Source organism: Sinohyriopsis cumingii, chromosome 12, assembly GCF_028554795.1.
Source record: "Sinohyriopsis cumingii isolate HCF-2022 chromosome 12, ASM2855479v2, whole genome shotgun sequence".
NCBI classification, from domain to species: Eukaryota; Metazoa; Mollusca; class Bivalvia; order Unionida; family Unionidae; genus Sinohyriopsis; species Sinohyriopsis cumingii.
In genome coordinates this window covers 6,560,672-6,809,268 of record NC_142972.1, presented here as the reverse complement: position 1 = coordinate 6,809,268, position 248,597 = coordinate 6,560,672, and the positions used below count along the sequence as shown (strand labels likewise).

At 38.3% G+C, this 248,597-nt stretch overlaps 5 protein-coding genes across 6 annotated transcripts; 2 read left to right on the top strand and 3 right to left on the bottom strand.

The window, feature by feature from the left end:
* Positions 1–13,211: 13,211 nt before the first annotated feature.
* LOC149785959 (uncharacterized) lies at positions 13,212–23,509 on the bottom strand. The gene is made up of 2 exons (XM_089976214.1): positions 23,135–23,509; positions 13,212–14,550 (listed from the first exon to the last, which is right to left on the bottom strand). Exons 1-2 carry the CDS (start codon positions 23,136–23,138, stop codon positions 13,562–13,564), a joined length of 993 nt encoding a protein of 330 aa, XP_089832340.1. The 5' UTR covers positions 23,139–23,509; the 3' UTR covers positions 13,212–13,561.
* Positions 23,510–51,867: 28,358 nt separating this feature from the next.
* LOC149785958 (dynein light chain Tctex-type 1) lies at positions 51,868–68,240 on the top strand. The gene is made up of 5 exons (XM_089976213.1): positions 51,868–51,985; positions 57,379–57,420; positions 59,518–59,641; positions 65,446–65,523; positions 67,162–68,240. The coding sequence occupies exons 1-5, from the start codon at positions 51,956–51,958 to the stop codon at positions 67,230–67,232; spliced, it is 345 nt and encodes a 114-aa protein (XP_089832339.1). The 5' UTR covers positions 51,868–51,955; the 3' UTR covers positions 67,233–68,240.
* Positions 68,241–72,902: 4,662 nt separating this feature from the next.
* On the bottom strand, positions 72,903–126,078 carry LOC149785957 (coiled-coil domain-containing protein 174-like). Of its 2 annotated transcripts, none has more exons than XM_089976211.1 (11): positions 125,942–126,078; positions 123,719–123,829; positions 119,035–119,135; positions 112,791–112,852; positions 91,515–91,707; positions 89,698–89,796; positions 82,090–82,241; positions 77,930–78,024; positions 76,347–76,476; positions 75,650–75,811; positions 72,903–73,926 (listed from the first exon to the last, which is right to left on the bottom strand). In XM_089976211.1, exons 1-11 carry the CDS (start codon positions 125,981–125,983, stop codon positions 73,142–73,144), a joined length of 1,932 nt encoding a protein of 643 aa, XP_089832337.1. In that variant the 5' UTR covers positions 125,984–126,078; the 3' UTR covers positions 72,903–73,141. The 2 variants fall into 2 exon arrangements, with proteins under 2 accessions (XP_089832337.1, XP_089832338.1); XM_089976212.1 differs by having other exon boundaries at positions 75,650–75,808.
* Positions 126,079–126,299: 221 nt separating this feature from the next.
* Positions 126,300–179,327, top strand: LOC149785955 (transcription initiation factor TFIID subunit 12-like). Its single transcript, XM_089976210.1, has 6 exons — positions 126,300–126,533; positions 128,496–128,622; positions 153,003–153,296; positions 160,554–160,668; positions 162,389–162,477; positions 171,220–179,327. The coding sequence occupies exons 2-6, from the start codon at positions 128,509–128,511 to the stop codon at positions 171,256–171,258; spliced, it is 651 nt and encodes a 216-aa protein (XP_089832336.1). The 5' UTR covers positions 126,300–126,533; positions 128,496–128,508; the 3' UTR covers positions 171,259–179,327.
* Positions 173,887–175,152, bottom strand: LOC149785956 (E3 SUMO-protein ligase ZBED1-like). Its single transcript, XM_089978090.1, has one exon. It carries the CDS (start codon positions 175,150–175,152, stop codon positions 173,887–173,889), a length of 1,266 nt encoding a protein of 421 aa, XP_089834216.1.
* Positions 179,328–248,597: the final 69,270 nt, after the last annotated feature.

Sequence of the window (248,597 nt, the reverse complement as noted above, 5' to 3'; positions counted from 1 at the left end):
CTCAAAACTGAAAACCTTTGGAACCCAATTTTAGTTCTGGTTTTGTAGAGTTTAAGAATACTGAGGTTTTTGCAGATATGACAAAACTTTTCTTTCTGAGCGCTTATGTGGCATGAGAGAGAGAGAGAATACAATTATGATAGGAATTGTGTAAAAGTGCACAAAATTAGGAACACAGTTATTTTTTTTATATATTTTATTTTAAATACAGTTGTACATTCATTTAATGAAGAATTAGCTGAAAAATATATGTTCCCACTGAAAATCATATCCTGTCACATGAATACAGTTGCTCAGCATAGAAATCACCTGCATTAATACAGAAGCTGGCAAGTTCTTGATTGTTTGAGACATTGTCTCTCATCAAGGTTTCAAAATGCTGTAGACAGCATCCAGTGGAGTAATTTACTTACAAAGTTTACAAACATTGTCCGCTCAGTCAGTCTAAGCCACAACACAACATAGCAGATGTTTCAGGTATTTAACCTTGAATGCAAAAAAGTGGCTGCCATTGTGATGTCATGTTAGCTGGTAGGAATGTAAACATCGTGTGACACCGGCATAGATTTGGTCCATGTGATGTACTACTGTCCAAGAACATAATGATTTGTCCCTACTACTGACTCATGTTTACATTATTTATCCCTTTAGTGAATATCCATGATTTCATGTTAGCTGTGTATGTCACTGCCAAACTTGTAACTTTAAATTGTCCTTAAATGATCGGGTTTTCTGAGCTCTGCCAATTACACTGCATGAAAACATCACTGTTGTCCTCTCCTTGTAGGATTGATGGCCTTTTGGTCCCTCTCCCATTGCTGACAGCATGAAAACATCACTGTTGTCCTCTCCTTGTAGGATTGATGGCCTTTTGGTCCCTCTCCCATTACTGACAGTATGAAAACATCACTGTTGTCCTCTCCTTGTAGGATTGATGGCCTTTTGGTCCCTCTCCCATTGTTGACAGCATGAAAACATCACTGTTGTCCTCTCCTTGTAGGATTGATGGCCTTTTGGTCCCTCTCCCATTACTGACAGCATGAAAACATCACTGTTGTCCTATCCCTTGTAGGATTGATGGCCTTTTGGTCCCTCTCCTACTACTGACAGCATGGAAAGATCACTGTTGTCCTCTCCTTGTCGGATTGATGGCCTTTTGGTCCCTCTCCTATTACTGACAGCATGGAAACATCACTGTTGTCCTCTCCTTGTAGGATTGATGGCCTTTTGGTCCCTCTCCTATTACTGACAGCATGGAAACATCACTGTTGTCCTCTCCTTGTAGGATTGATGGCCTTTTGGTCCCTCTCCTACTACTGACAACATGGAAAAAGAGCTCAGTCTCATCACAGTTAAGTTCATTATTAGGAGAATTATCTGGAATAATTTCTGGCATTCTCTCTATATTCTTCTACCATCTCTGAATTGACACCATCACTCTCCCAAACTAACTTTGAATCCCTTTACAGAATAGTGTTTTCTAACAATCTAACCATCCATTAGATTGTTTAAAGTCCAAAATTGATAGTTCTTTGGCAAAATTACTCACCTTTTCTTTGACTATAGGGCCTGAGATTGCAATGTTTTTGGCCTGAGCTTGGCTAAATGACCACAAGATAATTGTGTCAAATTTGCAGGCATTGATGGAAAGATGCCTGTTTGCTTCACTGTTCTTTTTAAATTTATCCTTACAAGATTCCATTTTCTTTAGAATTACTGAAATGGTAGATATTCCTATGCTGAATATTTCCCATAGTTTCTTCAGTGTATATTATTTGTGGATTCCTCCCAGTCATTCTAAGCATATATGACTGGTTAGAGCTTTTAGAAGAATCGCTCGTAACTTTCAAGATACTCAATGGTTTGGTATGATAAAGTTTAATTATTTTTCAAAGTTCATCTAAATGTTCTAAATGTACCAGGTTGTAAGGGGTTTCTGTTTCTGTGCTCGATCCCTTCAACTATTACACACGTTGGTCAGTTTTCCTTCCCTTTCCTCCCCTATGGAGTTTTCAAATGCTTGTGACCTTTGCCAGAAGTCAGTTTTGGATTTGTTTCTTAATTTACTTTTTTAATATGGCTTTATTTGTTTTATATCTTGCTACTAATTTTGTCAATAAAAGGTCAGATAGTTCATAGCTATTTAAATCTTTTGAGTAAACTATTAATTTTAGTACCTACATGCTTTCACTCTCTTTCGATGGCTGCTCTGTCCGTAAAGAGGTTCACCATAAGGTAGGTTTTGCTTTGTCCTTTTATGTTTTTTAAATTGTTTAGATAGATCAATTTCTTAACTTTTCAAACTATACATTTATACATTTTAGTCAGTTGCCAAGCAAACAAAGGTCAATTTATAATGATCTACTGTTGTTCCCTCTGTTTTGTCACTTCTGTTTTTCCCATATCTTGGAATTGGTTTCTCCAGTTCTGTGTTACATTCTATTTTTTTTTCTTCAGGGGTTGATGTCGAGGAGTCTGTCAATGTTCTCTTTTTGTTGCTTTTCAGTCTTTCTCTCTGTGCTTTGTGTGGGGTTTGTTTTACTTTGTTTCTGTTTTCGACCTGTAACTTGGGCTCTGAAATGTTTTCTAAATCATCTCTACTACCCTGCTGCATTGGTTAAGTCTTTTCTGTACTGCAGCTCTGGCTCCTTTCCTGGTGCTGGATTTATTTTGTTAGTAGAGACTGCATTTCTTTGGATTACTTTTGGGAAAATGGTTACTGCAGCTCTATGCATTTCCCCAGGGCTGCACTCTCGCGTTCCTTTTTCTTTCCCTGTTAGGCAGTTTCACAGGGTGTGTCTGATTTTACCACATAAGTTACATTTCTGACATATAGAGCCCTTGTACTGCATCTTGCTGAAAAAGTCATGGATGTAGAAAAAAGTTTTGATGTTTGGACATTATTTTTTTTATCTATCTATAAAAATTTATAATTTCATTCCTAATTGGGTAGCTTGGATACAAAGCCCATCTGGCACTGTGTGTCTTAATCTTCAGTTTCTCTTCAAATCTGTTGCGTTAACTTCTAGCGGGATTTCATATGGTACATCAGTTTGGTTATCTCTTCTGTTTTCTTCTTTATTTGTTTCATAATAGATATTGGTTCTCTCACTATGATATCTAGTCATGGTACTTGCATTTTTCCATATTCCAAGATTGGTTTGCTTTTCTGAAATATGTAAATTCTATTGATCCCATTCATGTTCAATGTACCTATCTTGTCTATTTTGTGTTTAACGAACAGGGTTGTTAGAATTCACTTCATTTGTGGTCTTCTTTCTGGTGGAATACCTGAGCGGTCTTGTCCCCTTCAGGATATCTGCTTTCTAGAAAAGGGCCTTCATTTGTCTGTACATTCCATGTATTTAAATATTTTTCCAACACCGTCTGTACATTCCATGTATTTAAATATTTTTCCAACACCGTCTGTACATTCCATGTATTTAAATATTTTTCCAACACCGTCTGTACATTCCATGTATTTAAATATTTTTCCAACACCGTCTGTACATTCCATGTATTTAAATATTTTTCCAACACCGTCTGTACATTCCATGTATTTAAATATTTTTCCAACACCGGCTGTACATTCCATGTATTTAAATATTTTTCCAACACCGGCTGTACATTCCATGTATTTAAATATTTTTCCAACACCGTCTGTACATTCTATGTATTTAAATATTTTTCCAACACCGTCTGTACATTCCATGTATTTAAATATTTTTCCAACACCGTCTGTACATTCCATGTATTTAAATATTTTTCCAACACCGGCTTGTTTGTTGTTCTTTTATGTCCACTTACCAGGAGTAAAACTCCAGAATCTCATTACGGTATACATGTGTATTGTGAGAAAAGCTTGGTATTCCATAAATACAAATGTTCTAAAATTCTAGTATTCTTGTTCAATTATTTGTACTTTCTATGATATCTTTCACATTCTAAGATATCACATTCTGGGGTTTAGCACTTCGTCACTAGTCCACATTATGGTGATGTAAACTTTGTGATGGCCGTCTTGTAATGTAGGTTTTGGCACAGATTCACACTCTTTGATCAAACTACTTTGACACTGTTAGGAGATTTCAATCCTATGACACTTAACTGGTCATCCTAATGTCTTGACAATCACAGGCATGGCTACTTAAGTACATGTAATAATTCTACTCCATGTAATAATTTTACTCCACTGAAATACATGTAATAATTTTACTCCACTGATATACATGTAATAATTTTACTCCACTGAAATACATGTAATAATTCTACTCCATGTAATGATTTTACTCCACTGAAATACATGTAATAATTCTACTCCATGTAATAATTTTATTCCACTTATATACATGTAATAATTTTACTCACTGATATACATGTAATAATTTTACTCCATGTAATAATTTTACTCCATTGAAAATCATTTGAGGAATCTGACTTACAATCTTGCTTTGTCAGTCTCTGTTGGCAGGGCATCAAAACAGAGGCCATATGCCTGGTTGATAAAGCCCTGATATTTAATTTTAAAAAACAAGTAAACAATGTTATATTGATCGTGTATAAAAACGAATAGCATCAAATTACAATGAGATAATCATCAGATTATCATAGACTTTCTTGAATGGCTTACCGACAAGCATTTAATTATTGATCCGTGTAATTAGTGTTAAAAGTTGGCTCTTTTATATGGTGCAGACATCAGATTAACCTATTATCAGCTTTAATCCATGTCTGTGCACATGTCAAGTGTTGTTTTAACCTCACATGCCCTTTTGGACATTTTCCAGGTCTGTGTATCAAACATCAGACCACTACAGTACCTCTTAACTGTAAGTAATCTGTTCTAGCATGTGTCAGGAATTTAGCAGCTAAAAATATATTACCAAATTTCATCAGAGTTTTGGTTTTATGGGGTATATGAAAGCATTAAATTGAAATTTGGGATCAAAATTTGTTTAACTATTCAAAGTTGAGAAACTGTGGTTTATTGGGGGAAAATGATGATTTTAAAGAAGGAAACATTTGGGACAAAAAAAGTTCAGTTGAGAGGGTTATGCTATACTGAGGTTTCATTGTATGAGGGATACACATGCACACACACACACACACACACACACACACGGTGTTTCCCTGGATCCTATAGGAAAATACTGGATAACATTAGGAAAAACATTTAAATATGAAGAAATAATATTATCATACTGGTTAGAGAAGAATGAATTTGTACTTTGTGCAGAGTTGAATAAAAAATATCGGGGTTATGGCACCTATCGCATTTAAGAACTTGACCATGCACACCACCAAACAACAATGCCACAAAGTAACTGGTATAGGTATTCGTGTAGTAGCAGACACACCTGCATAGCGAAGAACCAATTAATTCTCATCTAAGCACACAGTAGCTCTGGATTCCCATGACAGAAATAAAGGTATAGAGAAGCCAATATGGAGATAGAGTGTGAAGAAGAGATAAAGGGCAAATGTTGTACAAATTAGTTGGGCTGAAAAAAATCAGCATGAAATATTTGATAATAGTGATACTGGGTACATGCTTGAAGAAAATCAGCATGAAGTATTTGATAATAGTGATACTGGGTACATGCTTGAAGAAAATCAGCATGAAATATTTGATAATAGTGATAATGGGTACATGCTTGAAGAAAATCAGCATGAAATATTTGATAATAGTGATAATGGGTACATGCTTGACGAAAATCAGCATGAAATATTTGATAATAGTGATACTGGGTACATGCTTGAAGAAAATCAGCATGAAGTATTTGATCATAGTGATAATGGGTACATGCTTGAAGAAAATCAGCATGAAGTATTTGATCATAGTGATAATGGGTACATGCTTGAAGAAAATCAGCATGAAGTATTTGATAATAGTGATACTGGGTACATGCTTGAAGAAAATCAGCATGATGTATTTGATAATAGTGATAATGGGTACATGCTTGAAGAAAATCAGCATGAAGTATTTGATAATAGTGATAATGGGTACATGCTTGAAGAAAATCAGCATGAAGTATTTGATAATAGTGATAATGGGTACATGCTTGAAGAAAATCAGCATGAAGTATTTGATAATAGTGATAATGGGTACATGCTTGAAGAAAATCAGCATGATGTATTTGATAATAGTGATAATGGGTACATGCATGAAGAAAATCAGCATGAAGTATTTGATAATAGTGATAATGGGTACATGCTTGAAGAAAATCAGCATGAAGTATTTGATAATAGTGATAATGGGTACATGCTTGAAGAAAATCAGCATGAAGTATTTGATAATAGTGATAATGGGTACATGCTTGAAGAAAATCAGCATGAAGTATTTGATAATAGTGATAATGGGTACATGCTTGAAGAAAATCAGCATGAAGTATTTGATAATAGTGATAATGGGTACATGCTTGAAGAAAATCAGCATGAAATATTTGATAATAGTGATAATGGGTACATGCTTGAAGAAAATCAGCATGAAATATTTGATAATAGTGATAATGGGTACATGCTTGGAGAAAATCAGCATGAAATATTTGATAATAGTGATAATGGGTACATGCTTGAAGAAAATCAGCATGAAGTATTTGATAATAGTGATACTGGGTACATGCTTGAAGAAAATCAGCATGATGTATTTGATCATAGTGATAATGGGTACATGCTTGAAGAAAATCAGCTTGAAGTATTTGATCATAGTGATAATGGGTACATGCTTGAAGAAAATCAGCTTGAAGTATTTGATCATAGTGATAATGGGTACATGCTTGAAGAAAATCAGCATGAAGTATTTGATCATAGTGACACTGGGTACATGCTTGAAGAAAATCAGCATGATGTATTTGATAATAGTGATAATGGGTACATGCTTGAAGAAAATCAGCATGAAGTATTTGATAATAGTTATAATGGGTACATGCTTGAAGAAAATCAGCATGAAGTATTTGATAATAGTGATAATGGGTACATGCTTGAAGAAAATCAGCATGAAGTATTTGATAATAGTGATAATGGGTACATGCTTGAAGAAAATCAGCATGATGTATTTGATAATAGTGATAATGGGTACATGCTTGAAGAAAATCAGCATGAAGTATTTGATAATAGTGATAATGGGTACATGCTTGAAGAAAATCAGCATGAAATATTTGATAATAGTGATAATGGGTACATGCTTGAAGAAAATCAGCATGAAGTATTTGATAATAGTGATACTGGGTACATGCTTGAAGAAAATCAGCTTGAAGTATTTGATCATAGTGATAATGGATACATGCTTGAAGAAAATCAGCATGAAGTTTGATAATAGTGATAATGGGTACATGCTTGAAGAAAATCAGCATGAAGTATTTGATAATAGTGATAATGGGTACATGCTTGAAGAAAATCAGCATGATGTATTTGATAATAGTGATAATGGGTACATGCTTGAAGAAAATCAGCATGAAGTATTTGATAATAGTGATAATGGGTACATGCTTGAAGAAAATCAGCATGATGTATTTGATAATAGTGATAATGGGTACATGCTTGAAGAAAATCAGCATGAAGTATTTGATAATAGTGATAATGGGTACATGCTTGAAGAAAATCAGCATGATGTATTTGATAATAGTGATAATGGGTACATGCTTGAAGAAAATCAGCATGAAGTATTTGATAATAGTGATAATGGGTACATGCTTGAAGAAAATCAGCATGAAATATTTGATAATAGTGATAATGGGTACATGCTTGAAGAAAATCAGCATGAAGTATTTGATAATAGTGATAATGGGTACATGCTTGAAGAAAATCAGCATGAAGTATTTGATAATAGTGATAATGGGTACATGCTTGAAGAAAATCAGCATGAAGTATTTGATAATAGTGATAATGGGTACATGCTTGAAGAAAATCAGCATGATGTATTTGATAATAGTGATACTGGGTACATGCTTGAAGAAAATCAGCATGATGTATTTGATAATAGTGATAATGGGTACATGCTTGAAGAAAATCAGCTTGAAGTATTTGATAATAGTGATAATGGGTACATGCTTGAAGAAAATCAGCATGAAATATTTGATAATAGTGATAGTGGGTACATGCTTGAAATTGATTTGGAGACTCCAATGATAGTTTTAAGGAGTATCCAGTATTGTTATAAAACGAGCTAGATGAAATTGATTATCTCCCTTGCAAAACATTGATACATGATTACAAGAGTACAAAACCAACTGTACTAAAATATTATGTACACCGAAACACAATTATTCGATGCGGTACAGAAGTCTGTACAATGAAATAAAAGTATTCAATGTAGTGCAGAAATCTGCATTGAAACAAATATTCAGTGATTACAGAAATCTGTACATTGAAACAATTATTCAGCGCAGTACAGAAATCTATATATTGAAACACAAGTATTCAGTGCAGTACAGAAATCTGTACATTGAAACACAATTATTCAATGCAGTAGAGATCTGTACATTGAAACACAATTATTCAATGCAGTACAAAAATCTGTACATTGAAACACAAGTATTCAGTGCAGTACAGAAATCTGTACATTGAAACAATTATTCATTGTAGTTTAGATATGTACATTGAAACAATTATTCAATTCAGTACATATATCTGTACATTGAAATAATTATTCAATGCAGTACAAAGATCTGTACATTGAAACACAATTATTCAATGCAGTAGAGGTCTGTACATTGAAACACAATTGTTCAATGCAGTACAGATATCTGTACATTGAAACACAATTATTCAATGCATTATAGAAATCAGCACATTGAAACACAAGTATTCAATGATTACAAAAATCTGTACATTGAAACATATATATTCAATGCATTACAGAACATTATAAATATGTACAGATGAAGACAGAGTTTTCAAACGTCAGAAATGTGCATCATTCACCAGGAAAACAATTACTGAAAATGATTTGGTGCAAGTCTGTCTGAAAAACAAGAAAATAAAAACCACCCAAACATATCAGTGATGGTTTGACAGTGTAAGAGCTATCCAAATGGTTGAATTTACTACAAGCTGAAAAACAAATAGGGTGATACCATAACATGATTGGCAACTGATTCAAATTCTTTAAAAAACTAAACAAGTACCAGAAAAATGATTCCACAATTTGAGAAGGAATGCTTGGCTTTTATGTAAACCTTACATTTTTAAGTGTATATTAGTTCCACTCTTTCTCCGATTATTGTATAGCATAATACAGTTAGACTGTTTTTCCACAATAAATTTTCACACTCTATTATGCTATAGGTTGAGTGAAAATGTGTATAAATAAGAGCTTGATATTCCAGTTTTATATAGTTTTTCAGATGTAATTCATTGAAATTACTAAAGTGCTGATTGATTTTTCTTGATTTATGCACACTACTGTGGGATCATTGTGAACTCAAGACTATTGGAATTCATTCAAAAGATTCTGTTTTTTTTTAGCATTCTGTGTTCTTGGACTTGTGAAAGAACACTTAGGATTATTTGGAACTTAATTCACAATCCTGTTTTATTTTCATTTCAAATTGTAAAGAAATAAATAACTTGTTGAGTTTACTTACATAGTTGGTTTAATTTCTTTCTGTTTCATACTTCAAGTCCTAACACTCTAAAGTTGAATATGAAAACCCTGAAGATGGCTTGTGAGGTCTCATGAGAAAAACAGCATGGGTAATGCATTTTTTGAAGAACATGTAAGTGGTATCTGACATAGTAGATACATTTATATTTCTGTGGCTACCAATTCCCAACAATTTAACACTATACTTGGTTATTTTACTTTGTAATTGTCTTTCCAAGTGACTAAAACGTTTCAGTTGTTTCAAGCATCATCTTTCTTTGTTGTAATTTGCCACCATACATAACAATGTTGTAATAACCATTAGGAATTAAAACAGTCCTTGTTTTGTTCTTCTCATATATGGAGTAAATAGGATTGTTTTTGAATTCATCTGAAATACTGTAATACCCAACAAAAAATATCATTGAAATGAAATGAATAAGATTCCATTTTTGTTATCAAACAGTTTAGGAAAATAGATTTGTTTCTCAGGGTGTGAGAGTAAGTTCCCTTGATGACAAATCACTCATTTATCAACAAACAATTTTGTCCAGTAAATGTCGATTTGCTATGAGGTTCACAGTTCGTGAACTGGCTACAAGAAACTGGAATGGTCAGTTTAAAAAGTTCTTCAATATCCGTTGATGACAGTGGACCAATTGTGAACATCATCAGTTTTTTAACAGCGTACTGTATGTTGTGTAGTAAACGGTAATTTGTTTTGCTAGACATCTCATTATAATTACCCAAATGAATTATCAGTGATACTTTATTTTATATTTGTCATTACAGTATTAAAAATATTTCAGGTAAAAGTAAGTGACAATAGAATAATCAGCTTTATAATTTCTTTGGTGTCCATGTTTGAAGTTGGAACTATTGACATTTAAACAGCTTTTTCAAAAGCAAGCCTTAGGCAATGGTGAGAGTAGACTTAAGCATTGCACAGTAAACTGAGATGATGATATTTTTGGGTTATTCATCTACGACAGTTAGTTTACTGGTATGCAGACTTTAAGTTTGGACTCTAATTGACTGGATATGCTAAGAATTTCAAGTACTGGGCTGAATTTTGTACAGGCTTCAGTTAGCAACAAGTTTTGTCTCATAGGGACACTGCCTTATAAGATACTGACATGCAAAGACTTTTGTTAAGGTGCTTTGATTGACTATTCAGTTTTCTATCCAATTTCTTTTATCACAGCATGCTGAATACTGTAACAAGTCAATTTTATCTTTTGATTAAATGAATAACATGCCTGAAACATCTATCCATCTAAACCTCTATCTAAACATCTACACCTCTATCCATCAAATATGAATAACATGCATGAAACATCTGCACCTCTATCCATCAAATAACAGACTGTGTCCTTGACTTGGTTTCATCTACATCTCTATCCATCAAAATAACAGACTGTGTCCCGAGTTGATTTCATTTCTTTCACATCATGTAAGTTCAGCATCTTGTGATGCATTTTACACACTTTTATAATTTTAGTAATGGTGGCTAGTGGGTTGTGTTATGTATATTTAATTGTTTGTTTTTTAGTTTTGTTTTTCATTACATGCTCCTGTATTGTAACATTGTATATTGGACTTGACCTTGTCCAAAATTGATTTCATATTTGCTTGACCCAAAAAGACTTTTTTATTTTATTCATTGTAAACAAATCCTATGTAGCTAAATTATTCTCTCTGTATATTGGCTTAATATCAGGATCATCTTTAATAGAAGAAGTAAATATGTTTATTTGGGTCTAAGTTAGGGAATTTAATGAGTGTAATCAAGGTTATGGTTTTGATTTTGTAAACATCAGGATTGTTCTAGAAGGTTATTTTCCATTAGGTAATGTATTTTTTTTTATATAGAAAATGCCAATTGTGACCTGAGGTCAAGTAGTGTGTTTGTGATTTAGATTTTTAACGTAGCTTTAAAAAAAATTCAGTCATATCGCTATGATGTCTGCAGTGTGACAGTTTATAGTGATGTCTAGCACTGGGGCATCATGCTGCAGACATGTAGCATCATGTCCCACCCAGTCACATTATTCTGACACCAGGCCAACCAGTCCTAACACTAACCTCTTAATGCTGAGCGCCAAGAAAGGCAGTTGTTAGTACCATTTTTGTAAGTCTTTGGTATGACTCTACCAGGGTTCGAACCCGCATCTGAGGTGGACGCTCTAACTACTAGGCCACCAGAGCGAGGTCAAGTAGAGGACTATATAATCTTGTAACTGTGAGGACTTGGTCATTCGTGCTTTAAGTTTTAGCACAATCAAGTCGCATTATATGTTGTGACCAGCAGTTTTGGGCTGGAATCTTTTTTCCTCAAATTATTGAAATCAAGTGATTATTTTCTCTGGAAATAAAAAAGTACTCTGATAAAAATCTTCTATGAAGATATTTGCTGGAATTTATACTGAATTTAGATCTGGAATTATATTACTGTGATCTAACAAAAGACTGGACACATCAACACTCTATAAGCTATGTTAGACACATCATCACCATCAGTTTTGGATTTCTGAAGTATAATTTTTCTTTAACTCAACCTTTTCATTTTGAATCATTAGCAGGGTGATTATTCAACCATTTTCTTTTTGTATTCTTTACAGCTGACGGCTAAACTGTTACTCTTGTTACTGTTATTAGATGTACGACTGCAGAAAAAATTAAAAAACTTGTGCACAGTAAAACAATAACCAAAATAACAGCATTGACTTGCAGTAATTCAAGCAAATTGCTTCAATTCAAAACTCAACCTCTTCCCCATCTTCACGACAGGCTTACAGCTAATATGTAAGCAATTCACAATGTATGCCAACTACCTCATTCAACTTGTGATTATTTCATTTTGTTGTCTTTTACCTCTTATTATGAGGACTGACATAGATGAGTATCAAACCCAGGACTCTTGGACTACAGGTCCAATAGTATACCAACAGAGCTACCACAAATGTGGTTCTCAAAGAGTGCTCATATGTCGCAGTTGTCAAGTTTTTATAATGCAACAGAAATATGAATGCATTGCTTGGGGCAATGTACTGGTACCTCATTCAACCGTTACCATATATAGCAGGGGTGGGAAAAATGCAGCCCATGGGCTGGATCTAGCCCATGACCTGGTTTTATCTGTTAATTTACATCACAGGGTTGGTTTTAAATTAACGTATCCAACCCATGCCCAGGAGGAAGTTGCCCATGCCTGGTATATACTCCAATATATAACAAATCCAACTGCACAGACCCAGATCTGCCATCAAGTAAAGTATTGGCAGAAAAGGGTCTGGGTAGTTTGTAAGTAGTAAATGGAAGAACAAACAACACAGAACCTGATCTGCTGGTGCAGTATGCAACAGCAGATCAGAGTACCACTCTCATGAGAATCCCTGAACAAAGCTTTTGGTCTCAAATATTGTAAAACTATAGGGGATACATGTGTATGCTTTGAGGGAACAGATGAAAAGACAGGTACAGATGAAAAGACAGGTACAGATGAAAAGACGGGTACAAATGAAATGACAGGTACAGATGAAAAGACAGGTACAGATGAAAAGACAGGTACAGATGAAAGGACGGGTACATTATGTCACACAAGACCACAGACAGGTACATTATGTCACACATTTTAAACATATTTATTCACACGTGTCCTTTGAAACAAATTTTTTTAATACAGTGATGATGATCATCTATTATTGTCACAAAAGAATCAAATGACCTGCCAAATGTATTATTCATAGAATGAGTCCCTTTTACCTGGATTTCTAACAATAATTTTTTGCTGCAAAAGGTCAATCACTCCAGAATAAAGTAAAATCAGATCTGACTCAATAAGTATAAACTTCTTTCACAAGTCTCTTTGAACAACTAGTAAAATTTATAGGAATAGTGCCATCATTCAAATGATATAAAGCTACATTGCAAAAAGAAAAACTTCCTTAAATTTTGACAAAGAGACAAAAAAGCTCTCTAATGACATGGTTCTCCCAAGCAATTTTCCTTGTGTCCTTTCTTCCAGTGTTCTTTCTGGCACTGTGTACTGCAGTATCTGGACAGCTTACATGCCCCACAGTATCTGAACTTGTCCACACCATTACTCAGCCTTCGGCAAGATGGTGAAGAACAAAATATGAAGTCAACTTCATTTTCAAGGTTTTCTCTCAACTTGATTTTGGAATTCCAATATGTCTGGACACTCTGAGCTTTGGATTCATCAGACAAAACCAATCTGATTTCTGAGAAGCTAGACAAAATATCGTGTCCAAGTCCACCTGTCTTTAGTGAGCTCTGGTGATTTAACATTGAAGAATAGTCTGCTAATGTTTTTAATGCCAAGGAATGCTTCATTTGATGACGAACTCTATAAGTTCCCAATACCATCAAACCATGCAAAATTTTGGCAGAGTATTTAACTGTCACAAGAGACAAATAGCTGAATGCTTCTGAATCTTGTTTGTTCCTCAAGATGAGGTACAATTGTTTCACAATCTCATTTTTTATAAGATCCTCTATTATGGTTGCTCGACCTACGATGATTATTCGATATATGATTGTTAATCCAGACAATATTAGCTCGGGCTGGTCATAATAATGCAAAACTTTGACCACAACTGGACCCAAGGAAGCCCTGAAAAGTAACACTCTTTTGATGACAGCAACATTTGATAACATATATGCAAAAAGTTTCATCACTGCTGATAAGTTACCATGGCAATTACATGTGTGCTTCTCATTTCTAATAAGCACCTGGACCATCTTGTCTGTTGCCATTTCACCAAGGCACTGGAGAATCCGCCAATAATTCAGGTTGTGTTTCTTCTTGCTGCTGTACAGCATTCTCTGCAAAGTACATAATATTTCCTCTACCTCACCGTGACTACATGTATCCTCAGCATACTGAATTATTTCTTCAACGTAGTCTTCAATTGTGCGTGATCCCATATTTGATGGTTTTTCCACTGAAAATAAAGATGTAATCAAAGAATCTAAATTACTGACAATAATTAAGTGGTTGCATTAGTTATTTAGTTTCTCATACATGTGAGAACATACATGTTTCATGTGAATATTTCTTAAATAAACTGAGGAAGAAAATAAACGCAATTATAACATTATTCTGTGAAGTAACCATTTTTTGAAGGTACTGATTTCTGTGGATTTTCTGGGTGCTACAAAACACACATTTTAAAAATTCCATGATCAATGATCTTTTGTGGAAATAAAATGACTTCTTCCCAAATCAGTGATCCTTGGTACCAGTTAATAAATAAATATTTCATGGTATATGCAAGAATCTGACCTGAATCACTGTTAATGAGATATATCCTAGCAAACCGCCACATGCAAGGATTTGATCTGAATCATTGTTAATGAGATACATCCTTGCAAACCGCTATATGCAAGGATTTGATCTGAATCATTGTTAATGAGATATATCCTTGCAAACAGCTATATGCAAGGATTTGATCTGAATCACTGTTAATGAGATATATCCTAACAAACTGCTATATGCAAGGAGTTGACCTGAATCACTGTTAATGAGATATATCCTTGCAAACCGCTATATGCAAGGATTTGATCTGAATCACTGTTAATGAGATATATCCTAGCATACCACTATATGCTGTTGGTACATCTGTATCTAAGGTGAAATAAATTATTTCAGTCACCTTCTTCTTGGACAATAAACTTGGTCTTACCAATTTGACTGACATAATGAAAGCTTTTTTTAATACAAATATTCAAGACAAAGAATAAATGCAAAATAAATAACATAAAGAAAGTCTGTGCCAGCTGCAACACAGAACTGGTTCTAATACAATGCATATTTTTTATTTTATGTATTCTTTTTCTGGTCACAGAGGAGATAAATCCATACATTTCAATTTATATTTCTCTTTAAGATTTGGTCACTGCCGTTAAGTGTATTCTAAAGTCAACACCTGGGACAGAATAATTGGGTTTATTGACCAATTGACTCCATGCAATCTTATTTTAATCACTGCTTTTAAGTCGATTTGGAAGGTATAATCCAACTGACAGTGGCAAGCAGTCTTTAATTTTGGAGAATTCCTTGCTTCTGAATACTGCCTTTACTCTCATGAGAAAGTGCGAGATAAAGGGAGCAAACTGCACAACCAAGCATATACACTAACCAATCAAAAGTTAATAAAAAAATCTGCAAAATTATCTCTATTAGTTCAATTTTTGAGAACTGCTTTTTAAATTGTAAAAACTACCATGTCTTTTATTATAAATGTCATAAAATATTAATTACTGGTGATACAAATTTTGATTCATCCAAAAGAAAATGTAAATTTACCCTGCACTGTCATCTTCAATTTCCTGAAACTGAAATTAATCATCAAGTGGTTCCAAAGTCTGACTTTATTTGCAAAAGTTCCAAAAAAGTTAAGTTTATTTCCATCAGTCTTACTTAAGAGTAATGATGCAAGTATTCTTTCTGTAGCTTATACATCTCGTAAAAACATTCATTTTAGATGGCTTCAGATTACTCTGCCATCACAATAAAAATAGCACATACTGCAGCCATGCATGGCTGATGGAGAATGCCTAAGTATTTTGAAACATACTCAACTCTTGATTCTATGATTCACACTTTCTTAATGAAATTCTCCATAATAAATTGAATATCTCTCAAGCAGTAAAAAAACTTCAAGCTTAAGGTTAAAATTTACAAGTTACATTAGGTTAATTTTTCTAAAACTCGATGTTTCTGTCTGTTAGTGCTGTTTAAGTAACTTCTGTCATCACTGAAATTGATAATGTCCCCAAATTCAACTTATCACTGAAATTGATAATGTCCCCAAATTCAACTTATCACTGAAATTGATAATGTCCCCAAATTCAACTTATCACTGAAATTGATAATGTCCCCAAATTTAACTTATCACTGAAATTGATAATGTCCCCAAATTCCACTGAAACTGTTCATGTTTCCAAGAATTATGTCAAGCTGAGAGATAGCAACAAGCCATTGAACTGCATAGGGTTTGGAACTAGAGTTTGAGCAACTGTACTAGAGGTAAATAAAGTCTACGCGTACTTTACAAACTTTATAGTTTTAATTATGTTTTCCAGCTTTACAATAACAGTTATTGATATTTTGTTACATCTTACCTAAAAACTGGTCAATCTTATGGAAAAAAATGAACTGCCTTACTGAGATGGAATCATGTGTTAGAAGGTCATACATACATAAATACTTGGAAATTCGTTTTCATTTCACATGACCACAGCAATCATCTCCCCCACCATGAGTCATACTCAAATTGGCATGTGATGTCCAATAAACGTAATTGTGTCCTTTCCAGCTTTTATTCACAAGAATCTGAATACTCCTTTTTATTCTTCTGTGTTGATTATTAACACTTGTCATTTTTAAAAATTCTATAATTAACAGTCTGATCATGCGAACGCTGCACATGAACAAATAGGTGCAGTTTAAAGCTGCTGTAAAGTTATTCTGGTTCCCTGACTAATTTCACTATTTCTAAGATGAAACCAGGATCCAGATAAAACATGGAAGTACCAATTATCCGATTTTGCGGCAACAATCTTTTTTCCATAGTTTTTGTTAGTATGCCGTAAGTCTGTATTTTAAGGGTAATTTTCGTAAGACTTATGGCAAAATCGTAAGAGTTGGCAGCTCTGTGTATGTATGTATGTATGTATGTATGTATGTATGTATGTATGTCAATGAAAGTAAGAATTTAGTATATGCTTCATTTTCAATGTAATGTATGTATGACAACAGGTTCTGCAAAACCTATTCAATCTTGGATCCAAAAAAGGAAACTATCAAGCCCATTACTGTACTCACCTCAATCCATTATCCATTCCTCAAGCTTTCTTTCTTGTCAATGTGTCAAGAACATATATAACATACATCAAGCCATTACCTATGCAAACTTCTTGTCAATGTGTCAAGAACATATATAACATACATCAAGCCATTACCTATGCACACTTTCTTGTCAGTTTGTCAAAAACATAGATAACAGGGGTGCATAACCTGTTGCCCGAAGGCTGCAATCGGCCTGCGAAAGTGTTCTGTTTGGCCCTTAGGGCAAATGAAAATAACACATAAATCTGGCCTATGAACAGTAATTATATTAAGGAAATTAGTGTTTGTGGCCCTCAAGTGGTCTTAGAAAATGTAATCTGGCCCTTGGCCAAAAAAGGATGTGCACCATTGACATTTAACATACATCAATCCATTACCAATGCACACTTTCTTGTCAATTTGTCAGGAACATATATAACATACATCAATCTATTATCTATGCACACTTTCTTGTCAATGTGTCAAGAACATATATCAGTAAATGGGACTAAGAGATCTTTCTGACCTATCCTTCTCCTTTCTGAAGGGACTGAACCATAAGGCCCTAACTGGGTGACGAAGCCTATCTTGATTGTCCTCAGTACAGATAAAATAGGAGAATCACCATCCCTCAACTCCACATAAGGAGTAATTGGACTGCCCTCAGTAATGAACCTTTTTGGAGGATAAGAATGACTAACCTCTCACAGGTCATCGAGGGAATCAGAACCAGCCCACTTCCTCTATGTTTAGCTCCACTTGACCAGATTAAATAGGCTCACATCCTGCAAATTCCAATCTGTTCTGAGGCCAAAGTATAGACATCAATGGTGCCATGAGTGGGAATTGAGAACTGCTTCCCCACATCCTGATCCTTGTCCCAAGACCAATGATGCAGCTTTGCTGACTGGTGACCAGTGCCAGAAGATTAGTGACTATTTGGGCGATGATCTGGCAGATGAGTTACCATCAGATAATCAAAAGTGATATCGCTGCCTTCCCTTCTCTGAGAGGCATGATCTGCTGACTTGACTGTGTGCCACCCCCATCCGCTGATGAGTAGTGCAACTCTTCAGGTGGCACTCTACAGTTTCGTTATTTTGCATAGGGTTAGGATTTTAAAGAAAAAGAATTTCCCCGGCTTTCCCTACTGGTTATACTGGCTATTTAAAAAAGACCTTGTATATCTTAGGTACATGTATAATGCAAAGAACCTTTAATTCCCTTTATTTTGGTGTATGATTGATGGGTGTACTATGGGTTATAGAGTATACAGCTTGGCCTTACTTCAGGTGTGCACCTTTCAAAAAAGTGCTAGCTCTACCTGGTCATTTTCACTTCCTGAACTTCAAAGGTAAATTGTATAAAAGATAGCCGATAACTTTTTTTACATTTTATATATTTGGTAATTCATTCATTGCACTTTCGGAAGCTGGTATTGTCTAGTCTGGCAAAGTTCATTTTCCCTATTTTAATAGCTGCTAGGTAGAGTGTACTTTAGACTAATTCAGGCTGATTTTTTAACACAAGGGAGCAGTCATTTTAGTTAGCAGTGTGCTTAAATCATGTAAAATTTCCAAAAGTACAATATCCAAAAGAAATATCATCCACATTACATTAATGTAGCATAGAGGTATGCCAACATTCTCTCCATTGTGCATGTTTTAAATGCGAACTACTTCACCTTACATGGGTCACTCTCTCAAAAGTACATATTATCTGGTGAGCGCCCCCTCAGAAGAATTATTTGTCTCTCCTTCTCAATACTTCTCAAGAGAGAGATCCTATGCTCTAGTGGGACCAAGGAGTTATATTCCAAGTCCTGCAGGAATTAATGAATCATATATCCTACTGGGATTGAGGAGTATTGGGGGAAGATGGGCATTTCTTCCTCCTATTTAAAAGCACTCTGACTCTTGGCAAGGTCGCAAACATCTTCGAGTCATAGACAATAAAATCGTGCAAGATAAGCATGAGGTGGGAATCACATGGGACCTTCTTATGCCCACATTTGCACATAATTCCTGTGTTAAGACTCTATGATCATAAACTGGGTAAGATAAAGAAGCAAACCAACAAGTTTTGTAAAACTTAACAAACATTATAATTCTCTAAATCATAGCAAAAATCTTGTCGAAGAATTTATAGTATTATGAATTAAATCCAAAATAATACTAAAAAATTAAACACGTCCAAACGAATTGAATGCTACAAATAAATTCCAGATCCTAGATAAGTGCTGATATGCTAACAGTCTTCATATATCACAACTGCATTGTCCAGAACTCATCTGAATAAATTCACCATAATTCCAGAATAATATTTTAGTCCAATGAGCACTTTGTAACTCCAATGAATAATTCAAACATGTTTCTTCTCAAATTATATCTAAACACAACATTAAACATCTGCAGACTGATGTTAACACAATAACTTGGGAAATAAGAATAAGGAATGAATTAATTTGCTCAATTCTCTCCTTATATAGTATATTATGTCTATGACAAACTTCACTATTTAATCCCACATTTCACAGTACTTACCTATGCAACCTATCTTGCAATACTAAACCAATTGACTTAACTAGTCAACCATTATTAACTAAACACTTTCTTAATAGGTTTATTATAAGAAACTTGTCAACACCTATTACTGATCCTATGCAGTCTACATGCCTAAAGTGAAACACACAAAATACAGTCATGTACCACACAAAATATAGATATGCGTAACACCTGAAAGAGAAAATATGTACTGCAGAAGCAAGTACTGTCTGAAATTAAAAATATAATATGAATATTGCATTTCAAAATGTACTGCCGAAGCAGTGATATAAAAACTTTTGAATGCAATGAATTTAATCATACTGTCTATAGCAAGTACTTATTAATTATTAAATTTCCACAATTATTTAACTAAAGGGAATAAAGATTCAGAACTATAAATCAACAGACTTACCCCAGGCAAGAATATAATAAAGTACTGCTAAAGTAAGTACCAAAATAAAATTATGAAACAACAACACAGGAGCAATTACTTACCTTAACAATAGGTAGTGGATGAGGAACAATTGAGATGAGCACAGCTAGATTAGCACTGCAAAATAAAGTCTCCTAAACTAACAAGAGCTCAAATCAAGGGGGTAATCACTCAATCATTATTCATCATTTCTCCTGTATCCTAGCTGTTTGTAGGGGCCACACTAATGACTGGAACAATCTCTCTTCATTTTGCCCTGTTCTCTACTGCTCTTTGGGATTTCGCAAAGTCTATACATGTCCACTCTTTGATGTTATCTTCCTATCTCTTCTGTCTGCCTCGTTTTCTCTTTCCTCTCACTGTGCCCTGTAGGACTGTCTCTAGCAGGCCAAATGAGCACAAGACATGACCATACCATTTTAGTTTGCATTTCTTTACAGTGGTGAGATCTTCATATGATTTAACTGCACTTTCGATTCACACCTCCACATTAGAAACAGAGTCGAAGTATGAGAAGTTCAGGATCCTTCGATAGCATCTCATCTCTAAGGTATGGATTCTTTTCTCTAGTTCTGCTGTCAAGGTCCATGTCTCACTAGTGTAGTGACGAGGGAATGCATGATCTGCTTGGGGTTTCAGTCTGATGAGGATGATCTTAAGCATAACCTTGCTTGGGTGAGTGGTGTGGCTGATTGTTTAGTAGTTGCTAGGGTGACTGATGAGGCTAACTGTTTAGTAGTTCTGACACTGCATGGGTGACTGATGAGGCTGATTGTTTAGTAGTTCTGGCACAGCTGCAGATTCCCTTTCTTAGGGACAATGATTATCAGAGACCAGATTCACTGGGTGGGCCATTCTCCTGTTTGCCAGATTGTGTTGCAAGTTGTTTTAAGGATATCTATTACAGAGGTTCCTCTTACTTGAACAAGTTCTGTTGGTATTTTATCTACCCCAGCTGACTTCCCTTTCTTTAGTGCCTTTATTGCAGCCTCTACTTTTCCCTGAGGATCAGTTAGTCAATTTCTGTTGTGGTCAGTGGCAAGTTTAGTACAGCTTTGTTTCCAGAAGTCTCCTGGTTGTAAAGGTCATAACAGTATTCCATGCATCTGTTAAGAATGTCTTGGTCTTCTGAGACTTTTGCCAGCCTTGTCCTGTATCAATGTAGATCTAGCCTGTTTCTCTGTTGTCAGGTCTTTCACCAACTGAATGGCCTTTTAACTGTTATTCTGGTTCAGGCTTTTCTCAATTTCCTTACACTGGTCCTGTAACAAGCTTTTTTTGTTGCTCTTTTTAAGCTCTTCTTAATTCTGTTATTAACCTCCCTGTATTTTTTTACTCTTTCAAGGTCTCCTCCTCAGTTTTCTCCTCACACCACAGAGGTCAAGGATATCTGCTGTGACCCAGTGCTTCTTTATCCTTCCATGCTTGCCTATGATTTTGCTGACTGTGCCTATTACTGCTGTGTTGAAGATGGTGATCAAGGAGTCAGGGTTTATTTCTTCAGCACACAGAACTGTGAGTGGTGCAAATTTGCTGTGGTGATGCCTCAAATGTTTGTGCCATGCAAGGATCTTTGTTTTTCAAGTTCAAACCTGATCCTAACCTGCCTTGGTTTCTTAGTATTCCTCAAGGTCATCATCAGCAAGTCATGGTCACTTCCTATGACAGCTCCTGGGAAGCTACATGTTCTGGCAATTTTGACGCTGGACAGGAATTGCTTTCTCAGCAAGATGTAGTCAATCTGGTTGTGACATTCTCCATCTGGACTATGCTAAGTCCATTTTCTAGATGGTTTGTGGGGGCCAAGGGTGTTTGTTAGCACAAGGTTATTGTAGGTAGCAAAGTTCAGGGGCTTCAGTCCTCTCTCACTGGTCTGTTCATTACAGTATGGAGCACAGACTTCTCACCAATTTGCCTGTGTGCATTCTCCTACCTTGCATTCCAGTCTCGAATAACTAGAATTTCCTTCTAGGCTGTTTTGTCAATGAGCGTTTGAAGCTGGTCATAGAACAGATACATATGTTTGTCATCATAAGGTCTTTATTTACAAAAATGAAGGCAATTTCCTTAGAAAGAACTGAGTATGTCTAATGCGAATAATATCCAAGAAAATGAGGAAAAGACATGGGAGTCAAATAAGGTCTGTGTTCTTTCTGCTCTAGAACTTTTCTTCTAATGGGATTAGGGGACTTGTGATCCAGAAGAGGTAAGCGAGGCAATATTGAAAGCTAATGAATTACTGCTATTAAAAAGAAAATTCATGAGGAAGGTGGGTCTATTCTCCTCTCCATATAATGGCTACTTATCACGAAGTGCCACATGAGGCTGCCATTAGTAGCAAGTACACATACAACGGAACAGACGGAAGTCTGTAGTATGCAACCTGTGCAAGATTTGTTATCCTTGTGCTCACACCTGTTAATTAGGCAATAAAGAAAACTAATTACATAATCAAAAACCAGAACTAAAATTGTGTGAGAAATACTTACCTCAGCACCAGTACTATAAGGGGGCACAAAGTTAACTAGCACCACCTTTCACCCAGGAAGGTGCTATTCTATCCCTAAAATAACACATTATTGTAAAATAACACTTGAATGTAGCAAGGAAAATAGGGGCAAACCCTTGAAAGAAGAGATTACAGTGGATTGTCAAAATGCATTGGAAAAACCAATGGCAATTTCATTGAGCAAAATAGCAAACACTTCATCACATACACATCCAACCAAAGAGGAAGTCAACAGGCAAGCATCAGACAGGTTCTTTTCTCAGTTCTAAAACCTTCTAAACTAGTAGAAGGAAGGAATCCTGTATGAGTTCTCCAAATCCAGTACTATTTCAGCTCTAGCAATCTTGACTCCTGCATCCTGAAATGGTAAGTGATGCAAGATTAGCAGATAACATTACTGCTTTTAAAATACATAACAAAATGTCGATGATAAAGCAGCATGTGAAATTATTGATTCTTAATTCGTATTTTTACTAATCAAAAGTCTCCCATTTTGTCTGTATTTAGGATCATACTCACATGCACTTAGTACATTCTGTCCAAGTTTACAGAATAATTTTTTCACCAAGTTGTTAAATTTTGTCATTATCAACATTTCTGAGTGAACAATCATTCAGTAATTGCTATTCTCAAAGTGACTATCAGGCAACAACATATGAACACCAATATAATATAAATATTCACTCCTTTTTTGGGCTGTAATTTATTTTTATGACCATTGTTCCATACACTTTCATACTTTCTATAATGTATTACTGTCATTAGATGCCCCCAAAAATATGTATTTGCTACTGCACAGGTTTTAAAAATTTAGGTAGGTAGGTATTTTTTATATATATAAAAAACAACCACTATAAATGTATTTTATAATGATAGTATGTATAATATATTATGTACTTCAAGTACTGGGCTAAACCAGCTCAATTAGATGCAGAAATCAATAACTGGATTTTGTTTATTTTTTTTAAAATTTAAATATTTTTATATTATAATTATTAGTATATAAAATGTACTAAGCACTTCAGGTATTGGGCTAAGCAAGCTCAACTAGATGCGCAAATAAATTTTGGGAAGGTTTTTTTTTTTTTAACGTGGGGGGGGAGTGCTAGGGTGAGCAACGAAAAACAGGGAAAGTCTGCCAACAGAAAACACATTATTTTTTTGCCTCATCAATTGCATGAGGATTTTAATTGCATGGTACAAACAGAAGCATATATGAAATCAATTTCAAACTTCTAGCATGAACTGTGTTTGAGAAATGAACACCAAATGCAATATTCAACACATGTCTATGAAGCCTAAAATATGGTCAGGCCATAACTTCCTATTCAAATGAAGGAGTAATGGTCACCGAGTTTAAAGATATGTAAACAAAATGCAAAACACACCGAGTTTCAAGATATGTACACAGCATGCAAATCAGTTTAAAGATATGTACACAGTTTGCAAAACACACATAGTTTCAAGATATCTACACAGTATGCAAAACACACCGAGTTTCAAGTTATGTACACAGTATGCAAAGCACACCGAGTTTCAAGATATGTACATAGCATGCAAAACACAGTTTCAATATATGTAGACAGCATGCAAAACAGTTTCAAGATATGTACACAGCATGCAAAACACAGAGTTTAAAGACATGTACAAAGCATGCAAAACACACCGAGTGTAAAGATATGTACATGGCATGCAAAACAGTCTCAAGATATGTACACAGCATGCAAAACACACAGAGTTTCAAGATATGTACATAGCATGCAAAACAGTTTCAAGATATGTACACATCATGCAAAACACAGTTTCAAGATATGTACACAGCATGCAAAACACACCGAGTTTAAAGATATGTACACAGTATGCAAAGCACACCGAGTGTAAAGATATGTACATAGCATGCAAAACACAGTTTCAAGATATGTACACAGCATGCAAAACACAGTTTCAGGATATGTACACAGCATGCAAAACACACCGAGTTTCAAGATATGTACACAGCATGCAAAGCACACAGAGTTTCAAGATATGTACATAGCATGCAAAACATAGTTTCAAGATATGTACACAGCATGCAAAACACACCGAGTTTAAAGATATGTACATAGCATGCAAAACAGTTTCAAGATACGTACACAGCATGCAAAACACACCAAGTTTAAAGATATGTACACAGCATGCAAAACACACCAAGTTTAAAGATATGTACATAGCATGCAAAACAGTTTCAAGATACATGTATGTACATAGCATGCAAAACACAGAGTTTAAAGATATGTACACAGTATGCAAAACAGTTTCAAGATATGTACATAGCCTGCAAAACACACAGTTTAAAGATATGTACATAGCATGCAAAACAGTTTCAAGATATGTACACAGCATGCAAAACACACAGAGTTTGAAGATATGTACACAGCATGCAAAACACACCGAGTTTAAAGATATGTACACAGCATGCAAAGCACAGTTTCAAGATATGTACATAGCATGCAAAACACACCGAGTTTCAAGATATGTACACAGCATGCAAAGCACACCGAGTTTCAAGATACATACACAGCATGCAAAACACACCGAGTTTAAAGATATGTACACAGTATGCAAAACACACAGAGTTTATAGATGTGTAAATAGCATGCAAAACAGTTTCAAGATATGTACATAGTCTGCAAAACACACAGTTTAAAGATATGTACATAGCATGTAAAACAGTTTAAAGATATGTACACAGCATGCAAAACACACAGAGTTTAAAGATATGTACACAGCATGCAAAACAGAGTTTCAAGATATGTACATAGCATGCAAAACAGTTTCAAGATATGTACACAGCATGCAAAACAGTTTCAAGATATGTACACAGCATGCAAAGCACACCGAGTTTCAAGATATGTACATAGCATGCAAAACAGTTTCAAGATATGTACACAGCATGCAAAGCACACCGAGTTTCAAGATATGTACATAGCATGCAAAACAGAGTTTCAAGATATGTACACAGCATGCAAAGCACACCGAGTTTAAAGATATGTACACAGCATGCAAAACAGAGTTTCAAGATATGTACATAGCATGCAAAACAGTTTCAAGATATGTACACAGCATGCAAAACACAGAGTTTAAAGATATGTACACAGTATGCAAAACACACAGAGTTTATAGATGTGTAAATAGCATGCAAAACAGTTTCAAGATATGTACATAGTCTGCAAAACACACAGTTTAAAGATATGTACATAGCATGTAAAACAGTTTAAAGATATGTACACAGCATGCAAAACACACAGAGTTTAAAGATATGTACACAGCATGCAAAACAGAGTTTCAAGATATGTACATAGCATGCAAAACAGTTTCAAGATATGTACACAGCATGCAAAACAGTTTCAAGATATGTACACAGCATGCAAAACAGTTTCAAGATATGTACACAGCATGCAAAGCACACCGAGTTTCAAGATATGTACATAGCATGCAAAACAGTTTCAAGATATGTACACAGCATGCAAAGCACACCGAGTTTCAAGATATGTACATAGCATGCAAAACACACCGAGTTTCAAGATATGTACATAGCATGCAAAACCTATCTGGTCAAGACTCCAAGGCTGAAACCTATCAAACGTAAAATGCAGTGCACAGTGATCTATTTTGCATAGATGTGGTACTAATGAATTTTACCATCGTCTAGTTTAACAAGTCGGGCATGAACAGTTAAAATGCAAAACTGAACAAAAGCCAGTGAAGCATGAAATTTAAGTGACAATGACCTAGTTTGTAATAAAGATGTAGTACTCTTCAAAATGCATCTCTTCACAAAATGTTCAGGTTACATAGGATATATAATGGATGCAAAAAACTGACTTGTTCATGAGTTAATCTAAGCCAGCAAATGTAAAATGTGGGTCACATTAACCGTTTGTAATTAGGGTGTGGTTCTAACAGAGATGCATACATCTAATTTTGAAACTGACAAAAATGAATATTAAGTTTCTTTTTACTCCAGAACTCCTGGCTTACAATATAAATTAATAAAAATATGCCAGTAGAAAAAAGCTTGTTTTGCAAGTTGATATTTTGATCACTTTGGGACCAAGTTTTATTTTAAGGGGGGGGGGGCATTTTATTTATTTTAAAACTGGGGTACTTTTTTATTTTACTTCGAAAACAAATGTAACTAAAAGAAGATGGATAAAATACGTTTCTGTGCTATAAATCATTTTTTTTATTAAATGTTAAGTTCCTTCTAAAAAGACAAGTGTCAAAAAAAGTCAACTTCGAGCCATTCTGCCTAATTATTGTAACACTGGATATTTAATATATGCCTTGGTATTATTCCATAATGTCATGGCAAGATAACGACTAGAACAAGTAGGCCAAGGCCATGATCATAGTACTGCTTTAAAACATGCGACCTTGAACGTGAGGTCACAATTTAAACGAAACTCTTAACGAGCAGCAGAGGGGGCGAATCGGACATTTTGTCCAATCGTTATTTTGCTTAATTATTACTTTCTGCACTCAACGATCTAGTGTCGTCAGCGCCTGGTAAAAAAAAAAACGACGACGTCGTTGGGGGATCGTCGCGTCGTCATTTGGTTTAATTAACACCTTCTGCGCGCCGATCCCCAGCGTCGTCAGCGTCCGGTAAGCACATCGACGACCGCGTCGATGTCATCGCCCCCTCTGCTGCTATGATCTTACAAACAGAGTGATCACTAACTCCTCCTCTTGCAGATCAATTAGGTTATTTGACTGATCGGTAAGTCTAAAATTAATTCTCGTTAAAAACCGATCATGGCATCGCATATAGACCGGATTAATCGGACTCTCAACGATTAAAAATCCCGGAGGGGCTGTTGGTGAAAACGAATAAAGGATATACCCCTGTTGAGCTTGATTTGATTGCTTGGTATTTACCTGGTAACTCCCTTCGATAACATCACACACTAGATTAATCGCTATCACCGATGCGATATTTACGTTGTACGGGGCGATATGCCTACCACCATCTCCGTTATCGTGTTTGAGGATATTAGTTGATGGACCGAGAAAATCATTAAGAGATTTTCTTAGTTCTGGTGCGTTGTATCCTGAAAACTTTAAATCGGGTAAATCGGCTTCTGTGATATTATACTCGGTTAGGAGTTTTTGTTTATTACCATCGCTGTTATCGGATATTGTTTTAACGATTCGTTCATTGATATATTCCATGTCTGATATGAGTTGATTTAACACCTCAACGTGTTTTCGTGCTTTTGTTTGCCGTAGCTGTTCTAGTTGTGAATGGTAAATATAATTAATCTCGGCAAACGCATTAGTGATATCATCTAAATTAACTGTTAATACGACGATCGATTCAGGGGTTTTGTCATACTGAAAATACCACTGCATGGTGTCCATGTCTTGAAATATAAACCTGCTGGGTAATGACGTGTTTTTCATAATAGACAAATTATCTCGATACCCGGGATTAATCTCATGATACGATTTCTCATTCGTGTGCAAGTCCGCGGGTGGATTCTCAGGCCAACCTAGTATGGTTCTTATTGAACTGTTATAAATATCAACCATATACCCCGGTGTGTTTATTTCAATCGTTGACGATAACGTCGGTTCATGAACCGTAATAGCGATTTTTGATTCTTTTCCTGTGATCGATTTTATCCTGCGTTGAAATTCTTTATTGATTTGTTCTATTTGGTATGACCCAGTTGGTATTGTAACCTCATTCCAGTCTGGGGTCCCATCGGGCTTATTTGTCCATGCAAAAACCAGCGAGTTATTAGGTTGTTGTCCGTTAAATGCGTCTGCTCGAATATTAGGCCAACTGTGATATACTCGCAATTTTGCCAGCGCTATTTCCTTTACTGGAACCGGCGATGGGAAGTTCACACTGAATTCGGGTTTCGTTGATGTTATCGATATCATATTTGTTTGTACCGGAGTGGTGTTCTCCGCGATCCGCTGAAGTAATTGAGACCCTTCGGGGTTCAGCGACATTATTATTATTCGTTTTCTTTAGTGTCTAATTTCAACAACCAGGTGGTTTCGGCTTCCAGTTGAAAATCCTCGATTTTTGACATCGCGGAGCTATACAACTGGACCATCGTGGAGAATTCAACATCGGATACGAACAAATTATCAATCGATAACGAGATCAACCCGGATAATTTCGAGTACGCGTCGGATACTATTTGATGTTTTACTGTATACTCGTTGAGTTTTTTCTGAAAACACGATGATATCTTCCTAGTGATTGCGTTGGCGACTCCAGCAATTGTTGTCATTGCGGAGACAGCGATTGGAACAGCGATCGGGGCTATCGTGGTCACCGTGGATAAAATAACACCGGCGCCAGCTACTATACCCGACACCGAGTACACGACCGCGTCGATGGCGGTTATTTTACGACGGTATTTTTTTATTTTTGCACGGTATTGTTCGGAAAGCGTTTTCAAATTCGCGGAAAATTCTTTTGCGGTATCGAATCGATATTGATGTGACGTCGGTGATACCTCTGATTCAATTTCCTTGGTGGTCATTTTTATTTTAAAAGAGCTAGTGTTTTTAATTACTTAGATTCGCTACAAATTCCACATACCATGTAATGTCTGCCCTAAATATACTGCTATCAACGGCCTTAATCACAAACCGTTCAGTTGCGTCCTTGTCTATAATTGTTGATATTGTATTGTTAAACCCGGATGAACTCGACGATGATATACTAAACTGCATCGCCGAAATCAATGTCAATCGATAAATACCCTTAACAGTTGCGGTGATATCTACTGTATTCTGTGTAGGAGTCCAATCGAATGATCCATGCTGAATTGTGTATACTGTGTTGATGATATTCTCATGAGGGATTTTTATTCTTTCGGATTGCCCTGTTTTCAATAGTGATTGTCTAAACGCTTCAACAATAATTTTGATTTTTTCTATTTCCTGTCTATACGCAGTGATATCATTTATAGTTATTGTGATTTCATCCGGTTTGATATTTTTTTTTACCAAAGAATTTATCAACGGCGTTATCAATCTTGTTAACATTTTTTCGTAACAAGGATAAATTGGCTGACATCGCCGTAAACTCCAAAATAGCATTTCTTATTGTTTCAAGATTTGGTTCGGTTATCGTCGTGGTTCCAAAAAAACTATTGATAATGAATTGCATACCGGTGACAGATACTTGTACCCCCTCGAACTGAATTGCTTGTATGTTAAATTTATTATACAAATTTTTTAACGAATCCGACATGGTTATATAATTGTCGCCAAGTGTACTTATTTTTCCATTTATCGTCAAGATGGATTCACCCGGTTTGAGTCGTCCGTCGCTGGTATACAGCGCGATAGTGTCCTCGGCGGCATCGCGCTGTCGTATTAAAACGTCATTCAGTGACACATTACCGGATTTCAATTTACCCTGGCGGTCTTGAAATACAACTATTTCATCTGGGTCAACACTGGTTAAATTCAACGTATCAGCGATTTCATCCTCAATTAGTTTTTTTATGTCATCGGTGGCGGGCGTTTCCGTGGGCTTTTTCAGCGCCGAAACCGGTCGTCCCCAAATATCAATCATTATTATTGTAAATGTTATTCTCTAAAATCCGTTGAGCTTCTACGACCCCACTAGTGTATTCGTTTACAACCACATGAGGTGGTTTCCGCGATGATGAAATCGCCGCAAGTACGTTTAATACCTCACGGCCACATATCGGTGGGTCACTTAATCGCTGTGTTGGCAGCGTGGAATAAAAAACCCGGGCCGAACACGCCCGGGCTGAACACGCCCGGATATACCGCATGAACTCTTTCGGCGGGGCTAACCCGTATGAATCAAAATAGACGATCGCACGCGGATCAATCGCGTATGCAACCCAATGAGTTCCCGCTCCGGAGGACCCATCGAGGTTAATTATGCCTGTTTCAGTATTCCTTGGGGCCGCCGGTAATTGATCCCTCATAAAAACACCTCTGAAGTTTTTTATCGCTAGCGCGTTTGCGGCGTCTATTAAATCAAAATTAGACATTGGAGTCATTAAACGGTTCCCGGTAGTCTTAGACCCTTTCCCGAGTACCATGAATACGGGGTTCCCGGTAGTCTTAGACCCTTTCCGGCCACGGGTCGTTTTTTTTTTGTAGCCTTTCCCGGTTGCCTTCTTCAATGCCATCCCCGCCGCGGTACCAACGGCCCCCAACGCCGCCGCCTTAGCCACTGCTGGTGCGGCCGCGGCAATCAACGCTGGAATCGCAGCTAACAGCGGAAATATCCCACCGGTCTTTTCCATGTTTTTAATTGCTGCGGCCGAGAAATCTATTTGAACTCCCTTTTTATTCTTCATCGCATTATTGAAATGTTTTATTTGACGTGTCGTCAACGATATCTTATGATTACCACCTGCCATCTGTGACGGCTTCAGCGTTATTGTGGTCCCGCATTGTTTAGCCGACTTTGATCGTAATTTCTTGACTTGACCATCAGTCAACTCTACACTGACGACACTATACGACATTTTATTGTAAACGCATTTTGTGCTTTCAATTACATGTTTTCCACTGGCGCATCAACGATTCTCATTCGTCCACCAACGCCTTCTAGCAGCATTGATTTATCGCTGAGAATGACAGCAACCGCTCTATAATTAACACCACCCGGGGCTATACGAGCTCTGAAGTGTATATCAACGACGGATTGTCTCGTTAAATCAAGATGTTCCAACGAAAAGTAATAAATCGGATACAGGTTTTTAAAATCAAGTTGTGATATTTGCAAACCAGTGTCGACGTTTTGATCACGACCCATATATGACAGCAATCGATGATACACACGTGCGATATGGTTGTTGTCGTAATTAAACTGTATATCCTCGGATGGTTCCTGTTGTCCGTTTATTCTCAGCGAAACATCCCTGACTCCTAATTGATCAAATATCATATGGCTGCGTTCTTGACTGCCCAATCGTTCCCTATTCTGTAACGCAACAAATATATGACGCGGGGCTGAAACACCTTGTTTTGATGCCAGGTGCCATGTAAACGTATCGGCGACGTTATCCTCTTTAGCATCAGTTGTTACCGCTAGCCAACTCAACAACGATTTCCCTCCCTGTTCCATAAATGCTAATAATCGTGCTTCCGTGGTAACTGATGGAGTCAGCACCGGCATCCACAATGCCATTTTAGTTAAAATGACTTTACCGGCAGCGACGCCAGCAGCATGCCATATTGCATTGTTATCATCGCCCCTTCGCGTCAGCGCGATTGTATGCTTAGCCCCATAGACAACTTTTCTGACATTTCTGCAGAATCCAAATATGTGATGGAGTGGAATCGCGCATGAAAACTTTCGGCGTTGTCCTTGCAACATTCCTACTCGTGCTGCAAACCCTAGATTAAAATTATCATTAGTACTTTTTATAATATTGAAATTAGCGCCTGGTCTTGCTCTGCGGTCTGGGTTATTTGCTTCAGCCTGTGGGTTAGTTGCGGTATCTCCTTCCACCAGCACGTTGATGTACTGAAGATGGTCAGCGTTATTAGTGGTGTCCTTTGCGAACATTATAGATGGGCCCGCCGATCTTGTATAATCATCCGAGTATCTCGCCAACCCAATTATCGTCGTTGCAACATCAACCTCGCGTTCTATTGATTCAATTTCTCGCCCGTCAATAAGATATCTGGCGCTCTCAAATAACGCCATGATACCGTTGTTGACGAAGCCAACTCGAACACGATGGTCATCTGCGTATGGTGCATTATCGGCAGCATTTGTCACGAGTTCTCCCTCAATTTCGATAAACGCTTCACACGGCAGAAAATATTTACTGGTATCTTGGACCTGAAGTTCAATTCGCGATCGTAGGTCAGGTTGCGCTGCATAATAAGAATAATATTGATAATCACGGACAGAATCATCCCTGCGCACTGGGGCATCCATATCAAACGCGGGATCAGCGGTTCGCGCAAACATTTTATTATTTATCATGTTGATATTTTCAATTGCGATTTTTTCGTCGTAAATTCTTTGAATTTAAACCACTCCCCGCTATCGCGTTCATGAGCGCGTTGGTTGCCGCATCGGCGGATGGCGAAGTCGCCAACGACGGAGTCGTCGCCAACGACTGAGTCGTCGCCAACGACTCTAGTTTTTCTTCCACGGCGTTATTTATTACTTTACTGACATTTGCAGGCATCACCGTCGTTGATGGCATTACCGGTGGTTTCTGTTTTTTTCTCCTGGATTTCACCAACGACATTAGTTTGTCCCGCGCGGCTGAAAGCGCCTTTCCGGCAACGTCTCCAATAGCACTAATACCCTTATCACGAATAACATCAATAGCCTTCATCCCTAATTGTTTGGCTAACGGCGCTACTTTTGGAGCCATTCTTGTAAATAACCCCGCAATGGTGCTACCGAGACCATCTCCATAGTACGCGCGGTAAACAGGCAATCGCGAGTTTACCACGTAGACGAGTACTGGTTTATCATGGTTGTAGTGTATGATCATCCTTATTAAAAACACCAGTTTTCCAATTAATCATCCACGAGTTCGTCTATGAGCGTTCGATATGCATTAATGTCCATAATACCGCCTGCAAATAACCGCTTGCAAATATCAGCGGCTTCATTGATTATTTCCGGAGAGTTATTCCCGGCTCGTTTTCCTCCAATTAGTACCTCTAGCCGTGATATATCACTGAGAACACTACCAGGACAGGTAACGCCGTAGGATTCTTTACCAACAGGGTATCCTTTTCCTTTTTTTGGTGTTATACTCTTAACTTCCTTGTGGAATTCATCGTAATCGGGATCACCACGATGTGGTAATGCTTCTTTATGTTTACTCGCTAAATACACTATTCTTGCCCAGTCCTTTAACGACTTTATATTTTTCTCGTAACCGCTATTGATATGCTTCTTATCTCGTATGCTCTTAGCAAAATTGTTGGCAGCAAAATTAATTAATTCTTCCCTGCTGCTGAAGCCTCTAATTTTATCTATTGTGCTCTTCTTGAGTACAATACGGGGTATATTCCCCTCTTTTTCTTCCGGTATTTCTTCTTCTGGTATTTCCTCTTCTGGTATTTCTTCTTCCGGTTCTTTCGCAGTAGCACCTAGTTCTTCTTCATCGGCCATTGTAACATAAGGTTCTTGTGGTTCGGTTATAGCGAGTGGTGGCGGCCTCCGTGTTGTAGCAGCCGCTATTTTTGCAGGAAGTGTTTCTAAAGACCTTTTTGTTTGTTCGGTCTGAACCGCTATCTTTTCAAGCGCACCAAGAACGGGTACAGTTACCGCCGTAACATCTTTGGTCGCTTTAGTTACCGGGGCAAAGAGTTGTTCGCTTCCAACAGTAAAATCGGTTTGTAGTTGCTGCCGCGTTTGAAGTTGTTCTCGGACCCTGTCTCGTAACGGTATAAACTTTTTAAGCGCTGCTAGCCGCTCTCTGGCTAGCCGAGTAGTAAGTGATTCGCCTACCATTATTGCAATTGCGAAGCAATTTCTAATTTCTCGCCGGAGTTTTCGTCTATAATCCTTCTAATGTTTTTGATCTTACTAGAAATCTCCCGGCGTCGTTCATAAACACGTCCGAGTTTTTTTCGTATTATTTCAACGGCAGTAAATAGTCCAATGAATGCATTTGCGTCATTGTGGTACAAGTTTTCATTAATCATATGTTGTAATCGTTTTATAAAAAAGTACTCGCGGGCCAGGGTAAAACGCCCCCGTTTCGACTGTTCGTTAATAATCTCATAATCGGATAATATTTTTTCACTGTCGAGACCATCAGATAATTCAATTCCTTGATTTTTTAATTTTGAAATCTCAGTTAATATATTATTGATGTCTTCGATATTCATTATTCTTATAAAACATCTTGTTTTTAAATAAAAAAAAATGAAAACCCCGTGTATCAATTCCGAGGTGTTCATACTTTGTTTTCTTCCGGAACGGACAATTTATTGTCAGCGCCGGTGGCCTTGTCAGCGCCATAGGCGCCGGTGACTTCGTCACTCGCTGATATTTACATATGAAAATCGAATTCTGTGTCCGGTCCTTTTTGAGATCGCTGTTTGATATACTCGTTCTGCAACAAATCGTACTGAGGCCCTACAAATGTCGAAATATTTTCCTGCCGCATGCATGGAGTGAAATGTTTTTTCCTCATGCGTTGATGTATTAAACGATTTGACACCTCTTGCTTGATTTGAACACTTACCAGTTTGGCCTTTTTTAATATTTTCGCTCTGAGAGATAGCTTGCAGATTACACAGTCTGTTATCTTGACAATTAGAATTAATGTGATCAATAACGAGGCCATCTTTGATCAATCCGTTAAACGCTTCATATACCACCCTGTGAACAAAATACGTCTTCTTTCCAGCACTAAATTGCAAATACCCCCGATTATTCACGGTACCAACCGGCTTCTTCAGTTTGCGGTTTCTAACAATGCCGTCGCGAGATGCCTCGTAATTGACGAGCACAGGATGCGGCTGAAATTCTTGGTCCATTTGTATAATAATACTATTTGTCTAATTTATTATTTGGTTTAATTATAAATCTTTCAACGTAGTCTTGGGGGGTTTTGATGACGAAGTCTGCGGTAGGGTCAATGACGGCGTTTTTAATTCGCTTGTCGTAATAACGTTTTAGTTCCCTGTATCGCTTTCCGCCACAATTAATACATAACTGTGATTTTCCTCTTACACCGACGTGGCAAACCAAGCACGGGAGAGGGCCAAGAGAACCATTACGAACGCTTTGTAAATGGTATCCGCAGAATTCACCTCTACATGATTTATTGCACGGGGTTGTCGACCCAATCATCAACCATTTGCAGTGATTCATTATACTATATTCTTTCATTTAAATACTTGTTTTAATTATATGGATGAGTTTGAGAGATTGGCAGCAATTAAGCCCCGGAAAAATATTAAATTCAATCTCGATAGAGTCCTCAAGGACACACCAAAAGCGTTAATAAACGATAGAACCCTGTTGAATAAAATACGTGATTGTATTAATGAATTCAAACGTGATGGTGCATCTCATAGTTGGTCAACATTTCGAATTGATGGTGTTGTTGATGCTACCATGAACGACAACCGCGCAGCAATGATAATATCACAACTTGACGGTAAAAGATATTTCTTCAGAGTAAAATTCATTGTCCGGGTGAAATCAGGCGATTGGATCATACGTGATAAATTTGAACCGGTTCTCAGCGACAAGAAAACAGTCATTGTCAGCCGCGACTCCAAGCCGGGGTTGTTAACCGGAATTGACAGACCATACTATGAACGAGCGTATCCTGAAACAGCAGTTGTTTATGGAATATACCCGTTAAATAAGAAACCTGATATCGGAAAACTGAAACCGATGAAACAGTCAACCGGGATAAATTGTGTAGCAGAACGAATAATAGAGCATTTTACAAATGCGTGTCGAGGAAACAAATTGACTGATTTACGACGTAGCAAAATCAACCAGTGGGAACTAACCGTAAAAGAGCGTGGAGCGACCATCAGCGACATAGCGAGATTAGAAACATCGCTGAGATTTCCAATAACCGTTACAACGATAACCGGTGAAGTATTATACGAATCGAAGTATAAATCGAAGGGAGCCCCAATCAAAATTATTGATCATAACGAACACGCATGGACGCCCGCGATCACAATATTTCCACGGGATAGAACAGTAAAGTATATACCCGAAGAATTTTTAGGAGAAGAATTCTCCAGGGATGGTTTTCTCGCGGAGAGGAAACTATTTGATGCTATTGCCTGCTTGTGTAAAAACGACCCTGTATCAGTGTGGTTACTTCGCAGCGCTGAAAACGATGCGGATACCTTTGATCAGTTTGTAAGACCAAACGGCGAATTATATCGCACTGAAGCATTTCACAACAGGATGAAAAAAACCGCCATGGAATTTGAAGAGCATGATGAACAACTGCTAACAAATTGTTTTACGATTCCATCGGTTGTAGCTCATGTTGCAGCAAGGAAAAATGCGTGGAGACCAACGCGCAAGGAATTTTTACCAGATGTACAATCCAGTTGTTTGGAATACTATCACGGTGGACTATGGAACACTGAATACAACCGCGACGCTATGATCTCGGTTGATATAGTTGCCTGTTATCCAGCGAGTTTTCTCGGGTATGGATCCGCCGCTGAGTACTTTAGACGATTTGGACACCCCAGACATGAAATGACTCGTGTTGCTATTAATGGACCACTGCCTGATTTTGATTTAACCGGATTCGCTCGCATAGTATCATTTGAATTCGCGGCAGGACTCCATCGCTGTTGCTATATTTGGATCGGTAGACACATGGCTGAAAAGAAGTGGCTGCCAATAGCGCTGCTACGGTATATGATTGATTGTAGCATGCTAGTTTCGTTGATTGTCAGTGACGCGATTATATCATACCGGGCGCAGACTGAAGTCTGGTTACCAGAACCGGAGCGTCTAGATAGCATAATTGACGAGTCCAGAAAAAACATTGATGCCGACGAGGAATATATCATCGAATGGTCCAGGAGGATATTTAACCAACGAAACCACGAGGCAAAAGATCTCGGTAGAAGAATAATTGGTAAGTTTACACAAGGTGGAAAAAACTGCGATTACAAACGATATTGCTCACGGCTGATTATAGATGACGCAGAATATGATTTCGTAATCAAGGACGCAGTGGCGAAAAATAGATACGTGAACTGCAAAACAGCTTTCTTGTCCAATGGAACAAAGTTGGGTACAGTTGTTTCCTACAGCGATGGAGACAGCCCCGCGTATCCACATTTGAGGGCGTCTATGCTGGGTTACGCCGCTATCAATTTATTCTCGATGATAAATAGATTCCCCGATACCGCGGTTAGAGTAGCCGTTGATTCATTTTATATTGACGTAAAGTATAAGAAAAACGTAACCGAGTTTACTAGTCCGGACGAGAGTTGGGGTACATGGAGAATTAAAGAAGAAATACGACGCGATTATTCCCCGTCAGCAAATGTCATCGTTGAGAACAATTACCTACGCGGTAATAATTTATCAGAATGGTCTAATGCACCATCGTGTTCTGATCCAATTTGTAGACACAAAACAGTTTATTTAAGCGGCTGTGGCGGGTCAGGAAAGACGACTCGGGCAATTGAATTATTTCGAACGCGGGCAAGTATAATCGTGCTTACACCGACCCATAGACTAGCGCGAGAGATAAAACAACGAAATGTTGACGCCGTTACTTATCACAGCTTTTTTCGATACAGCGGCGGTGAGTGGACTCCTGATCGAATGGGTGAAAAATTTATTCCCGACATTATCATCTGGGATGAGATATGTACTGTTTCGTTAGATACTTTACAAATGTTTCTTGAGTGGTTGCTGCGCGCGAATACAGCAGTAATCATGTGTGGGGACCATGGCCAACCACCACCATTTGTCGGCGAGGGTCCACATGATTGGTTAAAGGGTTTTGTGGACTATTATGAAGAAACCGATACTGATTACCGAGCACTTGATGAACAACTGCGCGAGGTTAAAAAACTAATCAGATTACAGCCGGATAGAATTCAATGTGAAATAATCCGCGAGGTGATTCCGGAAACGCCGTTAAATGAATTCTGGGAAACATGGAGACCAAACGATTTAATTGTAGCGAGCAGAAAGATAGTCAGAGACACACTTCAGCGGAGGTTGTTTGCGTTGCATAAGGAAAAGTTTCCAACGCGTCCAGTGCCGTTATGTTATAGACCCGCGGACACACGGCGGCAGAACATTGAAGTTGAAATCCCGGACCCGACAGCGTCAGGGACAAAAAAACAAATTCTTGTGCTGAATGATATTGTGCTCGTTGATATCAGCGTCGTCGAGGACGCGCTACGTGCTGATAAATCCCCGTGGACGCTAGGATACGCAACAACAATACATTCCTCGCAGGGACTAACCATCACGGACACAATTGTTTGGATAGTTGATAATCGCATCGAATGGTCAAATCTAGTCTATCTTGCAGTGTCCCGAGTACGAAGGATAAATCAGCTTCGAAGAATTGTTGTTGACGGAGCCGGTGACGGAGTCACTGACGAAGCCGTCGACAAAGTCACCATCGATGCAAGCGTCATTGATAGAAAACTCTCGGGTTACCGCCAACAGGATAAAAAAAACAGCGGCGTTTTGATATTGATGCCGAATTAATAATCTCGCTACGACAACAACAGAATAATCACTGCGCGAGTTGCAATTGTATAATGAGTTGGCGTTATTCGGATAAAGACACTCGCCAATTTACCGTGGATAGGATCGATAACAGTCTCGGTCATGTCAAAAACAATGTGAGGTTGACCTGTCTTGAGTGCAATAGACGCAACGGCGCTAGTTAAGACCACGTGGGGGTAATTGAGTATCGTTAGGTATCACTTGTAGTTGCTCGCGTGTAAATCCGCGCTGAGGAGCAGTTGAATCCAGTCTATAGATCGGTGGTCTACCAGTTGATCGTGTTATCGTTGATATGTTATGTGTGGTAACACTCCAAATAGGATCAGTAGCTCTTTTTTTACCGCCTTCAAGCTCTCCTGGTTCATACAGATATCTGACAGTGACATCGCCAAGAATCGACTTGGAAACGCTATTTATTTTTGATTTTCCGGGTATATACTCGTATTTAATCGCGTCGCTGGGCTTCATGTTGATTGCTCGGGTAATCTCGTTATTTAACGCTGCAATTACACCTGGCAATCTTTTGACCCATTCTCGAGATCGTTTTTCTTGGATGAATTCCTTCGCGTATTGATATCCAAATAACCGTTCAGCGAGAGTCCGATTGAATCGTTCAACAATTGCCTGATCACGATGTAGCGCAGTATGACCTCGTCGTATCGCGACGCTATGATGTTTCAGCGTTGATAAAACAGCGCCGCGAAATTCACTACCGGGATCAACTTGTAATAGATTTGGCCAGCGCAGAGGGCCTCTTCGATAAATTCTTTCAAACGCAGCGGCTACTTCAGTTGCTGACTTTGTTTTTAACGGCTCCGCTTGTTTGTATCGACTCGCAACATCAACTACGGTTAGCGCGTATTTGTAACCGTTGTCATGCGGCAAAAATAGTATATCAGCCTGATGAACTTCATTGGGTACGCTGACATCAAAGCGCGAGAAGTTGATTTGTTTAGGCGGTGGTAGATAAATTTGCCATATAGCCTGTTTGGATAACCAATTAACCGCAGTGGCCTTTGTTACCTTTGCAGCGCTTGCGAGTTTACCAATTGCGGCCTTCCCCTTCCAGTATCCTCTCGGGGAATAATAGATGGAATCCATGTTGTTATTATAAACGCTAGCGTTTTCAATTACCAGCGCGAGAAGCTCCGCTTCCAATCATTAATTTACCTTTCATAGCCGATTTTACCAACCATGAAGCCAATTTTTCTTTGACGGATTTATCAGGAATAGCATTTAACGCGTGAATTAATTTTACGTCCGCGATATGACGCTGTTGCAGATCGCTACTTTTGTAAGCAACATCATGAGCATGACACGCCTTATCGATAGCGTTTATTGGATACTCACCGGGTTTGGGCTGATTTTGATCATCGAGTCTAATATCTAATCGTGTTCCGGGGCCACAGTAGTTATATCCTGGGAGGTGTTTTTCTCCTGGATACTTTGCCCACGGGGTTCCGGGGAGTTTTGATAACTTGGCTGCGATGTCACCACCTCGCTTTTTTTTAAAACATCTCCGGGTCTAATAGAAATAAATCTAAATTTCTTTGTACCGCATTGTACACACTTGCCAGTAAGCGCCGATCTGTTATTTCTTGTTGTAACGGTTGTCATATCATTTGTGCCAGTACGCACTCTACACTTTACACAATATAGATCCATAATTTATGTATAGAGATATGAATATAATTGATTTTTCGGCGACTAAAACAAGAGAACCAGTTAAGCATGTTGCAGCGTTACCAAACTCGATCCGGATGATTATCATCGGACCATCTGGATCCGGCAAGACGCAATTGTTACTCAATTTAATAATGAGATGGATGAAGTGGGATAAGTTGTATTTGGTTGCTCCTAGCGTAGATGATCAACGATGCTACGAGGTGTTGAAAGATTTCAACGAGAATGCATCAGCGATCGCTAAAAAAAATGTTATTGAGTTTATTACGGATATCAATGATGCACCGGGTATTGATGATATTGATGGCGACGTTAACAATCTAGTCGTGTACGATGATGTTATGTTAGACAATCAAAAAAACCCAGCTAGAATATTTTCCAGAGGCAGGCATAAAAACACTGACGTGATATATGTCACTCAACGATACACTCAGATTCCAAAAGTAATTAGAGACAACTGTAATATTCTTGCTGTGTTCAACGGCGTTGATACACACACGCTACGAAATATTTGGCAGACATGGTGTGGCGGTGACATGGACTTTAATGTTTTTCGAAACTTTTTTAGTCATGCTCAGTCGACCCCACATGGATTTGTAACGATAAATTTACATGATCCTCGGACACGATATCGTATCGGACTTGACCAAATATTCGGTTAGTTGTAAATAATTTTCATTGTAAATAACTTCTTAGCAGCAGAGGGGGCGATGACATCGACGCGGTCGTCGATGTGCTTACCGGACGCTGACGACGCTGGGGATCGGCGCGCAGAAGGTGTTAATTAAACCAAATGACGTCACCATCGTGTAGGATGGACCGACGTCGTTTTTTTTTTTACCAGGCGCTGACGACACTAGATCGTTGAGTGCAGAAAGTAATAATTAAGCAAAATAACGATTGGACAAAATGTCCGATTCGCCCCCTCTGCTGCTTAACGTGTGATTTTAGGCAAACGGGCTTGTAGGCCAAACAAGAGACTATTTAGTTTTCTCTTCGGAAGAGTTCAATTTTTGTTTTTAACAATTATTCGATAAATTCAAATATATATATATATATATATATATATATATATATATATATATATATATATATATATATATATATATATATATATATATATATATATTAATTTAACGAATAATTGTTTTGGTTTTTTTTGTGGTATAATTCCAGCAAAATATATATAGTTATCTATGTAATGTGCTACTTCCACTTATACCTGCTTCACTACTGCGCACTTTTGTCTCGATGTTAACCATTTTTAACAGTGTCGCTCTCGACAATTCCGGGCCCACATACAAACCCCACGTCGTTTTACTTAAAACGTGTGGCTTATCCGGTATCACAATCGCACATTGCATCACTAAAGTGTTTAAATAAATGTGTAATTTATAAAGCAAAACACCTCAGCCAAATACATAAATTATACAGTGATTGTTTGAAAATCGTTATAGTTTGATGTCTTACGTAAAAATTTAATTGAACCAAGGCCTTCACTTACCAAGGGAAGTTACTGAGAGGCAATGCCTGATATTTTTAGCGGGAAAATGTGGTACGTATGAATGCGAAAAGGACTCCCTTTGGCAAAAAAGACTTTTAATTTGTTATAAGAGCTGTTCGCTATTGTTTTGTTTTTTAGTTATAAATATTTAAAGTTGATATCTTAAAGAATTAATGTTTATAAATGTTATCAATCTAAATTTTAAAAAAATAATATTTAGATAAACTTTGATTTTAACCAAAACTGTTCGGCGCATACCGAACATACACACACACACACACACTGAATGAAAAATAATAAAAAATCATTTAAAGCCTTCCAGGTTCTTATTTTAATATTTAAAACTATTCAAGGATATTGCTGATAAATGTTTATCATTAGATATATTTTTTTTAAAATTATGTAAATAAACTTTTATTTAACCAAAAGTGTTCTTCCGAGCATACGAAGTTTCGAAACAACACCTTTTTGCAAAATCGACTTCTGTATTTGTTTATAATTCAAGATCGTATGAAGCATATAATTAACCATATAATGTTTATGAACATTTATCATTCCATTCAAAATAAAAACTAAGTAAATAAACATTGATTTAACCAGAAGTGTTGATCATTGCATACCTAATGTGCAAAAGGGGATTCTCGACTGCAAAAAGGACATTTTATTTATAAATGAAAACTTTCCATGTGTTTAGTTTATGCTTCAAAGCAGATACCTGTTAAAGAGCAATGCGTGATACGTGTTTATCATTCGAAACAACATTTTTTTGCAGCAAAATAGTTCCATTAGTATTAAAACATAAAGTGTCGTTTTGTACATGGGGACATCATTTTTACAAAATAATTTATTTGTTTGCTCTAATTCATTATTAAAAATAAAATATTTTATGTTGAGATGTACTTTTGTACACAGGAAATTTCTTTTTGCAGACGAGAAGTCCTTTTTCAGAAAAAGGACGAGAAGTCCTTTTTCAGAAAAAAAGTCCTTTTAGTATTATTATTTACGGTCTCTTTTGTACACGAGAAGTACTGTTTGCTTTCTGCAGCAACACTCCACGGTAGCATTTTTAACACAAAAGATCCATTTTATATACGAGGAATGGGTGTAAGTTGGGTTGGAGACTATACAGCTTGGCCTTACTTCAGATGTGCACTCATTAATTTTTTTTTTTTTTTTAATGCTACCTCCACCTGGTCATTTTCACCTAGTCGGCTTCAAGCGTAAATTGGAAAAAGGGGCATGAAAATCTTTTATTCCTTTTATATTTTTTATAATTCATTTATTGTACTTTCAGAAGCTGGTATTGCCTACACCTGCAACATTTATTTTCCCTATTTAAATAATTGCTGAAGTTAGTGTACTTTAGATTAGTTCAAACTAATTTTTCGAGCACATAGGAACAACGACTTTGATTAGATATCTGCTTTAGATTGTGCATGATTTCCATAATTATTCAGTGTATAAATTATGAAAGTAGCATGGAGGTATGCCAATATGCTATCCGTTGTCTATGGTACTAATGCAAACACCTTCATCTTATATATGTCACTCTGAGTTGCTCCGGGTGGCTCTTTCCTTTACATTTAGCCACACATGGGTCGTTGCTTCTTCATGGGGTCTTCCTAGGTTCTTACGCGACCACAATTTACCACTGGCCGCTATATATTATATCATGTGCTGAAAAATGGCGTTACACTCCACAAATCTAATCCAAACCCTCTTCCCAGAAGTATATAATAACTGTAGAGCGAGACCTAAAAGGGTGAGTGTTCATTGTGATTGTATGTTTAAAAATTGGTGTTAATTACCTTATCCCGGAACTTTCCATCCTATAATTACATATATGTTTGTAGGTGTTGGTGCTGTTCAAGTAAGTGTGGGTGATGGTTAGTAACACTGGATTGAATAGTACGTGCGGGGGCTGGTCAGTATATGTTGTTGCTGGTCAGTAAGACGGTGTAGTTCAGTAGCTGTTGTGATGGTCAGCAGATACACGAACTGGTGAGCGCATGCAGGTGCTGGTCAGTAATACTGCGTATTGGTTATTAAGCGTGAATGATGGTCAGTAACACTGTGTATTGGTCAGTAAATGTGTGTGCTGTGTGCTAGTCAGTACCTGTGGGTGATGGTTAGTAGGTATATGTGCTGATTATTATCTTTGGGTGGCGGTCAGTAACAATGTGTATTTGTTAGTAACAGGTATGTTAGTAGATATTGCTACTGGTCAGTGGGTCTGTGTAATTGTCAGTATGTGTATGAGCTGATCTGTAGATGTGGGTGCTAGTCAGTAACACTGTGGATTAGTTAGTAAGGCTGGATTCACTTGGGCAAGTGATGATCAGTCGGAAAGTGTTTTGGCCAGTAGGTATATGTTTACAGTATGGAGTAGAATTATAACAGAGATAAGCTCCAAACAGAGTTAAAACAAGGAACCTCTGCCAGAGGATGGCCATATGGGGCATATTATGACTCTTTGGTCTTCAACTAAGTAACAGAAAGGAGTGTTGTTGTTGTTGTTGTTGTTGTTGGGCTTAACGCCATTTTGCAGCACACGATAGGCTATGCATGGCGGCCAGTATTAATGGTGGAGGAAGAACCCGCGAAACCTCAGGAAAGAACCACCGACCCACGAGAAGCTACTGGCAAGCTTTCTCACATACCCACATTGGCTGAATCCTAGACTCGAACCCACGCAGACAGAGGTGAGATGGCAGTGATCCATAACGGAGAGCGCTTTAGACCACTCGGCCACTCGGGGCCCCCAGAAAGGAGTAAAAACCAACAAGTTTTGCAAATTAAAAAAAGACAACATTTATTTCTAGAATACAAAGTGAAGAATTAAAAAATACTTACAGTATAGTTATTAAAATCCTAAATGTCCTAAAGGTTATATAATAAGTCCATAAGTATCGAGTATTCTTGACGAGTTCCGATAGTGTTTCGAATGAAGTTTAATATATTGTGCTGATGTACCAATATTATGGAATAGTTAGATGTGTTAAAAGTCTTGATGTATCACAATGATATAATCCAAAATGTTTTTAAATGAATTCACAGTAATGTCAAAACAGCTGCCTAATCTTAAAGTTCACCTTGTAATTCCAATGAATAATTGAAATAAATAAATAAAATCTTCTCAACTGAACACAACTAATGATGATTCTACTTAGACTGATGTTTAAGGTAGGAATAGCTAATTCTCAGGTATTAAACCCTTGTACAGATTAAATAGATTTTTTTTTATAAAACTGAGACGTGATTTCAGAACCAGAATGAGGGTCGAATATTCATTTCATTCATTCTAAATTGTCAACAGGGTCTGGTCCTTTAGCAGCCAACCAATCAGAAATTAGGTCACCTGGTTTTCCTAGGGGTAAACTGTTATGACTCTTTTTTCATAAACTAAATAACGGAAAGAAAAAATGAAGCATAGTCATAAAACTTAATAAATAATTTAATTATTACAGTTGAAAATGAAACTTTAAGAGAGACTTAATGTATTATAAATGTTACGAGTCTATGCTCTTAAAATAAGTAACAGAAAAGACTGAAGACAACAAGCCTTGTAAAATTAAACACATTTGTTTCCCTAGACTACAAAGTAAAAACAATAAGAAAAAAGAACTTACTGCATTGCGAATTAAATCCGAATTGTAATCCAAGAATTAAAAATCACAAGTCCTATCAATGAAAAGTTCTAAGTGAATCAAAGTTCAAATCCCGATGAAAATTTAAAATGGAAGGCGATGACGTATGCAATAGTCAGCGTGTACTGTATGTGTCAACAATCTCTTGTTGAATCACAGAAAACATTATTACAGTTTTTGAATTTCGTATAAATTCAGGTAAATGTCCTTGTCCAAGAATTAATTTAGAGCAGTTTTGTATTTCCAGGGAAAACAATCACTTGAATTCAATAATTTGAAGAAAATAAAAATTCAGCCCCAAACTGAACAAAACATAAGATAACTTGACGCCTCAATTGTTAAGGCACGACTGATAGAGTTCTTATCATAACATCACTTTATAAGACTAACTAAAACGCAAAACAGATGCCTGGATTGAGGTCAAGAGTTCATCTTACTGGGAAAAAATAGAAGTCTGTTTACGAATTAACACGTGCCTCACGTCAAGTAGTCCAGGTATGACCTTGACTCGACTAAATAATTCTTACTCTAAGAAAGAATATAAAAAATAATAAAATGCTGTTTACCAAAACTATCACTGATTTTAAGGTCAGCAAATAGATACAATAGTTCTATTATTAGGTATTTACATCAATGAAATAGATTTTAAAAAATCAGTCAAGTAAAACAGAACTGAACTTAATTCTGGGAAAAAAATCAAGTCCAGTAAACAATAGTACATTACAATAACCTGTAATAGAATTAAAAATATTTTAAAACTAACAGACAAACAATTAATTTAAATATACATAACGTGAATTAAATCCAAACGTTCTATCACAGGTCCTAAAGAATTTAATGTTCCGAATATATTCCAGATCCTCGAATGTACTGTGGTCTGTCAAGAGTCCTGGTGTATCAAAATGGCACTGTCTAGAACTCGTTAGAATAAATTCACAATAATCAAAGAATAATACTTTAGTCAAAAGAGCACTTTGTAAATCAACGAACAATACAAATGATTTTTGCAAATTTCGCAGTGAGGTGAGGATAAGGATAAACAGTTACCAAAACTCCACTAAAACAGTTTACTTAACTTTAGCAACCATCGAATTGCTCTTGCGTATTATCGGCTTTTGAAAATGCCAGGACCAATACCAAAATGTTTTCTTAACACGACTTTAGTATGTTGTTACCAGTTTATTACTTTAACTTCTAAAAGCTGTAACTGGTTATGCAGTCCGTGTTAGATATGTATTTCAAAGCACGTGTAACAGGAGCCCACTATGACCCAGATTACTGATGTATTGCTGTGATTCTCTCCGACAGCACTGTCGTTGCAGAGCTTGAGTGGTCGACTGATGATCATTAATTCGGCTGTGAAAAATCCATACAACGTTCTCAAATAATAATGTCCTATCAAAAAGTTGAGGTTGACCTTAGCCCAAAGCATCTTGCAAAAATTAGGAGTGCAATACGAAACGATTACGCGGCGAAATTGAAGCTTTCTCTGATAAAGTTAACTGGAGTTGTCCCCGTCTGGTTGAACCAAACGCAACTTAATCAGCTTTATGCGGCCAAACAGAAGAACACCTCGCTGACGTTGATGGGATGGCTCAGATGCAATAGACTAGTGGAATAGTTCCATTCCTCGCAGCCATTACATCGTTGTTAGCGGTTCCGGTGCCTGCGGTTGGAAAGCAGTTGCGTTAAAGGCCATCTAAGCTACATATGGAATAGCTCTGAAAAGGTGGTTGGAGGCCGCATAACAAAATTGAAAAAGTCTTCAATTATCCAGGCGTGGGAGCCGATGGTACCCGAGCGGAAGTGGTCTTCGGTTGTGGCCTCTCCGTTCACACGTCCATTAACCAGTTTAGAATTACTCTCGATGATAAAGTAATTCAGACATTTCCGATGTGTCTTTTTGCCAAATGAATTTAAAGCTATATATTTCCACCGCAAGCGGAAAACAGGAATTGTTAACCTGCATTAATCAACAGGATCTATAACGCACTCGTACAGTCTTGCAGCTGATTATTTAACCCGGGGCGGTGGACAACAGCCTTGTTTAATTCAACACTGCCGTTACAAACTCGGCTGGACGGCCCAATAGGTGGACATCTTGTTATTAAAGTACTGTATACACTTGAGGTTTCACCAGTCCCGCTTGTTGATTTTACATTATCGCTTAGCAAAGACAGTTATCCTCCGGCAACGGACCTAACCAGATTAGATGTCTCGAAGCCAAAGACAGTTATCCTCCGGCAACGGACCAAACCAGATTAGATGTCTCGAAGCCAAGCAGACTGCTGAATGTGCCGGAGGATACGACAGCTATGTCGGCATGGACTGATGAGTGGTCTTCAACAGATGTCGTAAACCACTCCCTCGTAGCTGCGCCATCTGTCTGCCGTCCTGGTTTCAACCTTTTTTGACATCTGTGGACCATGCTGAACTGTTTCCGGACAGGACAGGACAGGGGCGTTGTGCAGTCAACCTTGTCCGATGGACCAGGCCACTGACTATTCGTATTGCTGTAGAGCTCTGCAGACCATGTCACACATTGCGAACAACTGCCCACTGACAAAGATCCCCGGTAGACTGCAGGCTCTGCACCTTGCTGATGGTGGTGTTAAAATTATTTAATTTATATTGTGTGGAGTGCCGGAATAAGGCCTTCCAGAGCCCTAAGCACTGAAAGTATTTTGGCGCCCCTCCCCCCCCCCGCCTTCCTACAAAATGTGAAAATAAAAGAAACAAAAAACAAAATTAAAAGCTAAAATTGGGGGAAAATACCAGTGTTGCCATCATTCCAAATCAAAATACTCGTACATGCAGACCGAGATGGTCATATATAATTCAGTCAATTTTATCATCAACAATTAATTTGATTTTTTTCTTCTTCTTCTGGTGCCCAAGTTGGGCTGGTGCCATAGCACCTGCTAAGTGTGCTTAATAGGTAATCCAACAATGATCGTGTGATTGATCTTATTTCATAATTTGAACCTAAATGACTAATATCACTTTGTATAAACAACATATACTATAGTTAATATTGCCTATGATAGTAGATTTTATATTAAATTATATATTAACATAGTTATATCTTGTACGTAAACATTTTTATTTGTATTGTAGTTCAGGACAATGTTATTGCCCTCTGAAAAAAAATAGTATACCTTATCATTGCCTGGAAGTATACCTTATCATTGCCAGGAAGTATTCCTTATCATTGCCTGGAAGTATACCTTATCATTGCCTGGAAGCTTACTAAAACTGAAGTGAAAGATCTGACAATGTTTAAAATGTTCCGGAAATTAATTTTTGACCCTCAACTGGGACCTCGTATTGTGTCTTAAGTTTCCCTTAACTGGGACCTCGTATTGTGTCTTAAGTTTCCCTCATCTGGGACCTGGTATTTTATCTTAAGTTTCCCTTGACTGGGACCTCGTATTGTGTCTTAAGTTTTTATAATAGGTTGTTTACATCAGAAGATTTCTAACTTCACAACTGAAGTGGAATGAGTCTTTTAGTTGCGTTCATGGAAGTAGTTGGATATTCCACTTCCCCACTTCGCATGGTACAACTGTTTGTCATACCAGTTAACTAAAGTATGAACTATGTAGACTGGTATTTGAATTTCAAGTAACTTTTTAAAGAGTGTCCAATGATTGACCCAATCAAATGCCTTACTAACTTCTAAAAAAAATATCTTGCAAACACGGGGCTGACATATTCTGCATAACAGCTGACAGTTTTCTTATAGTCATGAGTTTTTTTTAATGAAGCATTTAAAAACCAAGCTGATTTTGTGACTTCGCATTGTTGTTGTGTGATATATTCAAATATTTTTGAAATAATTGACGTAAGAGCCATATGTCTATAATTATTCTTGTCCGTCAGGTTACCAGTTTTACATTTCACTTGCGGGCAATTGTAACTTTTGTGAAATCATCTGTAACAAAGTTATGTACAAACATACAATTAAATAAAATCACCAAAAGTACATTAAGTCTACTATCTGAAAATTTTAAATGTTCTACATATAAAAAATGTGAGCCTGGACATTTACGACTTTTTGTTTAGCTGTGGCACTTTGGATCTCAGATAATGTGATTAGTTCAACAGGACTGGAGGGGGCCTTGAAAGCTGAATGAACACAGTCCTTATTCAAATCGTTTTAACACTACTGAGTAAGGTTTCAAAGTGATTTTTCTATCCATATGTTGCATCTTTTATTTTGGTTTCCATATTTGCACATTGGAGACTTTTGAAAGTTGTCGTAGAATGTTGTTAAGGTTGCTTATGAAAATCACGTTGGTCTTAAGTTTCAAATTTATTTGCATGCGTGTCTTTTCTCTATGTCTAAAGTTTCAAATTTATTTGCATGCGTGTCTGTTCTGTCTTAATTCTTCCTTCTTCCTTAATTCAAGAGCATACTCAAACTGAGCATTTGAGAGGTCCAAGACGAGGTTTACTATTACTTAAACTGAGCATTTGGTTACTGAGAGGTCCAAGACGAGGTTTACTATTATCACGCCACATGAGGTAAACATTTATTTTTTGGAGGGTGCTCTCCTATTTGATCTTTGCAAACCAGTTAGGGAGGCCCTCCTACCCTACTTGTAAGTGTTTGCTATATTGTATATGTTGTTGTATGGTATGATTTTTATTTATTGCAATTTTTTTTTCTTTTTCTTGGATTTTAAATTAAATTATTATTTGATTTGTATGTTTTTGAATCTGTACTTTTTTCTTCAAAATTGAATCATCTGTACTTGTTTTAGGCATTCGTCTTGCTCCAAAAAGTAATCTTCCATCATTTTGTACTTTTCTTCTCTTAGTTTCTTTCTTTTTACCTTTTTTCTCTCTCTATCTAGTTTTATCCATTGATCTTCCGCCAGGGCCACCGCATCCAATGATATTCAGAGATCCTATGCACGGAAATATCTGCTCGATACGCCAAGGTGTATCTAGGGTTATCATCTCGGAACCTTGGCTAGCGAAGATGGGATTGTCTCTGAGAAAGGACCACCAACATGAACATGAAAGTACATGTCGACCTCCGACCATTTAAACAACTCCAACGAAAAGTAATAAATAGTGTACAACAAATTTTTATAGTCAACACCTATCATTTGCGAAAGCCAGCAGAAAAAAAAAAAAAAAAAAAAAACAACCGTCCATACTTCACATTTTCACTCTTATTTGCAATCTGATTAAAATCAGATCTCCACTACCTAGGACAGTGGTGATAAGATTTTAATCAGATTGCTTTTATTTTCTTCCATAGATTCGATCTCCTGGTTCTTCGCCAGTATAGTAACCACGCGATCTGTCTATTGGATAACATCACTGGATATTATCAGACGAAAAACTGGTTAACCGACTCGTTGCAATGATAGAGATTTTAAGAAGATAGATTCTGTTTGAGAACATGGGGTATCGCCATTTTGAAAATAGGGAACTCGTCAGCAATCCCTATATTTTCCTGAAATCAACTGGTGAAGTAGAACTAGTAACGTATGGTCCTGTTCGGTATATAACTAGACGATAGGTGGTTCCATGCAGAAATAATACTGCAAACTTTGAATACTACGATAACAAAGAACCCACGAATCTTTTTAAAATGTACCTCTACAGTCATGATTATTATTACAGACCGCAACACGATATGGAATCTCTAGCTACATCTCGATTGTTATTGTTATTATTATTATTAAGGTTTGTTATCTGCCACGACCCCATCTTCAGGTCAATGCCCCTACAACAAATGCTCTGAAAATCTGGATGACTCGTTGGAAATCGCGGAAAATTACGTCATGACCGTGTGCGGAAAAATATTTTTAACGCACTTGTACGAGTTGCTACCCTTATACTCAATGAGTCAACGAGAATTTCCGAGACTTTGTTGTCAACGACACGGACGGGACTTGTCCTGCTCAATAAAAAGTTTAAAATTTCAGAATTTAATTCGAAATGGACAACGATTTTCAGTCTACAGAAGAAGTAAGTTGCTCTCAGATCAAATGATGAAAAAAATTCGGTTTCAAACGTAGAGTTTTTATACTGCATCTTGTCATATCTCGTACTGTCACCAAGTGCTTGTGAAAATAATAACATTTTGCTATGTAGACAGAATGCTTTAATTAAATCCATTAGTTGTTACATTACGTTTAGTTAGTATACGTGTGGGAGTTTGGGGTTATAGTATTATGCAAGCCATTCTGCAAAAACAAGTTTAGAATTTCAGTATTTGTTTTTGTTGCCACGACGAAAACGATTGCAGAATATGATCTTGAAATCTTAGGTTTTGACTCACTTGAGTACTTAGTGATACTCTTTTTAGATTAATACCCTTCATTTTGTTCAGTTCTTATTATCATATATTTACCTATTCGTGAAAGTAAAATGGCAGTAATATCTCATTACTCATCAATGCATGCTTACAATCAAATTTATTAAGGGTTTTCGACTTGAGGTTATTTTTTATTGGATTTTATTTGTTCACCTTAGTTGAAATTCCACTGAAGCTTCTAAAGAATCTGTTCAGGAGAATTATATTCATTTGACCCAGTTACCATTTGAACTAATTTCAACGCTAGTACTAAAGTCTACATAAGAAAACCAAATTTTATTTTCAGATTTCAATGGTGTGCTTGGCAGTTATAGTGTTTGGTTATTATTGAAAAGCCACTGTCTTAATCTACATCTGAAATCCTTAGCAAACTATTATTTTAAACTTAACATTCTATTTACTGAAAAATAAATCTGTTTAGTGTGATGGTTAAGAATTGAATTCAGATATTAAATTAATGAGCATTTCCTTTTAATATTTCTTTCTATCCTTTTAAAAGTGAGGGACTTCTGGGTTTATGCCAGGGACTCCCAGAAATAAGCTGGGGTCTCATAAGTTTCATGAGTGAAGAGTGAAGACTACTCCTCCTGAAATTCTGTTGAGAGCCCTGCCCATGATGACAGGGCAAGTGGCCACTCACTCATTACCCTGTACTATAAATTTCCTATGATGTTGGTACAAGTGGCCACTCACTCTTGACTCATTACGCTATATCCTAAATTTGAACACTTGTTTGTATACACTAAATTTTTTTCTTGTGTCTGCTTATTAAAGATATATAAATAAGTTAAACTTTTACGAATGAGAAGATAAGTATTCTGCTTGTTTTGATATCCGACAGGTAGAGTTCAGTACAGTGTGATTTAATTTTGGTACTGTTTAAAGTGACTACCATATACTGCTTCTGCATGGTTTTGGTGAATTCCATATTTTCATTATCTGTTATGGTGGGAAGTTGATTCACCCAATCAAAGTATTTACCATAAGGATTTCTATCAAAACCTACTGACTGGAAAAATATAGAAATACTCAAGTTAGTTAATACCAGTATAAATTTTCTGTCCATGTTGATAACAGTTGAAACATGTAAACAAATGTTGAGGTGACACTAATACTAAAAGATACTCTCAGTCTCTCTCTGTCATGGTCTGTCTCTCTCTCTCACCTGGATTTATGTTGATCATCTTCTTGCCACAAAAATGAATATACTTATTGATTTCTGCCTGACTTTCTTGCTACTGAATCTTATATCATCTTCATGAAGAACATAATGGCACTATGGAAAATAAGGCTTCCATTGCTGTCTGTGACTGCACTACAGCTGGTGTTTAATAAATTTATGAAGAAGGTATGGCGTATAATATATCAATATTGTCTATTGGTTATTAAATTTCTGTTCAAACTGATAAATTACAAAAAATGTAACCATGGCACATTTCATTATTTGGTACAATTCCTAATTATAAAAACAGAAATCAGACTTTTACACATTATAATATGGGATGAGAGTAAAAAGGTATATTGCAAACAACAATCCCACACTAAAAGGCCCTTCATTACAACACATTTCCTGTTATAAGGCCCTTCATTACAACACATTGCCTGTTATAAGGCCCTTCATTACAACACATAGCCTGTTATAAGGCCCTTCATTACAACACATTTCCTGTTATAAGGCCATTCATTACAACACATTTCCTGTTATAAGGCCATTCATTACAACACATTTCCTGTTATAAAGAAGTATTTGTATGGTCATGGCTCCCATTTCATTAAAGGGGCGCTCACCAGTTATTATGTACTTTTGAGAGAGTGACTTATGTATGGTGAAGTTGTTTGCATTTAAAACATGCACAGTAGAGAGAATATTGGCATACCTCTATGCTACATTAATGTAATGTGGATGATATTTCTTTGGATATTATACTTTTGGAAATTGTAAATGATCTAAGCACACTGCTAACTATAATGACTGCTCCCATTGCTAAATAAATCAGCCTAATTTAGTCTAAAGTACACTATCAATAGCAGCTATTAAAATAGGGAAAATTAATTTTGCCAGACTAGACAATACCAGTTTATGAAAGTGTAAAGAATGAATTACCAAATATATCAAATGTAAAAAAAGTTGTCTGCTCTCTTTTATACAGTTTACCTCTGATAGCTCAGGAAGTGAAAATGACCAAATGGAGCTAGCACTTTTTTGAAAGGTGCACATCTGGAGTAAGACCAAGCTGTATACTCTCTAACCCATATTACACCAATCAATCATACACCAAAACAGAGGGAATTAAAGAATTCTTTGAACTATATTTAAGATATACAAATTCTTTTTAAATAGCCAGTGTAACCAGTGAGGAAAGCTGGGTAAATTTTTTTCTTTAAAATTCTAACCCTATGCAAAATACAAAACTGTAGAGCACCACCAAAGCTCTCATAAAATGATATGAATGGTCTAGTTTGTTACAAGGTGGTCTTGCTATGAGATTGTTTACTTTGTTACAAGGTGGTCTTGCTATGAGGTGGTTTACTTTGTTACAAGGTGATTTTGCTATGAGATTATTTACTTTGTTACAAGGTGGCCTTGCTATGAGATTGTTTACTTTGTTACAAGGTGGTCTTGCTATGAGATTGTTTTGTTGTTGTTGTTGTTGTTGGTTTTAATGCCATTTTTCAGCACATGATAGGCTATACATGGCAGCCAGTATTAATGGTGGAGGAAGAACCCTGGAAAACCCTGAAAAGAACCACCGACCCATGAGAAGCTACCAGAAAGGTTTCTCACATACCCACACTGGCTGAATCCGAGACTCGAACCGGCGCAGACAGAGGTGAGATGGCAGTGATCCGTAATGGAGAGCACTTTAGACCACTCGGCCACTCGGGGCCCCCTTTGAGATTGTTTGCTTTGTTACAAGGTGGTCTTGCTATGAGATTGTTTGCTTTGTTACAAGGTGGCCTTGCTATGAGGTTGTTTACTTTGTTACAAGGTGGCCTTGCTATGAGGTTATTTACTTCATTACAAGGTGGCCTTGCTATGAGGTTGTTTACTTCGTTACAAGGTGGCCTTTCTATGAGAGTGTTTACTTTGTTACAAGGTGGTCCTGCTATGAGGTTGTTTACTTTGTTACAAGGTGGCCTTGCTATGAGGTTGTTTACTTCGTTACAAGGTGGTCATGCTATGAGGTTGTTTACTTTGTTACAAGGTGGCCTTGCTATGAGGTTGTTTACTTTGTTACAAAGTAGCTTCTCGAGGGTCGGTGGTTCTTTCCGGGGATTTCCCGGATTCTTCCTCCACCATTAATACTGGCCGCCATGTATAGCCTATCGTGTGCTGGAAAATGGCGTTAAACTCTACAACAACAACAACAACAACAACTTTGTTACAAGGTGATCTTGCTATGAGGTTGTTTACTTTGTTACAAGGTGGCCTTGCTATGAGGTTGTTTACTTTGTTACAAGGTGGCCTTGCTATGAGGTTGTTTACTTTGTTACAAGGTGATTTTGCTATGAGGTTGTTTACTTCGTTACAAGGTGGCCTTGCTATGAGGTTGTTTACTTTGTTACAAGGTGGCCTTGCTATGAGGTTGTTTACTTTGTTACAAGGTGGCCTTGCTATGAGATTGTTTACTTTGTTACAAGGTGGCCTTGCTATGAGGTTGTTTACTTCGTTACAAGGTGGCCTTGCTATGAGGTTGTTTACTTTGTTACAAGGTGGTCCTGCAATGAGGTTGTTTACTTCGTTACAAGGTGGTCTTGCTATGAGGTTGTTTACTTCGTTACAAGTTGGTCTTGCTATGAGGTTGTTTACTTCGTTACAAGGTGGCCTTTCTTTGAGATTGTTTACTTTTTTACAAGGTGGTCCTGCTATGAGGTTGTTTACTTTCTTACAAGGTGGTCTTTCTGTGAAATGTTTACTTCTTAGTGTTATAATGAGGGAGTACTGTATTTTTAGTGCAGTGTGTAACTTTGGTGAAACAATGTTTGATCATGAAGACAATGATAAAATAATAAATTATGATAATGGCAACATTCCTAAGAAGATCAATGTGAATACTGAAAGTTAAATGATCCTGACTTTGCAAACTTGCTATACCAATTTTTGGTCATAGCCAACTCTGTAAAACCAGGAGAATTTTCACAGCCATTTCTCTTTTAGCACTTAACATAATTTTGCAGAGATAGTTCTTTTAATTTCTTGTGATTTGAGGAAGTAAGGATAGTATGGCTGTTGAGCCTTATAACATCATCATAGGATACCTAAGATATAATCTTGACATTGAGCAGTTATTTTTTTTTTAGATTAGTAGACTGGTTGGGCACATTAAAATGAAAGCATATAAATAACAACACTTTGAAGTTAGACTGACATTTGTTCAATATGTAATCATACTGTTTAGGCAGATGTTGGCGCACTATTATCAACTGTAATACATGATATCCCCATTTTTACCTCACCTGGCCATAAGACTTTATAATATGGTGAGTTTGTAATATGGCCATGTGACCATTGTCCAGCCATCAACATAGTCAATAAAAAAAGAAACCTTGCAAACAAATGAAAACAGGTGATATTTTATCTGATAGGCTGATCCTGTTTCCACTCTGGAGGCCATCTATCTGATGAGATTAGAACATATTCTTATGTTATTAAGAGCTTGAAAAAGCTGAGAGGCATGCATGTTAATTAGGTAATCTTTCATCTAATTGGCTGAGCTTGTTATTATTGTGGAAATCGAGTTTATCTCAGACTTATATAATCAAACTCTTGGATGAGAATAATAATGAGCCATACGTATTAATCAGATGATCTGGCCTCGGATTGTTAAGATATGGGTGACAGGAAAGAGTTTTTATCAGACTAAAGTAAAATATTTAAAACTGACATTTGATAAAGTTTAGGAGATAATTTACATAGGTTATGTTTTTAAAATGATTAACAAACCTTCTCTTTGAGAGAGTTAATGCTCAAGTTATGTAATGGAGGTATTGGCCATAATTGGGCCTTTCGTTATTTATTCTTACTATTTTTTGTCTTTTTCAGACAGCATTTGTTGTTGATGAAGTGACAAACATCATAAAAGAGGTGAGCTTTATTGGGATTTCAAGTTCTGATTGTATGCAAGTCATTATTACCAAATATTCAAAGTCTTAAGGATTTTAATCATAATCATTTTGTAATGTGAAAATAAAAGCCAGAAATAAAATATAATTATTGTAATAATGAAATTTATATTATGGTGTAAGAGGAGTAGTGTGCAGTATTAGATATTTTTTACTTCAAGTTGCGATCATCAACTTGTTAATGTTAACTGCTATTGTAGATAGCGTAACATTCATAATTAATTTAAGTATTGCAACCTCATCTGTCCCCAGACTATCGAAAACTGCAAAAGTAACTCCTATTCACAAATCTGGTTCTAAGGATGATGCTGATAACTACCGACCAACCTCAATACTACCAAACTTGTCATCATTCATGTCATATTTAACCAAACACTTGCTGTTAAACCCTAATCAATCAGGTTTTAGACAGAACCATTCCTGTGAGACTGCCTTGATCTCCCTAACTGATAAATGGCTTCAGGCACTTGACCAAGGTAGAATAAATAATAGGATCTGTATTTGTAGATTTCAGGAAAGCTTTTGACAGGGTGGATCATGAAATCCTTTTGAAGAAACTGAAAATCAACCAGAGTGATGAAAGAATAATTAGATGGTTTACTTCTTACTTAAGTGAGAGAACACAACATGTTTACATAAATAATGTTCTGTCTGAACCTGAAACAGTTAGATATGGAGTACCACAAGGCTCAATTCTAGGTCCATTACTATTCATTTTATTTATTAATGACCTACCACTTTTACTAAGAGACTCAATATCATTTACAGATCTCTATGCAGATGACACAACATTGTCAGACATCCAAAACACAAAGCATGAACTCGAAATTTCTTTACAGAATGCCCTAAACAAACTGGAAAACTGGTGCACATGCAGTGGCATGGTGGTAAATACTGGTAAAACTAAAATATTACTTATCTCAACACGGCAAAGAAGGACAAATCTTGATAGTGATGAACTATGTCTGACATGGAAGGATACAAATTTGCAAATGGTCTGTCATGATAGACTGCTTGGTGTTCTGGTAGATAATAACCTATCATGGACTGAACATATCAAACATATCAGTAAAAAAGTCAATTCAAGTTTATGGCTTCTCAGTAGGATAAGATACTTTCTCCCTGAAAGGCACAGGAAACTATTTTATAACAGTTACATACAACCCTATTTGGACTACTGTAGTACAGTATGGGGTAATTCAAATGAAAAAAACATAGCAAAGCTGGCACATCTTCAAAAAAGAGCATTTGGGCTAATATCAATCCAGATAGAAAGCAAGGAAAATTTAGCTGGTAGTTAAAAATATTACCTATTAAAGGCCAAATCTGTTTGAGAAAAGCCAAATTAATGTACAGGATATCTCATAATAGTGCTCCCAAATATTTACAATCATTATTCCAGTATAGCTACCTGGTAATACTCCCCACCTGCGATCCATGTCTACCAAACAGTATAAAATTCCAAAACCAAATGAGTTATTTAAAAAAAGTTTCCAATACTCTGGAACTCTGCTCTGGAATAGTATTCCAGTTGAGATTAGAAATGCCCACTCTATATCCTTCTTCCAAACACAATATATCCAGTGGCTTCAGAGATGCAGCTAAAATAAATAAATTCCTTTGTATGAGGGCCTCAAGGTAGATTAGTTTTTAGCTAATTGTGTTACCCTATTTAAATAAAGTCATTATTATTATTATTAACAACACAAGCCGAGTTTCCATCCAGGCATGATGTAAAAGTGATGACATGAGTGGAATGGTTCAGTTGTACATTCATGTTGAAAACTTAGATTATTCAGTAAAAGTTGTACTGTAAGTGCTGCAGACTTTGTGACATTAAGGTACGTGTTCTTTATGAAGACCTTGGAAGCATAAGAAAAATAATGCATGGAGAGCTTTACTGTAAAGGTGGAGATCGTTTAAACTGCTATGAATCGGTGAAATTTAGATTTTCATTTCATTTGATAATTATATCCTTATTATGTCTGAGTCCAGTATGACGATTCAGTACAGTTTTTGGGATCAGTTGTTTGATTCCAACATTTTCAATTACTTTCAGGCTATTGAAGGGGCCATTGGGGGCAATGCATACCAACATAACAAGGTCAATCAGTGGACATCTAATGTTGTAGAACAGTGCTTAAATCAACTGACAAAACTTGGAAAGCCATTCAAATATATTGGTAAGTAAAATATTTGTTCATTTGCATAATTTCGAATTTTCAACACATTTTACTACACAAGCCATTTATACATGTAAATGTTGCAGCCTAATTGAACTCATATGTTCAGATATTTTCTCCACAGCTACGATTTAGAGCAAGAAAATTTTTATTTTATTTTATGCTATAACATATCGGCTAGCAATATGTGTAACAAACTGAAGTAGCAGATTTTTTACTGTATTCTAAATATAATAACTGAAGACAGAAAAAATATATGGTGGCATAATTCACCTTCCTAATTCAAGGTAAAACGGCTTATAAGAAAGGAAGAAAACAAAAAGAATATGACCATCATGGGAGTTGAACTTGATTTACCTGTATGTGGGGGCCCTGAGTGGCAGAGTGGTCTAAAGCGCTCTCTGTTACGGATCACTGCCATCTCACTCCCGTCTGCGTGGGATTGAGTCTCGGATTCAACTCATGTCATTATGTGAGAAAGCTTGCCAGTAGCTTCTCGTGGGTTGGTGGTTCTTCCCAGGTTCTTCCTCCACCATTAATACTGGCTGACATGGATAGCCTATCGTGTGCTGAAAAATGGCATTAAACCCCACAACAACGACAACAACAACCTGTATGTGAGGCAGCCATACATACCACTTGACCAAGAAAGCATCTAAACCAGTGTTTCCTAACCCCAGATTGCAACCCAAATCAGGGAAAACAGGGTTGTGAGGCACAGAAAAACTACTTGTTGTGGTTGTGGCCGAAAAAGGTAGAGAACACTGGTCTAAACATAGCTTAGATTTCTTGATCATAATGTTACTGACAGCTATCAAAGGTGATGACAGAATATTTCTGTTATTCCATTCCAATAAATCATAATATATATATATATATATATATATATATATATATATATATATATATATATATATATATATATATAAAATAAACAAAAAATCTTGAGAATGGTTTTGTGGAAAATAAGGAAAGAACTATATATCCAGAAAAGGATATATTTGTGAAAAAAGTTGAACAAATTTTGATGTGAGCTACAGACACAATAGTGCTGTACTGTTTGACATAATCTATTTATCATGCTTCATTGGGTGCCATATATAGCAGTGCTGTACTTATAGGTTACTGCATTCGTATGGGAAAATATGAACGCGTTTTGGGATGGAACACTGCACGACCTTGGGAGTGCAGTATATCCTTCCGACAAAACGAGTTCATATTTTCCCACACAAATGCAGTAACCTTTTTATTATATGCTCATTTTTTTTATTCTACCTAAGGTTTGATTATATAAACAAAATACACTACAAGAAACAATGTAAATGAATGAATGCCGTATTCCAAACTAAATACACAAGCGCAGATTTGTCATTACACAATAACATCATTATTAATGCGCACATAACTCCACCCAGATAAATTTGAACTTAGTCGTGCACTCGACATAACTTTCAAAAGAAAATGGCATGTCTAGTTAAAATTTAAATTTGCAGTCATATTGTGAATGAATGCGCATTGCAACAACTTTTCCATTTGATCTGGAATGAATATATTTTGGTATTTTGTTTTGATTTGATGAAAGTTTGTGATTTTGGACTGGATTCATCTGTGCAAATTATACATGAAATACATCGGATTGAAGCGGCGCGGGAGAAGCGTGTTTACATCTGCAAATGTTTTTCTGTCATTGAATGTTTGAAATCATAATGTGGGAAGAATATGAAGTCTTTCAATTGCAATTATCAAAAAGACACTATAGAATTTAATGCTTATTTCATTTTGAGTGCAGTAAGGATGATGCAGTTGCACTTATCATCGAAATTACAGCACAATTTCGAAATGTGTAATCCAGATTGAAAACCTATGACATGGCTCATGTAGTTCAGATTTGCAGAATTAGGAAAATACATTTTGAGGAAATTCAGGATGTAAAACTGTAAGTACATGTATATTTTATTTTATTTTGCCATTCTTATCACCAGCTAAAGAAGAGAGTATATGACTTGTCACTTGTATGTTATTTGTAAGGACATTATCTTGCGTATGTTTATATACTATAGCTAGCCCAAATTCGTAACATTGTATCAACGCAGAATGTGCCAAAACAGCTGGTATGTGGCAGTCCACGAAACATGTTTTAGTTCATTCAGAAACAAATTTAAACAACAACAACGTAAAGACCCTCTTACGCGAGTGTACATGATTTGTGTACAAATCAAAAGTGCTGGCATCTTCATCCTTTGTTTGTTTACCATAGAAAGTAGTTCCTTTATGCACGTAAATGCTATATGTTTATTGTCGCGCGAGTTCAGTATTGGGTATTACTGAACGATTCTGACAATGTAAAGTTAATGGGGAAAAAATGAGCGTATAATAATGTTTGGTATGATCTAGTGATTAGTTCTGTACTGTTTGGTATGATCTAGGTATCATGCTTCATTGGGTGCAATATATAGCAGTCCTGTACTGTTTGGTATGATCTAGTGATTAGTCCTGTACAGTTTGGTATGATCTAGTTATCATGCTTCATTGGGTACAATATGTAGCATTGCATTATTTTTTATTTCTAATTCTCAGTGCTCAAAGATTTTTTTTTTAGACACAGGTCCAGGGCTGGTGACTTTAAAAAAGTCACAAGCCTTGACTGAAATTCCACACAATCGGACTCGAATTTCCATATGCCCAAAATTTCCCCCTTTTTAAAATTATTTTACACACATTTCAATTGCTACAGTTCAAATATAAACTCAGTAGGGGATTTGAAGGTAATGTGGATGTTATTAAAGTTCATCACGACACTCAGCAGAGGCTGAATGATCATGGTGTCCGAACTTCTTGGCTGGATTCTCTGAGCCAATCATGGTCAGAATGGTTTTGTGGAAAATAAGGAAAGAACTATATATCTAGAAAAGGATATATTTGTGAAAAAAGTTGAACAGATTTTGATGTGAGCTACTGACACAATAGTGCTGTACTGTTTGATATGATCTAGTGATTAGTCATGTACTGTTTGGTATGATCTAGTTATCATGCTTCATTGGGTGCCATATATAGCAGTGCTGTACTGTTTGGTATGATCTAGTGATTAGTCATGTACTGTTTGGTATGATCTAGTTATCATGCTTCATTGGGTGCCATATATAGCAGTGCTGTACTGTTTGGTATGATCTAGTGATTAGTCATGTACTGTTTGGTATGATCTAGTTATCATGCTTCATTGGGTGCCATATATAGCAGTCCTGTACTCATTGGTATGATCTAGTGATTAGTCATGTACTGTTTGGTATGATCTAGTTATCATGCTTCATTGGGTGCCATATATAGCAGTCCTGTACTCATTGGTATGATCTAGTGATTAGTCCTGTACTGTTTGGTATGATCTAGTTATCATGCTTCATTGGGTACAAGATGTAACATTGCATTATTTTTTTCTTCTAATTCTCAGTGCTCAAAAAAAATTTTTTTTAGACACAGGTCCAGGGCTGGTGACTTTAAAATAATAACAAGCCCTGACTGAAATTCCACACAATCGGATTTGAATTTCCATATGCCCAACAATTCCCCTTTTTTAAAATTATTTTACACACAACGTTTCAATTGCTATAGTTTAAATATACACTCAATAGGGGATTTGAAGGTAATGTGGATGTTATTAAAGTTCATCACTACACTCACCAGAAGCTGAATGGTCATGGTATGTGAACTTCTTGACTGGATTCTCTGAGCCAGTCATGGTCAGAACCAAGTTGACATGTGAATATGTTTGCAGAATGTGCAAAGAATTCATTGCCTCTCCCACTTGTTTTTATTTTTGCTGGTGTGTTTAACAAAGTAAAACTCTGTCGACCAGTTCAGAAATTTATTTTTGATTGGCTATGCTGATACTATTTATAGCTAATTGCTACCTAAATCGGTTTCAAACATGAATTACACTTGAACATTATTCTGACAAATGAAATGATCATGCTTAGCATTTATATATGCAGTAAAATCTGACTTCAAAGAAACATTGCCGCTGTTTACAAACTTTTCAAAAACCTGTAATACATATGGTTTACAAACTTGTCAAAAACCTGTAATACATATGGTTTAAACACGTTGCCACTGTTTACAAACTTGTCAAAAACCTGTAATACATATCGTTTACAGACTTTTCAAAAACCTCTAATACATATGGTTTACAAACTTGTCAAAAACCTGTAATACACATGGTTTACAAACTTGTCAAAAACCTGTAATACACATAGTTTACAAACTTGTCAAAAACCTGTAATACATATGGTTTACAAACTTGTCAAAAACCTGTAATACACATGATTTACAAACTAAAAACCTATAATACACATGGTTTACAAACTTGTCAAAAACCTCTAATACATATGGTTTACAAACTTGTCAAAAACAGCTAATACCTATGGTTTAAATATTTTCATTCAAAGCAACGATACATAAAAAGTTTTGTTCTCCTACACACATTTAGCTTCTCTTTGATTTACCTATAGGGTTATTCCATGTGTACCTATGTAAATTAGTACAATGGGTCACCCATTGCAGTCTTCAAACACATCCCACTAGCTATTATCAGCCAATTAAGGAATATGTGAAAGGGTAGTTTATACTTGACCTCACTGCGATTTAATTATCGCCATTTAAAATGCCCAAAGGATAGTTATACATCAACTCTAATCATGACTGTTTACTGTTTATATATGCTATATGTAATGGGAATTTGCCGATAGTGTTTTTTTGTTCTAGTTTTGAAGATTACTAACAACTGTTTTCTCAAAACACAACCATGTCAGGGGGTTTGGGAGTGCAAGATCTTGTTTTTTAGCATGACATGCCAAGTTAAAATTTGATTAAAATCAGTTTTCCACTTCACATAGGACAGAGGTGATCTGATTTTAACTGTGCTTTGTTATGGCTGGTATGTCAACATCTTGAAAACTCATTTCTGCATTTCATCAGCATGATCAAAATTTTCTCAGACAAATTTGATTTTTTTTATTTTTTGGACAAGCCCAAGAGGCACCTCTTCCAGAATACAGGACAGGTCCAGTCTGAAATTAGAGGGGCCTCTGGTGTTGGGCTATCAGATTGTTTTAGCACTGACTCAACATCCTAGATAAAATTGCTCCACAAGAAACAAGATATGAACGTATTTACATGACAAGGAAAGGTGGTGGAAACAGATATTACTAAAATTAAATTAATAATAATAATAATAATAATAGATGTTCCATAGGAGAGTGAGGCAGAGTAAACTAATGGGAAAGAAACTAATGCATGGGTGGGTTAAACTGTGCACTTTTGAATTTCATTTAAGCCATATATGTCACATGTTAATATTTGGGGTATCGGTCACTTTACTCATTGGCAGCTTTACATAGTGCCTCTGTACTTGGCCTTGAAAAATTTCAGGCAATAAAAGGTTTTACATCTGACAGTTAAAGTCATGTGGCTTATTGATGTGTTTGATTTTGGAAGTATCAAGGTTATACTGGATTGAAAACTGAAAGGACACAGCATAATTTTTTAACAAGTATAATAAAATAGGTCATCTATTGTCAGGTACTGAATACAAGATATTAGGTGTGGTCTTGAGTGTGAGATTGAGTTTCCCCGCTCATCCCATCAAAAGTGAACTCCATATTAATTTCTTGATTGACACAGAATTTTAACTTGAGACTTGGGCACCACAGTACCGGTACTATCATCTCAAGGCTATAGTAGTGCCATATTTGTTGCCATTATTTACAAAACCAGCTAGTTCATAATATGCAATTTTGTTATCATTTTTTCAGTAACCTGTGTTATAATGCAAAAGAATGGAGCTGGTCTGCACACCGCAAGTTCATGCTTCTGGGACAATCAAACTGATGGTAAGTTGGTAAATGGTGAGATTATGTAAATAATATAAGGAAAGGAACAAACCTCTACACTCTTAATTTTGATTTTAGTCAAAACCCTTGCTTTTCCAACATTTAGGAAAATATTCTTGTTCAGATTTATAGAAACATCAATCCATTAGCTGAAAAATGTTTTTAGTTATTGTAAGGTAAAAATAAAATCCCACTGGGTTTGAAGGACAATCCCAGGCCCCCCCTTCTTCCCCCATGAAATTCAAATGGTATGTCCCTTACCCTAGATCATCAATCCTTGTTAGTATGGATGAATGGGGACAACAGTTCGACTCCTAATATCACTAAATTGGAGACCGATTTCATTGTATCAGACATTATCTGGGTATTTTGCAAAACATATACAAAGTTCTTTAAATAATATTATCCATAAAAAGTAAAGAGACTTTTTAAAAGGTCGATACATGTACCAAATTACAAGACAGCTTTATGACATGATGCAGTTATTGGCAGAAAAGTCTCTAATTGTGAAGTTTTAATAAAATTGTGTTGACAATTAAATAAAAAAAACTTTGAGCCTTATTTGAGGGAAAGGGATGAAATTCTTTAGAAGGATGCTAAAATCTGTATGATGCAACATGGTTTTTATTTATTTATAGTAGAGACCAGTGACATCTCATTAGTTTGTTTATTTAAATATTTATTTGTTAAACCCTTGGATGGATTTGCGTCATTCTCTGCATGAATGATTTTGAAACTATAACAATCTGAGATGCACCCACTTAACCCACTTTACCATGAAGTCAGTCATAGAAAATTACTTAAAAGTTTTGGTTCAAGTTGTTCTAAATGCTAATGTTTGCTGAACCCCATGATAGACTCTTTTCATACCTGGCAAAAATAATGAAGCAAGAGATGGTTCCTTCAGCAACGTGCATGTTTGCCAGTTTGATCTTCTTGTCATGACCAGTCACAGAAAATTTCCATTGAAACCCCATTGTCACGATTATGTGCAAAAAGTTGTATATGCCAAATCATCAGAATAATACTGAATCTTGAAAGATATTGGTCCTAAACATCATTGGGTTCCATTAAAACCAGATAATATCATATTGTACCTAAACATAATTGGGTTCCATTAAAACCAGATAATATCATATTGGTCCTAAACATCATTGAGTTCCATTAAAACCAGATAATATCATATTGGTCCTAAACATCACTGGGTTCCATTAAAACCAGATAGCTTAGAGTTTCTTCACATTACGAGCCATGTCATTTCTCCAAACTGAGAAACCTGGCCATTTTCACATTTGTGGGAATGAATCTGATGTTGATTGGTGACATCCATGAGTCAACTGATTGCAGCCAAAAGCTGAAGCACACGATTTTATTACGACACCTTTGTAGACATAAGAAGACTTAGATAATTTGGGTCTGCTGTGGGAGCATACATGTTTCACAGAAACAGATCTGGTCATCATTTGACTTCGCTCAAATTATTTTATTTTTTTTGTTCTCAGGAAGTTGGTTATATTTTGACATCATTCAGATTACTTAATTTTACCAGAAAGCTGGAGATATTTTGACTTAAATTACTTTCTTTTGCCAGAAAGCTGGTGACATTTTGACTTCACCCAAATTACTTTCTTTTGCCAGGAAGCTGCACTGTGAGGTGGGAGAACAAAACCATGTACTGCATTGTCAGTGTCTTCGGATTGGCAATATAAGCCAATCATATCTGCAGACAGACAGACAGACAGATGGATGGACTTGGAAGAGCCAGTTCTTTTCATTGTGATACCTTTGTTCATTTGGACATGTACATTCATTATGATTTAATAGTTTATTTCCACATCTTTTTATCTTGCTTTCTAGCTTGTTAAAATGGAAAAAAGATCCCCCAAAATGACAAGATGTGGACCCGTAAAATGTATTATAATTTTCTGAAATTTCTTGGCATGGTAACTTAATGCAGACCATGGGAAGTTAATCTCATTGATCTATCATGCTGAACACTACATCAGCTTTAGAGAATTTTATTTATTGTTTATCCTCTTCACCTACATTCCAATCAATGGACTGGAATGTAATTTTCTACTCTGCAATTCAACTTCCCAAAGCAAAGTTGTATACCCTTGCTGAATTGCATTTATAACTGATGACCACACACGACTGTCACAAGATATCATAAATATACAAAATGTTCAGGCATAGACAAGTTAATTCTGGAAAAAGTTGGATGATTTAGGCATTGTAAAAAGTTGTTTTTTTAATTAAAAAAAATAAAGTGGACATTTCTTTTACAACCAATAATGACAGTTCCAAAATTGATCTGCCAAGGCTCAAATAGCATCCAATTTCACTAAATAACAAAATCAGTACTCTAGCATTGAATTATTTGCTTTTAAAAAAAGTTTTTTAAGTTTATTGCTTTGGATAAAGAAACATTTAAGTTTTCAATGCAGAGGTGCAAAATGTAGACTGAGAAATCATTCCTTTGAAGTACTGGAAAACTGTTAATAGGACTTGTTGCATACATTGAGCATGGTGGTAGTTTTGTCTTTAACCTGCATGACAATTTCAGATAATAAAGAGATTATTATATATATAGAAAGACATGGAACTGATTTGCATTTTAATAGCATTTCAATAACACATTATTACATTATTGTCACTTTTTCTGTTCATTCAGATCAAATAAACATTAAATACTAATAAACATTATATATACATCAGAGTTTGTTGGTGTTTTTTTAGCCTGAGAATCTGAAATATGGCAAATCATGCATATTACTTACCAAGATTTTAACTTTGATTTCATGTGCAGAAACAATTACTGCCTTGCCTGTGCAGAAGAATATTTCAGTAGCTCTTGTCCATTTATTTGTATACCTGTACATCAAAACAGGCTTTGAGCCAGGCTGCTGACTTCATCACACAAAAATCAATTGATTTTTCACCTGGCAATATTTTTCACTGCCAATTCTCCTCCATATGCGGACAATCTAATTAGACTTTTCTTAAATGATAAACAATGTTCAAAATATTTGTAACTGTTTGTTTAGAGAACTAGTACAGTTTAAGCATTTGGGTCTACTGACACACTTTAAAATGAATAAAAATCAACAAAAATTAAATGCAGGTGTATTTAAAATCAGGATCTGTAATATGCTGTGGTTAATAATTTGAGGTACAAAAGTAATTTTAAATTTTCATTCCTTTATCTGACTTGTGCATACCTTAATGCCATGCTGAAATTGAAATGTTATCTTGTTCCATCTTAGCAGGTTTGTAAAAAAATTTTACCCACTTGTCAGGGACAAGTGACACAGGAAAAGGTCACTTGTCCTGGCCTAATCCTTGTCCTAAAATTGTCAGGCATAAGTAAAATGTCTTTAATTTCTGAAACTGAAAACACTCCAGGATAGTGCTTCCTCCTTGTAGTTGTAAATTTTAGCCCCCCCCCCCCCCCCCCGGCATAATAAAATAAGTGTAAACAATATCTTTTTAAAAGACATTCTTATTTTGATTCATTACTTACTACTCTTCAGTTTAAAAAGACTTAATAGAATCCCCAGAGATTAAGCAGCAGCTGCAATGGAGTTGGAATTTACGTCTCAATTGTAGAACTTGTCAGAGTATATGTATTCTATAGAATGTCTGATTTTCAAGAAAGTAGAAATAAACTATTTCAATATATACTAAACTTCTCATGTCTACTTTGTGTGTGACCATGTATACTTTGTCTGTGACCATGTCTAACTTTGTGATCATGTATAACTTTGTTTGTGACCATGTCTAACTTTGTGACCATGTATAACTTTGTCTGTGACCATGTCTAACTTTGTGACCATGTATACTTTGTCTGTGACCATGTATACTTTGTGACGATGTCTAACTTTGTGACCATGTATAACTTTGTCTGTGACCATGTATAACTTTGTCTGTGACCATGTATAACTTTGTCTGTGGCCATGTATACTTTGTCTCCTTTCTTCACAGATAATCATGAGTCAGATCAAGAGCATTCAGTATGCTGTGAACAACTTTTAACGTTTGTAACATCAACTGAGTAAACTTTGCCACAGATGAGTTGTCAATGCAGCTAATATAAACTGAGAAATCACGATACATTGAGTGATAAAACCAACTGCATGATACTCCATGGTTTGACTGGATTTCCAAATCTGCTTGGATGTTTATGAAAATGTACTTGTCTGGAATTAAATTCTTGCTGTAAGGCACTTGCCTAACTAAAACTCTGGAATAGTCCCAGATGTTTGGCAATCCCGTTTGTACAGCCTTGTTGACTAAATGATTTTCTCTCATGCTGACATTGTTAAATTTGTTTTCCTCTTTTCATCTGGTACATTTCTGTCTAGTCTTGTCAATGACTGCGTTACCCTGGGATCCTCTTGACCACTGATTCACACGGAACTGCAAACTTGATGTGTAAAGCATTTTTGTGACCCTGATGTTTACCATCTGAGCATGTCTGTACAAAAAGTAGCATTGAAATACAAATACAATTTTGTGGGCCATTTTCCCTAATCCCTGTACTTTGATTAGATTGTCACATTTCTGGGACAAAGTTTGATTGACGTGTAACCATTTCTGGACAGGAATCTACATCTATTATTTTAGTGCTATGTATCAAATTTGACAAACTGGTGCATCTTGCACAAAATAACACCAGTATAAAGTAACTAGTTGAAAACATCTTTTTAAGGGTTTATGGATCTCATTAAATTATTTGCAGAAACCCAAATCTGTCCATTTATGCAGGTGGATGAATAATAAGGTTACTCAATTATTTTGTTCATTATGTCAATTTTTGGCCGATACTTGTCATCATTATGTATATGGAGCTTCAGAATTTCAAGACTAACTTACGTCACATGCTTACTGGCAAATGACTTTGTTACTTAGCCATTTTTTTGTTAATACCTTTCTCTTTTGAGTTTTTGGCTCATTGAGAAGCATATTTAGATCTGGTATTCTCTAAGTAGGTTGCTGTGAATTGCTGCAGCTGCTGCTGTTGTAAAATTTATGTTAAGTTTCTTAAATATTTTACTTGGTGTCTGTATCTGATGCGTGCGAAAGTCGTCAAACGATTTTGCTATGTCACAAATCTAATATCTGCATTGTTCCTGAGAAGTAACATTTACACAAAACTTTGATTTAACATTGCTTTTGAAGGTCCATATACTGAGTCCCAGTTTTTAGCCATCTTCCTTTTGTCACATTCATGGTAATCTGATTCATGGTAATCTGATTCATGGTAATCTGACAAAATAATTACCCCAACATGCAACCTAAATGTATTGTTCTAATTCTTTCATTAGACAAACTTTATCCAGGTGTGGCCAAGATTCCATAAAGGAGACAGTACCTCATAAAAATAGCCATCCCCCTCTAAATATATTACAGGGTTATAGCTAAACATCATCTAAATATCCAGAAGGGCTCAACAGCTATACCAATTTCATGCAATCACTGCTGCTGGCTTAAAATTGTGTGTAGCAACAAAATTTTCACATATAATGAATAGTTTAAATGCACAAGATGTTTTTAAAAAATAGAGGAAAATTTACATATGCACATCAGTATATAATTGTTTAAATACTGTATAAAATAAAACAAATGGTCAGTGAGTACCTATTTATGTGGTGATAATCCCATGCATGAAGATATACCCATGTATGTGGTGATAGGCTCACGCTTGATGATATACCTATTTATGTGGTGACGGGCGTATGCTTGATGATATACCTATGTATGTGGTGATAAGCCCATGCTTGGTCATATACGTATGTATGTGGCGATAGGCCCATGCTTGATGATATACGTATGTATGTGGTGATAGGCCCATGCCTAATGATATACCCATGTATGTGGTGATAGGCCCAAGCTTGATGATATACCCATGTATGTGGTGATAGGCCCATGCTTGATGATACACCCATGTATGTGGTGATAGACCCATACTTGATGATATACCCATGTATGTGGTGATAGGCCCATGCTTGATGATATACCCATGTATGTGGTGATAAGCCCACGCTTGATGATATACCTATTTATGTGGTGATGGGCGCATGCTTGATGATATACCTATGTATGTGGTGATAAGCCCATTTGATGATTTACGTATGTATGTGGCGATAGGCCCATGCTTGATCATATACGTATGTGGTGATAGGCCCATGCCTAATGATATACCCATGTATGTGGTGATAGACCCATACTTGATGATATGCCCATGTATGTGGTGATAGGCCCATGCTTGATGATATACCTATGTATGTGGTGATAGGCCCATGTTTGATGATATACCTATTTATGTGGTGTTATGGCCATGCTTGATGATATACCCATGTATGTGATGATAGGCCCATGCTTGATGATATACGTATGTGGTGATATGTCCATGCTTGATGATATACCTATGTATGTGGTGATAGGCCCATGCTTGATGATATACTTATGTATGTGGTGATAGGCCCATGCTTGATGATATACCTATGTGTGTGGTGATAGGCCCATGCTTGATGATATACCTATGTGTGTGGTGATAGGCCCATGCTTGATGATATACCTATGTGTGTGGTGATAGGCCCATGCTTGATGATATACTTATTTATGTGGTGATAGGCCCATGCTTGATGATATACCTATGTATGTGGTGATAGGCCCATGCTTGATGATATACCTATGTATGTGGTGATAGGCCCATGCTTGATGATATACCTATTTATGTGGTGATAAGCCCATGCTTGATGATATACCTATTTATGTGGTGATAGGCCCATGCTTGATGATATACCTATTTATGTGGTGATAGGCCCATGCTTGATGATATACCTATGTATGTGGTGATAGGCCCATGCTTGATGATATACCTATTTATGTGGTGATAGGCCCATGCTTGATGATATACCTATTTATGTGGTGATAGGCCCATGCTTGATGATATACCTATGTATGTGGTGATAGGCCCATGCTTGATGATATACCTATTTATGTGGTGATAAGCCCATGTTTGATGATATACCTATTTATGTGGTGATAAGCCCATGCTTGATGATATACCTATTTATGTGGTGATAGGCCCGTGCTTGATGATATACCTATTCCCCATAGTTGTGCAAATTTTGTGCAATATTTTTTAAGGTTATCTTTGATAATAAGGCCGCTATCTACTCTCTGACAAAAGTTTATTAGACTGGTCCTATAATCTCATCATCCAAGGTGACTTACCTGATTCTAATAGGCAAAAACTCTTTTTTTACCGTTTTATGTTTGGAACTTGCCATTAACAAAAATGTTAAACAAGAGTAAATCAAGACAAGGAAACTGTAAAACAAGCACAAAAAAATCCATAAGGTAAAAATAAATACAAAATGATGACATTTATTTCAAGTTAAATGTATAATCATTACATGTATCAAAACAAAGAATTTCAAAATCAGATGGACATTTCAAGATGAGCGTTTGTTGGCTTTATAGTTTAATAATAATAAGAGGAAGAAAAAATAGGACAAAGTATACATGGAGATAAATATATATTTAAATATGAACTGTCATTATTTCACATTACGTTTTTAAAGAAGACAAATAATTTTAGATTCCATATTCAATTTTGGTCCTTATTTTGGACAAGCCTTGTGTCAATGATTGATTCCTTGGGAATAACAATCTTGGGTTTTGAAATGGTTGTGGACTGTGTAACTGTAGAGCTTGGGATAGATTCAGCAGGATTTGAAAAAGCATGCGAGGTTAAAATATTTTGATCTGCTGTCTGATACCCAATGGCAACACTTGACCCTGCTCTGTGATAGTCAAGGGCAACATCTGGCGCTGCTGGGGATGGAAATGACCCTGTAGCTGTATGGGGTAACTGGTACTGGTAGGCCCATTGATTAATTTGACTTTCAGACATGGGGGTATTGTGATTGAACATAGCTGACCCACCATCACATTGCTGACCAGTATATGTACATTGTACATGTATATGTGAAGGTAATGAACCAGGAAGACCAACTGGTGGTGGTGGGAATGGAAAAGTCGGCAGTGGAGGTGGTGGCACTGGGAAAGTCATTGGTATGAACTGTTCAGAGGGCAAAGGGATATTTGACAAGTCATCTGGTTTTCCATCCTTCTTAATCTGTCCTGATAATTTACTACTGATAACTGGATTGCCACCAATTTGATGGGTTTTATTTGGCTCTGTATTTGTCCACAATGATAAGGTTTCTTTGACCTTAGGAACCGATTCTGAAATCCCAGATGACATTTGGCTAGATTTTGCATCTGTTGTGCTCTGTGTATCCTTATAATAAAACTTTGGTGGAGCAAACTCGTAAACCCTCTCAGTTCTTCTATTTTCTAGGTATCTTTCTTCAGAGGTTATTAATATATCTGAAAAGAATAAGAAATACAGCAATGCTAAATAAATGGAATGGTAAGGTTAGGGAGGATATGGAAATGGACAATTTCCAAAATAGCTAAAAATTATAACAAAGCAGACACCAGATGTCTTCATGTAAAGGGTTTTGTTTAAGCAACTGTAATCCTTCAAAATTATCTCTTTGATCAACAGTTTTTTCAAGACAATGATCCAAAAAGTGCCAAAGGAAAAAGTAAAACCTTATTATGCATCTACACCAACTATATATTTAGCCCACAATATTTATATAAAAAAATGAGGATTATGGATGGCAGATTACACACTTTCCCCATATTAACCCTGTATGAATGGAAGATTATACACTTTCCCCATATTTAACCCTGTATTTAATAGTCCTATATTAGGCACTAGTAGAGTATGGTAGACATATGAGACTAGTAGAGTATGGTGGACATAGGAGACTAGTAGAGTATGGTGGACATAGGAGACTAGTAGAGTATGGTGGACACAGGAGACTAGTAGAGTATGATGGACATAGGAGACTAGTAGAGTATGGTGGACATAGGAGACTAGTAGACTATGGTGGACATAGGAGACTAGTAGAGTATGATGGACATAGGATACTAGTAGAGTATGGTGGACATAGGAGACTAGTAGACTATGGTGGACATAGGAGACTAGTAGAGTATGGTGGACATAGGAGACTAGTAGAGTATGGTGGACATAGGAGATCAATGACTAAGGGTCTCAATGATATCGACTTTAGTCATGGTGTGTTGTCTTGAACTGAACATAATGTCCAGAAACCATTATTTTCTTGTAAGACTTGCCATGGCTATGACCTCTGCCTTTTAGACCACTGAATCTATTGATTTATCACATTAAGTGCAAATTATTCACAAAGTATGGTCAAGAAACATACTCTAGAACAACAGTTATTCTGTAAAACCCATTTTCTTTTTGCCACAATGACCCTGACCTTGAATTTAACAGGTCTCTTCCATAACATTTTTCTTCTTTCAGTCACAGAAACTCTGACCTTTTGACCTCAAAATCAGTAGGGTCCTTCCTTACCTGAAGTGTAAGTCATCCACAGAATGTTGCTGCAGATCGTGGAGACCTAAAGTTATTTTGTGAAAACTACTTTCTGTCTTTGTAATCTTAGTATTTTGACACCAAAATCAATAGGCTTCCTCCTTACCCCATAGCTTTTTGACACCAAAATCAATAGGCTTCCTCCTTACCCCATAGTATTTTGACACCAAAATCAATAGGCTTCCTCCTTACCCCATAGTATTTTGACACCAAAATCAATAGGCTTCCTCCTTACCCCAAGTGCAAGTCATCCATTAGATGTTAATGAACTGGAGTTGTACACAAACTATTCTTCTTTCTGTCACAACGACCATGACCTTAGACTCCAATCAATAGGGTTCTTCCTTACCCAAAGTGCAAGCCATCTACAAAGTTTGGTAACTGTTGATGGTGGTCTATTCGAGTCCTTGTGTGGAAACAAAATTGGTAACAGACAGACAGATGGCCTGACAGACAGACATTTTAATAACATAATCTGCTCCACCTCGTGGCAGGCATACAAAAACCTTCAAGCAGCTTAAGAGAAGTCATGGCAAGCTTTGTAATGGACAGACAGGCTGGTACACTGAAGCAATTACAAAATCCCACTCATCACTAATGCTTAAAAAAAGCATGTGAACAGCTTATGGCACTTGATACCTTTCTTTCCCTTGTCCCATTCTCTTGTAGGTGCACCCTTTCTCCAGGAATCATCTCTTTTTAACAGCTCTGGCTCCTTGTCCTGTTTTGTCTCTTTAGCTGGTTCTGGAGGTGGGAGAGGAGGACCTATCATTTCCTCCTCCTCATCCTTTTCTTGTGCTGCTGGAAATAACAATATTAATCATATATGATAGGCACTTGAAACAGTGTTCATAAAATATTAATCATGCATCATAGGCCAGTGGTTCACAGCTCCAAGGTCATGACCCAAATCAGGATCGTGAGGATGTTCTGGAGTGTCATGGAGGTTCAATTATAATTTGAGGAGATTTAATTCAATTAGTCATTGGAATTACAACGTGCTCATAAACTTTAGGACTGAGTACCTATTTTGGAATTACTGTGAATTCATTTAGAAATAATTTTGGGTTATATCACTGTGATGCATCAAGACTGTTAGCACATCAAACAATTCCAGACTATTGGCATATCATCACAATAGAGTGAACTTCATTCTGAACACCAATGGAACTCATTTGGAAAAATCAATACTTAATAGAACTTTTAGGACTATTTAGGAATTCATTCACCATACTGTAAGTTATTTTTAAAATTATTTGTTGAATTTTCCAAAATTTGTTGATTTTCACTCTTTTCTGTTCTTAGTTTAAGACTACAGAGTTATAACACTATGTACCATTCTCTTCATCTGTGGGAAGCAGACCTCCTTTTAACATCTTTCTCTGTTTCACCTTGGCAAGACGAGCTTCCATCAAGGCTTTCCTCTTCTCTTTGATTCGCTCCTTCTTATCCCTCTCCACTTTTGTCTGTGTGCAATTATTTGTAAATTGTTAAAATTTCAACTTAAATGAATTTTGTCCACATAAAAAAATCTATCATAAAACAAGACCTTAACAAAATTGCTAATATGTCTCTGTATCAGAGTTTATAGAATATGCATGAATATTACTGGTACATTGCAAATCTGTATTATATATTTTAATGGACTTTTCCAAATGGTGAATCTTTTGAGTTAACAAAGTTCTAGTAACCATGCAGAGACATTCCGTTCATAAAACTTCAGAAATACAATATCTGACACAAGCTGAAATTTGTACATTCAGATTTTTAGACTTTGTCTTAAATCCTGTGATTTTTTTGATGATGTAAGCTTTTTAAGTTTTGGACTTTTCTACAAATATAGTAAAGCTGAATGAAAATGACAACTTCATGGTATGCATTCTAGTAATCAGTATTTATACCCCAGTCTGAGTTATCCATATTTATACCCCAGTAATAGTTATCAATATTTATACCCCAGTCTGATCAATATTTATACCCCCATCTGAATTAACAATATTTATACCCCATCTGAATTATCAACATTTATACCACAGTCTGGAGTTATCAATATTTATATCCCTGTCTGAGTTAATAATATATATTCCCCAGTGTGAGTGATCAATATTTATACCCCAGTCTGGAGTTATCAATATTTATAGCCCAGACTGGAGTTATCAATTAATTTCCCAGTCTGAGTTATCAATATTTATACCCCAGTTTGAGTTATCAATATTTATAGCCCAGTCTGGAATTATCAATTCCCCAGTCTGAGTTATCAATATGTATACCCCAGTTTGAGTTATCAATATTTATAGCCCAGTCTGGAGTTATCAATTAATTCCCCAGTATGAGTTATCAATATTTATAGCCCAGTCAGAGTTATCAATATTTATAGCCCAGTCTGGAGTTATCAATTAATTCCCCAGTCTGAGTTATCAATTTTTATAGCCCAGTCTGAGTTATCAATATTTATAGCCCAGTCTGAAGTTATCAATTAATTCTCCAGTCAGAGTTATCAATATTTATAGCCCAGTCTGGAGTTATCAATTAATTCCCCCATCTGAGTTATCAATATTTATAGCCCAGTCTGAGTTATCAATATTTATAGCCCAGTCTGGAGTTATCAATTAATTCTCCAGTCTGAATTATCAATATTTATACCCTCATCTGAGTTATCTGCTCAGTTCTTTTGTGACCAATATTCAAAAGTTTTGACATTCTGTAACTTCACTCAAAATACATTTAGAAATATTAACATTCATTGTTTATCCATTTTTTTGTTTCCTCTCTTTGCATGCCAGATTTCAATCACAAAGATATACCAATAAACATTGATGATTCTGGGTAAAAACTTGAGTTTAATGTACAAATACTTTAAGAATATAGACCAGGGTCTAACTTTAAACGCTTCAATGTCAGGTGAGATATGCTTCTCACCTCCTGACGCAGGTTTTTTAGTCTTTCCATTTGTTCCTCTCTTTCTGCATCCTCTTTAGAAAACTGGAAGTACCCTACACCATGAGACCAAATTTCTGGAAAAAAGAATTGGACAAAATTGCATTTTGTTTTAAAATAGTATCATAATTTTTTTCCAAAACCAAGTAGATTTTTAAAACCTGGATTTTACATAGAAGAAACTTATGCAAGCTCAAAACGAGTGCATTATTGATATTATTTACAAGTTACATTATTGTTTGATATTATTTACAAGTTACATTTTCAATGAACAGGAGCCTGAAATTATGCCTTGCTCAGTGATGTTGTATGATGACATTGCTTGCTTCTTGGTCAAAGTGCCGTCAGATTAATTACAACATGGATATTATGATATGTTGTTGTTGTTGTTGTTGTGGGGTTTAACGCCATTTTTCAGCACACGATAGGCTATGTATGGCGGCCAGTATTAATGGTGGAGGAAGAACCAGGGAAAACCCCGGGAAGAACCACCGACCCACGAGAAGCTACTGGCAAGCTTTCTCACATACCCACATTGGGAGAATCCTAGACTCAAACCCACGCAGACAGAGGTGAGATGGCAGTGATCCGTAACGGAGAGCGCTTTAGACCACTCGGCCACTCGGGGCCCCTATTATGATATGAAATTATGCCTTGCTCAATGATGTTGTATGAAGACATTGCTTGGTTCTTGGTCAAAGTGCTGTCAGATTAATTACAACAAGGATATTATGATATGAAATTATGCCTTGCTCAATGATGTTGTCTGATGACATTGCTTGGTTCTTGGTCAAAGTGCTGTCAGATTAATTACAACAAGGATATTATGCTATGAAATTATGGTTTTATGGAATTCCAGGTATGGATAACAGAGTGATATTGCCAAAGATCTAGCCTAACATGAAAATATTTATCACAAGCCAATTTCACTATAGCATTGCCAATCATCACTAATTTTACTACTGTATTGCCATCTGTAGCTAATTTTCACTACAGTGTTGCTATCTGTAGCTAACTTCTTGACAGTGTTGCCAGTTGAGGCTAATTTCACTAGTGTTGCCATTTGTAGCAAATTTCTAATTTCACTAGTGTTTCCATTTGTAACAAATTTCTAATTTCACTAGTGTTGCCAATTGTAGCTAATTTCTAACTTCACTAGTGTTTCCATTTGTAACAAATTTCTGATTTCACTAGTGTTTCCATTTGTAACAAATTTCTAATTTCACTAGTGTTGCCAATTGTAGCTAATTTCACTAGAGTATTGACATTTGTAGCTAATATCACTACAGTATTGACATTTGTAGCTAATATCACTACAGTGTTGACATTTTTAGTAAAATTTTACTAATATAGCAATATTTAATTAAAAAAAACAACATGGCAAAATATGACTTGAAAGGAATGATAAATGATATATAGAAAGGATTTAACTGGCTCACTCCTAAAAAAATGGCAAAGTTGTCTTGACGAATATTTTCTCCATCATATAGCATATAAACAAAGAATGGTCACTGACAGTAATGCACAATTAAAACATTGTAATTGGTAACATATAGTGTATAAAAAAAATAATGGATACAAGACTTTAATGCACCAATTAATACATTGTAATTGCTAATTTCTACACTGACATTAAAAGTTTTGAATTCTTGCACATCAAAATTTGTTTTCTGGCAAACCCCCAACATCCTTCACACCTGTAGAATTTAATAACACATGAAAATATAGTATTTATATACAATAGATTCTTACCATCAAACTGTACACTTTAGTGTATGAGAAATTGGTCTCTATGTACAATACGTTAACATCAAACTGTACACTGGAGTAGTGTATGAGGAAACGGTCTCTATATACCGTACATTCTTACCATCAAACTGTACACTTGAGCAGTGTATGTGAAAAGGGTCTCAATGTACAATACATTGTTTACATCAAACTGTACACTTGAGTAGTGTATGCAAAATTGGTCTCTATGTACAATATATTATCATCAAACTGTACAATTAAGTAGTGTATGAGAAAATAGTCTCTGTGTACAATACAATGTTAACATCAAACTGTACACTTGAGTAGTGTATGCAAAATTGGTCTCTATGTACAATACATTACCATCAAACTGTACACTTGAGCAGTGTATGAGGAAATGGTCTCTATATACCATACATTCTTACCATCAAACTGTACATTGGAGTAATGTATGAGAAAATGGTCACTATATACCATACATTCTTACCATCAAACTGTACATTGGAGTAATGTATGAGGAAATGGTCTCTACATACTATACATTCTTACCATCAAACTGTACATTGGAGTAATGTATTAGGAAATGGTCTCTATATACCATACTATCTTACCATCAAACTGTACATTGGAGTAATGTGTGAGGAAATGGTCTCTATATACCATACATTCTTACCATCAAACTGTCATAGGAGTAATGTGTGAGGAAATGGTCTCTACATACCATACATTCTTACCATCAAACTGTACATTGGAGTAATGTATGAGGAAATGGTCTCTATATACCATATATTCTTGCCATCAAACTGTACATTGGAGTAATGTATGAGGAAATGGTCTCTATATACCATATATTCTTGCCATCAAACTGTACATTGGAGTAATGTATGAGGAAATGGTCTCTATATGCCATACATTCTTACCATCAAACTGTACATTGGAGTAATGTATGAGGAAATGGTCTCTATATACCATACATTCTTACCATCAAACTGTACATTGGAGTAATGTATGAGGAAATGGTCTCTATATACTATACATTCTTACCATCAAACTGTACATTGGAGTAATGTATGAGGAAATGGTCTCTATATACCATACATTCTTACCATCAAACTGTACATTGGAGTAATGTATGAGGAAATGGTCTCTATATACCCTACATTCTTACCATCAAATTGTACATTTGAGTAATGTATGAGGAAATGGTCTCTATATACCATACATTCTTACCATCAAACTGTACATTTGAGTAATGTATGACAAAATGGTCTCCATATACAATACATTACCATCAAACTGTACATTAGAGTAATGTATGAGGAAATGGTTTCTATATACCATACATTCTTACCATCAAACTGTACATTGGAATAATGTATGAGGAAATGATCTCCATATACAATACATTACCATCAAACTGTACAATGGAGTAATGTATGAGGAAATGGTCTCTATATACCATACATTCTTACCATCAAACTGTACATTTGAGTAATGTATGAGGAAATGGTCTCTATATACCATACATTCTTACCATCAAACTGTACATTTGAGTAATGTATGAGGAAATGGTCTCTATATACCATACATTCTTACCATCAAACTGTACATTTGAGTAATGTATGACAAAATGGTCTCCATATACAATACATTACCATCAAACTGTACATTAGAGTAATGTATGAGGAAATGGTTTCTATATACCATACATTCTTACCATCAAACTGTACATTGGAATAATGTATGAGGAAATGGTCTCCATATACAATACATTACCATCAAACTGTACAATGGAGTAATGTATGAGGAAATGGTCTCTATATACCATACATTCTTACCATCAAACTGTCATAGGAGTAATGTATGAGGAAATGGTCTCTATATACCATACATTCTTACCATCAAACTGTCATAGGAGTAATGTATGAGGAAATGGTCTCTATATACCATACATTCTTACCATCAAACTGTCATAGGAGTAATGTATGAGGAAATGATCTCTATATACTATACATTCTTACCATCAAACTGTACAATGGAGTAATGTATGAGGAAATGGTCTCTATATACCATACATTCTTACCATCAAACTGTACATTGGAGTAATGTATGAGGAAATGGTCTCTATATACCATACATTCTTACCACCAAACTGTACAATGGAGTAATGTATGAGGAAATGGTCTCTATATACCATACATTCTTACCATCAAACTGTACACTGGAGTAATGTATGAGGAAATGGTCTCTATATACCATACATTCTTACCATCAAACTGTACAATGGAGTAATGTATGAGGAAATGGTCTCTATATACCATACATTCTTACCATCAAACTGTACATTGGAGTAATGTATGAGGAAATGGTCTCTATATACTATACATTCTTACCATCAAACTGTACATTGGAGTAATGTATTGGTCCTGTAGCATTTTTTGCTGCCTCAGCTTCCCACTTCTTTCTCAACATTTCCCTCCTCATATCAGCAGACAGGAGCTCTGGCTGATCCTCTGATCGCTCTGGCTGACCACTATTAGCTTGGCTAGAAAAAACCCAGGAAATAATATAAATGACAATAGCAATTTTGATTAATTCTGATTGCAAATCAATATACCTATTTTATCTTACTCTCTCTAACCATGACCCAGGGTTCATGAAAAAATATCCCTACATTTATTACAACTTATGCTCTCCAACAATGATCCAGGGGTCATCTAAAAAATTACCTACACTTATTACATCTTACACCTTCTAACCATAATACAGTGGTTCTCACAAAAAATCCATTCCATATATATGATGTGCCTTATTCTGCAAGTTTGAAACATCACTATAATAGAAACCTTTTGCACATCCGACATTTGACTCTGGACCACAGCCAAGAATAATATCCCTTGTGTAGATGGCTAAAATATCGACAAGTTTAATGCCAAGTTTAATGAACCTTCAACCAGCAGTTTAGGACATGATGGAATGATTAATGGTTAGATGGGAGGATAACAGATGCAATGTTTTGTAATATCATTATACTTAACACTCAAGCAATGGGGACATCAGCAAAGAGGCATAATTAAATGCTTTTTCAAGTTATTCACGCCAACTCCAGTCCTGCCCCCACTGGTAAAACAGAATTCAAGACCCTTGTGCACATGGACAAACTCATCTCCAGTCCTGCCCCCACTGGTAAAACAAAATTCAAGACCCTTGTGCACATGCACAAATCCATCTCAAGTCCTGCCCCCACTGGTAAAACAGAATTCAAGACCCTTGTGCACATGCACAAATCCATCTCCAGTCCTCTTCCCAGTGAAAGATTAAAATTCAAGACCCTTGTATATATGCACAAACCCACCTCCAGTCCTCCTCCCAGTGACAGATCAAAATTCAAGACCCTTGTATACATACACAAACCCATCTCCAGTCCTCCCCCCAGTGACAGATCAAAATTCAACACCCTTGTATACATGCACAAACCCATCTCCAGTCCTCCCACTAGTGACAGATCAAAATTCATCCTTTCAAGTTAATTTTGACAGGGTTCTAACTATCAGCTAAGAGACTGATGCTCAGGAATTCTATTGTAAAAATAAACAAAAACTTAGTGGCTTTCAAAAATGGCTTATTGCAGTGACTGTGTCTGATGTATTTTGGTTTTGACTTTGAATGACATCTTTTGGTAAACCATATCAATATTTTTTAAATCCTACATTTTGAAACTAATTTTTCAGCCAAGAAAGCTTAAATTAAATCACTACTAAACATATATACATTATACAGTATGGTTAGTAGTGCTGGATATTTTATTGCAATACAGTCTCGTCATACACATTACATTATGTTATTGTAATACAGTCTTGACAATAAACATTACAATATGTTATTGTAATACAGTCTTGACAATAAACATTACAATATGTTATTGTAATACAGTCTCGTTATACACATTACATTATGTTATTGTAATACAGTCTTGACAATAAACATTACAATATGTTATTGTAATACAGTCTTGTCATACACATTACAATATGTTACTGTAAATAGTCTTGTCATACACATTACAATATGTTACTGTAAATACAGTCTTGACAATAAACATTACAATATGTTATTGTAATACAGTCTTGACAATAAACATTACAATATGTTACTGTAAATACAGTCTTGTCATACACATTAGAATATGTTACTGTAAATACAGTTTTGACAATAAACATTACGATATGTTATTGTAATACAGTCTTGTCATACACATTAGAATATGTTACTGTAAATAGTCTTGTCATACACATTACAATATGTTACTGTAAATACAGTCTTGACAATAAACATTACAATATGTTACTGTAAATACAGTCTTGTCATACACATTACAATATGTTATTGTAATACAGTCTTGTCATACACATTAGAATATGTTACTGTAAATACAGTCTTGACAATAAACATTACAATATGTTATTGTAATACAGTCTTGTCATACACATTAGAATATGTTACTGTAAATAGTCTTGTCATACACATTACAATGTTACTGTAAATACAGTCTTGTCATACACATTACAATATGTTACTGTAAATAGTCTTGTCATACACATTACAATATCTTATTGTAATACAGTCTTGTCATACACATTAGAATATGTTACTGTAAATAGTCTTGTCATACACATTACAATATGTTACTGTAAATAGTCTTGACAATAAACATTACAATATGTTACTGTAAATACAGTCTTGTCATACACATTAAAATACGTTACTGTAAATACAGTCTTGTATGTTGTAAAAACTGTATAAGTGCAAAATAACATAAAAGAATAAACCAGAAGCTGAAGTTTCATAAAACTTTAATTTTTTAAAAACTTTCTTGAAGAGAACAATGAATGGGAAACATGTTAACATGTGGGTGAGTCCAAGCTACATGAGACAGGTTCTTGTTTCATTGGCATCTTCTCAACACTTGCTGAATTGGCATTTATAACAGGATGATGCCTGAATTGGCATTTATAATAGGATGATGCCTGAATTGGCATTTATAATAGGATGATGCATGAATTGGCATTTATAATAGGATGATGCCTGAATTGGCAGCTGCGATGGGATGATGCCTGCACTGGCATTTATAATAGGATGATGCCTGCACTGGCAGCTATGATGGGATGATGCCTGAATTGGCAATTATAATAGGATGATGCCTGCATTGGCAGCTACGATGGGATGATGCCTGCACTGGCATTTATAATAGGATGATGCCTGCACTGGCAGCTATGATGGGATGATGCCTGAATTGGCATTTATAATAGGATGATGCCTGCACTGGCAGTTATAATAGGATGATGCCTGCACTGGCAGCTACGATGGGATGATGCCTGAATTGGCAGTTATAATAGGATGATGCCTGCACTGGCAGCTACGATGGGATGATGCCTGAATTGGCAGTTATAATAGGATGATGCCTGCACTGGCAGCTACGATGGGATGATGCCTGAATTGGCAGTTATAATAGGATGATGCCTGCATTGGCAGCTACGATGGGATGATGCCTGAATTGACATTTATAATAGGATGATGCTTGCACTGGCAGTTATAATAGGATGATGCCTGCACTGGCAGCTACGATGGGATGATGCCTGAATTGGCAGTTATAATAGGATGATGCCTGCACTGGCAGCTACGATGGGATGATGCCTGAATTGGCAATTATAATAGGATGATGTCTGCACTGGCAGCTACGATGGGATGATGCCTGAATTGGCAGTTATAATAGGATGATGCCTGCACTGGCAGCTACGATGGGATGATGCCTGAATTGGCATTTATAATAGGATGATGCCTGCATTGGCAACTACGATGGGATGATGCCTGAATTGGCATTTATAATAGGATGATGTCTGCATTGGCAGCTGTGATGGGATGATGCTTGCATTGGCAGCTACGATGGGATGATGCCTGAATTGGCATTTATAATAGGATGATGCCTGCATTGGCAGCTATGATGGGATGATGCCTGCATTGGCAGCTATGATGGGATGATGCCTGAATTGGCATTTATAATAGGATGATGCCTGCATTGGCAGCTATGATGGGATGATGCCTGCATTGGCAGTTATAATGGGATGATGCCTGCATTGGCAATTATAATGGGATTTATAATGGGATGATGTCTGCATTGGCAGCTGTGATGGGATGATGCCTGCATTGGCAGTTATAATGGGATGATGCCTGCATTGGCAATTATAATGGGATGATGTCTGCATTGGCCGCTATGATGGGATGATGCCTGTATTGGCAATTATAATAGGATGATGCCTGCATTGGCAGCTATGATGGGATGATGCCTGCATTGGCAGCTATGATGGGATGATGCCTGCATTGGCAGCTATGATGGGATATTGCCTGCATTAGCAGTTATAATAGGATAATGTTGTCATTGGCAGCTATGATGGGATAATGCCTGCATTGGCAGTTATAATAGGATAATGTTGTCATTGGCAGCTAGGATGGGATGATGCCTGCATTAGCAGTTATAATAGGATAATGTCGTCATTGGCAGTTATGATGGGATAATGCCTGCATTGGCAGTTATAATAGGATAATGTTGTCATTGGCAGCCATGATGGGATGATGACTGCATTGGCAGCTATGATGGGATAATGCTTGCATTGGCAGCTATGAAGGGATGATGCCTGCATTGGCAGCTATGATGGGATAATGTCGTCATTGGCAGTTATGATGGGATAATGCCTGCATTGGCAGTTATAATAGGATAACGTTGTCATTGGCAGCCATGATGTGATGATGACTGCATTGGCAGCTATGATGGGATAATGCCTGCACTGGCAGCTATGAAGGGATGATGCCTGCATTGGCAGCTATGATGGGATAATGTCGTCATTGGCAGTTATGATGGGATAATGCCTGCATTGGCAGTTATAATAGGATAATGTTGTCATTGGCAACCATGATGGGATGATGACTGCATTGGCAGCTATGATGTAATAATGCCTGCATTGGCAGCTATGAAGGGATGATGCCTGCATTGGCAGCTATGATGGGATGATGTCAGTGGACATGGCTGCATTGGCAGCTTTAAGGGGATGATTGTGGTGAACACAGAGAGTTAAGTTTGTTATCCCACCATGAATATCATACTACATTCCCATCAAATGGCAAGGGTACTGATTATTTTTACCATCATTCTTGGAGAAGTTCAGCCATATATGTTGCCTGATTAGTGATTTTGCCTCTTTATTTTGCAACAGCTTTGACTTCAAGCTTTACATCTGCCGTTTAGCTCTGCAATATGTGGGATATAACATACAGTTAAACCATATGTGGGATATAACATACAGTTAAACCATATGTGGGATATAACATACGGTTGAACCTTATGTGGTATATAACATACAGTTAAACCACATGTGGGATATAACATGCAGTTAAACCATATGTGGGATATAACATACAGTTAAACCATTTTCTCAACAGACACATTTTTCAGATATCTTTTGAAGTTTTATAATAACTGACACTGAACAAGACAAAAACTTCCAACAAAACAAATGAAGGTTTAAGTAGAAATTTGTCATATATGGTTTATAAACATATATTAATCAATAGTACAGTGTATTTTATTTTTAATTCTTGGATTACAATTTGGATTTAATTTGCAAAAAGGTAAGTTCTTATTTTTCATTTTTTCACTGTGTATTCAGGAGAAATAAATTATTTGTTAAATTTTACAAAGCTTGTCGTCTTCACTCTTTTGTGTCACTTATTTAAGGACATAGACTCGTAACACCAGAAACAGATTGATCAAAGTCTGGTGGAACAAAAATAGTCTGCTGCCCACAGAAGGGTCACCAGTATGCAGGTAAGTCACTGACATTTAGCAGGAGTCTTAGGGAGTGGAGATATTGTCTTCTCTCCCCTCTCTTTACCTGCATGCAGAAGTTTGAGGTATATGGCCACCTGGAACTTGCCTAGCCATGAAGAGACTGCCCATGTTACTGAGAATTACCCCATGGTCATTCTGTCAAAAATCATCCCTTTGTCTAGTGCCTGAAAGGGTCACTCAGAAATCAGGCTTGCATGGAAAGCTGAATGGGCAACTTCTGTGCCACCTACTTTTTCATTCCCTCAATTCAACCTACAAACAGCAGTGAGGAACTGAAGGGGTGGGAAAAAAGGTTGTGACATGGTGGGTTTTATACATGTAGATCACATCTCTTCTTATCAAGTTGAGGGAATTAGAGCATTCATCATTATATATAGGACTGACTGCCTGGCATTCATCATTGTATATAGGACTGACTGCCAGTGAAGCAGAACTTTCTGATGAATGCAAAATTCTGTAAATAACTTCAATTGCCATCTTAAAACTGAATTTCATCCTTTCCAAGGTTGGATTGGATTATTCAGTCAGGTCCATGTTCTGTGTCAAGGGGTATAGCATTCTGTATGGCTGTGAAGACACCAAATCATACACATATATAAATAAAAGTCCAACCCATTGGATATGCTAACAGGGCTGGCCAAGTCATATCCAGCATGGAGTTTAGTCCACCTGGGAAATGCTGGTCCAGAACGATCAAATGGTCAGGCTGGATGGATGACAGATGGTTCAATACATGATACTGGTCTGCCATGCACTGGTATCATGAATATATTCTGGCTGGTTGGCTGGTCAGTGCAGTCTGTTGTGGGCAAGACATTGTCACTGTAGAAACTGTCAGGCGATGTGCTGTTCACCTGTCAGAGATTACAAATTCATGACTACCAAAACTATACAATGAATGTCTAGATCACTGGACAGGCAAATGTAACTTGCATGCTGGTCCAGCAGGCAGAGTCTGAAAGTAATCCTGCACACTCAACTTCAATGTACATAAGTCAATACATGGACAGAGTTAGGGACTTATGCCCAGTGGGTGGCCAGATTGAGTTAACAATGGTCCTATTTGCTTGTCAACATTCTAGACATTGGAGCTTGTGGTAGACATGTATCATGTGTGATTGTAATATAGCTTCAGTGGAATGGCTTAGTGTAACTTTTGATCTGAAGGGATCATTGCCATAAGTGGTGTTTTATGTTATCTTAGTCTGGGGTGGGGGTGGCATCTTGACATTCACCATAAAAATAGTCAATGATTCAAACTTCAATTGAATGCTTAATATTTCAGAAAGGATAAATAAAAGATGGCCATTTTTCATGGCCTTTTCAAGATGTTGGACCAAACATCTTCTGCCCAGATTAGCATGAAGAAGTACATAAATACAAATAAGTTCAATGCTGACTACTTGTATACACCAGGCATACCAACCTTCTGACTTGTTATACAATTGAAAATAAATGTTAGATAGTCAAAATTGGTTATAAATTATAATGGATTCATAGGTGGCACTTTTCACAGTTGCAACCAAAACTTAAACTAGTAAGCATCTGGGATACTGGTGGTCATCTAGTGGGAATGAGGGAAGTTAATCTGAAAGAGTTACTCCCCTTCATCTATATGATATATAGACAAAAATATGTTTTTGTCTTTCAGTGAAGGCTAAATTTGGCAATAGCAAAGAGTAATATAAATGTGATCAGGTAATGTATTTGACATAAAGACTTATTCATGTACAGTCATTTGCATAAGAATGGCAACAGTTCTGCCAGTGGATTTCATCTGACAAATCAGATTGGTTCCTTTCTGTCAAATGGTTACAAAAGGAAGGTCACATAAAGGGACAGTACTCTACACATTCTGCTGAGTATGGTCAAGCTCGAAAATTCTGGCATGTAATCATCATTAGCGAAACTTTAAATTCAACTGCCTTTAAGGTAATTAAATTTCATTGAATAATCAAGTAAATAATAATAATAATAATAACATAATAAATAACTTATAAACTACTTACAATTTTACATAATAGAGCATTTGCAGTTTGACAGCTATACTGACAGCTATTTTGACAGCTACAAGCTGCAACAAGTAAAACTGTAATACCTGTTTGAAATGCGTAACTCTCTGTCTTGTTTCAGGAGTTCAGGCAAGTCTTTCCTCAAGCATCGCTTTGATCTTCCAAATATATCAACATAATCAACCCTGTAATGTGAAACATAATTGACTTGAATTGTAATAAACACTGCTGTTATATAGTCTATATTGTTTTAGGAATAAAATTATATAATTGACTGGAACTGTGTCAACAGTGCTGACAAATGGTCTATAATTTTGGAAGAATGCATTTAATGGACTGGAATTGTGCCAACACTGCTGACATATGGTCTATAATTTTGGAAGAAATTATATAATGGACTGGATTGTGTCAACACTGCTGACATATCATCTAAAATCATATAATGGACTGGAATTGTGCCAACACTGCTGACATTAATCTATATATTTTGGAAGAAAAGCACATAATTTATGGTCTAGAGTGAATTATCAAAATCATTTTTTGCTCCAGTCAACAGAAATGGATAACATTATAAACAAAGAATTTGATTTGCCAAGTAGTCAATTGCTTGTTCTATTGGTAACCATGACGAACTGTCATATAGGGATAACAGGTTCTAATCCCAGAATGTCCTATTTCTTTAATGTGCTTTTTACAATGAATTAGGGAAAAGAACTTTTATAACTGATATTTTCTGCACAAAGATATATGAAACAGTAAAACATAAAACAGTCAACTATTTTCACCCACTTGATGAAATATATCCATTATTCATTTAACAAACAAGTATTCTTTATTTGTTGAAAAAAATAATATACCTTTATCCTGAAATCTCACTTCAAGATCTTCCAGCACAAGTATATAGGTGTTTAGATTTTCATGCAAAATGAAAGTTAATTTCTGACAAGACCAACCAAGAAATGAATATCAAGTATGCCTCTTTGTAAATCTTGTTATCAGTCCTCAAATGTCAGCTCCCTGAACCTGAACAAGAGTCGGCTAGTGTTTACAGTAGCACTACTAGGTATGTATTTTATTTATATATTATTTGTATCCCAACTGAAATAGGTATTGTGAATGTAGCTGAAAACAGACGAGAAAACTTGTGAAACTAGGAACAAGAGTATCATATAATTAAATTTCTCCAATTGCTTAAAAGAAGATGAGAATAGTTTCTTTTGACTCTGTATTTAAATATGGAAACAAATCCAATAGAAAACATTTAAAGTTTTATTAAATTCTCTACAAGATTTTATGCAGGAATGTAAGTTCAAATGGTCTGGATCCAGCATTTAAGTTGTGAAACTTTCAGAATTAAAATGTAACTTAAGGAAGTGTGTAAAGTTCATCCAAGAATGTGCCTTGCTTTCCATTGTCAAAATGGAAAAAAAAATGCTTTCCAAAATTTTTGATTAGTAATCAGCAAAGAAGTGAATATGTCCAAATTGAAAATCTGGCTAATGTTGCTAATCTGAGATGATATTTGTCACAAAACTACTTGTATTGAGTTAAAGTGTGGGCATTTTGTGTGCATACAGTCAAAGTGTGTGCATTTTGCTGATAAACCCACAATACTATCAGTGGCTTTATTCTTGGTGAAACAAGCTGGCAATATTCTGAGTCAGTTCTTAGAATCTGCTGAACACAAAGGCAGACAAAAGACAAATACTAACTTCTCAACCATTTATCGGTATATTCATGTAATCTTCAACTTTTTGTTCATGGTGGGAAATGTCTATTGGAATTTCAGACAATTTAAACCTGCTATACATGATATTATTATGCTGATGATGTCAATGATGATGAGTATGGTGATGAAGATGATGATATGAACAATTCATTACAAGAAGGAAATTCTTTGTACCATTCTTCACTGCTGTCAGTTGCAGGAGGTATTGATTCCTGCAGCAGTCTTCCTTCCTCCTCCTCTTCTTTTTTCTGTCTCTCTGCTTCTTCTCTTTGCTCCTTTTCCCTTCTCTCCTTCTCTTGTTCCTCAGAGATTGCATCAATAACTTTCTTCTGGAAGTCTACCAAGTAATATTGACTCCCATCCTCATCTGTAAATTTACGGTCGAAATATATCAAAACTATCAAATTCTAGATAATCTTAAAGAAGAACTGCTACATTAAATGAAATGAACTGCTTTGTTTTCTTCTTGTACTTCTTCTCACCTTCTGTAAATTTAAAAGATTTATCTGAGTTAAATGAGTGAATAGCCAATCGTGTGCTGAAAAATGGTGTTAAACACCACAACAACAACAACAACACTGTTTCACTATATTGGTATCGTTTGGAGATTGATGAGTAAACTTAAGTCTATCCTGTTTCACTATATTGGTATAGTCATGAAGACTGATGGGTCAACTTAAGTTCACACTGTTTCACTTTACTGGTACAGTCCTGAAGATTGATGAGTAAACTTAAGTTTATACTGTTTCACTGTATATTTGTACAGTCCTGAAGACTCATGGGTAAACTTAGGTTTATACTCCTTCACTGTATCTTGGTACAGTCTGGATGATTGATGTAATAATACAAAGAGCCATTTAAAAGTGAATGGTACGTACCAGAACTAGAAAGATCAAAAGTAAATTGCTCTTTCCATAAATATTCAAGGCTCTCTACAGGGTTTTTCTACAAATGATTACACTAATGTAAATGTAGTACTGATGCACACACTGATAAACGATTCTAGGTTTTCAATATCATGAACCTGTTTCAAAACCTTGCCAGAAAGTGTTCCCTTTATCAAAATATCAATGTATCCATTATACTGATGTTGGTGTGCATTTAGAGTTTGTAAAATGCAATACCTAAATGCTTACCCATTTGGAATTCCATTTGAGTCTCCTACTTAAGTTACTGTGTTAACATGATGGATACTAGGAATGATGCAAATTGCATTTTGTCATCTTGCATCAAGTTAGTATACACACAAACATATTTCATTCTAACATGGGGATCTTAATAGCTTCGAAGCAATAACCTAAAGCAAAATCCCAAATGGGGTGAGGGGATAAGGTGGCAGGAAAGATCAAGGGAATAATATTGGCTGAATAGCTGAATTTGCCTGTTCATTTGTAGCAGCTGTATACATAGAACCTCTTACTCCCTGCTGCAGCATCTCACTGATCTGAGATCCTGGATAACTCGCCTGTGTTTCAGCTTATGAGGAATGTACGTAGCTCATTCCCATCATTCATCTATAACTGGTCCAAGCTGTCTTAATGACATCATTATGACCACTGCCCATTATGTAATGATGCACTGCCCCTGTCTTAATAACATCATTACCATCACTGCCCATTATATAATGATCCACTGCCCCTGTCTTAATAACATCATTACCATCACTGCCCGTTACATAATGATCCACCTCCCTGTGTTAATGACATCTTTATGCTCATTGCCCATTACATAATGATCCACTGTCCCTGTCTTAATAACATTACCATCACTGCCCATTACATAATGATCCACTGCCCCTGTCTTAATAACATCATTACCATCACTGCCCATTACATAATGATCCACTGCCCCTGTCTTAATAACATCCTTACCATCACTGCCCGTTACATAATGACCCACCTCACTGTGTTAATGACATCTTTATGCTCATTGCCCATTACATAATGCTCCACTGCCCCTGTCTTAATAACATCATTACCATCACTGCCCATTACATAATGCTCCACTGCCCCTGTCTTAATAACATCATTACCATCACTGCCCGTTAGATAATGATCCACCTCACTGTGTTAATGACATCTTTATGCTCACTGCTCATTACATAATGATCCACTGCCCCTGTCTTAATAACATCATTACCATCACTGCCCGTTAGATAATGATCCACCTCACTGTGTTAATGACATCTTTATGCTCACTGCTCATTACATAATGATCCACAGCCCCTGTCTTAATAACATCATTACCATCACTGCCCGTTACATAATGATCCACCTCGCTGTGTTAATGACATCTTTATGCTCACTGCCTGTTGCATAATGCTCCACTGCCCCTGTCTTAATAACATTACCATCACTGCCCATTACATAATGCTCTACTGCCCCTGTCTTAATAACACCATTACCATCACTGTCCATTACATTATGACCACTGCCCATCACATAATGCTCAGCAGCAGAGGGGGCGGACAGACCAAAAGCTTTTTGCACAATAAGCCCCCCCCACGGAAACTATTCGATAGAAGCGTTATTTCGTCGAAATAACACTTTTATTCAGAAAACGAGACAAAAAAAAATGTCCTTGAGAAATGCTTCGCATTTCCAGAAATGCTTTGTATTTCCGCTGATATAACGCGAGTTACTTCAATAAATCCGACTCGTATCCGACATAATTTCCACGGTGAGGTATCATCGAAAAATCAGGTGTAGTTTGCGCCCCCTCTGCTGCTCTACGAAATGAGTTTCCAAGAAAACATTTTTATGTTAACGGAATTAAATCATTGATAAATAAATAATGGCAAATATCGGAGAAGCACTCACAACTAGATTGGCACGACAACGACTAGCCGCGATTAAAAAATTTATTCCTGTCCGTGATTCCGTCAGAGAAAAATTAAAAGCAAGACAAGAAGCGCAAGTTGAGTTTGCAACATCCGCGGAGGAATTATTTAAGCCTATTACAGCAGCTACTGGTGAAGTTAAAACTGCAATTGTAGGAAAACCTGATCCTGCTGACCCTACCAAATCAAAACGAGGTTTACTTCAAGCAATAGAAGAACTTAAACAACAACAGGCAGATGCAGGTGCTGTAGTTGATCCAGGTGCCGCCGCCGGAGTAGTGGCAGTTGCTAAGGAAACATTTATTAATAAATTTACCGAAGATGGTATTACTGAGATAAAAAATATTCCGCTTACTAACGTGGATGAACTTAAGGAGTTTTCTGCTTGGATTGTCTTAAATTATCCTAACCGGCAAGATTTTCTAAAACCAGGATCTGCCTCAGGTATAACTCAGGCTGATTGGGGGGATTATGTTTACAAAATAAACCGAGGTATTTCTCGAATATCTAGCACTGATGATACCTATAATTTTATAAAAACTGGCGTAATTGGGGTTAATAAGGAACTAAGAGACCAAAAACTGAAGGCAAAGGAAAGGGAAAGACAGACAAAAATACAGGAAATGGAAATAAAAAAGCAGGAAAGGGAGGAAGAAAAGAAGAAAAAAATAGAGGAAAGGGAAATGAAAAAACAGTTAAAACTACAAGAGAAAAAACCACCAGCTCTAAAAATAGAGGAAAAGGAAATAAAAAAACAGTCAAAACTACAAGAGAAGAAACCACCAGCTCTAAAAATAGACCCGGTAATGACACTGCCTGATCCAGTTGAATTCGATTATGAGTTAAGAAAAAAACTTCCGCGTAAACCTCCCCCCCGACGTAAGTCACCGCGTCTCTCTTCTCCAGAAGAGGAAGAATATAATTTTAGTCCTCCTTCTCCTCCTCCTCCTCCTTATCCTACCCCTTCTCCGAAGGGAATGGTGGAAGGCGAAATGATAGAATTACGAGATAAAATACAAAATGAATTAAAAAATTTAAAGGAGAGAAAAGAAAAATTAAAAAAGGAAACACCGAAAGAGAATACCTACTCTAAGATAGAAAAGATAGAAAAAAGGGAAAAAGCTCTGTTTGATGAATTTATTAAAATAACAGAAGAACTAAATAGAACAGGAAAAGGTTACACTGGTCGCGGATATAACAATCACATCTGTCCTGATAATATCGTCGATGACGTATCACGGTTAGAAGTTCTCATCGGAGGAAGACGTGCCGGAAACAACTCTCACGAAATCATAAATGAAGCCGCAGATATTTGTCAGCGATTATTTCAGCGTGGAATTATGGATATCGGCATTTACCGGGGACTTATTGATGAACTCGCAGACGGTTACTACAGCGACTAGTAATTAAATTTGCTAGCAAATTCAGTTAGATAAACAATAATTAAATAAAATGATCGTGCACAATTCTCAGCCTGGACATGCTAGTGTATTGCAGGTCCGCGTAGTAAACTCGCGATTACCAGTCTACAAAGTAACTTACGGTGATGGTCTCGGTGATACAATTACTGGTTTGTTTTCAAGAATAGCCCCTAAAGCGATTCCAATTGCAAAACAATTGTCGATGAAAGCTATTGATGTTATCAAGGATAAAGCACTTGGCACTGCTGGTGATCTCGCCGGGAAAGCATTCGCGTCAATCAAGGACAGATTGACACGATTAATTCGCAGACCAAAAACTGTTAAATCACCACCACCGGTGAAACTGGCCAGTACTGAACTTATGCCCGCGGACGTCAGTAAAGTAATAAATCAGGCTGCCAATCAAAAACTTGCAGAGCTTGTAACTCAAATACCTGAACAAATAAATACGAGTCTGATATCAGGAAGCGGAATTTCCCGAAGTGGTCTTCGTTTTAGACGACAATAATTTTATATAAAATGTTTAAACGCGTATCTGATCCAGCATTTGATATGGAAGCACCAATACTCAAAGACGAATCCGTGCGCGATTATCAGTATTATTCTTACGAAGCAAGAAATCCTAATCAGCGAGGACGAATTGAATTACAAGTTCAGGACACAAGTAGATATTTCTTGCCCGCTGAAGCATTTCTTGAAGTCACGGGGGAACTTGTAACAGATGTTCCTATTGATACACCATACGACGCTAATATTCAAGTTGGGTTTGTTAACAACGGTATCATGGCACTATTTAGAAGTGCCTCATACAGCATTGACGGGAGAGAAATTGAAACAATTCAGGATAACGTTGACGTTGCTACAACAATTGTCGGATTAGCACGATACTCAGATGATTACACCAGATCGGCTGGTCCGACTATGATGTTTGCTAAGGATAATTATGATGAACCAGATGGTAGACCTAGCATTATTAGACAACCATACAACCGTGCTGCTCCTGCTGTTCTTAATAATGATGTTGAAGATTTAGTATTTTCCAACCCTAATTATAATTTAGGATTTAAGACACGTCAATTAATGTTGGGGGATGTAAGGAGGAGATTCTCATGCGCAATTCCACTGTCTCACATCTTTGGGTTCTGTAGAAATGTCAGAAAGGTTATTTTTGGAGCTAAGCACACAGTTGTATTTGTGCGAAAAGGTGACGACAACGACGCTATCTGGCGAGACGATGATCCCGCTGTCGCTGCCGGTAAAGTAATATTATCAAAGCTTGCGTTGTGGATGCCAGTAATGTCTCCATCACTCGCTGAAGAGCAACGGTTACTCTCTTTTATGGACACAGGAGGTAAATCACTGATATCATGGTTAACAACAACAACAGATTCTATTCAAGGTGCTGGTGTTGGACAATTCACGTGGCATATCTCATCACAGCAGGGTGTGTCAGCACCGCGACATATTTTCATAGCACTTCAGGCTAACGCACGAGTAAATAATCAAACCCGATCACATATGATATTTGATAAACTCGCTGTTTCTGGGGTTTCGCTGCGAATAAACGGACATCAAGAACCATCCGAGGATATAGTGATAAATTTTGAAAATAATCAAGTTGCGTGTGCGTATCATCGTCTAATGACATTTATGGGACGCGATCAAAATATTGACACGGGTTTGCAGATATCACAGTTGGATTTTACAACGCTGTATCCGATTTATTACTTTTCGTTGGAACATCTTGATCTAACAAAACAATCTGTCGTTGATATACACTTCAAGGCTAACGTTGGTGAGTTTCCCGCTGCAGTTGTTGGTCCACCTGCAATTCCTGGTGGTTTTAGAGCTGTCGCGGTTATACTCTCCGATAAAGCAATGCTGCTTGAAGGTGTTGGCGGACGAATGAGAGTTATTGACGCTCCAGTAGAAAACATGTAACAATTAGATTAGTTTCTGAAATATAATGTCATACAGTCACGTTAATGTCACCTTGACTTCCGGTCAAACGAAGAAATTGCAATCGAAGAACGCAAGCACGTGCGGGACATCAATAACGTTAAAACGAGATCAACTTGGTAGTGGTCCAAACAAATTGTCATTGACGGCCACTCAGCTTAAACATTTTAATAAGGCGTTAACAGCAAAAACTGGTGTCAGACTTGATTTTTCTGTTGCAGCTATCAAAGATATGACTAAAACCGGTGGAATATTTCCCCTCATCCCAATACTCGCCGCTGCAATTCCAGGATTACTTGGCGCAGCGGCAAAAGCTGCAGCGTTAGGTGCAGTTGGAACCGCAGCTGGAATGGCACTAAAGAAAGCAATCGGAAAGGGGTACAAAAAAAAGGGAAGCGGACTAAGACTACCGGGAACTCCCGCATCCTGGTATCCAAAAAAAATCTAACGCAGAAACACTCTGAATTTCCGTTGACGCTTCCAGCGTTAAAGCTTCCAGCGTCCAATTTTGATTTACTCGATGCTGTTAAAAAATTACGTATAAAACATTTCCGGGGGGTATTTATGCGAGATCAATTACCGACGCGGCCGAATAATCCAGAAACTGGCATTATCAATCTCGACAACAAAGATGGTCCGGGAACTCACTGGGTTGCTTACGCGATCGATCCACGTGGAATTATCTATTTCGATTCGTACGGTTTAGCACCGCCAACTGAGTTTCTCAGGTATGTCCGCGGAGTGCCTCGTACTCTCAACAGAAGATTTTCTAATATTCCAGTGTGGCAGTCGACGTTACCAACACAAACATTAGTTGATCCGCCCATTTGTGGGAACGAGGTTTTAAATGTTCTTGATGCGATCTCAAGAAATCCAGCAACGTCTCCGCATCGAGTAGTGCATGAATATACCGCATCGAGAAACGCTAGCGTTTCCAATGCTTAGCATTTTTGGAAGTCCAAAGGACTTCTCACGCATTTGAAAAACAGCAATAAGAATAATGGTGGATATTTACGGAAGACCTTTCACAAGAAAAGTCAAACCTGGCACAGATGTTGATCTCTCAAAATATGCGACCCGAGATGAAGTCGATAATCTTTTGAATATAGCTGGAGTTGACCCAGATGAAGTTGCTATTTTTCAGGACAAGCAGGGAAAACTAAGAACGAGCAACATTAAGTGGAATGATATAATTCGCAGAGTTCTTGGAGCTACCAAGGATAATTTCGTTGCATTTAGTGATGGCGGCCGGATCAAGGACTCGAATATATCAATCGCAAGCATCAAAGACAGTATTGATAAAGGTGTTGATAAATGTGTGAAAAAAGCCGGTGACACGATGACAGGCGAACTCAGCATGAATGGAAACAAAATAACCGTACTCAGAGATCCAGCCTCGAACGACGATGCAGCAAACAAACAATACGTCGACGCGCAGTACAAACTCGTTGTTGACCTAGTCAGCGACAAAGTAACAAAATCCGGCGACGTAATGACCGGCGGACTTGACATGAGCGGCAACAAAATAACCGCGTTAGCAAATCCCGAATCCGACCAGGATGCGTCAAACAAACAATACGTGGACATCGTCAACGGTAAACTAAATACGCTGCGTGCAGAGTATGATGTTCACGTGGGCGCGTTTACAAGACTTCGAAGAAACTTCTCAAAAACTGATGAGGCCGTGGATAAGTTCTTTGGGGATCCTCCAGTCGTCGACACGAAACTTTCTGAAATCATACCAAATCTTACTAATAACGCCAACGATATCAATAAGATTAATACCCGGTTAGGTGTAGTCAGAACGGAAAAAAGTTTTTCAGATCAAGTTCAGATAATAGAAAATAACATTAACACGATCAAACAAACACAGCAGAATATAGTATCGGGTATTCCTGAGATCGTTAACAAAACCAGTTTGATTAAAGTTCCCACTGGAGTTACTCCCGGGCATATCACCAACATCGTATTCACGGTATCATCGGGATTCGCAACATGGTCACGACAAAATAACAACACTATCAAATATACAGCAACAGCCACCGGTGTTTACAGGTTGTCTGTGTTTTCAGCCGCTAAATTTGAAATCTTCACAACATATCCTTGGAGACATTCCACCGATAAGTATTCCGGGGTTTGCACTGTAATACTAAACAGCAACGCCGAGGAAACATTTATGCTTGAAGCCGCCGACGATACTTTAACAGCAACATCTTACTGGTTTTGTTTGGAATTCGTCGCTGCAACGCCTCAATTGGTCACTGCATAATTGAATCGCATGCGATTTAAATAATGTCAACGCAAGGACTCTCCGAGTCCTCACACAAAAGCGTTTCAACGCCGCGCGGGAATGAATATAGATACAATCAGGTCTATGAGTGGCAATCAGAATTAAAAACCGTCATTGACGAGCTTAATCGTAAAGTAAGGAAGTATAAACGCCGCGTTGTAGTATTGGATGTTATGGTTTATTCGGTATCTACCGCTGTTGCATCCGCGGGATTAATACTATCAGCGATAACTCCCGTGACTGCAGTAGTCGCTGCAACAATTTGTGTTTCTGTGACAACAACCACCGCCGGCGTCTTTGGAATAATAGCAAAAAAAATATCATCATGCGCGAATACAAAACTGCACGATTACACAACCAAATTAACTACCGCCGTGACCGCATATCAGAAACTGTCATCGCTGATATCATCAAGTCTCGACGACGGAACGATATCAGATTCTGAATTTACGGCGATGTCACACGCGTACAATGACTATTTGAAAAGTTCAGTAAATAATAACGATGGCAACGCCACAGGAATTGCTTCAACAAATAGCCACAAACACAACACCGGTAAAAACAACGATGATCTCAGTGTCCTCGACGACACCAGAATTCAGCATTAATTTTCCAACTCCTATCCCCGTTAACGAAATCGCGTTGGCGAAGCTCAGTGTGTATCACAGCTGGCCCAATATCAGGTCGGCATCATTTTCCGGTCAGCAGCCGAATAATTCGTTCGTGTTCGGGAAACCAAGTACAGACCCACAACGTGAACTTGAATGGGATACAATTACACTCCCCACTGGGAGTTATCAGATCGAAGAAATCAACGCGGAAATACAACGCCAAATAAAACGAACCACCGGCAAGGAATCCAAAATATCTATATCCGCACACGAACCAACACTGTCTACGGTCATTGAAATCTCAACACCGGGATACGCTGTGGATATTTATAACAGCTCAATCAGAACCGTATTAGGATGGCCACAAGACCCTCCCGTCGAGGTTAAAACGCGTCCACCACCACCATCGAAGTCGGATTTCGAGACCAACAAAGAAGTACTACACGACCTCGTCGGGGATCATTTATTATTTACAGATAAATTACAATCCGGCGAGGCCTGGGTTACAACCCCACCTCCCCCCTTTGATATAAAGATAGATTTCAAAACCGGGAGATCCCATTATTACATTATAGAAAATGATATAGAAGCTCAGTTTTTTAATCCGATCAAACAAGCACATAAACAACAGCTAGAACTGTTGCGAGTGCATTTTCAAAGTTATATCTTTGATATAACAAGTGGAACTACAAGCAGTTCTCGGAGTGAAAAGCATTCTCGTGATAAAATTATCACCATCATAGAAAAACTAAACAAACTCGCATCCGCGATGGAAATTATAAATCAAAAAATAATCCAGTATCAACTGAATTTCGAGGGCGATTACGGAAACAAAAGACAATTGGAGTTTTTTGCAAACCGATTTAGTATTTCCGTGAAGGATATTCCGGATTTTAAATTTTCTGGATATAACGCACCCGCGCTACGAAAATCAGTCCAAGTTCTCATCGATGAATCCTACAGAGATATTTCTAACGCGTACACGCGAACAAAACCACAACCTGTTATTTTAAGACACGACAACAGTACAGCATCCGATGGCAGACACATATCTCCCCGGATAGTTTCGATCACAGATGTGGTCGCGGTCAATCTTGTATGTGATGTCATCGATGGCAGTTACACCGCCGGCAGCGCTAGCACTGCTCAACAGGGGTTTATCCTGTATACGTTCACACCAAAAGACCCCCCCGGTTTTCTGATTGTGCAAGAACCAATCAATGTGGTCTATCTGCGGTGTAATAATCCGTGGTTGTCAACGATAAATTTTAAACTCGTCGACCAACACGGGAATCTGTTGGACCTGCGTGGCGAGACTGTTAGTATAAACTTACTGGTGAAATCCTGAAACTGAAAATGCAAAGCATTTCTGGAAGAGTTTCCACGCTGGCATTTCTGAGAAACTCTTCGAGTTTCCACATTTAAAAAATTGCAGTTGTGTATAATGCGCGAGTATATCCATGTCCGAGTTCGCATACATGACAAACAAATTCTCAACACGGCAATCAGGACCGCATTTGGAAATGCAAGCATTTCTCATGCAGGCGTTTCTTCGGACCCTGACACTGTCGAATTCCCCGTCGGAATAGTCGTTGACGACCAAGTCGTTGACGACCACGGCAACGAAGACTTCTTGTTGACACGGCCGCAACAGGAACAGTTACAGAAGTATCACACGATCACAGTTTTTTGTGACCAAGAACACATCATGAACTATTCTCATTCGTGTATTGATGCTGAAACACTCAAGCAAATCTTAAAAATCTAAGGACTTCCTGAGAAATGCTTGCATATTTCCAGAAACGCTAGCGTTTCCATAGTAGAATTTCAAAGACAAAAAAAAAATAATACTTTTTTTTTACTCTTGTAAACTCACAATGGTGTTTCTGAAAACGCTAGCGTTTTTACGTTAGACTTCCAGGGAAGTCTCTGACTTCTCAGAAATGCTTAATGTATCCAGAAGTCCTTGCATTTCTGGAAATGCTTGCATTTCAGAGCAATCGGAGATTTCCGCGTCGGAATTTTTTATTTGATTTTTTAACAATCTCACTCGGGAATTAATTAATTTTCGAGTCTCATACTCGTGTGATAGTGTGCGACGAATACTTTCAACTGCACGCGTCAGTGGAATAAATTCGGGTATTTGTTCATTGGTGATCTCGGCAAGTGATCTATAAATGCAAATTTGCAGCATTTTAATAAACCTGTATCTGGAAGGAAGAGTATTTTTCTTCGTTGATAGCTCATTCAAGGATTCAAAATCCGACATAACTGTGGCCGGGTCTGTTAAAATATTAAAACCCCGCTGTTTCAATTTTTGAATTTCATCAATTACGATTCTTACGTTTTCGTAATTCATATTATTATAACATTTTTTTTTATCTAATACGGAAAAATGTTTACATTTTACATATGTGAAATCAGAGATTTTCAATGTAGTTTTTGCATATCCGAGTTATCGTCGTCGACGACATAACAAAATGTGATTTTTTGATTTAATTTTTTGGACAATGCTGTTTTGGTAATACCAGCTGCGACACTCCGTACAGAAGGTGAACAAATACCGAAATACTTCGCGGCGGCATATACCGACGGGAATACCATTTTGTCACCGGTCTGTGTATTACGACCCCGGACAGGTCTTACAACTTTACTACCACATCCTGTTTTACCCAACCGGCAGTTATTGCTCTGCGTGACCGCCTGAAGATTCTCTATGGTATTATTTCTAATATTCCCATCAATGTGATCAATGACAAGACCTTTGGGAATCTCTCCATGGAAACATTCGTAGATGAAACGATGGTAGTAATAATGTTTTCTTCCTCCAACACAGAATCTTAAATAACCTGAATTATTTACATAACCGACTGGTTTCCTCAACCTGCAGTTTCTCACTATGCCATCGCGTGATGCTTCATAATTTTTAATAGTTGGATGTGCAACAAATTCTTGATTCATTATATTACAGGCAAATCATTTGTCTAATTCATAATTTGTCTGAAAACTTATTTATGTAATCATGCTCGGAGAAATTCAGGGAGTTATCACGGTTTTTTTTACCGTAATACCGTTTTAGTTCTCGATAGCGTTTTCCGCCACACGGTGAACACAATTGCGTTTTTCCTCGTGTTCCAGCACCACATCGGATACACGGAGTTGGTCCCGAACTTCCACGACGAACCTGCTGAGCGTGTTGTCCGCAGTATTCACCTCTACAGGGTTTATCACACGGCTTGGTCGATTTTAGTCTGACCCATTTGCATTGGTTCATTATACAATATTTCCCTATTTAAATACTTGTCTTAATTATAATAATGAGCTTCTCAAAATTATCCAGGATAAAACCTAGAAGTTTCCAATTCGGTCGGGGTCGATTCGATCTTGACCGGTTAACTTTTGATCGACGACGACGAAAACTCGGAGCGGTAATTGGTGTTATCAAGAACGCCAAGGAAGAATTTCGTCGTGATGGTGCCGCATATGTGTGGTCGACATATAAAATCATAAACGACGAAGATATCATTGATGGAACTATCAACGACACAATCGCGCGTAACATAATTGGTTATCTCGATGATAAAAAATATTTCATTCAGATAAAATTTATCGTTGGTGTCGAAGACGATGAAACAGATGAAATAACGTGGATTATCAAAGACAAACTAGATCCTGTTCTTGATTCCCGTAGGAAAACAATTCTATTAACCAAAGATACCAACCCGGGAGTACTTGTTGGGATTGATGCACCGTATTATGCTAGAGCGTATCCTGTAACGGCAGTCGTTTACGGAATTTATTCGATGAAGAAACCACACGTTGATAAACTCTCACCGATGAAAATGTCAGAGTTGGAAGTCCAAGGACTTCTCACGTCGTCATTGACAGAGTCAACGGATATAAAATCCTCGGAGATAAAATCCTCAGGGTTGAATTGTGTAGCCGAGCGAGTAAGGGAACATTTTAAAAATGCAGCACGAGGGAATGGCCTAACACCGCTAAGACAAGCTAAAATAGCAGCATGGGCGGCAAAAGTAGCACGCGATGGAGCGTCAATAAATGATGTTGCCGAGCTCGAACGATCATTAAAATTTCCTATAACGGTTTCATCATTGACCGGTGAGGTATTGTACAAGAGTAAATACGAGTCACGTGGAGCACCAATAACTATTATCGATCATAACAGTCACGCCTGGACTGATTCGGTTAGAATATTTCCTCGAGACCGTGTTGTAAAGTATTATTCCGAGTTGGAAGCCGATAATGGTTCCACAAGTGAAAATGCAAGCATGGGAACCACTAGTGGTGAAACTCAAAATGGAAGTCCAAAGACTTCTATGTTTGATTTTATTTATCAGATAAGTAAAACCGATCCAGTGTCGTTGTGGTTATTCCGAAGTGACCTCGAAGGTGAGTATGATCAGTTTGTGAGACCCAGCGGGGAGGTATTCAGAACAGCGGAATTACATTACAAAATGAAAAAACTCGCAGAAAAATATCATGCGCGGGACACTGATACGCTACTGACAAAGTGTTTTACTGTTCCGGGCGTTGTTACGCATATAGCCCGAGAACGAAACTCATGGAAACCAACTCCGAAGAGTTTTCTCGAGGATATTCAGCAGAGTTGTGTCGAATACGGACACGGTGGTTCGTGGAATACCAAGTATGATCACCGCAATATGATATCCGTGGATATGACGGCATGTTATCCAGGAAGTTTTCTTGGGCGTGGAGAATGCAGTGAGTATTTTGCGCGGTTTGGTCATCCTACAAGCTCGATGACAAGAGTATCCGTGAACGGACCATTACCTGATTTTGACCTGACCGGGTTTGCTTGTGTGTCGTCGTTTAAATTCGCTACAGGTTTACATCCTGTGTGTTATGCTTGGTTTGGTAGACATTTCGTTGAACAGCGATGGGCACCGATAGTGTTATTGCGATACATGCTTGACAGTCAAATACTACTATCGCTGACGGTCAGTACCGCGATTATATGTTATGATCGTCAAACCGAAGTTTGGTTGCCAACTCCGCAAGTCACCGTAGAAATTGAAAATTTCCGAGAATATCCAGAATCTTTTATCGACACTATCATCGAAAGAACTCCTGAAATTTCCCGAAGTGATGAAAGCGCCGCAAAAGATCTAGGACGAAGAATAATAGGAAAATTTACTCAAGGTGGAGCGTATGATCATAAATTACATCATAGTCGATTAATCATGGACGAGGCCGAATTGGATCTTATTGTCGCTGATGCCGCCACGAATAATACGTTTTGTACCCGCGAAGATGTGTTTCTGTCAAACGGGGAAAAATTAGGAACTGTTGTTAGTTACATCGACGGAGAATCAGCTCAGTATACACACTTGAGATCTTCGATGCTAGCTTATGTGAGCATAAATCTGTTGTCGATGATTAATAGATTTCCCACTGCGGCAGTGAGAGTTGCAACGGATTCATTCTACATCGACAAAAAACACTTAGCGGAGTTGAATAAAGTTATACCGGGTAATTCATCGTCGAGAAACGCTAGCGTTTCCAAATCCGAAGGATTTTCATGGGGATCATGGAGAATAAAAAATGAAATGTTGCATGGATACTGCGAATCGGCTGATGTTGTCATCGAGGATGAATATCGCGGTGCAGAATTATCAACTTCGACGACGGTGACAACTTCTCTGCCATCGGTGCACGATCCTGTTGCACGACATAGAACAGTTTATCTCAACGGGGCTGGTGGTTCCGGTAAGACAACTCGCGCGATAGAATTATTTAGAAACTCTGACATGATTGTGTTGACTCCCACACATAGACTTGCCAGGGAGATGCGACAACGAGGTGTTAACGCGTGTACGTATCACAGTTTTTTCAAATACAGCGGTGGCACATGGACACCTACGCGAATGGGAACGAAGTATATCCCTGGGGTCATCATCTGGGATGAGATAGACACTGTCCCGTTGGAAACATTAAAACAGTTCTTGGACTGGTTACTAAAGAAAAATACCGCAGTTGTTATGTGTGGAGATCATGGTCAACCACCACCATTTGTCGGTGAATCTCCACACACGTGGCTGAAAACTTTTGTAGATTATTATGAGGAAATAACTAACGATGTTAGAGCACTCGATGAAACGCTGAAAGAGTTTAAGGCGTTGATCAGGCTACAAACCAATAAAGTCCAGTGTGAGATAATGCGTGAAATAATTCCAGAGACTTCGCTGAGCGACTTTTGGGAAACGTGGAAACCAGGTGATCTCATAGTGGCAAGTAGAAAGATAGTCAGGGACACACTTCAGCAGCGGTTATTTCAGTTACATCAGAAGAAATTTCCAATGCTGGTAGTGCCATTGTGTTATAGACCAGCTGATACGCGATTGCAGAATACCGACGTTGATATACCTGGGAGATCGGAAAAACAGAATTTAGTATTAAATGATATTGTCACAGTTGATATTGATGCTGTTGAACAGGCACTGAAAATGAGCAAATCCCCGTGGACGCTAGGATACGCTATGACCATCCACAGTTCGCAGGGACTAACTATTTCAGATACAACAGTTTGGATTGTTGATGATCGCATCGAGTGGTCAAATTTAGTTTATTTAGCCGTGTCAAGAGTAAGAAGGATAGGTCAGTTACGAAGAATTGTATTAGATGATGTTATCAACGACAGCATCAACAGATCAATCGCTGATGATACAATAAGAAAGAAATTAGCCGGTTACAAACAGAGCGACAAAAAAAATGGCAACGAGTTTGATCTCGACGAAACATTTATTATACAATTACAACAACAGCAGAATAATCACTGCGCGAGTTGTAATTGTTTATTGCTGTGGCAGTATTCGAAAAATAATCCAAGGCAATTTACCGTAGATAGAATAGATAGTAATCGCGGTCATACGCGTGAAAATGTGATGTTGACCTGTCTTGAGTGTAATCGACGCAGAGGTGCTGCTGCAGTTATTTAAGTGATCGAGGTGGTAATTGTGTATCCGCGGGGATCACCTGAAGTTGCTCGCGTGTGAACCCACGCTGAGGAGCAGTCGAATCTAATCTGTAGATTGCGTTTCTCCCAGTTGATCTGGTTATGCTAGATATCTTATGTGTTGTAACGCTCCATATAGGATCAGTTGCCCTTTTTTTCCTCCTTCGAGTTCGCCGGGTTCGTATAAATACCTAACGGTGACATTACCCAGCAACGGGGACGCTAGCGTCGTTGGCTGCGTTGAAACACGTTCACTGACGCGGGGTATATATTTTTTTGTGATTGCATTTACAGGTCTCATGTTTGTTGTTCTGGTAATTTCATTATTCAGTGCGGCTATCACGTTTGGCAGTCTTGCAACCCATTCACGAGATCTCGTATCGTAAATGAATTCCCTCGCGTACTGGTATCCGAATAATCTCTCAGCGAGTGTTCTATTAAATCGCTCAACAATTGCCTGATCCCGATGAATTTCAGTATGTCCTCGTCGTATGGTAACGTTATGCTGCTTTGTCAGTGATGACACCGCGCCCTGAAATTCCTTGCCAGGATCAACTTGTAATAATCGTGGCCAGTTTAGAGGTCCTCGTTGATAAATTCGCGAAAACGCAGAGGCGACTTCGGACGCTGTTTTAGTCGCTAACGGTTCTGCTTCTTTGTATCTACTGGCAACATCAACTACTGTTAGCGCGTATTTGTATATTTTTCTACGGACAGTATCATGAGGCAGGAATAGTATGTCAGCCTGATGAACTTCATTGGGGGTACTAACATCAAAATGTGCAAAGTTGATTTGTCGAGGTGGTGGTAAGTAGATTTGCCATATTGCTTGTTTTGACAGCCATTTTTTGGCAACCTCGCGTGTTACTGATGCCGCGTTGGCGAGTTTATTAATTGCTGAGTTACCTCTCCAGTATCCGATTGGGGAATAATAAATCGCTTGCATTTTTATTTAATTATCCAGCGCCTAATGCTAATTTAGATTTCATCGCTGATCTTACTAACCAATTAGCGAGTGACTCCTTAAATGATTTATTTTTTATGGCGCTTAGTGCATGAATTAATTTCACATCCGCGATATGCCTGTCTTGTAGATCTTTACTTCGATAAGCAACATCATGCATGTGACACGCTGCGTCGATAGCGTTTATCGGATACTCTCCCGGTTTTGGTTTAGACTGTTCATCAAGTCTGATATCTAGTCGTGTCCCTGGACCGCAGTAATTGTATCCTGGGAGATGCTTTTCTCCGGGATATTTAGCCCAAGGGGTACCTGGAAGTCGTCCGAGGGTTGCTGCGATGTCACCTCCGCTGACTTTGTCAGGCTTTTTTTTTGAAATCTAAATTTTTTTGTGCCACATTGTGCACACTTACCAGAAAGTGCTTGTCTGTTATTTTTTGTTGTAATGGTTGTTATGTCGTTTGTAGGGGTTCATGCCTTACACTTCACACAATATAGATCCATAATTATTATTCCTTATATACAAATGGAGATCACTGATTTTTCTGCGACGCGAAGGAAAGAACCAGTCAAGCATAATTCAGTGCTACCAAACTCTATTAGGATGATCATCATAGGACCGTCAGGATCAGGTAAAACACAGCTGTTGCTGAACATGATAATGAAGTGGATGAAATGGGACAAACTATACTTGATAGCTCCGTCTGTGGATGATCAACGTTGTTATGATGTTATAAAAGATTTTAATGAGAGTGCAAAAGCGCTGAGTGAAGACGGCGAGGATGTTGTTGAATTTATAACTGATATTGAAGAAGCTCCGTCCGTGGAAGACCTTAACGGGGAAATAAATAACCTAGTAGTGTATGATGATGTGATGCTGGACAAGCAAAAAAATCCTGCAAGAATATTTTCACGAGGTCGTCATAAAAACACTGATGTGATTTATGTTACTCAGCGTTATACACAAATTCCAAAAGTAATCAGGGATAACTGTAATCTTCTTGCGGTGTTTAATGGAGTTGATGTTCACACGCTGAGAAATATTCATCAAACCTGGTGTAGCGGCGATATGGATATTAATAAGTTTAAGAATTTCTTTAGTCGCGCTCAAAGAAACCAGCACGGATTTGTGACAATAAATTTACACGACCCGCGGACACGATACCGCGTCGGCCTTGATACACTATTTGCGACATAAAAATGTTTTCTTAGGAATCGAAGATTCCCATGGAAACTCATTTCGTAGAGCAGCAGAGGGGGCGCAAACTACACCTGATTTTTCGATGATACCTCACCGTGGAAATTATGTCGGATACGAGTCGGATTTATTGAAGTAACTCGCGTTATATCAGCGGAAATACAAAGCATTTCTGGAAATGCGAAGCATTTCTCAAGGACATTTTTTTTGTCTCGTTTTCTGAATAAAAGTGTTATTTCGACGAAATAACGCTTCTATCGAATAGTTTCCGTGGGGGGGGCTTATTGTGCAAAAAGCTTTTGGTCTGTCCGCCCCCTCTGCTGCTTGCTCCAGTGCCCCTGTCTTAATAACATCAGTACCATCACTGCCCGTTACATAATGCTCCAGTGCCCCTGTCTTAATAACATCATTACCATCACTGCCCATTACATAATGTTCCACTGCCCCTGTCTTAATAACATCAGTACCATCACTGCCCATTACATAATGCTCCAGTGCCCCTGTCTTAATAACATCATTACCATCACTGCCCATTACATAATAATCCACCTCCCTGTGTTAATGACATCTTTATGCTCACTGCCCATTACATAATAATCCCTGCTTAAGTTCTCTTAACAATCAATTTAAGGATTCTATGAAATAGGGTTGATCTCAGATTGCTACTACATATGTATAACCTTAACTCTTTTGTTTTGAAATGATTGGTGCTGGAATACCCATGGAATATTATGACTTGTGCCATGTTGTCTGAAAGGACACGTCCAAAGTATTCCAAAGGGAATAATTTTGTTTCTTTTATTTGAATCAACATTATGAACAGTTGCAGATATTGTGTGCACATAAGAAATTGACAAGTTTACAGAAGGGTAAATAAATACAATAAATAGCAAGAGTCCTTCAAAGAGACTGTTGCTCTACCAGGGGAACAGAATTTCCAAGAATTCAAGGTAAGGCCATTTCATCCTTTTAACTGTCAAGTGTTGAAACCATCTTCAGCAATAACAAAATCTTCAAATTAGCTGCCTTGGTGCACATACTGGATATCTGCTTGGTACCATTTTCAATAAGGACAAAGTAGACCACTTTAGAAATTGTCTGGTGGCAACCCCATGTCATAATGATCATCCATTCAGGGGGAGTGATGACAACAAGAATTTTTGACAGTCTTCATTGCAGCCATACTGGATGTAAGACTGGCACCATTTTTTATTTAGGACCAACTAGGTATCAAAACAAGTCTACTGGTGAAAACCCCACAGAGAAAAGAAAACACTATTTTCAAGATATGGCTTTCCATTTAGGAGTGGCAACAACAAGATTTTCAAAATGAAAGTTGTTGCAGTCATAACAGACACCACACTGACAATATTTTCACTTATGACCAAGTGGGCATCATGAAAAGTCCTTTAGTGAAAACCCAATGATGGTATGACCATCCATGCAGGAGGAGTAGCTTTATAAAGATTTTCAAGATAGCTACCATGTTGATGAATATAGATCTATACCGTTTTCATTCAGGACAATCTAGACGTCATAAGAAATCTTTTTGTAAAAGCCCCATGCTGATAAGACCATCCATTCTGGAGGAGTAGCAATAACAATATTTTCATGGAATTCAAGACAGAGCTAAAAATTAATTTTAATTAATTCTGCAAAAATCTTGTTGTGAAAATGCTACCTTATAAAATTTTTAACACAAGATATGTGTAGATACTGCTTAGATTACCTGGTTTTTACCAGGAACATTTTTCAAGACCTCTGTTTAAAAAATAAATGTGCAGTACTGCCATCGTTAATTTTCAAACACGTATAGAGCACTGATGTAGAATATGCAACTATATTTCCTTCTGTTGATCACAGCAAAGACAGTCTTTACTGATAATATAAATCAATAAATCTACATTTATGAATGGAAATCAAATGTACACTTTATTTCTTTCTCACTTCTCACTCAAACTTGCTAACTTCTTCCTTGTTATATGGAGGGAGAAGTCATGTCTTCCAGTTTTGTGGACCTAGTTTGAGCCTTGGAATTTATTTCCATTTTTCATATCACTGCTATTTCACACTCATAGCGTACATCTATATGCCAACACAACAACTTTTACAGCAGAGTCATATCTTCTATGTTAGTCTGCATAGACAAACATTACTGATACTTCATGTCATATTGAGTTTTTTGAATGTCAATCAATACTGATGAAAACGTCAATGTACCCCGATCTTCTTTGAGCACCTTTATCATTGTCTGACTATTCTGTAAAAGTCCAAATTTTGTGAATTTGAAGGTCCACAGCCAACACCTCAGTCATGCATCTGACAGCAACCTGATGCCATAATCTGTATCAAACATAGTCTAGCAAAATAACGAGGTTGTCATGACGGCAACCTGATGCCATAATCTGTATCAAACATAGTCTGGCAAAATAATGAGATTGTCATGACAGCAACCTGATGCCATAATCTGTATCAAACACAGTCTGACAAAATAATGAGGTTGTCATGACAGCAAGCTGATGCCATAATCTGTATCAAACACAGTCTGGCAAAATAATGAGGTTGTCATGACAGCAACCTGATGCCATAATCTGTATCAAACACAGTCTGGCAAAATAATGAGGTTGTCATGACAGCAACCTGATGCCATAATCTGTATCAAACACAGTCTGGCAAAATAATAAGGTTGTCATGACAGCAACCTGATGCCATAATCTGTATCAAACATAGTCTGGCAAAATAATGAGGTTGTCATGACAGCAACCTGATGCCATAATCTGTATCAAACACAGTCTGGCAAAATAATGAGGTTGTCATGACAGCAACCTGATGCCATAATCTGTATCAAACATAGCCTGGCAAAATAATGAGGTTGTCATGACAGCAACCTGATGCCATAATCTGTATCAAACACAGTCTGGCAAAATAATGAGGTTGTCATTAAAGTGAAGAAATCTATAATCCAGCGAAACCTGTCATCACAGAATACTCATCAGTCAACCAAAAATGGTGTCTGAAGACAGATGGTCTGTCACTAGTGATTACTGCATTGTAAAGCACTTTTAATCTTTCACAACAGACGGTCTTCCAAAACAGTGGTCTATCATGGCAAATTTAACTGTGCTTGTTGCCCTATACACACATAAATCAGAATAAACGGCCTTGAATATGACTCACCTGGTATATCTGAACCGGATTGGATCTTCTCATAGAGTTTTGATTTTGCCTCCAAACTCCTCCTGAAAGGACATCAAAAGAATAGATATAACAGATAACACTTTACAGTGAATTAAAAAAAACCGCTCTCAACAGTATGGTGCAAAGAAAATTATATGATCCTCAGTACAGACAAAAGAAAAGTCATGCTGATACCTACATGGAAGAAAAGAGAAAGACTGCAAACTGATATGCTGCATTTTCTCTGTGATAAAATGGATCTGAAAATGACATGTTTTCATACAATTCTTGGAATATTTGTAGACAATAACTTGCAGTGGACTCATCATATAAATTAAATTTCGAAGAAAATAAACTCTTTCCTTTGGCTGCCAAATAATAAAAAGACCTTAATAAAATTACATTAAGGAGTTACTTTTACAAAAGTTACATTTAATCACATCTTGAATACTGTAATAGAATTAGGGGGAACACAACTGCTATAAGTATGAGAAAAATGTAACATTTAACCACATCTTGACTACTGTAATAGAATTTGGGGGAACACAACTGCTACAAGCATGAGAAATATGTAACATTTAACCACATCTTGACTACTGTAATAGAATTTGGGGGAACAGAACTGCTACAAGTATGAGAAATATGTAACATTTAACCACATCTTGAATACTGTAATAGAATTTGGGGGAACACAACTGCTACAAGTATGAGAAATATGTAACATTTAACCACATCTTGAATACTGTAATAGAATTTGGGGGAACACAACTGCTACAAGCATGAGAAAAATGTAACATTTAACCACATCTTGACTACTGTAATAGAATTTGGGGGAACAAAACTGCTACAAGTATGAGAAAAATGTAACATTTAACCACATCTTGACTACTGTAATAGAATTTGGGGGAACACAACTGCTACAAGTATGAGAAATATGTAACATTTAACCACATCTTGAATACTGTAATAGAATTTGGGGGAACACAACTGCTACAAGCATGAGAAAAATGTAACATTTAACCACATCTTGACTACTGTAATAGAATTTGGGGGAACACAACTGCTACAAGCATGAGAAATATGTAACATTTAACCACATCTTGAATACTGTAATAGAATTTGGGGGAACACAACTGCTACAAGCATGAGAAAAATGTAACATTTAACCACATCTTGACTACTGTAATAGAATTTGGGGGAACACAACTGCTACAAGTATGAGAAAAATGTCCAGACTCCAGGAATAGGGCAAGTAAAATAATTCTTATTCAGCAAAAGGAAAATATTTAAAACTGCAATGCTTATATTCAAAGTATTACCAATACATGAAATAATGTTTTTAGAAAGGCCAAAATAATGTACAAGGTGTTTACAAAATCTGCCCCCACTTGCTTTAACACCATTTTCCAGGAGAGTGAATCTAATAATAACTCCAAATCTTTGATCATCGAAAGGGCACAATTTCAAAGTGCCCAAGACAAAAAAAGACCTATTCAAAAATGGCTTTCAATTTTTAGGTGCACTTGTTTGGAATAACATTCCACATGATACTAAATCAGCTCCAAACATTTCTCCCTTCCATGATAGGTGTATTATATGCATGAAATCATAAAAATTGGTGTACTTATTGAAGTTCATGTTATATGACCCACTTCCTGTGCTTCATTTTCATTTCTTCAGCAATGTGGCATTTAAGTGAAAATAGTTGTTTATATACTCTGTGTGTGTGTGTGTGTGTGTATGTGGATATGTGTATGTGTTTGTGTGCATGTGTGTGTGTATGTGTATGTGTGTATTTAGTACATAAATGGAACCTTACTTTTTCATAATAACAATTTTCTTGTTAACAATTTTTTCACATCCTTCCCAGAGCTATTATGGTGGTTTTGTCACATGACAAGAGCTGTTATGCTTGTCAAACGTCAAAATTCTTATGCATGCATGGTATATATGCATGGTATTACTGAAAACGTGCTTGCATGTAGGTATTACTGACAACTTGCATCCACACAGTCTTAATGTAGCGATGAAGATTAGACTTGGGTCTTGGATCTTTCTCCTGTCTCTCAGTGATTTCTTCTTCCCTTCTCATAATTAGGATGTTACAGGTGTTGTATCTTGCATGATAGTTTTTGTTTTAGTTACATTTACATCCCATGCAAGAAGCCAATAATTTTGTTAATCACCTGCAGCATTGTCATAGATGGAAATTTTCATTCGTTAAAAACTTTGAGATTAGTAAAATCAATACAATGCGTCTCATGCTGGGTTCACATACAGAACTGATATTATAAGGTTGGTAGCACAAGATGTCTGATTTTATTTTATGATTGGCAGACAGTGACAGAGAATTAATTCATTTAAAGTATAAAACAATAGACTAAGAGACTCAAGTGGGGCTGATACTGCTCATATGTTAGCTGACATATGCAAGCTTGTGAATACAAATTCAGAGTGTCATATATATATACTAACAAACACTTTTAGCTTCCAATTCCAATATACACAACATTATCAGAAGATGCACATTTCTCTGTGTAATGCGTCCCTGCATATAGTTCATTTTCCCCTTTTAATATTGTTGCTCAGCCATGGCTGATCTGCTGAGTAGCTGATAGCTAGACTTGGGTCAAGGACACTGACACAAATAGCTGATGGCTAGACTTGGGTCAAGGACACTGATACAAATAGCTGATGGCTAGACTTGGGTCAAGGACACTGATACAAATAGCTGATAGCTAGACTTGGGTCAAGGACACTGATACAAATAGCTGATGGCTAGACTTGGGTAAACTCACATGCATCCATGGACTAATAAACAGTTAATCATTCTTGGATGTGACAACTTCAAAGAAACAAATGTCCTGTTGAATGTGTACACTTATACCTGTGATTGTTTGGCATATAAACAATGCCATTTATTGTTTTAATGGTGTTTAAGCTGGTGATGATGTGTATATAAATAATGAAAGTAATCAAAGCTTTCTCTTAGTTTGAGTGCAACAATACTGTAAAATCAATAATAATAATAATAATAATAATAATAATAATAATAATATAATAACATCAGTATTTGTGATTTAGACTAGGACACTGAAGTAGCAGTAGACACTTTTTTGAGTAACAGAAAAGTATAATGACTAGTAAAAATAAGTAAAAACAAATGTTTTTGTTCTTTGTGAAATGGACTTGCAATGAAAATGACATTAATAATAATAAAAGGCAAACAAGATGAAAGTGCAAATCATTGCAAAGTGCAAACAGAAGAAAGTAAGGGCATAAATGAAGACAACAAAGAGAACTCAAATGCAGAATGTACATTTACCGCTGACTGCATCTCAACTATCGCGAAGGATACTGATACAAATAGCTGCAGAACAATGAATGAGACAACCCAGTGACCTGATTGGAATCATATGGTACAAAGTGGAGTAATATGGTTGAAAAGCAAAATCACTTCAACTGAAATGGAAATACCAATTTGCTGCTACCAGCCTTTAACTTGGATCATTTAACTGTTGTGCAAGGTTGTCGTGCCACAGAGAAATACAATGCTGCTCAGAAAACTCGAGGGTTGTCGTGCTATTGAGAAATACAATGCTGCTCAGAAAACTTGAGGATTGTTGTGCTACAGAGAAATACAATGCTGCTCAGAAAACTTGAGAAATTATAGTGAAAAATTATGATGGCAAAGCAGCACAGTTCTGTACAATGAAACAGTCAATAATAAGAATAATGGTGTACTTGAAGATAACCAGAATACCATACATACATTAGTCAAGTCAAGGAAATGGAAAAAGTAAAGAAACTAACTCATTTGAAAAACTACTCTGCAGCTGGATGAGAGCAGCATGACAATTACTCAAAAATAATTTTTTTGATCACATGAGGCTTAGAATTTAATCCACATATGTAATTAAATTATGTGCATGTACATTTTCGTTTCCTTTCTATCCTTTTGAAAGTGAGAAACTGGTGAATTTCACCAGGAGCTCTCAGAAATAGACTGGGGACTTCAGTTGCATGAATGAGGACTCCTTATTCTGAAACTGTGTTAAGAGCCCTGACATTCTTGGCATAAAAAGGACAAATCGATTTCCACAACCAACATTTTCCCATGGTGACTAGGTCATGATTCATGACTTAGAGGCTGTTCATATCCAAACCCTTGAAGCATATGCACTTACTTCACAATATAAGTGGAATTATTCTGTGTAGTAGGCATGGATTACTGTGGCTATCATTATTACCCATGGGGACCCCACCCCTGGAGTCATAGCTTAAAAACCAATGAGATCCCTTGAAATGGTCAGAAATAGTACAGTATTCACATGCAAGAGTTGACAAACAGATGGGCAACAGATGATGGAAGACACAAGATGTGCAAAACCCATGGCCAGGTGAGTTGAACAAAATTATTTTGTGAAATAAAATCGATTTAAATTTCACTTTTGATAATGGCAAAAATATAGCACACTATTATATCATCAAAACAACACAATCCTTCAGTCTCTAAGAAATGATACAGTATCTAAAAACTAGTAAACTGGCTGTTTGTTACAAAAATTATTACCTTACAATAACAAAATTAATTTTTAAATTTATTCTAAATAAGTTCAAGTTAAAATCTTGATACAATTGGACTGGCAAAAAAAAACAGTCACTCATTACTAGAATGAAATATTATCTTACTTTCTCAAAAACAGTTTGGTATATATCTCTGCCTCTCATTCATATATGGTTGGAACCTGAGCCCTATTTGAGGCAAAGTCACATATGGTTGGGTATTTGGGGCAAAGTCACATATGGTTCGGTATTTGGGGCAAAGTCACATAAGGAGTTCAGAACCCATAAACAGGAAAATGGATTCAAGCCTCTAGATCAGTAAATGTAACAAACATACATTTTTTCTGGGAGAAGGGAGTGCAAAAAGGGCTGTATTGAAATTGTTCAATTTTTATATAATTTGACATGGAAAGCTGGTTCTTAAAAAAGCCAAAACTGATTTCAAGGGAAGTAGTACAAGAATGCAGACATTTTAAAAGAGGATTTTCACCCCATGTAATTCATCATTTTGTCAACTTGCAATAAATTAAAAGTATGTAATTTTGACACAATTTACTGAAAAAAGATTTAAAAGAATACATATCTGGAATGAACATTCCTACTGACAGGGCTTAAACTAAATATAAAACAAGTCAAGGTTGGCAAAAATGGATGTTTTGGCCCAACTTAGAACATTTAGAGCTATCTTGATAGATGTTTCAATCAAGAATCATCGTCTATATTGCCCATTTCTCCAACATATTTAAATATCTGATTTTCAAATGAAACATTGATTAAAAATAGAAGAAAAACAAACTATTTTTGTGCATTCAACACCATATTATGTAAAACATCCATTTTAAACAAGTGTTATATTTCATTGTGATACCTATTAACAGCCTCAATAGAAGTCAAAAATCAAACCTCATTTCAAAACAATAAGTAAAAAAGAAGAAACCTCAATTTTATGGCAAAACTTTTGTTGTCACAATTCCTGCATTTTTCTTTCTTTCAAATAATCGATCATTTTGATAGAAATACAAAATTTTTGTTGATATACAAGTCCTCATTAAATGTATTCTTTCTTTCATATAATTGATCATCCTGATAGAAATACAGAATACTTGTTGATAAACAAGTCCTCATTAAATGTATTCTTTCTTTCAAATAATCAATCATCCTGACAGAAATACAGAATTTTTGTTGATATACAAGTCCTCATTAAATGTATTCTTTCTTTCAAATAATCAATCATCCTGATAGAAATACAGAATTTTTGTTGATATACAAGTCCTCATTAAATGTATTCTTTCTTTCATATAATCGATCATTTTGATAGAAATACAGAATACTTGTTGACATACAAGTCCTCATTAAATGTATTCTTTCTTTCATATAATTGATCATTTTGATAGAAATACAGAATTCTTGTTGATATAAAAGTCCTCATTAAATGTATTCTTTCTTTCATATAATCGATCATTTTGATAGAAATACAGAATACTTGTTGACATACAAGTCCTCATTAAATGTATTCTTTCTTTCATATAATCGATCATTTTGATAGAAATACAGAATACTTGTTGACATACAAGTCCTCATTAAATGTATTCTTTCTTTCATATAATCGATCATTTTGATAGAAATACAGAATACTTGTTGATATACAAGTCCTCATTAAATGTATTCTCAAACTTACTTAGATTTTTCAAAAACATTTTCTTCCTCTGCTTTTTCCTCAATATCTCTCTGGGCTCTTTCTAACACACCTGCATTCTTCTTGTTCCATATGCTTGGCTTCTATGATTAGATCATTAAGATTATAAATAACTTTGATACCCATAAATATATGTATATATTTAATTAACAATTATTTTATCAAAGAAATTATGTATAAATTCGCTTCAAAAACATGCATACTACATACTGTCAGTTGCAAAATATATAACTTTCTAGAAATGTTCAAAATGTAATTATTAACATTGTTTGACATCTGTATTTGATCTGACAGAGTTTAAACCATGATACTGTACTAGATCTGTGACATAGTTTACACCATGATACTGTACTAGATCTGTGACATAGTTTACACCATGATACTGTACTGGGTCTGTGACATAGTTTACACCATAATACTGTAGAGGATCTGTGAGATAGTTTAAAACATAATACTGTACTGGATCTGGAATAGTTTACACCATGATATTGTACTGGATCTGACACAGTTTACATTATGATACTGTACTGGATCTATGATACAGTTTACATCATGATACTGTACTGGATCTGGCATAGTTTACATCATGAAACTGTACTGGATCTATGACATAGTTTACATCATGATACTATACTGGATCTGTGACACAGTTTATACCATGATACTGTACTGGATCTGGCATAGTTTACATCATGATACTGTACTGGATCTGTGACACAGTTTACATCATGATACTGTACTGGATCTGGTATAGTTTACATCATGATACTGTACTGGATCTGTGACACAGTTTACACCATGATACTGTACTGGATCTGGCATAGTTTACACCATGATACTGAACTGGATCTGACATAGTTTACATTGTGGTACTGTATTGGATCTATGATATATTTTGCATTATGATACTGTGTTGGATTGGACATGATACTGCACTGGATCGGGCATGGTCTACACCATGATACTGTATTGGACTGAACATAGTTTACACTGGTACAGTGTGTGCATGTGTGTGTAATTTGGATTTTTAATGTAGGTTTAAAATAAATTGAGTCAAATCGCTAAGATGTCTGCAGTGTGACAGTTTATAGTATTATCTAGCACTGGGGCAAATGCCGCAGATATGTAGCATCATGTCCCACCCAGTCATATTATCCTGACACCAGGCTGACCAGTCCTAACACTAACCTCTTAATGCTGAGCACCTAGCGAGGAAGCTGCTAGTACCATTTTTATAAGTCCTTGGTATGACTCTGCCAGGGTTTAAACCCATGACCTCCCATATCCGAGGCATATGCTCTAACCATTAGACCAGCGGAATGGTCACACCATGGTACATCTGACATAGCTTTACAGCATGATACTGTGTGTGTGTGTGTGTGTGTGTGTGAGATTTTGATATTTTTACGTAGATTTAAAAAAATTAAGTCGAATCACTCAGATGTCTGCAGTGCAACAGTTTATAGTGATGTCCAGCAATGAGGCATCATGCCACAGACATGTAGCATATCCTTCCACCCAGTCATATTATCCTGACACCAGGCCGACCAGTCCTAACAACAATCTCTTAATGCTGAGCATCTAGTGAGGCAGCTGCAACCATTTTTATAAGCCTTTGGTATGACTTGGCTGGGGTTTGAACACGTGACTCCATGCATCCAAGGTGGATGCTCTAACTGATAAGTCACCAGAGCAGTTTCATCATGATACTGTATTGGATCTGTGATATAGTTTACACAATGATACTGTATTGGATCTGTGACATAGTTTACACCATGATACTGTATTGGATCTGAGATATAGTTTACACCATGATACTGTATTGGATCTGTGATATAGTTTACACAACGATACTGTACTGGATCTGTGATATAGTTTACACCATGATACTGTATTAGATCTATGATATAGTTTACACCATGATACTGTATTGGATCTGTGATATAGTTTACACCATGATAATGTATTAGATCTATGATATAGTTTACACCATGATACTGTATTGGATCTGTGATATAGTTTACACAGTGATACTGTATTGGATATGTGATATAGTTTACACCATGATACTGTATTGGATCTGTGATATAGTTTACACCATGATACTGTATTAGATCTGTGATATAGTTTACACCATGATACTGTATTAGATCTATGATATAGTTTACACCATGATACTGTATTGGATCTGTATCTAGTTTACACAATGATACTGTATTGGATCCGTGATATAGTTTACACCATGATACTGTATTGGATCTGTGATATAGTTTACAGCATGATACTGTATTGGATTTGTGATATAGTTTACAGCATGATACTGTCTTTATTTAGACATAGTTTACAGCATGATACTGTATTGGATCTGTGATATAGTTTACACAATGATACTGTATTGGATCTGTGATATAGTTTACAGCATGATACTGTCTTTGTTTAAACATAGTTTACACAATGATACTGTATTGGATCTGTGATATAGTTTACAGCATGATACTGTCTTTATTTAGACATAGTTTACACAATGATACTGTATTGGATCTGTGATATAGGTTACACAATGATACTGTATTGGATCTGTGATATAGTTTACAGCATGATACTGATCAGCAGCAAAAGAATTTTTAAAAAAATTCAATAAATGTTCACGACACCACTATCAAAGTTCTACTAACAGCACTATAAAAGAAGTCTACCTGCTAATTACTAAACTGATGCAAACTAGAGCATGTCTTACCCTAAAAGTCTACCTGCTAATTACTAAACTGATGTAAACTAGAGCATGTCTTACCCTAAAAGTCTACCTGCTAATTACTAAACTTATGTAAACTAGAGCATGTCTTACCCTAAAAGTCTACCTGCTAATTACAGACATGATTTTGGTATTCCACAAACAAAGCTGAAAATCTGAAAGGGTGGTTTGGGGGTCCTCCCACAATGGGGTCTTGAGGGGCAGCACTACCGATTTTACAATCATAAAAAACTGTTCCTGGTGCAACTTATGATCATAATTTATAACAAAATAATCATTTGAAAAACTAACAAACTTACCAAAAAATTTCAACTTGACTTGAATAATTTCACAATATTTACTGTCACATGAATTTTTTCTCCAATACTATTGGTGCTTAAGTTATTTCATGTGCATGTCAGTGTTCACATCATAATTAAGTCACAATAATTTCTCAGTTTTGTAGCAAATATATTATACTTCTCTCTTTTTTATAACAAATCTGTGAAATAAACACCCAAGTACATCAACTATATACAAATAATCCCATACATTCACTTGTCTTTTTCTCCAATGGACACAACCTGTTGATATGCCAGTAGAGCTCTTTTTGCAGCTTTGGCAAAGATTTCTTTAGCCTTCCTTTCTGACTGACTTTTTTGGCTCAATGTGCAATCGTTTCTTTTCCTTCTCAAAGACAGCCTTTTTCCTTTCAAGCTGGTGCTTGTATTGGCAACATGCAGTGCGCATATTCTGACAGACAGCTGCATCTGTTCTCTCATGCAAGAAATCTTTCTTCTTACAGTAATTAACTGCACTTTTTCCAGATGCCTTCTGGGCTTCATTTTTTCCATATGCAGCTTCTTCTGTAGGTACTGTTCCAAACTCTTCCAACCGCGATTATCGTAGAGCCTCAAGGGTTCGTTACAAAGAAAATCTTGGAGTATCCATCCATGAATCAAGGGATGGTGGTTCTAACCTGTAACAATATAACACATTTTTACAGGTTAGAACCCCCATCCCTTGATTCATGGACGGATACTCCAAATTTTCTTTGTAACAAACCCATGTGGTTGTTGTTGTTGTAGGGTTTAACGCCATTTTTCAGCACACGATAGGCTATACATGGCGACCAGTATTAATGGTGGAGGAAGAACCCGGGAAATCCCCGGAAAGAACCACCGACCCTCGAGAAGCTACTGGCAAGCTTTCTCACATAACCACATTGGCCGCCCATGTGGTAGAGCAGAGGTCACAAAATGCCAGTCCTCTAGCATTCAGTTTCCTTATAAACTGACCAACTAAATTTCCATTGACTTTTCGCTCCAGCCATTCCCATTACCTTATGTTTTTTAAACCTTTATCTAAACTTCTCGTGTCATGGTCTCTCTCAACAACTCAGGACACCATTGTTTGCAAGCATGCTTCTTTTTTTTGCCATCAGTTTCCATTACATGAAGATTCATTGGATGAATTTAAACTTTTGACCAATCAGAATACTCTTTACGAGAGTCATGGGCTAACTAATATATGAAACGAATACATTACAAGGGTCATTGCAGAATGGGACCGAACAGACCGTTTTAAAAAAACGGATCGGAGATGATAACAAAAACGGACTATATCAAGAAAAATTGGATTCAAGAAAGGTGAAAAGCGGAATTCTGCTTTAAAATGGAGAAAAATCATGTCTGTAATTACTAAACTAATGTAAACTGGAGCATGTCTTACCCTAAAAGCCTACCCGCTAATTACTAAATTGATGTAAACTAGAGCATGTCTATCCCTAAAAGTATACCTGCTAATTACTAAACTGATGTAAACTAGAGCATGTCTGATCCTAAAAGTCTACCTGCTAATTACTAAATTGATGTAAACTTGATCAGATCTTGCATAAAAAAGTATTCCCGCAAATGACTAATGTAAACTGCATACCTTTTCAGAAGAGGAAAGTTTCCCTTTAACATATGAAGAATTCTGACTCTGGAGCTTCTGTCTCTTAAACTCTTCTTGCTTTCTGTATAGCTCAGCTTTGAGGTCAATTAACTAGGAACAAATGATGCACATCAATTAACTGTAAATTCATTCTTCTAATACATACATTTTCAGTACATGCAAACAAACAAAAATACCTGACAATACTGTTGTAACTGCTTGTACCTAGTCAGGTAATTTGTCTCCAGATACCAACAAAAGTTATTTTATTTATTTATTTACTTTTCTGATTTATTTATTTATTTACTTTTGTGCATTTTTTAGAGCACTGCAGTGTACAAGTTCATATTTACATATCTTCCATTCTGTGAACCTTGAGTGTTTAGAAGATCAAGTAAAACTAACCAAGGTTATGGACTCAAATGCTGCAAACTCAATTGATAAATTGCTTTAAAACATGTGACCATGTGACCTTAACCCCAATGCCAATAGACTGAAGAGTGTGTGGCAAAATGAATAGTCTAGCTTGATTCATCCCAGGAATGGACAGAATTAATCATGTGAGTCAGTAAATATAAGCAAATAAAAACTTTCACCAAAAACCTTAATACAATTTCCATGACTGCCCCTTCACCCCGTTATCAAATGGGTGATGAAGAGAGTCACAAAATAAATTGCCTTTGCAGTGTAATCATTCATCCAAAATATGAACAGAATCCATCAAGAGACTTAGGGAAGAAAAGCAAATTAAAAACTGTAACAAAAAACTTTTAAAAAAATTGAACCAAAGGTCAAAATGCAAATCAGCATCTGAAAGAATTATTTGCCTTCACTTCCAAATGAGTCATCACAGGTATGAAAAATAAAACAAATTTTTTGAAATATATGCAGAAAAACCACTTTAACCAAAACCTTCAGACAAAAGGGCTAGTGAGTGTCGTGCACTTTACAAACATTAAAAAGTCCAAATGTGTCAAGAACAAGATAAAGGAACATTTGCCAGGACTGACCAGTTGCTGTTCATTCAAATGTGAAAAATCCTGTATCTTTATTATAACAGGAGACCAAGTAAATGAAAAACATATGCTACCCATATACCTCCAAATAGACACTATATTAAAATTAAATCACAATGGAACCTTTAAAAATAAATTTAATAATTTGGCCTGTATAATCTTTCAAAACACATTTCACTCAGTAAGGGCTCAATTATCTCATAACAAGAGTGCATGTGTATCCTGATAAAGTCATGAGATGAAAAGCAGCCAATCACTCAGAGAGAATTTACTGTGGTTGCGAGTATTATCTCCAAACTCAACCAACCATGGACAAGGATATAATACAACAATCCCATTGGCAAAAATAAAACTCTGCAGAAATTGTTTTGTACCAGTCTGGATCCAGCCATCACAACACATAAAAGAAACATAGAAACCATTGTGGACTCAAAAAACTTGAAAAAGTCACCTCTCTCTTCTGGTGAAGGCAAATCTGAGAACGTTGATAAATTTGTATCAAAATACCAAAATGATGATGATGAAATAATAATAATAATAATAATGCTTGCTGCAAACACTGTTGTATACAATTATTTCTGTATTATTTGACTAAATGGAGAACAGCTTTTTTTATTAACATAAAGCTTGTAATTAATAATACAAATTGTTACATGCATTTTTTTTATTCAACACTTATGATCTTAAAACAGTTTCAAAACAGAAAGAAGTGTTGATATAGGCTGCAAAGTGTGTAAGATATTCCTGAAACTTTGACTATTCCTTCCGATGTCAATTGACATTGGAAAACGCTACACATGACCGTTATTTGGGTAGTAAGACATAGCACTAAAACAAAAACAACATGTGCTATGTCTTACATTGTAGGACTAGCAAAAAATGGTACTCATATTCATAATAAATTGTCACGGGACAAATGTCTGCAGCCATGAATAGTTTTAAGTTTTGAATTTTGGTACAGGTATAATGATGATTCAAAGTGTAAATTAACTTTTAATAAAATTTACATTGTTTACGAATTATTAAAATATTTTTTCTTAAGGGCTCCAAAGCCGACACCGCGAGGATATAAAGTAATGTCCGTATCATTATACAGAATGACTCGAAAAAAGGTTACACAAAGAGCAGAGTCAAATTGTGGCACCAGTTTTATAGTTTGAATAATTTACCTCAATAAAAAATTTTAAGAAAAAGATACAAAACTAACTGAAGATGAATTTAAACTATCTTGCTTTTTCTTATCATCCATGTCATGCCGTATCAATCATTCCGAAAACAAGAAGCAATATATGCCGACTGCAGACAAATTATTAACATCATTAAGACGCAAAATATGAATCTGAGCAGTCTAATTTTAATGAACATCAAAACGACGTTGAATTACTTTGTATGTACGACACCTGCTTAATTGACTCAGAAAGATATATATACATTAATAGTATTATTTCTATATGTTCACAATCATTAAATGATAAATGGTTAATTGATAGATTTAATAATTATTTTAAATTCCCAGCTCGAAATGTCGTTATAGCACTGAAAGATTCATTTGCGATTAACGAGACGGTGCTCAAATGAAAGAGAGGCTTGTTTGCAGTTCACGAACAGGATAGTTTCTTCAACTTTCATAAATCATCATCATTTTGTTTTGTATATTATTGATTGCTTTGCTGACCAGTGCAGTTCCTTTCACAGAAGACACACAAGTCGCATTTTAAACACCCACCAAACGTTGGAGCTTGATCAAGTTAAACTTGGCAAGCTCCTGTGATCTGTCACTGTTGCAGGCTGTGCTCAAGGTATTTTGAAAAATGCATTTTTGAAAAACGCATTTTCAAGAAGTAATATTAATCTTTCTTTTTTTTTGGGGGGGGGGGGAGGGGTATCATGGTCTCATTATTACATATTTATATTTTTCCACCGTAAAACCTTGGATATTACGCCAGAAGCTGTACAAAAGCTTAAATCTAAAAATGTCCTCAAAATTTTCGACTTTCTGGAGATACCAGTTTTCTCCTCAGCAACGGCGAATTTGCAAAAATGTAAAACGTGGAAACATTTCTTACTATACCTTAAACTAAATAAATGTTAATGTATTTATACATTTGTTAAGTAAATAAAAAAATGAAAAACATTTTAAAACGTATTCAAATTATTACTTAAAATAATTTGGGGTAAATCATTTCATTAGAATTCACATCAGTTTGATTTACTCCCAAAACAAAGCATAGTCTGGTCGAATGAGAAAAAATTGTTTCAATGTCCATGTTCCTAAAAACTGAGTAGTAAATTATAGATTTAGACTATACTTAACGACACTTTATCAAGATGGCAAAAGGGTTAAGTCTTATTTGTAACTCTGTAGGCTGGTGCTACCAACCACTAAAATAGCATCCCAGAAGTTGATACCACTTAAGCTAGTGATTGGTTCTTTTAAAATTAAATATCTCGTGATTAAAAATTTATGAAGTTGTTATTTGGTGTACCAATTTTGGTCCAGAAGTTTATATACTTTTGAACTTAAACATATTTTTGAGTCCATAAGAATGACATTACCAACTGGAAATTTTCTTTTCTCTAAGAACTAAAGGAAATCATAACTTAACAATAAATTTAATTGTATTTTACTTTGGAAATGTAAGTTTCTGAGATGGCTTATTCATTTTTCAAGAATGATCTTAAATGATGCATGAGATTAGTTTTGAATAGGAGCCGCATCTGGGATAGAAATGTCCATGGTGCAATCTTTGGTATACCACATAATCAGACATAGCATTTATTTCATGTCAAAACTTGGCATTGGCAGTTTCAAATTAAAAAAAACAGACTTTGCTATTTTCTTCAACGTTTCTTTCATGTGTGCCACCAAATACAAACATGATATACCAAAATTCACTGTTTCCAGTGCATCTTAGCATTTGTGCAGCATTAATCTATTCAGGTACTACTTTGACATGTTGTCTTACATTGTCTCTTCCATCTTGAATCATGGTCTTACATACTTAACTGAAAATTAAATTTCAAGCAAGGCACTACACCTAAAATTTTAAAAAATATGTTAAAAAAGGTTTATTTTAAAAAATGTGTTTAACAAGTATTTGGCTGATTAAGACAATCAAATGTAATTTGAAAATTGTCATCATTCATTTACTTTACTTGAAATGTGTGCTAAAATTATGAGGCCAAATACATAAGATTTGGGGTATATGCTTTGCATAAATACCCATAATTCCATGCAAAACATTATCACATGATCACAGAGTATGGTGCCAAAAAAGAAAGTTTTTGATCTCTAGGTCTAATGTTAATTTCCAAAAGAATATTAGAGTTATCCCCACCTTGCTTGAGCATAACTAACTACCGGTAAATAGCTGGTGATTAATCTAATACCTGCTGGTAAATAATCTAATACCAACATTTTACCCATGTTAAATATGTGCATTAGCTATTTTTTTCTTTGTAATAAATGCAACATACCTTAAAAACATTAGCTGTGGAATATATTCATAAATTAAATAAACTAAAAAAAATGATTCGGTAGGACACAATCATTTTTATGAATCTTACAGTCAGTATGGCTTCCATAGTTGCTAATGGCTAATATGACAATCATATCTCCCAAGAATATTAGAAATTGGCACTCGTTAGTTAAAAAGAAGAAATGGTCTTGAAATTCTTTTCAGACCGTAGAGCATGAGTTCCTTCAAGGGACTCTTGTTTTTCTGCTATTGCAAGTTAACTAGAATCCTTATATATTATAGACATGATGGAAGAATGAACACACCCCCAGTAAGCACCAACATTGTGACACTGACAGGGAGCGCATCTGCTGCCGGGACAACGTTCATAACCATGGACCACCAGCAACAACCAACACAGCAGCATGCAGTATGAACATTTTGAGATTGTTTTTATCTTTTCAGCGTAGCTTATACTAGGCAGAATTATTTCTTTTCCAAGAGGGATTGTTGTTGTTATTATCATCATCCCCGTTGTATTTTTTGTGAGGAATAATACTGCAAGCAAAAATAGGTCAAACTAACTTTCTTTCCCTTTCCTGGGCAAGGATCCTGTGACGGTGGAGTAGACAAAACAGTGATTCATGAAATTCTTGTTGACTAGATTGGCGTCATCTGTTGACTCTTTTTAAGAAACTATTTGAGTTTAGTGTGACATGACATTTTGCAGTTTACCAATTTTATGACATTTTAACCTGTCTTATTTTCACTTGATATTATGTACAGTATGACCCTGCTATAACAAGGTAGTTGGGGTCCATAGAACTGTGTTATAACCAAGACAGTTACCCGAAGAAAATGATGCATTTACCTCAGATATGGCGGGCTGAGGGAGAGGTGATTAAAGCGGGCTCAAAAATATGTGATTTTGATTAAATGAAGACAAGCTAGTCTGAAAAACACTTGTATATTGACAACTTGCATTTGTGTAGTACAATCCATAATCCATTAAGTATTGTACTTGTATATAATAAGTCCATCAATTCGAGTATAGATCACATCTTATAAGCTTCATGTATGACTCACATCCCATTGAAAAACACAAATAACATGTTTTATTTTTAAAAAATGGTAGCCCTCGTTTTGATCTATGTCCAGTTGTCACTTAACAATTCACAACAGTTGTCACACTTGGCACAAGGCTATCACTGTTTACATGCTACATGTACGTGCATTTAAATTGGCCTAGATTTTGGTCAGCTGTATCATCTTGCTGAGGCTACCCAGGGAATGAGGCTATTGATAGGGAAATGAAAATTTGAACAAATTAAAAAGTTTAACAAACATCTTTGCAAGATAACCCATCTTTAATTAACTTGATGGCCAAAAATCTATGATTTCAAAAGATTGGACATTTAATTTGTATTTTATGCCACCGTTGATAGCGACCATAAGCATAATTTTTTCCTTCAAAAGTGAAACTTTCAGGGCATAATAAATGTGTTCCAATCACTTTGGAAAATGCAACAATCTATAAGATTCTGTTTCTTTTATTTAAGTTTGGTGCTGACATCCTTTGATGACAGGTTATTTGCTTTTATTGAAGATTGTAGTTGGTTTTCTTTGATGAAGGGTGCATGTGATATTGAAGTTACTGCTAAAGGACAGCTTTGGAGGACTAAACAGATGTATGATTCTTATTGCAGCGGTAACATCAAATAATTGTAGAACATTGATTGAGACCGACTTTTCTTTTCATTTGCTTAGTATTTATATAGAATGATTGGTGCTTTAAGGTGATCAGTTTTCTTTGAAGTTTCAGCAAAACTTTGTTTCTGGTTACATTCTAAAAACAAAAGGAATTAGCCATTGTTTGTAGCAGTTACATACTTTTCTTGCCTTTAAAAATTGGTCTGTTGTAGCTAGTCCTGGTAGCATAGATAGACCAACAAGTAGATCTCCATTATTTTTTTTCTTTCTTTTTCTTTTCTCATTTTTTTTCGTGACATTTCTGGTGGCAGAGTAATGCTGCCTTCTATGCATTCATCGAAGTTTTAAAAAAAAGGCTAATAGACAATGAATACACAGGTGTTTTGTTCTGACAGGGATTGCTGCAGAAAATATGAGTGTTCCGAAGGATTTAATTTACTGAGTGAAAAGAAAGGAATTTTACTTACCATCCACATACAGAGGTCAGTCTAAATAAATTAATTGATACCAAGCAGCAGATAATCCGACACTATTTTGTCCAAAAGATCCATTATGAGATAGTGTCTCATGTGGTCTATCTCCACCACCAGAAATGTTTTTTTTTTAAAAAAAGTAATGAGATCTCACAGCATTCAGTACTCGGGCCAGACATCAGAATAAGAGGATTATGATAAAACAATGCCATTAAGATGGTTTGTCAATATGAACATAGAATTTGTTTATCTAACAATAGATAAATTCCAGTGCATTTAATATCAAGTTTGCAGCTTCCCTTCATGATGCCTCTGAGTTTCTTCAGTCAAAACTCAAGGTTAAATATACTAGTTTAAACAGTAATGTTGGGGTGGAAAAATGGCCAGATGGTATATTTTGTTGCCAATAAGGAATATAAACCGTTATTTGTGACACCGGCGAAGCCTAGCATGATCCCTGAATAGACATTTTACACTTTATTTTCCGTACTTTTAAGAAGAAAAATGTTTCTGCAAGTACATTTATATGAAATTGCAGGAGCCATGGCACGATCATCTTATATTAGAATTCATATATGATCTCTTCCCCAAAAATGATAAACTTTTACACGCTACTTTTCTTACTTTTAAGAAAGAAAAAAAATGTGTGTATGAGAAAAGTACATGTATGTTAAATTTGGAGAGCCACACCACAACTGTTATAGTGGGGTCACACTGTACTACTTCATGAGCACAAGTTTAATAAGATATTTTAAGAGTATTACAGTAAAACCTGTTATGAGAGACCGCCCCTTCTGCCAACCAAAAGTGGTCTCTCAAGACAGGTGGTCTCTCATAAGAGGTGTGTGAAAATGGACTGGTTTTCAGGGTCAATAGTTAGCATTGTTGAAAAATAATTAATACCCATACTCACTGTACATGTATCATATCCTTTATTCATGAATCTTGTTAAATAATGCATGCATTCCTCTCAAAATATCTTTATATAATAAAGATATACATCTATCAAACAACGAGAATAAAATTTATATTTCAACATCACATTAATATGTACAAAAAATGAACAGTTAGATATGATGTATATATCTTATTTTATACACTTATTCACTGTTTTTTTTAAAAGAAATCCATTATACTTCTTTGTTGACATGTTTTACTCAGCTCTTTGGTCTGAAGATGTATCTCAATTATTGCCTTTTCCTGAATCAACTTTCCACTTACTGGTATGTTTTTACTCCTTGCAACACAAAACCACTCCCATACTCGCTCGTTCAGATCTCCGTAAACTGTCCGTCGTGCCGTGGCATATTTCCTCTGTGCTTGTGCACCTTTCTGCCATTCGTTTCTAATGGACTTCTTGTCTTTGATTACATTTTGAACTTGCGTTTTACCGACGCTTTATCCTGACTGCTATTTTGCGAGTGGTCTCACCTTTTTCATTTCTTTCAATGACATTAATCCTTTCTTCCAGTGTTAAAATTTTTCTTTTTTTCAGCGGAGATTCTGCCGTTGTTATTAGTGTTGACGTTATAAAGACTATAGGTTTTGATCAGGTTTTGGGGAATTGTGGAATAAATATATATTATGTACCAATGAATGAAACCAAAATACATAATTAACTCATCAGGAAACAATACTGTACATTTATTTAAATCAACAGCGTTATAGCTCGATAAACAAATGTTCCGACCATCTGCACCCACGTAAACAGATTGTGGCTTGGTGAAACACTAAGAAAAGAAATAAAAAATAATTTTAAAAAATCCGGAAATGATTTTCACTTACTAGTATTAAAGACAATGAGCTCATTCACCCTCCAGGCATTATGGATTAACTGGAAAGCAAACGACGTACTCAAACCAACACTGAAGCCCTTTTAAACGATTTCTCACTTGGACATAAGGACTACCGGCGTTTTGTGAGTTTTCATACAGATAAAGAAAAAATACAAACCTCTAAATTGACTGCGTATATCCATCATTACTCCCTTTGATGTTACTCGTACTGGCTATTCACATGACTTCGGCACTACAATGGCGGTTAGTGACATGTACTTTAGTCTGGTTTACTGCAGTTTACAAATGAACACCGTACGCTGGAGTTGTAAATTTCACAAAACTGGTACTGTAGCAAGACAAATTATTTTTAAATACTTTATTAGAGCAATCTTTGCTATTTTTGCCGTCTTTGTTACAAAGGATTAAATGATGGTTAGAGGTGTTTATCCCGATATATGGTTGTTCAACTATAGTGTTATTTAATGTGCACTTTGTTTGCATACTACATTTATCCCGAGCTCTAGTGTTTACAAAGGATTAAGTTAAGGTCAGTGGTGTCAATCTGTTTTGATTTTTTGGCGATGTGGTCGTTCATAGCAGTGTCAAAATGCATATTTTGCCAAGAAATCACGGTCGCTGGTCGCGTTCAGCAGGTGGTCGTTCATAACAGAGCGTTTATATAGTAAAATCGATCCGTGCATTACGATTGCGGTCGGACATGACAGGTGGTCGCTCATAGCAGAGGTCGCTCATGACAGGTTTTACTGTACTCAATGCTGAGTGGAAGCCTAATAATTTATTGTTTTGTTTATGCCTCAAATTAGTTGCAGGATAGACTCACAAAGGAATTCATTTCTATATATTTGTTATTACACTGTAACTGACCAGATCTACCAGTGTACATGCAAGATGAAGCAATGTCATTTTAGTATAGTGGTAAATTAAATCTTGTGTGTGGAATAATTAATATATACCTGCTCCTCTGATAACAACAGCAGCAATCACTTGAAAATTAGAGGGTTTTCTACATTTTTTTTTAGTAGGGCATGTCAGGGATTCAGCTGATAGAAAAAAAAGGGGGGGGGCCGCATTTTGCCTTCAGTGCACTCCCGTTAGTCCTACAATGTAAAACATAGCACATGTTGGTTTTGTTTTAGTGCGATGTCTTACTATCCAGATAACGGCCTTGTATAAAGTGTTCCGATGTCGTTGACATCGAAATGAGTAGTCAAAGTTTCAGGAATATCTCACACATTTGGCAGCACATATCGACACTCTTCCGCTGATTTATGTGTAATTAATATACTTACTGTGCTGTCTTTATCCTGGCAGAATGAAAATATGGCACTAGCAAATGGATGCATTTTTATGTTCCGTTGACATTTGAATTTGTTGCAATGCGACGTTAGTATGCCGTAAGTATGTTTAAGTAGGTTCATGTGGGGGATATGTTTCTTGAATGAAACAAAATGTTGCTTTACAGTTCCAATAGGCATAATATATTTTTATTCATTTCGTTAAAAAATATTATTTCAACTTAACGCGATTTTGGCATTCCTGGCTTTCATTGCTTTCCAGTCAACTGAAATGTAGGCCAATGAAACTTCAAAACAGGTCCATTTCTTTTGTGAGAATTTGAATTTATTAGAGCAAAGACATCAGAGCAAGTAAGTCTGACTTATTTGCCAGTTGTGTGAGATATTCCTGAAAATTTGACTTTCATTACAATGTTAGTCAACATCAAAACAAACTACAGAGCGCTGTTAGTTAGGCAGTAAGACCCTGATGCCCAAAACATAAATATCAGCATCAGGGTCTTACATGTAGGACTACACTCCCGTCTGCCCTCAGACCCCCTTCCCTTGGTCTTTCAAGAGTCCCTCTGCTTCATTACAAAGCTCCTGGTCCCTTCCATTTGCCTTTAAAGAGTCCTTCCCTCAACTTTCTTCAAATCTTCTGGCTCCGTTTGCTTCATTTTAATTCTTCTGGCCCTGTCCATCTGCTTTTCAAGAGTACATCCCTCTGTTTCACTACAAATCTTCCTGGCGACCGCTCCGGTGACCTAGTGGTTAGAGCAGAGGTCATGGGTTTCAACCCTGGCTGAGTCACACCAAACACTTACAAAAATGGTACTAAGAGCTGCCTCGCTAGGCACTCAGCATTAAGAGGTTAGTGTTAGGACTGGTTGGCCTGGTGTCAGGATAATGTAACTGGGTGGGACCTCATGCTACTTGTCTGGCATGATGCCCCAGTGCTAGACATCACTTTAAACTGCCACACTGCAGACATCGTAGCGATATGACTGGAAAATTGTTAAAGCTACATGAAAAATCCTATTCACACAAACACTCACACAAATAGCCTGGCCTCTTTCATGTGCTTTCAAGAGTACTTCCCTCTACTTCACTACAGATCTACTGACCCCTACCATGTGCCTTTCAAGAGTACTTGCCTGTACTTCAGTAACTTCATATGCTCTTAACTCCTTTTTTATTCATTTACTTTCTTGTTTATATTGTTATGTATATTTAATTTGTATTATTTGTTTGCTTTTCTTAATGATTATATGTTATGTACTTGATCTTGTCCAAGTACCTGACCAACGACATTTATTTCATCAACAATATTATACATAGCTAATATTTCTCAGTGAGGATTAAATTTAGATATTAAGCTATAAATAGGTGTTGACAAGTTCAATTCAACCCATTCATTGAACCTGTTGACAAGTTTGGGTAATTTTCTTTGGCTGGGTTACATAAGGTGGGTTCATAGAAGAATTAAGTTATTTCCCATTGGATGGATTAGATCATGTAAATAGATATTTTGAAAATGAGATTGAATACTAAGGTTTTGCACGTGGGCAATATAGTGACATAAAGTCCTACTTAGAGATGTATATAAGGAGAGAACTTATTCATTCCAGTTTTGGATTCAACTTATTCATTCCAGTTTTGGATTCATTCCTATTTCAGATTTTTTTATCATATGTCACAGTCAGTCTGCAGATCAGTTTGACATTGTGTCGAGATAATTTGAGAGGAGACATTTTTTAGGATTATTCATTAGAATTACAGAGTGCTCATTAGCCTAGAACATTATTCTGGGACCCTTGTGAATTATTCAAAGGAGTTTTGGATATTGCCCTTGTGATACATACATCTGAGGATCTTAATTATACTTCGAACGTTTGATTCTTTTGGACTAGGATTATTTTGGATTCAGTTCATAATACTGTAAGCTCCTCTTACATTTTAATTTTTTGATTTTGATAATTAAATTATTTGTTAAGTTTTACAAAATTTGTTGATTTGCTTCTTTCTGTTACTAAGTTTATGACCATAGAGTTGTAACAAGGACATTAAAGTTTTCACTTGGAATTTCCTAAACTTGTTGACAACTTTGAATGTTTTATAAAGGAGATTCACCTACATCGTGGCTCTGATATTGTGTCTTAGCTTTTTATTTAATGTTGTTTACTTTAAAAAAATGACTCATTTCTGGCTTAACGTCTGAAGCAGAGTCAGTCTTATTGTTCTTTTCAGTTTGTAGTTTGGGTTGTTTTATTAATTCAAATTATTATTCACCAGAATTACTAAGTATTCATTTAATATTCTTGGACTGAAACTTTAATTTGGAATTATAGTGAATTCAGAAAAGAACATTTTGGTTTATATTAATTTGGTACATCAAAAGACTGTTAACTCATCACCACACTCAAGGTCATTGGCACATTAGCATGTTTGAGACTACAGGCGCATCAACACGATATTGGAATTTATTTGGAACACCACACTGGAATTCAGTTTGCACTCTGTACATTTGGACATGTGATAGAACTTATAGGACTATATAGAATTTAATTCACAATACTCTTAAGTTCTTGAATTTTCACTTTGTATTTTTGGGAAAGAAATTATTTGTTGAATTTTACAGAACTTGTTGGTTTCCACTGTTTTCTGTTAGTTTAAGACAATAGCTGTAAACCCATGGCTACACCCTTGAATTTCAAGTCATTCCCTCTTGATCTGGCAAACATTTAGCTACAGTAAGGTTCCCATTTTAAAGTGACAGCATCATTATATAGATTTTTATTAATTTAAGGGATAGAAAAATCTGAATGTTTCATGAAATTTACATGAACTTGAGCTATAATCCAGACCTTTCTTATCCAAAAAAGAATTCTGGGCAAGCAACAGAAGCAGCAGAGGGGCTGTACAGACCGAAACTTTTTGCACAATAAACCCCTCCAGGAAACTATTCCTCGATAGAGGGCTTATTTCGACGAAATAAACCCTTCTATTCAGAATACAGGACAAAAAAAAATGTCCCCCGAAAACTCGAAGAGTTTCCAGGGACAAACTCGTTGAGTTTGCACTGACAACTTGGGTTACTTCAATAAATCTGAAACAGTTTCCGTGGCGGGGTCGTTATTGAAAAATCCATGGGTCGGGTCCATCCCCTCTGCTGCTCTGGGAAATGAGTTTCCAAGGAAAAACATTTTTATGTTGCAAATAGTGTATCAAGTCCAATACGGTATCTTGTTCTGGGATCGTGTAAATTTATTGTCACAAATCCGTGAGGTTTTCTTTGAGCATGACTGAAGAAATTTTTAAATTTATTTAAATCCATATCGCCACCACACCAGGTTTGATGAATATTTCTCAGTGTATGTGTATCAACTCCATTGAATATCGCAAGAAGATTACAATTATCCCTGATTACTTTAGGAATTTGTGTATAACGCTGAGTAACATAAATCACATCAGTGTTTTTGTGACGTCCCCGGGAAAATATTCTTGCGGGATTTTTTTGCTTGTCCAACATAACATCATCATACACTACTAGGTTGTTAATTGATTCATCAAGATCCTCGACGCTGGGGGCTTCTTCGATATCAGTGATAAATTCAACAACATCCTCACCGTCTTTACTCAGCGCGCTTGCACTCTCATTAAAATCTTTTATAACGTTATAGCATCGTTGATCATCTACAGATGGAGCTATCAAATACAGTTTATCCCATTTCATCCACTTCATTATCAAGTTCAGCAACAGCTGTGTTTTACCTGAACCGGATGGCCCAATTATAATCGCGCGGATAGAGTTTGGTAGCACTGAATTATGCTTAACTGGCTCTTTCTTTTTTGTCGCAGAAAAATCTGTAATTTCCATTTGTATATAAAGAATAATAATTATGGATCTATATTGTGTGAAGTGTAAGGCACGAACCCCTACGAATGATCTAACAACCATTACAACAAAAAATAACAGACAAGCACTTTCTGGTAAGTGTACGCGATGTGGCACAAAAAAATTTAGATTTCAAAAAAAAAGCGAGAATTTAGCGGAGGTGACATTGCAGCCAAACTTGGAAAGCTCCCCGGAACTCCCTGGGCAAAGTATCCCGGAGAAAAACATCTCCCAGGATACAATTACTGCGGTCCAGGGACCCGACTAGATATCAGACTTGATGAACAATCTAAACCAAAACCGGGAGAGTATCCGATAAACGCTATCGACGCAGCGTGTCACATACATGATGTTGCTTATCGAAGTAAAGATCTACAAGACAGGCATATCGCGGATGTGAAATTAATTCATGCACTAAGCGCCATAAAAAATAAATCATTTAAGGAGTCACTCGCTAATTGGTTAGTAAGATCAGCGATGAAATCTAAATTAGTATTAGGCGCTGGATAATTAAATAAAAATGCAAGCGATTTATTATTCCCCAATCGGATACTGGAGAGGTAACTCAGCAATTAATAAACTCGCCAACGCGGCATCAGTAACACGCGAGGTTGCCAAAAATTGGCTATCAAAACAAGCAATATGGCAAATCTACTTACCACCACCTCGACAAATCAACTTTGCACATTTTGATGTTAGTGTGCCCAATGAAGTTCATCAGGCTGACATACTATTCCTGCCTCATGATACTGTCCGTAGAAAAATATACAAATACGCGCTAACAGTAGTTGATGTTGCCAGTAGATACAAAGAAGCAGAACCGTTAGCGACTAAAACAGCGTCCGAAGTCGCCTCTGCGTTTAAACGAATTTATCAACGAGGACCTCTAAACTGGCCACGATTATTACAAGTTGATCCTGGCAAGGAATTTCAGGGCGCGGTGTCATCACTGACAAAGCAGCATAACGTTACCATACGACGAGGACATACTGAAATTCATCGGGATCAGGCAATTGTTGAGCGATTTAATAGAACACTCGCTGAGAGATTATTCGGATACCAGTACGCGAGGGAATTCATTTACGATACGAGATCTCGTGAATGGGTTGCAAGACTGCCAAACGTGATAGCCGCACTGAATAATGAAATTACCAGAACAACAAACATGAGACCTGTAAATGCAATCACAAAAAAATATATACCCCGCGTCAGTGAACGCGGACAACAGCAACAAAATGTTTCAACGCAGCCAGGGACGCTAGCGTCCCCACTGCTGGGTAATGTCACCGTTAGGTATTTATACGAACCAGGCGAACTAGAAGGAGGAAAAAAAAGAGCAACCGATCCCACATGGAGTGTTACTACACATAAGATATCCAGCATAACCAGATCAACTGGGAGAAACGCAATCTACAGATTAGATTCGACTGCTCCTCAACGCGGATTTAAACGCGAGCAACTTCAGGTGATTCCCGAGGATACACAATTACCACCCCGATCACTAAAGTGATCCGCACTGAAGTGATTCAATCATTTAAATAACTGCAGCAACACCTCTGCGTCGGTTACACTCAAGACAGGTCAACATCACATTTTCACGTGTATGACCGCGACTGCTATCTATTCTATCTACGGTGAATTGCCTTGGGTCGTTTTTCAAATACTGCCACAGCAATAAACAATTACAACTCGCACAGTGATTATTCTGCTGTTGTTGTAATTGTATTACAAATTCAACATCCAAACTTTGTTTGGGATCAAACTCTCTACCATTTTTTTTGTCGCTCTGTTTGTAACCGGCTAATTTCTTTCTTATTGTGTCATCAGCGATTGAGCTGTCGTTGACAACATCATCTAATACAATTCTTCGTAACTGACCTATCCTTCTTACTCTTGACACGGCTAAATAAACTAAATTTGACCACTCGATGCGATCATCAACAATCCAAACTGTTGTATCTGAAATAGTTAGTCCCTGCGAACTGTGGATGGTCATAGCGTATCCTAGCGTCCACGGGGATTTGCTCATTTTCAGTGCCTGTTCAACAGCATCAACATCAACTGTGACAATATCATTTAATACTAAATTCTGTTTCTCCGGACCCGACGCAGTCAGGCGCCCTGGAATATCAACATCAATATTCTGCAATCGCGTATCAGCTGGTCTATAACACAACGGCACTGGCAACATGGGAAATTTCTTCTGATGTAACTGAAATAACCGCTGCTGAAGTGTGTCCCTGACTATCTTTCTACTTGCCACAATTAAATCACCTGGTTTCCACGTTTCCCAAAAGTCGCTCAGCGAAGTCTCTGGAATTATTTCACGCATTATCTCACACTGGACTTTATTGGTTTGTAGCCTGATCAGTGCCTTAAACTCTTTCAGCGTTTCATCGAGTGCTCTAACATCGTTAGTTATTTCCTCATAATAATCTACAAAAGTTTTCAGCCACTCGTGTGGAGATTCACCTGTAAATGGGGGTGGTTGACCATGATCGCCGCACATCACCACTGCGGTATTTTTCTTTAGCAGCCAATCCAGAAACTGTTTTAATGTATCCAACGGCACAGTGTCTATCTCATCCCAGATGATTTTCTCGGGAATATATTTCGTTCCCATTCGTTCAGGTGTCCACGTGCCGCCGCTGTATTTGAAAAAACTGTGATACGTGCACGCGTTAACATCCCGTTGTCTCATCTCCCTGGCAAGTCTGTGTGTGGGTGTTAGCACAATCATGTCAGAGTTTCTAAATAATTCAATCGCTCGAGTTGTTTTACCAGAACCACCAGGACCGTTCAGATAAACTGTTTTGTGTCTTGTAACAGGATCGTGCACCGGCGGCAACAACGAAGTTGCCCCCGACGAAACCATCGAAGATATTTCTGCGCTGCGATACTCATCCTCGATTTCAACATCAGCCGATTTACAATATCCGTGTAACATTTCATTCTTTATTCTCCACGAGCCCCACGATGGATCATCCGACATAACATTATCCAACAGCGCTGAGTGTTTTTTATCAATATAAAATGAATCCGTTGCAACTCTCACTGCGGCAACAGGGAATCTATTGATCATCGACAACAAATTTATGGATACATAAGCCAGCATCGAAGATCTCAAATGTATGTACTGAGATGATTCTCCGTCAATATAACTAAAAACAGTCCCTAGTTTTTCCCCGTTTGACAGAAACACATCTTTGCGGTTACAGAACATGTTGTTCGTGGCTGCATCAGCGACAATAAGATCCAATTCAGTCTTGTCCATGATTAATCGACTGTGATGTTGTTTATGATCATACGCTCCACCTTGAGTGAATTTCCCTATTATTCTTCGTCCTAGATCTTTTGCTGTGCTTTCATCATTTCTGAGTTTGCTTTTAAGTACTTCAGGAGCTTTCTTGATGATAGCGTCGATAGAAGTTTCTGGATATTCTCGTGACCAATCTTCGATGACTTCTTCTAACGTAACCGGCGTTGGAGTTGGCAACCAAACTTCGGTTTGACGACAATAACATATAATCGCTTCGCTGACCGTCAGCGACAACAGTATTCGACTGTCAAGCATGTATCGCAATAACACTATCGGTGCCCATCGCTTCTCAACGAAATGTCTGCCAAACCAAACATAACACACAGGATGTAAATCCTTAGCGAATTTAAACGACGACACACAAGCAAATCCGGTCAAGTCAAAATCGGGTAAAACACCGTTGACAGCTACTCTTGTCATGGTATTGCCAGCGTGGCCAAACCGTTTAAAATATTCGCTGCATTCTCCACGCCCAAGGAAACTTCCTGGATAACACGCCGTCATGTCCACGGATATCATACCGCGGTGATCATACTGAGTATTCCACAAACCGCCGTGTCCGTATTCGACACAGCTCTGCTGGATATCAGCAAGAAAACTTTTCGGAGTTGGTCTCCATGAATTTCGTTCCCGGGCTACATGCGCGACAACACCCGGGACAGTAAAACAGTGTGTCAGTAACGTATCAGTGTTGCCAGCATGATATTTTTCTGCGAGTTTTTTCATTTCCTGCTGTAACGCCATTGTTCTGTATATTTCCCCGTTGGGTCTCACAAACTGATCATATTCTCCATCTTCGCTACTTCTGAATAACCACACAGACACTGGATCGGTTTTACTTATCTGATAAATAAAATCAAACATGCTCCCAGAATTGCTTTGCAATTCCGGATAATACTTCACAACACGGTCTTGCGGAAATATCCTAACCGAGTCAGTCCAGGCGTGACTGTTATGATCGATAATAGTTATTGGTGTTCCACGGGAATTGTATTTACACTCATACAATACCTCACCGGTTAACGATGAAACCGTTATAGGAAATTTTAGTAATCGCTCTAGCTCAGCAACATCATTTATTGACGCTCCTTTATCCGCTACTCGTGTCGCCCACGCTGTTATTTTAGTTTGTCTTAGCGGTGTTAGGCCGTTTCCTCGCATTGCATTTTTAAAATGTTCCATTACTCGCTCAGCTACACAATTCAACACCGACACCTTCATCGGTTTGAGTTTATCAACGCGTGGTTTCTTCATCGGATAAATTCCATAAACAACTGCGGTCACAGGATACGCTCTGGCATAATATGGTATATCAATCCCAACAAGTACTCCCGGTTTTGAGTCTTTACTTAACAGAACGGTTTTTCCACGAACGCCTCTGGCATCAAGAACAGGGTCTAGTTTGTCTCTGATAATCCACGTTCCCTCGCCGACTCCAACAATAAATTTTATCTGTACGAAATATCTTCTATCGTCGAGATACCCAATTATGTTACGCGCGATTGTATCGTTCATGGTAGCATCAATGATACGGTCACGAGAAATGCTTTGCATTTCCCGAGAAACGCTCGCGTTTCCGAGGATAATTTTATACGAAGACCACGTGTGTGCGGCACCATCACGACGAAACTCTTCTTTGGCATTCTTGATAACACCAATTACCTCTGCTAACTCTCTTCGTCGTGGATCAGCGGTTAACCGGTCAAGATCGAATCTAGAACCTGATATGGGTTTTATTCTGGATAGTCTTTCAAAACCCATTATTATAATTAAGACAAATATTTAAATAGACAAATATATTATATGATGAACCAATGCAAGTGGATCAAACTAAATTCATCAGCGCCGTGTAGCAAACCCTGCAGAGGCGAATACTGTGGACAACATGCTCAACAGGTCCGCGGTGGGAGTCTAGGACCGATACCGTGTATCAGATGCGGCATTGGAGTACGAGGAAAAACGCAATTATGTTCAGCGTGTGGTGGAAAACGCTATCGAGAACTAAAACGGTATTATGATAAAAAAAATCCAGACTGTGATAACGCTCTCAAATGCGAGCGTGATTACATAAATAAGTTTTCAGACAAATTATGAATTAGACAATGATTTGCTTATAGTATAATGAATCAAGAATTCGTCCGACATCCAACTATTCCAAATTATGAGGCAAACCGAGATGGCATAGTGAGAAACTACAGGCTGAGGAAACAAGTTGGTACAGTTGATAATGCTGGTTATTTAAGATTTACTGTTAGGAAAGGGAGGTATTTATGTCATTGTTTCGTCTATGAGGTTTTTAACGGAGAGATCCCTAAAGGCCTTGTCATTGATCATATTAACGGGAACAGACTTGATAACAGTATTGAAAACCTTCAAGCGATCACTCAGAGCAAGAATACCATACGAGGAAGAGTTAAATGTAAAACAGCTATAAGAAGAGCAGTGAAATCTGTGAATGTTGAGACTCGTGAAGAAATAATATTTCAATCAATGAGCGCAGCCGGTAGGTATTTCGGTATTTGTCCACCTTCTGTACAGCATGTCGCAGATGGGATCTACAAAACAGCATTTTCAAAGAAGCTCAAACAGAAGATTTCATTCTGTTATATAACTCTTATCGTTGACACAAACGACGATAACTCCTCCGAGAGTGTGTAACGCTTTGCAGAGTTGTCGTTGCTGGTCAGAGGATTTGCTCCCCCTAAGAAAGCCACCTTGATAAAATATTTTATCGAGTTCATAACATGTAATCATTTATTTACCGTAGAATATATATTTTTTTACAAACAATATCCTCGTTTTACTGAATATATCCGACTGTTTTGCTCTTCTGTGCTTGTTATATGACCGCGCTTAAGAAAACATACAATTAAAATATTTTAAACAAGTCCCGCCCACTGCTAGAGCGAATTTCCAACTCGCAAGTAACAGTTGGGTTATATACGAAATCGCTCCCTAAGACCTTTGGGTCGATCGAAAGTCAGCACGCGCAAGCAAAACCATAAATTTAATCCGCCAATGGCGGGTGTCTTTTGTGCACCATCCAATGGTCGATTCAATGGATGGTTTTGCTCTGCTGCTGACCGTAGAAAATGACCCACCTGTGTATGTTTGTGTCGTCATAGGATAAGGTCTTAGGATAAGTTAGGATAAGATTACATGTTCATTGTGCCTTTACTTGCTGTCATACTCGAATCAGAGGTTAAAGGTTGTCTGTTCTGTACCGTCTCTTAGGATAAGATTACATGTTCATTGTACCTTTGCTTGCTGTGATACTCGAATCAGAGGTAAAGGTTGTCTGTTCTGTACCGTCTCTTAGGATAAGATTACATGTTCATTGTACCTTTGCTTGCTGTGATACTCGAATCAGAGGTAAAGGTTGTTTGTGTTGTCAAATAAATGTTTGCCGGGCCTGCTAGAGAACTCGATCCTAGAAGCCAGGGCTGTCTCGTCTTGTAAATAAATGTGCCTCTGAGTCACTTGGCAGTCAGAGGGGTCCGTCCTTAGGATAAGTTACGTGTTATATGTTTGTCCTTGTCAATTCACTAAACACGTCCTCTTGAGCCTATAGAACGTTATTTGACGATCTAGAGGCTCTTGCAGGGGATAAAGTGTTTCGTGTTACATGTTGTATTGTCATGTCGGAAGCAGTCCTCGTGGGGTTCTAGAACGTTATTTGACGATCTAGGCCCTTGCAGGGGATAAATGTTTCCGACTGTCTCGTTTTGTTTTGGAAAGCTAGCGTTTCTCATGCAAAGTGTTTCTATTAAAAATATAAAAATATATAATAATATGAATCACGAAAATATAAATACCATACTTGTTGAAATTAAAGAATTACAACAGCGAGGTTTTAATATTTTACTAGACACTGAAACAATTATGTCAGATTTTGAATCCTTGAATGAGCTATCACGCTTGGGGAAGAACAATCTCCCTGCTCGTTATAGGTTCATTAAGGGTTTGCAAGATCGTGTTTACAGATCACTTGCCGGGATAACTGAAAATCAGGTATCTGAATTTATTCCACTGTGCCGTGCAGTTGAGAAGATTCGTCTTGGATTGTCACAAGAGTATGAGACTCGAAAATTAATTAGCACCAGGGTGAGACGGTTAAAAGGTTATATAAAGAATCTAGACACGGAAATGCCTTGCATTTCTGACAAAAATACTAGTGTTTCTGACTACGAGGCCGACAAGGAAGTATAAACCGCATAGCGTGTGACTCACAGCACAAAGTGAAAGTAGAACCTGAGAACGCTAGCCCCCCCCCCCCGCTTGGAGTGTAAAGCACATTTCCACGGGTAAAAAAAAAAGTGTATTATTTTTTTTGCCCTTGGAAACTCAAAGAGTTTCTCAAGTGAAGGGCGCTTTCAGATTTTCAGGATTTGCTTAAGCGTTTCAACATCAATACAGGAATGAGAATAGTTCATAATCTGTTCTCGTTGACACCAAACTATGATCATATGATTTTGCTGTAGCTCTGTTAATTGTGACGGAGTTAACAAGAAGTCTTCGTCACCATACACGTCAATAACTATTTTAACGGGGAAATACTGTTCTGGGAATGTCTGTATTTGAAATGCGGTTTTTATTGCCTCGTAAAGAATTTGCTTATCATGAATATGAACTCGTGCATGAATGTACTCGGGTTGATACATTATACACAACCGTTTTTTTTTAAATGCGTGCTAGCACTTTCAACGATAACTTATGCTGGTTTTGATAGGGTATTTGCACGATAAAATGACGAAAATGGATCAGTGCAGAAAAAAAAACTATTATAAATATTATGGATCCCTTGACTTAGGACTTCACCAGTAAGTTTATACTAACAGTCTCGTCACGCAGGTCCAACAAATTCCCCCTCTGGTCGGTGAGTTTGAAATTTATCGTTGACAACCACGGGTTATGACACCGTAGATAGACCGGATTGATTGGTTCTTGCACAATCAGAAAACCAGGGGGGTCTCTTGGTGTGAACGTATACAGGATAAACCCCTGTTGTGCCGTCGTAGTATCTGATGCGCTGTAACTGCCATCGATGACGTCACATACAAGATTGACCGCAATAACATCTGTGATATTTACGATCCCGGGTGAGATGTGTCTGCCATCGGATGCTGTACTGTTGTCGTGCTTGAGAATAACAGGTTGTGGTTTTATTCGTTCGTACGCGGCAAGAATATCTTCGAAAGATTGATCGATGAGATCAGAGACTGATTTTCTCAGCTCGGGCACGTTATATCCAGGAAATTTAAAATCTGAAATATCATTCACTTGAATACCATATTTAATTGCAAAATCTGCTCTGGCTATCTGTCTATAATTATCATCGATATAGTCTTTAAGATCCAGTAAAGCCTGAATTATTCTTAGATTTATAGTTTCCATGGCCGATGCGAGTTTGTTTAGTTTTTCTATGGTTGTGATAATATTATCACGCGGACTTGTTAAATCAGAAATATAATCTTGGAAATATACTCGCAGGAGTTGTAGCTGTTGTTTATGTACTAGATTGATCGGAATAAATAATTCAGATTCTATATCATCTAGACGGTAAACACGGAGCTCCTGCCCCCCCTTAACACGTGGAGCTTCTATACTCCAAGTATCGGGCATTAAAGTACTTTTTCTTGCTAGTAATTGATCTGCAAGGAGTAAATAATAATTGTACTCGAGGTCGTGTAGTGCTTCTTTATAGGTCATAAAATCCGATTTTTCAGGTTTTGGTGGACGAGGTTTAACCTCGGGGGCCTTTGGCCATCCTAATAATGTTCGGATTGAGCTGTTATAAATATCCACGGCGTATCCTGGCGTTGAGATTTCAATGAACGCAGACAGCGTTGGTTCATGAGCTGTTATAGATATTTTGGCTTCCTTGCCGGTGATTCGTTTTATTTGGCGTTGTATCTCATTATTGATTTCTTCGATCTGATAACTCCCAGTGGGAAGTGTAATTGTATTCCAGTCAAGTTCACCCTGTTCGCCGGAGTCGGCTTTGCTTTTCCCGAACACGAATGAATTATTTGGCTGCAGACCACCAAATGATGCCGACCTAACATTGGGCCAGCTGTGATACACACTGAGCTTTGCTAACGCGATTTCACTCACTGGAATTGGAGTTCGAAAATTAATACCGAATTCTGGTGTCGTCGAGGACACTGAGATCATTGTGGTCCTTACCGGTGTTGTGTTTGTGACTATTTGTTGAAGCAGTTCTATTGACATTATTTATTTGTTTAGTTTTCAAATAGTCATTGTACGCATCTGACATTAGTTTGAATTCAGAATCTGATATCGTAGCGTCGCTACTTTGCACGTCTAACGATGATGATATCAGCGATGATAATTTCTGATATGCGGTCGTGGCTGTATTTAATTTTGTCGTGTAATCGTGTAATTTTGTGTTAGCACATGATGATATTTTTTTTGCTATGATGCCGAAAACTCCAGCTGTTGTTGTGGCCGCGGAAACACAGATCGTGGCGGCGACTGCTGCAGTTACCGGAGTGACCGCTGATAGTATTGCTCCGGCAGATGCAACAACGGCAGATACTGAATAAACCATAATATCCAGCACTGTTATGCGGCGCTTGTATTTTTTTACTTTTTGACTAGTTACTTCGATGACAGTTTTTAACTCAGATTGCCACTCACGGACTTGATTGTATCGATATTGTTGAGCATCTGGCGTCGTTGACATTATTCAATTACGCGGTAACCAATTGAGGCGTTGCAGCGACGAATTCCAAACAAAACCAGTAAGATGTTGCTGTTAAACTATCGTCCTCGGCTTCAAGCATAAATGTTTCCTCGGTACCGCTGTTTAGTATTACAGTGCAAACCCCGGAATACTTATCGGTGGAATGTCTCCAAGGATATGTTGTGAAGATTTCAAATTTAGCGGCTGAAAACACAGACAACCTGTAAACACCGGTGGCTGTTGCTGTATATTTGATAGTGTTATTTTGTCGTGACCATGTTGCGAATCCCGATGATACCGTGAATACGATGTTGGTGATATGCCCCGGAGTAACTCCAGTGGGAACTTTAATCAAACTGGTTTTGTTAACGATATCAGGAATACCCGATACGATATCCTGCTGTGTTTGTTTGATCGTGTTAATGTCGGTCTTTACATCAGCGAGTTTTACATCGACGACTGGAGGAGTCCCAAAGAACTTATCCACGACCTCATCAGTTTTTACGAAGTTTCTTCGAAATCTTGTAAACGCGCCCACGTGAACATCATGCTCTGCACGCAGCGTATTTAGTTTACCGTTGACGATGTCCACGTATTGTTTGTTTGACGCATCCTGGTCGGATTCGGGATTCGCTAACGCGGTTATTTTGTTGCCGCTCATGCTGAGTTCGCCTGTCATCGTGTCACCGGCTTTTTTCACACATTTATCAACACCTTTATCAATACTGTCTTTGATGCTTGCGATTGATATATTCGAGTCCTTGATCCGGCCGCCATCACTAAATGCAACGAAGTTATCCTTGGTAGCTCCAAGAACTCTGCGAATTATATCATTCCACTTAATGTTGCTCGTTCTTAGTTTTCCTTGCCTGTCTTGGAAAATAGCAACTTCATCTGGGTCAACTCCAGCTATATTCAAAAGATTATCGACTTCATCTTTGGTCGCATATTTTGAGAGATCAGCATCTGTGCTTGGTTTACCTCCTCGTGTGAAAGGTCTTCCGTAAATATCCACCATTATTCTTATTGCTGTTTTTCAAATGCTAGCATTTCTCGATGCGGTATATTCATACACTACTTTATGAGGAGGAGTTGCTGGATTTCTTGAGATTGCATCAAGAACATTTAAAACCTCCCTCCCACAAATGGGCGGATCAATTAATGTTTGTGTTGGTAACGTCGACTGCCACACTGGAACATTAGAAAATCTGCTGACATACTTGAGAAACTCAACTGGCGGTGCTAAACCGTACGAATCAAAATAGATAATTCCACGTGGATCGATCGCGTAAGTGAGTTCCCGGACCATCTTTGTTGTCGAGATTGATAATGCCAGTTTCTGGATTATTCGGTCGTTGCGGTAATTGATCTCGCATAAATACGCCTCTGAAATGTTTTACACGCAATTTTTTAACAGCATCGAGTAAATCAAAATTGCTCAACGGCGTTAGAATTTTTTTGGATACCATGATGGTGGAGTTCCTGGTAGTCTTAGACCGCGTCCCTTTTTTTTCTTGTATCCTTTTCCCGTTGCCTTTTTTAGTGCCATTCCAGCTGCAGTTCCAACTGCACCGAGTGCTGCGGCTTTTGCTACGGCTGGTGCTGCCGCGGCAATCAACGCCGGTATTGCTGCGAGAAGAGGAAATATTCCACCGGTTTTAGTCATGTCCTTGATAGCTGCAGCAGAGAAATCAAGTCGGACACCGGTTTTTGCTGTTAGTGCCTTATTAAAATGTTTAAGCTGAGTATTAGTCAACGACAATTTGTTTGGACCACCAGTAATCTGATCTCGTTTTAGTGTTATTGATGTCCCGCACGTGCTTGCGTTCTTTGATTGCAATTTCTTCGTTTGACCGGAAGTCAAGGTGACATTAACATGACTGTATGACATTATATCCTAAGTTTGATTTTAATTGCGTTACATATTCTCGATTGGAGCGTCGATGACCCTCATTCGTCCGCCAACACCTTCAAGCAGCATTGCTTTATCGGAGAGTATGACAGCAATCGCTCTGTAACCACCAGCAGGAACACCTACACGAGCTCGGAAATGTAGGTCGACAACAGATTGTTTAACCAGATCAAGATGTTCCAGCGAAAAGTAATAAATCGGATATAAACTCATAAAGTCTCGCTGTGATATTTGCAGGCCAGTGTCTACATTAAGGTCGCGCCCCATAAATGACATCAGACGATGATACGCGCGTGCGACACGATGATGTTCGAAATCTATTAATATATCCTCAGATGGCTCCTGATGCCCATTTATTCTCAACGAAACTTCAGAAACTCCAAGTGTATCAAATACCATTGGATTTCTTTCCTGGCTATCTGTTCTAGCACGGTATTGAAATGCAATGAAAATATGTCGTGGTGCTGATACTCCTTGTTGCGATGATATATGCCATGTAAACAACCCACCATTATCACCCTGAATAACGTCTGTGGTTGTTGTTTTCCAGGATAGCAGTGATTTACCGCCCGTGTCCATGAAAGACAACAGTCGTTGTTCTTCGGTGATTGACGGAGACAACACTGGCATCCACAACCACAGTTTAGTTAGTATTACCTGACCAGGGGCAACAGCAGCATCTCGCCAGATAGCGTCATTATCATCAGGTTTTCGCACAAGTACAACTGTGTGTTTGGCACCGAATATGACCTTGTGGACATCTCTGCAGAATCCAAAGATGTGAGACAATGGAATCACACCTGAGAACTCTTCATCTCCACTTAACATCGATCTACGTGTTGCAAAACCCAAATTAAAATTTTCGTTCATCGATGCAACTGCGTCACCGGCATTATTCATTGTTACATTCCTGTTCTCGGGGCTGTTGGTTATATCCTTTGCAAACATCATTGATGGTCCGGCTGATCTGGTGTAATCATCCGAGTATCTCGCCAACCCGAGAATTGTTGTGGCAACGTCGACGTTATCATGAATTGTTTCAATTTCTTTTCCATCTATCATGTAAATAGCGGATTTAAATAACGCCATGATGCCGTTGTTAACAAATCCAACTCGGTCGCCGATTCCGTAGTTAGTGTTATCATTCTTTAAAAGCCTACCTTCAACTTCGATGAAGGCCTCAGCGGGCAAGAAGTATCTACTTGTATCCTGGACCTGTAGTTCAATTCTTCCGCGTTGGTTAGGATCACGTGCTTCATAAGAATAATATTGAAAATCACGTACAGAATCATCTTTAAGTACTGGTTTGGACATATCAAACGCGTCATTGGATTTTCGTGCAAACATTATTATTATTTGTGATGATCTAATTAAAATGTTATCGTCACCGGAAACCACTACCAGCTATCAAATTAGCAGTTACACTATCTTGCAACGCTTTGGAGGTAATTCCTGCTGTTGCGATCTCAGCTAATTTCTGATTTACGGCCTTATTTACTACGCTACTAACATTTGCCGGCATAGCTTCAGTGGATGGTAGTTTTACTGGCACCAACCTCTCGACTGGGTTTTTTTTTCGTATCAGCTGTGCTAGTCGATCCTTGATTGATTGAAATGCTTTCCCGGCAAGACTACCAACAGTGCCAATGGCTTTATCCTTGACAACATCAGCGGCTTTCATCGCGAATTGTTTTGCTAACGGTCCAGCTTTCGGAGCGATTCTTGTGACTAAATCCCTAACAACATCACCGACTCCATCTCCGTAAACAACCTCGTATACTGGTAATCGTGAGTTTACTACTCTGACACTTCTTGGTCTGCGAAAAGAATCGTGTAGTATCATTTTATTTAATTATTGTTTATCTAACTGAATTTGCTAGCAAATTTAATTATTAGTCGCTGTGGTAACCGTCTGCGAGTTCATCAATGAGCCCCCGGTAGATGCTGATATCCATGATGCCACGCTGAAATAGTCTCTGACAGATATCTGCGGCTTCATTTATAATTTCCGGAGAATTGTTTCCGGCACGTCTTCCTCCGATGAGAACTTCCAACCGTGATACATCATCGATGATATTATTAGGGCAGGCAATAAAACCGGATCCTAAACCCTCCCCTGTTGATGGTACAATTCTTGGGGATAAAATGTCTTGAGGCAAACTTTCAGAAGATGTTGTTAAGCTAATTATCGGCGACCTAGTTTGTTTGAATTTTTGGCCCCGCGGACTTCCTTCAGATGCAGCCTCGTATTCACTTAACGGAGTTAGGTCAGGATCTATTGCTCTTCGCCGTGAAGGATATTGTTGTCGTTCTGTGTGTTGCAACGGTGATTTTTCTTCTTGAGGTTGCGATGGTGGAATTTCAAGTTTACGTATAGCATCTACAAGTCTATCGTATTTTGTATCGTCCCTGCTGATTTGTTTTTTATTTTCACGTATACGATACGAATATTTGATAAAATTATCATCTGTCATAGAACCGTGTTCTGGGTTTAAAGACACATCTCTTCTAATCAATCCTAACAGTATTGTCTCAGGTAATTTCTCTTCTGGTACATTTTTAAGAAGTTCAATATAATCCGGCGTAAATCTTTTGGCGGGGTCAGTAATTCTCCCTGTTACTCGCTTACCAGCAGGTACTGACACAACAACTTCATCGGGTGGAGGCGGGGGTTTAAGTCCAGCTGAAATATCCTGTAAAATTTTCCTTTGCTCTATTAAAGCCTCTTTGGTAACAGCTGCGGATTTTTCAGTAGCTTTGGTCACGGGTTTAAATAATTCCTCCGTAGTCTCTGCAAAGCCTTCCCGTGCTTGCTGTCTTAGTTGTAATTTTTGTCTGACACTATCACGGACAGGAAGAAATTTCTGAATTGCTTCGAGACGTTCTCGAGCTAATCTAGTCGTATGTGCTTCTCCAATATTTGCCATTATTTATTTGTCAATGATTTAATTCCGCTAACATAAAAATGTTTTTCCTTGGAAACTCATTTCCCAGAGCAGCAGAGGGGATGGACCCGACCCATGGATTTTTCAATAACGACCCCGCCACGGAAACTGTTTCAGATTTATTGAAGTAACCCAAGTTGTCAGTGCAAACTCAACGAGTTTGTCCCTGGAAACTCTTCAAGTTTTCGGGGGACATTTTTTTTTGTCCTGTATTCTGAATAGAAGGGTTTATTTCGTCGAAATAAGCCCTCTATCGAGGAATAGTTTCCTGGAGGGGTTTATTGTGCAAAAAGTTTCGGTCTGTACAGCCCCTCTGCTGCTACAGAAAATGTTACTCACCCAGCAAAATTTTAAATTTGCTCCAGGCTGCCATTTATAATATTTTTGCATCATTGATCTTGAAATAATCTGTTTTGTGTAATAATGAATTATCCCGACACAGCCTTTTTGGTACATCCCTCAGTATAAGGTTTCCTTACTTACAGAGCAGGCCTGAATCCCATGAACAGTATTTTAATGAGGGATGTCTGTGATGTTTAATTGATCTCGTTTAGTTTTGGCAAGTGGCACCAGGTGGAAGTTCACACTGTTACACTAAGACAACCTAGGGAACATTGGCTCCATGTATAAATTGCATATTAAATTTTTTTAAATCTCTATGTACAATAAGATGAGAAAATTATTAGACATCATGGATTATGTCCCCTGATAGCCTCATGAAGGTGTATCACCAAATTCAATACTTCTTAATTGAGGTAATGTTGTTTCCTCAAGGTAATGAGTAAACCCCCTGTTGACAACACCAACATTGGGCCTGGAATGACCGTTGGCAACACCAACATTGGGCCTGGAATGACTGTTGGCAATCCTATGATGAATATTGGTCAGCCTCAGATAGGAATTCGTCCTACAATGGCTACATCAGTACCACAGGTGACAGCAGCCACAGCCCAACCAACAGGAAGCAGTAGCTTGGGAGATGGGCCAAAAGTTCTAGACAAGAGACGGCTTCAGGAATTAGTGAAGGAGGTGGATCCCTTGGAACAGCTGGATGATGATGTGGAAGAGGTAATTATTAATAACTTGTACAATACTGTACAACACACTGCTTCAGTTCAACTTGTATTTGGAGATGGAGAGAACTATGGATGTACGTAGATATTAAGATGATGTCGTAGCTGCATGTAGGCATATCATGCATTGCCAGCGATTACTGTCTTGACTGACTATTAGTAGTAACACCAGTACCATTTGCCTATATTAAGAATTTCTTTCCTAGGGGAGATAAATGAAATTGTGCTTAAAAGGGAATTAATCAAGTTTGAGGTTCCTTAACCCTATACCCTAAACCTAATCAAGATTGAAAGTAAGAATTAATGGAAACTAAAAACTAAGATTTGTATCGAGTTCACAATATTTATTATCATAAAACATGATCTAATTTGTCATCTGTTTTGGTAAGGTCAATGGAGTAAATTATGTACATTGATGTACACATTTTCTTGAGTAGGAAATTAGTTTTATTCACCCTTTCATTTATTTCTGTAAGTTTTCTTTTTTTTTTGTGATCATCTATAATTGGAGAAGCAGATATTTGTCCTGCTGCAGAATTTCATCTCTTCAGTGTCACAATTGCTTGCTTCTAGGTCAAATATTTAAGTGGGTCCATTTTAGAGCCTCATTGTATCCTCTCCAATAGGTTGTCAATTCTGTTACCATCATTTCTGTCATTATTTCTCACCAGCTCTGATTGTTTATGTTATAATGTTCAACTTCTCCAAATTTCCATAACATACTGCAAGACTGTAATGATGTTAAGTGTATTTAATTTGTATTGTGTGTTGGCTTTTCTGTATGATTGTGTTATATGTATCTATAATGTATGATAGAACTTGGTCAGAAATGGAGTTAAGGGTCTATCTGACTAGTGACATATATTTTGTAAATGACATAATACATAGCTAATATTTCTCAATGATTATAGATTAAATATTGATTATATATTAACTAGTCACATTACTATTAATGGAGATAAGCATGTTTACTTGAGTTTGAATTCAGAACATTGGTGTTCCCCTTAGGAGTTCCTGGTTTCCATGCTGTTTTGCATATTCTTAATTTTCAGTAAGAGACCTGACCTTGTTTACAACTTGGAGTATTCTGGAAATGAATTTGATGGGAAAATGACCCTGATCCTGGTTTTTAGATTGTGTCTTAGTGTTTTTTATTAAGGTTGATTATATTAGAATTACTCATTCCTACTGTAACATCTGAAGTGGAATCAGTTTTATCGTTGTGTTCAGTTTTTAATTTAAAGAGGTGCACAGAGAGAGAGAAAAACAGAGGCAGGTATACATTTCTTTACCTCGTTATCAATTTGATTACTCTTTATACTGAATAAGCTGTGATCATTTGGTTTGGACATTCCTAGTTCTAACAGAGACAATTTGATTACTCTTTGTACTGAATAAGCTGTGATCATTTGGTTTGGACATTCCTAGTTCTAACAGAGACAATCAATTTGATTACTCTTTGTACTGAATAAGCTGTGATCATTTGGTTTGGACATTCCTAGTTCTAACAGAGACAATCAATTTGATTACTCTTTGTACTGAATAAGCTGTGATCATTTGGTTGGGACATTCCTAGTTCTAACAGAGACAATCAATTTGATTACTCTTTATACTGAATAAGCTGTGATCATTTGGTTTGGACATTCCTAGTTCTAACAGAGACAATCAATTTGATTACTCTTTATACTGAATAAGCTGTGATCATTTGGTTTGGACATTCCTAGTTCTAACAGAGACAATCAATTTGATTACTCTTTGTACTGAATAAGCTGTGATCATTTGGTTTGGACATTCCTAGTTCTAACAGAGACAATCAATTTGATTACTCTTTGTACTGAATAAGCTGTGATCATTTGGTTTGGACATTCCTAGTTCTAACAGAGACAATCAATTTGATTACTCTTTGTACTGAATAAGCTGTGATCATTTGGTTTGGACATTCCTAGTTCTAACAGAGACAATCAATTTGATTACTCTTTGTACTGAATAAGCTGTGATCATTTGGTTGGGACATTCCTAGTTTTAACAGAGACAATCAATTTGATTACTCTTTGTACTGAATAAGCTGTGATCATTTGGTTTGGACATTCCTAGTTCTAACAGAGACGATCAATTTGATTACTCTTTGTACTGAATAAGCTGTCATCATTTGGTTCGGACATTCCTGGTTCTAACAGAGACAATCAATTTGATTACTCTTTGTACTGAATAAGCTGTGATCATTTGGTTGGGACATTCCTAGTTCTAACAGAGACAATCAATTTGATTACTCTTTATACTGAATAAGCTGTGATCATTTGGTTTGGACATTCCTAGTTCTAACAGAGACAATTAATTTGATTACTCTTTGTACTGAATAAGCTGTGATCATTTGGTTTGGACATTCCTAGTTCTAACAGAGACAATCAATTTGATTACTCTTTGTACTGAATAAGCTGTGATCATTTGGTTTGGACATTCCTAGTTCTAACAGAGACAATCAGTTTGATTACTCTTTGTACTGAAGAAGCTGTGATCATTTGGTTTGGACATTCCTAGTTCTAACAGAGACAATCAATTTGATTACTCTTTGTACTGAATAAGCTGTAATCATTTGGTTGGGACATTCCTAGTTCTAACAGAGACAATCAATTTGATTACTCTTTATACTGAATAAGCTGTGATCATTTGGTTGGGACATTCCTAGTTCTAACAGAGACAATCAATTTGATTACTCTTTGTACTGAATAAACTGTGATCATTTGGTTTGGACATTCCTAGTTCTAACAGAGACAATCAATTTGATTACTCTTTGTACTGAATAAGCTGTGATCATTTGGTTTGGACATTCCTAGTTCTAACAGAGACAATCAATTTGATTACTCTTTGTACTGAATAAGCTGTGATCATTTGGTTTGGACATTCCTAGTTCTAACAGAGACAATCAATTTGATTACTCTTTGTACTGAATAAGCTGTGATCATTTGGTTTGGACATTCCTAGTTCTAACAGAGACAATCAATTTGATTACTCTTTGTACTGAATAAGCTGTGATCATTTGGTTTGGACATTCCTAGTTCTAACAGAGACAATCAATTTGATTACTCTTTGTACTGAATAAGCTGTGATCATTTGGTTTGGACATTCCTAGTTCTAACAGAGACAATCAATTTGATTACTCTTTGTACTGAATAAGCTGTGATCATTTGGTTTGGACATTCCTAGTTCTAACAGAGACAATCAATTTGATTAATCTTTATACTGAATAAGCTGTGATCATTTGGTTCGGACATTCCTAGTTCTAACAGAGACAATCAATTTGATTACTCTTTATACTGAATAAGCTGTGATCATTTGGTTTGGACATTCCTAGTTCTAACAGAGACAATCAATTTGATTACTCTTTATACTGAATAAGCTGTGATCATTTGGTTTGGACATTCCTAGCTCTAACAGAGACAATCAATTTGATTACTCTTTATACTGAATAAGCTGTGATCATTTGGTTTGGACATTCCTAGTTCTAACAGAGACAATCAATTTGATTACTCTTTATACTGAATAAGCTGTGATCATTTGGTTTGGACATTCCTGGTTCTAACAGAGACAATCAATTTGATTACTCTTTATACTGAATAAGCTGTGATCATTTGGTTTGGACATTCCTAGTTCTAACAGAGACAATGAATGATACATAATGTCAAATCAGAATTGAAGATAATATTAAGATAATGAGCATTGCCTTGCAAACTGTATTAATACTACAGTTTGTACAATGAATTGTTTTAATTTTTGTTCAGTATTATGTTTTCGTACTCTACATGTTCATTAATGTCCTTATTTCTTTTGCAGTTCGTACAATTAACTTTTTATTAATGAGGATAAAAAAGTTGGTAATACTGTATTCCATGCAGTGAAAAGAACGTTAAACATCAAAAACAGATTAATAAAAAAATCATATTCACACTTAACTGAAGTGAAACAAAATTGAACATGTTTTGATGGTTACCTCATGCACAAGTTCTCATTGACATAATGTATGATTTTTTTCTGACATTCAATCACACCATTGTAGAGGGGTATTGAAGCTTGAAAAGATTGCTGTTTGACACATACTCTTTTGGAAGATAAATGCAAACTAATAACCTAGTATGACATCAGCAAAGTTTTCATAGCACTGATGTGTAATTTCATGTGTGAACTGAAAGCAGCTCTTCTGCAGATTTGTTTTCGTATCATGTCAACAATAAACATTGTACTCCGGGATAGGTGAATCATACTGTATAACCACAGGCTATTCCATTATTTGACTCTCATAAAAGAAAAATTAGTGTTAGAAAGAATCATCTGTGAACTAATTAATGCAGCTAGCATCACATTGTTGTATTTTATCTGTTTATTGTCTCCCATTCCTTACATCAATCAGTAAAGTTGTTGTAAATGGACAGTGATCTTGCTGATCCACTTTCAAAGATTTAATTTAATTTGTTGTTAACAATGAGTCCTACAGAATTCAGTCATTCTGTAGAACTAACTTGTATTGATTCCTTTCTTTTACAATTATCATCTATACAAAATCTCAAATCTTACTCTTGCCGGGAGGAACATACGCCCTTTTATGTAAATAATGTACCTGTATTATCTCATCTTGAGCTTCAGGTTGGTCTTCATTGATTGGCTGTTCAAATGTCAGTCAGTAATGTAGACCAATCCCTCCATGGTGGAGTTTCCATCAGTGTGTCTGCTAAGGCGTGGTGGTGTAAGTATTTATTCCTGCACCATGGAGCATTAATGCTGAGTTAAAGTGGAGGGGATTAAGTCCCCATCCCAACATATGGGTTTTCAGAAAGTCTTGTTCTGTTATACATGATATGGGAGATTGTGCACTGTACTTGCCAAAGCAATTACTCTTGTATTAATTTGGGTTCATCCAGGTAAACATGTACCTTAAGCCAGTAAGATATTATTGACATTATCTCTGATATCTTTAACTTAACACTGGATTTTAATATGCCAGAGGGTCTTATTACTTAATCAATGAAAGCATGAGGTGATAAGACAGCTTGACCAGTAGTTGACCATCTACAAATGAATAGGATATTAGTTGCTGTTGTAACTACTTGATCCAGCTGTTAGGACATTAACAATGCATCTATCAGCTTGTCTCTCTACTCAGTCTCAAGCACTTTATTATCATCTTTTGCTTTCTTAGCATCTGCATCTATGTCCAGAGTTACCATATTACCAATCATGGTAGCGCAATCGATCATTTTGCAATTGAATTTTTCCTGTGCTGTAATGATCCCAGTTGGAGCATTTGTTTGATATCAGTACATGTATCTGCCTTAGTCATAGAAGATCCATCCTTAATTACTTTATCATGCTTGGATGTTAACAATTTAAGAAGCTAATTTTGAAGCTTGAAAGTCATTGTGCATTTCTGTTGTGAACAAACATAAAGAAGTGTAAATAAGAAAATATTGTCTCACATTGGACTTAGAGTAATAGACTATAATATCGTCTCACATTGGACTAAGAGTAATAGACTATAATATCATCTCACATTGGACTTGTTGTTGTTGTTGTTGTTGTGGGGTTTAACGCCATTTTTCAGCACACGATAGGCTATGTATGGCAGCCATTATTAATGGTGGAGGAAGAACCCAGGAAAACCCCGGGAAGAACACCCAACCCATGAGAAGCTACTGGCAAGCTTTCTCACATACCCACATTGGCTGAATCTTAGACTCAAACCCATGCAAACAGAGGTGAGATGGCAGTGATCTGTAACGGAGAGCGCTTTAGACCACTTGGTCACTCGGGGCCCCCTCACATTTGGACTTAAAGTAATAGACTATAATATCATTTCATATTAGACTTAGAGTAATAGACTATAATATCATCTCATATTGGACTTAGATTAATAGATTATACTATAATTTCATATTGGACTTAGAGTAATAGACCACTCATAGCAGAGTAATAGACCACTCATAGCAAGATTGTACTGCTACTGTATTAGGATAAATTACAGAATTTTGTTCATCACAAGAATAGATTGTTCCATCCATTAAACTCCAAGGACTAGCTGAAGGATCCTCAAACTGAAAAATCATGGGAATTTCTTGAATACCAAAATTTGTATCACTTGATGATACTAATAAACCATTTATCATAGGTAGGTATCATCACCATCCTTGTATCTCTAGTGATTCCATATAAAACAAAATCATATACACCCCATGTTCATCATTCCGGTGAAGCCATCAGTACAAACATGCTATACATTGAGGGATACATTACTTCTAATGTACTGTAAATTGAGGGATACATTACTAACATACTATACATTGAAGGATACATTACTGCTAATGTACTATGTATTGAGGAATACATTGCTGCTAACATGCTATTCTTTGAGGGATACATTACAACAAACATGCTATGCATTGAGGGATAGATTACTGCTAATGTACTGTGCATTGAGGGATACATTTCTGCTTGTGTCCTGTGCATTGAGGGATACATTACTGCTAATGTACTATGTATTGACAGATACATTGCTGCTAACATGCTATTCTTTGAGGGATACATTACAACAAACATGCTAGTCATTGAGGGATACATTACTGCTAATGTACTATGCATTGAGGGATACTTTATTGCTAATGTACTGTGAATTGAGGGATACATTACTAACGTCCTATGCATTGAAGGATACATTACTGGTGATCTATGTATTGAGGGATACCTTACTAATAACATGCTATTCTTTAAGTTATACATTACTCCAACACCCCTATAGTCAGCAGTAAATATGCTATTTACACTTAGAACCTCTACATTGATAAAGTGTTGTACTCCTTACTCAGTAATCAATTGTTGGGCTTGAAAAGGAACACAATAAACATCACAGAATGTTAATACCAGTCTTGAAATAAGTGATATTACAAGGTGTATGTCTATTACATTTCTTGCATAAACTAGAATATTATGTTGTAATCACATCAGCTGGACTGTTATGTTATAATCACATGAACTTGACTGTTATGTTGCAATCACATAAACTGAACTGTTATGTTGTGATCACATAGACTAGACTGTTATGTTGTGATCACATAGACTATACTGTTATGTTGTAATCATTGTTAACATTAGCATTAAGTAAAGGGGCAAATTTTCATGTTTCAGAAATTGCCTTGTGGCATGAAGATGTAAAAAGTATTTCATTAGAGAAATGTTCTAAAAATGACCTTTCTGTTTTTTTGTGCAGGTGTTGTTACAAATTGCTGATGATTTTATAGAAAGTGTGGTAACAGCCTCATGTCAGATTGCTAAACACAGAAAATCCAGCACATTGGAAGCCAGGGATGTTCAGCTGCATCTAGGTAATTCTCAGTCCTCAGTAGTTGGAATTTTGTTTGAAAATTTCTGTATTATACAGCTAATATATTCAGAAAAAGATATTTTAGTCACATATGTTCCATAAAATCAAAATATCATTGTACCAGTAGTATTGTTTTATTAATGCATTTTAAAATCTCATTGTACCAGTTGTATTGTTTTATTAATGCATTTTAAAATATCATTGTACCAGTTGTATTGTTTTTATGCATTTTAAAATATCATTGTACCATTGTATTGTTTTATTAATGCATTTTAAAAATCATTGTACCATTGTATTGTTTTTATTAATGCATTTTAAACTATCATTGTACCAGTTGTATTGTTTTATTAATGCATTTTAAAATGTCATTGTACCAGTTGTGTTGTTTTTATTAATGCATTTTAAAATATCATTGTACCATTGTATTGTTTTTATTAATGCATTTTAAAATATCATTGTACCAGTTGTATTGTTTTTATTAATGCATTTGAAAATATCATTGTACCAGTTGTATTGTTTTTATGCATTTTAAAATATCATTGTACCATTGTGTTGTTTTATTAATGCATTTTAAAATATCATTGTACCATTGTATTGTTTTTATTAATGCATTTTAAAATATCATTGTACCAGTTGTATTGTTTTTATTAATGCATTTTAAACTATCATTGTACCAGTTGTATTGTTTTATTAATGCATTTTAAAATGTCATTGTACCAGTTGTATTGTTTTTATTAATGCATTTTAAAATATTATTGTACCAATTGTATTGTTTTTATGCATTTTAAAATATCATTGTACCATTGTATTGTTTTATTAATGCATTTTAAAATATCATTGTACCATTGTATTGTTTTTATTAATGCATTTTAAAATATCATTGTACCAGTTGTATTGTTTTTATTAATGCATTTTAAACTATCATTGTACCAGTTGTATTGTTTTTATTAATGCATTTTAAAATATCATTGTACCAGTTGTATTGTTTTATTAATGCATTTTAAAATATCATTGTACCAGTTGTATTGTTTTATTAATGCATTTTAAAATATCATTGTACCAGTTGTATTGTTTTATTAATGCATTTTAAAATATCATTGTACCAGTTGTATTGTTTTTATTAATGCATTTTAAAATATCATTATACCAGTTGTATTGTTTTATTAATGCATTTTAAAATATTGTTTATGTAGGTTTAGTGTTAGCGGATGTTGAGATAAATGTATCACTTCTTCAACAGAATCAGTGCCAGCAATATAAAGATGAGTGTTTCACTTTCTGTCAAGTTGTATGCAGTGGTTGTATGTTGTAGTTTACAGATGACGGAATGTGTACAATATTATCTTTGTGATTTTATGTGTATGTAATATATATGTCTTCTTTGTAATTCTATTGATCAACTTCATTTCCTATTCAAATTGGCATACATGCTTGTCTTTGTGTATTAGTTCTGTGTAATACTATTGATCACCTTCATTTTCTATATAAACTGTCATACAGATTTCTTGCAATCCTTTCAGTACAATCATGTTCAAAGGTTTCTCCAGTTGCCATTTTCAGTTTGTCAGAGCTGCATATGCCCCCTAAATCTGTTGATTTGTTTGAAATAAGACTCATTTTTAAAGATATTTGTTTTTTATGTCCCTCAATGGATTTGGAGAAATGCATTTGAGAAATTTAGTTCTGTAATTTCCATTAATTCGTTATCCTTTTCTTTCCAGAAAGGGCCCATAACATGTGGATTCCAGGATTTGGAACAGATGATCTCAGACCATACAAGAAAGCCTGTACTACAGAGGCTCACAAGCAGGTCAGTGATATGCACTTTGACATCATTCATAGTTCGTGGGGGTCAGTGATATGCACTGTGAGATCATTTATAGTTCATGGGGGTCAGTGATATGAACTGTGAGATCATTTATAGTTCATGGGGGTCAGTGATATGCACTGTGAGATCATTTATAGTTCATGGGGGTCAGTGATATGAACTGTGAGATCATTCATAGTTCATGGGGGTCAGTGATATGCACTGTGAGATCATTCATAATTCATGGAGGTCAGTGATTTGCACTGTGAGATCATTCATAATTCATGGAGGTCAGCGATTTGCACTGTGAGATCATTCATAGCTCATGAGAATGTGGTTGTGAGGTACAGTAGGACAGAATGGGTGTAATGAATGAATACAAGCAGGTCAGTGGTATGCACTGTGAGATCTTTCATAGTTCATGTGGGTCAGTGATATGCACTGAGATTCATAGCTCATGGGGGTCAGTGATATGCACTGAGATCATTCATAATTCATGGAGGTCAGTGATATGCACTGTGAGATCATAATTCATGGGGGTCAGTGATATGCACTGTGAGATCATTCATAATTCATGGGGTCAGTGATATGCACTGAGATTATTCATAATTCATGGGGGTCAGTGATATGCACTGAGATCATTCATAATTCATGGGGGTCAGTGACATGCACTGTGAGATCATTCATAATTCATGGGGGTCAGTGATATGCACTGTGAGATTCATTATTCATGGGGGTCAGTGATATGCACTGTGAGATCATTCATAGTTCATGAATGCAAGTTGCTCTTTGTGAGATACAGTTTGACAGAATGGGTGTAATGAATGAATACAAGCAGGTCAGTGGTATGCACTGTGAGATAATTCATAGTTCATGTGGGTCAGTGATATGCACTGAAATTCATAGCTCATGGGGTTCAGTGATATGCACTGAGATCATTCATAATTCATGGAGGTCAGTGATATGTACTGTGAGATCCTAATTCATGGGGGTCAGTGATATGCACTGTTGAGATCATTCATAATTCATAGGGGTCAGTGATATGCACTGTTGAGATCATTCATAATTCATAGGGGTCAGTGATATGCACTGTGAGATCATTCATAATTCATGGGGGTCAGTGATATGCACTGTGAGATCATTCATAGCTTATGAATGCAAGTTGCTCTTTGTGAGATACAGTATGACAGAATGGGTGTAATGAATGAATACAAACAGGTCAGTGATATGCACTGTGAGATCATTCAGAGTTCATGGGGTAGATGTGGTTATTTGTCAGGTACAGTAGGACATAATGGGTGTAGTGAGTGAATACAAACACATCAGTAATATAATTCATAGCTCATGAGGGTGCATGACTGTTTGTTAGGTACATTAGGTTAGGATGGGTGTAATGAATGAATACAGCCAGGCCATTGATATCATTTATAACTCATAGGGGTGCACGGCTGTTTGTTAGGTACATTAGGTTAGGATGGGTGTAATGAATGCCTACCAACAGTTCTGTGATATGCACTGTGATGTCATGTATACCTCATGGGGGGAGTATGATTGTATGTGGGATTGAATAGGATAGGATGGGTATAATGAATGCCTACCAACAGTTCAGTGATATGCACTGTGATGTCATGTATATCTCTTGGGGGGAGAGTATGATTGTATGTGGGATTGAATAGGATAGGATGGGTATAATGAATGCCTACCAACAGTTCCATGATATGCACTGTGATGTCATGTATACCTCATGGGGGGGAGTATGATTGTATGTGGGATTGAATAGGATAGGATGGGTATAATGAATGCCTACCAACAGTTCCATGATATGCACTGTGATGTCATGTATACCTCATGGGGGGGAGTATGATTGTATGTGGGATTGAATAGGATAGGATGGGTATAATGAATGCCTACCAACAGTTCAGTGATATGCACTGTGATGTCATGTATACCTCATGGGGGGAGTATGATTGTATGTGGGATTGAATAGGATAGGATGGGTATAATGATTGCCTACCAACAGGTCAGTGATATGCACTGTGATGTCATGTATACCTCATGGGGGGAGTATGATTGTATGTGGGATTGAATAGGATAGGATGGATATAATGAATGCCTACCAACAGTTCTGTGATATGCACTGTGATGTCATGTATACCTCATGGGGGGAGTATGGTTGTATGTGGGATTGAATAGGATAGGATGGGTGAAATGGATCAGCATGTGCAGGTCAATGAAATGCACTGTGATATATCATTAATACCACATGGGGGAGGTGTGGTGGTGTGTGTGGGGAGGTTAAGGAGAATAGGGTTTGGTGAATAAAATGGAGGAATACAAGCAGGTCAGTGCTGTGCACTGTGATATATCATTAATACCACACAGGGGAGGTGTGGTTGTGTGTGGGGGTTAAGGAGAATAGGGTTTGGTGAATAAAATGGAGGAATACAAGTAGGCCAGTGCTGTGCACTCTGATATATCATTAATACCACATGGGGGAGGTGTGGTGGTGTGTGGGGGTTAAGGAGAATAGGGTTTGGTGAATAAAATGGAGGAATACAAGCAGGAGAGTGCTGTGCACTGTGATATATCATTAATACCACATGGGGGTAATGTGGTTGTGTTCGTTATTGAGTAGAATAGGGTGGAGTGAGTCAAATGGAGAAATAGAAGTAGGTCAGTGATTTGTATTTGTGGGTGGAGTAGAATAGGGTGGGATGAGATAAATAGATAAAGCAGGACAGTGATATGCGCTGTGATATCATTCAGTCCTCCAGGGGGAGGTATTGTTGTGTTTGGGGTGGAGTAGTACAGGTCATGTGAAATGGATGAAGCAGGACAGTGATATGCGCTGTGCTATCATTCAGGGGGAGGTATTGTTGCATGTAGTAGTACAGGGTATGTGAAATGGATGAAGCAGGGCAGTGATATGCACTGTGCTATCATTCAGGGGGAGGTATTGTTGCATGTAGTAGTACAGGGTATGTGAAATGGATGAAGCAGGACAGTGATATGCACTGTGCTATCATTCAGGGGGAGGTATTGTTGCATGTAGTAGTACAGGGTATGTGAAATGGATGAAGCAGGACAGTGATATGCGCTGTGCTGTCATTCAGGGGGAGGTATTGTTGCATGTAGTAGTACAGGGTATGTGAAATGGATGAAGCAGGACAGTGATATGCGCTGTGCTATCATTCGGGGGAGGTATTGTTGCATGTAGCAGTACAGGGTATGTGAAATGGATGAAGCAGGACAGTGATATGCGCTGTGATATCATTCAGAGGGAGGTATTGTTGCATGTAGTAGTACAGGGTATGTGAAATGGATGAAGCAGGACAGTGATATGCGCTGTGCTATCATTCAAGGGGAGGTATTGTTGCATGTAGTAGTACAGGGTATGTGAAATGGATGAAGCAGGACAGTGATATGCACTGTGATATCATTCAGGAGGAGGTATTGTTGCATGTAGTAGTACAGGGTATGTGAAATGGATGAAGCAGGACAGTGATATGCACTGTGCTATCATTCAGGGGGAGGTATTGTTGCATGTAGTAGTACAGGGTATGTGAAATGGATGCAGCAGGACAGTGATATGCGCTGTGCTATCATTCAGGGGGAGGTATTGTTGCATGTAGTAGTACAGGGTATGTGAAATGGATGAAGCAGGACAGTGATATGCGCTGTGCTATCATTCGGGGGAGGTATTGTTGCATGTAGCAGTACAGGGTATGTGAAATGGATGAAGCAGGACAGTGATATGCGCTGTGATATCATTCAGAGGGAGGTATTGTTGCATGTAGTAGTACATGGTATGTGAAATGGATGAAGCAGGACAGTGATATGCGCTGTGCTATCATTCAAGGGGAGGTATTGTTGCATGTAGTAGTACAGGGTATGTGAAATGGATGAAGCAGGACAGTGATATGCACTGTGATATCATTCAGGAGGAGGTATTGTTGCATGTAGTAGTACAGGGTATGTGTAATGGATGAAGCAGGACAGTGATATGCACTGTGATATCATTCAGGGGGAAGTATTGTTGCATGTAGTAGTACAGGGTATGTGAAATGGATGAAGCAGGACAGTGATATGCACTGTGATATCATTCAGGGGGAAGTATTGTTGCATGTAGTAGTAGTACAGGGTATGTGAAATGGATGAAGCAGGACAGTGATATGTGCTGTGATATCATTCAGGGGGAAGTATTGTTGCATGTAGTAGTAGTACAGGGTATGTGAAATGGATGAAGCAGGACAGTGATATGCACTGTGATATCATTCAGGGGGAAGTATTGTTACATGTAGTAGTAGTACAGGGTATGTGAAATGGATGAAGCAGGACAGTGATATGCGCTGTGCTATCATTCAAGGGGAGGTATTGTTGCATGTAGTAGTACAGGGTATGTGAAATGGATGAAGCAGGACAGTGATATGCACTGTGATATCATTCAGGAGGAGGTATTGTTGCATGTAGTAGTACAGGGTATGTGTAATGGATGAAGCAGGACAGTGATATGCACTGTGATATCATTCAAGGGGAAGTATTGTTGCATGTAGTAGTACAGGGTATGTGAAATGGATGAAGCAGGACTGTGATATCATTCAGGGGGAAGTATTGTTGCATGTAGTAGTAGTACAGGGTATGTGAAATGGATGAAGCAGGACAGTGATATGCACTGTGATATCATTCAGGGGGAAGTATTGTTGCATGTAGTAGTAGTACAGGGTATGTGAAATGGATGAAGCAGGACAGTGATATGCACTGTGATATCATTCAGGGGGAAGTATTGTTACATGTAGTAGTAGTACAGGGTATGTGAAATGGATGAAGCAGGACAGTGATATGCGCTGTGCTATCATTCAAGGGGAAGTATTGTTGCATGTAGTAGTACAGGGTATGTGAAATGGATGAAGCAGGACAGTGATATGCACTGTGATATCATTCAGGGGGAGGTATTGTTGCATGTAGTAGTACAGGGTATGTGAAATGGATGAAGCAGGACAGTGATATGCGCTGTGATATCATTCAGGAGGAGGTATTGTTGCATGTAGTAGTACAGGGTATGTGAAATGGATGAAGCAGGACAGTGATATGCACTGTGATATCATTCAGGAGGAGGTATTGTTGCATGTAGTAGTACAGGGTATGTGAAATGGATGAAGCAGGACAGTGATATGCACTGTGATATCATTCAGAGGGAGGTATTGTTGCATGTAGTAGTACAGGGTATGTGAAATGGATGAAGCAGGACAGTGATATGCGCTGTGCTATCATTCAGGGGGAGGTATTGTTGCATGTAGTAGTACAGGGTATGTGAAATGGATGAAGCAGGACAGTGATATGCACTGTGATATCATTCAGGAGGAGGTATTGTTGCATGTAGTAGTACAGGGTATGTGAAATGGATGAAGCAGGACAGTGATATGCACTGTGCTATCATTCAGGGGGAGGTATTGTTGCATGTAGTAGTACAGGGTATGTGAAATGGATGAAGCAGGACAGTGATATGCACTGTGATACCATTCAGGAGGAGGTATTGTTGCATGTAGTAGTAGTACAGGGTATGTGAAATGGATGAAGCAGGACAGTGATATGCACTGTGATATCATTCAAGGGGAGGTATTGTTGCATGTAGTAGTACAGGGTATGTGAAATGGATGAAGCAGGACAGTGATATGCACTGTGATATCATTCAGGGGGAAGTATTGTTGCATGTAGTAGTAGTACAGGGTATGTGAAATGGATGAAGTAGGACAGTGATATGCGCTGTGATATCATTCAGGGGGAAGTATTGTTGCATGTAGTAGTAGTACAGGGTGTGTGAAATGGATGAAGCAGGACAGTGATATGCACTGTGATATCATTCAGGGGGAAGTATTGTTACATGTAGTAGTAGTACAGGGTATGTGAAATGGATGAAGCAGGACAGTGATATGCACTGCGCTATCATTCAAGGGGAAGTATTGTTGCATGTAGTAGTAGTACAGGTCATGTGAAATGGATGAAGCAGGACAGTGATATGCACAGTGATATCATTCAGGGGGAGGTATTGTTGCATGTAGTAGTACAGGGTATGTGAAATAGATGAAGCAGGACAGTGATATGCACAGTGATATCATTCAGGGGGAAGTATTGTTACATGTAGTAGTAGTACAGGGTATGTGAAATGGATGAAGCAGGACAGTGATATGCACTGTGATATCATTCAGGGGGAGGTATTGTTGCATGTAGTAGTACAGGGTATGTGAAATGGATGAAGCAGGACAGAGATATGCACTGTGATATCATTCAGGGGGAAGTATTGTTGCATGTAGTAGTAGTACAGGGGATGTGAAATGGATGAAGCAGGACAGTGATATGCACTGTGCTATCATTCAAGGGGAGGTATTGTTGCATGTAGTAGTACAGGGTATGTGAAATGGATGAAGCAGGACAGTGATATGCACTGTGATATCATTCAGGAGGAGGTATTGTTGCATGTAGTAGTACAGGGTATGTGAAATGGATGAAGCAGGACAGTGATATGCACTGTGATATCATTCAGAGGGAGGTATTGTTGCATGTAGTAGTACAGGGTATGTGAAATGGATGAAGCAGGACAGTGATATGCGCTGTGCTATCATTCAGGGGGAGGTATTGTTGCATGTAGTAGTACAGGGTATGTGAAATGGATGAAGCAGGACAGTGATATGCACTGTGATATCATTCAGGAGGAGGTATTGTTGCATGTAGTAGTACAGGGTATGTGAAATGGATGAAGCAGGACAGTGATATGCACTGTGCTATCATTCAGGGGGAGGTATTGTTGCATGTAGTAGTACAGGGTATGTGAAATGGATGAAGCAGGACAGTGATATGCACTGTGATATCATTCAGGAGGAGGTATTGTTGCACGTAGTAGTACAGGGTATGTGAAATGGATGAAGCAGGACAGTGATATGCACTGTGATATCATTCAAGGGGAAGTATTGTTGCATGTAGTAGTACAGGGTATGTGAAATTGATGAAGCAGGACAGTGATATGAACTGTGATATCATTCAGGGGGAAGTATTGTTGCATGTAGTAGTAGTACAGGGTATGTGAAATGGATGAAGCAGGACAGTGATATGTACTGTGATATCATTCAGGGGGAAGTATTGTTGCATGTAGTAGTAGTACAGGGTATGTGAAATGGATGAAGCAGGACAGTGATATGCACTGTGATATCATTCAGGGGGAAGTATTGTTACATGTAGTAGTAGTACAGGGTATGTGAAATGGATGAAGCAGGACAGTGATATGCGCTGTGCTATCATTCAAGGGGAAGTATTGTTGCATGTAGTAGTACAGGGTATGTGAAATGGATGAAGCAGGACAGTGATATGCACTGTGATATCATTCAGGGGGAGGTATTGTTGCATGTAGTAGTACAGGGTATGTGAAATGGATGAAGCAGGACAGTGATATGCACTGTGCTATCATTCAAGGGGAAGTATTGTTGCATGTAGTAGTAGTACAGGTCATGTGAAATGGATGAAGCAGGACAGTGATATGCGCTGTGCTATCATTCAGGGGGAGGTATTGTTGCATGTAGTAGTACAGGGTATGTGAAATGGATGAAGCAGGACAGTGATATGCACTGTGATATCATTCAGGGGGAAGTATTGTTACATGTAGTAGTAGTACAGGGTATGTGAAATGGATGAAGCAGGACAGTGATATGCACTGTGATATCATTCAGGGGGAGGTATTGTTGCATGTAGTAGTACAGGGTATGTGAAATGGATGAAGCAGGACAGTGATATGCACTGTGATATCATTCAGGGGGAAGTATTGTTGCATGTAGTAGTAGTACAGGGTATGTGAAATGGATGAAGCAGGACAGTGATATGCGCTGTGCTATCATTCAAGGGGAGGTATTGTTGCATGTAGTAGTACAGGGTATGTGAAATGGATGAAGCAGGACAGTGATATGCACTGTGATATCATTCAGGGGGAAGTATTGTTGCATGTAGTAGTAGTAGTACAGGGTATGTGAAATGGATGAAGCAGGACAGTGATATGCACTGTGATATCATTCAGAGGGAGGTATTGTTGAATGTAGTAGTAGTACAGGGTATGTGAAATGGATGAAGCAGGACAGTGATATGCACTGTGATATCATTCAGAGGGAGGAATTGTTGTGTTTGGGGTGGAGTAGTACAGGTCATGTGAAATGGATGAAGCAGGACAGTGATATGCACTGTGCTATCATTCAAGGGGAAGTATTGTTGCATGTAGTAGTAGTACAGGGTATGTGAAATGGATGAAGCAGGACAGCGATATGCACTGTGATATCATTCAGAGGGAGGAATTGTTGTGTTTGGGGTGGAGTAGTACAGGGTATGTGAAACCAGCAAACATAAAGGATTGTTTACATTTCAGATGATTACTGTCAGATCAGACAGCACAATAACATTTTCCTGAGTGGGATGTGATTGTCTATTGCTGAGTAATGTGTGTGGATGGGAATGAGGGTAGGCCTCAGATTAGGGAACAGATGAACTGTTGAAGAAAACCTGTTTATTTTGGCAGGTCTCATCCATTTGATTTCGATTTGTTTGGCTTGCCCAAAAATTTGTGTTTATATTTGCCAAATGTGGATGAATGCATATCTAATTTTCTACCTTTAACATCTTTTGTCATGTACCGTTTGTACTCAGAAACAACTTTCTGTCAGTCAAATTATTTTATGGATCAGATTTCTAATTATGTATATTTATTTACAGAGAATGGCTTTAATTCGCAAAACAATGAAGAAGACTTAAGAATGAAGACCATCCAGATTAAGAATGGGCTTTTATCAAATGACTGTACAAGCAAGATATTGGCAGCTGTTGTATTTATATACATGGTGAAGAGAAGAGAGAGATTTTATTTGAAGAGCTCTAGTGTTTTCGAAGACTGCTTTCTTATTTTCAGTCATTTTGCACACCCTTATTTATTTGTATACATAGCTCACCCAGCTTAATGGCTGCTTGTGGTATGCCCTGTGTCCATCATCCATATTTCTGATGTGATTTTGGTCAAACATGGAATGTACATTTATATAATCAGTATCTCCGACTAATTTAAGTATGAAGAATAGCAACACTTATTAATGAGGTGATCTTGCATCCGATTGGTTGAGCATGTTACCACTCTGGAGGTGATATTTGTGATCAAATTTAATCCAACATGGAATATGTAATAAAAAGATGATAATCTTGAACATTTTTAATTTTAAGCGACATCTGCATGCATTTTTGAGGGAATCTTGCACCTGATTGGTTGTTCTTTTACGAGTCTGAAGGGTATATGTTCCTTCCAGTTTTGGTCAGACTTATATAAAGTTTATATTATCAAGATCTCAAACAATTGCAAATAAAAAAACACCCATACATATTAATGAGGTTGTTGTTGTTGTTGATGTAGGGTTTAATGCCATTTTTCAGCACAAGATAGGCTATACATGGCGGCCAGTATAATTGGTGGAGGAAGAGCCCTGAAAACCCCCGGGAAGAACCACCAACCCATGAGAATCTACTGGCAGGCTTTCTCACGTACCAACATTAGCTGAGCCTGAGACTCGAACTCACGCAGACAGAGGTGAGATGGCAGTGATCCGTAACGGCGAGCGCTTTAGACCACTCGGCCACTCAGGGCCCCTATTAATGAGGTGATCCTGTATCTAATTGGTTGAGCATTACACTACTTGGATAGCAATGTTTCTAGTCCAGTTTTGAGCAAATTTGGATGTATACTGCATTTGTGAACATACTGTGATCAGATTTTGTATGTAGTCTTGTGTGTAGTCATAATGTTGTGGGATCATTTTTACAATGAGCGAGATTCATGCATATTAATGAAAAGCTTGAATTGGATTGGCTGAGCTTGTTATTATGAGTGAGATCCATACATATTAATGAAATGCTTGAATTGGATTGGCTGAGCTTGTTACTATGAGTGAGATCCATGCATATTAATGAAATGCTTGAATTGGATTGGCTGAGCTTGTTACTATGAGCGAGATTCATGCATATTAATGAAAAGCTTGAATTGGATTGGCTGAGCTTGTTACTATGAGCGAGATTCATGCATATTAATGAAAAGCTTGAATTGGATTGGCTGAGCTTGTTACCACTCAGAAAGCTCTATTTGTGAACTGATTTTAATCCAGTTTATTTTATAGGTTTTTTGATCAATATCCAAACAAGTTTAGTTATGAATAGGGCTGTCAAAAATCACGAATAACCAACCCGGGTACCCGTTGCGAAATTTAACGGGTACCCGTTAGCACATGAATGACATGTACAACCGTAGACCAACTAATTGTTATCCCCATTTCTTTAATATTTTGTATGGCGATAGAGGCTAACCGTGTAATGCACTACTCAGTCTGATGCGTCCGCACCGATGTAGCTGCGAATGATCTAACCGCACGCTATTAATTAATAAATTTATTTAGAATGACCTTTGTACACAGATGGTAGGTATAATCCAACTTTTAATGATCACTGTGATCAGCCGCGTTAAATCCTTTAGAACACTCACCTTTTTTTAAAGTACAAGTCCTTGTTAGAACAGACCACGTTTATTCATCGGCTTTTGACCGCAGATTTGAATTACCCACGCATGCGTGTAAAGCAGCTTTACCGCATGTCAAGAGTAATGCGTTAAAACCGTCTTTGTGTGTGTGTGTGAGTGAGAGAGAGAGAGAAGACCAGAAACTGTATTCACTACACAATAATAATAATTCAAACTAAATAATATAATGTTTGTAAATGTTTTTATTTTTATGAGAAAAACTCAGAAAGAATTTAGCAAATCTCAATAATGCCAGTCTGTCATAGTCAACAAGTACATGATCATTGTTCGCAACACATTTTCCAGTTTCTGTTAAAAAAAACTAACATATCGACCGTATCTGGTGACACCGATGCACGTTTCTTGTTTATAACGTGTCCAGCCGTCGAAAATGCACTTTCTGATGGAACCGACATCGCAGGAATACAGAGATACTTTCGTGCAAGGGCAGCCAGCCTGGGATAACGTGGTGTATTGTCTCTCCAATACTGAAGAATGTCACCATTAACATTAAGTGGCGTCTCCGACAGATATGTTGACAATTCGTCTACTGATGAAGCGTTGTCATCTGTGGCACACAGAAAAGCGAGATCATCAAATATATTATTTTCTGCGACATTTTCCAGTTTCTGTCTCTTCGATTCTGGTTCATCCGTTTTGTCAGTGATGGCATCATTAGTTTGCGACACAGTTAGTGGATCCGGGATTACTACTGCCATCAACTCCAGTCTGACAGCAGCGTACGTCTCCTGTCATGGTGCTTCTTTAAAAAACTTTAAAAGTTTATAACGTGGACTGACAACTGCAGCCTTAGCTGCATTGAGCACGCTCTATCCAGTAGGATAATAGCGGGTTTGAAGTTCATTTGTGATTGCATTCCTACATTCTTTAATTGCAGCTGCGTCATCTGGTTTTAAATCGGAAATGTTTTTCATTATTATGTACAAGTGCACATACACAGACGAGATAGATGGGTACTTTTGTCCAGATGACATGACAGTAACTTGCTTAAAAGGCTTTAGTATTGGTATGAGAGCTTCAGCCAATGACCAGTTTTCGTCCGTCATTTCATATGTAGAAGCGATGCTGCGGACTGTTACCTGTGGGCCAGACAGAACTGCACCAATCGCCCACCGTAATTTGACGAGGCATTCCAACATATCCAGAGTCGAATTCCACCTTGTAGAACAATCTATTATAACTTCTGAAACCGTTGTGGTGTCATTATTTTGAAGAGCTTTCTGTTTTTCACGCAAAGCCTGAGCTGCAACTGTACTGCGTTTGAAATGTGCGGATAATCTCCTGGATGCACCAAGCATTCTGGCTATGGATTTCACTTTTAAACCAGCGCTAATTGCCAATTGCAACGTATGCGCAAAGCAAAGTTGATCTGGCCAGTCATCCAGCAAGTTCATGGCTGCATTCATATTAGATCCGTTGTCATGGACTGTAGCAGCAATTTTATTTATTGGAATGTTCCACTCATTGGCACAATCACTCAGACGAACACTGATATTTTGCCCAGTGTGTCTTTCCGGAGTCTCTCTTGTCTGCAAAATTGCCGATTCTAGTTCCCACACAGGATTTATCCAATGAGCAGTCACACACATATATGCAATGTTCTGCAAAGATGTCCACAAATCAGTCGTAAACGCTACATATAAAGCCTTTTCCAATTTCACCAACAGTTTTCGAACGCCTTCATCATATAGTTCCTTTATTAAAGCAGTTGTCATTGTTCTAGATTTAATGTCGTAATCTGGCTCAAGAAAATTAATTAGGCTTTTAAAACCTTCTCCATCCACAATACTTATTGGCCACCCATCTTGTGCAATAAAGGCCGCAATTCTGCGATCAATTTGTAAGGTCCTGGCTTTTGATAAGTTTGGTTTTCTGACCAAGAATGAAGCAATGCTCGGAGTACTATTTGCGCTCTCATTCTTATCAACGTCGATGCGATGTGTTCCAACGAGATGTTTCCGCAAAGTACTTGTGTTTCCACCTTTTGCAGAAAGCACCAGTTCACACAACTTGCAACGAGCATTATTATCATTTAGTCGTTCAGCATGCGCCCACACTTTAGAACCTTTGCCCATTACTCTTTCTTAAAAATTTATTTAAATACAAAAATAATATTACTAAGAGTCGCTATAATAACTGTTTTGTTCGACACATGAAGCTCTTCTAAAATGGCAGTAACAAATAGGGCTATTATGCCCCAGTTATACCACGTGACCACGCAGTCGCAGAAGTGATATTATTTTGGAATTATAATTCTTAAGATAGTTATGACAAAAACGTAGTAGTATCGAAAGTAGAAATATCGGTATATGTATGATGGCTAACTTTCAAAATTAGCAGAGCTAGTCGACTAGAAAAACAACGAGCTGCTCAAAGATTACTTTGAGGCATTACGAAGATTTCAAGGTGTCTAGGTGATAATTGTTCATAATATAAATTGTGGGATTTCTTCGACATGTGTGTTCGGAAATCAAAGGTATCCATCTGGATTTCATTAAAAGAGCACGCAATGTACCGATCATTTAGCACCCACAATCAATAGTTATCGTCTACAAAGAGGTTTATTACCTGTAGAACAATGCTATGTTTTAACCTTGGTATATAATGCCTCGGGGATAACGGTTTGTCCTGTTGCACAATGCCAATGAATTTTATTAATCCAAACAGACTCTCTGATGTATTGTTTATTTATATTAAGCAGGGATCTGGTTTCTAATTAAAGCCATAGCTGTCACACCTGTTTGAAGTGGTTGGCGAGTGTGGCGATTTTTTTTTACGGGTACCTGCGTTTACGTTTCAATACCCGGGTTTTTCAATACGGTCGGGTACCCGAGTACCCGTTGACAGCCCTAGTTATGAACAACATCCCATTCTTTTTAATTGGTTTTAATCCAATTTATTTTATAGGTTTTTTTGATCAATATCCAAACAGGTTTAGTTATGAACAACATCCCATTCTTTTTAATTGGTTTTAATCCAATTTATTATGTAGGTTTTTTGATCAATATCCAAACATGAACAACATCCCATTCATTTTAATTGGGTAAATTTGCATTAGATTAGCTGATCTCATCAGATTTCATACAGGTTAAATAACAAGAAACATCCATGCATAATAAATAGGTGATATTGCATCTGATTGGATGAGCATGTTAACACCGTGGAGATCATATTTCTAGTCAGATTTAATCAAACTTGAAATATGGGTTAATTTCATCAAGGTTTCATAAACATTTTGTTAAGGGTTACATCCATTTATAATAATGAGGTAATCTTGCTTTCCATTGACTACCAATCTGGAGGCCTTATTTCGGATCTGATTTTAATCAAACATTTGTGTCATCAAAATATGCTAATTAGGTGATCTTGCATCTGATTGACTGAGCTTGTTGCCACTTTTGAGTCTGTTTTTCTGAAATATGTTCAATGTTTTTATTATTTTACGTATTAAATGTAAACATTAATCATGTGATCCTGCATCACTTCTTACCACTCAAAAGATAGACTCAGACTTGGTAAATAAACTTATAGCATCAAGATCTTGGATGAATATGATTATGAGTGAGATACACACATATTATTCAGCTGCTTTTGTATCGGATTTGCTGAGCTTGTCAACACTCTATCAACCTTTTACGATTAGATTTTGATTAGCCCCAGGTTGACAAGTGGTCTCTACTGCACCCGTTTACAGATCACAACATCTCTGTCTGTTCACATTGGTTTAAGTCTTAGCTCGGCCAACATGGGTGTGCGAGTTAGTTGGTGGATCTTCCAGGGGTCTTCCTGGGTTCTTCCTTCACAAAATATATTGGCCTCCGTGTATAGCTTATAGTTTGCAGAAAAATGGCATTGAGCCCACAAAGCAAAACCAGATTGATTAGATTTTGAACAAAATTGTTAAATAGTTTTACATCATCAACATATTGGATGAGTTTGATCATGAGAAAGATTTGCATATTTATGAGATAATCTTGATCAGCTGAGATTCCGTCTTTAAGATTTTTCTCCAGCTTGACAAATAATTTTGACACAGTTGTGCATCTGATTGACTACACTTGTTAGCTTCCTAGAGACTGTATTTATCATCCAGACTTGATCAAACTTAGTAGATCAGTTCAGTGATGAGCAGGTTGCTTGCATTTTAGTTTTGCCTTTATCTTTAGACAATTTTTATCAGAGCTTACTAAAATGATTAAAATCAACATGATGGAACTGTAAAGATTTGGAGACGTTTACATAGAGTTGTGTTCTTTCAATGCGATTTGGAGACAGAATATGGAGTTGTGTTCTTTCAATGCTAACTAAAATTGCTAGTGAAATTGTCAACTGTTATATTAGCCTGGTGAGCAGTATTAGGTCCACTTGGGTTGAATGTTATTCACGTAAAATAACTGAGTTATTTATAAATGTTATTAAAGGTACCATTTAATTTGATTAACAGAAAAACGTTAGATATTGTTTAAAGTATTGGTAGTTATGCCTCTTTCACATTTTGAATTCATCTGAAGTTACATGAGTAATATGTAATTATAAGAGATCATCGCGATACTAGAAGCATTCCATTGTAGGCAAAGGGTCCATAACTTTTCCCTCCTTATAATTTGCATTACTTTTTAAACTGTCTCCTTTTTTTAAATATGTATTGATAGGTCAGGGAATAGTACTGTTGTTAGGTCAGTATTCTTTTATTTGCTTGGGATAATTATAGTAATGTACGCCCAGAACTATAGAAGAACTGCAGATTCTTGTTAGAATGTTGTCTTTAATATTACATACCACCAGCTTATTTAATACAATTACTCAAGAAGAAATACACATGTAAACTTTGAATATATCATATTACTTTATTTATACAATTGTTGTAAGTAGTTGTGAAATAATCAGATTGTGTTTTATTTCTCTGGCCTGCCATTGTATAAATGAATTATTTGTATGTAGATTTTGTAAATCTTTAATCACAGTCCTAATGATACAATAGAGTAAATTTACATTTTATATTGAAAATTTCATTAAGTGTGAATAAACACAGAAGACAAATTGTTGTAAAAACAATCTGCATTGAACACATATGAAAACTATGCCTATTTTGAAAACGTTTGAACAAAAATGTCAGTGAATACAGCTTTATGAATAAATGAGACAGATACAGTCCATTCATGTCCATTATAATCATACCTCATGTAAATGTCATGAATTCTAATTATTTGACAAGATGGGACACTTACTGTCATGTAAATGCCATGAATTCTAATTATTTGACATGATAGGACACTTACTCTCATGTAAATATCATGAATTCTAATTATTTGACATGATAGGACACTTACTCTCATGTAAATGTCATGAATTCTAATTATTTGACATGATAGGACACTTACTTTCATGTAAATATCATGAATTATTTGACATGTGGGCCACTTACTCTCATGTAAATGTCATGAATTATAATTATTTGACATGTGGGCCACTTACTCTCATTCACATATTTATTCATTATCAGCTAAAATGAGTAACATTGTGTGCCTCTGTTGACCATGTATATTCTCATGGTGCCAAGTATGCACTAACACCCTGTCACAGTTGACAGTGTATATTCTCAGGTGTCAGTGTGCACTAACACCTCTCAGGAATGTAATTCATATGTAATATTTATAGTGTTAACAAAGTAAGACTTTGTTGATTTCCTTTGTGTAGGAGAAAGGGAGCCATTTAGTTAAATCATTGATTTCATAGATTATGTACTTGCATACAAGTCAAGTCCAGATGCAGACAAGTCAATTCCAGATGCATACAAGTCAAGTCCAGATGAAGTCCCTGATCTGCTACAGAGCAACATTTATTTTGTTTGTGATTAATTCGAACAAACTGCACAAACCCAAATTGGCTGGCACATCTTGCAACAGTAGATCTGGGTCTGTGCAGTTTGCACTTGGACTTGACTTATAAGCAAGTGTGTACAATTCCTTTATCTTTATAGTCCATTATTATCTACAATACAAGTTATATGTATTTTTATGCCCCATTATTATGTACAATACAAGTTGTGTGAATCTTTATTCTACCTACTTTATGTTCTCAAACATAATGCCAACAGCTTCAGTTGTTGACTTCATTTCAAAAGATTTATTATGATATATTTATCAATTTTGCATCAGTCATTATTCTCCATGCATTTTCTAATCTCCGATTTTATAATATGGATCCCTAATAAAATATATGCCATCAGTGATGAGTATTTTTTCAGTAACTGCTGTGTTTAAGTTTTAATTTGGTTTCCATCAAACGTTTTAGCTAAATTTGAAACTTATTTTCTTTTAGCCTTACTGTTGTAGTTCACAATGTTCTGCAGCACATGGAACTGTTTTCAGGTACGTTTCTTAGTGAAATATGGAGATTCAGTTTCCATTTGACCAGTGTATCTGATCTTACAGTCTTTTCTACCCTGTATTATGGAAGGGCTGTGCCTATTCCAGGAAAATATACCTGGGTCACTTTCAGTAGGTAGTTGTCACCCATAGATGCAGTTTAGATTTTTGTATCATTTCATATGAATTCTTTTGAGTAATTACAGTAGCCTAGTCTCTCTTTTTTTTTTTTTTTTTTAACTTCCTCTGCTGGTTACCATGCATGTTTAAAGGGAACATGCCTAAATGTCTTTTTTTCTCCCAAGTTTTTCAGAAATTACTGGGTCAGATTATGCCACATGACTTAAGTCGTTCTTGCATCAAGACTTTTGGATCTGTGCTATCGATTTTGATCTCTACTATAAATAATAGCATCATTATGATAAGTTGAACTTGCCAAGCATTTCCTCATGTAAAAGAACTTGACATAATTTGAGAACATTTGACAGGAGTAACTTTTTTTGGAAGGTCTTTGAAATTTGTAGTAATGATTCACTCAAATATGACCACAGTTACTAAAAATATAAAACTTTTAAAATATCTTCAAGTTATCTTCTTTTAGTGTGGGGTACTCACCCATAGATGCAATTTAGAATTTTCCTATCATTTTAATATAAACTCTGTGGAATCAAAGAATCCTGGCATATATTTTTAAACAACTGCCTTCCCTGGGTGCCATGTATGTTTCAATAGAACAGCCCTTAACAGACATGGTCAACTTTTTAACAGAAATTGTCACAACATCCAGTTATTTGAAGTTTTTGCAAATGTTGCTTTTCCACCATCAAGTATGACCTTCTTTAGTAATTTAAAAATTTAAAAAAGGACACAGCAACATTTTTTTTGAATTGTGTTGTCCAAAAACCATGAAAAAAATATTTAGACCAGATATGACATTGTACTTTTCATACAACCATCCATCTCACTTATGCTGTATGGGCTTCAGACTCATTTTTACGGGCTTCAGACTCATTTGTATCAAATAAATGATCCATCACATTTTTTAATGAATTTCATGTACATCTGTATCAATGATGAGAGACAATAAATGATATGTCTGAGTTTTCAGATAACAGTGATGACAGACAGTATATGATCCATCATATATTAATATACTACACTGTTTTGTCAGATGAAAAACTAACTCTCCAAGTTTCATTAAAGTCTTCATTGTTTAAGGTAAGTCATGTTTTGCTCTTTCTTACTTTAACAGATCTTTAGCATTTTTCTGTGTTTATGAATCATTTCCGGACAGGACAGGGTCGTTGTGCAGTCAACCTTGGCCCAAGGGGCCAGGCCACTGACTCTTCCTGTAGCTGTGGAGCTCTACAGATCATATCACACATTGTGAACAACTGTCCACTGACAAAGTTCCCTGGTGGACTGCAGGCTGTGCACCTTGCTGATGATGGTACTGTTAAATGGCTGGGCATGCACTGTACACAATAAATAAATAAATAAATAAATACTAATCCAGAAACTGTACAAATGCATTACAAATGAAGGTTCTAGTGTGTTTATATGCTAACATGCTAGCACCACTTAAGAATCAAAGTTCTAAATCCAAAAGTTTTTACTTCAAGATAATCCTGTGAAAGTAGAAGATCATTGAAGTCCTTGAAAGTTTCACATAATCCAACGTAAATATTTAAGTCCTTGAATAAATTCACACATTTTCCACTCTGCTATTCCAGCTAACAATTATAAATTAATTAAATCAACAAAATCTGAATCATTTAAAGATTCTCAAACATTTTTAATCGTTATATTATAAAATAGCTTAACAGACTAAACGTGACCCTCTCATTTTATTGAGCCAATCAACAGTTAGGGTGTGCATGATGCTTCTATGGGATGAATGCACTCCTAGTTTCATGTGATATTTACGTGAGCTCTTTTCAAATTAATATGCGGAGTACTTGACGAATTAGTTGCTGACTTGACCTGGTTAATCTGCCTTGATTTATGAATTAATTTCTACACGTATTATACACATTAATTTTTTATTACACAAAACAGCTGCTGAATTTAAAGAATTAAAATATAGATGTCATCAACCAAAATTACTTAAATAAAGCTGTTATAAATTAATAGATGGTACAGATATCCATAAAAATGGCATCATCAATATGTCAGATACATTAAATTGTAAATTGTTACAAAAGCGATAAACACTATTGGAAGAATTGAAGAGAAAAATCTCAATACAAAATAAAGAAGACCAAAACTTGTGTTAAATGAGATTAAAGTGGAATTACAAAGGGGATATTGAAAAGAACTAGAGAGAGAAATCATTGTCATAGATAGGGTTGTTAGATGAAAACTTTATTTTTGTCATTGATAGCGTTGTTAGATGGCATTTGAAAACAACTGGACATGATATTTCTTTCCCAGTTGAATATGATTGGTTGCAAGGTTTTAGTTCTTTTTAGTAGTTGTTTGTTTTGCTTTGCGAAAGAATATGGCATTCTTTTTTGAAATGTAAGTTAAGTCCTATTGTCGCCATATCATCTCCCTATACTACTATCATATTGTAGATGTTTGGAAGCACATGTACCCGAATGCTATTCTATCGTCATATCGTTGATGTTTGGAAGCACATGTACCCGAATGCTATTCTGTCGTCATATTGTTGATGTTTGGAAGCACATGTACCCGAATGCTATTCTGTCGTCATGTCATAGATGCTTGGAAGCACAAGTACTGAATGCGAAGCAACTTGTGTCGGAGGCACAGTCGTTCCAGAGACAACGTGTGCCAGGGGTAAAATCGTTCCAGAGACGACGTGTACCGAAAGGCACACTCGTATTAGCAGCTGAACATAATAAACATCATCACAGTCTTTCTTCTCTATATAACTTTACTTCTTGTTGTTCTCTTTTTGTCTTACAGTCACAGATTGTTTATCAGCCTTGGGAATGCGACCCATAACATGCATGGGTATGACTTATAGGGTTTTATCATGTTTAAATGACTGGCTGAATTTCTGTACATCGTTGTTATATCCTTAGATACTATTCGTTTTCATAGCCATGTCGCTAGGCAACGAATATACACTGTCATCACAAACAGCTTAGTGTTAATTCACATTTAACTGTGTTATGTAATTGGGAAAAGATGGTACAATCTATGTATCATCTATATAGTGTACATTTCATGAAACGAATAACTCCATTAAATTTTATCCATAATCCGTACCGTGGAAACAAACTGTGCAGTAAATGTTTTTTTAATAACGTCTGCATCTAGGATGCACATCACCTTACTTCTGAGACTTAATTTATTAAAACAGCCCCCACCCCACACAAACACTCACATCCGTTGCTCTCTTGTGAAACTAGGTAAATTCAACTTGCTGACTTATATTGGTTTCTTTAGAATTGATGTCATTATATGTCAATTTTCACCAGTATTCGACTGCACATGCTCCACAGTTGTACTTTCGTTTATAAACAGGTAACAAAACAGCAGGTGTAGACTCCCCAAAGGCTTAATGTACTCTTTCGTGCTCTTCCAGTCCATTATCTTTCAAGTATTTGTTTTTTCTTCTTCACTTGAGGTAGTATTTACAATCCGCACCTTGAGAAACATTGTCGCCTCCCGACTTAACACAATGAAAAGTGCTATCCCTGGATTCTAGAGGAGAATGCTTGATAGTACTAATTTTTTTAAATTATATAAATATGAATAATTAGCGTTTTCATACATGTCAGATAATTGTAGTCAGTAATATGTAATGTTAACTTGGGTATTGCTATAATCTGTTTCCATGTGTAAAATATGATAGATCCCTACAGGAAATGTGATGTTTAATTTTGTTAGATACCATTGTACAAATTTTTTGATTACTATTCAGCACCTAGATTTGGATATGCTATGCAACAAACACCATTTGGTTACTATCCAATCCGTACTTTTTGACATATTATCCAACACATACTTATTGATATAATATCCTATATACACTCTTTGATTACTATCCAATATTACATTTACAGATACTATCCAGCACACACTTTTATAATAATCTATCCAGGGCACACTTATTGATTATTTTTGAATACGCGCATATTTATATACGTCATACACTCACTTTTTATTACTATCCATCGCCCACTTTTTGATATACTATCCAACACCAGATATATATACTATCCAACACGCTGAATCTAATGACAAAAGCCTGACAAAAACTAACCAACTGAAAGGATCGGAGTGTTTATACTTGCATAAAACAATGTCACACACAAACATGTGAGAAGCACGAACCTGAAGGATTACATTCCTTCCATTTTGTACGCGGACGTTAAAAGAATCTTGTTTTTTATTTTTATAAAATCGAGATAAAGAATGTGAAAGAGCATGTTTAAATATGACTTTTTATTATATAAAAAAAAGACTACACCATTTTTCTAAATTAACGTATTCTGCTTAATAAGTTCTGGTAAATGAATATCAGCTTTGATCGGGACACGTTTCTTCCATTTCATGAAAAAAAACAAAAACAAATATTAAACATGAAACTACTGACAAGGGTGACCACGTTGTGGAGTCAGACTAGACTTCTAATGATCATCTAGTAGTGTCATTTTGAAATCGATGCACACTATGTTTCTGAGCTAAAGAAAAAAGATAGCAAGAAATCTTCATACAAATACCTTTCTATTCTATCATCATTTCCACAGTAATCACGTTCAAAACAAGCCACCTCTCCGGTCTCCTAGTGGTTAGAGTGTCTGCCTCGGATGTGGGAGGTCGTGGGTTCGATCCCCGGCCGAGTCATATCAAAGACTTACAAAAATGGTACTAACAGCTACCTGGGCGCTCAGCATTAAGAGGTTAGTGTTAGGACTGGTCGGACTGGTGTCAGGATAATGTGACTGGGTGGGACATCATGCCACATATCTGCAGCATGATGCCCCGGTGCTGGACATCATTTAAAAATTGCCACACTGCAGACATCGTAGCAATATGACTGAAAAATTGTTAAAGCTACGTTAAAAATCTAAATCATACACACACACACATTCAAAACAAGTCACTTCATGTTTAAAGGAAACCAAGAATGCATCGATGATAAAATACAGACAGTATTGTCTGCACACAGTGGATTATGATCTTTGTAATCTCACATTATAGTGTTGCGCAGATACATTATTTCTTACGCTACGACTCTATGTTCACAAACTAAGTAACAAAAAGAAACAACTCTACCACGTTTATACCCCTCGTAGCGGATATTACTACGCATTTTGCGACCTACACTGATGAGAAGTTACTGAATTCTTCTATAATCCAAAATTAAACAAATGATGTTCTAGGAGTTAAAAAACATAGATACTTCGAAGTGTTTATAGAAAGGATATTTAGTCCAATGAGCAAGCGACTGACCCTGAAAAACATTTTTCATCTTTGATCAGAGTTGAGAGGCATATGACAAAGGTTTTAACATTCACTCATATTTGGATGTCATTCTGCTGTCGCTTCCCTGGCGCAACGAGTGGCCGAGTGGTCACCGTTACGGATCATTGCTATTTTACATCAGTCTGCGTGGGTTCGAGTCTCGGGCTCGGCCAATGTGGGTATGTGAGAAAGCTTGCCGGTAGCTTCTCGTGGGTTGGTGGTTCTTTCAGGGGTTTTCCCTGGTTCTACTCCCACCACTTATACTGGCCGCATTGTATAGCCGCTCTGGTGCTGAAAAAATGGCGTTAAACCCTACAACAACAACAACAAAATGTGCAACCTATTTAGATAGGACTTCCACGCGTCTCAAGTAAAGCGTTGTTTTTTTATGTTCGATTTGTGCTCGTTTGTATTAAGCATCAAATAGAACATGGTAGTACTTTGACTCAGTTTCAGACGTACATCCACTCCCTTTAACATATACATGTCTTGCAACCACATGTGTAAATGTAAACGATCCATTATTTCTAAATTTCGTTATTGTTTGATTTTCTTTTCGTACATTTAGATATGTGTTCTTTGTTTCTTTTCCGTACCTCTATATATTTTCCAGCTACGCTCGGCTAGAAAGTGAAGTATGCGAGTCATTCAAAACGGTGTTAAATGTTTTATTTTCTACACAGATCATAAATTTTATTTTTACATTTATTTATTTGTTGTTGTTGTTGTTGTGGGGTTTAACGCCATTTTTCAGCACACGATAGGCCATACATGGCGGCCAGTATTAATGGTGGAGGAAGAACCCGGGAAAACCCCAGAAAGAACCACCGACCCACGAGAAGCTACTGGCAAGCTTTCTCGCATACCCATATTGGATTGGCTGAATCCGAGACTCAAACCGCCGCAGACAGAGGTGAGATGGCAGTGATCCGTAACGAAGAGCGCTTTAAACCACTCGGCCACTCGGGGCCCCCTTCATTTATTTGTAAACAAAAATGCAGTTTAATATTTTTTGTTCGGATATTTTGATTAATCACTAAATTCGGTTTAATTAATCTTTTTATTTGTAAAAAATAATGTGAATTTATTAACTTGTCACTTTCTCAATTTTCCAATATGTAGAAATTTTTTGTACCATTTGTTTTATATTTTGTGGGGAAATTACTTGTATAATCTCCGCTAAATTTCATACTAGTGTTACTTTTAACTAGTTTTCCTGCAATTTTCAGAATTTTATGTTTCCATCCAGTCCATGTTTTAAACATTTTTCAGCACTTTGTTCTTAAGTCTCATGTAAAATCCAGCACAGTTTTAAAATTTTCGGTACTACATTTAGTCTAATCGAAAAGGGGTTCATATTTTATCCAGATTTTATTTAAAGAAGTCCGCTAAAGTCCAGAACTATTTCGGAATTATTGCATTACTTTTAGTCTCAATTATATCAGTGTTATTATGAAGTGGTTCCCTTTATTATAGCTATTTATAACATCAGTGCAACATATGCAGATATACTGACACCTCCTAAAGTAATGCTGGAAACGATATAAGGACAATGGAAATTAGCATTAGAAAACACCCTGGGACGATATACGGACAAGATTTATACGGACAATGGGAATTAGCATTACAAAGACTCCTGGGATATACGGACAAGGAATATATTGGCACAAGGTTGGGGCTGTATATGGTCCTATGGACAAGTGAAAGTGGGGTTGTTGAATAGGGACATTAGGAATAGAACAGGTAAGATGACGTCACGGTACCGAAGATTGGTAACAATGTAAAAAGAGGCTGACCTATATCGGACCAAACAGCGGGGGAAAAAACCCTAGAACGCTTGTCGGGACATAGACATATTAGTGATTCTACTAAATTCGGACCAAATATGGAATAATACAGTGATTTTTTTTTCAATCTAAATTCATAGTTTTGGATATTTAATCATGTTACTAACATTTCACCGCACATGAAAACAAAAAATTGCCCACAAATTGTTTACCGTTTTCATTTTACGCCAAATGCATCTCTCATGGTGAACCTTGTCGTTACGGAAGTTAGTTGAATCAATTAAAGACTATTCAATCCAATTAATAGTAAATTTCAACCTTTTACTCACTTTTTAAAGCTAAATTCTGATCTATCTTTTAGTTATATACTATAGAAAGGCTTGTTTTTTATACTTTGTTTTTACAAATAAAGTCTCAAAATAGACTAAACTGCGTTTGGATAACAGTCACACATAAACAAATAAACTATCCAAAAGCATGTTTGGGAGAGCCAGTTATTGTTAACTTTCCTTGTTTGTGCTAATATAATGCATTATCTTTCAAGTTAAGGTGATACGTTTTTTGTGCACTTGTATATTTTTATCTCCATTATAAAAAACAAGTAAAAACGTTACGGAAGTTAACTTTACTAAGTTCATGAAAGAACATGAAAGAATTCTTAAAAATTGTATTACAGGGAACGAAGTAATTCTATTCTTTTAGTTCACTGATTAAAGGCAAACATTTTTTTTGTCTATTTGATCATTTTGAAAGCCCTTTCGGCCTTTTCCATCTCACTTTTGTCAATCAGGTAAGTTTTATCCAATCGTTTGGATTTTCCTGCAGGTCTTGGTTCTTTTTCTAGTATGGTCAGAAGTTTTTCTCTTTTTATCCACAATTTGTCTTCCCTAGACGGCATTTGTAATGCTTTGCCATACTTTCCTGATTTCTCTAAAAAATTGATCTCTACTTCATCATCGTCAATATCAATGGCTACTATTTGACCAAAATAAAAATTTCGTTCGTAAACAGCAGAGACCCAGCGGGATGGTTGAATGTCAGAGTACTGAATGCGTTCATATTCAAACACTTCTTCCTGGTCGCTTGTAACGGCAGCGACCTCTAAAGTTGGCATGAGAGTTCCATTTGTATCAATGACTTCCTCATCCTGTCTTCTACATATCACATGTTCCTGCCATTCATGGACGCTGGTTTGAGGATTGACAAGACAACCATTACAATAACATGATGTTTCTCTAGTAAGGATCGTACAAGAGTTTATTGGCACAATTGCATGTAACTTAAAGGTACCGGATATTTGCATAGGCTTCTCTTTCTGTTGTATTGTATATATATAACACATATAACATACAGACATTGATGGATCATTTTATCACACAAATAATTATACAACAGACTAAAACAAATTTAGGCAAGAAAGCAAATCTTTTCGAGGCATATGAGTGGCCCTGAAAAGGGCCTTTGTGGGTTTTTTTTAAACATCATTCCGTTAACATATAGGGCATCAGATAGGTCTTCTTCTCTTGCTCAAACTTCTTTTGACTTCTGGACCGTAGACGAGGACTCTTTTCAAACAGCCTTTTCTCTCCACATAAATTCTTTCTTTTCCAAACGCTCGTATCGGTGATCCGGATGATTGTCCATGATGATTCCACATACATGGGTAAGTCCGTACGTAACAGCATCGACGATACGAGAGTAGATGATTCAACATTAGTCCACATCTTGAGAAGAGAACAGGTGAAGGGAATGAAATGAACTGGGTTATTTATAGTGGAATAACGGATCGAAACGGATTGAGTTTTTTTTTCTTCACAATCCTAACACACGTTAAAAAATTCAGTCACAGTTTTGAGTCTGTCTTCCAATCTGAAGAAATTCTGAATGTAACGTCACATTCTCTATATAGATACGCTAGCGTCTGTGCGCAGTCAATCCATGCGACAAAGTTTTCAAACATGACGGAAACTCAGAAGATGATGAACTCGGGTGCACCGGCTGTGGAGACGAGAAGCGATGGCATAGCAGCAGCTACCAAAGTCAACACAGGCTTATTTCCAGAAGACACCGATTTTAACTGGGATTTAGTCGATTTTCTTTCTTCTCTGCAAGAGTTTGTTCCTGTACCAGAACCTTCGCCACATTCTCCTTCTTTAACACACTTCGAGGATTTTAAACAGAGACAGAGAAAAGAATTGGAGAAACTTTTACAACAGCAGAAAGAAGCCGAACAAGATTTTCTTCTTCAACAGCAACAGTGAGAAGAAGAAGAGGCAAGAAGGAAACGACAGGAAGAAGAAGCAGAGAAGAAACAAGGTCTACGAGAGAAGAAGGACAGTGAAAGTCAAACGGTGACGGTACTCTTAGATATTTTAACAGAGTTAAGGAGTCTGAAACAAATGTATCAGACTTCTTTAACACAACCCAAGAAAAAAGACCTTCCTGAGCCAAGCAACCCAACCCTGTTACTACGCCTGAGATACCACCCCTAGTGATTTCTACTAAATCCTTGACAGGAGCAAATCCAGAAGTAGGCCTTGGTCGTGGAAAAGGCTTGAGGCAGTTAAAGCGGATTTTCAGGGCCACCCACTTCTCTCGAAAAGAGATACCATTCATTTTGCCTAAACCAATTAAAACTCAAAATCCCCCTTTTTCCCCATAATGTACATGTGCGAATGCGCGAGTGTTGGTCCTTATTCTAAAAAATAAAAACCATTTTCTGTCTGGTCTATTCTGGTACAAATTGTACAATCCAATTCACAACACAACACTTTAAAAAGTTCATAAACTTCTTCTGTGTATTTGTTGACTTTCTCTGTTTTTTTAAAAAAATTTTCTTCACTTTCATGGGTTTTCCCTCCTCTTCTTCCTCACTTTCTACTCGTCTTCTTTTCTTCTCTTTCTTCTCTTTTTGGACTTGTGTGGGTTCTTCCTTTTGGGCGGGTAACTCTTCTTCCTGTTCTGATCCCCTTTCTTTCAGTTTCTCCTGGGTTTTTGTTTACAGCATTCTGAAGAACAGTGTCCTTTCTCTTGACAATGATAACAGGTATCTTGACTTTTTTCTCTTCTGGTATCTGTCTTGCTTTTTTGACGATCTGGACATTCTGTAGCCCAATGCCCTTTTTTCTTACAAACAAAGGCACACCCTGTGGCATTCGTAAGATGCAAAAATTGTAAGACATCTTGGCTTCACGCTGCACCTTGAAAGTACACCCTCAAGAAGTGCGCGGACCTCGGATGTTTCGAGGAAAAGATTTCAAAGACGGAAATTACATTCACGTCAGTAGTGAATGGGGTCGATATAGGGTCTAGGGAATTAGCATTAAAAACACCCCTGGGTCACTATAGGGTCTATGTAAATTTAACATGGACAAAACCCCTGGGTCGATAATGGGTCTATGAGGAATTAGCATTACAGACCTTCCTGGGTCTGCATAGGGTCTATGTAAATTTACCATTAATCACCCTGGGTCTGTATAGGGTCTATGTAAATTTAACATGGATAAAAACCCCTGGGTCTGTATAGGGTCTATGTAAAACTGAAACAAGGAGGAGTCTCTATTTTTTTTTTTTTTTTTAAAAATAAAAAAACAAATGGGCTAGGCAATTGAAAGTCAAGATCCTTTGGTTTCATGTTAATATTAAGGCATATTAACATAAAGGGCATCTGTGGCATCTTCTTCTTCTTAAGCTTCGCCTAACTGTAGGGAAATAGATTAGTACACTCTTCAGGCATCCTTGCCTCTCCACATAGACTCTTCGTATCCATAGGCTGGTGTCGGTCCTATGGACAACTGTCCACTTGGATCGGACATACATTGGTATGCCCGTCCGGAACATCATGGATGATACAAGAGTGGAAGATTGTACGTCCGTCCACATGTTGAGGCGCCGAGAAGAGGTGAATGAATGCAGTGAACTGCACTTATTTATAGGGAGAGGAAGGATTGAAACGGATTGAGTTCGTTGACCAATCCAAACACGCGTTACAAAATTCAGTCAGCCCACATCCAATCCGGAGAGAGCAGTCTGTGACGTCAGTAGTAAAGTGGGATACCCTAGCCTCAATGGGAATTATCATTACAGAGACCCCTGGGACACTCTAGCCTCAATGGAAATTTAACATGGAGAAAAATCGTGGGACACTCTAGCCTCAAGGGAAATTTAACATGGAGAAAAATCGTGGGACACTCTAGCCTCAAGGGAAATTTAACATGGGGAAAAGTCTTGGGTCACTCTAGCTTCAAGGGGAATTGAACATGGAATTTTTTTAAAAAAAAAATTTTTAAATTTAAATTTAAATTTAAATTTAAAAAAGGGGTAGGCAATTGAAAAGTCATTCTCTTTTCGAGAAATATGGCTGGCCCTGAAAAGGGCCTTTGGGTTTATGTTAATGTATTCATTAACATAAAGGGCACCGCATTGGTCTTCTTCTTGTCCTTAGGCTGCGTCTCACTGTTGGTCCGTACATCAGCACTCTTTTGAGGCATCCTTGTCTTTCGACGTAGATCCTACGTATCCACAGACTGGTGTTTGTCCTGTGGACAACGGTCCACTTGGATCGGACATACATGAGCATGTCCGTCCTGAACATCATGGAAGACACAAGCGTAGAAGATTGCACATCGGTCCACATCTTGAAGCGACGAGAACAGGTGAATCAATGCAGTGAACTGCGCTTATTTATAGGTAGAGGTAGGATTGAAACGGATTGAGTTCATTCACCAATCCGAACACGCGTTACAAAATTCAGTCAGCCCGCATCCAATTCAAAGAGAGCAGTCTGTGACGTCACGTAGTCTATATAGATTCGCTAGCGCTTGTGTGCAGTCAATCTATGCGACAGTGATTCAACATGACGGAAACTCAGAAAACGATCCATTGGGGTGCACCAACAGGGGAGACTGCCCAAGGGAACCCGGACTTACTTTCAGAAGAGGTGAATTGGGATTTTGTGGATTTTCTCTCCTCGCAAGAATTTGTTCCAGAACCTTCGTTACCTTCTTCATTACCGCAAGTGGAGAATTTTAGACAGAGACAGAAAGAAGAATTGGAGAAATTTATACAACGACAAAAGGAAGCGGAACAGGCTTTTCTCCTACATCAACAGCAGCAAGAAGAAGAGGTAAGAAAAAAAACAACAGCAACAACAGCAAGAAGAAGTAGCAGCAAAGAAACAGGAGGGTGAAAATCAAACGGTCACGGTACTGTTGGACATTTTAGCGGAGTTAAGAAGTCTGAAACAAATGTATCAGACTTCTTTATTACTACCGAAGAGAATACGACCTTCCTGAGCTAAACACGTCAACCCTGTGACTAAGCCTACCGTACCACCCTTAGTGATTTCAACCCAATCATCATCATCAACATTACGCAGTCCAGAAGTAGGCCTTGGCCGTGGCAAAGGCTTAAGGCAGTTAAAGTTGATTGCTTAAACTCACCCCTACACCGAAATAAAAAGGCCCTTTTCAGGGCCACCCACATTTCTCGAAAAGAGATAGCCCTTCAATTTTGCCAATAACTCAAAAAAATAACCCACCCATTTTACCCTTATAGTACGTGTCTTTTTTGTATGAGTGCGTGAGTGTACGTTCTTATTTTAAAATCAAAACTCAAAGACACTTACCTTATATCATTAATTTATTCTTTTCTCCATTGTTACAATACAATTCACAATTCACAACAGAACACTTTAATTAAAAGTTCATTAACTTCTTCTGTTTCCTTGTTTAGTCTCTCTGTTTTTTGAATTTTTTCACCGTTACACTCTTTTCCTCTTCTTCCTCCTCCTCGCTTTCTTCCCTTCTTCTTTTTTTCTCCTGTTTCTTTTTCTTCACCTGTCTTCTTTCTTCCTCAGAAGAATCCCTCTCTTCCTCTGAAGAATCCCTCTCTTCCTCTGAAGAATTCCTCTTTTCTTCTGATTCCTCTTGTTTCTTTTTTGGGCAATCTGGAGACCAATGTCCTTTTTCTTTACAATAATAACAGGTATCTTGACTTTTGTCTTTTTTAGCCCCTGTTTTCTTTCTTTTTTGACGGTCTGGACACTCTGAAGACCAATGCCCTTTCTTCTGACAGATATAGCAAGTATCTTGACTTTTATCTCGAAAGGAAGGAGAGTAGTCCGTGGGCTGGTCTGAAGAGAATTTTCTAATGACCCCTCGCAAAGCTCTGACGAAACGTTCGATTTGGTTAGTCTCTTCCATCGTTGTGCTCGGTTTGAGAGTGAAATGAATAGTGAAAGGACAAGACACACATCCTTTTTATATACGCTGGTCTGCCATGACTATAAATTAGTCTATGGTGTTTAAACTTGAGTCATTTGACGTTTTGCACTCAAGATGAAACGATCCTATTCATTCTAGAAGAAAGAAGAAGAAGAAAGTAAGAGGCAGAAACGTGATCTATCGCCTCGAACCAGGGCTGAAATCTTGGTACAAATTCATGCCAGTGATTTTGAAGAGGACATGAGTGAACCGGAATTTGAAACCTCTAAACCAAGTTGACCACCCTTAGTCAACCCTGAAAAGTACTATTCCATTCGAGAGACGGAAAAGCGCTCCTCTAGAAAATTTAGAACCACGGCTTACACCTACACGGTGAAGTTTAAAGATTTCAAGTCCGACGTACCATTGGAGAAAGCAGAAGGGTTTATCACTGGCGTGTGGGATTCTTTGCTCACTGCACTCAAGCGACAATGTCAACCCAAAGAAGACGATCGCTTGACACTATCCATAGATCACGACGGTTTGAAATCCCCTGTTTGGATCGAGTTTAGCAGACCCGCAGAACTGACCCCTTCCAAAGTCATGGACAAGATACAACAGGTGCAACAATCCAATGACCAGTTTGACATCACCGATGGTAAAGCCACACTGAAAATGGCTCACGTCTCTCTTCCTCAAGGGACTGGACGCAAAAAGATGTTATTGGTGGACGACCTTCGCAACACCAAAACAAGTCTCGTCCGAATTCACAACCCTCAAGACCAGATGTGTTTAGCTCGAGCCATCGTGGTGGGACGAACCTATGCCAACAAGAACGACACGACAGAATGGAAAAGAGCCTGGAAAACTATTCGACAATCGGACCGAGCCAAACAACGAAACGAAGCAGAACTCCTGTTGCAACAAGCTGGTCTGTCCAAAGACACACCCTGTGGCATTCCTGAGATGCAGAAATTGCAAGATGCCCTAGCTCCACGCTACACCTTGAAAGTGCACCCTCAAGAAATGCGCGGGTCTCTGTTGTTTCGAGGGCAAGATTTTAAGGACGGAAAATACATTCACCTTTATCATCACGATGACCATTTCGATACCATTACCAGTATCACTGGATTCCTGCGATACGGTTATTATTGTGAGAAATGTGATTATGGTTATAACAATCGAGAGCAACACAAGTCTTGTGGATCGAAATGCCGAGGATGTCTGGCCTCTCCACCCTGTCTGAGCGAAGAACCAGTGCCTTGTTCAAGTTGTTTGCGCACGTTTGTCAGCCCTACCTGTTACCAACAACATCTGAAGACGCAAGGTTCACAGCAGAAATGTGCTTGTCAACTGCTGAGATTGTGCCCTACGTGTGGACAAGGCATACGTACCAACAGTGCCAAGGCACACGTATGTTCAGGAAAGAAAAAATGTCACATTTGTCACCACATCGTGGACTTGGAACACCAATGCTACGTGCAAAAATACCAATCTCCACCAGAGAAAGAGGACGGTCACAAGAAGAAAGGCAATTTCATCTTTTTCGATTTCGAATGCATGCAAGAGACCGGCATTCACATTCCTAATTTCTGCGTGGCTCATCGAGCGTGCGAGAAGTGCATTCAAGAACCTATCTTCAGTCATTGCCCTCACTGCAGCAAAATTCCCGGAGGGCGTGAAAAAATCTTTCGGGGACCGAACACGTTAGCCGATTTTGCCCAATGGGTCTTAGATCCCATCGACAAGACGTGGAGCCAAGAGGACATCGAACGTTACGGAGATTGTCATCGTCATGCCACGGTGATGGCTCACAATTTCACCGGACACGATGGACAGTTTCTTTTGAGGTACTATACGGAACAAGGCACCGAACGTCCTAAAGTGACTTTGAACGGAGCCAAAATCATTTTCATGCAAGTGGGACAAGTACAGTTTAAAGATTCGATGAGTTACTTGGCCATGCCTTTGAGTCGAATGCCTAAAACGTTTGGAATGACAGAAATGGCTAAAGGGTACTTTCCACACTTTTTCAATACGGAAGCCAATCAACATGCCGTTCTACCCCATTTGCCTGAGGATCACTATTACGACCCCGACAACATGCGTACCGAACAACGAGAAGCTTTCTACGCTTGGTACCAGGCTCACGCCTCGGACCCCTTCGACTTTCAGGAAGAAATGTTAAAGTATTGTCGTTCCCACGTGGACATTTTACGGCGTTGCTGTGGAAAATTTCGAGAACTGTTCATGGAACACGGAGGGGTCGATCCTTTGAAAGAAGCTTGCACCATTGCCAAAGCGTGTTCCTTAGTGTACCGCCAACGATTCATGCCTGAAAACACCGTGGCTGTCATCAGTCCTCAAACTACCAACTATGTCAAGCGTCAATACTCGGTCAAAGCCCTACGTTGGTTACATTACTTGTGCGACAAGGAAGATAAATGGATTCAGCTTGCCCGCAACGGAGGAGGCGAAAAGACCATCGGAACGTATTCGGTCGATGGCTGGGACTTAGAAAACCCCAAGATCGTGTACGAGTTTAACGGTTGCTTATTTCACGGATGTCCCGTCTGCTACCCTGACCGTGACACTAAAAATCAGTTTTTGCAACGGACCATGGAAGACTTGTACCAGGACACTTGTCAGCGACGCCTAAAGTTGGAACAGGAAGGATACCAAGTGGTGGAAATGTGGGAACACGAATACGATCACCGTATGAAAACCGATCCAGAGTTTAAACGTGTCGTGGAAAGTTACCAGTTCATGGACCCGCTGAACGCGAGGGATAGTTTGTACGGAGGAAGGACCAATGCCACCTGTTTGCTGTACCAAGCGGACGAAGAGAAAGGAGAAGAAATCAAATACTTGGACGTGTGTTCGCTGTATCCCTACGTGTGCAAATATTGTCGCTTTCCCGTAGGGCACCCGCAATTGCTGACGGAACACATCGACCTGAAAAACATTCGACAATACGAAGCCTTGATCAAGTGCAAAGTTTTGCCTCCCACGAACCTATACCATCCCGTCTTACCTCACCATTGTCAAGGCAAACTGATGTTTCCCTTGTGTCGTACTTGTGCCGAAACGTGCAACCAAGACCAACCTTGTCAGCACAGCCAGGAATAACGTGCCTTGACGGGAACCTGGGTCAGCGTAGAATTGTTCAAAGCTATGGACATGGGATACCAACTGTTAGAAGTGTACGAAATTTGCCACTTTCCCAAGACACAACAGTACCACAAGGGTGACCCTACTCAGAAAGGCATTTTCGCCGACTACGTGGATGCCTTGTTGAAACTGAAGCAAGAAGCCAGCGGCTATCCTTCCTGGTGTCACACTCCCGAAGACCAAATACAATTCAAAGAGAAATGCTATGAACAAGAAGGCATCTCTTTAGACCACATCGAGAAAAACGAAGGCAGGCGATCGTTTGCCAAAGTGATGTTAAATTGCTTGTGGGGTAAAATGGCACAACGACCGTGTTTACCCAAGACGGAATATTTGACAGAACCTTCCCGCTACTTCCAGATGATTCACGACAAAACCAAATACATGAAACACGTGGACGTCGTTCGAGAGGATTTGATCTTGGTCAATTACGAAGAAGATCTGGACTTTGTACAATTCGACCCTTTTGGAAATGTCATCAATGCGGCTTACGTGACAGCCCATGCTCGCTTAAAATTGTATGAATCTTTAGAACTGTTAGAAGAACGCGTCCTGTACTTTGACACGGACAGTTGCATTTACATCCATCACCCGATTCAACATCACCCTGACATCGAAGGAGACCGTTTAGGAGCCTGGACAGACGAGCATCCCGACGACAAGATTCTAAGTTTCGTCAGTGGCGGTCCCAAAAATTAGGGCTACGAATACCGTGACAGACAAGGAGAAGTGCACACGATGTGCAAAGTGAAAGGACTGACTCTGAATCATCGTACCAGTCGAGTGGTCAACTTTGGGGTATTGAAAGAAGCCTTACAATCGGGAGAGGATGGACACTTTAAAGTGACCACTTGCCAGCCGAACAAGATTGTACGTTTACCCACTCACCACATCGTCAGTCGCCCTTGGAAAAAGTCTATCAAATCGTGTACCAGAAGCGAGTTCGACTTCCCAATCATTTCACCTTACCGTATTGATTCGTGCCTTGTATGGCATCAGTCGAGAAAAAAATCCACAAACACGAGCTCGTGTCTTAGAAGCTAGTCTCAAAGAAGTCTTACGATGGTTCACGGTGACGGCACGTCAATTACTCCAAGGAATCATTCAGATTCCTCATCAAACCAAACGCTTTTTCGATCGAAACAAAGTTGCTTTGGTCCAACTGGCCGATCCCCGCATCGACACTCAAACCAAAAAACAAATCATTTTGAAACCTGGAGGGAGCGGTACTCTAGGAGGGGTCATCATTCGCTCTCTCTTAAGATGGGATCCTAATGCCCCCAAAGTTATCCCCAAGAAAAAAGTCCAACGAAGCCCCAAGAAGAAGAAAAAGACCAGGTCCCCAAGGAGAACTTCTCCAGTGGCGGGACCCTCCTCTGACCAGACACCACCACCACCCCGGAAAAAGAAAAGAAGCCCTCAGAAAAAGAAACAGATAAAAAGTCCCCAGAAAAAGAAAAGTCCACAGAAGAAAACTAGTCGCAAGAAAGGTACTTCGGCCAGGACGCAACCTTACACTCGCAAACCACGACCTGGTACAGCGGTGACTGCGTGTCCTGCAGCCTCACGTTTGTCCACTTCTCCGTTAATGACACCCATAACTGAAGAGTACTTGGAGACGTTGATCACACCAAGAACTTCTCCGTTGATGACCCCCAAAAGAACTTCCCCAGTGGCAGGACCGTGCAATTTAGCGGCAGTGGCTGCTGCTCACAAAGTACCTTCTCCCAAAATCAAAGTCCATGAAAGATCAGGCATGTTACAAAGTTTACTGGATTTGTCCAAGCAAGATCTGGCTCGATTTAGTCCGTTGCGTACCCCTGCACGACGTGTCATGCCTGTCCTCAAACTGATACGACGTAAAGACAATCAGTGGCGACGCGTTCCAGTATAAGAAAGGCCTGTGACCAAGTAGGGTATCAGTGTTTTTTGGTGCTCCTGAAGACTCAAAGATGTCACCCTCCAGAAATCCCCAAGGAAAGAAAAGGAAAGGACTGCCACCACGTTTAGCTAAACATGGGGACATGTTATCTGTCCTGTCCAAAGCTTCTCCACCCCTACGAAAAAAACTCATTCAAACGGCCTCCAAAGAGGTCATCGATACCGTGTGCGAATGATGTTTTGAAAGGCACGATCCCTTTGTCCAAACACCAGAAACAATGCTTAGGCAAACATCGTCACGTTGTTCGCCAAATGGTTCAAAAGAAAATTCCCATTCGTCAAAAAAGGAAGATGTTAGTCCAACGTGGAGGCATTTTACCTCTCTTGTTAGGCCCCTTACTGAAAGGAGTCTTGGGAACCATGTTGGGAGGACTGGTGGGAGCAAGATTAAAAGGCCCTCGGAAGTCCCAAGATTTCAGAATCGACCCCTGACAACCCCATGGAAGGACGAAAAGTAGCTTTAGTACCTTACAAACGATGGATGGAATGCCATCGTTGGCAAGAACAACGCACCCCGCATTTACCTCCCAATCCCCATTTGAGCGAGATGTCCCAGTTACAACACGAATTGCAGTCCTTGATGGATCGCCAAGATTCGCAAGAATCGCAAAAGTACGGTCAACTCTTGCAACGACTGCAACTCTTTCACCAGAAAGCTTTAGACGAAACAGCTCTACCCACTCTGAAAGATTTTAAGACCTTGATGAAAAGTCCAGCACCATCACCAGTACCAGTACCAGTACCACCACTACCCGTGACCAAGACAGAAAAAGAAGAAGAAGGGTTTCAAACTCCACCAGAAAAAGTACGCAAGTTAACAACACCACCTACCTCCAGAATTGGATGGATTAACAAGATGATGGCCACCCCTTCTTCATCACAAGAGAAAAAGAAAGTGAAGACAGAAGTGAAACAAGAAGCGATATCCCCCGCTCAGACATCCTCCTCTTCAACACCTATTGCCGGTCGCACACGCAAAGCATTGCAATCCAAGAAAGTACCCCAAGAGAAAAAGAGCAGCATTCTCCAAGAGTGGGTGCCTTATTAACACACCAACCAACACAAAAAATGGAAAAAGTCTTAGCCAGCATTTACTACGATCCCTCGCATCCTGCAGGTTACGCAGGAGTTCAAAAATTGTATCGTGCTGCCAAAACGCGACTGAAAAGTCTCCGTTTACCTCAAGTGCAACGATGGTTACAAGAACAAGCTACTTACACTTTACACAAACCCATTCGACGCAAGTTTGCCAGAAGTCGCACCCGAGTGGAAGGCATCGATCATCAATGGCAAGCCGATTTAGCCGATGTCTCTCATTTGGCCAGCTACAATCGTGGTTACAAATATTTGTTTTGTGTCATCGACGTCTTTTCCAAATTTGCCTGGTTCGTGCCCTTGACTTCCAAATCGAGCAGCGAGTTAGTGCGAGCCCTGCAACGAGTGTTGAAACAAAGCGGTCGTCACTCTCTTCGATGGCAAACGGACAAAGGCACCGAATTTCTGAACCAAGCTTTCCAAAAAGAATTAAAGAAACGTGACATTCATTTTTTTACCACCGAGAATCCAGAAACCAAAGCCAGCATCGTGGAACGTTTTCAACGCACTTTGAAAGAACGCATGTGGAAATATTTTACGCATCACCACACTCTGAAGTACATCGACATCTTACCGCACCTGGTGCAAGCGTACAACCAATCTTACCATCGAAGCATCGGACGTGCCCCGCAAGACGTGACTCCCGACAACGAAGTGTTGGTGTTTGAGGGCCTGTTTGGTACGTCCCCGACGAGGGCTGTTCCCAAGAAAAGTGGAATGTTGGCCGTAGGAGATTGGGTGCACTTTCGACAAAGGTTACTTACCTAATTGTTTCGCGTCACTGGACGAGTGCATGGCCGTCATCCTGTCGTCTATAAATTGGAAGACATGAACGGAGAAGTGCTCAAAGGAACGTTTTATTTGCCCGAGTTACAACGTGTGATCAAAAAAGAAGACGACGTGTACGATATCGAAAGCATTCTCGAATGCAGAACCCGTAAAGTGGGTAAACGACGTGTCAAAGAAGTCAAAGTACGTTGGAAAGGATATCCACCCAGTTTTGATTCTTGGATCGACGCTTCGCAAGTCATCGACTATAAAAAGAAGTGACCATCATGCCTTTTCACACAGACGCAGCTACGTCGACCACTCCTCCTTCACCTAGTTCTTCAGTGCAAGATTTACAAAAACAACCCTTGTGGGTGTGGTGTGGAGAACGTGTGCCTAAAACGCAAATCGTCTTTTTCTGCCAAATCTTCGTGGTGTATTGTGTCATCGGGGCAGCCATCGCCAATTTGAGTTTGCAACAAGGAGACAAACAATTATGGACCATTTTATTGAGCAGTTGCATCGGTTACCTGCTTCCCAATCCCTCCCTGAAATTCTCTTCCAACGGGAACCACGGAAACCTTGTGTCCAGTGCCAGTGTCAGTCACCACTCCAACCACAACCAGAACCCCATTTTGGGCGGAGACACGCCTCTGACGTCCACTAACCCCTCGGAGAGCCACAGAACTCTGGAATTATGAGTCACCAAAACCAATTTTACTTAACCTTACCCAGTGACAGTTCCATGGAGGTGTTTCCCCACAACACGTGCTGTTACACGGCCAAATTACCTCAGGCCATCCTCTTAGATCACGAAGCCCATTGGGAAGTGGCTTTAGTAGAAATCATTCACCCGACCCAAGTCCTCAATGTCCTTCCCAATCAAAATTTTTTTGATGTGGAAGTTCATGACGAGCAAATGCAACAGTGGATGGAGAGCAATGTCAAATATGACAAGAAAACCCGTACACAAAATCAAAAGTACACCACCTATCACTTGTTCATTCCCCCAGGCTATTATTTTAGTGGTCAACATTTGGTCAGCACCATAGCCTCCAGGTTTAATGTCGTGTTTTTGAAAGCTTTGGAGCATGTCAACAAAAGTGTCACCATGGAGTACCACAAAGCAGCTCGTCGCTTCTCGATGAAATTTGAACGGAGTAAAATCATGTCCATTTTATTTTGTCCTGAATTGTTTGACATGTTGGGCGGAGACATGAACATGAGAATGGCCATGCTCAAGAAAAACGAATTACCCATCGTTTACGACAACGAGTCTTTTAGCAAGTTATTTCGTGCCCCGGTAGAACTGAACCAAGGACTGAATTTGATGTTTGTGTATTCCGATGTGGTGGAGTACAACGTGGTGGGACACACCTCCGTACCGTTACTGCGTGTCATTCCTTTCAAAGTAGATTCTGCCACGAACGCTGACGAGGAAGGTGGAAACACTTACCACGTCCACCGCGAATTTGTCCATCCTCACTATTTGCCGGTCAGCAAGTCGTATTTTGACACGGTCAACATTGCTATAAAAGGAGATTTGGGACAAAATATTCCATTCACCAAAGGAAAAGTCACGGTGAAACTCCATTTTCGAAAACGGTTCTCTCACGACTCGTAAGTAAGTCATGTATCCAGTGTACCGAGGGTTTGCTCGCAAGCGAGGACACGGTTTAGGAGATATGCTTAAATCGGCCTTTCGTTCGGTGGCCCCGGTGTTGAAACCGATGGTGACACGCGGATTGCACGCCTTGAAAGATGCGGCACTGACGCAAGGCAAAGAATTTCTCCAAAATGTCATCATCGACAAACAAAACCCTAAAGAAGCCTTCATGAGGGCAGGCAAAAATGTCTTGCTGCAAACGGGCAAAGACATTTTGGGTCTCCGAGAAACACCTATAAATGCTCTGCACGCTACCGAGTCAGGCATTCAGCAAGGACAAGGCAGAAAGAGACGACGAAGAAAACACCCTTTCACCAGACTTCAAGCGAGAAAGGCCAAGAAAAGAAGAACCGTTCGAGACTTAGACGTTTTCGATTATTGAGACACAGAGAAAAAATGATGCACCGAGAATCTTGCGCTTGTTCCAAGACGGAACTGGACCTGTTTGCCATGCCCCCCACCATGATGACGATGCAAGAATCCCAGTGGGTGGAATTTCACCCCGTCTCCTCATTGACCGATTCCGCTCCCATCGAGTTTGAAATCAAAGGACAGCCCGAAGATTACATCGATCTGAATAGCAGTTACTTGTACCTGAAAGTCAAAATTCTAGATAAGACTGGAGGTGCTATAGACGATGAAGCAGTAGCTCCCGTCAATAATTTCATGCATTCCTTGTTCAGTGGAGTGGACTTGTACTTGAATAACAAACTGGTCAGTAGCAGCATGGATACTTACCCTTATCGTGCCTACCTGAAAAATCTCTTGACGTACGGAATAGATGCCAAGAACACTCATCTCAATGCCTGTGTGGTATGGGAAGCTGACGAACCTACCAAGTTTGAAATATTGGAAACTGATGAAAAGAAAGACAACAACGATGGATTTCTAGAACGAAGAAAGAGAATCACGGGAGTCGACACAAGTTTAGAACTGATGGATCGTTTGCATTTGGACATGTGGTTGCAAGAAAAGTATTTGCTGAACGGGGTGGATGTCCGCCTGAGACTGAATCGTAGCAGTACCGCTTTCCATTTATTGGCTGATAGTGACGGTTACAAGACCAAAATCCAAGAAGCCAGACTCTACGTACGCCGTGTGGAAGTGTTACCTAAAGTGGGAAACGACATCAGTCAGACGTTGAGCAGAACGACCGCCAAGTATCCCATACGACGCGTGGAAGTGAAAACCTTCACCATTCCCAAGGGACAGCGATCCATGATCGAAGATCATCTGTTCCAAGGACAGTTACCCAAACGTTTGATCGTTGGTATCGTCGAGAATACAGCCTTCAACGGAGCTGCCGAAAAAAATCCTTTCTACTTTCAACACTTTGGCGTGTCCAAAATCGAAGTCAGTCGCGATGGCAAAACCTTGTGTACCCGACCGTTTGAACCTGACTTTACCAAGAAGAATTACTTGAGATCGTACTTGTCCTTGTACGAAGCCACCGGACAGTTAGGAACCAATACAAGTCACGGTATTACGTACGAGGATTATGCAGGAGGCTATGCTTTGTGGGCTTTCGATTTCACTCCGGACCAAGACAGCGACGAGGGACATTTCCACCCTATAAAATCCGTCCAGATTCGTGTGGAAATTCAGTTTAAAGACCGAGACCCTGATGAAACGGTGAACGTCATCCTGTATGCAGAATTCGATAATACCATAGAAATCAACAGTTTGAGAGAAGTTATTCTAGATTACTAGAAGCCATGGAAGACTGTTATCCCTCTTTACCTAGTGGAGAAACTTTGGACATGAAATGTGAGGAGACTGTGGAAGAAGAAGTGATCATGATGAAGTCGAGATGGCCAGAACAAGAAGCCCATTTAGTCTCCTGTTTTGCCAATCACTTGGTGGAAAAAATGACGGAATTGATCAAGAAAAATTGTTATGGATGTCAAAACGATCATCCCAGTCAAATTCAACACGATAAATGCCTAATGTTAAGTCAAGAAGAAAAATTGGACGAGTATCTGGACGAAGCTTGGAGTTTCATCTCGAACAAAGACGTGTTGCACCAGTGGTATAAAGACTTGCGTGAACATTCTTGTCCACCATTAACCACTCAAGAGATCCATCGTATCGAAGCTCTCCTGAATCAGAGTGAGGAAACAGAACGAATAACCGTTTATTCGTCAGACATTTTCAAGCAAAAAGTCAGGATCGAATTGACGACTTATTATTACCTGTGAAGAAGAAAAAAAACACACACAAATCAATGGATACCTGGGAACTTTATTACCTTTTGAACCACAGTTCGTATACGGCTTCTTGGAATCCTGTCGTCTGTGCTAAAGATGAACTCCCTCATCGCAAACCTAAAGACCATCTAGCTTACGTGATCAACACGGACGACAGTCATCTCCCAGGAACCCACTGGGTAGCCGTTTACTTTCCTCAGGAAGGATGTGTGGAATATTTCGATTCGTACGGATTGCCCCCTTTGGAAGACGATATCATCGACTTTATGAGAAGAAATGCTCAGACCACCCGATTCAATAATGTGAAATTACAAGGCACAGATTCCTTGGTGTGTGGACAGTACTGTGTGTATTTTCTGCATCATCGCAGTCTGGGCTATTCCTTAGAACATTTAGTGACTCATTTTGATCCTCGTTCTTCTGCTAGAAACGATGTGAAAGTAGATCGATGGTTTTGTGACCATTATGCTTATCTTTTGTCTCAAGCTAGGAAACGTAGTGTCCATCAATGGCCTAATGACTTCCAACAGTGGAAATCACAATTTCATTCACAACGTTGTCAGCCCTGTTTAAAGTAGATTGTCAATTGAGGAAAAAATGTTTGTGATTTGAAACAATTGTTTGATGTTATATTGTTGGATTATTGTTAAAAAATGTTAGAGTTGTTGTTGTTTAGTGTTAAGTGATTTTTGAATAAAAAATGTTGTGTTTTGAAAAAAATGCCTTTGTCTTTTGTTTAGCTATAAGAATGTTGGATTGATGCTCTTTGATTCCTTACTATCCCTCTCATGACACTCACTGAACGTTGCGGCTCGAAAACCGTGTGGGGGATGTTTTCCTTCACGTCCGCGCTTTGACTTTAAGAACCGGGGTTGTTTCCAGTCTAACCATCCATTGTCGACTCATCCTCCTACGAAGATGTGCTCCAAACTAGCGAAGCTCAACGAAGCCTACGTGAATTTGCATAGGGTCAGACACAGTCTGATACCGAAGCCAGAAGAAATAGAGAATGTGAGAATATTAAAAGTCACTGAAGACCTGATAGAAGAGCTCTTCAGAGAAGAAATGAACAGGGAAAAAGAAGAATGGACAGAGAAGTACAGACTTCAGAGACAGCAGCAACAGCAGCAACAGCAGCAACAACAACAACATCAGCAGCAACCTGAAGCTGACAGAGGCTTTGTCGATTGTCGTATCGACACCAAAGAGTTCTTCTTCTCTTTCCGAAGAAGCAGACCTATCGCCAGAAAGTCTATCCTCAGAGGACATCGCATTCTTAGAAACTAAAAAAGAATGCCATAGCAAACAAAAAAACAGCCCTTTTCAAGGCTACCCAATACTCTAGAAAAGAAATAACGATCGATTTGCCAATGTGTGTAGGTAGAGTAGTGTGAAAATAAACACTAACTCTTTTTTTAAAAAAATGTGAGGGTATGTGTTTGTGTGTTTGTGTTTGTAAGTGGTTAAGTAAGTTGGTGTGGATAGTAGATTAAAATAATGTTTTTTGGTGTTTGAGGTGTATATTAGGGGTTAGATTGGATTGCTTTGCGTATGTGGATAGTCTATTGAAGTGGTTAATAAAAATTTTTAAAATAGTGATGGGTAGCATAAAAAAGTGAGTGAGTGTTTCTTTTAGGTCCGCGCGTTGTTGTTTTTGGTCATGATCTAGGTAAGATCAATTTTATGTTTTTAGGGGGATGTTTTCCATCACGTCCGCGATTTCAGTATAAATTGAAAGTCGTTCGGCAGTCCAGCTACCCTTGTTGATTGATCAACACCACCAGAAGAATCAACACCAGAATTGTGAAACTGTTAGAACTCCAGATGCACCTGGAATATGCCAGGCGCATAGTAAATGAACTATCGGCGGAGGCTATCGTAGAAGAAGCAAGAATAAAGAAGGAAGAGGAGGAGAGAAGAGAGAGGGAAGAAGAGGAAAAGAAAATAGAAGAGAGGATGTCGTACAATATTCCCGAGACAGAAGATTGGGGTGCTGAAGCGAATCATCCTCCCTCTGCGCGCCCCAGAAGAAAGGTGAAAGGAGACTGGGGAAGAAGATGCGTGTGTGGCGCCAGGCCAGGAAGGTGCAACCATTAGATAGGTGCATCTGGAGTTAAAAAAAAACCAACAGCCCTTTTCAGGGCTACCCAATACTCTAGAAAAGAAATAATTATTAATTTGCCAATGTGTGTAGGTAGAGTAGTGTGAATATAAACACTAACTCTTTTTAAAAAAAATGTGAGTGAATGTGTGTTTGTGTGTTAGTGTTGTAAGAGCTTAGGTATGTTTGTGTGAATAGTAGATTATAGGTTTCTTAGCGTATGTGAAGAGTATAGCTTGGATTTTATTATATGAAATGAGAAAGTAGGGGGATGTTTTCCTTCACGTCCGCGCGTTGTTAGGTCATGATCTAGGTAAGATCAATTTTTATGTCTTAGGGGGATGTTTTCCATCACGTCCGCGCTTTTCGTATAAGAACCCACAGTATTCGTCGTTCAAACCATTCTGCAAAGAATAAAAAAGAAGATGGCTTCGAACCACCTTGACAAAATGGAAAAATTGCAAAACGTCCTGGACAATTTAGGAATGTTTGAGCAAATGTTGGTTAACCTAAACGAGGATCACTACTCTTATAGTCCCCATCGAGTGAAGATGGAGATAAACAATTTACGAAAAATGAAGGTAATCATCAGTGATCTGTTGAAAGAAATAAAGGAGGAGAAGGAGGATGAAGAGGAAAGGATAAGGATGAGAGCATGGAATGAAAAAATTGAAAAAGAAGAAGAAAATGAGAAGAGGAAGAAAGAAGAGGAGGAGGAAGAGAAGAAAGAAGAGGAGGAGAAAAAAAAGAAGAAAAAGAGTGTCGGTGAGAAAATAAGAAGTTGGTGGAGGAAAAGAAGAAATTAGAAGCAGAAGAAAAACAAAAGGCCCTTTTCAGGGCCAGCCATAGTTCTCGAAAAGGGATAGCCTTTTAATTGCCTACTCCTTTTTAAAATTTAAATTTAAATTTAAATTTAAAAAATTTTTTAAAAAAAAAATCCCATGTTCAATTCCCCTTGAGGCTAGAATGACCCAAGACTTTTTCCCATGTTCAATTTCCCTTGAGGCTAGAGTGTCCCACGATTTTTCTCCATGTTAAATTTCCCTTGAGGCTAGAGTGTCCCACGATTTTTCTCCATGTTAAATTTCCATTGAGGCTAGAGTGTCCCAGGGGTCTCTTTAATGATAATTCCCATTGAGGCTAGGGTATCCCACTTTACTACTGACGTCACGTGGTCTATATAGATTCGCTAGCGCCTGTGCGCAGTCAATTCATGCATCAGTTTTTCAACATGACGGAAACTCAGAAAACGATAAATTGAGGTGTACCAGCCGTGGAGACCACGCAAGGGAACCCGGACTTACTTTCAGAAGAGGTGAATTGGGATTTTTGGATTTTCTTACCTCGCAAGAATTTGTTCCGGAACCTTCGTCTCCTTCATTACCGCACGTGGAGAATTTTAGACAGAGACAGAAAGAAGAATTGGAGAAATTTATACAACAGCAAAAGGAAGCGGAACAAGCTTTTCTCCTACAGCAACAACAGCAAGAAGAAGAGGTAAGAAAAAAACAACAACAAGAAGTCGCAGCAAAGAAACAAGAGGGTGAAAATCAAACGGTCACGGTACTGTTGGACATTTTAGTGGAGTTAAGAAGTCTGAAACAAATGTATCAGACTTCTTTATTACGACCGAAGAGAATACGACCTTCCCGAGCTAAACACTCCAACCCTGTGACTAAGCCTACCGTGCCACCCTTAGTGATTTCAACCAAATCATCATTATCATCATCAACAGTACGCAGTCCAGAAGTAGGCCTTGGCCGTGGCAAAGGCTTAAGACAGTTAAAGTTGATTGCTTAAACTCACCCCTACACCAAGAAAAAAGGCCCTTTTTCAGGGCCACCCACGTCTCTCGAAAAAAGATAGATTTTCAATTGCCAACATCCATTCAAACTAAAAAAAAAAACCCAACCCATTTTACCCCTATAGTACGTGTCTGTTTATGAGTGTGTGAGTGTAGGTTCTTATTTTAAAATCAAAACCCAAAGACACTTACCTTTTTATACCTAATTTATTCTTTTATAAATATTTACAATCCAATTCACAATTCACAACAGAGCACTTTAAAAAGTTCATACACTTCTTCTGTCTCATTGTTTAGTCTCTCTGTTTTTTAAATTTCTTCACCGTCACATTCTTTTCCTCCTCTTCCTCCTCACATTCTGCCTTTCTTCTTTTTCTCTCCTGTTTCTTTTTCTTCACCTGTCTGCTTTCTTCCTCTGAAGAATCCCTCTCTTCTTCTGAAGATTCCCTCTCTTCTTCTGACTCCTCTTGTTTCTTTTTTGGGCAATGTGGAGACCAATGTCATTTTTCTTGACAATAATAACAGGTATCTTGACTTTTGTCTTTTCTATCCCCTTTTTTGCTTTTTTGACGGTCTGGACACTCTGAAGACCAATGCCCTTTCTTCTGACAGATATAGCAAGTATCTTGACTTTTATCTCGAAAGGAAGGAGAGTAGTCCCTCGGCTGGTCTGAAGAGAATTTTCTAATGACCCCTCGCAAAGCTCTGATGAAACGTTCGATTTGGGTAGTCTCCTCCATCGTTGTGCTCGGTTTGAGAGTGAAATGAATAGTGGAAGGACAAGACACTCACCCTTTTATATATGCTGGTCTGCTAGGACTATAAATTAGTCCATGGTGTTTAAACTTTAGTCATTTGACGTTTTGCTATCAGGACGAAACGATCCAATTCATTCAAGAAGAAAGAAGAAGAAAGTAAGAGGCAGAAACGTGATCTATCGCCTCGTACCAGGGCTGAAGTCTTGGCACAAATTCATGCCAGTGATTTTGAAGAGGACATGAGTGAACCTGAATCCAAACCCTCTAAACAAAGTTCACCACCCTTAGTCAACCCTGAAAAGTACTATGACATTCGAAAAGCGTCCCTCTAGAAAATTTAGAACCACGGCTTACAAATACACGGTGAAGTTGAAAGATTTCAAGTCCGAAGTACCGTTAGAGAAAGCAGAAGGGTTCATCACCGAGATGTGGTATTCTTTGCTCACCACACTCAAGCGACAAAGTCAAGCCAAAGAAGACGATCGCTTGAGACTTTCCATACAACACGACGGTTTGAAATCCCCTGTTTGGATCGAGTTTAGCAGTCCTGCAGAATTGACCCCTTCCAAAGTCATGGACAAAACTCAACACGTACAACAATCCAATGACCAGTTTGACATCACCGATGGAAAAGCCACACTGGACATGACCCACGTCTCTCCTCCTCAAGGGACCGGACAAGATGTTATTGGTGAACGACCTTTGCAGCATTAAGCGTAGCCTCTTTAATACACTATTCTCAAGACCAGATGTGTTTAGCCAGGGCTATCGTGGTGGGACGAACCTATGCCAACAAGAACGACACGGTAGAATGGAAAAGAGACTGGGAGAACATTCGAAAATCGAACCGAGCCAAACAACGAAGTGAAGCAGAACTCCTGTTACAACAAGCCGGCCTGTCCAAAGACACACCCTGTGGCATTCCTGAGATGCAAACATTGCAAGATATTTTAGCTCCACGCTACACCTTGAAAGTGCACCCTCAAGAAATGCGTGGGCCTCTGTTGTTTCGAGGGAAAGACTTTAAGGATGGAAAATACATTCATGTCTATCATCACGATGACCATTTCGATACCATTACCACTATCACCGGATTCCTGGGATACAGATATTACTGTGAGAAATGTGACTATGGCTATAACAATCGAGAGCAACACAATCATTGTGAATTGAAATGCTCAGGATGTTTGGCCTCTCCACCCGGTCTGAACGAAGGGCAAGAACCAGTGCATTATTCAACTTGTCTGCGCACGTTTGTCAGTCCTGCCTGTTACCAACAACATTTGAAGACGCAAGGTTCACAGAAGAAATGTGCTTGTCAACTGCTGAGATTGTGCCCAACGTGTGGGCAAGGCATACGTACCAACAGTGCCAAGGCACACGTATGTTCAGGAAAGAAAAAATGTCACATTTGTCACCACATCGTGGACTTGGAACATCAATGCTACGTGCAAAAACACAAACGCCAAGAAGAGAAAGAGGACGGTCACAAGAAGAAGAAAGGTACTTTCATCTTTTTCGATTTCGAATGCATGCAAGAGACTGGCATTCACATTCCTAATTTCTGCGTGGCTCATCGAGCGTGCGAGAAGTGCATTCAAGAACCTATTTTCAGCCATTGCCCTCACTGCAGCAAAATTCCTGGAGGGCGTGAAAAAATATTTCGAGGACCGAACACGCTAGCCGATTTCGCTCGATGGGTCTTAGACCCCATCGACAAGACGTGGAGCCAAGAGTACATCGAACGTTACAGAGATTGTCATCGTCATGCCACAGTGATGGCTCACAATTTCTCCGGATACGATGAACAGTTTCTTTTGAGATACTATACGGAACATGGTACCGAACGTCCTAAAGTGACTTTGAACGGAGCCAAAATCATTTTCATGCAAGTGGGAGAAGTGCAGTTTAAAGATTCGATGAGCTACTTAGACATGCCTTTGAGTCGAATGCCTAAAACGTTTGGAATGCCAGAAATGGCTAAAGGGTACTTTCCTCACTTTTTCAATACGGAAGCCAATCAACATGCCGTTCTACCCCACTTGCCCGAGGCTAACTATTACGACCCTGACAACATGCGTACCGAACAACGAGAAGCTTTCTACGCTTGGTACCAGGCTCACGCCTCCGACCCTTTCGACTTTCAGGAAGAAATGTTAAAGTATTGTCGTTCCGACGTGGACATTTTACGACGTTGCTGTGGAAAATTTCGAGAACTGTTCATGGAACACGGAGGGGTCGATCCTTTGAAAGAAGCTTGCACCATTGCCAAAGCGTGTTACTTAGTCTACCGACAACGATTCATGCCTGAAAACACAGTGGCTGTCATCAGTCCTCAAACGACCAACTATGTCAAACGTCAATACTCGGTCAATGTCCTACCCTGGTTACATTACTTGTGCGACAAGGAAGACATATGGATTCAGCATGCCCGCAAGGATGGGGCGAAAAGACAATCGGAACTCATTCGGTCGATGGCTGCGACTTAGAAAATCCCAAGATCGTGTACGAGTTTAACGGTTGCTTATTTCACGGATGTCCCGTCTGTTACCCTGACCGTGGCACTAAAAATCAGTTTTTACAACGAACCATGGAAGACTTGTACCAGGACACTTGTCAGCGACGCCTAAAGTTAGGACAGCAAGGATACCAAGTGGTGGAAATGTGGGAACACGAGTACGATCACCATATGAAAACCGATCCCGAGTTTAAACGCCTCGTGGAAAGTTACCAGTTCATGGACCCCCTAAACCCGAGGGATAGTTTGTACGGAGGAAGGACCAATGCCACCTGTTTGCTGTACCAAGCGACGAAGAGAAAGGAGAAGAAATCAGATACTTGGACATGTGTTCGCTGTATCCCTACCTGTGCAAATATTGTCACTTTCCTAGAGGTCACTCGCAATTGCTAACGGAACACATTGACCTGAAAAACATTCGACAATACGAAGGTTTGATCAAGTGCAAAGTTTTGCCTCCCACGAACCTATACCATCCCGTCTTATCTTACCATTGCCATGGCAAACTGATGTTTTCTTTGTGTCGTACTTGTGCCGAAACGTGCAGCTAAGATCAACCTTGTCATCACACCCAGGAAGAACGGGCCTTGACGGGGACGTGGGTCAGCGTAGAATTGTTCAAAGCTCTGGACATGGGATATCAACTGTTAGAAGTGTACGAAATTTGCCACTTTCCCAAGACACAACAATACCACAAGGGTGACCCCACGCAGAAAGGCATTTTCGCTGACTACGTGGATGCCTTTTTGAAACTGAAGCAAGAAGCCAGTGGCTATCCGTCCTGGTGTCACACTCCGGAAGACCAAATAAAATTCAAAGAGAAATACTGGGCACAAGAAGGCATCACTTTAGATCACATCGAGAAAAACGAAGGCAGGCGATCGTTTGCCAAAGTGATGTAAAATTGCTTGTGGGGCAAAATGGCACAACGACCGTGTTTACCCAAGAGGGAATATTTAACCGAACCTTCCCGCTACTTCCAGATGATTGACGACAAAACCAAATTCATCAAACACGTGGACGTCGTTCGCGAGAATTTGATCTTGGTCAGTTACGAAGAAGATCTGGACTTTGTACAAGACGACGCCTTTGCAAATGTCATCATTGCGGCTTACGTGACAGCTCATGCTCGCTTAAAATTGTACGAAGCTTTAGAACTGTTAGGGGGACGTGTCTTGTACTTTGACACGGACAGTTGCATTTACATCCATCACCCGAGTCAACAGCACCCTGACATCGAAGGAGACCGTTTAGGAGCCTGGACAGACGAGCACCCCGACGACAAGATTTTAAGTTTCGTCAGTGTCCTAAAAATTATGGCTACGAATACCAGGACAAACAAGGAGAAGTGCACACGAAGTGCAAAGTGAAAGGTCTGACTCTGAATTATCGTACCAGTCAAGTGGTGAACTTTGGGGTATTGAAAGAAGCCTTGCAGTCTAGAGAAGATGAACACTTTAAAGTGACCACCTATCAACCCATCAAGATTGTACATTTACCCACTCACCATATCGTCAGTCGACCCTTGGAAAAAGTCTATCAAATCGTGTACCAGAAGCGAGTACGACTTCCCAATCGTTTCACCTTACCGTATGGACACGTCGGTATTGGTCTGTATATAAAAAGGAAGCCTAGGCAAGATAGATAGTTCATTGTGACTACCAAGACCAAGCGAACAAGATGAATACTTTCAGAGAAACACAAAACAAGTTCAGAAAGGCACAATTCAAGTTTGGGTCTTCTGAAGTGGAATGCGATTGTGAGCCTTGCGATGGGAACGATGCTGTACGTTGTGACCTTAGCGATGCCTTATAGCATCATGGGAACTTTGTTCTCACTACCCCTATCATGGAAAGTGATGCTGTGCGTGTCAAACCTGAGGGATGCGAAAGCGATGCCGCTCGTCCTCTTGGAGACTTTACTGGGAAAGGGAAAAAAGTCAATCAATGTGTTAGATTTCTCTGGGTCAAGGGTGCATTCATCCTATTATATTACTCTAAACCGTTTACATCAAAAGAGTTCAATGAGATTCTTGAACGTTACCCTGAATGGCAGTGGTCAGAAATTACTCACTATGTGGATTACTTTTGCTCTAGGAGAAGATTGTGAATTGTACGGACTGACCTTTTCATGGATACTTTACAAGAGAACATTCGTGCTTTGCCTGTGGAGTTGAGAGAGCGCATTTACCGAGAGCTGGTCAAAATACAAGTGAAACGTAAAGAACAATTGCATCCGTTACGTCATCAGATGTTTAACCACTGGTACCTGAATGATTCGCCAGAAATTGTTTCAGTGGTCAGACCTTGTTCAACACTTTGAGTTAGTGAATGAACGAAATGTTCATCATTTTGGTTACTTCGAGATTCACCTAGAGCAACGCATTGAGGAAGACGAGTTAAAGGATTACCAACATATTTTACGTGGAATCTGCTTAGCGGAAGAGGAAACTTCTAAACGAGCTCTGAAGTGTAGGTTACAGTATGCAAGATTTAGATTCCCCACTGGAGAACGAAGATCTCTAGCTAGAAAGTACCTTTATTGCTTCCGAAATAAAGAGACTATAAAATCAGGAATGCATGCCACGGCTTATGTCACAAGTGATTGAACAGATTCCGTGGAAGGAACTCAATGACCATATTCAAACCGTGGATCATTACCATCAATTATTGCAAGAACTGTATCCGTTCAATTTGGGACGACGCATAGTGTGTGTCTTAGTGACTTGCTTTCTGGGATTTCGTTTGCCAGCCGATTCCTTGTGGACTCTTTACGAACTGTACTTACCACCCAAATGTCCTTAAATGGTCACGAAAGACTCCTTTTGCTCAAAGCCTTGCGTTTTCATCTGGATACTTCTCGACCTCAACAGGAAAAAAAGATTCGTCAACTTTTTGCCACCCAAGACGTGTATGACGATGTGTGTGTAGCTTGTGACTTACACCCCCATTGGACAGATGTGCATGACTGGAAAAAAGGGGGTTTTGAGGCTTGGACCCAAGAAGTGGCCCAGTATGCACGAGAGTTGTTCAAGTAAAAAAGTTACTTTTCAACCTGTGTTAGTGACAGTGTCAGAAGAAGAACCCTTCACCCAGGACAGGACTGTCGTGAACATGCCTGAAAGATCCTTTTGGGAGGACACTTGTGGGACCTTACCCCCTATAGAACTGGTCAGAACATTACCCAAAACATGTTGTACAGACACTTGTGTTTATTCCACGTTGATTGTTTTCATGTGCCTTTTATCGTTGTACTTAAGCCTTTATCTTTTATGTATTTTTGTCTTTCGTGTTCATGTTTAAAACATTCAATAAACGTGTCCTGAAAAAGTATACTAACTCTTGTCTTGTCTATTTTTTCGTGTCACGAGTGACATTCCTGACGCTATGGCTCCCTCTGCTGTCTCTACTCCCTCTTCCTCTACTGTCAAAGTCATCGACGAACACTTAGATCGTGCTAGATGGGAGGCTTTGTATCTTAACCATCCCTTTAACATGCTCATTGCTGGACCTAGCGGTTCAGGCAAAACCGAATTCGTCAAACGTTTGATCGAACATAAACATCATTTGATCGATCGTCCACCGCAACGCATCGTGTGGTGTTACAAAGAGTGGCAATCGGCGTACAGCCTCTTGCTTGTGGAAGGCATTCCTAAAGAAGACGACGGCATCGTCTCTGACTCCCGTCAAACCCATTTGGTCATTTTTGACGACATGTTAGGAGAAGACGAAGAAGAAATTAAACTGTGGTTCACGCGCAAAGGGCATCACCGTAATACCAGTGTCGTTTACATCAACCAAAATTTGTTTCAACAAAGTAAAGCCCATCGCACCATCAGTCTCAATGCGCATTACGTGGTCTTGTTTAAAAGCCCTCGAGATAAATCGCAAGTGCAAGTCTTAGCCAAACAGTTAGGAACGCCTTGGCTGACTCAGGCGTACGACGAAGCCACTCAAACTCCACACGCTTATTTACTCGTCGATTTGAAACCTACGACTCCCGAGGATTTGCGATTTCGTACCCACTTGTTTCACCACTGGTGCCAAGACGGAGGGCCTGTCCTGTACACGTCTCCGTCCTCGACTTAACTTCATTCCACAAAAAAATCTATAAAAACCTCAGACCCTTTTCGTCTGTCTCACACAACGTCAACATGACGTCCCTTCAGTCGCATCTTCCCGTCAAATTGATTCGTGCCTTGTATGGCATCAGTCGAGAAAAAAATCCACAAACACGAGCCCGTGTCTTAGAAGCTAGTCTCAAAGAAGTCTTACGATGGTTCACGGTGACGGCACGTCAATTACTCCAAGGAATCATTCAGATTCCTCATCAAACCAAACGCTTTTTCGATCGAAACAAAGTCGCTTTGGTCCAACTGGCCGATCCCCGCATCGACACTCAAACCAAAAAACAAATCATTTTGAAACCTGGAGGGAGCGGTGCTCTAGGAGGGGTCATCATTCGCTCTCTCTTAAGATGGGATCCTAATGCCCCCAAAGTTCTCCCCAAGAAAAAAGTCAAACGAAGTTCCAAGAAGAAGAAAAAGACCAGGTCCCCAAGGAGACCCGTGTCTTCAAGAACTTCTCCAGTGGGGGGACCCTCCTCTGACCAGTCATCACCCCGGAAAAAGAAAAGAAGCCCATAGAAAAAGAAACAGAGAAAAAGTCCCCAGAAAAAGAAAAGCCCACAGAAGAAAACTAGTCGCAAGAGAGGCTCTTCGGCCAGGACGCAACCTTACACTCGCAAACCACGACCTGCAAAGGCGGTGACCGCGTCTCCGGTAGCCTCAGGTTCATTCACTTCTCCGTTGATGTCACCAAGAACTGAAGAGTATTTGAAGACGTTGATTACACCAAGAACTTCTCCGTTGATAACCCCAAGAACTTCCCCAGTGGCAGGACCCTCCCATTTAGTGGCAGTGGCTGCTGCTCACAAAGTACCTTCTCCCAAAATCAAAGTCCAAGAAAGATCGGGCATGTTACAAAGTTTACTGGATTTGTCCAAGCAAGAACTGGCTCGATTTAGTCCGTTATGTACCCCTGCACGACGTGTCATGCCTGTCCTCAAGTTGATACGACGTAAAGACAATCAGTGGCGACGCGTTCCAGTATAAAAAAGGTGTGTGACCAAGTAGGGTATCAGTGTTTTGGTGCTCCTGAAGATGTCACCCTCCAGAAAACATCCCTCTTCTAAACAACCCCAAGGAAAGAAAAGGAAAGGACTGCCACCACGTTTAGTCAAACATGGGGACATGTTATCTGTCCTGTCCAAAGCTTCTCCACCCCTACGAGAAAAAACGCATTCAATCAGCTTCCAAAGATGTCATCGATACCGTGTGCGAATGTTGTTTGAACGTGTTGAAAGGAACGATCCCTTTGTCCAAACACCAGAAACAATGCTTAGGCAAACATTGTCACGTTCTTCGGAAAATGGTTCAAAAGAAAATCCCCATTCGTCAAAAGAAGAAGATGTTGGTCCAACGTGGAGAAATTTTACCCCTCTTGTTAGGCCCATTGCTGAAAGGAGTCATGGGAACCATGTTGGGAGGACTGGTGGGAGCAAGATAAAAGGGACCTCTGAAGTCCCAAGATCTCAGAATCGACCCCTGACAACCCCATGGAAGGACGAAAACTAGCAACTAGCTGTAGTGCCTTACAAACGATGGATGGAATACCATCGTTGGCAAGAACAACGCACCCCGCATTTACCTCCCAATCCCCATTTGAGCGAGAAGTCCCAATTACAACACGAATTGTAGTCATTGATGGATCGCCAAGATTTGTCCGAAACAGAAAAATCGCAAAAGTACGGTCAACTCTTGCAACGACTGCAACTCTTTCACCAGAAAGCTTTAGACGAAACAGCTCTTCCCACTCTGAAAGATTTTAAGACCTTGATGAAAAGTCCAGCACCATCACTAGTACCACCACTACCAGTGACCAAGACAGAAAAAGGACAAGAAGAAGAAGAAGAAGAAGAAGGGTTTCAAACACCACCAGAAAAAGTACGCTAGTTAACAACAACACCTACCTCCAGAATTGGCTGGATTAAAAAGATGATGACCACTCCTTCTTCATCACAAGAGAAAAAGAAGGTGAAGACAGAAGTGAAGACAGAAGTGAAACAAGAAGCGATATCCCCCGCTCAGACATCCTCCTCTTCAACACCTATTGCCGGTCGCACACGCAAAGCATTACAATCCAAGAAAGTACCCCAAGAGAAAAAGAGTAGCATCTTCCAAGAGTGGGTGCCTTATTAACACACAAACACAAAATGGAAAAAGTGTTAGCCAGCATTTACTACGATCCCTCGCATCCTGCAGGTTACGCAGGAGTTCAAAAATTGTATCGTGCTGCCAAAACGCAACTAAAAAGTCTCCGTTTACCTCAAGTGCAACGATGGTTACAAGAACAAGCTACTTACACTTTACACAAACCCATTCGACGCAAGTTTGCCAGAAGTCGCACCCGAGTGGAAGGCATCGATCATCAATGGCAAGCCGATTTAGCCGATGTCTCTCATTTGGTCAGCTACAATCGTGACTACAAATATTTGTTTTGTGTCATCGACGTCTTTTCCAAATTTGCCTGGGTCGTACCCTTGACTTCCAAATCGAGCAGCGAGTTAGTGCGAGCCCTGCAACGAGTGTTGAAACAAAGTAGTCGTCACCCTCTTCGATGGGAAACGGACAAAGGTACCGAATTTCTGAACCAAGGTTTCCAAAAAGAATTAAAGAAACGTGACATTCATCTTTTTACCACCGAGAATCCTGAAAACAAAGCCAGCATCGTGGAACGTTTTCAACGCACTTTGAAAGAACGCATGTGGAAATATTTTACGCATCACCACACTCTGAAGTACATCGACATCTTACCGCACCTGGTGCAAGCGTACAACCAATCTTACCATCGAAGCATCGGACGTGCCCCGCAAGACGTGACTCCCGACAACGAAGTGTTGGTGTTTGAGGGCCTGTTTGGTACGTCCCCGACGAGGGCTGTCCCCAAGAAAAGTGGAGAGTTGGCCGTAGGAGATTGGGTACTCATTGGCAAAACCAAACGCACTTTCGACAAAGGTTACTTACCTAACTGGACGACCGAATTGTTTCGTGTCACTGGACGAGTGCATGACCGTCATCCTGCCGTCTATAAATTGGAAGACATGAACGGAGAAGTGCTCAAAGGAACGTTTTATTTGCCCGAGTTACAACGTGTCACCAAAAAAGAAGACGACGTGTACGACATCGAAAGCATTCTCGAACGCAGAACCCGTAAAGTGGGTAAACGACGTGTCAAAGAAGTCAAAGTACGTTGGAAAGGATATCCACCCAGTTTTGATTCTTGGATCGACGCATCGCAAGTCATCGGCTATAAAAAGAAGTGACCATCATGCCCTTTCACACAGACGCAGCTACGTCGACCACTCTTTCACCCAGTTCTTCTCTGCAAGATTTACAGAAACAACCCTTGTGGGTGTGGTGTGGAGAACGTGTGCCTAAAACGCAAATCGTCTTTTTCTGCCAAATCTTCGTGGTGTATTGTGTTATCGGGGCAGCCATCGCCAATTTAAGTTTGCAACAAGGAGACAAACAATTGTGGACCGGTAGAACTGAAGCAAGGACTGAATTTGATGTTTGTGTACTCCAACGTGGTGGAGTACAACGTGGTGGGACACACCTCTGTGCCGTTACTGCGTGTCATTCCTTTCAAAGTGGATTGCGCCACGAACGCTGACGAGGAAGGTGGAAACACTTACCACGTTCACCGCGAATTTGTACATCCTCACTATTTGCCGGTCAGTAAGTCTTATTTGGACACGGTTAACATTGCTATAAAAGGAGATCTGGGACAAAATATTTCATTCACCAAAGGAAAAGTCACGGTGAAACTCCATTTTCGAAAACGGTTCTCTCACGATTGGTAAGTCATGTATCCAGTGTACCGAGGGGTTGCACGACAGCGAGGACACGGTTTAGGAGATATGTTAAAATCGGCCTTTCGTTCGGTGGCCCCGGTGTTGAAACCGATGGTGACACGCGGATTGCACGCCTTGAAAGATGCGGCACTGACGCAAGGCAAAGAATTTCTCCAAAATGTCATCATCGACAAACAAAATCCTAAAGAAGCCTTCATGAGGGCAGGCAAGAATTTCTTGCTGCAAACGGGCAAAGACATTTTGGGCCGACGAGACACACCTATAAATGCCCTGCACGCTACCGAGCCAAGCATTCAGCAAGGACAAGGCAGAAAGAGACGACGAAGAAAACACCCTTTCACCAGACTTCACACGTCTAAAGCTAGAAAGGCAAAGAAAAGAAGAACCGTTCAAGACTTAGACGTTTTTGATTATTAAGACACAGCAACAAAAAAATGATGCACCGAGAGTCTTGCGCCTGTTTCAAGTCGGAACTGGATCTGTTTGCCATGCGCCCCACCATGATGACGATGCAAGAATCCCAGTGGGTGGAATTTCATCCCGTCTCCTCTTTGACGGATTCCGCTCCCATCGAGTTTGAAATCAAAGGACAGCCCGAAGATTACATCGATCTGAATAGCAGTTACCTGTATTTGAAAGTGAAAGTGATCAAAACGGAGAACACCAATCCAGGAGGCGATGCTAGAGTAGCTCCTGTCAACAATTTCATGCATTCCTTGTTCAGCGAAGTGGACTTGTACTTGAATAACAAACTGGTCAGCAGTAGCATGGATACTTACCCATATCGTGCCTACTTGGAAAATCTCTTGACGTACGGAAAAGAAGCCAAGAATACTTATCTGGATGCTTGCGTGGTATGGAAACCTAATACGGCAGGTGTAGGCACGTTTAGTGACACAGTCCTGACAGAAGATGACAATCCTCACAATGTGGGGTTTAACGACCGTCGTAAGAAAATTCTGCAAGGGCGAGGTTTAGAACTGATGGATCGTTTGCATTTGGACATGTGGTTACAAGAAAAGTATTTGCTGAACGGGGTGGATATCCGTCTGAGACTGAATCGTAGCAGTGCCGCTTTCCATTTGATGGCCCATGCCAATGAATGCAAAACTATCATTCAAGAAGCCCGACTTTACGTGCGTCGTGTGGAAGTGTTACCAAAAGTGGGAAACGACGTCAGTCAGACGTTGAGCAGAACGACCGCCAGGTATCCGATACGACGCGTAGAAGTGAAAACGTTCACCATTCCCGCTGGACAGCGATCTATGATCGAAGATCATCTGTTCCAAGGACAGTTACCCAAGCGTTTGATTGTTGGTATCGTCAGGAATTCAGCCTTCAACGGAACTCACGATCAAAATCCTTTTGAGTTTCAACATTACAATGTGTCCAAGATCGAAGTCAGTCGCGACGGCAAGACCTTGTGTACCCGACCCTTTGAGCCCAACTTTGGTGTCGCGAAGAATTATTTGAGATCGTACTTGTCCCTGTACGAGGCCACGGGACAGTTAGGAATCAACACCAGTCACGGCATTTCGTACGACGATTATGCAGGAGGCTATGCTTTGTGGGGTTTTGATTTCACTCCAGACCAAGGCAGCGACGAGGGACATTTCCACCCTATAAAATCGGGTCAGATTCGTGTGGAACTTCAGTTTGCAAATCCACCCCCAGATCACACAGTGAACGTCATCCTGTATGCAGAATTTGACAATACCATAGAAATCAACAGTTTGAGAGAAGTCATTCTAGACTATTAGAAGCCATGGAAGACTGTTATCCCTCTTTGCCTAGTGGAGTAACTTTGAAGATGGAATGTGAGGAGACCGGGGAAGAAGAATCTCAAGACAAAGACGAAGAAGTTATCATGATGAAGTCAAGATGGCCAGAACAAGAAGCCCATTTAGTCTCCTGTTTTGCCAAACACTTGGTCGAAAAAATGACGGAATTGATCAAGAAAGATTGCTATGGATGTCAAAACGATCATCCCAGTCAAATTCAACACGATAAATGCATAATACTGAGTCAAGAAGAAAAATTGAACGAGTATCTGGACGAAGTTTGGAGTCTCATCTCGGACGAAGTCATGTTGCATCAGTGGTATAAAGACTTGCGTGAACATTCCTGTCCACCATTAACCACTCAAGAGATCCATCGTATCGAAGCTCTCCTGAATCAGAGTGAGGAGACGAAGCGAAGAAACGGTTATTTGTCAGACATTTTCAAGCAAAAAGTCAGGATCGAATTGATGACTTATTATTACCTGTGAAGAAGAAAAAAACCCACACAAAACAGGGATACCTGGGAACTTTATTACCTTTTGAACCACAGTTCGTATACGGCTTCTTGGAATCCTGTCGTCTGTGCTAAAGATGAACTCCCTCATCGCAAACCTCAAGACCATCTAGCTTATGTGATCAACACGGACGACAGTCATCTCCCAGGAACCCACTGGGTAGCCGTCTACTTTCCTCAAGAAGGATGTGTGGAATATTTCGATTCGTATGGATTGCCTCCTTTGGAAGACGATATCATTGACTTTATGAGAAGAAATGCTCAGACCACCCGATTCAATAATGTGAAATTACAAGGCACAGATTCCTTGGTGTGTGGACAATATTGTGTGTATTTTCTGCATCATCGCAGCCTGGGCTATTCCTTAGAACATTTAGTGACTCATTTTGATCCTCGTTCTTCTTCTAGAAACGATGTGAAAGTAGATCTATGGTTTTGTGACCATTATGTTTATCTTTTGTCTCAAGCTAGGAAACGTAGTGTCCATCAATGGCCTAATGACTTCCAACAGTGGAAATCACAATTTCATTCACAACGTTGTCAGCCCTGTCCAAAATAATGTGTAAATTGAAAAAAAATGTTTATGATTTGAAAAAAAATGTTTGATGTTATGTTGTTGGATTATTGTTAAAAATGTTGGAGTTGTTGGTTAGTGTTAAGTGATTTTTGAATAAAAAATGTTGTGTTTTGAAAAAAATGCCTTTGTCTTTTGTTTGGCTATAAGAATGTTGATTCATGCTCTTTGACTTCTCTCTATCTCTCTCATGGCACTCATTGATCGTTCCGGCTCGAAAACCGTAGAGGGATGTTTTCCTTCACGTCCGCGCTTTGACTTTAAGAACCGGGGTAGTTCCCAGTCTAACCATCCATTGTCGACTCATCCTCCTACGAAGATGTGCTCCAAACTAGCTAAGCTAAACGAAGCCTACGTGAATTTGCATAGGGTCAGACACAGTCTGATACCAAAGCCAGAAGAGACAGAGAATGTGAGAATGCTAAACGTCACTGAAGACCTGATAGAAGAGCTCTTCAGAGAAGAAGTGAACAGTGAGAAAGAAGAATGGACAGAGAAGTACAGACTTCAGAGACAGCAGCAACAGCAACAGCAACAACAGCAGCAGCAGCAGCAACCTGAACCTGACAGAGGCTTTGTCGATTGTCGTATCGACACCAAAGAGTTCTTCTTCTCATTCCGAAGAAGCAGACCTATCGTCAGAAAGTCTATCCTCAGAGGACGTCGCATTCTTAGAAACTAAAAGATTGCCATAGCAAACAAAAAAACAGCCCTTTTTAGGGCTACCCAAACTCTAGAAAAGAAATAACCATCGATTTGCCAATGTGTGTATGTAGAGTAGTGTGAATATAAACACTGACTCTTTTGTGGTGTTAGTGTGTGTGTTGGTGTGGATAGTAGATAATGATCATGTTTTTTGCTGTTTGACGTGCGTGGAGAGTAGATTTAGGGTTTGATTTGATTGCTTTGCGTATGTGAATAGTATATTGAAGTGATTAATGAAAATTTTTAAATTAGTAATGGGCAGTATAAAAAAGTGAGTGAGTGTTTCTTTTAGGTCTGCGCGTTGTTTGGTCATGATCTAGGTAATATAACTTTTGTTTTAGGGGATGTTTTCCTCCACGTCCGCGCTTTTAGTATAAATTGAAACTCGCTCGGCAGTCTAGCTACCCTTGTTGATTGATCAACACTTGAGAATGAGCAGAAGGCTAGCAAAACTGTTGGAACTTCATGTGCACCTGGAATATGCCAGGCACATACTAAAGAACCGGCCGCGGAAGCCATTGTAGAAGAGGGAAGGATGAAAGAGGAGGAGAGAAGAAACAAAGAAGAGGAGGAGAGAAGAAAAAAAGAAGAGGAGGAAAAGGAGAGAGGAATGGCTGTACCACAACCACAAGAAGAAAATTTCAGAATCCCAGAGACAGAAAATTGGGATTCTGAAGACACTTATCCCGCCTCTGCTCTCCCCCAAAAAAGAGTGAAAAGAGACTGGGGAAGAAGATGTGTGTGTGGTGCCAGGCCTGGAAGGTGCCATCATTAACCAGGTGCCATGGAGTTCAAAAAACAAACAGCCCTTTTCAGGGCTACTCCAATCTCTAGAAAAGAAATAGTACTCGATTTTCCAATGTGTGTATGTAGAGTAGTGTGAATATAAACACTGACTCTTTTTTTTCTTAGTGTGAGGGTATGTGTTTGTGTTTGTGTTTGTGTGTTTGTGTTTGTAAGCGCTCACGTACGTTTGTGTGAATAGTAGATTATGGGTTTGTTTATTGTTTCTTAGCGTATGTGGAGAGTATAGTTTGGGTTTTGTAACCGATCACGTACGTTTGTGTGGATAGTAGATTAGGATTTGAATACGATTTGATTTTGATGCTTGGCTTGTGTGAATGGTAGATTTTGGTTTGTTTCTTGCTACTTGGCGAATGTGGATAGTAGATCATATGAGATAAGAAAAGTAGAGGATGTTTTCCTTCACGTCCGCGCGTTGTTTGGTCATATCTAGGTAATATTAATTTTGTTTTAGGGGATGTTTTCCATCACGTCCGCGCTTTAACTATAAGAACCCACAGTATTCGTCGTTCAAACCATTCTACAGAGAATAAAAAAGAAGATGGCTTCAAACCAACTTGATAAAATGAAAACATTGCAAGACGTCATGGACAATTTGGGTATGATGGAGCAAATGTTAGTGAGGCTAAACGAGGATCACTATTCTTATAGTCCCCATCGAGTGAAGATGGAGATCAACAATTTAAGAAAAGTAAAGGACATGATGAGTGCTCTGATGAAAGAAATAAAGGAGGAGAAGGAGGATGAAGAGGAAAGGATAAGGATGAGAGAATGGAACGAAAAAATTGAAAAAGAAGAAGAAAATGAGAAGAGGAAGAAAGAAGAGGAGGAAAAGCCAAAGGAAGAGAAAACGGAGGAAGAAAAGAAAGAAAATAAGAAAAAAGTGTAGGACAGAAAATAAGAAGTTGGTGGAGAAATAGAAGAAATTAGAAGAAGAAACCCAAAGGCCCTTTTCAGGGCCACTCCAATCTCTCGAAAAGAGAAAGACTTTTAATTGCCTATCCCATTTTTTATTTTTTTATTTTTTAAAAGAAAAAAAACAACAAAAAAAATCCCATGTTCAATTCCCCTTGTCCGTAGAATTGCTTTTTCTCCCATGTTAAATTTCCCTTGTCCCTAGACTGACCCAAAATAGATTCCCATGTTAATTCCCATTGTCTCCAAAGTGCCGGGCCAGTTTTTCCCATGTTAAATTTACATAGTCCCCAAAGTGCCGGGACCCTGTTTTTAATGGTAAGTCCCATTGTCCCTGAATCGCCCCACTTCACTACTTGCTACGCCTTCTTTGCATGGAAGGTGAGCAGCAGGGAAGTCGTACAGACCAGGTGGCTCAGATAAATTTAAGCCTCCCACACAAACTTTCTCCGTAGAAGCCTCAGATTTCAAAAATAAACCTTCCTACGCAAATTAATCCGCAAAATTTCAACCCAAAGTGCATTTTCAGACATAAAAAAAAACAGCAATTTTTTGGGGGGGTATTGTAAAATTTGTTTGTGATTGCAAGATTGGGTTGCAATTTTATGAGTAAATTTGATCAAGACCGACTCGATACCTACTACGTGGATCATGAAGATTAATCGTGACAAAACCGTGCGGAGTTGCCTGAGCGTGACTAAAGAAATTTTTAAATTTATTTATATCCATGTCGCCGTTGCACCAAGTCTGATGAATATTCCTCAGCGTGTGAGTATCAACGCCATTGAACACCGATAAAATATTACAATTATCTCTAATCACCTTTGGAATTTGCGTATATCGCTGCGTCACGTAAATCACATCGGTGTTCTTATGTCGGCCACGCGAGAATATCCTAGCTGGGTTAGTTTGCTTATCCAGCATCACATCATCGAAAACAACAAGATTATTAACATCACCGTTTAAACTTTCCACTGATGGAGCTTCATTGATATCCGTTATAAATTCTATCGTGCCTTCATCAGTATTATCGCTAAATTCTTTTAGTACTTGATAACATCGCTGATCATCAACGGACGGCGCAACCAAATACAATTTATCCCATTTTAACCATCTCATAATCAAATTTAGCAACAGCTGAGTTTTTCCAGATCCCGATGGTCCAATGATTATCATTCTAATCGAATTTGGTAATGCCTCGATATGTTTTACTTGCTCGCGTTTTTTTGTGGCTGAAAAATCAATTACATTCATGTTATTAGAATAACATGGATTCATATTGTGTTAAGTGTCGCACTCGAACTGCTACGATAAATCCAATCGAAGTCGTTACACGCAACAACAGAAATGCAATCAAGGGAGAATGTGAAGTTTGCAAGACAATTAAGTTTAGATTTGTAAAAAAAAAAGTAGAACCGGAGGAGACATCGCAACCTCCTTAACAAATCTGCCTGGAGCTCCTTGGGCGAAATATCCCGGAGAGAAACATTTACCAGGATATAATTACTGCGGACCTGGTACAAGGCTAGATATAAGACTTAACGATAATAATCAACCAAATCCTGGCGAGGATCCAGTAAACGCTATCGATAACGCATGCTACTATCACGATCTTGCATATCGCAGCGGAGATTTACAACAAAGACATCTCGCTGATATTAAATTAATTCACGCAATAGATGCTATTTCTGATAAAAATTTCAAAGAGAAATTGGCAACTTGGTTAATAAAAGGCGCGATGAAAGGTAAATTAGTACTAGGTGCTGGTAATTTATAATGGAGCAAATATATTATTCTCCGCGAGGATTTTGGCGAGGAAAATCAGCAATTGCCAAACTTGCTAAGGCAGCAAAAGTAAAGCAATCTGTCGCTGAATCGTGGCTATCGAGACAAGCAGTCTGGCAAATTTATCTTCCTCCGCCTAAGAAAATATCATATGCGAGTTTCTCTGTCAGCGTCCCTAATGAAGTCCATCAGGCTGATCTTATGTTTCTTCCTTACGATACCGTCGACGGAGTCACATATAAATACGTGTTGACGGTTGTTGATATCGCTAGCAGATACAAGGAAGCGGAACCGTTATCGAATAAAACAGCAACAGAGATTGCTAAGGCGTTTAGCGAAATTTATTCACGATCTCCATTAACATGGCCAAAGCTTCTCCAGGTTGATCCAGGTCGAGAATTTCTTGGCGCGGTTACTTCACTGATGAAAAAGAATAATGTTAAAATCCGTCGCGGTATTGTAGGTGTTCATCACAATCAAGCTATCGTTGAGAGATTCAATAAAACTCTTGCAGAACGATTATTCGGATATCAATACGCGAGAGAATTTATCCAAGATAAACGATCTCACGATTGGGTAACAAGATTACCTCACGTGATTAACGCACTAAATAACGAAGTAACACGAACAATATCAATGAAACCCGCAATTGCAATTACAAAACCAAATATACCACTAAAACGAGATTCTACTATTCCACCTGTGTTAGGTAGCGTCACGGTTAGATATTTATATAAGGAAGGAGAATCCGAGGGTGGCAGAAAAAGAGCAACTGATCCAACTTGGAGCGTTACGACACATAAAATATCAGCTGTAACAAGATCGTCAGGAAGACCAGCAATTTATTTTCTAGATTCACTAGCACCACAACGAGGATTTACCAAAGAAGAACTACAAATAATACCGAGAGATACTCAATTACCGCCGTCGTCACTTATGTGAAATTTAATTCTACCTAGCTGAGATAATTTTCTTACTCGAGAAACTGCTAGATAAACTAAATTTGACCAGGAAATTCTATCATCGACGATCCAGACCTGGCCATCTACTGTTAATCCCTGTGATGAATGTATCGTTGCTGCGTATCCGAGTTTCCATGGCGATCTTTCTGCGTTTATTGCATCATTGACAAGATTAATATCAACGAAAATAATATCATTCAAAACTAATATTTTTTCTTCTCCACATGGCAAAATAACATTGATATTTTGTTTCCTAGTATCAGTTGGCCTATAACACAACGGCACCTGCAATGTTGGAAATTTATCACAATGAAGTTTGAATAATATTTCCTGAATAACATCGCGAACAATTTTTCTGCTAGCAACAATCAGATGATCTGGACGCCACAAAGTTAGAAAATTATCCATCGAAGTTTCGTCGATTATTTTTCTCATCACATCACATTGAAATTTATTAGGTTGCAATCGAATCATTTTTTTAAACTCGGTCAGTAAAATATCATTAGATCTATAATCAGCGTCAATTTCTTCATAATAATCTACAAAATTTCTAAGCCACCTGTGAGGAGATTCACCATCAATAGGATCAGGTTGGCCGTGATCTCCGCACATTATTACAGCGGTATTTTTTTCTTCTAGCCAACCCAGGAATAATTTTAACACAACTAAATTTACCGTGCAAATTTCATCAAATATTATAATCTTGTTGATATATTTATTTCCCATTCGAGCTGAATCCCACAATCCACCGCTGTACTTGAAATAACTATGATAAGTACAAGAACTAACTCCACGTTGTTTTATTTCTCGTGCTAATCTGTGAGTTGGAGTCAACACGATCATATCAGATTTTGAAAATAAGTTTATCGCTCGTGTTGTTTTACCGCTACCGCCAGGACCATTTAGGTAAACGAATTTGTTTCGTGAAATTGGATCGAACACTGATACTGCTGTTGATACTTCATCGCATTGGTCTTTATGAAACTTATCGCAATCTTCTACATCCGCGTCCTCACAATAATCTAGAATATCCTCGTTTTTTATTCTCCAAGTTCCCCAGGAACCATCGGTGATTAAATTTTCCAACCTACACTGATATTTCTTATCGATATAAAATGAATCCGTTGCAACCCTTACCGCGATATCAGAAAATTTATTTATCATCGACAGCAAATTAATACTCACATAGGCGAGCATTGATGATCTTAAATGAGTATACTGCGCGGATTCTCCATCGAGATAAGTTATCACGGTACCTAACTTCGTTTCATCAATAATAATATTTTCTCTGTTGCAAAATATTCCACGCGATACTGTATCAGCAATAATAAAATCCATCTCGGCATCATTGATAAATAACCTAGCGTGGCGATGTTTATGATCAATTGATCCTCCTTGAGTAAATTTACCAATTATTTTTCTTCCAATATCTTTCGCATTTTCACAATCTGTCGGCAACCACACCTCGGTCTGCTTTCTATACGATATAATTGCTTCACTTACCGTCAGCGATATCAACATCGACGAATCCAACATATATCTCAACAATACCGTAGGGACCCATCTTCGCTGAGATAAATGCCGACCAAACCAAATATAACAAATTTTATGCAAATTTTCAGCAAGTTCAAACGAAGTAACATGAGCGAATCCGGTCATGACAAAATCGGGTAACGGTCCGTTAATTGCCACTCTCGTCATCTCGTTAGTAGGATGACCGAATTTAGCAAAGTAATCTGCACAATCACCATATCCAAGGAAACTTCCAGGATAGCATGCGCTCATATCAACGGAAATCATATCCTCGAAATAATATTTGGTATTCCATAATCCTCCATGGCCGTATTCGATACAACTAAGTTGAATATCATTGAGAAATTCATTTCTTGTAGGTTTCCACGAATTTCTTTCTCTGGCAGCATGAGCAGCAACAGATGGAACAGTAAAGCAATTTGTCAGTAACTGATCTGGATTTGACGAATACTTCTCCGCGATATTTTTCATCGCTTCGTGTAATATTTCATCTCGGTAAATATCTCCGCGTGGCAAGATAAATTGATCGTATCTTTCTTCGCTAGAAAATAACCAAATCGATATTGGATCGGACTTGGCTAATAGTTTGATATATCTAAACATTGCATCGGAACTATCTTTGGATTCCACGGGATAAAACTTAACAACACGATCTCGCGGGAATATCATTACCGACTGACTCCACGCATGTGAATTATGATCAACAATTTCGATTGGTGTTCCTCGAGAATTATACGGCGATGAATATAATATTTCTCCCGATAGTGTTTTAACCGTAATAGGAAATTTAAGTTTCTTACTTAACGCAGCAACATCATCGATTGATGCGCCATCAGCAACTGTCTTTGCCCATGAATTAATTTTATTCAATCTCAATTGAGTCAGACCAGATCCGCGACGAGCATTCCTCATATGCTCGATAACTCGCTCAGCCACGCAGTTTATTATCGGAGATTCCCTCATCGCAGGTAGATTTTTCACATCAGGATTATTATTCAGCCGATAAATTCCATAAACAACAGCACTAGAAGGATACGCCCTAGCATAATAAGGACCGTCTATACCTAGCAGCAATCCTGGTTTCGAATTTTTATCAAGAACAACATTTTTCTTACCACCGCGTACCGGATCTCGTTTATCACGAATAATCCAAATGTCATCGGGCATTTGTGCAATAAATTTTATTCCGAAAATAAATCTCTCTTCTTTGTGTGAGTTTTTTATATGTTCGATTATCTTCTTCGCTCGCTCCAGATTCATCGTAGCATCAACAAAGTTAGTTTTCCATGTCGACCAAACATGAATCGCTCCATCATCAAAAAATTCCTTCTTCGCACTATCAACTTCAGGAATGATATATTCTGCCTCATCGAGATCAAATAAATCCATTATTATATTTTAGACAAATATCTAAATTATAATATGCAATGCAAATGGATAATAGTCGGATCAACAAAGTCATGTAACAAATCCTGCAGAGGTGAATATTGTGGCGCTCACATATACGAAATTCGACGAGGTAACAAAGGACCACAGCGATGTTTAGTTTGCCAAGTTGGCATTCGAGGAAAGACAAGATTGTGTTTCTCCTGTGGAGGGAAAAAATATCGTGAGTTACGGAGATATTATGAAAAAAGATCCTCGTCAGTGATATCTTGTGAAGAAGATTATATTAATCGTTTCAAAGCAAATTTCGATTTAAACAAAGAGAATATCATATATGGAAATGAAATCAGCGATTCCCACAATGAAAATCACATGCGAGTATAAATTGCATCCCATCATCGAAGGTTACGAAGCATCTGAGGATGGTAATGTCAGAAACATCAAAACAAAGAAACGTGTTGGTAGTATTTGTAATTCGGGATATCTCAAATTTACAGTCCATAAAAGAAATGAAAGAACAGAATGTTATTCGAATCATAGATTTGTGTTCGAATGCTACAAAGGACCAATAGAGAGAGGACTTGTTATCGACCACATTGACGGTAATAAACTTAACAATAAACTTTCCAATCTGCGCGCGGTAACCCAGAGTGAAAATTCAAGATTTGGTAATAACCGTGGATTTCCTAATTATTCGAAGACTGTTAAATCAGTGAATCAGGCAACAGGTGAGGAAATCGCGTTTACATCGATGAGTGCAGCAGCAAAACATTTCTTTATTGAACCACGATCAGTACAATTTGTGGCAGAAGGAAAATATAACGCAACATTTTCTTATGATGCTGATTCGTGGATCAAATTCTCCTATGTACCAATAATATTTGATTCGGAGAGTGACGAAGAATAATTGAATATCTCCGCAAAACAAAAAAAAAAGATTAATTTTGAAAATTTCCCTGGATTTTATTTATTTTTTTCGCCCATTTTTTCCCACGGAGACAGATTTGGAAAATCTCACTTGCGATTTAAAAATCAGGAATCAGAGATTCTCACGATTTCACCAAAAGATTGATACTTACAGTTTCTCCTCGTATATCAAGTAAATTTCCTTTCTGATCCGTTAGTTTGAAATTTATTCTTGTCAATAATCGATTATGACATCGCAGGTAAAACGGATTCATTGGTTCCTTGATTATCAAGTAACCAGGAGATGCGCTAGGTGAAAATGAATACAATATAAAACCCTGATGAGCTTGATTTGATTCTGACGAATCCACGTTGTAGCTACCCTCGACAACATCCGCGTGAAGATAAATCGCGATAACTTCCGTTATATTAACGATACCCGGCGATATATGTCGTCCACCTTTGTCAGGATCGTTATTGTGTTTAAGAATCAATTCTGAATGTATTTTTTTGGTCCATGCGGCATATAATTTCGGAAATAAATCATCGATGGTATCAGTGACGGATTTTCTCATCGCATCAAAATCAGAATTAGGAAATTTAAAATTTGGCAGTGTTTCCTCGGTTAATTCAAATACTCTCATGAATTTTTGTTTCTCACCCGAGTTCTTGATCAACTCGAATTTGCTGATAGGAAGAACATACTCGGCAATTGATATATCGTCGACTATCGCCCGAATAAACATATCATGATAATATTCAATATCATTTGCAAGTTGATTTAAAATCTTCACGTGCTTTATAATTTCGCTACATGAACCAGATTTATTTAGGATGCATTCATGAAATGATCCTCGCAATAAATTTAATTGTAATTCGTGTTCTTGAATAAACTCGTCTAGTGTTCTTCTTACCAAGATACCGTCTATGGGGGCTATTATCCTGTTAATGTGGGTAGCGTCGAAGATTTTCACATCTGGGGGGATTTTAGGAAGAGGCAGCCATGAGAGAATTCTTTCGTTAATAAAAGTGAAAGCGAATATTACCAGGTTAAATTTGTGGTTATTCATGAGATTGATGGCGCTGTGGATCAAAGGTTTGTGTTTGATATCTCCATACCATCCTTCGTTGGTTGTAAAATCTTCCTTTTTTGGTTCCGGTAGTTCTGGAAGGGTTTCATCATACCAACCTGGAATAATAACATCCGATTTCTTTGGTTTTATCAGAGGTGCGACCTCGGGCCAACCTAATATATTCCTGATCGATGATTGGTAAATATCTACCACGTACGGTGATTTCACTTCTATCATTGACGATAGTGTTGGATCATGTGAAGATATTTTTATTCCCGGATTAGCATCGCCGGTTAAATTTGATATTCTAGTGGTAAACTCATTATTCAGCTGATCAATTTCGTAACTGCCCGTTGGTATACCAACGACGATCCAATCGGGTGTTCCATCGGGTTTATTTTTATTTGCAAAAACAAGTGAATTATTTGGCATCAAATTACCGAATGATTTTGATCTAACATTAGGCCAGCTGTTGTAGACGCGCAATTGTGTTAATGCAATTTCGTTAACGTTAATTGGTGTTGAAAAATTAATACTAAACTCGGGTTTCGTTGAACTTAGCGATATTAACGTTGTTGTTGGTGGTGTCGTGTTTGTCACGATCTGGGCTAACTCGGACATTATTAATATTCATTTGTTCAATCTCCGAGTAAATACTAATCATTGCAGAAAATTCTAGATCGGATATAATACCATCGTTGAGACTTTCAGAAAGTAGCAATGATAACTTCGAGTACGCATCATTGATCTTAGTTAGTTTATTTTTGTACGAAGATAACTTTTCATTTGTGCACGAGGATATCTTTTTCGCGATGATATTAAGAACACCCGCGATTGCTGTTGTTGACGAGATTATTATTGTTGCAACGATTGGCGCTATCATTGTTACCGCGGATAGAATTATTCCTGCACCAGCGACCACGGCCGATACCGCGTACACTGCAACATCAATGATAACTAATTTGCGCTGGTATTTATTTATTTTTGTTTGATAATCGTCAAGTTGTTTTAGCAACGAATCCTGCCATGATCTCGCCTGATTGTAACGGTAATCAGATGCGGTCATTATTAGTTATTTATTTGATTAATTCCTTGTAATTTCCTACTTTGATAGTTACCGTCTCATCAATTTCATCTGGAACACCAACTGTTTCCAATCCCGACAAAAATTCGAAAACTATACTATAACCAAACGGTCCCATATTGGTTCTATCTGGTGGTTCTAACACAAATGTAGTCTCGTAACCTGTGTACATAACATAATTAAAATTTTCACCAAAAATTTTACCACCTGCGGCTTTTATTTTAAAACCTATCGGAGATTGAATAAATATTCGATAATATCCACTAATTGGCGGTTTAAATTTAAATGTGTTATTCACGGGTGTCCACCATGCCTCTTTTCGTACCTCTACCACAAGTGGCACACTGCAGGTAAGATTTTTTGTTTCTACTTCCTCTGGTATCGAAATTCGCGATAATCTTTCAAGGTTCATTGATGATATTTTTGTGTTGATATTGTTAATTTTTGTGGTTGTTTCGATAATTTCCTTACCTAATTGCTTTACGTCAGTGGCGTGACCAGTTTTATCGACGGATTGGTCAATCTTTGCTGTTGCAGCAAGAAGTTTTGTGTTTAAATCTTGAATTTTTTCGTCGTACATTGATGTATCTAACTTTTGACGCGCTAATTCACGTACCACGTTAATTTCATCGTTGATGGATTTTATTTGTACTTGCATCGCGTTAATCCCCCTGGTAAATTCAGGAACAACAACATTGCCGAGTTTAATAATTTCCTCGTTGATTTTTTTGTTGAGATCTTCGACGGATGGTTTCTGACCCATCGAGATATTTACTTCGTTAATTTCGGCAAGAATATTAGTAATTTCCTCGTTGATTTTTTTTATTTTTTTGTTGAGATCGTCGATTGATGTTTTATCGATTTTCTGACTCATCGAGATATTTACTTCGTTAATTTCGGCAAGAATATTAGTAATTTCCTCGTTGATTTTTTTTATTTTCTCGCTGAGATCGTCATGTGTTGCTTGATCGGCTTTCTTATTTGATGCGGAGGAAGTATCACTGGATGTTTTTATATTCTCGTCAAATTTTTTGCTAAATTTATCTAAAGCATCGTCAAGTTTTTTAAGGTCGTTATTTAGCCTATTAAGTCTTTTTGTCATTCTATCCTGAAGATCGTCGTGTAATGCTTTATCGGCCTTCAGGGGTAACTTTGCTATAATATCGGCGATATCAGCAATAGATTTTAATACCATCTCCGATTGGCGAGTAAATTGACTAATGTGATCGCGGTATTCGTCTCGCTTGATTATATCAGTTATTTTAACGTTGCTAGTTTGTAATCGCCCTTCTGTATTTTGAAAAACAGCAACTTCGCCAGGATCCACCTCTGACAGCGATAAAAGATTGTTAATATCGCTCTTGGTTGCAAACTTTGATGTATCGATGTCGACTGCGTCTTTTTTTTCTTTCCTAAAGAGAGACCTACCGTAAATGTCAACCATGATATTTATCTACGGTATATTCAAATAAAATTTTGCGATAAGAGTTGGATGATTTTGAAATTTCATCAAGGACATTAATTGTCTCCCGGCCGCATATTGGTGGATCTACTAGTGTTTGTGTTGGAAGTGTTGAATACCAAACCGGAAGTTTTAGTTTTGACACATATTTGATAAATTCATTTGGCGGTGCTAATCCGTATGAGTCGAAGTAAATGATTTCGCGAGGATTAATCGCGTAAGCAACCCAGTGAGTGCCAGGGCCGGAATTTTTATCAAGATTTATTATTCCTGTCTCGGTGGGATTTGGTTTATCTGGTAGTTGATCTCGCATAAATACGCCTCTGAAAAATTTTATTTTCTTTTTTTTTGCTTCACTTATTAAATCTAAATTTGAGGCTGGTAGGCTCGACTTAGACCGGATCCGTACGGGGGTCGTCTTAGGTAAAGGCCTGATCCTTGTTGCGGTTGCAACAATTTTGCGAGAAGAGAGGGGAAGAGAAATCCTCCCTTTTTTTTGCGATATCTTCCTCCGACGACCTTCCTTCCTAATGCGGAACCTATCCCACCAAGTGCACCTAATCCTATTGTTTTTGCAATCATGGGGGCCGCCGCAGCTATTAATCCTGGAATAGCGGCGAATAAAGGAAAAATACCACCTACTTTGATCATATCTCTGATTGCTCCTATCGAGAGATTCAGGCGAATACCAGTATTTGCTGATCTGGCTCTGGTGAAATGTCCGTGTTGATTTTTAGTTAACGATAGTTTGTTAGGTCCACCGTGAAGTTGATTACTTTTCAAGGTTAAACTTAAACCTCGTCGCGCTGTTGTTGCTGCATGAAGTTTTTTCACCTGACCCGGGGTCAGAGTTACGCTGACGTGATCGTATGGCATATTAATAATCACTTTATCTAAATTTAGAATTTATCACATGTTTTCTACGGGCGCGTCAATGACTCTCATTCTTCCACTAATACCTTCTAGGATCATCGTTCTATCGCTGAGAATTACTGCAATTGCTCTTGCTGGTCCTCCCGTGTTAATTCTGGCTTTGAAATGAATATCGACAACCGACTGCTTTACCAAATCGAGATGTTCCAGGGAAAAGTAATAGATGGGATAGAGAGTATTAAAATCTAACTGTGATATTTGCAATCCGGTATCAATATTTTGATCGCGGCCCATGAAACTTAGTAATCGATGATACGCGCGTGCCGTCGAATTGTTCTCAAAATCGATGGCTATTTCCTCGGATGGCTCCTGTTGGCCATTTATTCTCAACGATACATTTGTTGCCTCGAATCGATCGAATATCATGTTACTGTGATTTTGATCGTCTCTGATCATGCTTTGCAGAGCAACAAAGATATGTCTAGGTGCGGAAGAGCCTTGCTGTGAAGCAATTCGCCAGGTAAAAATTCCGTCCATATTAACATTTTCGTTGGAGTCAGTCATTGTTGTCAACCAAGACATGATGGATTTTCCTCCTTGATTCATAAATGATAATAATTTTTCTTCTATGATCATCGATGGAACTATTGCTGGCATCCACAAGGTAATTTTTTCAAGGACAACTTTACCAGGATCACCAGGATCTCTCCAAATGGCTCTGTCATCATTGGCATCTCGAACGAAAGATATCGTATGCTTCGCTCCGTAAATAACTTTTCTGAAATGTCTGCAAAATCCAAAAATATGAGATAATGGAATTGCACAGGAGAATTTTCGTTCAGCTCCCTTCAACATATTTTTTCTTATGGCAAATCCAAGATTGTAATTGCCATTGGGGGCAATCATCGCTGAACGAACATCAGCGGGTTGGCCAGCGGGGTCTACCGGTCTACCAATATCAAATGGTAAATGTTCAGGGTAGTTGGAATTATCCTTGGCAAACATCATACTAGGACCGGCTGATCTGGTAAAATCATCCGAGTATCTTGCTAGACCTATGATAGTCGTTGCTATATCAACGTTGTTCGTAATTGATTCAATCTCTCTTCCATCAATCATGTAAGTGGCATTCTTGAATAATGCCATGATACCATTATTGACAAAACCAACACCAAAATCCGCATCGTAGTTGGTACCATCAGCTGCCTTTACAATTTTACCAACAAATTCGATATACGCCTCAGATGGAAGAAAATATCTTGTTGTATCGTGGACTTGAATTTCCTTCCGATTTCTTGAATCTGGCTCAACTACATCGTACGAGAAATACTGAAAATCTCGCACTGATGTGTCCCTACCTACTGGCTCGTCCATATCAAATACTTCATTTGACACTTGTGCGAACATTTATTACTAATAATATCGTCTAAAACGAAGACCACTACCTGAAACAAAACTTGTATTTGCTAAATTTGTATTAGCAACATTCTGCGCTAGATTTGTATTAGCAACTTCCTGCGCTAGATTTGTTATAGCAGCTTCCTGTGCTAGATCATTTATTTTTTTATTTGCCGCATCATTTATGGCCTTACTGACTTCAGGTGGCATTTCTCTGGTAATAGGTAATTTGACGGGTTGCTTTTTGCGTACTAAACTTAATATTTTATCTTTGATAGCGTTGAAGCCTTTACTGGCCAAATTACCGATACCAGAAACAGCAGTCTCACCTATCTTTCCTATCGCTTTCAATCCTAGTTGTTTTACCATTGGTCCAATTTTAGGTATTACTCGCGTGACAAGACTTCCAATGATATCGCCGAATCCATTACCGTGAATATATTTGTACACTGGCAATCGAGAGTTTACTATGCGGACCTGATTAGGTCTGCGCTGATGTTTATGAATAATCATATTATTTCAATTGTGTTGATTTAATGGATGAGTTCATCGACAAACTCCTTGTAAATGTGAGAATCGATGATACCACCACGGAATAATCGCTGACAAATATCTGATGCTTCGTTGACTATCTCACGGGAGTTATTTCCGGCTCGCTTTCCTCCGATTAATACTTCGAGGCGAGATACATCGTTGACAACACTATCGGGACAAACTGAATATCCGCTTCCTGTTGGTGATTTTTTTGTTTCTGGAGATTGTAATGGCGTTACGTAGAATAAATCGTCTGACGGCGTTGAAGATGTCCCTGACGACGATAACCCTGACAGCGTTGAAGATGTCCCTGACAATGACCTTGGTGGCAAATCCCCTGTAGGACTATCTTGTTTAGGATATTTTTCCCTTATAGTAAGATAAGGACTTATTTCAGCCTTTTCAGGAGTACCACTCCTCTCAGGTGACGAATATGGTTCTTGTGGACGAAGTGATGGAAATGGTGTTGGTCTGCCTGAATGCAACGTTGAATAATGTTCAGATATACCTCTCGAAATTTCCGGATCAAGTAAATGGCTTACCCTCTCTCTCTTAGGTGGCGAACTTTCCTTACCTGTAGGTAATGGATCGAGGTAGGAGTATGCTGATGCAGGAATATCCTTTTTAGGTGTTGCTAAAAATGTTGCCCTTGCCGTTCCCTCTGATAACTCTGTTTTGTACTTAGAAACATCCGATAAAAAATCTAAAAATTTTTCATCAGCATATCTTACTGGTTTTCCTGGATTACCGAAATAAATTATTGCATGCCAATCCATAAAACCGACGTCATCAGCATCAATACCTTTGCGTAAAATGAATCTTTTATTGGCCGGAGAATCATCCGCAGCCACCATAATTTTTGATCTATAATCTCTGGTTAAATGCAAAAGCGAGCTATCCAAATAATTATCCGCTGTTATATTAGGATTAACTCTAAACTTACTAATAGCCGGTGATGATACATATTCGGGAACAATTATCGGTTCATCACTCTGATCTTTTTTCTTTCTTGATTTTCTTTCTTTTTTCTGTGGTGGAATATCTTCCTTTGGTCTAGCTCCTTCCTCTGGTTGAAATATTGGCTCCTGTGGTTGAATATCTTCCTGTGGTACTGCTTTTCTTCCTCGTTTTTTAGGTGTTGGTCTAACTTCTAATTCCTCTGGTTGAAATATTGGCTCCTGTGGTTGAATATCTTCCTGTGGTGTTTCTTTTCTCCCTCGTTTTTTAGTTTTTTCCTTCTTCTCCTGTTGTTTTCTTTCTTTCTCCTCTTGTTTTCTTTCGTCCGCTACTTGCTTATTAAATCTTTGTGTATCTCTTGCCGCTTCTAAAAATCTTCTGTAACGTGGATCCGTTACTACACTCACATGTGTTTTTCCCGTATAAACTTTATATACCATGCTGTACCAATTATCACGAGTTCCATATCTTTTTTTTCCTATTGGAGTCAAATATTCATTTCGATCGCTAAAATAATTTTCCGCAAAATCACCAATTTGTTCTATAGTATACAATGCCGAAAGAGGTCGCGATATCATATCCCATCCCTCCTCGGTAAAATTTTCTCTTAAATTCTCAATATTAAATTTTCCTTTTATCATTAAAGGTTTTCCTCCTCCAGGTTTTTTTCCTCCAGGTTGTCCTCCATCATCAATTGCAAGTTGTTGCGCCGCTGCTGCTATTGCTAATCGCTCGGGTAATGTTCGTGATTGATCCTCAATACCTTTCAACATAGGAAAGATTCCACGTTTTCTAGCATCTGGATCTTTTTCGTCGCCATATACAACCTGCTCAATTGTTCCGGTTACTGGCTTCAACCATTTTGCCGAAGTTTCTGAAATTCCATGTTGCATATCTTCGTAACCACGAACATTTCTCTTAAATAATCGTTTTGTCGGAATGAACTTCTTTAATGCCGCTAATTGCTCTCGCGCTAATCTGGCCGAATGAGGCTCTCCAACTGTGCTAACTTTTCGACTCATCTTATTTTCAAAGATATTGTTTTAATGTGAAATAAAATTAGCATCTGCAACCCAATTTTACAATCACAAACAAATTTTACAATACCCCCCCCAAAAAATGCTGTTTTTTTTTTATGCCTGAAAATGCATCTTGGGTTGAAATTTTGCGGATTAATTTGCGCAGGAGGCGTTATTTCTGCTTTCTGAGGCTTCTACGGAGAAAGTTTGTGTGGGAGGCTTAAATTTATCTGAGCCACCTGGTCTGTACGACTTCCCTGCTGCTAAGGTGAGAAAAGTTTCAACGTCCAGATGGTTGCATCAATATCTGAGTCATTTTCATTACCTTTGAACTTGTCCTCAATAGCATAGACCAGTTCGTTATGCTAAAATAATTTTTTTTTAATGTTTGTGTATATAGTTGGAATCAACATTGTATTTTTAATGTGATCCCATGATGTTTGGGATGGATATTATTTTTCCACTGGTTTCTTTAACACCACTGTTTTGGTATGTTCGGCATGTTTTAATAATGTCATGTTCTAATGCACAGTTTTTTTCACACAACTCTCACATTATAAAATCTAATTATCTTTCAAAAGTCATGCTCCCCGCCATTTCTGTATAGGTACTGCGCTTGCCCGCAGTAGTGAATGGGGATACCATAGCCTCAATGGGAATTAGCATTACAGGACCCCCTGGGACAATCTAGCCTCAATGGAAATTTAACATGGAGAAAAATCGTGGGACAATCTAGCCTCAAGGGGAATTTAACATGGGAAAAGTCTTGGGTCACTCTAGCCTCAAGGGGAATTGAACATGGGAAAAAGTCTTGGGTCACTCTAGCCTCAAGGGGAATTGAACATGGGATTTTTTTTTTAAATTTTTTTTTAAATTTAAATTTAAATTTAAATTTAAAAAAAGGGGTAGGCAATTGAAAGGCTATCTCTTTTCTAGAAATATGGCTGGCCCTGAAAAGGGCCTTTGGGTTTATGTTAATGTATCCGTTAACATAAAGGGCACCGCATTGGTCTTCTTCTTGTCCTTAGGCTGCGTCTCACTGTTGGTCCGTAAATCAGCACTCTTTTCAGGCATTCTTGTCTTTCAACGTAGATCCTACGTATCCACAGACTGGTGTTTGTCCTGTGGACAACGGTCCACTTGGATCTGACATACATGAGCATGTCCGTCCTAAACATCATGGAAGACACAAGCGTAGAAGATTGCACATCGGTCCACATCTTGAAGCGACGAGAACAGGTGAATCAATGCAGTGAACTGCGCTTATTTATAGGTAGAGGTAGGATTGAAACGGATTGAGTTCATTCACCAATCCGAACACGAGTTACAAAATTCAGTCAGCCCGCATCCAATTCGAAGAGAGCAGTCTGTGACGTCACGTAGTCTATATAGATTCGCTAGCGCTTGTGTGCAGTCAATCTATGCGACAGTGATTCAACATGACGGAAACTCAGAAAACGATCCATTGGGGTGCACCAACAGGGGAGACTGCCCAAGGGAACCCGGAGTTACTTTCAGAAGAGGTGAATTGGGATTTTGTGGATTTTCTCTCCTCGCAAGAATTTGTTCCAGAACCTTCGTTACCTTCTTCATTACCGCAAGTGGAGAATTTTAGACAGAGACAGAAAGAAGAATTGGAGAAATTTATACAACGACAAAAGGAAGCGGAACAAGCTTTTCTCCTACAGCAACAGCAGCAAGAAGAAGAGGTAAGAAAAAAACAACAGCAAGAAGAAGTAGCAGCAAAGAAACAAGAGGGTGAAAATCAAACGGTCACGGTACTGTTGGACATTTTAGCGGAGTTAAGAAGTCTGAAACAAATGTATCAGACTTCTTTATTACGACCGAAGAGAATACGACCTTCCCGAGCTAAACACGTCAACCCTGTGACTAAGCCTACCGTACCACCCTTAGTGATTTCAACCCAATCATCATCATCAACATTACGCAGTCCAGAAGTAGGCCTTGGCCGTGGCAAAGGCTTAAGGCAGTTAAAGTTGATTGCTTAAACTCACCCCTACACCGAAATAAAAAGGCCCTTTTCAGGGCCACCCACATTTCTCGAAAAGAGATAGCCCTTCAATTTTGCCAATAACTCAAAAAATAACCCACCCATTTTACCCTTATAGTACGTGTCTTTTTTGTATGAGTGCGTGAGTGTACGTTCTTATTTTAAAAGCAAAACTCAAAGACACTTACCTTGTATCATTAATTTATTCTTTTCTCCATTGTTACAATCCAATTCACAATTCACAACATAACACTTTAATTAAAAGTTCATTGACTTCTTCTTTCTCCTTGTTTAGTCTCTCTGTTTTTTAAATTTCTTCACCGTCTTTTCCTCATTTTCTTCCCTTCTTCTTTTCTTCTCCTGTTTCTTTGCCTCTTGTAAATAGAATTGTCTTCTTTCTTCCTCTTCTTCCTCTGAAGAATCCCTCTCTTCTTCTGAAGAATCCTTCTTTTCTTCTGACTCCTCTTGTTTCTTTTTTGGGCAATCTGGAGACCAATGTCCTTTTTCTTTACAATAATAACAGGTATCTTGACTTTTGTCTTTTTTGGCCCCTGTTTTTTTTCTTTTTTGACGGTCTGGACACTCTGAAGACCAATGCCCTTTCTTCTGACAGAAATAGCAAGTATCTTGACTTTTATCTCTAAAGGAAGGAGAGTAGTCCGTCGGCTGGTCTGAAGAGAATTTTCTAATGACCCCTCGCAAAGCTCTGACGAAACGTTCTATCTGGGTAGTCTCTTCCATCGTTGTGCTCAGTTTGAGAGTGAAATGAATAGTGAAAGGACAAGACACACACCCTTTTATATACGCTGGTCTGCCATGACTATAAATTAGTCTATGGTGTTTAAACTTGAGTCATTTGACGTTTTGCACTCAAGATGAAACGATCCCATTCATTCGAGAAGAAAGAAGAAGAAAGTAAGAGGCAGAAACGTGATCTATCGCCTCGTACCAGGGCTGAAATCTTGGCACAAATTCATGCCAGTGATTTTGAAGAGGACATGAGTGAAAAAGAATTTGAAACCTCTAAAACAAATTCACCGCCCTTACTTAACCCTGAAAAGTACTATTCCATTCGAGAGACGGAAAAGCGCTCCTCTAGAAAATTTTGAACCACGGCTTACACCTACACGGTGAAGTTTAAAGATTTCAAGGCCGACGTACCCTTGGAGAAAGCAGAAGGGTTTATCACCGAGATGTGGGATTCTTTGCTCACCGCACTCAAGCGACAATGTCAACCCAAAGAAGACGATCGCTTGACACTATCCATAGATCACGACGGTTTGAAATCCCCTGTTTGGATCGAGTTTAGCAGACCCGCAGAACTAACCCCTTCCAAAGTCATGGACAAGATTCAACACGTACAACAATCTAATGACCAGTTTGACATCACCGATGGTAAAGCCACACTGAAAATGGCCCACGTCTCTCCTGCTCAAGGGACTGGACGCAAAAAGATGTTATTGGTGGACGACCTTCGCAACACCAAAACAAGTCTCGTCCCAATTAACAACCCTCGAGACCAGATGTGTTTAGCTCGAGCCATCGTGGTGGGACGAACCTATGCCAACAAGAACGACACGACAGAATGGAAAAGAGCCTGGAAAACTATTCGACAATCGGACCGAGCCAAAGAACGAAACGAAGCAGAACTCCTGTTGCAACAAGCTGGTTTGTCCAAAGACACACCCTGTGGCATTCCTGAGATGCAGAAATTGCAAGATGCCCTAGCTCCACGCTACACCTTGAAAGTGCACCCTCAAGAAATGCGCGGGTCTCTGTTGTTTCGAGGCCAAGATTTTAAGGACGGAAAATACATTCACCTTTATCATCACGATGAACATTTCGATACCATTACCAGTATCACTGGATTCCTGCGATACGGTTATTATTGTGAGAAATGTGATTATGGTTATAACAATCGAGAGCAACACAAGCATTGTGGATGGAAATGCCCAGGATGTTTGGCCTCTCCACCCTGTCTGAGCGAAGAACCAGTGCCTTGTTCAACTTGTCTGCGCACGTTTGTCAGCCCTACCTGTTACCAACAACATCTGAAGACGCAAGGTTCACAGAAGAAATGTGCTTGTCAACTCCTGAGATTGTGCCCTACGTGTGGACAAGGCATACGTACCAATAGTACCAAGGCACACGCATGTAGAGGAAAGAAAAAATGTCACATTTGTCACCACATCGTGGACGTGGAACACGAATGTTACGTGCAAAAATACCAACCCCCACCAGAGGAAGAGGACGGTCACAAGAAGAAAGGCAATTTCATCTTTTTCGATTTCGAATGCATGCAAGAGACTGGCATTCACATTCCTAATTTCTGCGTGGCTCATCGAGCGTGCGAGAAGTGCATTCAAGAACCTATCTTCAGTCATTGCCCTCACTGCAGCAAAATTCCCGGAGGGCGTGAAAAAATCTTTCGGGGACCGAACACGTTAGCCGATTTTGCCCAATGGGTCTTAGATCCCATCGACAAGACGTGGAGCCAAGAGGACATCGAACGTTACGGAGATTGTCATCGTCATGCCACAGTGATGGCTCACAATTTCTCCGGATACGATGGACAGTTTCTTCTCAGATACTATACGGAACAAGGTACTGAGCGTCCTAAAGTGACTTTGAACGGAGCCAAAATCATTTTCATGCAAGTGGGACAAGTGCAGTTTAAAGATTCGATGAGTTACTTGGCCATGCCTTTGAGTCGAATGCCTAAAACGTCTGGAATGACAGAAATGGCTAAAGGTTATTTTCCTCACTTTTTCAATACGGAAGCCAATCAACACGCCGTTCTACCCCATTTACCTGAGGCTCACTATTACGACCCCGACAACATGCGTACCGAACAACGAGAAGCTTTCTACGCTTGGTACCAGGCTCACGCCTCCGACCCTTTCGACGTTCAGGAAGAAATGCTAAAGTATTGTCGTTCCGACGTGGACATTTTACGACGTTGCTGTGGAAAATTTCGAGAACTGTTCATGGAACACGGAGAGGTCGATCCTTTGAAAGAAGCTTGCACCATTGCCAAAGCGTGTTCCTTAGTGTATCGACAACGATTCATGCCTGAAAACACAGTGGCTGTCATCAGCCCTCAAACGACCAACTTTGTCAAACGTCAATACTCGGTCAAAGCCCAACGTTGGTTACATTACTTGTGCGACAAGGAAGAGAAGTGGATTCAGCATGCCCGCAACGGAGGGGGTGAAAAGACCATCGGAACGTATTCGGTCGATGGCTGGGACTTAGAAAACCCCAAGATCGTGTACGAGTTTAACGGTTGCTTATTTCACGGATGTCCCGTCTGTTACCCTGACCGTGACACTAAAAATCAGTTTTTACAACGAACCATGGAAGACTTGTACCAGGACACTTGTCAGCGACGCCTAAAGTTAGAACAGCAAGGATACCAAGTGGTGGAAATGTGGGAACACGAGTACGATTACCGTATGAAAACAGATTCCGAGTTTAAACGCCTCGTGGAAAGTTACCAGTTCATGGACCCGCTGAACCCGAGGTATAGTTTGTACGGAGGAAGGACCAATGCCACCTGTTTGCTGTACCAAGCCGACGAAGAGAAAGGAGAAGAAATCAAATACTTGGACGTGTGTTCGCTGTATCCCTACGTGTGCAAATATTGTCGCTTTCCCGTAGGGCACCCGCAATTGCTGACGGAACACATCGACCTGAAAAACATTCGACAATACGAAGCCTTGATCAAGTGCAAAGTTTTGCCTCCCACGAACCTATACCATCCCGTCTTACCTCACCATTGTCAAGGCAAACTGATGTTTCCCTTGTGCCGTACTTGTGCCGAAACGTGCAACCAAGACCAACCTTGTCAGCACAACCAGGAAGAACGGGCCTTGACGGGAACCTGGGTCAACGTAGAATTGTTCAAAGCTCTGGACATGGGATACCAACTGTTAGAAGTGTACGAAATTTGCCACCTTCCCAAGACACAACCATACCACAAGGGTGACCCTACTCAGAAAGGCATTTTCGCCGACTACTTGGATGCCTTTTTGAAACTGAAGCAAGAAGCCAGCGCCTATCCTTCCTGGTGTCACACTCCCGAAGACCAAATACAATTCAAAGAGAAATGCTATGAACAAGAAGGCATCTCTTTAGATCACATCGAAAAAAACGAAGGCAGGCGATCGTTTGCCAAAGTGATGTTAAATTGCTTGTGGGGTAAAATGGCACAACGACCGTGTTTACCCAAGACGGAATATTTGACACAACCTTCCCGCTACTTCCAGATGATTCACGACAAAACCAAATACATGAAACACGTGGACGTCGTTCGAGAGGATTTAATCTTGGTCAATTACGAAGAAGATCTGGACTTTGTACAATTCGACCCTTTTGGAAATGTCATCATTGCGGCTTACGTGACAGCTCATGCTCGCTTAAAATTGTACGAAGCTTTAGAACTGTTAGAAGAACGCGTCCTGTACTTTGACACGGACAGTTGCATCTACATCCATCACCCGATTCAACATCACCCTGACATCGAAGGAGACCGTTTAGGAGCCTGGACAGACGAGCATCCCGACGACAAGATTCTAAGTTTCGTCAGTGGCGGTCCCAAAAATTACGGCTACGAATACCGTGACAAACAAGGAGAAGTGCACACGACGTGCAAAGTGAAAGGACTGACTCTGAATCATCGTACCAGTGGAGTGGTCAACTTTGGGGTATTGAAAGAAGCCTTGCAATCGGGAGAGGATGGAAACTTTAAAGTGACCACTTACCAACCGAACAAGATTGTACGTTTACCCACTCATCACATCGTCAGTCGGCCCTTGGAAAAAGTCTATCATATCGTGTACCAGAAGCGAGTGCGACTTCCCAATCACTTTACGTTGCCGTACGGTCACGTCGGTATTGGTCTGTATGTAAAAAGGAACCCTAGGCAAGATCGATAGTTCATTGGGACTACCAAGACCGAGCGAACAAGATGTATACTTTGAAAGAGACATCGTTCCAGTTTGGGGATTGTAAAAAAGTTGTATCTTCCTCTGGTGTGACTAATACTGGATGGATAAGACCCAGGCATTGCGACGGAAAATGTCCGGAAGGAAACTGCGATTGTCCATGTGGTCACCATTGTAATTGCGTAACGGAGTTTGCAGACGAGTGCGATTGTGAGCCTTGCGATGGGTACGATGCTGTACGTTGTGACCTGAGCGATGCCGTAAAGCATCATGGGAACTTTAGTGTCCCTACCACTATCATGGAAAGTGATGCTGTGCGTGTCAAACCTGAGGGATGCGAAAGTGATGCCGCTCGTCCTCTTGGACACTTTACTGGGCTTCGTTTTAAAGGGGAATGTTCACCTTCACGTCTACCCCCCTACGGATGTCATCCAGCCCTGAGCAAACTCCTACCCATGTCACTCAACCCTCATCGAAACGAACCTGTGAAAGACGAATATTCGTTTCCTGTGCGTTTGTCGGAATACTGCGACTTTGAAAATCGTCTTCAATCGTTCAAAGGAAAATGGCCAAAGTATCTGGGAGGACCGACCCCCGAAGAATTATCTTTTTTGTTTTCGTGTCACAAGTGACATTCCTCACACTATGGCTACCTCTACTGTCTCTGCTCCCTCTTCCTCTACTGTCAAAGTCATCGACGAACACTTAGATCGTGCCAGTTGGGAGGCTTTGTATCTTCGCCATCCCTTTAATATGCTCATTGCTGGACCTAGCGGTTCAGGCAAAACCGAATTCGTCAAACGTTTGATCGAACATAAACATCATTTGATCGATCGACCACCTCAACGGATCGTGTGGTGTTACAAAGAGTGGCAATCGGCGTACAGCCTCTTGCGAGAAAGTCAAGGCGATTCCATCGTGTTTGTGGAAGGCATTCCTAAAGAAGACGACGGCATCGTCTCTGACTCCCGTCAAACCCATTTGGTCATTTTCGACGACATGTTAGGAGAAGACGAAGAAGAAATTAAACTGTGGTTCACGCGCAAAGGGCATCACCGTAATGCCAGTGTCGTTTACATCACCCAAAATTTGTTTCAACAAAGTAAAGCCCATCGCACCATCAGTCTCAATGCGCATTACGTGGTCTTAGCCAAATAGTTAGGAACGCCTTGGCTGACTCAGGCGTACGACGATGCCACTCAAACGCCACACGCTTATTTACTCGTCGATTTGAAACCTACGACTCCCGAGGATTTGCGATTTCGTACCCACTTGTTTCACCACTGGTGCCAAGACGGAGGCCCTGTCCTGTACACGTCTCCGTCCTCGACTTCATTTCACTCCCCATAAAAAATCCATAAAAACCTCAGACCCTTTTTCGTCTGTCTCACACAGTGTGAACATGACGTCCCTTCAGTCGCATCTTCCCGTCAAATTGATTCGTGCCTTGTATGGCATCAGTCGAGAAAAAAATCCACAAACACGAGCCCGTGTCTTAGAAGCTAGTCTCAAAGAAGTCTTACGATGGTTCACGGTGACGGCACGTCAATTACTCCAAGGAATCATTCAGATTCCTCATCAAACCAAACGCTTTTTCGATCGAAACAAAGTCGCTTTGGTCCAACTGGCCGATCCCCGCATCGACACTCAAACCAAAAAACAAATCATTTTGAAACCTGGAGGGAGCGGTACTCTAGGAGGGGTCATCATTCGCTCTCTCTTAAGATGGGATCCTAATGCCCCCAAAGTTATCCCCAAGACAAAAGTCCAACGAAGCCCCAAGAAGAAGAAAAAGACCAGGTCCCCAAGGAGAACTTCTCCAGTGGCGGGACCCTCCTCTGACCAGACACCACCACCACCCCGGAAAAAGAAAAGAAGCCCTCAGAAAAAGAAACAGATAAAAAGTCCCCAGAAAAAGAAAAGTCCACAGAAGAAAACTAGTCGCAAGAAAGGTACTTCGGCCAGGACGCAACCTTACACTCGCAAACCACGACCTGCCACAGCTTTGACTGCGTCTCCGGCAGCCTCACATTTGTCCACTTCTCCGTTAATGACACCCAGAACTGAAGAGTACTTGGAGACGTTGATCACACCAAGAACTTCTCCGTTGATGACCCCCAAAAGAACTTCCCCAGTGGCAGGACCCTCCAATTTAGCGGCAGTGGCTGCTGCTCACAAAGTACCTTCTCCCAAAATCAAAGTCCATGAAAGATCGGGCATGTTACAAAGTTTACTGGATTTGTCCAAGCAAGAACTGGCTCGATTTAGTCCGTTGCGTACCCCTGCACGACGTGTCATGCCGGTCCTCAAACTGATACGACGTAAAGACAATCAGTGGCGACGCGTTCCAGTATAAGAAAGGCCTGTGACCAAGTAGGGTATCAGTGTTTTTTGGTGCTCCTGAAGACTCAAAGATGTCACCCTCCAGAAAACCCCAAGGAAAGAAAAGGAAAGGACTGCCACCACGTTTAGCTAAACATGGGGACATGTTATCTGTCCTGTCCAAAGCTTCTCCACCCCTACGAAAAAAACTC

Coding starts and splice junctions, on each gene's coding strand:
- LOC149785958 (XM_089976213.1), top strand. CDS start 51,956: ATGGACAACGATTTTCAGTCTACAGAAGAA. Junction 51,986..57,378: donor ATTTTCAGTCTACAGAAGAA/GTAAGTTGCTCT, acceptor TGTCTTTTTCAG/ACAGCATTTGTTGTTGATGA. Junction 57,421..59,517: donor TGACAAACATCATAAAAGAG/GTGAGCTTTATT, acceptor AATTACTTTCAG/GCTATTGAAGGGGCCATTGG.
- LOC149785957 (XM_089976211.1), bottom strand. CDS start 125,983: ATGGATGATAAGAAAAAGCAAGATAGTTTAAATTCATCTTCA. Junction 119,136..123,718: donor AACTTTCCTCTTCTGAAAAG/GTATGCAGTTTA, acceptor ATCTAATCATAG/AAGCCAAGCATATGGAACAA. Junction 76,477..77,929: donor TAAAAAACCTGCGTCAGGAG/GTGAGAAGCATA, acceptor AATTGCACACAG/ACAAAAGTGGAGAGGGATAA.
- LOC149785955 (XM_089976210.1), top strand. CDS start 128,509: ATGAACACACCCCCAGTAAGCACCAACATTGTGACACTGACAGGGAGC. Junction 128,623..153,002: donor AACCAACACAGCAGCATGCA/GTATGAACATTT, acceptor TGTTTCCTCAAG/GTAATGAGTAAACCCCCTGT. Junction 160,669..162,388: donor GGATGTTCAGCTGCATCTAG/GTAATTCTCAGT, acceptor TTTTCTTTCCAG/AAAGGGCCCATAACATGTGG.
- LOC149785956 (XM_089978090.1), bottom strand. CDS start 175,152: ATGGGCAAAGGTTCTAAAGTGTGGGCGCATGCTGAACGACTAAATGAT.